The 225443-nt window shown below is 40.3% G+C and overlaps 11 protein-coding genes and 1 long non-coding RNA gene across 26 annotated transcripts; 4 read left to right on the top strand and 8 right to left on the bottom strand.

The window, feature by feature from the left end:
* Nucleotides 1-11066: 11066 nt before the first annotated feature.
* Nucleotides 11067-87668, bottom strand: foxj3 (forkhead box J3). Of its 4 annotated transcripts, none has more exons than XM_042405488.1 (14): nucleotides 87373-87668; nucleotides 54845-54936; nucleotides 52237-53170; nucleotides 51625-52133; nucleotides 28022-28096; nucleotides 24291-24374; nucleotides 22660-22761; nucleotides 18716-18844; nucleotides 16676-16850; nucleotides 14225-14740; nucleotides 13510-13611; nucleotides 12711-12902; nucleotides 11376-11468; nucleotides 11067-11269 (listed from the first exon to the last, which is right to left on the bottom strand). In XM_042405488.1, exons 4-14 carry the CDS (start codon nucleotides 51943-51945, stop codon nucleotides 11157-11159), a joined length of 1902 nt encoding a protein of 633 aa, XP_042261422.1. In that variant the 5' UTR covers nucleotides 51946-52133; nucleotides 52237-53170; nucleotides 54845-54936; nucleotides 87373-87668; the 3' UTR covers nucleotides 11067-11156. The 4 variants fall into 4 exon arrangements, with proteins under 4 accessions (XP_042261422.1, XP_042261421.1, XP_042261420.1 ...); XM_042405487.1 differs by having other exon boundaries at nucleotides 52829-53174; XM_042405486.1 differs by having other exon boundaries at nucleotides 52237-53174.
* LOC121892611 lies at nucleotides 60101-76254 on the top strand. The gene is made up of 3 exons (XR_006094590.1): nucleotides 60101-60144; nucleotides 60545-60621; nucleotides 76124-76254. It is a non-coding gene; the product is annotated as an uncharacterized LOC121892611 (long non-coding RNA).
* Nucleotides 87669-91818: 4150 nt separating the features above from the next.
* On the top strand, nucleotides 91819-95321 carry ppcs (phosphopantothenoylcysteine synthetase). The gene is made up of 4 exons (XM_042405491.1): nucleotides 91819-92061; nucleotides 93750-94287; nucleotides 94380-94483; nucleotides 94578-95321. Exons 2-4 carry the CDS (start codon nucleotides 93753-93755, stop codon nucleotides 94902-94904), a joined length of 966 nt encoding a protein of 321 aa, XP_042261425.1. The 5' UTR covers nucleotides 91819-92061; nucleotides 93750-93752; the 3' UTR covers nucleotides 94905-95321.
* A 50-nt stretch (nucleotides 95322-95371) lies between these two features.
* Nucleotides 95372-100890, bottom strand: utp3 (UTP3 small subunit processome component). Its single transcript, XM_042405490.1, has 16 exons — nucleotides 100706-100890; nucleotides 100432-100519; nucleotides 99064-99120; nucleotides 98913-98969; nucleotides 98711-98819; nucleotides 98554-98622; nucleotides 98357-98478; nucleotides 98095-98250; nucleotides 97905-97976; nucleotides 97318-97358; nucleotides 97131-97227; nucleotides 96797-96934; nucleotides 96551-96687; nucleotides 96422-96473; nucleotides 95607-95714; nucleotides 95372-95474 (listed from the first exon to the last, which is right to left on the bottom strand). The coding sequence occupies exons 1-16, from the start codon at nucleotides 100720-100722 to the stop codon at nucleotides 95385-95387; spliced, it is 1410 nt and encodes a 469-aa protein (XP_042261424.1). The 5' UTR covers nucleotides 100723-100890; the 3' UTR covers nucleotides 95372-95384.
* A 2232-nt stretch (nucleotides 100891-103122) lies between these two features.
* Nucleotides 103123-108544, bottom strand: fam83e (family with sequence similarity 83 member E). Its single transcript, XM_042404124.1, has 9 exons — nucleotides 107958-108544; nucleotides 107481-107627; nucleotides 106210-106334; nucleotides 105690-106121; nucleotides 105306-105365; nucleotides 105142-105186; nucleotides 104819-105053; nucleotides 104505-104723; nucleotides 103123-103464 (listed from the first exon to the last, which is right to left on the bottom strand). Exons 1-9 carry the CDS (start codon nucleotides 108423-108425, stop codon nucleotides 103279-103281), a joined length of 1917 nt encoding a protein of 638 aa, XP_042260058.1. The 5' UTR covers nucleotides 108426-108544; the 3' UTR covers nucleotides 103123-103278.
* Nucleotides 108545-109765: 1221 nt separating this feature from the next.
* Nucleotides 109766-128390, bottom strand: emp3a (epithelial membrane protein 3a). 4 transcript variants are annotated; one of them, XM_042406933.1, is made up of 10 exons: nucleotides 128309-128390; nucleotides 123178-123220; nucleotides 122573-122731; nucleotides 121868-121952; nucleotides 121284-121443; nucleotides 113119-113229; nucleotides 111624-111735; nucleotides 111424-111526; nucleotides 111110-111250; nucleotides 109766-110241 (listed from the first exon to the last, which is right to left on the bottom strand). In XM_042406933.1, exons 7-10 carry the CDS (start codon nucleotides 111699-111701, stop codon nucleotides 110066-110068), a joined length of 498 nt encoding a protein of 165 aa, XP_042262867.1. In that variant the 5' UTR covers nucleotides 111702-111735; nucleotides 113119-113229; nucleotides 121284-121443; nucleotides 121868-121952; nucleotides 122573-122731; nucleotides 123178-123220; nucleotides 128309-128390; the 3' UTR covers nucleotides 109766-110065. The 4 variants fall into 4 exon arrangements, with proteins under 4 accessions (XP_042262867.1, XP_042262869.1, XP_042262868.1 ...); XM_042406935.1 differs by lacking the exon at nucleotides 122573-122731 and having other exon boundaries at nucleotides 121894-121952; XM_042406934.1 differs by lacking the exon at nucleotides 122573-122731.
* si:dkey-264d12.5 (coiled-coil domain-containing protein 30) lies at nucleotides 115981-128475 on the top strand. Of its 4 annotated transcripts, XM_042406930.1 has the most exons (23): nucleotides 115982-116067; nucleotides 117120-117296; nucleotides 117415-117535; nucleotides 117711-117922; nucleotides 118276-118371; nucleotides 118828-118993; nucleotides 119245-119316; nucleotides 120287-120402; nucleotides 121309-121416; nucleotides 121918-122016; nucleotides 122895-123005; nucleotides 123206-123304; nucleotides 123427-123524; nucleotides 123642-123762; nucleotides 123942-124054; nucleotides 124186-124327; nucleotides 124750-124886; nucleotides 124994-125111; nucleotides 125808-125869; nucleotides 125973-126157; nucleotides 126267-126331; nucleotides 126721-127524; nucleotides 127648-128475. In XM_042406930.1, the coding sequence occupies exons 1-21, from the start codon at nucleotides 116053-116055 to the stop codon at nucleotides 126290-126292; spliced, it is 2394 nt and encodes a 797-aa protein (XP_042262864.1). In that variant the 5' UTR covers nucleotides 115982-116052; the 3' UTR covers nucleotides 126293-126331; nucleotides 126721-127524; nucleotides 127648-128475. The 4 variants fall into 4 exon arrangements, with proteins under 4 accessions (XP_042262865.1, XP_042262864.1, XP_042262863.1 ...); XM_042406931.1 differs by having other exon boundaries at nucleotides 115981-116067; nucleotides 117123-117296; nucleotides 126267-127524; XM_042406929.1 differs by having other exon boundaries at nucleotides 126267-127524.
* A 4039-nt stretch (nucleotides 128476-132514) lies between these two features.
* znf362a (zinc finger protein 362a) lies at nucleotides 132515-149565 on the bottom strand. 3 transcript variants are annotated; one of them, XM_042406272.1, is made up of 9 exons: nucleotides 146287-149565; nucleotides 142369-142432; nucleotides 141388-141595; nucleotides 139702-139827; nucleotides 138362-138689; nucleotides 136444-136668; nucleotides 134452-134530; nucleotides 134147-134305; nucleotides 132515-134033 (listed from the first exon to the last, which is right to left on the bottom strand). In XM_042406272.1, the coding sequence occupies exons 2-9, from the start codon at nucleotides 142429-142431 to the stop codon at nucleotides 133914-133916; spliced, it is 1308 nt and encodes a 435-aa protein (XP_042262206.1). In that variant the 5' UTR covers nucleotide 142432; nucleotides 146287-149565; the 3' UTR covers nucleotides 132515-133913. The 3 variants fall into 3 exon arrangements, with proteins under 3 accessions (XP_042262206.1, XP_042262204.1, XP_042262205.1); XM_042406270.1 differs by having other exon boundaries at nucleotides 141388-141628; XM_042406271.1 differs by lacking the exon at nucleotides 146287-149565 and having other exon boundaries at nucleotides 142369-144491.
* LOC121894001 lies at nucleotides 138492-153397 on the top strand. Its single transcript, XM_042406273.1, has 3 exons — nucleotides 138492-138579; nucleotides 150374-150523; nucleotides 151848-153397. The coding sequence occupies exons 2-3, from the start codon at nucleotides 150376-150378 to the stop codon at nucleotides 152957-152959; spliced, it is 1260 nt and encodes a 419-aa protein (XP_042262207.1). The 5' UTR covers nucleotides 138492-138579; nucleotides 150374-150375; the 3' UTR covers nucleotides 152960-153397.
* Nucleotides 153398-159313: 5916 nt separating this feature from the next.
* trim62.1 (tripartite motif containing 62, tandem duplicate 1) lies at nucleotides 159314-195174 on the bottom strand. Its single transcript, XM_042407098.1, has 6 exons — nucleotides 195070-195174; nucleotides 192776-193329; nucleotides 170398-170493; nucleotides 166763-167019; nucleotides 164802-164917; nucleotides 159314-161124 (listed from the first exon to the last, which is right to left on the bottom strand). Exons 2-6 carry the CDS (start codon nucleotides 193181-193183, stop codon nucleotides 160574-160576), a joined length of 1428 nt encoding a protein of 475 aa, XP_042263032.1. The 5' UTR covers nucleotides 193184-193329; nucleotides 195070-195174; the 3' UTR covers nucleotides 159314-160573.
* Nucleotides 195175-196254: 1080 nt separating this feature from the next.
* tnfrsf1b (tumor necrosis factor receptor superfamily, member 1B) lies at nucleotides 196255-204434 on the bottom strand. 2 transcript variants are annotated; one of them, XM_042406133.1, is made up of 9 exons: nucleotides 202917-204434; nucleotides 201305-201410; nucleotides 199068-199193; nucleotides 198794-198958; nucleotides 197784-197877; nucleotides 197513-197706; nucleotides 197305-197397; nucleotides 197057-197112; nucleotides 196255-196971 (listed from the first exon to the last, which is right to left on the bottom strand). In XM_042406133.1, the coding sequence occupies exons 1-9, from the start codon at nucleotides 202965-202967 to the stop codon at nucleotides 196450-196452; spliced, it is 1407 nt and encodes a 468-aa protein (XP_042262067.1). In that variant the 5' UTR covers nucleotides 202968-204434; the 3' UTR covers nucleotides 196255-196449. The 2 variants fall into 2 exon arrangements, with proteins under 2 accessions (XP_042262067.1, XP_042262066.1); XM_042406132.1 differs by having other exon boundaries at nucleotides 201906-204434.
* Nucleotides 204435-205969: 1535 nt separating this feature from the next.
* LOC121893937 (migration and invasion inhibitory protein) lies at nucleotides 205970-214209 on the bottom strand. Of its 3 annotated transcripts, none has more exons than XM_042406137.1 (10): nucleotides 214110-214207; nucleotides 213896-214010; nucleotides 211879-212084; nucleotides 211552-211657; nucleotides 211351-211462; nucleotides 211165-211244; nucleotides 210943-211069; nucleotides 206558-206654; nucleotides 206335-206436; nucleotides 205970-206188 (listed from the first exon to the last, which is right to left on the bottom strand). In XM_042406137.1, the coding sequence occupies exons 1-10, from the start codon at nucleotides 214170-214172 to the stop codon at nucleotides 206054-206056; spliced, it is 1143 nt and encodes a 380-aa protein (XP_042262071.1). In that variant the 5' UTR covers nucleotides 214173-214207; the 3' UTR covers nucleotides 205970-206053. The 3 variants fall into 3 exon arrangements, with proteins under 3 accessions (XP_042262071.1, XP_042262069.1, XP_042262070.1); XM_042406135.1 differs by having other exon boundaries at nucleotides 213851-214010; nucleotides 214110-214205; XM_042406136.1 differs by having other exon boundaries at nucleotides 213851-214209.
* Between the last annotated feature and the right edge of the window lie 11234 nt (nucleotides 214210-225443).

Consider the following 225443-nt stretch of genomic DNA (forward strand, 5'->3'; position numbering starts at 1 on the left):
TCAGTTCTTCTGTGTCCTAAAATAGGAGGAAGAATTATAAGTGCAGATTAAGCAATAGTGTTGTTTGGCCATAAAGCAGAGCCTTCAAGCCCTTGAAAACATCAGCTTCTTATGATCAGTGATGAGATCCTTTATGAACACACTACTTTCAGTCAAAGTTAGAACAGTTTTGGTTATTTCAAACAAGAGATATCGGCATTTATTTTGTTCCTTGTGCTCCTTGGTCACTGGTTTGAAGTGGGTGGGGCTGAAGGTATGTCATGTACTTCTATTCACCAATCCAATTACAGTTGTAATGTCCACAATGTCCTCATGAAGAAGAATAACTGGGGGGTTTTTCTTGCTAGCACTACTATGGTGATGTCAGTCTGTCGGTTGTTTGGTCCACTGCTTTGGTCCAGATTGGGTGGATTACTATACAATTTTGTACAGATATTAATGGCACCAAGAGGATGAATCTTGTTGACTGGAGATTCCCTGACTAGCACCACCATGAGGTTCACATCAGTGGTTCAGAGTGAAATATTTTGACAACTATTGGATTTGTTGCTATGAAATCTGGCAGAGACATTCATGTTCCCTTCAGGCTTTTAATTTGCCCAATACTTTGGTTCATGTCTTGTGTTAAACTCTTAATAAGTAATATCTAAGGATGTTTGAACATTGATGTTGCTTATGAAGTATTGAATATTTAATGCTACAGAGAAATACTTATGATTTGAAGCCAAGTTTTCAGGGGCTTTAACAAGAAAAATAAGTAATGTTACTAAACTATATAATGATTAATTATGGATTCAAGTTCATTCAATTTGGTGACATTGTTGTACTCACTTGTATTCACCGCAGTTTCTTGGATATAGTTGTCAAAAGATATCCAATAACGATAAAAGACATCAGTGTGAAGAATGCTGCACCGAGCACCGTTCCTCTGCTCACCTTGGCTGGGAGATCAAAACTCATTAGTTAGTCTTTAGTGAAATCAACATTCATAATTGCTACATGCAGTGATATTTAGCTTTTCTCACTGTGAGCTCTGAAGGAGGCATTAACATGTCACAGCACTGTATGTGCCCCAGGAATTAACCAAGGCCCTTTCCCGCTTATTTTTTTTTCTGAATGTCACTATGATTGGTAGTAATTACGTCCTGGAAAGTTTAAAGGTAGTACAAGGAAAAATTAAACATTTAGTTTTAAGAGACCCATGTTATACGGAAATGTTTAAAATGTGATGAGACAAATTTACAAATATTAAGAACACAGGTTGTAAAAATAACTAGATGTTGGATTCTTACCTACAGGTTGCTCTTTTATCAATTTAATAGCAGCTTTAAAATCCTCTCTCAGTTTTTTGATTCTGGTGCCATAACCATTGTCCACAGCAGAAAGGACAATTTCTACTTCTGCATCAGTGACAGCTGGAGCTTCAGTTAACATCTCTGTTGCAGCTGCTGTGACTCCCTCAGTTGGATCCAGTACCTCCTTTATGGTCTCACTCTCAGATGGGGAATCAGTGACAGGCATTGTAAGTATGACTGGATCACTGCCATCTGGTTCAGTCTCCTGAGGAGCTGTAACCTCTTCCAGGGCTGGATCATGTGGGAGAGGATCTGATTTGACAGCTGTTTCTACTCCTTCTTCTGTGTTATCCTCTAGACCATCCTCCTCTGAGTCTTCCAGGGGAAATGCGAGGATTGGGTTGTCTGGAGCTGGTTCCTCATTAGTCGGTTCCACAACGGCAACAGGCTCTTCTGGGGCTGACTCTTGTGGTTCTGTTTCCTCTTGACCTTCCTCTTCTGAGTCAAGTTCTGCGGTAACAGGAACAATCGATTCTTCTTCTTCTCCTGGTGTACTATGATGAGGTCTTTCATCAGTAGCAGGCTCCTCTTCAGCGTCTTCTTCTGGGAGTATTGGAACAGGCATCTCTGCACTTTCTACAGTAACAGCATCTTCTACTTTTGCGTGTTCTTCTGGAGCTTCTTCCTCTGGTGCTTCTGGGGAAACTACAGGGATGGATTCTTCTTCAATTTGTTCTTCCAGATCCGGCTCCCCTTCCAAAGGAGCAATGACAGCTGGATCTTCTGGGGTTGACTCTTGTGGTACTGTTTCCTCTGCAGCAGATTTGGCTTGACCTTCATCTTCAGTCTCAAGCTCTACAGGAAAGAGGACATCAGATTCCTCTTCTTCTGGTAGGAGGTCTTTGTTTGTAGCAGGGTCCTCTTCAGCATTTCCTTCCAGGACCACTGGGACAGGTGCCTCTACTTCTTTTGCTTGCTCCTCTGGAGCCTCCTCTTTTTCTGTTTCTGAGAAAATAATGGGCACTGTTTCTTCTTGTTCCTCCAGATCTGGCTCCCCTTCAGCAGGTTCCACAGGAGCAATGACAACCTGATCTTCTGGGGCTGACTCCTGTGGGACTGTTTCTTCTGCAGCAGGTTCTGCTAGACCTGCATCTTCAGTCTCAAGCTCTACAGGAAAGAGGACAACAGATTCTTCTTGCTCTGGTGGAAGGTCTTTGTTTGTAACAGGTTCCTCTTCAGCATTTCCTTCCAGGATCACTGGGACAACTGCCTCTACTTCTTCTGCATGTTCCTCTACATCTTCCTCTTGTTTTGCTTCTGAGGAAATGATAGGCACTGTGTCTTCTTGTTCCTCCAGATCTGGCTCCCCTTCGGCAGGTTCCACCTGAGCAATGACAACCTGATCTTCTGGGGCTGACTCCTGTGGTACTGTTTCCTCTGCAGCAGGTTCCACTTGATCACCCTTTTCTGTCTCAAGCGCTACAGGAGAGAGAACAACAGATTCCTCTTCTTCTGTATTACTGGGAAGGGGCTCTTCGGCTTTTTCTTCCACCACTGCTAGGACAGCTGCTTCTACTTCTTCTGTATGTTCCTCTACATCTTCCCCTCGTTTTGCTTCTGAAGAAAAGATAGGGACTGTTTTTTGTGGTTCCTCTGGATCTGGCTCATGTTGAGCAGGTTCCTCTGGACCAAGAATAACATCAGGTTCTTCTGGGCCCGACTGTTCTGGCACTATTTCCTCTGCAGCAGGTACTGCTTCACCTGCCTCTTCTGTCTTGACCTCTGCAGGGTCGAAGACAACAGATTTCTCTTCTGCACCAGGAAGAGGTTCTTGAGAAGCAGCAGGTTCAACTTCAGCATTTTCATCAGAGACTACAAGTAAAGGTCCCTCTGGAGAAGCTTCTTCTGCTGTACTTTCTACAGCAAGAGCTTCTTCGACTTGTGCATTTTCCTCTGAAGCTTTATCTTCCGATGCTTCTGAAGGAATGATGGGGATCGGTGCTGCTGGAGCTTGAGCCTCCAGATCATGCTGTTCTGTAGACTCACTCTCTACAGCAACAGCTAGGGAAACATCAACTGTAGTTTCACCTGGAGATGCCTCTGCAACGGCAGGTTGCACTGGGGCAATTTCCTCCTCTGAAGATGCTTGTGGAGCTACAGCCAAAGGTTCCTGAGGGGCAGATTCTTGAGATACAACTTCATCAATGTCAGCATTGACTTGATCTCCAATGACAACAGGTTCTGGATCTTTTTCAATAGCTGGAATGTCTTGTTTGGCTGTCTGTTCCTCAGATGTTAGCTTCTCTGCTGAGGATGCAGCTGATTCCCCTGCAACAACTGGAATGAGTTTCTTCTGAATGGATTCTTCTGGGTAATGTCCCTCCTCCACTGCAACTTTCTCTTGTTCTTCAGCAACAACTGAAGACTGAAGGAATTCACCAGCTGCAATAGAAGTAAGTGGCTCAGCAACAACTTGAACTGGTTTTCCCAGTGCAGGAACAGTACAGCCATGTGGTATGTTTTGTTAGTTAATGAACAGTGGAAGCCTTATTAACCTGATGTTTATTTTAATAAATATCAGGACAATAAAAACGGGAATTTTACACAGTGTATCCTATTGGAGGAAGTTATAAATATACAGTAGCAGTCAAATATTTGGACAGACTTTCTCATTCAAGGGAATGGGAAGGTGCTTCCAAACTTTTGACTGGTGCTGTATATCTAAAGATAATATTATAATAAATGTTTTAATTAGTCCTAGAATTTACCCATAAAGTTAGTCATTGAAACATACTTTTATATTGCTGAAAAGGCTCAAATATGTCTTCTGTTTCTCTCTTTGTGACATATAAATTAGTTGGGATTTGAAAGCTAACACGCATGACATACTAGTACATTGAAGTGGTGTGAGATTTAACATATGTGCCCACCCTAGTTCCATAAACTAAATCCTATATTGTAACTCTGAAAATGGCATCAAATTTAACGACGGGCAATTATGTAACAGTTAAAGAGGATCTCCCTGTGACATGATACAAACATGGAGGGTGTGTAGTGAGCAATGTTTAGGTCAAATGTCTCACTGGGTAATATACTACAGGAGCAGGTGTGTCATTGAACAGGCCATGAAAGTATTTTGAGATAAATTTGCATGTTCTTCACATTCAAGCAGACACATGGCTCTTTATCCTTGATTCACACGTGAACTGAGGGTGACATGGGTCATATTTGCATATTCCTATTATTTGTAATTGGAAAATACTGTATGTATGCAAAGTATTATTTATTTGCCTCACTGTCTTAGGCTGACTAAATAGTTGACCTATTCTGTAACACCAAACAGGTTTGCCTTATTAAACAGAAGACAAACCGTAACTTATTCTGACACTTCTTTTTCCAGCTATCTGCTGAGTTGCTTGTAATAATAATTTGTAAAATAATTTGAAAATGTACCCAAATATATACTTTATATACTGTATGTGTGTGTGAGAGAATGTATTGTATCTAAAAACTGTGATACTGGGATGTTATACAGTTTGCCATTTGCCCATTATTAACTGCCTATATTATGTTATGAAGCCCACATTATTCTTCAGGGGCAATTCCTTGTTAATACAAATACTAGTTCTGGATTAATTTTGCATGACATAAATTGACCATTTCGTGTCTAATTTCTATTGATAATGATTGATCTTTTTACAAGTTTAGACAAAATATATAGCTTACGTATCGGAGCTGATGAATACAGCTGAACATTAAGGACCAGGGTCACCAGGAGCAAAGAGGAAGCTTTGAACATGATGTCTGTCTTGTCAGAGTCCTTCCATAAGAGTCAAACCACCGCCAATAAATCCAATACTGTGGTCACACTGGTGCGCCTGCTTTGAGAGAGTGAATATCCTACAGGGGTGAAGCACATATGCACTGTAATATGTTAGTGTGGACACACGTTATGAAGTGTCACATCACATGGGAACACTGGGAGGGTATTTTGAGGGCTGGGTGGGTAAATGAGAAACTTGCTGTATGTGACATATGATCATGTATAGGTTTGTACCAGAAGACATATACATCAGCCTTCTCTTAGCCTGGTCCTGATACTTCCCTACAGTCAAGTTGAACTTTCCTTTAAAATGGCAAAGCAAAAGTGTTGTCCATGATACGCTGCATAAAAAACTGATTTTAGATCAAGTGTATTTTGATTAGACACTGAGCAGTGTGATGGCAATGTCAGTCTATCGGCCCATCAGCCACTTTAGTCCAGATTGAAATTTCTCAACAACTACTCAGTGGATTGGCATGACTTTTTTTTTTTTGTTCATTGTTTCCAGAGGAAGAAGCCTACCGACTTTTGTGATCTCTTGACTTCTCCTGTGGCGCCACCAGCAGGTCAGTGTTTTCACATGATCTAGTGAAATATCTATACATTTACATTATGGACTGACTGAAATTTTACGGACACATTTATAGTTCTGAGACGATGAAGCTTAAAGGCCGACATTACGTCTAGTGTCACATTTATGGTATCGAGACAAATGTGTCCAGAACTATTGGATGAGTTGCAAAGACATTTAGAGACAATCATGCCCCCCACACTCAGGACGAACTGTGAAAACATTTGTGATCTGTGAACTTTTCATTTAGGTCAAATCCCAATTTGTCCATTGTTTTGGTTTGGTATATAATCTAATGATCTTCCCATCAATCTCAGCTGCTACTATGTTTTCTGCCAATTAGCAAATGTTAGCATGCTAACATGCTACACTTAAGATGGTGATCATGGCAAATATTACACCTGCTTAGCATAAGCATGTTAGCATGCTGACATTGGCATTTAGCTCATATTCTATAGATACTGATAAGTCACCTCTACGCTCCAGCTTTTGACAAAGGCCCGATCATGTTAGTGAGACTAAAAGTCTTCAGGAAAAAAGCTCAAACAGCACATTATTCCACAGTGAAGTTACCATATTTTATTTCTTTAAGTGCCATTCATGCATATTGGGGAAGGGGGTGGGGTGGGCGGTGGTATCGACAATTCTAATAACACTTGAGTTATTTTACAGCACTAAACGAATACAAAGAGTAGCTGTGTCACCTCATTGGACAACAAAAAGTAATAAACCGTGCAATAAACAAAAAAAGGACAAATAGGAGAAAAAAATACAAGAAATGACAAAGACAAAATCAAAAAAACAAAACAAAAAAAAAAAACAGAAAAATTAAACACAAACCAAATATATATTATCAACACTGAAACACTGAATGTAGAACCATAGTACAGGTAAAAGGTAGTGTCACACAAAAAGCCAACGCATTTTCATCACATATATACAATATAGATATATACATACTGTCACCCTCTGATTGGACAATAACAAAATACTCTATTCTTTTCCCTCTTCTCTCTCATGAGCAAGACCCACCCCCTGCCTTGATACCCCACCCCCCAAGAGGAAAAAAGGGATGATTGAAAAGACATATATGTACAAGCACAACGACACACCAGCACTGAATAAAATAGGCCCCAATCAGCAGTACTTGTTGGCAGTTCTCTCCCATATTGTAACAAGGCTTTTTTTTAACTTTTCATCTTTTTTTTCCCCCATTAATAGTAATCTCTCTGGCAGGTACATGTCCAGCGGTATTTCAAAACTTAATTGTCTTTTGAAAAAGAACTTAAACTCACACAAGCAAACACACAAATACACACGCACACACACATACAGATGTAATGTAAAATTGTGATTGTGATCCAGTCATTGTCTTCACCTTTTTTTTTTTCTCTCCTCCTTTTTAGCCACATCCGTTCGCTCAAATTGTTTCCATGTTTTTCCCCCTTGGCCTGATGTGTTCGGGTGTTTTTCAAAGAGTAGCTTGTATGTTCGCAATCTTCACCTGGAAGAACCGAAACACACTTCACCTTCACACAAGCCGAGGACTCACAGGATGTTCTCTATTGTAGGTCCATAGAATGAATACACATTGATTATCTTTTTCACTGCCGTCTTCAGCTGCAGTCCTTTGGCCCACACTCACCTAAAAAAAGAGTCACACTCACTTATAGATGAGCATCTCAAATAATTTGCGTCACTCAACTGACTAAGTGCTCTGTCTGAGCACTAATTATGAAATTCTGGCAGCTGAACAAAACATATAAAAATTGAGATCCACAGGCAAGGCAATCTTCTACATACAGCGGACATTTGTGACACAAAGACAGAAAAAAATATAGTAGAAAGAAGCGGGAGTGGACAGGTATGATTGGCAGTGAAAACACAACAAACAAAACAAAACCATAGCTGAAAATATAAAAAAAAAATGAAAGGCAGTATCAACGGTTAAAAGGGAAAACTTGACTTCAGTGTCCAGAGGCGCACTGTGTCAGCTCTGGACAGTATAAAACTGGGCTGCTTCTAGTTTCAAATAACCTTCTATGTGTTAAAACGTATGGTTCTGTAATGTCCAATAAACAATCATGTGAGACTTCAAAGTGCCTTTTCTCACAATAACAAAGACATTATGCATTATCATAAAAAAGAATCCATGATTGTCATCAATATGAAATAAAAACTACAGTCGCCACTGGAGTTCCTAGTAGTTAAATTGTCTTAAAGGAATAGTTCAATATTTTGGGAAACACGCTTATTTGCTTTCTTGCAGAGAGTTACATGGGAAAATAGATACCACTCTCTTATCTGTTTGTTAAATATAAAGCTATAGCCAGCAGCTGGTTAGCTTAGCTTAGCATACAGACTGTTAACAAAGGGAAAGAGCTAGCCTGGCCCAGTTTCCAGTTCTTTATGCAAAGCTAAGCTAAGCAGCTGCTGGCTGTCGCTTCATATTAACCCCAAAGACATGAGAGTGGTGTCAATTTTCTCATCTAACTCTCTGCAAGAAAGAAATAACGCATTTCCCCCAAAATCCCAAAACTATTCCTCTAAACAAAGACACACAGTGTCATAGATGCAAAGCATCATACACAGTTAAGCAGTATTGCAGAGAGGAGAAATAATCCTGTTCATTGTCAACAGCAGACAATGCCTCATAATTGCCACTAGGGGTCAGATAGTCTAACTGTGAGTGAACTAATAAATGAATGACTGTGTGAGTATGTGAGGGATAAGCTTTCTAGATCCAGGAGGTGCTTTGCATTTTAAAAAGATCAACAAAAAGTATAAGTGTGCGGGGGGCTTATTTGTTTAACATAGTGTCTCTAAATTTCAGCAGCTGTCTGATTGAGGAGCCACTTGTTGCAGGACACAGAGGACAGGTTTCCAGAACAGCCAATCTCCCTGTTCTGTGCTTGAGAAACCCTTCCCACAAAAACACGTCTCAAATCTAGTCTTTAATCACTGTGTGCATCTGCTTTTGTGCTCATAGATAGCATAGAGATGATTGCAGCAATCAATCATAGCCCTAAAATTACAATAAAACCAAAACACACAGACACACTCACACACCATATGTTCAACCCACACACACACACACACACACACACACACACACACACAGTATGTACTGTATAATGAGTCACATTTCTCATTCTGTTATGATTGTGTAATAGCAAATCTTCTATCACAACAAAACATTGGGCAGTTAAAACAAGAATCATATCTCCATCATTTAAATGGCAGAAGTGACATTAAACACTGACTGTAGCATTGAAACGCACTTTGATGTACAGTAGGCAGAAAAAGGCAGAAATTTGGATTCTACAAACCAAAGAAACGTACTTGCATTTTTGCCCTTTTTGAAAGGGAAAGTTCAACATCTGATGCATATCCTATTGATCATCAATCAAAGTCTGAGGATAGTTGAGAAGCTTGTTGAGAGGTTAGTATGAACCTGCTTAGGTTAGCATTTTTAGAGATCTTTAAAGTTAGTGAAACTTGAAATCACTACTCTCAAATTTTACTTTGTTTTACTGTTACTATAAATGTTCATGATGTTTAGCACTCAATTGGAGGTGTAATAATTTAATACAATCAAACCCAATTAACCTTAATAGTACATATAAACAAGACTGGTTTGAAAACTATTTCATTGTTTTTGAGTGATGATGATGATGATGATGGCTTGTTTATGGGAATAGTTCAACACTTTGGGAAACATGCTTATACACTTTCTTTTTTAAAGAGTTAGATTAGAAGATTGATACCACTACATGTTTAAAAAGTACATTCTTCTTGTCAAAACTGGACACCTACATTACCCAAAATGCAACTCAACCGCGATTTGGGGTGTTATTCTAGAAGATGCTACTCCTCAAGACATGTAAACAGACTTCCGAGTTCCCCTTTGACTATGTAGCCGGGAGGTGACTAGCTTAGTATAAAGATCAGAAGCAGTAGGGAAACAGTTAGCCCGGCTCAGTCTGAAGTTCAAAAGTACATCTTTAAGCACTTCACTAATTAACAAGTATCTCATTTATTTCATCCCTCCACAAAAAGAAATGTAAAAGCAACAATTTTTGTTTTTTTCGCCAATAAATAGTTAGCTTTTTAATTTGTTTGTTTGTATTAAGTGTTAATTAGTGAGCTTTAGTAGTGCTGGTAGACGATTTTTGAACAGGTTAGCTATTTCCCCCTGCTTCCAGTCTTTATGCTAAGCTAGGCTAATCACCTTCATACTCATGCATGATGACAGTGGTATCAATCTTCTCATATCACTCTTGAAAAGAAGGCAAATTCAGTACATTTCCTAATATTGAACCATTCCTTCAATAATCAATAGGCTGCTAATCTGAGAATAATTAACTTTCCCGTTAAAACATGCTTGAAAATGTGAACTTTTCAAGTCTTCAAAAGCTTCTGATTGGTGGAGGAAATATTAGCCAACATGATGCACACAGAGAACATGACCCTCAGGTTACTTTGGGTTGATTTAGTTTAAAAAGACAAAAAAATATCTGACTTCCCTGCTATCACCTTCGACTCAACTCACACTCATCATATTCACTCATCTTGAAGTGCTTGAGAAAGAGAACTGCGGAAAAAAAAGTTGCTGTACTCCCATAACAAGTCTGTTGCCTGATCACATTGGTTGGCTGTGATGTTTTCTGTGACGTCTCTCTCTCTCTCTCTCTCTCGCGCTCTCTCTCTCTCACTCTCTCTCTCTCTCATGGTTTCTTTAATATCAATCCTGCTTAAACATTTAACACCCTGTTCAAAACCTCTATTATTGTAAACCTAACTTTACCACCAACTCAGCCACAGTGGGGCCCACTTTCTCCCAAAAGTGACCATCGAGCACCATCACATTACTCACAGAGACGGCCTGTGTTTCTTAAAAACAAAAATAAAAAACAAACAAACAAACAAAAAAAAAAATGTTAAAAGAGAGATTAACTCATCCACGAGGCAGCTGAGGCCAATGTCAACACGAGAAGAATTACAAGCTGAACACGTCGCTCAAATCACATAACAGTTACGGAGCGGGGGGGCGGAGGGGGAGAGGGGTTCGGACTTTGGAAGGCTGCTGGCTAGGGATGGGGAGAGGGCTGGCTGAGGAGCATGTGGTTTAGACGTGAATGTGTTCTACTTGTCTCTAGACAAGTACGTAAGCAATCACTTTAACATGTCCGACTAAATATGATTGTCTTCAAAGTAACATTTTCTAGTTATGTTTTGCTTTTGTAAAAACGTCAGGACTCTGAAGTCTGTCTTTCTCCAAAGCTTGTCAAATGTTCTTCTGCAATCCCACCCACAGTGGCCTCCTCCTCCTCCTTCTCCTCCTCCTCCTCCTCCTCCTCCTCCTCCTCCTCCTCCTCCTCCTGTGGCCTTTCAGCTCAGCCTGGCTTCCTCTGGCTTCCACCTCCTCTCCTCGCTCCCTTTTCTTTGCAAAAGGACGTCTAGGGGGCTAGACAATGGAGTCCCAATCAAAATCATCCTGGATGTCGTCGGCTGGCATACGATGCATCTGGAAGTTTCTGGTAGGTATCATGTGCTGCTGGTTCATCTGTGCATGGTGTCCTGGATAAAGTACAGAGGAGAGGAAGCAGAGTCAGATCCATGGGACATGTGTAAGGAGACAGAATGGCTGTAAGTAATCATTTTCCCTCCTATAACTTTATCTCACCTATAGTGGGTGCGTTGCTCATGGGGGGCATGTGGGGATATCCCGGGGGACCCATCATGGACATGCTCTGTCTGGAGTCCATGTAGAGATTTCCTGAAAAGAGAATCATGACAGAAAAACCCCCAAACATTTAAAACCTCAAGTAAACATCTGAACACAATTATTTTTAGGGGGAAGCCTTAAAAACTAATTGCTTTGTCAAATTAAAACTTATACGCACAGATAAAAATGTCATGATTGTTTCCATTTACACAGATACTCTAATCAGCTGAATGCCAAAAACATAAAACTTTTCTACACTTATTGTCAAATTATCCATGACTTTCCCCCACACAGTCATCAATTTTTATAACAAACATTTTAGAGTTTGTGGGTACTTAACCTTGTAAAAAGCGGATTAAATTTTGTTCATGGTGCATTTTAGCACGGACACGTTGAGGATGTGTGCAACAAGACTCCAGAGTGTTTGCTCTATAAGAAACAACTACTGTCAATGAGATAAAGACATTAGAAAATGGGCTTGTGTGTTGGTTTTTTTAAAGACCTATAAGATTCAGAGTTCAGTATGAATTAATAAATAGGGATACACCGATCAGACTTTTTCTCTCCTGATAATGCCAATCAGGAGAGAAAGTACCCATCCAATACCAGTGCTCTTTTTCCTACCTTTAAAATCTGAATACCTCACAATGTGGAACTCACTGGAATAATCTTTATATAAGGTAACATGACACCAGGGATGTGGCACTAAAAAAGGCAGCCCATGTCTGAATGAAGTCAAGTCAGTTTTATTTGTATAGCGCCAAATCACAACAGAAGTTATCTCAGGGCACAAAGAGCAGGTCTAGTATGTACTCTTGAATTTACAGAGACCCAACATTTCCCCCATGAACAAGTTCTTGGCGACGGTTGGAAGGAAAAACTCCCCTTTAACGGGAAGAAACCTTGAGTAACACCAGGCTCTATGTGGGCGGCCATCTGCCTTGACCGGTTGAGGAATGAAAAGTATGAATGAATGGAAGTAACTGTTAGTAAAAACAAGACATTGACAAAGAAACCATATTTGAAGTGGATCGGTAATGTCATGATCGACACCAAATCCATTAAATAAAGTCAGCAGACCAACAGATAATAAAGCAACAGGGCCAAAGTCTAAATGCTTAAATTTTTCAAGATACAATACCTCCCATAAGAGGTAAAGACACAGCTGCGTTCTTTATATGATGATATAAATGTCACAAAACCAAAACCAGCCTCAACAACTGCACAAACTCTACGGTGCTCAAAGTGTAATCTGAATCTGAAGGTCGTAGGGTTGAGGAGCGGGTGTCTAACCTGTGCCAAGGTGCTGGTTGGGTTTGTTGGGGTGCATGGAGCTATGACAAACAGGAGACTGCACTGCCCCTTGTGGCTGGATTACACCGGTGCGGGCAAAAAACTGGTTGATGGACGAGCAGAGGTCCGCTATCTGGGTGGGCTCCAGGGACCAGTTGTTCAACTCTGCTTGTCTCATACTTTCTCTCAATCCTGAGGAATATAAAAGACACATTTATATAGACAGAACAACCAGAGTTACTATCAGAGCTCATGACAGCGTTTGCCTACACTTAAGTGCCTTTGTGACAATGAAATGTATGAAACTGCACAAACCAACTGTCCAAAGAATATAAATTTAGTAAATGAGAAACCAATTAAAAAACATGACACAAAACTTTCCTTGCAATATATATTCATTATGTCTGTAACCTTCAGTGGGTGATATTTAAAAAAACATCCTACCTTGCAATCCTAGACTGTAATTGGATAAACTGACCTGCTGAGCTCGGTGTTTTGGTAATTAAACTTGAAGGCAGTGTTATTTAATTGAAGAGCTCAGTTTAATTAAACTCGTAATCAACTCCACAGTGTCAACACTTCAGCACTCAATCAAAAGCTGGGGCAGTACAGTTCTATCAGCTACTAGCTTTAAACGTTTATTTCTTCTGATCATGTTTGAGTACACAGGAGGTACATCTAACAGTCTAATCTTGAAAAGTCTTCATCTCTGACAAATAAATCAAATAAAAAATAATAGTTATTGTTTTTGTAGTATCTGTAAATGCAATCACATCTACTTATAGTGTCCAAACCGCACCTTGGAAAGGTGAAAGGTCGACATCAGCCCAGTTATAGCTGCTAGCAATACGACAGCTTTCTTTCAGTGCATCCAGATTTGGGTACCAGTCAGACAGTATACCTGCAAAAACACACAGCATACTATCTGTAACATTACAAGATAGGAGACGTGAAAAATACAGGTACTTTTGGTTTCAACAGAAAAATACAAATTTACTACTAATTACTTGATTTACAGACAACTGCAGAGTAATCGCTGCAGAAACTGTAATTTACTGAAGGTTAGGCAATAAGGCCAGATGATGTATTTTCACTGTATCACATTTTTATAGCTGTGCGGCGTTCTTGTAGTGCCAAATGAATGAAAGGTAACACCGAATGAAACAGTTTTTCAGGCTTTTAAGCATTTCAGTACTGTACGGTGGCCACTAGGAGGAGCCAGTTGACTGTAAAGGCTGCTGTTCTCGCAGCTTAAGTCACTGGATGCAGCATTGCTTTGTTCTCACAACATCACAGATAATAAATCAGATGATGATTTACTGTTTAGCACCTGAAACAATTTCTCAATGCTTTATGACTAAAAATGAGGGCTGATAAGGAACCGGATTCAGCTGTAAAAGTGTTAAGTGTTCGTCTTAGCTCTCGCTCACGTGTTTGTGTGATGAACAGGATGAAGAGAAAACAATATGACGACGCTGGTTCAAAGGGAGACAATGACGGACAGAGGGTCGTACCTGTGTTGCAGGCCATCTGTTGCTGGGTAGGATGGGGCTGGAGGGAGAGGCTCTGATGCTGCTGTCCGTGTTGAGAAGGGTGCTGCTGGCTGTGCTGCGTGTGTTGGGAGGGGTGTGGCGTGTGTTGCTGTGGGTGCTGGCCGTGGGATGGGTGCTGCGATGGGTGCTGCCCGTGCTGGGAGTGCGCAGCGTGCTGCGGGTGCTGGGAGTGCTGTGGGTGCTGTTGGTGCTGACTGTGTTGGCTGTGCTGGGCGTGTTGGCTGTGTTGGTTGTGTTGGTTGTGGGGGCCACCGTGCTGCGGGAGGTGCTGTGCGTGGGGTGAGCCGTGGCCAGGGTGGGCTTGGGCAGGATGGGACAGGGGCACCTGGCCACTGTTGGCGGAGTGGCTGTTGGGGTGGCTGTTGGGTTGGTTGTTTGACAGGCTGTTCTGAGTGCTAATGGTGCCACTGGGGGAGTGCTGATAGGAGCAGGAGGTGTGGGTCTGCTGGGAGGAATCTGATGGTATTCCCATCAGACCTGGAAAACAGAAGACAAAAACTAAAAGCTGTAATAGTACTGAAATGATAGCATATGCTAACTGATTAGTTGAACATAATTGACAAATTCATGGATAATGAAAATAATCATTAGTTGCAGCCCAACTAATTAACAGCTGATCATTTTTTCTCATTAATCAATGGATCTATAAAACATAGATATATCTATGCTATAAAATGCCAGAAAACAGTAAAAACAGTGCATCACAATTTCCCAGCGCCCAAGGTGATATCCTCAAATTGCTCGTTTTGTCTGACTAACTATCCATAATCCAAAGATGTTCATTTTAATATCATAGAGGGTTTAGAAAACCAGAAAATTGTGACATTTGGGAGGCTGGAAGTTGTACATTTTTCTTTATACCTGCTTACAAACGACTAATTGTTTCATCTCTAAATTAGCATAATACACTTCAGCACAAATACAAAGAGTGCAAGGTTCGTCACAAGTAAAAACGGCTACTTAAGGACATATATCTTAACATCTTACGATAATGGGATGTGGGCCTCCTGTGTTTAAGTAGTTCTGCACTTGAGACAGACCAGCTGCCATTTTGTTGTATCAGGGAATGACTCAGCATCAATTGTGTCTCTGAGGTTCACGAGCCCAAGCTGCTGTCTCCTCTCCAGCTACACGGCTCTGGATTGTCTTTGACAAATTCACTGTGCTGCTGCGCGGCTCTTTAACAGACATGACTGGAGCATGAACATCTGCACACCCAAACTGCAATCATCTGAGTGGCGGGGAGTGGTCTTAAGAGGCCCTGTCCTTCACAGCTTTGGCACAGTAAACCTATTTCACTGGAGTGCTTTTAGAGCTGACTCTAGCCCTGCACCTCCACAATCGGCACGTAACACTCACTGCAGGGGTGACAAAGGTGCATCTCTTATCGGCACAGAAAGCCCATTGTCCAACCAGGGAAATACAGAAAGCAATTAACGCGGCACCAGAATAATAATGCGAGCTCATTACCTATTATCAAAGCCAGTGAATTAGCTCACTGTCTACAGCGGCAGAGTGTGAAATCCTCTAGCTCGATTATTTACGCTTTTTAATTGCTAGAGCTTGTCTGACTACGAGATTTCACTTTTATGCGCATAAAAAAGGTAACAACTTTCAACTAATGAAACATAGATGATAGATTAAAGGAGAGGAACTCTTTGAAAACATTAGCATGAAATGCATTTGATTTGTGAAAGTAGGTTATACACAGAAAGCTCAGTCTACTTTGCTCATAACCCGCTTGTCAAGCGCTCTTTGTTTATCAGTCAATCAGATTACAAGCAAAACTGCATTTTGTTCTACTGGGACTCACAGGCTTTTGGAAAGCTGTGCTCTATCCACCACTATGCATTATATCAGACAAATTCCCCATCATTATGACAAATGAACCTCAATCCAACAGATTTACTGAGGACTTGGGCTGCCTGTAACCTCTTCCACTCTGATGAAACGCAGCCTGCACAAGAAAACATTTCAAAACATGACAAGACACAGATAGCTTTCATGTAATTTGAAAAATATAAAGCAAGAAGGATGCTGTATCAATTCTGAATTAACCATATAATAAATGCTGTAATGTCTCTTTATATTCTCTAATGAAATATTTATGACATGAATTCTCAGACTCAGCTATTGAATGTGAAATGAGGTCTTTTCCACATGGCTCTGGCAGAGGACCATGAAAATACATAGTATAGATTTGCTCTATAGACTAGTCTGCTTGTTGAATACCTGTTCACTTCTCAGTAAGCCTAATTAGTGGCTTAAGACTCTCTATAGCCAAGCTGTTAAGAGCAAAGCCACATTAGGAAAATCGTTTTGAGAATCATCCTGTTCCAATATGCTAGCTTGATAAGTGAAGCTTAGGCTCTCGATTAGGTTTCCACTTGATGCTCCGGTGAGGCCACTCACCTTGTTGGCTGAAGGACTGCTCAAAAACAGACTTGTAAAGGCTGCGGAAGGAGGCACTGAGATCTTCAAATTCAGAGAACAGGAGCTGCTTGTCCCTGTCTGGCATGTTGTACTGGGACTGGGGGGGCTGCTGGAGGCTCATAGACTGGGACACGGGTTCTGGGTGACTGGTCACCTAGGGACAGAGGAGATGAAGAGGATAAAGATTTACAAAATGGAGCAATATTGGAGTGCAAGATAAGATGTTTAATGTTTAATTTGTGAGATTTTCTGAAAATAAAAACACTGGCTAGAGTTCTGCTACATCTGCAACACTGTCTACAGGGACAACTGATGCCAAGAGAGGCGCACTATAATGTTCAGATATACACATCAATAATATACATACTTTTCAAAGATACTCGCCATGCTCATCTGGTCATGGAGCCGCAAAAACAGAAAACAGAAAACCTCTAGAATATTTAATGCAAAGTGTGAATACACGCAGCAGACACACACATATGAGGGTGGTTTGATTCTTCTGAGGAACCACTGTAAACAATGTTTGTTTCTGTCTGAAGGGGTGTCAGTCACACAACATTTAAAGCACAATTACACAAACTGCAACAATCCAGGTCAATGCTTACCGCCTTGGCTCACACAACATTAAGAGAGCAACTCGAATGGACACAAAGCCAATACTCAGGTGGCAAAGCAAAATGTATTTAAAACAAAATCAATAGCAATACCTTGTACAAATAAGCAGCCATTTTATCCATTTATTTGTGTGGGCAGTCAATGTTATCATATGCACTGCTCCTGGGTGTGAGACAGCAAGCTGTGTTCCCTCCGGCAACGAGTTTGCCTACGAGATTCATCACAACAAGGGCAGCGATGCAAAACTGCTGCTATTTCACAAAGCAGGACCTAACCTGTGTCCACTTTGGGCTAGCATTTACAAGAGAAGTCACGTCCAATTTTTGATCATAACATCTTCCTCTTCCAAGATGTGGGCAGGCTGCTGAAGTGCATGGCGCACAGTCTGGCTTGGATAAGAGTGAGAGGTGATAATAAAGCCAGAGTGTTTACTGTGAGCTGCTGCTTTGGCTGTGAGAGAGAGAGAGCACATCCATCAGGCTGAGCCGATCGATGCCCAGCGCCTGAAGCAGGGAGCACTCTAGGATGCGGGAGGACCACACCAAAGAGGGGGCATCTCTGGTGGGAGGACATCAGAGGAAGCGCTTCTCTTTGTCTGGCTTCCAGGAGCGTGCACATTTTTCTCTGTTTCCCTTAACCCCCTTCCTGATGTTGTACTCTAGAGCATGTCCGTGCTGAACCTCGGTCTATTGCTGTCTACAGCTGGTTTCTCTGAACAGAACCTCCAGGGGCTTTCTGATCAGATGAAATATGGGATACAGTACACTTTCTAAGTCTGGTGGTGTTTCATTTTCATTCATTTAGTGAGTGAGGCTCCCCCATCGCTTGAAAAATGTGTATAGAATGAGAATTTATCTTTTGGCCTTAGCGCTTAGTGCTCAAAAAACATAATTTACAAAACATTTATATAAATATCTTGTTAAAAATATCCAACTAAGAGACGTTCATGAGCTGCAACACTGACAGAAATTGAAATTACCACCATCCTACACTCTACTCAGCCACGCTATATTTGTAGAAAAGCAACCAAGATGCTACGGCAGAACCTTTGTTGTTTTATGTTTGAACCAGTGCACAGTGCAGCTTGATAGACTCAGATCCTTGTAACCAAGACCATGATCCAGGGTCCAATCTAAATGGGTCGGGTAGCCCTGTGTGTCTATATGTCTAATACCCGAGTAGATCCAAGCAGACTCACTATCAGCTGACACAGGATGGAGAGTATGAACTGTAAAGTGCAGGCAAAATGAAATGCATTGCAGGTCCCCTTTTAAATAAGAGCGTCTTTTCTTGAAAATTAACTGATGCATCAAGTTCTCTGATTACTGATTATTAGTACAGAATTTCAACTCTAGACCTCTAAAATGTACCCCATCATTGTGGAGTGAATGACGTTGCTCTTACCGGTGTATAGCTGTGCACGCTGCCCACGCTGTTGAGATTGACAGAGGCCAGACTCTGATCAGACAGGCTGTTGTTAAGGCTGCTTCTTGGACTATCGCTCCCTTCCTGGTCTGTGTTATACAACGCCACCTGAAACACATAAATGTACATTAGCTTTTTTCTCTCAGACACACATACACACACACACACACACACACAAATTACTGTTACCATTGTCATCTCAAGTCTTGCTAATGGTGGAGCATGTCAGCATTCCTCTGAGATAATGGGTACGGAAGGTAAAGTTGGTCTATAGTTAACAATGTAATTCACTGTGGAAATGTGCGTGTGCTGCATGCAATGACATGTCATAATGGCAGAGTATTTTCTTTTTCCCGTTATTGAGAGTGTGTGTGTGGGAGACACAGGGTGCTGCTCAACACCACCCACAGTCACTGAGGGGTTCTTGTTGAACGTGTAAAGGGGTCTGCAGACAGCTGAGACATTCCCATCACTAAAGGTCACACTACTGGCGATGTCAGCCACATCTGCTCACCAAGCGCAAATCCGTTTGGGACAGCTAACAAAGGATTTCAGTGCTGCCGAGACACTGACCTTTCAATATAGCAGCGAAACTAGCCAAAGCACTTCAGGACGACAATCTTAATTACGGTCTAACAAGGTTAAGCCCTCCCACCCTTCCCAAATAAAGTGCGCCGTTAGACAATTAAAACAATAATAAGAAGAACAATCCAGATATTGAATATAATGATACCCACAGAGAATAGGGAATGTGTTTAGTTTTGTACTGTGAGAAAGGAATGGTATTAATGCAGTGATGGTGTTGCAGTGGAAGAGGGCCTGGTATCCTAGGATGTGTGTGTGTGTGTGTGTGTGTGTGTGTTCGTCCATGACTGAGAGCAGCATGGTGGCTTCTGCTCATCACTGTGAGTGGAACAGAGCGGGCTCTGTGCTCAGCACAATGAGACAGCAGTGGCAGTAGCCTTCAGGCAGGCAGATTGGGCTGGCCCTGCCCAGCGCCCTGCCTCAGCAGCAGCAGTGGACTGAAGCCTCTTGTCTTTCTGTTGAGCCGCAGCTTGCGACCACAGAGGCCACGAGGAGGCAAGGAAACCCAGACAGCCCTGACTGCCTTCTCTGCTCTGACTGATTGGCTGGCTGGCTGGCTGACTGACTAACATCCTGGTTTGAATCCACATGCCAAGTGAGAGCGTCCAATCATATTAAGCTTTTAATATGGGGCTTGGCTGCCGCACTGGTAAAATGAGATAGAAATAACGTGATTTTACGAAACTGAGGGCGCAAATCCACGCAACACTGTTTGAGGAGGAGGAGTGAGGCTGAGGGAGGGGAGGATCGTAAGAGAAGCTCATTAGGCAACTCTAGCCTTCCTCCACTCAATGTGGGCTTGGCTCCAGTGTTCATTAGCGTGAAGGGGAATTCAATGAGCAGCAAAGACTGAAGGCTTAAGCATGTCTACAAAATCAGCCCTACAATGCTAATCAAAAATAGCGCGCCACAGAAATATAAATGTTATGTGTAATGAAGTCATAAAACAGGCTTTTAGCCTTAAGTCTCTCACCGCAATCTATTTTTACTCCACTCACCCATAAAGTGTGATGATTTCAAAACCTCACTGCTCTGTGGTTTACGCAGACCCCACAGTCCCCTGAGCGAAGACGCCCACTCAAGCACGCATCGTCACAGACGAACACCCAGTCTCATCTCACCCACATTCTTAGAATCATGCACAAACGTATGACGCACACAAATACACCCATTTCTGTGGCTACATATGTGCACAAAGGTAGGATAACACACAAAAACACACACAAAAACACAGACTAAGGCAAGCATGCTCATACAGGCAGGAGTGGCTCCACAGTAAATACTGTGTACGGTGTTAGTTAGCAGGCAAACCAGTCAGTTCTATTCTTAGCAGTGAATTAAGTAAAAAGCCAGAGGTGTCTTTTACATGGGGGCCTAATCTGGAGCATGAGACATGGATTATGAAATCAAAGCAAGATTGGCCCAGGTGTCTCCAACAATGCCAGCCAGTGTTCAGCACAATCCCTGCATGCAGGATTGAGCCGACAGAGACAGACAGAAGAAGAGAGAAGGAAGCGATATTAGAGAGAGAGAGAGAGAGAGAGAGAGAGAGAGAGAGAGGAGGGGGGAAAAAAGGCCAGACTATTCATCAGCAAACAGACTTCCAACAATCCTCTCTTTCCCTTCATCATCACACTTCAGTGCCAGAGTTTCATCACATTCACGCGAATGTTGAGGGCCGCCTCAGAACACAACCTTTGGGGGAGGGAGGGGGGGGGTCTGAGTCTATGTGAGAAAGGCGCAAAAAAAGAGAGAGGGAGAGCAGGACAATCTTGTGAGGAATGTCCGACGGTAGAAAGAAGAGAGAAAAGAGATTCTCGCTGGTTCAGTAGTCATCCCTCCAGCGTCTCTCATTGGTCTATCTGAGAAGGCGGGAAGGAGGGAGAGACTGGAATAGAAAGGGAGAGAGAGAAAAACAGAGAGAGGGAATTCCTGTGGCTTGGCACACTGCACCAAAGAGGCGTGGCCTGTCGTGTGTTTACAGTGTAAGACAGTGAGAAACAAGCTCTCTCCGAGGAGTTAGCTCAGATCTGTTGCAATTCCACTTTGTCTTCTATTCACTTTACCACTGTTAGTTTTTCCCTCACAATCAAGTGAACATAAAGAGGCAAATCAAAACTTTCTGACTCTTCAGTAGTCGCATTTGTGCTGTTTTAAAGTGTTGTGCTTGTTACTCTTCTGAGTTATGTGACTGGAGGTATTTGACAGCAGGAATCCAAACTCTTAGCTGTCAGCTCTTTATATTATGGCCTCATTATGCAGTCATTACCAGTGGAGACCGGTGCTGTGGCAAGTGCTTGTTTGTTGCAATCAGAGAGGAAAAAGGCTCATCCTTCTCCACACTTTGGCCGGTGAATCTGTCTGCTACAGAAACATGAAAAACTACATGCTCTCTATAGACGCTGCTCCTGGCTAGCTGTCAATGACATGCTCGTCAAAACAAGCAGAAACACTCTGTAACGTACTCTACATACATGTGCACACAAGTTATAACACAAGCCGACATATGCTTAGACTTTTGCCTCAAACTCAGAGCTTAAGAGGCCCCGTCACATACACGCTAACTCTTCTTTCCTATGAACATCCCTGTTCACATTAAACTGTTTTTTTTTTGTTGTTTTTTTTTGTAATGCTTGCAGCAAATGAATAAGCGACTCTTGTAGGCTTTTTAAAAGTACTCCTGAGAGCTGCCCCCATTGGGCCCAGAGGATGAGAGCTTAAGGTTAAAAAGCCTATTTAAATTTCAGAGTGAGCAGCACACTCACAGCTAACAGCTAGCAGTCCCTGTTGCTTTGCTGTGTGATGTACAAGTGTTTCCAAGCTTTTACACATATATAAAAAACTACTGAGAGCAGACGGAACCAGCAGCAGGGGTGATCACCCGTCGTGTGGCAGCGTAATGTGGCCGCAGAACGAGCAACACGACGCTGGGCGTCAACCTCCACTACAGGTGCGAATACAGAAACCCCATGCAGTATGAGGAGTATCCTATTGCAAGTCTGCACGGGAGTGTGTAAGGTCTATCAGGTTACAAAGCGCTAAGTATCAGTGTGAGCATCATATTTCCGTACTGGAGATAACAAGAGCCTGCTGCCTGTTGTTGTAGAGGAAAACGGTGCTGCAGTGCAGATAGTTGTGTATTTTGGTGTGGGTTGCATTGCAGAGAAGCTTTAGGCATATGAGCGTGTGCATGTGTGCGTGTATCTCCCCTCCACAAGAGTGCTCCTCTCTCTGTGGGGAATAGTGCTGTAGGTGGTTGGAGAAGTGGGTGGGGTCAGGGTGCAGCCGTGTAGCCAGGTGTGTGTTGGAGCTGGAGGCTGGATGGCTGGCTGTAGTACCTTGTTAGTCACAGTGTTGATTGCCAGCGTTGGAGAGGCACTTCCAGAGATCATACACTCCATCCCCAAAGACTCCGACTCCAGGCTGTACGGCGTAGAAGCCTGTGGGGGTTGGGGGCGGGGGTGTGGAGGCAGAAAAAAATAAAATAAATCAAACATTATCCAATTATCAAACACACGAGATCCCACTGCAGGTTTCATGGAAAGACCCATTTTATGTTTTTGACAATTCTTCTACACGGATCAGCGTCAGATACATATCCACCAGCAAGATGCGGGGAAAAAAAAAAAAACAAACAAACCCAAGACCATTCTCATATGACAGAGCAACACCTTTATTTAGGTCACATTTGAACTGTGCTTTCTGAAAAGACAGAGACAGCCCCCATCCCCACCCTCACCTCCCACCCAAACACACATGTGCACACACATACACACGGGCGCGCACGCACATGCATACCCTCGTCTTGCCGCACTGTTGTGAGAGATAACTCTGCCATGCCTGTCTCCCAAAACTGCTTACTATAAGAGGATTGGCTGCCAACAATACCATTTTTAATTCATGATAAACATAAATGAGATTTCACAAACTCTCAATTTCAATGTCTGACTCTTAATGGAATGCCTTGTAGGCAGACGGTGTCTAGAGGGGGGAAGGGTGAGCGCGACGCATGTGTCCTACAGAAAATACAAAACTCTTCACATGGTGCGTCCTATTGTGTCATGCCTAAATGAACAGAACTGTATACGGAGAGCTTTTGCTTACTCTGAGCAGCATATTAAAAACAATGTACTCTACCTGTTACTTTGTATTTCTTGTTTATAAAATCTCCCCAGCAAAGAAAAGTCGTTTGGTGAATGAATGTGATAGTATTTCAATGCTGTAGGGCAATTACATGACTGGCATGTTAAGTTTTATGTCGTCTCGGTGCTTGTGTATGTGTGTGGTAGACAATAGCGTGTGAGAGTGTGTGTGCGCGGACGAGTCTGCCTCCCCAGCTTAACAGAATCCTCCTTTCCTCGTAGCCTCTGGTCAACCACATTGTGGGGAAGGAGGAGTCAAGAGCCCGCTGTGTTGGGATGCCCTAGGGCCAGGTCAATCTGAGCGGCTCACTAAAACCTGTGCAGCTGTACGTAACGCTGGACGAAGCTCATCCATAATTAAAGACAAAAGCTCCCGCTCAGAATAGCTGGCGTGCACAGCTCTGCATTAATTGATGTTTGTTAAAAAAAGTGAGTGCAGAATGTAATGTATGTAATGGCTGCCTGGGGCATAGTTTATTAATAAGGAGCCCACTTCATGACAGGCTAGCGAAGCAGCATGGAGAGGCGGTTACATAAAGTCTGGATATGAACTCCTACTGAGTCTCTGTGTGTGTGTGTGTGTGTGTGTGTGTGTGTGTCTGTTTGCATGTGTGTGTCTGCATGTGGTAGAGAAAGAGTGGGAGAAAGCGGGAGAGAAAGGAGGGCAAAAGGAAACGAGTATTGAGGGAGAAGAAGAGGCACAGGAAAAAAAGACTGAACCAAATAAGAGATGGAAGCAGAAGCTTTAGCAGAAGAACAGCATATGTAGAGAAAATGTGTTTTCATGAGAATATGCAGTGTGACACAGTTTCTCTCATCACACTCACCCTCTCTCCAGACCGCGGCCTCTTCTTTGGCCGCGTGGGCAAGGCGTCCTCCTTTGGGTTGGTGTCGATGGCCCAGTAAGAGCCCTGCAGACAGAAGAAAGACCCGTGAGTTGATAAAACACAACAGATTGCTTTCTCACATGACATCCCTGCCATGTTTGCACTGGACTGAGACACTTGCTTACTGGCATCACACAAGCGTTCCTGACTTTCCAGCTTCGGTACAACATTATTTAAAAACACAGAGGCCTAATTTGCTCTGCTAAAGCCTTTATTTGAGTTGATATCAGTGTGTTCAGAGCTTGTGCGGCGTGTGGGTGGACTTTGTTAGTAAGAAAGACTTGGCTTTTCCTCCTCTGCGGCTGCTCCTCAATGAGAGGATGGTGAGGGCAGCTGGTGGTGGTGAAATGCTAAGCCTTTCCTGAAGCTGTACTTCCTCAGCCTCAGGTACTGAGTCAGTGCGCTGTTGCCAAGGATGAAGGCTCCTCAGTCTCAGCCCAGGAATCGAGGCAGCGCTAGCCCAGCCGTGTTTCTTTCTTCTAAGGTCTGAGCAAGGCTAATCAAGAAGAGAACAGTTGGGGCAGGCTCTGGGGCTGCAGCTAGCAATTCCACAACCAGGCTGCATTATTTATCTTTGCATTCAGCCCCATTTCATTTATTTTTCCAATGGTGTTCCTCCTCGAAGCCAACAGCAAGGCAGCTTACAGTTGTTAAAAATGAGATTTTTACCCTAAGGCCCTGCAAGTTGTGAATTTATTTTTAATATTTCATATGACCCCCGATAAAATCTCAATTGTCAAGAGAAAGTGAGATCAGGACCTTTAAAATTACTTCCTTAGCAGAGAGAATAATTGATATTTCCATAAGAAATTCTCTTAACAATAGGAGAGGCCATAGAACAAACTGTATCTCAAGTATCTATACAATAACTGCTGTATACACATTGGCCTGTTCTTGTTAAAGCCAACAAATCTGTTATTTTCACAACTCACATACCCCACTGCTGCAGTTGTTAAAATGAAAAGCAAGGGTTGGCCTATATTTGTCAGGGGGTTAAAATTATTATTATTAAGTTTTAATATGTGCGAGGCTTTGGGGTCAATTAACATTTTCCTCAGAGGGAAGAATAATTCACAGCACAATCTACCAAACAAGAGGAAATATCTCATATTGATGTAAGTTACAGTAAAATGCAGAAGCCTTATTATACATCCCATGTTTTCGACAAGAGGTTTCATTGAAGAAGAAAGGTGAGACATGTTTTTTCTACATCTGATCCATCTCTGTGTTAAAATGCAGGAGTTCAGATGCAGATGTTTCGCAATTAGGAGTCACAGAGACAAAGCCAGGCTGGGTCGTGTTTCTTTTAATTAGGGGGGGAAGAACACTTTAAGTTAACCCTCTTGGGAGGGGAGTTTCTGCATTTCCCTGCACCCACCCCCAGAGAGTTGGCAGGAAAAAAGAAAAACATATAAAGAGTCATTAAATTATTCACAAATATACTGCAATATACTGTAGCAATGCCAAGCGAAGTGTGTCCGTGGAGTCTGGGGCAACAACATAGCAAAACCGCAATATTCTCTGCAGTCATAAAACAAAGGCTGCTTTTTTAAAAACCAGATCCTGATAACAGATGTAGTCCACACGCTCTCTTCCCGAAAATGACGCAGCTCATTTTCATACATCAACATAAATTATGTCACGTACTTCCCCATTTGTGTGTAAATATCAAGAAAGGACAAACACAACAAGTACGCCTGCTATCCCAGCAACTCCAGGGCCGAGACATAAGACCAATTAAAGGGAAACTATTTTTCAACCTGGACGGTATTTTCCCATCTTTTTGTGTTTAAGTGACTAATGGAGACAACAATTTTTGAAATGGGTCCAGTATTGAGTGAGAGCACTGCAGACGACAGGCTAAGATTGTTATAAGTTATAAGCGTCTGACAACATTATGGACAGGATCCCTACAGAGAAATAAAACGCTAAATATTCAGCCGTGGCAGAGCTGGAGAGAGGAGTGCCGGGAGGAGTTTGTTGTGTTGGAGTACAGCCAGTGTAGCTTAGTGTTATCTAAAAGATTTTCAAAGTCATGGCTGAATATTTAGCTGATTTCCACAACAACGCAACCCTCACGAGGCTTAAGAACGAGACTACTCCTTGAGCGAGACTTGGTTAGACAAAACAATAAACAGACCGGATCACGTGAAAAGGTAAAGAAGAACGTTTCATCTGTCTGTATGGTTCTTTCTATAATGTTGCCAGACACTTATAATAATAATCTGAGCATGTCAGTGGCAAAAACAAGCACTTTTAGTGGACGTACATTAACGGTGTGCTATTGCCCCGTCGGATTACATTGCAGGCTGTTTTCGCCGGCTGCAGCACTCTCACTCAATACTGGACCAATTTCAAAAATTGTTGTCCCCATTAGTCACTTAGACACAAAAATATGGGAAAACAGGGTCCAGGTTGAAAAATACGGAAGTTTCCCTTTAAAATAAAGATTATTAACGGTAGCCTTCACAGGCAGCATTTCTACCTCCGAGGTAGACGAAGTGTGTATATGCACAATACGAACTGTCATCTCTTACACCATCTCAGAGAGACAGACAGAGAGCGACATGACTCTCCTATCTCATCCAACCAGCAGTTCTCATATTCCTGCCACATTACAATATTGATGCAACATATCAAGAGCGGCTAGCGTCTCTTTGAAGTTGTCTTCGGGGGGGAAGGGAGTGAGGAAAATTCCAAATTAAACATTAAGGATGCGAGCATGTTGGCCATGCATTTGGAATGGGATCCATACAGCAATAGATTATTTTGTATTTAGTGGAGCAGCTCCCAGGAGTGTCAATATCAGAGGATTACAGCAAAACATGAAATTAGCATTCAGTCCCCATCCTCTACACAGCTAGGCGTAGCTCTTCATGCATGTGTCGGTGTGTATGTGCACGCGTGCGTGTGTGTGTGTGTGTGTAATTATTTGTGCGGTTCCCTAAGCATATGTAGCGTATGCTCTGACAGTGCTGGGATGAAATCTAGGTTAGGCTACATATGGTTAGACCTATGTGCACCATCATACTAAATATAGGCCCATCGGCACATTCTTCATGAACTACCCAGTGGATCAGGGGAAACTACTTATCAGGTTGATGTCGCTAGAGATTGTGAAGTAAATCAGGCTGAAAAAGCAACTGTAGGTGGTCCTACTGAGATTTAAATGTCAAATTAACATGTTGGACTATAAATCCTTTTACAGAGCAGAAAAATGGGAGACGAGAAGCTGAGTAAAGAGCAAATGAGGTCTGATTTCTTTCCTGAGGTTTAACACCTTGAATAAATACTTCGACCTGACTTCTACCCTGTTATGGCCCCATCTCTACCAGTCTTTGGCTTTTTTTCACCTCACCCACATCTGCTGTCTGTGCTGGTCCAAAAAACTAGTCTCCCCTTGCATTGGAAATGCAATTCTGTGGGGGAGGGAGGTTCATAATAGATTACGAGCATGCCATGCATTTCCAGACTGTCAGAGTCCTGGCAGCTATTCAAAGGTAACATTTTTCTACCACAGATAGCATGATACAAACCAAAAAAATGTGGTAACTGTGAATAGTGCCAGCTGTGAGTACTAAGTAGGAACTAAACATATTCCTCTATTTGTCTTTTTTTCATAATTAAATGCATTGTCTTGTATTGATCAAATTCATGTTTAAAAGTCTCACCTTTCCTGGGTCATCTTTGGAGCGAGGCACTTTGAGAAAACATTTGTTCAATGACAGATTGTGCCGTATTGAGTTCTGTGGGGTAAAAAGAGAGAGAGAGAGAGAAAAGTGGTGAGGTGAGTGTACACATAAAAAAAAACACTTCAACGTGGAAAACATCATTGCCAGCAGCAATAAGAACATACAATTGTTGGCGTGTATCATTTAGGATTAGTCACAGCTCCTGTCATCAAGGTCAGCCTCTTTCAGTGGCACGAGATCTGGCCTACAACTGTCTCTAGATTTCACTCTACACACACATACAGAAGCACAATCTGTGTACAAAGCCACCAGGAAGCAATATCTTTCATCAATGTCCAACAAACTGCATTCTAGTTGCACAACATATCGAATTCCACGGGTGCCAAAAATAGGAGCCAGAAGGAATCCCACACTGGGATAGATGCTGATACCAGGGCCTGATATTAATTAATGCTCCAGCGGGCTCCTGTGGGGGCAGGAAATAAATTATGTAGATCATTCTGAAAGTTAACTCATTACAGTGTTACAAGCTACTCCACAGCGGTGAAGAGGGAGGTTCATCCAGCTGCCTGACTGGGGAGGCGAGGTGGGCTGAAGTAGCCACAAGGGCTGGAGAGCGATGCTCCAGGCCTGGGTTAACCAGCCACAGCAAGGCCCTCAGAACCAGCTGGAGGCAGGCCAGCCGAGGGCTTAGAAGAGCCAATGGATGCACACGTTTCTCCACTCCACTTTATGGAGTGGTATTGACAGATGGCCACACTAAAAAGCTTTAGGATTCTCTGATGAGTTTAACGGATGCAGGAGATAAGTAGAGTGGCAGGGAGACAGAGAGAGACCGCCAAGTGCACAAGATGGGAGCTGCTTGTTCAACACTATAGGCAATTATACCACAGGAGGGATGATAATGACAGTCTCGTTGTAATGCTGTCAATCTTGCTACTTAAATCACTCTGAAATGCCAATGTAATCCAAAGGAAGTCTAACAATGTTCTCCAACAGAAAATATAGAGGAGGACACCGGTGCCATAGTCAAAATAATTATGTTCTTGTGCCAGAAGGGAATATTTTCTGAAAGTGAAACTCAACCCAAAATCTATCTTTTTGATTATCAAACACTCGCCCCTATAGGCTTGAAAGATGGCTGCAAAAAGGTTTGCGGTTTGGTCCTTCACAAAGAATTTCACTTTCAGTACAGTGGATTACAAAAATGTATTCACGACACTGGATACCTTCAGCAGATTGCATCCAGTTCAAGTTCAAGACTCTGGTGCTAGCTTACAGAGGGAACTGCTCCTTCCTACCTCCATTACAAGATCAAACCCTTCACTCCGGCGTGGCCATTGCTCTCCTCTGCCTCCACAGTTCTCTGAGTCACATCGAGGACCCTGTGGTTGCATATCTCAGCCAAGGCTCTACTCATTTCTGGCCCTGCAGTGGTAGAATGAACTCTTGTCTGAGGTCAGGACAAAAGCCACCTTTTCAGACTACACCAAAAAAAAAAAAAAAAAAATCCTCCATGCCAGCACTTAAATCTCATGTCTTAAAAAGCACTGAAAACACTTATATTTGTTTGTTTGAGATGGAAGCACTTCCAGGTTTTGATGACATCTAGGTCTTGCTCCTATCAAGGTCGAATACACTCTTTGTAAGTCAAATTTGACAAAAGCGCCTGCTAAATTAATGTTAAGTTAAAAAAAACAAAAACAAAAAAACAAGTTTTCAGGGCTGGCAAAATCTTTAAAAATGTCCATTGAAACACCCTTGAATCATAATCCACTACTATCCTGTCCAACTCTATGGTCAACATGTTACAAACAAGTCATGGTTTCACAGAAATAATGCTCAAGATGTTCCTTCCATGTCATAATCCTACCTAAAATCTATACCAGAAGTAGAGTAAATAACCAAATTTTGACTAAATGTGGGTGTTTGCAACATGCTGAGCGTGAGAATGGGCAGCAGAGAACTGGATTACACTGCCCGATATTTTGATTTGATTTATCTTGCCACCATTGTCCAATATAACTGACACAAATTCAAGCTAACCGCAGCCGGGGCTAAAAATATGAAATTTTAACCGCTGCCTTTCAAGACCACAGGTGTAAGTGCTTGATACTCAAAAGATTTTGGGTTGAGTTACACCCAAATACCTGAACTGAGGAAATTAAATCCCTGTAGCAGACAACACACAAAAACAGCAGAAAATACAAAAGACAGAGTAACAAGACACAGAGTCTCACAAGTGATAATCCATCAGGATGTCCTACACCCATACACAAGACATTCAATAGAAATAGAAATTTAAAAAAATCCCTACTAACTAACCAACTTAAAAAAAATATGTAGTGTTTCTTATTTTAAATATTAGGCTCAAAATTTTTTCGATAACAAATGTTATGGCCTCTCTTACTGGTTAAAACCACACCAGAATGCATTCAGGGAACGGTCTCAAACCACAATATATTTTGGTCACACTGTTATCAGATCTCTCAAAACCAGATATGGGAACACTCAGGCATGCACTGCGATCAAATCCCTTATGTGGTCTGAATGTAATCAAGCTACATGATAGCAACTTTTCTTCCAAGTGAGAACGTGCAACTCTTTTAAGCAGAAAAAGTTAATCTGTAGCATCAGATCTGAATGGTCACATAGACTCGACACGTCTCTAAACACGTGTTACTGATCGACCATGACATTGAGTACACATAAATGTGACCAGAGATCCTAACTGCTCTCAGGCTCATAGGCTGCGGTGACGGCACCATTATACAGGCCCTGTCCTTTCAGCTGCACTCTGTCCCTTGCCGCGTCACAGTTCAACATCGGTTCAAATGAATAAAACAATGGGAACGCAGAGTGTGATCATGCATAGTGGATGGTGACAAACAGATATGCTGCTCTCCTTTTAGCCGGTCTAAAATCCTGAGACCTATTCAACAGGGGAGCATCTGAGCGGGAGGATGTGTGATGCATGCTGTACAATGGCCATACACACTCAAGTACTTAAAACCATTTTTCCCCTCACAGCCTCTGTGTGTGCCACTTGATGCCAGGCGGACAGAAGCAGCTGAACTTGCACAGAGAGGTGGCTCTATCCATTAAGGACCTTTTTGCTGGGCCTAAATCATTGATACAGTCAAGCAGCCGAGGCCTGCCGCTACATTAGAAGTTTACTTTTTAATGAATTCTGCCTGCCTGCTCTCTTCTCCTCCTGACAGGCCCTGTGCCCGCCGAACGTCCCGCATTGTGTCAAACAAACTCTTTCCACCGCTTTAGACACATTTGTGGTGTGAAACTAACAGGCGGTGGGTCATTTGTAGTGGAAGAGATGAACCAGAACAAAGGGACTTTAAAATACTACGACAGCAGCAGAGGAAGAAAAAGAAAACATGATGACAGCGACAGTCGCTGCGTTTGATAGATCACGGTGTATTTGCTGAGTAGGAGAGAAAAGGGAGAGCAAAACAACGATTGGCCGATGAAAAATTAAGGCCAATTACAGCAGCATATATTAACAATATGTCAGCATTTGAGCAGCAGCTCCTTAGATTTACTGTCCAAGTCTGTCTGAATACAAAGTCTTTGCTTTAAGACAGCAGGCTATAAGTTGGTATAAGTAGATCTACAGTAGTACAGAAGGAAGTGAAGGAGGCAGAAGAGGTCAGAGGGTGTGAACAGTGGTACACAAAGTGAGTCAGACAGAGCTCACTGCAGGGGTCCTGCCCAAGTGCTGCCCAGCATCTACCTGCAACCCCCACAGAGCACTTCATATCCTACCTCAGCACAAGCTTGTGTGTGCGTGTGTGTGTGTGTGTGTGTCTGTGTATGTGTGATGCCTCCTACACACCTAAATAAAATACACGCACACACACTGGAACGTGTCTCCTAACAAATGGCGGTGATTTAACACACCAGGACAGCAGTGGAGGCGTAAGCAGCTCCGCCCTCGCTGCCCCCCCTGCTGAGGAGCGCTGCAGCTCAGCAGAAGGGCCGCCAGGGGAAAGTAGGTCAGGCTGACCTCTGCGCTCGGCGTGTCAAACGTTCAGAGTGAGCTAAAGGGACAGGCCATGTCAGAAGCCTGCTCTTCACAGCTGGGGAGGAGGAGGCACCCTGTGCATACGGTCAGGGACCCAAGGGAGCGAACTCGGTATGCTGGGACAGACACACGTTTACACACATACCAGTTATGACATAGGGACTAACACCGGCGACCAGGGGAGAGGAAGAGTCACACTGCCGTCAAACGTGAATAAATCAATGCCCCCGTAGGTTCCTGGCCTTCCCACATTCACACCATCTTCCTGCAACTTTTTGCCTCTGGACAAAGGAAAAATAAAATGTGCGGGGGCTCTAACCAACCAACACACAGCCCACTCCTTTATTTCCCACAACTAACAAAAAGCAACACAGAGGTATTACTCCGGTAGTGAGTTTACTTGAAGCATTCCTGAAGCCAAGTGAGAGTCTGAGATGACCTAGAGGTGCTCTTAAAGTGTTTAGATTAAACTCCAAATGGAGGGGAACTTAAATGCTGCTGGATTTGCTGCCTTTGTGATCAAAGTGTTCGCCTTAGCACTGCAGTTGTGTGGGAAAATAGGCGGCGGTGAATGGTGTCAGGAACCAGTGGTTAAACATTGCAATGGCCTCCACTGCAGGAGCTGCTCATAAAGGCAAATATTTCAGAGTAAAAATGATTCCTGAGTTCAATTTACATTTCAAACCAGTGGGTCTGGTGAGAAAAGCAACAGGGTGTACAGTTACCAGCTCAGAGTAAGGTGATGTTAGTTTAGGTGACATTGTGTGTCCAATTACAGTACCGCTCCTGGTTTAAGTTTATCCCATTTTGTATGAAATCAATGTGTCTTTTCACATTTACAATGAAACAGACAGAATGTACCACAGGGCTTTTTAGCGTGAAAGAAATCAGCAGAGTAAAAATATTCCACAGGCCTGTGTTGCCACATCTAATATCTTGTATAAAGTGTGTACAGAGAAAGGGAGAATGAATAATCAGATAAACCAAAGAAAACACTCTTGCAAGTACCGTTGCTTGCGGGACAGGACCTCAACCTCTAATTGACCTGTCAGCAAATCTGAATGATGGAAGGATATAAAAGACTTGAGCCGCTGCTGAGATATCTGCTTTAAATCTGTTAAAAAATACAGAAATAAGATCTCTTGGATGAATGAATGGAGAGGGGAGAGGAAGAACAGGTCATTGAGTGAGTGAGTGAGAGTGAATGAATAAGACAACATCAGTGAGAAGAACAAAAAGACAGACCGATAGTGACCAAAAGGAAGTGATGATAGTCTAATCTGCTGAAAATAAAGGTGGCTTTTGCTTCGACATACTTATTTAGTTTTGTTTTCTTATTCAAAAACCATGTTTCAGTAGAAACTATTATCAATAAGCAGAATTAGAACAGAAATCAGACACATTAAAATCTAAACAATACCTTATCCTCAAAGAAAATATGACCAAGAGAATGGGGATGGCCACAAAATGATTATTGCCCTATCTATCAGATAATAAGAGCTAAAGCAATTTGATTAATCTTTAAGTCAAGTGACAGAAAATTAGCTGACAACTATTTTGATAATCGATTGATTCATTCCTTCATCTAGCAAATACGCTAAACATTTGTTGTAGAATGTGAGGATTTGTTGTTTCTCTTATATGATACTAAACTGAAAATCTTTGAGTTTGTTGGTCGGTTCTGGGAAATGATCATTTCTGACATCTAATAGAAAAAGGTTGTAGTGTTTATATGCGTTTTCTCTTTCCATTTTTTGATTGTTATCCACCACAACACCGAGGCAAAATCCTTGTATGTGCAACCCTACTTGGCGATAAACCTGTTTCCGATTCAGAAAAAAAAACATTAATTGAGAAAATAACTGGCAGATTTATCGATAATGTGAATAATCGTTAGCTGCAGCCCTACAGAACCCAACGGAGGGTTAAAATACCACCAATAAAGTATTTAAAATGAACATGGTCATGTTCAAATCATGTTTATCCTATGGAGTTAAATGTTAAAAACAAAATCCTACGATTCTCAAGTATTTAGGTAGTATTTGGGCAATAATAAATATATCATTAATTTAGACCTGAGAAAGAAAGAAAGAAAGACAGACAGACAGACAGAAAAAGAATTAGTGACAGTAAGAGGCAGTATGAAGAGTGCAGCAAGCAAGAACACACACAATATAGGAAAAAGGGTTTGAATCAGTAGACACACACACACACACACACACACACACACACACACACACACGTAGATAACTGTATTTTTAGGCCTTTGTTATTTCATATGGACCCTGTGACATGCCCACCAACACAGAACATACTCCTCAGCCTCGGGGATCTGCACCAAGGCCACGGAATGTAGCACCTTCGCTGTCTATTTGTAGTGGGTGTGGGAAGGCATGTGGGATGCCACAGCATTCGCTCTGCAAGGCACTGCTTTTAAAAAAAAAAAAAAAAAAAAACCCAACGTTTGGACACACATATGCACAGGTAGAGAAAGGTAAGTTCGTCCAGGTGCAATCAACATATGTTTTAATCCTGTTAGCTGCGAGAAGAGTTGCGACCCTGAGGCCATCAGGATGAGGCTCCTCTGACTGACTGGATGAAAAGCTGCTGTATGGTGACAAAGGAGTGCCAGGATGCTGCATGCTTCACTTATAGCTGTTTGCAAACTTAAAACCGCTGTCACCTCCTGTTTCAAAAAGTACAAATGTCTTTAAAAAAAGTTCCAAGTGTCAGAATTTAGAGTATCAGCTGTCAAGTAGGTTTTACATGACTTCCATGCCAAAAATAATTAGAAAAAACACCTATTAAAGCCATATTAAATTCTACTTTGCACTACTTAAGTCTTATTGACTACTACAACCCCTCCCCCACAGACACCATACTGTCAGACTCAAGAAGTCTGCCAACACACGCCGCCCAACACACCGAAAAGCTCTCTCGCATCTAGCAAAGCTACCGAGAGACCCAAAGCCCACACTCAAATACCAATGAAGTCAACTATAACGATTTTCAACTTGATTTTTTTTAACTATCTTCAAAGGCATTTGATCTGCCTCCCTTGGCATCTAGTAGTAATGTGTTGGCATGCTAGGTTTTAAACCCCTTAGTCTCTGATCTTTACTCACTTGTATTTAGTTTTAATAAAACATGAACGGTCTGCTTGCCTGCCGCAGAAAAATACATGCCAAGGTGAAATGTGTCATAAATATAATAACCCTTTTACACCGTGCTTAGAGAGCCCTATGTCTATGCCTACAATGTAAGACAAAAGAAAACCGGCAAACGAGAAAAAATCTAAATGATCGTTAACTTTTCCAATGTAGACGCAGGTCATCTAGCGTGGTACACTGAGGTATTATAGTAATTAAAACTCAACAGCTACTTCTGCAAAAGGAGATGACACTATAGGGAAATTGTATTTTTCTTCACCCCCCCCTAACAGTGAGCATTTGACTAAATTAAACCCATTTTTCACTGGCAGACTCATATAATGAGGGCAATACATGCACGAGAGAAATTAGCTTGATAAGCGATTACATGTGTGGACTCAAAAATAACATGTTATCAAGAGTAGTGAGAACAGTGGCGGCAACGAAAACCTTTCAGAGCATTAGCAAAAGTGAAATGCTTGGACTGTTTTTGGTTAAGTTTTTTTTTTTTTAAGAGCTAGAGGCTGCAATTAATGAAAATAAAAACAACAAAGGAAAAAACAAAGAATTAAAGCTGTTAAAGTTCGACTGTAACTACAGGGGAGCCAATTGAGATGACAACTGAGGTCACTGGTTTGCATCAGTCTCCACAGGTGTATTTTTTCCAGAGGCCAGCGCCATACATCCAAACTGCAGGAAAGGTAAAGAGGACAGACAGGGTAGGCTGCAGGTACAAAATGTGCTTCTTCAGTGGAAGAAAGCTACCTCGGACACACGTGTAATGGCAGACTTTTATTCTGGATGAGTAAAAGCAAGTTAACAGATGTCCACAGCAACACTAGACAATTCCTGAGAACCAAGTTGTCTACATATTAACCACTGTCAGATACACATTAACCAAAGAAATCTGCAGTCATAAAGTAAAAGTAGAGCTTACCTGACTACTCTGATACAGTGGAATCCTCCACAACACCAAGTAAGCAAAGCAATCCAGCTGCCAAGTAATTTTTCTGAGGGTAATCCAAGGATACTGCATCCTATAGAGCTCAGACAATAGGCTGAGCCAACACAAAACCCCCATAGTTCTCTAGTGGCATATTAGAAGTTTATGAATGCTGCACCAAGGATGTTCCCTTTTCAACAGTAGCAGTGGGGTTAGAGACCAAAAGCTCCAATATAAATGTTCTGAACTCAATCTCAGTCAGACACATGCATCCACATTCCCTTCTCTACCTGCTTTGTTGCTTTGAGGCCAACCTTGGAACGGACCTGCAGAAATTCAAGGGGAAAAAAAAAGGAAAAAAAAAAAAAAAAAAAAAAACAACTTCTGCATTATTTTCTAGGTGCACTCAATGTTACAGCCCTGGCTTGAATGCTACACTTAAAATTCGAGCACCCCCCCCCTTCAAAATTGGGAGGCCGTCACTGCAGATTTGAAAAGCTGTGGGGGAAAAATTCACTTAATGCAACACTGAATGGCAGGTCACACTATGACAAAAGCCCTGAGCCTCTCATATGAGGCCTATTTGATCAGTCCTTCAGAGAGCTATCTGTCTTTGTCTTTCTTTCTCTTTTGCAGATATTTGTGCCTCTCCTGCTCTGTCTCACTCTCTCTTGCTCAAAGCCAAACCGCACACAGTCAGAGCGCTTTGTACAACCTCTGATGTTGCTACACTTGCTAAACTATTGCACGGTGCAGCGTGCAGAAGTGAAGCATGATTCCTTTAAGTGGATTATCTCAGAGCATCTCTGACCTTCGACAGGGTTGTCATTGGCAATGAACCAAGAAGAATTGAGGAGAAACGGTGATGGGCACGGACCTCTTTGAAAATTGGCAGGATCGAGTGATAGATAACACCATTCAACAGTAAACCAGTCAATACAACACAGTAGATTAGACTGGAACCAAAGGTTGAGACATGGAAAGATTAAAATCAAGTCGAGAAAATAAAATGAAAGTGTGCAACATCCACCAGCAGAAATCAGGAAATCAGCACGGTGTTTGAGCCAGGAGTGTCTGGGAGCGGGTCAAATGGTCCCAGTAGCACTTTTCTAGCGGGTCACTGCATCCGAAGGGGGCAACAAACAATACTGAAAACAGCAAGCTCGATAAGTGCTACTGTACAAAATATTAAAATGATGAGAATCAGTTATTAGACATATTATACTGGATATATAACAAAATAAAACAGTTTTACTGTTGTTTACACTAAACAAATAAGAATTTTTAGGTAATTAAAAGTCATATGGATTAAATAAAAGGATGAACAAGAAAGTAAAACCCTTTAATTCACCAGGGCTGTGCACTGAAAATATATTTTAATCAGTATTTTGGTTTAAGTCAACTTCAAAGTAGTTAAAAATTGGCGTATAACTGGAAAACCAGACACATTTACTGATAATAGCGACATTACTATAACATTTAAAATGACCTTTTCATTATTCTAATTGTTAAATTCAAAAGTGGAGTTATATTTAAAGTGACTTAATCACACAAGTGGTGACAAAATGTTAGCAAACATCAGCTAACAACATATACACACCAGTTTGGAATACATGTTCAATAAGTGACAGCCAGCAGTTAATAATATATAAGTTTATAAAATCTAAAAACAAAGAGGCTGCTTTTAGCATTTAGCATTGATCCTGCCCTTGATTTTTATGATGGATTACCGGGCGCGGGGAGGTTATAGTGACTGAACATTTTATGTTTTAAGGGGATCTTTGTCACAATAGTGTTCTTTCGCTCAAACTCCGTCAGCTACATCTACTCCCATGCACTCAGCGCCTGAAGTCATCACAAGTTATATCAGCCTTAAAGAAACAAAAAATAACTGACAGATTCTCAAATGGGAAAAAAAGACGTAGCACATACAGTAGGCTTGGTCACTTGAGACAAACTGGGAAACTGGTACAGTACAGACTGACAATATCAGCAAAGAGAGCCGCCTTGCACAGTTCTGTAAATTGAGTCTGGCTCCGCAGGCTTTTGCACTTTTGTGCTACACAGGGCGCCTTTTTCTCTCCCTTCCTCCTCCACTGCAGAGGCAGCACAAGGCCATGAAAGATTGGAGGCAAAGTGACGTCCTCCGGTTTATCCTCCCTGAAAGCCTTCGCATGCTCTCAGTTCCACATGAGGGATCTGATGAAAGCAGTTTGTCAGTACGCCACTTAATTATCAGCCAGAAGAAGAGCCTCTGATGCTATCCTCTGACAATGGCTCACAGCAGCCTGCTGACTACTGTGCCCACTAACAATGAAGAACTGACTGCAGCTACTAATGGTGACGGGGTGGTGCCAACTGTCCACTTAAGAGTTAGACAAATTAAGCAACGGCACAGAAAGTCTTTCATGTGCTGCTTCAACGTACATTCTTTTCTTTTTAGGCTTAAGTAGCAAGGGGCAAATTTTTATGTCTAAATACTAAAGCTGTAAGATGCAATGTAGGGAGGATAAAATGCAAAACACAACAAGTCTACTGAAAACACATTGTATCGAGTAGAGGAAAAACAGACATTGTGACCTTTTATTTTTCCTGCATGTCTACACAAACATTATAGAGCTTATGCTGCTGCTCAATATGCACATTACCCTCAGACTGCAAATAAATAAAACTGTCACATGCACTCCTTAACCTCCTATCTTTGCATAGTCATATTATTTGACTGCTGATTGTTGAGAAACATATAGTGATTGTAGATGTATATACACAACTATTATTTCTGTGTAGGGAAAATAAGAGAAAAATCATTCCATTAGTTTTAATCTAGTTGAAGAGTAACAATAGATATTCTAGCATCAGATTAAAATACAACATTTCATTTTCATGCTGAAGGAAAAAAGTTCACCAGAGTCACCGCTCTGTTTGCTCACATCACAACCGTGCATTGTTTGCTTGGTGTTGTTAAGTCTACTTCGGAAAAAGCTATTGCGTATATCTTTCGAAAAAGTGTGGGTGTCTGGTGGCAAAAGGATCAACTACATAAAAGGGCTTCATTTTCTTAGTTGCGTTCTTGTCACGCAGCTCACTCACATTTACTACACTCATCCCCAGGCTCTTGAATACACTCAGCCTGAAGGCTACTACACAAGCAGAGTAAAGTAAGCCATTTACCAACATCCCTATTAATCTGATCTGATACTTAGTTTTTCATGAGTACATTATTGTACATGTCAACGATAGACACGAGGTGATGACTCAGTGTAACCTTGGACTCCCCACAGGAATCTGTCAACGGGGAGCAAATCCACAAAGGAAAGACAAGCCTCGTTTTAAACCGCTGCTCTCACTAACAAACTCTGAAAAAAGTCTGAAGAAAGCTTTTTTTTTTTTTTTTTTTGTATTATGCATTAGATTTGATTTCCTTCAGAGAGGGAATCACAGACCCACCCTACAGTCCATTAGCCAAGTTAATGCAGAGCTGCCAGACTTGCTGACCCATTAATAATACATTGCAGTGGTCAAAAGAGGCCAGACACCTCCATGCACCCCTTCATCCCTCTACACGGCCACATTAATGGACTAATTCAGATGCAATTAACTGGTGGGGAGAGGCAGTGGCCTTGCGGCTGCTGGAGCACAGGCTGAAGGGCTTAGAGCCAGGGTTTGGATTATAATCACTATGAGCACACACATGAAAACACAGACACACACACACACACACACACACACACCAATTTACATACTACTAGAAAGGAGCCAACACATTTGTAGTGACACAGAATGTAGCCTTCACCATAAGAAAATTAATGAATATCATTTACACTGGTCATCATGTTTATCCCTAGAAATGCTGTTTGTAAGTGGCCCTTAGCTAAATATCTGTTTTAATCTGTTTCACTGAAATACTGCCCACCAATTAAACACCAGTGATACTTTTATGCTGTGAGGTTCATTCTTATAGGCGTCGTACATATAACAGGCTTTAATGATCGATTCAGATTTTTTTTAGTCTTTGTGTGTTGATGGTTCACATTCATGTATGCAGCTCCGGTATGAACACCTCTGAGGTCCTTAACAGCAACACATGCGCAGATTTAACTGAAATGTGAGCTGCATGCCAACAAGAATAACAACAATAATTTGTGCGACAGTTAAATCTTAAACATGTATGACACGACTGTGCCAGCATGCGGTTATGATAAGTTCCTTCCAGTTTGCCTTGAATAGAGGCTTCTCCATGAATGTCCAACAAATTTGAAATTTCCTCGTCTCTCCATTGACCGATATGTGCAAGTGCAGAGGAGTGAGACGTTAAAAAATCTGATCTGACTGTTCTGACAGTGATCGCATAGCCTGAGATCGGATATGAATCAGATCTAGGACCACATACGCAAGGATGATTTGTTTTGTTCATATTTCCATTAAAAAAAAACAAAAAAAAAACAAAACAGATCTGAGTCACTTGGAGGCAGAAAAAGAATCGAGTTGGGCCACTTCAGCATGTGAATGTAGCAACAGTGAATCTGCGTGAAGGTACAAAGTGTGAAATCGTTACACTGCCCATTTAATTTATTCTTTTTTTTACATTTGTCCTTTACAACAAGTTTCATTCAACAATGTAGCCGCGTAAACCTGCTCTTTAGGAATGTGACGTTGACAAATGAGCAATTACAGGAGCAATATTCATGTGTCACATCTGTGGCCGGCATGACCCGCGATTAGCCCTGCTAATGCTGAATGTGAGATGCGAGAGCTGTGCTTGTCAATACAGGCGCCTGGGAAGGCAGCGTGGCCCATTCTGGCATGTCATCCATCACTGGTTCCACTCGGCTGCCACAGCTGTGTCACTGTCTCTCTGTCTCTCACAGGCCGCTGACCCCACTGAGGACGCACCAGCAGGATGATCAAATATCTCTCTGGGATAAGAGGCAGCCATCCTGCTTCACTGACAAGGCAGAGGACAAAAAAACCTTTTCCTACATATCCTCCGCCACGGTGACATCTTTATCAATAAGCAGCATTTAATGCCAGGCAGCAGCAGAGCCCTGTTAAGACACATGGCTGCTTGCCTTTCATCTAAAAAAAAAAAAAAAAAAAAAAAAGCAGGGATTGTGAACAGCAGAGTGGAGCCATTAGCTGTGGGAGACTGACACAGAAGGTGATGGGGGTTAAATAATTGCCGGAGAAGAGAAAGTGTGGATTAAAACAAAGATGAAATGGAACAACATCAGCCAGACGTATTCCCACGATAATTACTTGCCATACAGATTTTATCTACATGCTAATCATCAGGGCCGGTCTACTCCTTTTAAAATATCTATCAGATGTGAATGACCAGTGGCTGAGCTCCCGGTCCCTCTAAGTGGATATTCAGTGGAGGGCTTACCTCAATCAGCTACAGACCTTTGACCCTATCAGCAGTCTCAGGTTGCTGTCAATGTTTTAAAAAGATCCTTCTCCAGCCTCTGCTAATTAGTTCTGCAGCCTTTTTCCCTTTCATTTCGAAAAATGAAACGCAGCATGCACGATACAGTGCTGGCAGATAAATTAGCAGCAAGCTTCACAGGAGGCGACCGTTCTTCAGGAAGAGCAGACTACCTTAGTTATGAATATTATTAATTACATTTATGAAAAGACTAGGAGGGAAAAAAAATCATCAATCACTCATATTAAAAGATATTTGTTAATATTACATCACACCTTGTTTACTTGAAACACTTGTGAAAATGACATTTTATGTAGTTTGGCAAGGGCACAGGGCACGTAACAGGAAAGGAATATAAACTCCACGTGAATCAAAAACTCAGACAGGATGTATCAACCTCTCTGTCCAGCAGTAGCCGGTCTAACCCAGCTTAGATGAATTTAACAGGGTAGATTCAGTGTTAAAGGCGGATTCCAAGGACTGAGCTCTATTTATAGCATGCAGAATTCATCAGCGTACCCCTCTTCATTCTCCCACTGCTTGTCAGGGCAAAAATCAGTGCACATACAAGCGGCTATGTTGAAAGGCACCATCTGTAATCGCAATGTACACAAAAGGTAGCCTGCTATTCAGACTGAATAGCAATACTCCTCACTCTATCATGAAGTCTGACATTACCTTCTTATTATCAGCTTTCTGGAGTGAGGATTTGCTTTTACCCCAACCTGTCCCTAAACTAATGTATCCACACGCTTGGGCTGTCAGCCTGCATACAGATAGTGTAAGTCAAGCATGTTTACAGAGAACAGCTGCTGATATTGACAATAGATGTTTATGCAAAGACAATTAGCTTTTGATATAAGTGGTCACGCATGGCGGACTGTCCTAGTGCAGGAAGATAATACATGAGGCAGAGTCAAAGATTTTCATAGTGTTAAAATAAGACCCCCCTTCATTGAAGTCACTTCCACACATGCACTGCAACCCTGAAGTTATCCGGACATTACCCGCAGGAGCTACATGTGAGAAAAACGATTGTCCGAATCAGCTGGACCGGACATTAAACGGACACGACCCTGCCAGCTCCCTGGTGCAAAGTCCGTAATGTCCGATTGAGCCTATGTGTGAATACAGCAGGTCATTCACAGCGAGCGAGTGAGCGTGATGATGACATTTCTATCATGCGACTTGCATTAAACCGGAAGAAGAAGGGTCATTTACATGAAGATGCCAACAAAAATGTCAACTTCTGTCGGTAAGGGCCGACACCAAAATCAAGAGACTCGATTGTTTATGACCAAATTACAAACTGGCTACATGACTGCCTCCTGCTCACTCTACCCAAGCGTCACCCCTCGCCTAAACCAAGAACGTGTCCGACATGGACAATCTCCTGATGCGTGCCACATGTTTGAAACGGCCACTCTGGACCTGATTCTTGGGACATTTTCTGGAGTTCATATGAGAAAACGGTTTGAGTCCTTTGTTTTCTTGTATCAGGATACCTCAGAGGGCATTGTTGTTGTTATAACGTGGACACTTATCAAAGAAATAATGGATTTACTGAAGGCTGCACCTGCTCAATCTAGTTTGTCTGTTACCTTTTTATAAGCCTGAGGATAACTGAGGCTGGCTTGCTCACATTTAAAAACGTACTTAGCCAAGTTGATCAACTTAAGGCCATGAACACATTTAATTAGCGTTTTCTCTTTGGTTACATACAGTTTAATATACTGCAGGCAGTGGTTTAAAACAGTGATTAAACTGGTAACCTCACTTATGGTCAGAATGTCGCCATTGATCTGACTCAGCATGACAATGTCACCAGCTTTAGGTCCGCCCACAAAGGCTCAGTTGACATGGTATTTGAATACAGGGACCGACACTAGAATTAAATCTTATAAATGGAATAATAGTGTTATAATGTATAATATAGTTAAGGTTTGTTTTCATCCAGAGTTATTGTAAATAAATGAGTAAAAATGATATATTTTTTAATGATAAACAAAAATGCAAAACTAATATTTTGACTAGATCAAAAACTCTTAATTTAATGTGAATACATCTTTAATTTATTTGGTCCTTTGGTCTTTGCTTGGGCTTTTAGGACAAGACATTATTTGAAAACAGATGAAAACACTGGCTTTCCTGTGAAAATCCATGATGGCGAGTCAACATTCACAGACATTCTCAGCATTATTAAGCTCTGAACTAAAAACTCTGGACATACACAACATTACACAAGGGCAACAGCAAGTTGAAAGTAGAAAAATGATACAAGGGCAAAAGGCCACTCACTGGGAAAACTAAGTTAAAATACAGGGAGAGCAAAGTGCTATTTTTGTCTAAATCTTTCTAGCCACAGAACAATGACTAAAGAGTTTCTGAGCAGCTCCCTATGGCCCTTCATCTTCCCCTCTGAAGAATCTAAGAACTAGCTAATGACTTTTCCAGTTATGAGTTGTTCTGAAATGTGCTTCAAATTCCTTGCAGTTCATAACTTTAACTGTGACACCGGGATGATTTTCTTGCCCAAATGCGCTTCAGGCTACAGATCTGTGACAAAGCAAGGGCACAGCCTGCTAGAGGTGATGATCTCAGTCACCACATAAATGGACAGCTCTGGAAAAGACATAGAAATGCAGATCCTGACCCCTTCCCTCAGTTATTAAAGACTCTTATGGGTCTCATTAATGCCAGTCAGCTAAATACTTCACTCTATAGTTCTCATATCCAAACCCCTATCCAACTAAGACAAAGGCCAAGCCTTAACTAACCAGGAAAGGGCAGGAAAACTATCTACCAACAGCATAACGTCCTTGGCCTCTCATATTTCTCCATAATTGCCAACTGAAGAGCATGTCTCAACAATGCAAACTGATTAAGTGTTTATTCAAAGGCCTGAAGCTGTGACCAAGAATGTGTGCAGGAATCAACAGCCGTCATTGTCCGGTGTTATCTGCATTAGAAATTATTCTTAGAAAGAAGAAGGAAAAAAAAAAAGGACGCAGCAGCATAAGTGGTGTGTCCCGGCCTGTGAGTCAGGTATCGACTTTAACAGATCTCATTATCAAAGGAGAGGAAGTTCACTGAATCAATTGATGACCATAGTCAACAGCTTTTATAACAAGCTGCCGAATCACATCTCGCTGAGCAAAAACAGCAGATGGGAGGAAGCTGTTAAGGGTTAATGACTGTTTAAAATGAACAGAAGCCATATTTTATATATATTACACACACACATACATACACGTGTATATATGTATATATGTATATATATATATATATACACACACACACACACACATATGGGATGAACTGTGAGGTCATAGCCATGACTGTCAAAAAGACAGTTTCAAGTAAAATTGAAGCCAACATCTCTACACAGGCCTGCAGGCCACGAGAGGAAGCGATAGAAGCCTCAGGCCTATTATGTTCTGCACTGCAGTCAGCACTTCACTCAGCAGAGTGTGGGGACAGCAGCTCCTGCCAAAAAGTATCCGTGCCAAGGCCTGCCAGCCTGCTCTCCCCGCCCACTCTGAGGGCCAGAGCGTGAGCGGTGGGGCGCCGGTAGGCGGGTGCAAGGTGAGGCTGGTGGGCGGGTGGCCAGGCTGGAGCTTCCTGACATGGGAACCCGCCTCACAGCAGGATCAAACTGGCTGCCGAGTGAATCACTACCCCTCCCACCACCTGACAAAGTCAGCGCCCGGCCAGCACGCAGCCACTTTTGCTGTTTCTGCAATTAAAAACGAATCCAGGATGAGACAAAAGTGCTAAAAATACTGCCGTATCACCTCATTACTCATCAGACTGCACCCCATCCAAGGTTCATGACACTGCGCTGGAAAAGAGAAATTTATGAACTTAAAAAAAAAAAAAAAAAAAAGGATCATCTTGGAAGTTGGGGGGGTGCGCAGGTTACAAAAGGAACAGAGTAGCGCTCTAAATATGCATCAGTGCTGCTGAAAAATTCAGTATCAGCAAAGCGCTTAAAATTAAATGCTTGCTTTACGGCGTAATCATGATACAGGCTAAGAAAGTAGATGAAGGTATCAGAGAGTCTAGCACCGCAGCAATTTTACACTTTCAAATTCCAGGCCCTGCAAACCTGAGCTTGAGGTGGGAGATAGGGCAGGAAGTGCAAATGCTCATACCTGACCAATCTTTGAAATCAAAATTTAAATAAGTAACAGGAGCAGGGATTTTCTGCGCTGTGGCTAGTCACAAGTCAGAGGCAGGAACATTATCTCCAGAGTAAATAATGTCCTGGAGGACCAGTAGCTACCCAAATCGCTTCTTAAAAAATAGAAAACTGCTCCAGGCTGCTATTATTAAGCCTCAGATCCAATGGGAAGTTGAACCTTTGATCTGTTTAGGGTACTGTGTATTTGCATTTTATAATGAGATCAAAGCAAGGTCCAGGGCCGCTGCAGAAGGCAGCTCTGTGCCCCATCTCTGCACACTGGACGATTTACAGACCAAAGCTATATTTCCCTGTTAACAAGATCATGTAAGAGCTATGGACCTCAGTGAAAATGCGGTGGGAGATTCAATGTTCGTTAGGAAATCGACAGTAGCCTACTCTGTCTTCCAGTTAATTCTCTTTCCTGTACACAGGTGTGGAAAAGAAAGAAAATAAAATCATGCCAGTAGCAACAATCTCCTCAACAGTTAAAGTTCAAGAGCAAACATTTCAAGCATTTTTAAACTGGTTGAGAATTGCTCCAGATTTTCTTTGGCATTCTTCACCTGGAAGAAATGCAGAGGGGAATTTACACACTTTGCCTGAAGTGAGCCTACAAGAAGCCAGAAGTAGGTTTGAGATGAGCATGGAGGTCAACGTTGAGTGGATGTGTAGTCGTCTATTCAATACTGTTCCTGACCATTTTTTTTTTTTCTTCACAGGAAATGTACCAGACAAGAAATCACACAGTGTCACTCTGTCTCTGGCTGAGCTGAGCTGAGGTGAGTCTCACATTTTCAGACCGCCTGATCAGAGATGAAGCTTGGAGAAGGACTGCACACAATCAGTGGGGGTGAAGACTTCCATGCAGATGATTAAAGGTAGAGGTAGGTAGGTAAACACCCAAACAAATACACCCCTCCCTTCATGCTCTTTCAGAAACTCTGCCCCCCCTAAATTCATGGATGCGCATTGCCAAGGCAACAACCAAAAGAGAAACATGGTGGAATCCAGAACGATGCGTCAGCTGTAGCGAAATGTGATCCAGGAAGTCCAGTTTGAGTACTAGATCTGAGAAGTTGAAGGCTTATCAGATGAACAGCAGTTTATAATACTCAGAGACAGGATTTTACGACTCTGGAAAATGATCACGGCGGCAACCATTTCATCTTTCATATGGAGGAAAATGGTGGTTCATGTTAGAAAATAATCTGCCAGGAATGTGCATTTGCAAATATGCTGATGGTCAACGCAGCGCCTTGCCGACCGATGCCCCGTTGCGTGATGGCAAATGTGCGTCGCCAGACTGGCATCAATCAAATGAATGAGCAACACCTGAAATCTTGCATTTGATTCTTACTTTGAGATCATATAATTTGCGAATGTCAATATTATGTAGTAAATATTAAAATGTATGAAAGTAGTAGAATAAAATATTTGCTTAAATGTATTCCCTGGATATATCATTTGGCTGAGTGAGTGAATGTATCTGATTCACATGTTTTATGGCAATTTGAAACCACATTTCCCATCAAATAATACTTTTTTTTGTTATCTTAAGCCTTTGTCTTAAGACCCCCACACTGATTTGGTTACTTAAAAGATGACATGCTAAAAAAAAAATGACACATATCACTTATCATAGAGAGAACATCTCACAGGACTTCACCTAAAAAGTACTCAATTTGATGATGTCAGAAAATGATACAGACACAAATAAATATCCCCTCTCCTCCATCCGTCTGACTGATCAAGCACCACAGTAATTTCAATAAAATCTTAACCTTTACACTCCATTCAGACTGATCTACGGTCTTCTCTTTTGCCTATCATGGATGCATGCAGGTAGAAGATGACTAAGGGTATACCCCCTTCTCTGCAGCTGTCTCCTTGAAGTGTGTCGAAGCCACATGTCTGCAAATCATTTATGCAACAATCGCACCACAAACAGTTGTAGTGAAAGTGAGAGAGCGCTGATTCGCCATTCATGACACGCGAGACAGCAACCCGTGAAGAGAAAGAGCAGATAGGAGAAGTTGCAAGAGTTGTACTTAAAGTATATTTAGCTCAGATTCTGTTGATTTAATTACTAATACTAAAGTTTCCAAATTTTAAATCTTCTCTGTAAGATCAACTTTATAAATAAATAAATACAGGTAAAGTTAGGTCATAGAAAAGATCATAGCAAAGATAAGGCTTGTAATGCTTTCAAGACTTTGGGTCAATTTCAAACTGCTCCTGACAGAAAGACAGGTTCTTCTGACCTTGAAGAGGGAGAGGACTGTTCCCATTTACGTTTTTTAATCTCAGAGGAGTCACTGGGCCATCTTACATTTCCTGTAATGACTTTGATGAAAAGGACTGAGCAACAGATGTGAATAGACAAAGAGCAAAATGAAAAATCAGGAGCACATCAGTACAGTATACTGCACCATAAAAAAAAGTGCTGCAAGCAAAAGTCTATACTTTTCTTGGAAATATGTGTTTAGGAATCTTTCTACCTGAAATATCCTTAAGCAATCTGGCAGACTTTCAAAAAGCTTGCCATGCTTGCCACAAAAAGAACAGAGGGACACGGATGCTACAGTATATGAGCTGCTGAATCGTACACAAGACCGCTTAGACAAACCTGCAAAAAAAATGAATCAAAAGCGCCTCAGAGAGCTGAAGAGGGTGTTAAGAAAAGCACTGTCTAATTGCTTGCTCATAGATGCGAAGCACATATTCTGCACTCTTGAAGGCGGCTTTCACATTTTTTTGACCTTGATGAATTATCTGTTTTTATTGACAGCACTTATTGATATTTCTTAAAAGCGCAGGCTAATGGAGTTCTATTGAGATGATTAAATGAGTTGCTGGTGCCCGGATTAGCCCGGTCTCATCTTGCCGGCACAGCTTGCATTATCATACTGAACAGACGCATGCGTGTGCAGAGTCCCAAATTCCTGCGACTGACATCTCCAGGGGAACAGAGGAGCGATGACTACATCCGACCTACATTCACCCCACCCAGGCATGCTTGCTTCCAACTAATGACACACACAAACAAGGATACTCAGTCACACTATAGGTGGATTCATAGAATAGTAACAGGCACAGAGCAGGGAGAGCGTTACTCCTGCATGCATGATACACAATTTCAAGGTGTTTTAGGTGTTATACCATTGTTTCGAAGACACATCTCCGAGGGCTTTAAAGCTCTCACAACAGTACAAGCTCCTAGTAACCTCCTGATGATTGGGAGAGAAACTTTTCCCAGGCTTTTGCACGGGAATAGATGAAAATATCATTTGTGATGGGTTGTGAAAATTCTCAAACCACAAAAACATTAGGAACAAACCTAAGGCTACTGGAGCTTGTTCAAATGCCCCGGGCATGGAAACAGTACTATTGGATTTCATTCAAATGTCTTGCAATTAAATCATTTTATACATATTGTATGCACGTTATTTTAGTTGTTTAGATTCTCAGAAAAACTAAAAAAAACTATGACAGGGAAAACACCTTATTAACAAGAAATGAGAAAAAAAAAAATTATGACGCATGCTGAAGCCAATTGAGTACATCTTCAAACCACTTTTCTAAATGTTTCCTGTGCTATACAGCATCCTGGTTAGAGTGATGTGGTTTTTCACACTTTTGAATGTGAGGGGTATTTCTACACTTACAGCCCACATTTAGACCAGAATCTGTTGATCTATGCAATCCTTTACTAAACTAGAAAGTACTCGACGAGCGTCAATCTCCACCGACGCTGACTAATCCTGTAACTTGCACTTATACCCAAGACATCATTTCAATTACGTCAAACCTACACTACAGTTGAAACTGAAAACAAACCATTACGCTTTCAGCATTTTATATTTGTTAGTTTCATCTCTATGGATACAAAAAAAAAACAATCTGATGGTAAAAATCCAATAAAATCTTTAATCAATTGTTCCTTGATCCAAGACCTGTCTGTCCACCAAATGTTATTGAATCTAAAACTATATGGGCCTTGGCAGAAGTAATTAATGGGATAGACATATTGAATGCTATATATTATGTACTCAGGAGAGCAATATTGATACTCAGTGGGTTATCCTAGTGAAATAAAATGAATTAAATTTAATCCACATAACCCCTTACAGTACATCAGAATTATCACACTTAATTCCAAAACCTTTCAGCAACGACTTCATATTAAATTCGATATTTTGTTCACTGTGGACTAGAACTTGCGACCATGCATTTGACATGTGGTTTCTGTCTTGCCTACAGGTATATTTTCCACGAGCACAATCACTTTAGCTTTATGGGGTAATGTTTTGAATTAAGGGAAAAAAAAAAAAAAACACCTCCCATGATCTAACACTGCTTGAAAGTACGTGCTTGACTTCAAATATTGGAAACTTGCCTTGGTCAGTTAATCCTAAAGAGGATTGAACCCATTCGCTGGTTAGCTACCAAATAGGTTGTTGCTGACAGACTCTTGCATGAGAAAAATCCCAAAAATATAAAAGTGCTGTTGACCAGACCAGCTGTATTTTAGTCAAGATTTTAAAAAACTTGGCATCATTAGAATTTCATGACATCTCCAAATTTTTAATGTTATTCATTATCTTTAGCTAACAACCTTAAAACATAGCAACAAAGATAAAATATTGCTACAACCTTGTACCAGCGTCTAGAGAGAAGTGTCTTTGTTTGTATGCAATGAATGGTTAAATTCAATGCCAAAGAAGGTAGGCGGTATATAAAACAGAGGGCTGATGTCAGTGTCGGGTGAAAATACCTGTAACTCAGCGCAAGAATGGGACGGACAGCACTTGCTGCTGTGTTGCTGACAACTAAATAAGGGATGATGAAGGTAGAAGAGGGAACAAAGGTTGCAAAATAAAACAATTCATTTCCTTACAAAAGGCCTTGCCACAAAAGCTAAAATCAATCCATTTACAATAACACATGCTTTCTCATCTCCCCCTCACCTACACACACACACACACACACACACACCTCGGTACGGCCTATACACACGCCAGATCTTGTCGCCCCAGGAAATGGGCTTCATACATCTTGTCTGACTGCAATAAAGCAGTGCCTAAGATTCTATTTCCAATAAACGTCGACTGATTGGAAAACCCATTCTAATATCAATTTCCATCTGGGCCCTTTAAAAGGCAATCAGCATAGCTTCATCTCGGTATATCATGGGCTCCTTGAGATGATGACACAGCACTGGCTCTCTGCTTCTGCATAATGGCCTTCTCCTATCAAGGCATCTGCAATGAATAATACCACCCATGAATGGGCTATTTAGTCTGTGTTCGCACAGATAGGGGCCACTTCTGTGAATATTAATCCAGGGTTTTACACTTCATATGGTTCTCTCAGGGCTGCACCATTTTTCATTCGGAGGAGTAAGGCACTTAGTGTGATTTGGCACACTCATAGTTTGTCTCTAAGCTTTCTCAGAAGTGACAGTGGTGATTACCAATGGCATCTCACTTTGTTTAAGATGCCCAGTGCCCACAAAACAATGATTTAAGTCAAGGAATATCAATTTCAACTCTAAAAATACTGTCAACAGCTTACTACAAAGGTCAGAGAGGAATTTCCACAATTGAAATCACACGAGGTAGGCGTGCCACTGCAGAAGTCACAACATCCAATTTCAACTTTCAAAAGCACTAAAAATAATATGTAAAGTCATTTTTCACATTACATCAGAGTATGTGTTCATGGCAAAAGCCCCACTATAATCAGAATGCAACTCTACAGTCATCATGATGGTAATAATCTTTGGAACATCTGCCATATCTGTAAAAAAAAAATAAAGGCCAGATGTCTCATTGTCTCACCTTCCAGCCACTGCCCGCCTCCCTGTAGTAGGGAAAGTTATCACAGATCCACTGATAGATCTCACTCAGTGTCATCTTCTTCTTTGGCGAGCTGTTGATAGCAAACGTGATGAGGCTGGCGTAGCTGTAGGGCGGCTTGCCGTCTTTGTGCTGCTGCACCTCCTCCTGGTCCAGCGTGGTGTTAGGATCCAGTAGGGTACTTTTCTTGCCCATGCCTGGTCCGTGGGCATTCTGGGCGTCCGCTTTGCGGATGGCTGCCTGCATGGTCAGCTGAGGAAGCCAATCCATGGAGGTCAGGCTACTCTCCAGCTCCGACGTCATGGTGACGGCAGGCTGGACAGGAGGGGGTGGGGAAAAACTGGAGGTGACGGTAGTTGCTGTTGGAGCTCGGTGACTGATGGAGAGTGGACCAGGTATGGAATAACAAATGGAGACAGCTGACGGGTTGAGGATGAAGTCGGGGCTCCCTCAGCTCAGGACATCAGCATGGCGTCTTCTCTAGGTGAACTCTGGGGAAACAGGAGAGAGACGTGCCTTTATCAGTCAACTGCTTTTTGTTACAACAAACAACTAAACATTGGAAATTTAAAAAAATATGTATTTCAACAGTACTGCCTGGAACTGGACGGGCCAATCACAACCGTCTATGTAATATGAGGTAGGTTTGGGAGTTGTCCGTTGTTTGAGTTTGACTGTTGTCAATAAAGTTGAGGGAAAAAAAATTACAGAGTGCAACAAACCAGCCTCAAGAAACTCAGATCAAGCCGTCAAACTAGGCAGTGCTGATCAAATATGAATTAAGATTCAGTCACTGCATCGCCAATTTCCCACTTCAAATGTTTTAATGAACATATTTTAGTGTACCGTTAAGCTGTAATTTGCTCTGATCGGTTATAAGTTCGGTCTGGATTTGAAAAGTCACGTCACCAGTTCATTGCTCCGATTGGTTGTGGGACTATCCAATTGCGTCCAGAGGCATTTTGGTCTGCCCGTTCATAACGCCCCCTTGGAAATTGAAAATGAACTGAGAGTTTCCAGACTAATACGCATTTGCGAATCAGTCTGGCGATGCCAGGCTAGCAGATAACAGCATCACGAAGAAATGTAAGTGAGGAAGCAACTGTGAACAGCTCGTCCAACATCAAAACCCAAGTGTCTCTGTGCGGTATGCTTATATTCGCTGTGCAGGAGATCACAAGCCCACCACTTTCTGCACCACTTGCTGCTCTCAAAGCTGACTCATAGCTGGGACTCCATCTGCACAGAGAGAGAGTAAATGCCAGGCAATTGTTTTCACAACTGCCAGCCAAATGGGGGAATGGCTCAGGAGGAATTCCGACTCTCTTGAGGGTAGTAAACCCCCTCTCCTTTCTTCCCTGCCTTCCAGCTCGACTGCCTCCTCCCCCCCCAAACGGAGCCTCTGCCGTAAACAAGCCAGCCAGTGTCGTCTTGCAAACTGTCCTCAGCCCTGTTCGTGTCTGCCGTGCTGTGCGGTGTGCAGCCTGCAACAGCCTGTCTCTCTGTCCCTCTCGGCACACTGCCCTCCCTGTCTTAAAATAGAGGAGCAGAGTAGAAAGGCCTAAAGTTACAAACGTAGGTGAACGTGGGCATCTGTGGAAAATAAAAAACCTGAGCAGAAAGACACCGTAATCTGGTTGAGGGGGAATATTAAAACAGGAAGGAGAATGAGGAATCCTTCCTAAATAGTGGGATTTTTCTTTTGACTGAACATGCTCACACAATTAAGTGTGTATGTGTGTGTGTGTATGTGTGCGTGTGCAAGCTTGAGTGCGCACTCAGGCTGTCAGGCCTGGAATAAATACAGTCTTGACAGCACTCAATAGGTCAAATACCAAATCTTTCAAAAATAGTATTTGTGTGCAATGTGGAAATGTATCCAATTCATTTAACACACATTATCAACCTGTTCGAGATCAATCTTAAATATTTTTGCTAAATACTATTTATCAAAATGACACTGATAATTTTAGTCTTTATGAAAACATTACTTTTTCAAAAATGTCTGAAATATTTTGAGAGATTTTATCTATTGGCACGGTTCGCATGTAATATTTAAAATCTGAAATTTAGTTAATCAGCAAGTCAAAAAGCTGGTGCATACATTTTAAAAAAACAATTTCATGGGCTTCTGCTGTCAATATGAGGTACAGCAGGAATAGTTAGAAATTCCTAAATTGGACAAACTGCTTTGGCGGCAGTTGGTCAGAAGCAGTTTGTGGTTGTCCCTTTCAATTGATCTCTCACAGCGGGGGTTAGCTATCAGTGTAGACAGGCAGAGCCAGATGATGAAGGCATTTTTCATACATCCAAACAGAATTCTGAGAAGGGAAAGACCAAATCCAGTTGGGGGAGATCATTAATGGACTGGAACATTTGCCTGTTACATCCTAAAATCTTCTTTTATGATCAGTGTTGGGGTTAATAAGGCACAGTAAAGTTTCAAATTAAAGTTGTTGTTTTTTTTTTCTGGATGAAAATGCATTTAAATTTTTATTCCTTTGATTTCCTTCCTTTATTTCAAAGTGATACTTCACCTTAAATCTACCCTTTGAGTATCAAACGTTTACCCCCTTTGGCTCAAAAGATGGCTGTGAATATATTGCAGTTTCTTCACTAAAAGGAGAACAGCAGCTATAGTCACCTAAAAAAAATGAGGTCTTTAATGGAAGAAATATAACGCCAAAGGTACAATCTTCTCAAACTGCTCCTGCAGCATAATTCACTCCTGCTCTATCCATCTGTATAATCATCTGCATGTTTCAAACAATAATATTTTTGACAAACTATGGCCGAATATGCTACTTTTGTTGATTCAGAGCTTTAAGAGGGGTAATAATTTGACATGGAATAAGTGCATTTAGCCATATTTTGGCAAAATAATGAATGTTCTGAACACACCAAGCATGAAAGATGGATGGCAGGGACGCAAATTATTGTGCAAAAGATGTTTGAGATGTTGATGTTTTGATACTTTACTCCCAGTGTCAATAGCCATGTTTGAAAAACATGACAGACAAACATTTCTCTCCTTCAATGATAAAAATCCAACAAACTTTTTACAGCCACCTCTCAATTCTCTTGATACTCAAAAGACAGATTTGGGGTTTCACGTCTGTCTGTTCACTTGGAAAAGAACTGTGCATTAATCTTCATTAACACTTGGATCATGTTTATTCACAGGTTAGAAGCAATTCCTAACCTCTGCACTCATGAGCAGACAGATAGATGAGCAGACTTGCTAACTGACTGTCGACAGGTGAGTCAGCCGAATGGGAGAACAGTTCCTCATCCCTGAAAAGACAAACAAATGAAACACAAAATATCTCCACCCTGTAACTGAAATAAAAAGGTGACTCACTGGCAGCTAATGGCGGTAATTTTCCTCTTTAAATGGCAGCCTATTGAAATACAAAACAAATTAGATTTTGAATATGTATCTATATACCTGCCTAATTGAATATCTGCAACATCACTCAAAAGGGCCCAAATGTATTATTAACGTACACCTTTAAATCAAGCTCCATCCATCTCGCTGTTAATGTTAAAGACACTGATCACAGTTCAGTCTGCAGCACATATGATTAAACGTTTACCACACTGTTAATATAAACAACGCAGAGCTTTCTAGTTTGAAATATTCAACACTCACACCACAGATAGAGCTCCATAAAAAGCTGACATTTCAGCAACAATCACTAATCTTAACCTATTCTGCTACAGTGAAGACATCACTTGCTTGTTAACAACATTGAGAGATATGTAGGATATGCAGAACGTGTCACCTCCTTCTTGAGGCATATCTAATACTTTGTCAACAACTTTCAATTTAAAGCAAACAATTCAACAGCACTACAAACCACAGCCTTCAAAATGACCAGGGATTTTATTCATTCCTGTGATGCAGAGTTGAAAAAACTGAATATAATCTTCATAAAGATTATTGCAGAGCTGTCTGCAGTAGATTTAGCTACTGTAGGTGTACAGAATAACTGGCAGCTCAGTGTAAGTATCTGTAAAATTTTAACTCCTGGTGGCCTCGGTGTAAACACAGAACCCTGAGTGTGAATGGGGGTAGCAAGGAGGAGAAAGCAGGCAGACCCTTCTGGTGGCTGCCGGAGGTGAGCTGACAGAGGCAAGGGTTGATGAAAGGCACTCCGCCCGCTACACGGAGATGCATGCCATTTGACCCTCCACGCTAATGATCCAGCTGCTACATAATCTGCGGGGCAAAGTCAGTGTCTTAATTAGAGAACCTTGGGCTGTGGCAGGAATGATGAAGCGCAACACAGCCAGGCAGTAAGGCGGCCCCCCTGCTGCCTTCATTAACCTACCAGGCTGCGGGACAGTCAGAGCAGGGACAAGCCCCAGCCTGCTGCCGCGTCAGAGAGGACTGTCTGAGTTAGAGAAGAAAAGCCAGGGGAGATGGAGCAGTAGGGGAGGGTGTGAAGGGCACAGTGATGCTGGCATCAGGCCTGGTAAAGAGCAGAAGTAGCAACAGCGTCTGCATCGGGGCCGCGAGTTCAGACATTATGATTATGAGCCCAAAGGGAGCAGACTGTGATCCCACGCACACACGAAGCCGCTTTGATCTGGCTGTAGGAAAATGGGGTTCCGTCACTGTCACTGCCGCTAAAAAAAAAAAAAATAAAAAAAAAAAGAGAGAGAAAAGAAAAAAGAAAACTTCTTTCTCCCTCTCTCAACTTTAATTTGTTTTTTAGAGTGGAGCACTGAGAGCATTTTCGAGGGCTGAGAGGGAGAAATGGACGGTCAAATTCATTCTCTATTCAACACTCAAAGTTTCTTTATCCTCCGGGGATTAATGGCAGATTTAATTCTGAATGAGAAATTGAAAGCCTTTTTGAAACATCTTAATTTAAGTTCTTGACAGGACTTATCGTTTCTGCTGCCAACAGAGCATTGACAGCAAATCAGTGATTGTGTTTTGTGTCTCAGCTACTAAAGCCTAGTCCAAACGTACATGGGTATTTTTGATAACGGGGTTTTTCCCTTCTTCATTCTAAAAAAAAAAAAAAAACAATCCACACAAGCACAGTTTAAAAAAAAACAAAAAACACACCTCTGTCGAAATGAAAACGCAGAAACACTGTCAAGAACGTGCCAAACCAACAGACAGTGATATAACCAAAACCCTAAAGCCATGTTGGCCAATCAGAAGCCTGCAAAAAAAGCTATTTCCAGTAGACTTCCTGCAATGGTGCATTCTGACACCTCTGTTCCTCAATATAGTGGAAGAGGAAGTGTAAATTTATGTGTAAACATAAAAAGTCCTGTTAGCAACGTTAGAATGAGCACTATTTTGGCCACATCCACCATTGCACAAAATGTCACCTCGTCTACACAAAAGGAAATAACCGCACACTCTGACGTCACAAGCCAAAAGTTTTCCAAAAGGTCAGTTTTCAGTGATCTAAAATGCAATTTGCATGCGGATGAAGAGGCAAAACACATAGAAAAAGCAATGTTTTCAAAAATACCCGTGTATGTGTGGACTAGGCTTAAGTCAATCAAACTGACAGCATGATTATTAAACATGTGCCAGGCCTTCTTTTATTCAAGAATTCCCAATGAGGCAAAAAGCTGACTAACAACCAGGGATTACTCAACACAACATACTAGATTACGTCAACGTCATCGTGTTTGGCAAGTGCGTACTGAGATGCAAGTCAGCAACTGCGTCATAAAATCAATGCAGTTCCCCATGCCCACTATTGCAAAATTAGCAAGCACTTAAAATTTTTAGTACCCCTAACAATATGTAATTAATATTTCAAGAATGATACTGTTACAATGAATGACACTTACTGTCTTCAACATTTTATATCGTAAAATGATTAACAGCTACTTAATCTAATTCTAATTGGGAAGTACGGAGGTTTTAAGTGTCTACGTGTGTTTGTATGTATATATCTGTAATTGGGTCAGTATGCTTTAAACTAAGTGCTCAGTGTGATCCAACAGCATCCGAAAACCTCCTCCCCTTACACCATCTCGATGTTGACGGTGGGAGGGCTACATCCAACAATTTTTGTAAGATTCTGAAACCGACAACAATCACACAGACTTTAGGCCATGATTAGCCAAGTGTGTGAAGGGGAAGAAAGTAAGCAGGGTTCAAGATCTCTCTTTTTGTTAATTCTTCACAACTTGTATCACACCATGAATGCCTAGGAGGAAAGGCTGTGTGCTGTTATCCCCAAATGAACAATAATCCCATCTCTCTCTCTGTGTGTAAGGGCAGCCCTTTATTACATCGCAGCCATTTGGACCAGCTACAAATGCTTTTGCTTCGGATGTGGTCAGACAAATATCATACGAACCAGTTTAATTTTAGCATAAGCTTTACGTGCAGAGGTTCAAACTAATTCACACGGGAGGTTTTGGTCTGACTGAGCAAGGTTTCTCTGGTGTGCTGCTGCAACCTAAATTAGAAAAACAACTTTCAAAGAAGCTATTGGGTGATAGTTTGTGTAACAATTTATAAGCTTTTTATATAATCATATCATGACAAAATTCTCATATCGAAACTTTAGAGTTCACAGTTCCCGCATCCAAATATAGTTATATTTTGGTAAATGATAAATGGACTGTACTTGCATTGCGCCTTTCTAGTCTTCCAACCACTCAAAGCGCTTTTACACTACAAATCACATTCACCCATTCACACACATTCATACGCTGAATGGGTACGAGGGCTACCATGCAAGGTCCCAACCTGCCCATCAGAGGAAGTCTAATCATTCACACACATTTGTACACTGATGGCACAGCCATCAGGAGCAATTTGGGGTTAAGTATTTTGCCCAAGGACATATCGGCATGTGGACTGGAGGAGCCGGGAATCAAACCGCCGATCTTCTGATTAGTGGATGACCCGCTCTACCTCCTGAGCCACAGCTGCCCCAATTTTACCAAAATTATCACATTGGAACATCTTTACGACTTGGACACATAACATGTTTTTTAATTCTAGGATTTTGCAACTATTTAAGGGCTGCAAATAGTGATTATTTTCATTATCGATTTACTTTCTCGAGTAATTGTTTGTCTATAAAATTGAAAATGTCTTGTTTTATCTGATCAACAATCCAAAATCCAAAGATATTCAGTTTACTATCATGGATGACACATAAAAGCCTCAAATCCTCACATTTGAGAAGATGCAACCAGCACGTTTGGCATTTTTGTTTAAAAATGACTAATACCATTATTATTATCATCAAAATTGTTGCTGATTAATCTTCTGCCGATCGACTAATGAATTGATTGACTAATCGTTGCAGCTGTAAATGACTGTGTACCATGGTATTTTGATTGGTAAGTACTGTAAATATCATCCACCAGAATGCAGCACATCCGCAGGAAATGTTTAGTGATTTTGTCTTGTGTGTCTCTTTTTTTTTTGGCTAGCAACAACATCTAGTGTTACAGTTTCTTGCCGTGTCCATGTAAATGCTTCATTACCACCAAGGATAGCATATCATTTTCATTTTCTTTGCCTTCACTTACAACAGGGATGGGACGTTAACCGGTTTTACAACTTGCCACAGCAAAAAGAGCCTGATGGTAATTATAGTGTTCCATGTTTTAATTATTATTTTATTGCATCAATTCTTTTACTGTGATGATCTATTGTCCAGCAGTGACCAAACATAATCAACAGCCTCCCTAAATAGAGCGCGCAGGTGCAGCATGCAGTTTGTACTGACTACATTATTCTGCTTCAGTAAAACTACAGGAAAAGTCAGTTCAGATCGCAAGCTTTTTCACCCTCGTAAGACGAATCTGAATGATCTGGTTTCATAATATAATCATAGATAAGAACCCTAATGTGTGTAAAATACAGATGTTACAATAAGTTTTGTGTTCAGTGAGCAACATTTTAAACGTATTGTAATCTGCATGATTACAGACTGATGCTTTATGGTAAATGCAATGCAGTTAACATTTACTACAAAAGATGTAAGGCCTGTTCTTTCTACTATTTACCAATTTTCCACCATTTCTTAACAAATTTCCCCCCATTTCCTGCTGCAAGACGACAATGTTGATTGGGTAGATAGGGGAAGTAAACCCACATGAGCTGCTGATAACACTGCAGATCATCTAGAGTCCCTTAAATTATTAATGTAAAGAAAAATAATAAGTGGTGAAACTACAAAATGTATGTGCTGCTAATACATAGTTCACCTTAGCAAGCTTGTGCAATGTTTCAGCCTGTTGACTAAAAATTGGTATGTTTATTTTCATAGGAGCACGTACACAGCGTTGGCCAACGCCACATACCACAGCATTTATAGCCAAAGGTTGTTTGCAAGACCTGTCCCAACAGAATGATGTAACATTATACTTTATGAAACTGCTAAGCTTTTTCCAGAGAATACAGTGGGTGTTTCTAAATCACTGAAAGTGTTTTTTTTCTGCACTCTATGGTACAGTATGAAAAACACCTTGCAGAAGACTTGACACCTGCTGAGACAGGTAATCCATCTTAGCGAACATGCTCAATTTAGCCTTTATTAAAATTATTTTATAGTGGCTCATTAAAAAAAATGCTGATATCTTGTGTTCTGTTGTGAAGCTCTGAAACACAGGACATCAAAAATGGATGCTAAACTGTCACTAGAATCGCTAGAAATGTTAAAACTGTCACATCTTACAGTATCCTCCCTTAATATTGAATATTTGGTGTTAAAAATTCCCCTACATGTAAAACAACAATGATGAACTCATCTGTGATTACTAAAAGACAAGCCTATTTGCAAGATTTGAGATAACCTACCCACAAAATATCAAATATTATATAATAAACTCCCGCCTCTCTAGTCAAATTCAGCCTTATTCACCTTATGAATGAAACTAACACCCTCTCTCTTTCTAGCTTTGAGCAAAAGACATTCTGCAATACAAAGGGAACTACTGACTGAAGCAGAAGTAGAGGATGTACACTAAAGGGAAGTAAGTAAAACGAAAAAGGTAAATAAAGCTGGTTTTACTGTTTGAACTACACTCCAGGTCCTCTCAGTTAAAAGAAAATCACATAAACAAAAATCTGGTTGCAGCACACATTCCCAGTGGGGAACAGCATTTAAAGACATGACATGACACCCCACAGGAAATGTTAGTCAAGGATAAGTAGCCTAACCGAAACAGACAGCATGCACACTTAATGTTTTCATCTGCCATTTCTGTTTAATAAAGTGAGGTCAATAAACTCGACTGAATTAATTTGTGCTGTGATTGACTAACCAAATCAGTTTACCTGTAAGCTAAGTGAATACAGGACCATAAAATGCAAGGATGAAAGTAGCGGACTAACTGCTAGCAAAGGCAGAAAGGACAGATTCAGATGTAGTATTAGGGGAGGGGGGAAAAAAAAAATCCATGTTTGTTGCTGGTGTGAATGAGTCAACACAGCTTGTTTGACATGGGTCCCCTGTGTCATTGTGTCTGTGCTTACTACGGCAGCCTATGGCGACGACACAAATATTAGCTGTTAGCCATAATTTCCACTTTTCTTAAAAAAAGGGAAGCTGCTTAGTGTGACCCAACAACTTGACTTCAAAGTGAACAAGATACAGATTTCCGTCACATTACCAATCGCCTGAGTAAGCTCCCTCTCTTCCGTCTGCACTGTTCACCGTGTGTAATCCGTGTAGAAACAACACAGCTACACTGCAGCAACATTGCACTTTTTAGCAGCCGCATGTACTGTATAAATATGCAGTTGCTGACCTTGTGTATGAACAGTAAGTATGACACATTTACCCAAGTCTGTTTACAATGATCAGCCAGAATCCCTGAAGGCAATAATAATAAAAAAAAACAACGTATGGTTAAACTATAGAATGTTTGTGCTGCAAATAGCATTTTATAATCTGATTTTCACCTGTTCTGGTAGATTTGAGCCCATTTACTTCTACATTTACTATTTTTTGTATGTTTGTTTTAATAGGGACACGTACACACAGCACTGACCAATGCCGCATTACATCATTAACATATAGCCTAAGCTGGTTATAATAATAATAATATAATAATGTAACAATAACATAACACTTTAAATGGGGCTTGAACCCATGTTGAATAAGAAGTAGAAGACACCTGCACTATGTACATGATTCAATACAGGTTTTTACAAATATTCTAGTTTAAATATTAGCATGATTAGAGCTAAAAATCAACTCAAACAATGTGATCATTCCCAAATGATCAATTCCCTTGTTGGTCACAACATTGCTTTTGGTTGGAGACACACTCTGTAATCAATGTCTTAGTGTTTAATTAAATTATACTCATCAATTTTTAAGGGTTCTGAAAAAGAAGAGCTCTGTTTTGTTAAGTAGCCTATTGTAGTAATAAAACATAGTAGGAAACTATTTGTCTTACTCTGGGATCACTTCCAATGATCAGATATTAGAGTGAATTAAATAAAATATTTCCACCAGTGTTGGATTTATTTAAGTACAAATTCAAATTAATTAAGCTTTTCACCACACCTGAATCAGTTAGCTTTAGCAATATATCATCATACGTACTTATGTAATACATTTTTAATACACTGTTACAAATATTCTGATTTTTCTTTTGCTATTGATTCTTGATAGGCTGGTATTTCTCTTGGGATATATTTTGAGTACGCTTGCACCAAGTGCAGCTGCTTTTATCAAACGTAAGGATTATTCTACTTTCACTGTAATTTCCTTCATAGATTGTAATGTGCCATTTTGAGTTTCCAGTTTGTGGTTTCAACTCAGATGTCTATGAAATCACACCTACGTGCACACAAATACACACAAACGTATTAACATCCCACCACAGCTAGCCTATTTTATTTTCTACCTAGAACATCTATCTGCCTACCTAGAACAACTTCCCCTTGAATACCTGTGCATTACTGTCATCATTTCCTCTCTGAGAAAAGAGTAGGTTATTCAGCTCACATACGCACTCCCACTTGCAGACACAGGACTGTTGATAGGTACCAGACCAGTGCTCTCCTGCACTTATCTGCAATTTCCGCGATTAATCCCCTTTTACTGCAGTCATGGATCCGTCACGGGTAACACTCCAACAGCATGTGTCTGCTCAGCTACACAGACGCAACCATTAGGACCTGTGATGGTTGTACTGCCGTATATGCTGCCACAGAACTGAAGACGTGCTGAACGCTGCATTAAAAACAATGTCACTAGGATTCAAACAGACCACAATAAATATTTACACGACTGACTGTTAAATGCTGCCCAGACTTTGGTGTGTGGAGGGAGGGAGAGAGAGGGAGAGAGAGAGAGAGAGAGAGAGAGAGAGAGAGAGAGAGAGAGAGAGAGAGAGAGGGAGGGAGAGAGATATAGAGAGAGAGAGACAGAGACACCTTATTATGACAAGAATCTTCCTGTAGTGTGATGGTAACTTGGCAAAAGGGAGGGGAATCGCTAAGCGTGCTCCCTCTGTTATGCCTGAAGATTTGGCACATGCACTCACAACAACAACAGTGATGTAACCTGGTAACAAGCCTTTGGCATCTTTACTCTCGACCGAAACCCAGGTCATACCTTCCATATCAACGGCTTTATATCCAGCGTGGGAGAAGCCCTTGTTTTCCTAGCGATTGCAAGGGGGATAAAAAAAAAAAAAAGGGAGGGGTGGGAACTCTGCTCACCTGCCCCTCAGTCAAAAGGAGACTCCTCACTTTTTCCAGCCCTTGAGGCAAAGGACTTAGGGAGATATTTTTGAGATCTCACACACTAAAATAGCAGTGTGCCTGTGTATTGTGATTGCAATGTAATCATGCAGCAAACTACCCTAAGCCTCATCTTCATTAGAAAACAAAAAGTAGGTAACAGCAATGCCAAGGCAACAGCTTTTAATGTCAGTCTTCCTTCTCAATTAAAGGCTTAATGGTTCCGCTGAAACCACTCCCAGGAAGAAAGCATTAATAACCCACTCCTTACTTGCATTTTTAGGATGTGTCAATTATCGCTTCACCGCTCACGCGGCTGAGCACATTGTTCAGCTTATTGCAGCCTACAGCCGAGCCGGGCGCCAACCGGGGCCTCCTCGCTGCTAACAGTATGTGCAAGAGTGTCTGTGTTTTACAGTGCAATCTATGTTTCAGTGTTATTAGTGGGCTATGCTGTGTTAAAGTTGGATTTTAAGAGGCAGGCAAGCAGACCTCTCCTGCTGTACTCTTAAAAAAGAAAAAATGGTATACATGCTCTTTCTGCTCCCCTACTCCCTCAATCCCACTTTGCCTGTGGTTGAACAAATCAAGTCCATAATTATTCTGCCAATCAATCGGGAGCGCAATGCAACTGTGGCTGTGGGGCAGTTAAACGCTGAGGGGAGAGAGTTGTCAACAAAGCCAAGCTAGACCCTGAGTTCCTTTAAACCCACTGAACCTAAAAAGGCAAGAGAGGCACCTTTGTCTTATTAGTCAGTGCCAAACAAAGGGAGGTCTTTTAAGTACGTGGTAAAGAGAAAATGCATCCAGCTGCTGCAGACAGGCAGCAGGCAGGCAGACCAGGCAGAGGGACGGAGGATCAGAGTAGTGGAGGATCTGGGAGTTGGCTGTGGATCAACTGAGCCGCTTCAGGCTGTCTGGAGAGGCCACAAAGCAAGCAACAGGGTTTATGACCCCTGAATGCAGACACTGTCAAACCAAGAGAGAAATTGTGGATAGATGCAGCAGTGTTACATATTAGAGATATTAGCGAGATGCTCTCAGCAGTCAGCCACTTTACATGTTAATGTGGGTTTGGTGGGGTGGATGCATATATACATAAAAGAACAGAGAGAGACAGATGAAGGGAGCACACGCAAGCATAGGGCCCTCAGCTCATTGTGCAATCTGCAGGTCAACACACACACAAAAAAAATCCCCACATACAGCATTCCAGTAATTGAATAAGCCTTTCCAGTGAATCAGTGCAGTGATCAGGAGGGGTTTGTCTCTCTGTCCCTAACAGCTTGCCTAGGAGGTGGCCTTTGTTTTGGAGGTGGCAGGGGTGCCCTGACACCGACCATGCGAACCCAATTACCCTGGTCCCACGGCCTGGGGGCCCACATTAACACACTCCCCCTGGGAGGTTGACTCCTTGCCAGCCTGGCAGCCAGCAAGATCCTGCTGCTGAATCACAAATAGATCACTTAAGGCACTGGCAGGGCAAGCAATTTGGTGGCAGTCTTGAGGGTCTATCCTCATATGCATTCGCTAGATCTAGTTCAATATCAATGTTAAATATTAAGCCGATGTTTGAGGCAAGCAGTGAGGGAAGTTTAGCTTGGGTCTGTCTGCCTGGGAGCAGCAGGCTATTCACTCAATCGCCCAAAGCAAACTCATAGCCAGAGAGCTTTGGTCCACCTGGGAGTACAATTCAGCTATTTCATGGTTTAAACGGACAAAAGTAAACGTAGTTTTGATCTAGGGCTGAAACAACCGCTTCACTGGTAGACAACAAATAAATCTGCAAATATTTAGATAACTGATTAAATCTTTCTTTTGTTAAAGATGCCAAACATTTATTGGTTTGAACTCTCAGTTGTGAGGATTTGCTGCTTTTTTTGTCTTATATGATAGTATACTGAAGGTCTTTGGATTTTCAACTAATAGTCGGACAAAACAAGCTACTTGATTATGTTCATCTGGGCTTTAGGAAATTGTGACAGGCTTTTTTCACTAACTTATGACATTTTTAAGCGATTAACCGGTTGAGAAAAATCATCAATTGCGCCTCAAGTGAAAGGCATGTTCAAATATTTAATGTGATGAGAATTACAACATACTGTGTGTACTTAATGATAAAACAGTACCGTTTCAGCTAAGAAGGATTTTTTGTCCTCTTATTGAACTCAGATATAATGTGGCATGTCACTCTTCTCAGAAACAGCCGTGTATAAGCCTCATTTTCAAGTGCAACAGAGATGTGTTAAAAAGAAACCATGCTAGGTTTACCCGAGCGTGATTTAAAGGAATTACCTGGGTGGGCAATGCATGTTCTCAGAGTGCTACACAGAGCAGGAATCAGGTCATGAATTTCAAATTTAGACAGTGGATCAACATTGGCAGCTCTGAAGCTGGAGCTGAGAGGTGCAGCAACAACACCAGTTTAACTAAGACAGAGTACTCCACTTTCAAAGCCATAAAATACAAAGTAAAAACAAATTTCAAAAGAGTTGAAATAGCTTGAGGTTTTGGTAGGTTGTTAGATGTTCCTCTCACGTAAAGCCTTAAAATTGTCTTCATTTAGGATGGCACTAGAGCTGGGGTTATAATTAAAATCGTTTTGCTTTTTAATCAATATTCAATCTCTCAGAAATAATTAACAGCGTATTAAAGAGTTTACTGCCTGACGGAGCTGGATGCCTCTACATCATTAAGCTGTTGAAGCTCTGCTCTTTGACTCTTCATGTCCCATTTCACTGGTTTACTGCGCCTCCGTACAGGCTCTTTAAAATGCTCCTAGAGTCATACTGTACCTGCAGATAATAACACAGCCCACCGATAACATGCAGTGTGTACACTCTCACTGAGACATGCCTTTTTAAGATGAAACACGTAAACACTACATGAGTGAACATGAACGTGACAAATGTAAGGCTTTCGCACGTCTACTGAATGCACAACCTCTACAAGAAATAGCAGAAATAGGAAATAACAGAAATCTATGATCAAGGTTTTCAGGGCTGCTGAGGGGCGGCCACCCGGCATAAATCTATGACCTTTCCCCTGAGTGATAATGCAGTCTGCACTGGAAGTTGCACAACAACACGGCACAGAACAAATTAGAGGGATTAGAAGTCACAGGTCAGTAGTTTCATATTTTCTTGGTGCTCCATCTTCTGCTTTACTAAGATATTGTAGCTGAACAGACAGCTCTGCCAGTATCAGGTTTTAACCTCCAGACTCATTCACTATCACACAATGACACATCAACATGTACATGCAAACACAAAGCCAAGTGGAATATAGTAGGGTGGGATTCACAGATGAACTCACAATACCATGATAATATCAAGATATTCTTCCCACGATAACGATATATCACAACAAAGGCAATTCTGCGATACACGATATATCACAAAGAAATAATCTACAATATATCACAATATTTGTAACTGAAGAAAGAAAAAATATTTCAAAGAGCAGGAAATAGTCAATAATGTACAATTTTTAACAGTACATTTGTTTCACTGAGAAGAAATGCCGCCAAGTATAAATATCAGAACACTGATAACTGTAGCTTCAGTATAAATATCACAACAGTGACCACGTTTACATGCACAAAATACTCTTTTTACCCTTATTCCAAAAATGACAATATTCCTACTAAGCTGTTTACATGGCTAATGAAAATGAATATTCCACTAATATTCCTGTTTACATGCAGCCATGCCTACTCCGTCTATCACGTCAAAATACGGAAAAATGGAACGGTTGGAGCCATTTTTGCCATTTTGCTTCTTTGCATCAAAATCAATACTTGGCGCCGGTGTATCGATAACATATCGCAAGTGGAAATATCGCAATATGTTGCAATATGGATTTTTTTGTCCCACTCCTAGAATATAGCACGACTGATCAACCGTCTGCTCAATCAAATTAAATCACATACGTGCAGAGACGGTTACAACAGAAACCGTCTAAGCAGTGTTGCAGGACACAATATGAAGACACTCCAATCAGCTGTTGAATTTAACCAGTGCTGTCTTACGTCACTAGGAATCGTCTGTGTTTATACAAGCTAATAAATTCCTTGGGCATTCTCCAGATGACTTCCGTGGTAATTTTGGAGAAGCTTGTTTTCGTCTACTGCTGATAAAGAAGAGAAAAGTTGAGTAAAATATGAGACTGAGGCCTGCTACAGCACAGTATGACAGACCAGAAATTTGTTTACACGTGGAACGGACAGCTGTCGCTGTCTATACCTGTTCTCTTCACCCTGTTCGGTCCACATCATTTCAATTAATTTGGTTTCCTGGAGACAATGTTGCTATTTATCTATTTATCTGGGTGTGGATGGGGGAGAGGTAGCAGCAGTCATTGTTGGTTTAAGCTCTGCAGTGAAAATACCTCCTGGCAAAAAAAAAAGGATTCATCACTATGAGGTTACTGCCTTACAAGAGCCACAATAGGTCAACATAAATCCAGAGGATTACACATAATAACAGCAGAAACGTGAGTTAGGCCGTGAATCAAAAGTTGTTGGCTTTCAGTTCTTAACTGACAAGACAAGATTTGGTTGCAATTCAAAAACAGTGACACTAAACCACTAATGCCTCTGAAAAGGAGATATCAGGCAAATGATGGATTTGCTCCTGGCATTATCTGGGCACAAGTCACAAATGAGCAAGCCAGCAACACGTGCCATCCTGATACAGCAGAGAAACGAAGATACATACAAATCATGACAAATTTAAACTTGATATATATCTATCATCCAACACAATTTATGGCCTTGAATTACACATCTCTTATGTACATTGATTTTGGTCAGATTCTAGAAAAAAGTAAGAAAAAATGCTTCAGGTGTTGAAGAAAAACTACAATTTTTAGATTTATCAGAGAACACCACACTGCTATAGAATAGCAGCTATTTGAAAAATGAAAACATTACTGAAAAGTGTTACGGTTTATCATTTACACTCCTTATCTTACACTTACCAAAATCAAACCAGATAGATACTGGCTATTTCGCACCAGCACATGGATGCACCATGTTATCAGACTTTTCTTATCAGATGTATTGGGCAATATGCAAAACACTAAGACTACATGCAGGGGCCTAGATTATTAAAAAGTTGCAAGTGTGTAGAAAAAGGAAAAGATTGCTAGTTGGCTAAATCCTAACACTGAACTGTATTAGATCTATCATTTTAAACAACAAATATTACACATTCTCAACCTAAATTTCAATATTACTTACAATGAAACTAATGCTGTTTCTCAGTTTGTTGTAAACAACACGAGTAACCCTTGACTTCATTTACCACTCAGCACGCATGTTTACTGAGAATGAGCAATACTCAACCTGTTAGTCAGTTTGTGACAAGTAAAGGCCAAAGCATCCTCAGACAGCCTGAGGAACTCCGATGACGTCCCCACCCAGCACTCCCATTGATAGCCCAGCCCATCAGAAGTAACACAGGAATTCCCTTCAGTGTGAAGACGCAGCCAGGCAACAATCTGAGAGTTTTGTCTGACAGCAGCCTGGAGCAGAAGGAGATACTGTAGTAATATTGTGAAATTGGTTGTGGTGTTTCCAATGGGGAACCTCTAATTTCAGAGGAAGAAGGTGTCGACGCTGTGTGGGCAGCTGACATTTAATTTCTGCTCTAACATTATTTTTGCCACGATGGGTCAACGGCCTCCCTATCAGCTTGTGAAATTGGTTGATTCTGGCATCTGTTTAGTCAGTTAATATCAAATATGTCAGAACATTCATGAGAGACACTGATCACTTTATTGTCTCATTTAATATCAGATACTGACTTTTTGACGGGAAAGAGCTTTTTTGAGAGACTCGGGTATTCTACCTGTATATCAACCACAGGAACATTGGTCCAACTTAAGTTTCCAGACCTCCAAAAGTCCCTGCTGTCAGTGTGGGAAGTTTGTATTTCTGTTTGTGGTGTGAGAAATACGCCACAAACAAAAGCCTCAGACTACAAGTGTGTATAGCATTCATTCTGACAGCAACAAAGCACGGGTTGTCACTTTCATTAATATTAGGACTAGTGATACCAATTAAATTATTTTAATGTTGCTGATGAACAGTTATTTAGCTGACTAGTTTAAAAAAGAAGAGTAAATAAGCAAAGAGCAGCATGTGTGAGAAATGAAACTTAACTGTATTTGACAATTGCTTCAATCTGATTATGTACTAAACACTCAGCAGATCCTCTCTATGTTGAGGATGGATGTCTAGTCTTTCTAGGGTTTTCTCTTTCAGCCTCTGCACATCTCCTTTCCAATATGTCGCACAACATTACATTACAACTCTCTGTTGTGTCAGACAAAGCTTTTTAATCCATTATCGGTGTAATTTGCCTAATCCTCATGAGTTAGTTCTTCACTTTTAGATCCTGAGGCTTATAGTTTCTGGGTCAAAATGGACCACAAGTCTTACTACTGTGCCCCATGAATAGTTATAGAGGGTTAAAGACCCCTTGACATATTGTAGGTGTCAGCTTATGTGAAGTGGCTGTTAACCTCCAATCGATCTGCAGAGCTCATCAAAAGTCTTGAGTGCTTTACATTATTGGATGGAGACCGAGGCCAACGCATCCCAACATTGACTGGGGATTTAATTCTTTATGAGTGAATAAAATCACATTTACAAAGCTATTGGACAGCCCGGCACAGACTAATGGGGTTTATGACACACTTCACGGACTGCAGCGTTGATGACAGGTGAAATATTCCTGCTGCATCCTCACGTTAGTCAAGGAACCCATGTCCACAGCACCTTACCCAACCATCTTCATAACTCACGTCTAGTAGGGAAGGGTAAGAAAACTTCTGTAGAAACACTATGAGTCAACGTTCCACTGTGAATCAACTGAGTTTTCTTCAATTCTGTGATTTTATCTTGAAATTAGTAGTGTGATCCTTCTTATCAAGAGGTACGGTCACTCAAAACGTCTTTTGTAGTGATAGGTAGGGATGGGTATCAAGAACCGGTGCTAAATTGGTACCGGTTCCTGACTGGTCAGTACCAAAATATTGATAAGCTCCTGGACAAATGGCGCTGCTATCGGTATTTATGTTGTTATGTTAATTCATTCTAACATAGCTGACGTAGGTGTTGGAAATGCACCTTAATGCTGGTTGCCAATGCCCGGAGGAAGAGAGGCCTTGCCCGGGCTTGTCAGGCTCCGAGATGACGTTATCCTCTGCCTTCTGCTTAGGTGCTGAGTTTACAGCTCATAGCAACTTAATACAAAATAGTCTCTGACTTTTGTTTGTCAAGAAGTATCTAGTGTTGGCAAAAACTGTTGCCAATACCATGACATCACCATGTCATATCACCATGACATCACTACCGCTAAGGAGATAGCACTCATTAGCTCAGAGGGCTAACTTTGCTTGTTTACTATATAACATGAATGTCGCCGCCCCCCCACCCTTGACAAATCCACTGGTTGAAGAGTAGGTAGAGTTTCTGTCAGCCAAGATTTTCTTTGGATGAGTACAGCACTAATCGTTATAAAAATAAGTGTAGTTATTAACTTAGGACACAGTGCTGGTTTTAAGCACTTCTAATTAAATATGTCATAAATAAATAACTGTTGAATCTTTTCACATTTTTTCATGTCATGTCTTTATTTTTTGCATCAAATTATGGAGTGCAGTATCAATAAGAGTAGTATCAGTACCAATAAGCAGTATCGGTATCAATAAAATCCCAACAATACCCATCCCTAGTGATAGGTTAACATGTTACCTACTTGTAGAAAACTGTAAAATGTAAACACAGATCTTCGGATTACATTAACAAGTGTTTTAGGATGCTAAACTTTTAACAGAATCCATTCAAAAGCCTCATTACATTTGCAAACAGTGATGATGATCATGCACTGAGGTTTTTTTTTTGTTGTTTTTTTTTTTTTTTTTTTTTTCACACCACGTCTTGCTGGTGTAAAAGATAAGGCTAATTAACGTGGCACCATTTGCATCTTTACCTCAGTGTTTCAGCGGCGAAGGGAAGAGAGCAGCCACAGCAGGCTAATGAATGTTTGATTTGAAAGAGAAGACTTCCTGTCACTTCCAACAATCCTGACATAACCCTCTCCTAAACCCCTTAAATTCTCGTGCTCTGCTATCTGGCACGGCTGTCAGAGTCTCACCTTTTCCCCCACCTTCCCTCTCTCCACTTTAAATTCCTGAGTTCATCCCCCCCCTCCTCCCTCCTCGCTCCCCACTACCACCACCACCACCACCACCACCACACAGGCTGCGCTCATTACAGCGGATTTGCATGTCTGCTCCGGAGCCGTATGAGAGGAGATGAAACAGAACTCCCAGTGGCTGCCTCTGCAGAGCTTCACTCATCTGACAGAAAGAGCTCCACTTTGGGCCCCAGACACAGCCAGTAAACAAATGCAGGCTTCTTAAAGGGGCCATACGCATGCACACACATACAAACAAACAAACAAACACAAAGATACTGCCCCGGAAAGAATTTACGCTGCACAGTATTCAGTTTAAATTTATCAATATGCAGGAAACAAATTGAAACACAGAAGTCTACCTTCCAGTGCATTGCTTCCCTCCCTGCATGTTACCAATCAAGCCTGCTCAGCTGAGAAGGATGAGACCACAAGTCATGTTACTGTCTCATCAGTCAGCAATCCTTCTGAGATCCCACCCAGGACCAATGAACATCTATTTCATTTGCATATCTTGGTCTCTAAACCCGTCCTTATGATTTTATTTCAGCAAATTTGTGAGACAGCCGGGTGATAATTCAGTAATTTTTTTCCAACAATCTTTATAATAGTATCAAGACCAAATTCTCAAGTTGAGATCATTTCAGTTTTAACAAACTCTGTCTTACCATGCAATCTTAAATACTTGAGAGCTTTTTTTAGTCTAGGATATTGGGGTTTTTTGTACAATATTAGCGCTGTTGTGATCAGACGACAAGTCCGTTACTCAACTGATTTAACTGCCAACAATTCTTGGGCTTTCCTGCTGGTCCCAGCTTCTGAAATTTGAGGATCTGCTTTTCTCTATTTTATATCATTGTAACTTATAGGGGACATTTCACGCTGTATGTGATTTTCTGTCATTTATATACTGTTATGATGTTGTATGTCTATGTTAAAAGGTAGAGTCAGTGATTCTAGAGAGAGATTGCTCAATACACTTTTTGTCAAATTCAGCGAATATCTCCTCACGGTCCGCTAGCTGTCTGTTCTGTGTGCGTCAGGGATGGAAGTTTTGGTTAAAACTGGTGTTCATACACAGCTTGCCATGGCAAGGTGCATCCATGAATTTGGGGAGGCAGACCTTCTGAAGGAGCATGAAGGGAGGGGTGTATTTGTTTGGGTGTTTAGTTCAAATATCAACAGCCGTTTCCCAGAATGACCGACTCGACCTTCAAACACAGTCAAAGTTCCAAAACATGAAGTAAACGTATGTAAAAATGCTGCCTTCAAGTCAAAAGCTCGGGCTTCAGCCTGCTCTGAATGCTTAGTTTGCAAAGTTATCGCTACTTCCTCCTTGTGATGACATCATATTGTTTGTGCATACCCACTGTCATGAGACAGATGCGTAGGAGAGGGACGAATGAATCAAAACGTTGCAAACAAACCCTTGCACACTGTCTAACTCGCAATGACTATCACTGCACCGCAAGTTAGACAGTGTGCAAGAGTTCATTTGCAACTTTGATCTAAGAAAGGGGAAAAGAAGTGCGAGGGGCTGCATAAAAGCCAGTATCAGCGAGCTACTAATGATTTTCACTCGCACACTGTGCAACACCCTACGTTATTGTGGATTTTCTTTAGTCATCCTCCCTCTCTTCGTTCTTCAAAGGCAATAAGGCAGTGCGTGTGTGTGTAAATGTGTGCGTGTAGTTGCGCGAGCGCAGAGGGCGAGCGGCAGAAACATGACGTGAATGCGAGCGGAGCAGAGGAAAAGTTTAGCATTAAGTTGTCAATCTGACAGTAAATGTACAGTACAGACGGTTTGTCAGTTAATAAATGCTGCAGCTCCTCAAGACAAAGAAAATACACACCTATTAAATGGGGGTTAGCCCCGAAGTTAGCAACAAAGCGTTAGCTTAACTTGACCAGGCTCACTGAAGGTGGACTGACTTTTAAGGTGGACCAGCAATTCTCATTTTAGTGTCAATCTCAGCCGCTGTTTAACAGAGAACGGAGAAATGTCTGACTGATGAGTCTCTCTCTTGAGTTTTTCATATGTCCTCTGCATATGACAACAACGCAGTCAACCTAGGGGAAACACTGCCTGTGTTTCCTCTTTTTCTCTCTGCACTGACTGTCAAATAAAGGCAAAAAGCCAAAAGAAAATAATCTTTAAAAAGAAAGGGGGGGGGGGGGGGGGGGGCATATCACCATATCACAGGCCTCTAGTTTTAACAGCAGAGGGAAGACGGGGTTTCATCACAGTTCACAGGATTTGTAGCTGTTAATATGACTAACCTCTATGAACTACAGCAATCTACACCGTGCTCTACTCGCATGTGGTTTAACTGTAAAAACACTAAAACCACAAAATTCCTGAAAGAATGACTGACTGGCTGTTTGGAGTCACTGGTTGGAGTGAGACGGGCGTTTCAGACTCATCATCTTCATTTTTAGTAAAAGTTGGTAAAATAGCATTTTACAATGTACAAATGCATAAACTAACTCATTTTGATACTACCATTCATTCCTTAACCACTGCAAATTTTAACCACAAACACAAATAGCGTGTCAGCTTCTTGGTCAGCAGTGAGTAATTGTCACACACACAAAAAAAAAATAGCAAAACCACAATAAAAGGGAATAAAAGTCCAAGTTTTGTTCTTGGTCCACTTCAAATGAGGTGCTCTTGTTCAGGATGACTCACTTGGTGAAAGTGGTGCATCATGTGCCATGAGACATGAGTCACTGTGAAAGAGAAGGGCAGAGAGACCTATGCCGCTGACCTGACCTGTATTGTTCCCCAATGACCACAGACCTCACTTTTAGTAAAGCAGCACTAACCCTTACTGAACTGCAAACTATGGAAGATAAAGGTCACTCAGAAAACATGTTTTATGTGTCATATTTCATGTCCATATTTTATTCATTTACTTTAAATCAACAAACACATCCTGCTGCTATGAACAGTCTAATTGTGCTGTTGGAAATGCATTTATTGCCTCATCGACGAGGAAATTCCTACTCCGAACACTATGACTCATAAGGATATGACTGCTTACTAAGTGGATAAATAAAATAAAGAGAAATCAAAAATGAGAACTTGGACAGTATTTTTGATTCAAGACTTTCAGATCCATATTCTCAGAAAGTTGCATCATTAGGATGAGAATATATATATATATATATATTTACAGATGATAGAAAACAACTTCATCACTACTAATACACTCTATTTGGACACTGAATATTTGAAGATATAATAACATGATTATTACCCCAACACAAACCCAGAGGTTGTCCACTGTGCTGCCTAAAATTAAATTATCTTTTAACACAATATTCTACCAGAAAAGTGTCCAGACGAATAACAAGGTGTAGGGTGTAGGGGTCAACCGGTTATCGAGCTGGCCGATTATTTGATCTGATTATTCAACATTTTTACAATTATCTGAATCTTTATTTTTTTTTATCTAATTGTCGATAAAATAAATTAATTTAAAAATGTCCTATTTTGGCTCTGATGTAGCCGACTCTCTCTGTCTGTAGCTGTAGTCACCACTCTGTGGTCTCGAGCAATGTCTCGCCCACGGCACTGTCTGATTGGTTACATGTCACGAGTAACAGCCTATTGACACTGAAGGCTGCTGTGCCACAGACGGGCACAGAGGACGCATTTGTAGACTGGAGGAGCTCCAGTGAGCGAGAGCAGAGCTGGGTTTCGAAGGTGAGGCAGCATGTTTTGCTAAAGTTGCAGTAAACATCACAATCTTATGATTATATGATGCCCAGTTTCCCAGTTACACCACTGAAAATGCACTTTGTTGCAGTGACATACAGTCAACTATAACGAGATAATAGAGTTTACTTATGTAGCGATAGCTATATCTTTGAGTTACGTTGGTGCCAGTGCAACTGGAACTTATTTTAGCTACTATATTGTGAAAGTAACATTACTCGCCCGTATGAGTTGGTGTTTTTACATATTATAAGTAGTGGATGGTCATAATAACATAAGCTAATGTTGAGTCTCGTAGAGCTAACTTGAATGCGATAGGGAATGTCAACAAGTTCCTTTGTTGATCCATAATTTAGCCAGCTGACTAGCAAAAAAAATGATAGGATATAACGTATTTCTTACATGTCACTTACCAGGGGCCGGTCATACTCTCAGTCTCAACCCACGACTACTAGTAACGTTACTGCAGTGTGTCCTGAAGCCGTCTCTGACTCTGTTTCTTGTGGAGAGGTGCAGGATATTGTTGTAAGAGACTTTAGATGTAAGGGAACTGCATCTAGGGCCTGTTAATCCATACACGGAGTGCATGGATGGTGTACAGTTGTCACTTCTATTGCTATTGTACATATTCAGCTATAGTAATCATTAGTAATGAAATATCCTAGTTTTGAATGACAGGATCCCTGCTATCACATGTTAATATATAACATTTAAATAACAAACCAACTAAAGGTTTTCCAAAGCTATTTTGCTGTAATAAATGAAGCATAATCATGCGTTAAACATATGTCAGCCTGCGGCCCCACTTTTAACTCTCTCTCTCTCTCTTTCTCTAAACCCTCATTGCAGATGAACGCACTAAAGCAAAGGTCTAAAAGCGCAGTTTGGGAGTATTACACTCAGCCAACACCAGGGAAGGCAGTCTGCAACACATGCAAAGAAGGTCACTGGAGAGCACGCTGAGCAACTCTGCTTTCTGCACCACAATCTGGTGCTGCTGAGCTGGGACTACTAATTGAGACTCGGATTTCAGTACAAATTTAAGTTTTGCTAGTTTTATTTATTTTTACTTTATAAAACTTTGGGGGAGCTATTTATTTATTTATTTATTTAAAATTTCAGTTAACTTTATGAGAAATGCTGCTTGGAGATTGCTGCACTTTTTTTGTTTTAAAATAATGTTGAAAAGCTGTGTTTTAATTAAACATATGCTCAAAAGGCATTTCAACAAAGTTTTGTGCTGGAGTTTGTGTTATTCTAAGCTTTGACACCAAGATTTTAATTTTTACTACAAATGTATATCGCTTCCAAATATCAGTCACCATGATTACTAATAATCAGTATCGGCCCTGAAAAAAACATATCAGTCAACCTCTAGTAGGGTGTATCATAAATTAATATAAATACAAATGAACACACTTGATACCTCTTGACTGAATGTCGAGGTGTCTGTGAAACCACAAAAAATAAATGTGTTCGCTGCCATTCAGAAATGAGAGTTCAGCGTTTTACCTTGAAAGCTTTTTTTGTTTGGGTTGAACTTTCCCAGATTCAAAGGTGGCAGCGGTCGTGGTTGGGGTGGCACTGACGTCATAAGAATCCTACTGCCACCACAACATATAGCTTATAACCAAACATGCAACTCCCACAAACTCAAATGGGACTTTTTTTATTAGGGCACTTTTTCTGATTTATGTCATAAGTTAAACCTACTGTACGACAAAAGGATTATAGTTTGTCGGCTGTTCCTGTTTAACAACAAAAGCAAGTTCTTGTTCAAGCTGTCATTATTATTTTTATGCAGTACGTCTGACAGATTAGCAATTGCTGCAATGTATGGACAGAGCAGCCACAGTGTTTATTATGGCTCAAGATATGATAAAAAAGTAAATACAGACATTATTTTAATCTCTACTTTAGGCTGATGTCATAATAGGCTGAGTGCCACTAAAAGTAGAGTATGTTGCACGTTGTAGTCTAATCATAGTAAATCAAACTATCACAGCCAGAAGCTAACGCATACATAAAATGAAGCGTACAACATTTCACATCAGGCCTATGGCGCTCTCTCCAAATGTGTCTTCAAAACACGAAATAAATCTCAACATGTCAGATCAGATGTTGATTTGGCGATGACGGATGATTCCAGTCAAGAGGCGCGAGAGCTGTCACTGTCATTTGCAGCTACAATATATCTAGTTATATTAAGTTATTTTAAGTCATTAGCAGTTGCGTTTATTAAATATAATTAATGTCTGTGTATGTGTTCACTGTGCAGCTTTTGGTGACTTCTATGACCTCTCCTTGAAATGCATTCAAAATGTTAATTAAAATTCATTGTTGCAGCTTGTTCCGGCTTTATTTGCATGTCCTGTGACTCCTGTGAGATCAGTGGTTCCATGACAAATTATGTGTAGTGCCAAAGAAAATTTTTGGGTGTGACCAGATTTGCGCAGGAACCATGACCAGAAAAAGTGAACTGGCACCATCGCCACCAGTGTCTACCCTGCCTTTTGGTTCAGTAGCAATATTCTAGTAAAGCACACAGGCAGCAAACACAAGGACATGCCACTGCAGCAGACTGAGCATCTAGTATACAGGTGATAACGTAGGTGTGCCATTGGAAAATTTCACGCTTGGGCTTTATAGAGAGACCAGGAGGGTATTCACTGAAAGCAAAATGTTTGATAAAACAAAAAAGGGAAATCAAAATGCCAGAGTGGTGGTCAAAGTGGTTCACCACTGTGACTTCTTAAAAAGAAGCAAAAACATGACAAAATTCATTGGAGAAAAGACAAGATAAAAAAGAGGTTTCAAAAAGGCAGTCATTTCGGATGACTAAATAGGGATTATCAGGCATAAACCCAAGCAGCAATCAGCATTAACCAAAGTCTTGATAATGTGTTCCTCTCCAATTATAGTCACTTTTGTCAGAGCATCATTTTGATTTTCTTTGACTGGACTCGCACAAAAAGACAGAAATCGGAGCACTGTGAGCTGCCTGCAGAACTTAGCTGGAGTGTGGCCGGGCTGTACAGTGCACATTAAGTCATTAAAGTCCCCATGCTCGTAGTCCCTCCCTTACCCCCCACTGTACACACCAGTAACCCCCCCCAGCACTAAGCCTTTCAGACCAAACGCTGCTCTGCCTTCTACATCTTAATAAGAGGAGGGAAACTAGAAGGGAAGTGAAGGCATGGCAGTCTTTTAGAGGAAGCCGAATAAATGACTGAACACACACCCTGGGGCGGGCATGCCGGGGGGTTTCCAGGAGGTCGGAGCGAGCGGGGCCAATCGTGTCAAGACGAAGGCGGCAGACTAAAACAAAACTGACATATCAAAGCAGCCAAGCCTTGTAGAAGGGAAAAGAGCAGCCAAGACACCGCATTCAACTGCACAGCTTGTTTCTGCTTCAATGAGAGACAACACGACTAAAAAACAGCAATTAGCGATTAAAGTGGAAATTCCATCCGCTGCAAAGCGGCATCTTTTTCCAATCAAAAACCAGCTCAAACCATCAAACCATCTGAGGGATCCTATGGCCTTTGATCCCATCCTTGTTTTCTTTTCAGAGGTAGGCAAACTGTAAACCAGGCATTTGGGAGATTGCTTCTGTACCCAAACTTTTATCTTCTGTCCTAATCCATATAATATTAAGAGCAACTGTTCAAACTTTACCGTGACAGTAGAGCCAAGACTCTATCATTACTAAAACAAACTGACTAGGCCTCCAGGCTACTTTCACTGATTCATGTAGATAAACGCTTTGTCTACACGTACAAACCATAATCTCTGACAACCTGGATAAACTGGGAATGTGAAATATAAAAGCACACAAATATTGCAGGATTACAAGAGCCCTTAAATGAGTTATATTTTTAAATTGGCTTGATGAGAGCCAGTGCGGCCTTAAACTCAGTTTGCTTCTAATGAGATATCAAAGCTCAACTGTTTACTATGTATCTTCTTTCCTTGTGATAATGAAGGGAATCCTCTGAGGTGGCTGCCATGCTGACACAGCCTTTAGGTGCTTAAATCCAAAAATGGGTGCATTAAGTGCATTTTAATTGACTTATATTTACCCACAGTATTGTCTTGCAAATAAAAAAAAAGATCTTCTGGCACTCCTAGAAGACTTAAAAAGTAGGTCACTCAGTCTCCTGTGAGTCATAGATTTTGGCAGGGGACCAAGAAGAGCAGGTATGGGAGAGAAAGAGTGCAAGCTGAGAGGAGCCTAATGTTATACTGATACTGTTTCATCAGTATTATAAAAAGGTAATCAAGTTTACTTGTAACTCTGCGCATTTTATGACACAATGTGATATTAAGTTTAGGGAATTAAAACCAGAAAACTGGAATGTTACACACTTAACTGTATGCGATGTCATAAATTTAGACACGTAAAATTATGTTGTAGTCAGGCCTCTTGAGGAACATTTAAGCCTAGTAACTGCATGCAAACTCCTCTACAGTCTTTTCATCCCAACATATAAATTTCCTTCAGTAACGCAGAGTGATTTCTCAGATTGCAGGTGCAGCCTCACTCCTTTCCAGAGCCGAGGCCCCGGGCTTTCCTCCCAGGGCCACAGGCACCTTGGCAGAGTGGCTGACTTGTGGGGTCAGAGCTGAGCCTGAGATTTCCTAACAGTTTTTTTTTTTTTTTTTTTTTTTTTTTTGAAGGAGGTGACTTAGCCTGGTCGAACCCGTCAGGCACACAGCCACCTAGGGACAACCACGTTTTGATGTGCACATCTCAGGTCCTGTGACCAACACACAGATACTTTCTTAATAACATTGAGCAACTGGCACAGACCACGTCGCATTAGCCACTGAGCCCCTCCTCCAGCTAACCTCTCCGCCCTCTCATTCATCCACCCTGAGGGAGAGGCATGCAGGCCAGAGGAAGTATGACTCATCTAAGTAACAAGATGCATTCTTCAGAATTCTCTACAGACGTGTTGTTTGCTAAGTGAAGAGCACAGGAGAGTATGGCGCGGAGAGAGGTAAAGTAAAAGAAGCGCGGACACAAAATAAAACAATAATCAAGAGACAGACTATGTGTGAGAGCAAGAAAGAGAGATGGGGTGGTAATGATGGGGCAAGAGCGAGTCATCACTTGTGTGGGTTCTCTGGTCCACGCAGTTCAGCATTTCCTCCAACTCCAGCGAGTGAATCCTTGGCTTCTATTAGGGGTTTTCTGAATCACAGATGGAGACTCCAAGTACTACATCAAAAGCTAATCCATCAGGTTTCACACAGAAAAAAAAAGGGGGCAAATGACGACAACAGAGAGAGGTTTTGACGTGCGATTCTGCTGAGCATGCAGAGGACTGTGAGGCACAGGCAAGAGGTATGAAGAAAAGCGTTAAATCATCGGGTCTAACAGATCCACCACAGCTCCTTCCCAACTAATACCACATCTGCAAAACTTGGCACTCGCCCCTACAGATCATGAGCTTCACACACCACATCACACACAGTCTCCAACTTCTACATAAAGCTATTTCTGGACCGGCCCACATTAACATTGTCTGAAATCACAAAACAAATGGAGAAAATACACACAGACTTCAGGTCTGATCAACCGACACGAGGCTGTTGAAACGCGCCCTGTCTTGTGATTCCATGATAAATGATCAATCTCCTGCGAGTTTACTGTCAGCAGAAGATAAACTTGAGTGATGTGGCAGTAAAACACATCCTGAGACTCCACTATTTAACCTTACAAAGCAGTCTTAGGACTGTGGACTTAATTAAACCTGACCCCGTCTGACTCTCCTCTCCGAGTCTGCAGACTGACGTTCAGACATGTGAGAAATTCTTCACTGTTGCTGAACAATGAACACACACACACACACAGTACTCACTGTAAAAAGTGCACCAATAAACCTATGATATCCAACATCAACTTGCATCACACTTATTTAACGAATACTAATACTGTTGAAGTTAACAAGCAAGTACTAATTCACTTGGACTCTTGGGCGTATAGTGACACTCCTGGGCTGTAAATTTGTGGCTGACAAGACAACTCTCCTATCTCTTTGAGTCAAGAGTCATTATGTCTGTAACAGTCATGAACTCCAGACAACATGCATTGTTTATTCGGGCTCGTACGCACGCACCAACCACCACCCCACAGTGAGATTACGATATTCAATCACGTCTGGTTTGTGGCGGACGCTTCGTTTGTTGCTGCCATGACATGACCTTTAAATTGTCATGTCATGCATATAGTCCACAGTAGGGAGCTGAAGGTAACATCAGGGAATATTATTTTATTAAAATGTAATTTCTTGAAGAGGTTTTGGTGGAGCTCAGGAGCTGTTGCCCTCATTTCTATGATCTGTCATAAATAACAGCTCTGTGGTTGCTCATACACAAGACAAGGCTGAGTAGTTTCGCAAGTTGTTGGTGCTACCATTCTCCATTCAAACATCTCTTCTTAATTAATACTGTCTCTAGATTATTCTGCCGTTTTCCCTGGAAGTGAATTATGTATTTGCCACAGGAGCCACTGTAACGATTAAAACAGTTACCAAGTACTATGATGAAAGCTCTGTTCTTATTACTTAAGCTGTGTCAGCTTAGTAAGCTCTTCTTCCTGCACGCAGCTCGAAAGTCTCCTAAGAGTATGAATCATACAAGCATATCAATTACTTTTACTGAGTAACAAACAAAAAAAAAAAGCTTAAGAGAAATATGCCGATTCTGAGGGCCTATCAAAACTCAAGGACAAAGCATACAATATGATTAATTATTAAAGTCTTCAAGACATACAAAAGTCAAGTCAGTCTTATTCATTTAGGACTCTTAGCACCTGACTAAGTAAAATCTCAAATGACACATACGTATACTGAATTCACTCTTAAATCGTCTTTGTTTTACATCCCATTAAGCACCGCATTAACTGCCCTTAAATGGAGTTGATTTGTAGGCCCTGATTTCATTTGTGCATGTGCACTAGAACCGCCTAAGACGTTATCTTTTTTTTTTTTTTTTTTACATAAACACTTATGCTAATATACTTCCGCTGTGAATGTAATACAAAGATAAGATCAAATTGAATATTTGCAATAAACTTGCCACAAACTTTATCAATCTTTTTTGCTACCATGTGGCTGGAATGAGTCACAGAAACCGCCATGCACTACAGGAGCACGGCGGCGCCGCCCCCCCCCCCTCAACACCACCACCACCACCACCACCACCACCATTTTCTCCTACACTTTCTAAACTTACCCAGCAAGCTCTAGTGTGGGTAGGTACAGTAGTTCCCCTGTAGATCGAAGTGCCCTGATTAGTCAGAATGGGGAAATAAATGGCTAAACACTTTCAGATAAAACATGCATCTGAGCAAATGTGCCAATAACGTTAGGCAACGAACCAGTTAAATTAAACATCACATGATTCCCTAACTGATTCAAGTCCACATCCAATTCCAACCCAGAACATGGATTGGAGCATATAGGACTAGTTCGCTGACGGATTCAGCAGACTGGGAGGAGGTGGGATGAGGAGAACTAGGCAGTGTATTGCTGGATGAATAAAAAATGAAAGTGTAGTGCTTCAGTAAATTCGCTCTCTCCATCCCGTGAGGAGGGTGGGTGGGGGTGACGGTGGAGTAGGGGCTCGTTTGAAAACTGAACCAGTGCTGCATTCCCACATCCACCCGTATCCAGCGAGGGGCTCTTTAAAAATTCATTAATTTACAGCAAAAATAGATTAAAGCACCCAGCTGAGCAAAACTCAAAATTTGGCTCCTGAATAACATTAATGATAAAACATCTCCCTCAAGCCCAGGGGGTTTTGCCTGAAGAAAGAGTGCTGGCTTTTTTCACCTTACAGCACCTTGAGAATAATTTATTTTCAATCATTACTAAAATGATGCATTTCTAATAGTCATTTTTAATTATGCTTTTCTTCAGATGAAAAAAAAAAGAAAAAAAGAGCTGAGCAAAAACCTGCAAAAACTAATTAAAATCCATCCAAGGATCTGACATTCCCATGATGCCATGCCAATGTCATTCTATTCACTATTTGATATCTCAGCTACAGAGACTCAATGACAGCTGCTCCAGGCCCCAAAAAACGCCTATAACTGCAGTCACAGTAATTGCTCTGGCCAGCACTAAATGAGGTTCACTTAAGTGCAATTATCCCCCTCTGATCTCTCACATAAAGAGACTTCTTTAACATGGAGAAGTGGGCTCACACAATGTGACTGCAAACAAGATTCAAATTGGAATCAGGGAGGCATTTCCAGCAGATGAATGGCTTCATAGCTCATCTGCATTCTAGTGATGCACAGCGTTGCTAATGAAGACTGAACCAGTCCCTCCTCACCAACACGGCTTCCATGAGAGCAAAACTTCACACTGGATATGTGGGGGAGAGCATGTGCGCGTGTGTGAGGGGGGGGGTTTTATTTCAAAACTGTCCTGTCATATGGACTCAGCTGCATTAGAGGACGGCCTCGCCTCCGTGTAGTGTAAGCAGCTGTTGAAAAGAAAAAGGAAAATCCGTTTTTTGTTTTTTTTGGGGGGGGGGGGGAGAAAGAAACTCCAACCTAAAATAACTTCACATTTCTGAGTAGAGAAGAACTGAAACAAGCCCATTTTGGATGGAAGTAATTTACTATCTACATTGAGTGCTATATCTGCAATATGCAGTATCAGGTTTTGCTTCTGCTATCAATACTGTGGCCATAATTAATTTTATCATTCAATATTAATATAAATTGTCACTGACAACTACATTGTTTTTATTTTGCACTGCCACATACATGTCTATAGCTGTACTGTGTAAGTAGCAACCTAAATATTTTATTGTATTTTTTATTTTATCTTTTACTCTTTATTCATTTTATTTTTTATTTATTGTACATAGTATTTAGATTTGACTAAGAAATGTCTTTCTCTACCCTGTTTCTGTTTCATCTGCTTCAAGGATTTCCTTCAAGATCAATAAAGTTCTTTTTCTTATTTATTCAGATTCAAACCAAAAATAAGTCATCATAAAAATACTAAAACACAGGCCTTTGACCAACAGCATCACCACTACACCGTGCCAAAAAAATATACCAGCATCCTCATGAATAAATTGCCATCTGCCAATCGCCTAACACAATAGGTTTTCAGCCTGAGGGGTAAGATGTGGCGGTCTAATAGGGGTTGCTACAGAGGGTACCTGTTGGGTGCTGTCCAACTACACAGGGTGGTGAGGGAGGGAAGGGGGGTGGGGGGGGTAGGCTGTGATGGGCATTCATGTTGCCACAGGCTCAACTACCACCAGGAGTCTGATAACTGCATCTCACGGATGGCCATTTGAATAATCACTTCAACAAGGGGAGAAATTAAAAAGCCTCTCAGTGAGTCGGGGCTAGGCACAGGGCCACATACTGAATTCCAAATGAGGTGCTGGTATTCAAAAAAGTAGAAACCCGTTCTAAATTCACACTGCTCTACTGGCTTGCTGACCCTTGACATCTATCCAAATTAGTCACATATTAAGTCATTATTCTATTTAATCTACTAAATTAAACGCCATCACCCCCCCCGCTGAACATTATCCGTGGCACAATGATGAAATATCAACATAGTTATTCTATATAATCCTTGTCTTCGACAAATGATGATAAAGGCTTTTTTTTTTTTCAGATGGATGAATATGCCACCACGTCTGTACACAAAAAAACAAGAAGACCTTGGAGGTGTAGATGCCATGTTTTTAAGCCATTAGGCAATAGACTTTTCAAAGACCACTGCAGACTAAAAACCACCACTAAAGAGAAACTGCATCACATCCTCCCATTCACACTTATCACTTACTGTCAGAATAAACAGATGCGTAATCATCTCTATACTTTCTTCACAACTGAAGAATTTATCAGAACCTCAAGGTTGATTGAAAAAAAAAAAAACTATCAACAAGAAGTCACAAATTCTGCTCGGCGCAATCGCAGGTGAAACAGCAAAGACAAATCGTCAAATATCTGAAAATGTCTGTGCAGTAAATCGCCCAAGAAATATGCAAAAACAGGAACCTCGTGCCCCTTGCCACAACATCTTTTTTTTTTTCCTTTTGCCACATCTTAACCACACTGCTTATGAACTGATAAGCTCAGATAGATGGAACAGCAATGCTCTAAAGACCAAATATGCCGTGATTCTGCATGCAATATGTAAAAAGCTCACACTTTATCTACACACTTCGTCTATTCTTTATCAGCCAAGCCAGCAAACAACAGCAAAACGTCACTTCTGCTGCCTACAGTATACCAATTATTCCACTGCTTTATTATACATAGTTGCTCACAAAAGCAAAACTCTCTCTAAAAATCTGCTTTTTTTATGAATGGCATCAAAGTCCAAAATATTTGTAGTGCAGGGGTTAACATCTGTCAGTGTCAAGACTGAGCTGAGGACACTGCAATGAGATGGCAATTAACAGTAAACTGCACATGGAGTCTCGTAAGTATCAGTTCTTGAAAATCAATCAGAATATCAGAAAGTGGCGAGACAATTCACAGAATAAGATAAATGCTCATATGCATTGCTAGATAAAATATGTTAAATGAAACTACAGGTTCTGCTTACCTGGCTGGAGTAACATCAAAACTTAAACACCATGTGTCATCTATAGCTGCATGCACAGATAGCTTCAATCCAGACAGCCCGCTGTAGGCCTGCTATTTAAAGGATGGGTGATTAAGAAGCAAACCAGGTCTGACCTTTGATTGTGGGTGCTGACTAACACTATGGGCATTTTGTTGGTTGAAGCATAAGGTCTGGCAAGGGTTGGGATGTTCGTGGGGAATTTTATAATGTTTTGTTTTAGTCATAAATTCACCCTTTTGATGCTCACTTTATGGCAAAATAAACTAAAGTATGGGAGTATCATCTAATAAATTTCACCTCGTTGCACCTCGATCATTAAAATAACACCGTGACTTCATTGATAAAAACTTGCACAAGTTGACAGCGGGGGGAGTTCAGTCATCCATCCTCAAATAAAAAAAAGGCCGTAAAGGATAAAGCAAGGACACTGTTTTGTACACAGCTGCACGCAAATGCCACAGAGGTTTAAAGTCGTAGCATTAACTAATAAAGTGTCTGCCCTATTGCGATCACACACACCAACTGGTGAAACATCAAAGCAAAGAGAAGCAATGCCCTGAGAAATGTCTTGCACACAGGACCTCATATCTAGCTGCAACACCATTTGTGCCAAGGGTACATACACCACCAGAGGCAAAAAAGACAGCCCCCGAGATCAAATTCAGCGGCACAAAATTCACCTGAAAACATGCTTTGCACTTGTTGAGTGTCCAGCCAACATGACAAACCTCCGCCTTCTCGCACAGGTCGACTAGTTTTACATAGAAGGATCTTTTTTTTTTCTGGAGGAATGTATTAGCCGCCTGAGAAACAGACGATTGACAGACGAGAAAACACACTGCAACAGCTGTGAGTCAAATACCATCGGTGCACGCAGAAAAGCCAAATGACACTGGGCTCTCTCTCTCTCTCTCTCTCTCTCTCTCTCTCTCTCTCTCTCTCTCACACACACACACACACACACACACACACACACACTTCATGCTGGACACACAGCGTCTCACATACCGAACAGCTAGCTAACGATAGCTGTTGGAGGGCTGGGATATAGGTCATTATATCCACCTAAGGCGAGGAAAAACCCAACACACACACCTAGTCCTGGCCCAGGAGAAAGCACTGACAACGCTCAGCTAAAGTTAGCCGGCAACCAAAACTGGCTAGCTAGCTGTCAAAGTTGCCCCTGTCAGTTGTCACCGGTTGCACGTCGGTGCTAGCGAGGCTAACGCAAGAGCTGTCAACTTGGGAGAGTTATACAGCAACACCGACCGGGGGTGTACTAACACCGACCGTAGGGGAAACACTGACTGGCTCTTCCCCCCCCCCCAGCACGCCCCGCCACAGCGAGCGGAAAGCCGTGTGTGTCAGGGCCTGTTCACCGGGCTCAATCCCCAGAACTTCAGTGCAGCTCACTTCCCCGTTAAAGTCGTCCATTTCGTGGGCCTTAGTTCAACTTCCATGCCCGTGTAGCTCACTTACTCTGGGAGAAAGCTGCTGTGACGGCGGCTCTCTGTAAATCCTCACGGTAGTTTCAGAGTAACTGCCCCCTCCCCTTCCTTCCACCTCCTCTTCTACAGCTATCGGGGGGACCCCCGGGAGTGTCCTGTGCTCTTGACGTGTATTGTCCTGTGCAAAGACCCGCTGTAGCCGTAGCTTCGCCGGTGTGCCTGCGGTGCCGTGGCGTCCCTCCTCAGCTTCTCTCCGCCTTCTCCCGTTCGCCTTTCTCTCGGCAGCCGAGCCAACATCCGGGACTCTCCCCCCCCCCTCCTCTCGTTTGGGTTAAATGCCCGGAACTACTTTCACATACGACAACGCACATGAAGACTTTTTCTGTCCCTCTCACCTCACCAACCCTGCCGCCACAGAAACTAGCGCGCGGTATAACGCAAGCCCGCAGTGTAGATAGCAGCCGGGGTTGCGCCCACACGTGAACTATCAATCACTTAATCAATAAACCAACTGCATTGTGAGTGATTGTGACCCAAAGTGCCTTCTAGCGTAAGATATAGCTTATTAAGTGAAGGATTGGAAAAGACACAATAAAAGAAGTCAGCATCGCAGCATAAAAGCAGCAGAAAGTAGAAGATAATCCACACGGGAGCCAGTTTCTGATAAGTCACCGTTTATAAAGGGCTTTATAAGTTGAAACTAAAGGCTTTATTAATGAGTAATAAATCATTTATTAGTTTAAAGCCAAGAGCAACTTTTAGGTTGCCAGGTTGTGGAAAATTCCTCTTGGTCGGTGTTTATCTTTCCTGTTTAATGCAGTTTTATGTGTTAATGGTAAATGCTAATCCATTAATAAATACATGTGAGGTTCACACTTTCTAGGTTTTTTCCCCCAGAAAGATAGTATCCTGTTGGATGACACACACAAGCTGGCAACCTCAAAAAGTTGTTCTTATTAATGGCTCATTACCAATAAAACAGTTATTTATTAGGAAGCCATTAGTTGCAAATTACAAACCCCTTATAAAGGTTGCCTTATTGGAAAGTGGTACTTTAAAATATATATCTTATGGCCCCCATTTTGTCAATATTCTTTATATGCTGATGTTAGGCACTAGAAATGTTACTGCCTTTGACAATGGTAGAAACAGCATGTATAAAAGATTTATTGCACAATTTGTTCCATAGACCACTGTTATGTGGATATTTTTATGTCTCCGCAACACTACGTAACTAAAAAAAGAGACTACCTAAAAAATAATTGTCTCTAGTCTCTCAAGCAATTATTTATTTGTTCGCTTTCAATGCAGTAATATGTCCCAGAGTTTCCTACACTATGATCTAAATGCTGTTTCAAAATCCTGATGCTGACACACTGAATTATTTCATTCATTATTTTTTGTGTGGTCATATTTCAATGCAGTAAAGTATAAAAATTATTTGCATTCACCTTTTAAAAACCCACCATGTCTAAATGCTCATTGTAAAATCTAAACTGCACTTCAGATTACTTAATAAACCTCTAAATTCTCAGAGGGAAATTACTAAGGACGCACTGGTACTAAGTAGTCGAATGAGTGCATGATGACCTTGGTCTTAACTGTTCTTTCTTACCTCATTTAATGGTATATTTGAATTTAGTGTCTGCATCATATTTCATTATTACTGTGATATTTATTATAACCCCCCACCCCCACCCCCTCCCCCCCACCACCACCACTCCCCACATCCCCCTCCATATCTCTGTATGTACAAGATGTGGTTTATGTCAAGAGGACTGATAGACATGAGTCTATCTGTCAAAGAATGGAAAAATGTTATTGGTAAGATTTTAAAAGAATTCTGTATGGTTTTACTAAATTGGTTGTAATTTCACTCCACTTATATGACTCAACTTAAGTTTCAGTTAGTGTATTAGTGTATAAAGTTGTCAAAAACCAATGAACATTGGTATCTTGAAAAAGGCTCTCAGTGGAAAACAATAATCCAGAAAAATATTATCCTATATTTAAAAAAACAACACATCTCTTTGCAGTGTTTTTATTTTATGGGTAACTATAAACTATACTAAATATTCCCCAATCAGATGTCTATAGTTTGCACCAAACACTGACTTTTGACCAGTGTTTGATTTTATGCATCATTTCCAACCAAACAGAAAACAACCTAAAACTATTTCAAGTGCTTCAAGTGCAAGACACAAAGGATTCCAGGTAGATGGGTTTATTCAAACCTGAACCAGCTCTTACTTTACTTCCTTTAACTGGTCTTTAAGAAGTAGTTTAACAAAGGCTATTTCTATAAACATAACATCATCTATATCAACAAAATGTGCCGAAACTGATCACAGGTTAATCAATACAATCAACAAGCAGTATTATGAACTACAGTCTCCTGTTCAAATGTTGTGATTGTCTATTCAGCGGTGCAACAGCGCCCCTTGTTGGTTGATAACAGGGACTGCTGTTAATAAATCTTGAAAATGTGCTACAGTATGGTTAAATTAAACAAGTTTCTTTACAGGCATCGATCGTGCTGATTATGTGAGAAACTAACAAGGGTTTATAAAATTTGTCTGAAGGTTATTTAAACCATAAATTCCCAATCAGTCTCAGGACAACAATTTCCCCCCATTAACTTGTGAAAAAATTGCAAATTCATGAGAATGTTGCATTTTTAGATCAAATGTTAACACAACTTATCAAGTAATAAAATTTAAATTATTTAGATACATATTTAAAAAGCCAAAAGTAGAAAGAAAGAAAGTTAATAATAATTTCTTCTTTTAGCTGCCTGGTGCAGAATTTGGTTTTCCAAATGCACCTTTGTAAATTAAAATAGAAATTTGACAACCAACAGTAGTTCTTTTGGTTTATAATTATGAATTATGAAATTAAATGAGGTTTTTTGTAAACTCTGTAGTTTCTGGGAATGACAGAAGAAATTACATAAGACTTTACTTGATATTTCAAAGTTATTCAGTATAATGTTACTTTTCATTTTGTAAAAAGAAAATTGAAATTGGATTATCCCTGTCTTCCTTCAAGGTAGAAAACTCACCAAAAACTCACAGATGTTTGATGCAAATTATAAGGAAAACAATGTGCAATGGAGCATGCACCCAGATCCAACCAGCATCTCTGAGAAAGTTCCTAATATTTAAAACTATTCAATAAAAGAATCTAATGAGGTCCAGATACTCCAGAACAGCATCAAACCATCAAGTTTCTCTATTGTGACACTTTGCTGAGTCAGTGGGAGAGTCCAGACCTAAAGATCCCCTTTTACAGAAATCCCCCTTCTACCCTCTTGGTGATGCAAATGTTTCACAAAGTCTGACACATCATATGAAAGTGAGAAAGTAACTGAAAGTAACTGACGCACTATACTGCCTCAACACCATTTACCTCAAAGATGCCATGAGCGACAGAGGTATCACTGCTTAAAGCCACTGGTAGCACTGACAGTAAAAGACCAAAGAATCCAGCTGGTGTCAGGATCTGCAGTTGCAGTTCCAAGCCACAGAGTTGCAATATGCAAATGGACATCAAACTTCTCTAGTGTATATATGGTTGAGTTGTGCGCCATTTGGATGGTTTTAGAGTGGGTTGAACAAGCCAAACGTAACAGAGCTTTGATCTGTAGTGACTCAGCATCTGCTCTGTACAGCCTAAAGCTAGATAAATCCAGTAATCGTCAAGACTTACTATTTTGAAATAATGGAAGTACACTCATGAGTAATAAAACAAGACAGTGTGGTCACAGTCATTTGGGTTCCTGCGCACATAGGCATTATGGGTGATGAAAGACTGGACAGACTAGCCAAACAAGCTGTTAGAAAAGAAAACATAAAAACCATAATTAAACTTTCAAAATCAGAGGGAAATGGTATTGCATGGAAGAAAATCAGTAAAGAGTGGCAGCAGCACTGGGATCAAGAGACAAGAGGAAGACAACTACATGCAATACAAAATAGAGTGGATACAGAGAGAAGCAGGGGAGGAAATAGAAAAGAGGAGGTAATAATGACCAGACTAAGAAGAAGACACAGTAACCTGAACAGGATTCTCCACATTATAGGGAAGCATCCAAATGTACTTTGTGAACATTGTTAGGTAGCAGAAACAGTAAAGCATGAACTTTTTAACTGCAAGAAATATACCTCAGAAAGAAAAGACATTATGGAGGGAATGAGGAGATCAGGGCTGACAAGAGCAGGTTTGAACTGGGCATACTGGAGTTTAGTGGAAGTGAACAATATATGAAGTGTCTAGTCAGCTTTCTCAAGAGAACAGGATTGATTGGAAAAATCTGACAAAGCGGACTCTGTAGGAGTTAACTAACTCCAGAAGGTGGCAGTAATGTAACACCAAAGATGCAAGCTGCTGTTAAACCTCAAAGAAGAAGAAGAAGAATTTTGGGGGGGTGGGGGGGAGAAGAAGCTGGTGTAAGTTACAGGTTCAAAGGGCTATATTTAAATCTTAAACGAAACAGATTTAATCACAAGAATATAACTTATTTAGAATTTTTTCGTTTGTTTTTTAGTTTTTGCTGTTTAGTCATGATGTTACACACTCCGATACAGTAGGTGGCGGCATGAACCTTTAACGTTGGTTTGTAGTCCGCCAGTAAAACCATAGAAGAAGAAGAAGAAGCAGGAAGTGCAGAAGTTGTGAAGCTGTATCTCACTGAAATAGTCCCTCCACCTCGGAATATAAAGTAGGGCTTCTTGCAGTTTTGGTTTTAATTGTCATAATAAAGCAAGTATTGTTTTTTGTTACATTCGGGTCATTTTCACAGTGGCAAATTATTGATAAACAGCAGGTAACGTTACGTAGAGTTATTTTTGCATAAGAGTGCACAAGAGGACTCACCTACCCCTTTCTTTTCACCTGTCATATTACTGAACATGTTTCAGATAAATTCAGAAAGTGTCAACCTTAGTTTGACCTTGACAAACTTATCTCAAGTCTGGGTTTCCTGTAAGAAACCAGTCGCCAGCAAAGAGGCTTTTATGACGCAAAATATTCAGGTCAAGGTTAACCTGTGGAGTTCATACACTCCCTGAAAGGTTCATGCTAGATTTAAAGAAAAGTATATTAATATAATGTTACTGTAAGGGTTAGTTTTGTAAAGTCTCGTAAATACTGTGATTTTAAAGTGTGTGTACATTGTTGAAACTGTTTTAGAGAGGTGTCGATTCAACTTTATCAACATTTTGAAGTTTTTTGGGCTGTTAAATTGTGTTGTGTTGAGGTGTTTCTCAGTGAAAGGCAATACACCCCAACAGCGCCATAAATTACACCTCCCAAAATGACCATAAAGTTGAATCAACACTTCTCTAGAACAGTTACTGAACATGATAACCTTCAGGATTTGTTGCAGGGCTGTTTTATTAACACTGCTTAGTCCCAGTGTACCTAATAAACTGGCAATTGAGTTTATCGTATTGTATTGTAGGATAAAACAATATTTTGTAATGTTAAGTTAGGCTGATTATTTAAAGGAGTAAACAAGCAAATTGTAGCACTTCCATAAAGTTGAGAGACAGGAAAAAAGGCCAAAATATCCTAATTTTAGTCACTCATTGGGGTTAAGCCCCAAAAGTACTGGATCCTCAACTTCCCATAATTCAATCTCATTATGTCTTTCATTACAGTTCCTGCCAGGCAAACGCCCATGTCTTTCTAAACCCACACTTCCTCCAGTTTCTAACTAATTTCTGTAAAACAAATGTTTAGTCTCAGATGTTTATTCTGCACATAGGATTTCAAGACTATGTTTTACTTACTCTGATTTAGTAAATGCCTCATGACATCATCAGGCGTTAATTTCTTAGACTTTAAAAAGCTCCTTCCAAACCCTCAGAAGACATTATACAGCTTATGTTGATAGGTGTGACTGTCAATGCCCATCACTACTCCGAGACCTCTTTAAAGGACAGTGTTTCCCCTTTGAGCTGCGGTGGAAGTATAGTAACAAAAAGAGGAACCACAGTTACAGTCTTTGTAGTAAAAAAAATTCCCTCTTTGTGTCTCAACGGACAGCATATTCCTGTTCAGCTGCAGTGGAAGTATAGTAACAAAAGGAGGGAATTTGGCACCAGAAAGACTAACATTGAAAGATATTGCCATGATTTGGATGGCTGAAGCTTCGTATTAGCTTTAGATAAATTTTAAATACATTTTTGGGATCCCCCCCCAACCCAATTACTTACACTGAAAGTGCATTATGAAGGGATCTTCTAATGGCCAGTATAAACAGGAGGAATGATTATGGTAAGAAAAACCTATTTCAATGTTCATTTGGGCTCCTGACTGTTGTTTTAAGACAGACTTGAGAATTGTAAGCCCGTCCTTTAACTTGTCTAACTGTTGAATTAAAGATGCTTCTCTCTCTTTCACCAGGTGATGGCAGAACCCAGAATATCCTCCATTGATGGCAAATTAGCTGAAGAATTTGCCGTTCCCTCCCATGTTGAGGAGGTCAAGGAGAAGATGTCTGCTTTTGCCAGGCATCATGCAGCAGCGGGCCGCAGAGTGGTTCTCATCACATCAGGAGGCACCAAAGTTCCCCTGGAGTCCCGCACTGTTCGCTTCCTCGATAATTTCAGCAGCGGCAGGAGAGGAGCCTCCTCAGCAGAGTATTTCATAGACGCTGGCTATGCTGTCATCTTCCTACACAGACATCGCTCCCTCTACCCCTACACACGTATGTTCTCAACCATAAACATCCTGGATGCCCTACAGTTCAAAGGAGGAGACGGAGAGTCCGGTAAAACTGGTGAAGTGGTGGTTAACCAGCAGGTGCTTCCAAACATTGCCAAAGTGCTGAAGCGATACCAGGAAGTGACGGAGGGAAAATTTCTCTTACCCATAGAGTTCAGCACTCTGTCAGAATACCTGCACCTCCTTAAAGCAGCGGCACAGGCACTCAGCACAATAGGTAGATATTAACAACACCTTAGAGCTTGAAGTAGCGGCTCTTGTCTGGCATATTGCTCATAACCTGTCCTCAAATGTTTATTCTGCACTTAGGATCTAAGGCCATGTTTTACTTGGCTGCAGCTGTGTCTGATTTCTATATCCCAGCATCTGAGATGCCTGAACACAAAATCCAGTCTTCCAATGGACCTCTTCAAGTGAGTGAAATAAAAAGAATCCACCAAACACTACTGTACATCAAAGTGTTTTTAAATTTGATTAATTACAATATACTTTTTTTCTCCCCTTCAGCTCAGCCTGAATATGGTCCCCAAAATTCTCTCCCCGCTAGTGAAGGATTGGGCACCACAGGCTTTCGTCATATCCTTCAAGCTGGAGACAGACGCAAACATCCTGCTGGACAAGGCTCGGCGAGCTCTGGACACCTACAGGCACCAGGCAGTGGTGGCCAACGTGCTGGACTCTAGGCGGGGTTACGTGGTGGTGGTGACCCCTGAGACTCAGGCCGAGCTGATCCTCACAGAAGAGGACGTGAAGAATGAGGTGGAGATCGAGGAGAGGATTGTGAATAACCTGACATCAGCACACAACCAGTTCATAAGTCAACAACTGGGCTGACAATCACCGTCCACTGCATGTTTGAGTTAATGATGCAGCTGTAAGTTGTGTCTGTGCTGTCGAGTTTGGCTTATATTCGTACTTGCCTGTTCTGCTGACAAGTTACTGTATATTCAAGTTACTGTATATTCAGTATGTATGTTGTAGTAATTGCTGTACCTATAAACACGTAATGCCTTCCCTTCTCCTTTGAAATGTTCTACAAATGAGCCTCTAATGTTATAATGCTGTTTCTGTAGTCAGACAATACACAATTTATTGAAAGTTTATAAAATGTTTATTGACTTTCTGAAATAATTCAGAACAGAAAAATGAACATTTCAGTGTCTTTATACAACAATGATTGACAGCTAAATAAATCAGTGACATTCTTTACAACAACAGTCACCTCCTGTATAATAAACACTGACAAGTACAGTCCATTGGTTTTCTCTCACTCTCATGGTTACATGTCGCAGAGTATTTTGAATTTTCTTTTGGTTACTTAAGTTTGACGCTCTTCTTGACTCCAGCACGAATACCAGACAGCTCTCCACTGTATCTCGTCTCCTCCCGCCGAACTTCACGGACCTGATGAACATGAACAACAAGTCTTAATATCAATGTTGTCCATTAACACTCTAGATTCAAACTGATGAGCGTGTAGACGGCATCAAAAATATGTAATGAAAATGACGTCTTCAGTGTGTGTGGAGTACAAACCTGTCCCTTTCTGCGGATCTTGGCACGTCTGAACTTCTCTCTGTGCTTGACTCTGGGATTACGGTCAATTTTCTTCCTCTTTGGTGTGAGCCCCTTGTTCTTGGCCATCTGTGGAATTGGTAAAGGGACATAATTAGGACTACTGTTCAGAAATGGGGAAGTTTGAGATGGAATGCATGATAAATACAGTATGGAGGGGCACCTTGTATTGAAAAATACATTTTTGAAGATTTATCTTGAAATTTTCCTTAATGATAATGAATATCAAATGACACGCGAGCAATGTTTTAGCAGACTGTATGAGGGAAATACAATTTGTGAAGTTGCTCCGATGTTTTTGTAGTGCACCAATTATGTAGTAAATGCACTTGTTTCTTTGAAGTTGCAGTACTGAAACAACTATATGTATATGTATGTCACATATACTATTGACCCTCCAGCAGGTGGCACTCTCACAATAATAGATAGAATAATAATAATAGATAAAGTATTAAGTATAAATTTCCCGTTCTAGGATTTGTCCCCTTCGAGGACCTATGCTGCTGTAAGACTCCATGCTATATTTAATCCTGTTTATATGTACATTTAAACCCATTTAAGATAATCAATTCAGGTTAGTCCAGCATAAAAAGTTGACTTCCTGTAGTATATCTGCCTTCTAATCATTGGCAAATGTCTGTTTCCACCTGATCTGAACATGTTATATTCCTGTTGAATACTGAGCAGCATTTTAAGTCACTATGGGTAACAGTATCTGACACATTTTCCAACTGTAAGTGAACTATTTCAGTGTGTAAGTGGCTATATTGCAGTACCTGGTAAGTGATGCCTCTCTTAGCATCTGGATCCGGCTCATCCTCCTCCAACCTGCAACAGATTGACAATTGATCAGATCCCCGTTTCATTTGTAACAACTGCCCTTTGAACATTCAGTTCCTACTCACCATTCAGCTTCTGGGTCGTTGGTCTTCCTCTTCAATTTCAACCTCTCTTCCACTCCTTTGTAGAAACGCAAAGCTGCTTCCTCATCCAGCTCAGAGTCTGAATCCTCCTCAATCTCAGGCACCGGTTCACCAGAATCCTGCAACAAAACGTGCATTCATTAGCATTTAAGTTCCATATTAAACATCAGCAACAGATTCAAATTGAGGATGTCCTTCAGGACAGTGAATGTAAAATAAATATCTCACCATGTCCTTCTTACTGGAGACTCCGACCTTCTTGCTCTCTGCTGGTCTGCTGGTGGCCTTATCTGTCTCCTCACCAGCTAGTAGCTTACGAAACTGTGGTGCAAGGCGGGCATCAACTGCACCTAGTTCATTGATGAGCTGCAGGCAGGCATTCAGAAAGTCAGTAAGACAGAAGGTTGTAACTTAAGGGGTCTAAATGTGTGTGTGAAGGAGATAAAGTAAAGACTGCTGTTCAGATTAAGAGAATATGTGTAGTTGTTTTGACTGCTGGACAGTGAAAATATACTCTAATGTGTATCATGGCAGCAGCTGTCAATATAATGTATGGACTTACATTTCTGAAGGTGAGCAGTCTTTCAATCACAGGATGGTTGTGAACAGGGATTCGTTTTGCTTTCAGCACCAAGTAGAAGCTGATGTTTGTGCAGTAACTGTAGCAGGAAACAAAGATTAGTCTGTACTCAAAGAGGACCAATTATGCAAACTTTCAAAAATGATATTACAATTTAATAACAACTTACTTGAGATAAAGTTGCTGTTTTGTCTTGAGGTAGTCAGCACCCTTTGGAAAACAGGACCAGAGTGATTTAGATTCACAAATTGTATTTCCATAGAAAAACATTAATGTTTCTTGGTATTCTAGCATATAACACAGCACCAAACATAAAGATACACAGAGAAGACAACTGGTGATTAATTCATGTAGCATTAGCAATTTTAAAAAACAGAAGAGGTAAATCTAACCGTCATTTTCCCTGGTAGAGTTGAATGAGAATACTTAATGCCTAAAATCAAGACTAAAATATTTATATCTATGTGAAAATCAAAATTGATTAAGTAGCAGCCTGGTGAAAACAAATTAAAATCACCAACTTTCTTGAGTTGCCTTAAAACAAACATTTGCTGATGTACCAGAAAAATTATGGTCTCGGTTTTGCACCTTTAAAATCAGCAAATGATAGAAAATATCATAGAAGTAAAAGGGAGTCTCCTTGTTCAATGATATTTTCCATAATACTAAAAGGATAAATGTCTAACAAACATTTTTCTTGTCAACAAAGTCTTGTCAACAAAGTCAAAGCTAGAGATGAAGCTAAAAGTTCGTCACCTTTCCTGGTGGGATCTTTCCATCTTTGACCATCTGCACAAGGGGCTGCAGCTCATTCTTCATCTCTGCAAGCTGCACACATCGTGCAGGAACGTCAACATTTCTCATCAGTTACATGTTGGTTTGTGATCGCTAAACAAATATCTTTTGGCTTTGTTAAATCTGAGGTTGTTGTAAGTGTGTGTTTCACCTTTGCCTTGAAGTCCTGAATGAGTTCAAGAAACTCTGGTGATTCCTTCTTCAGAAGTTTCAGTTTTTCCTTCTGGGACATCTGCTTCAGGTCTTTCGTGATCCTCTCCTCTTTTTCTGCAGTCTTTTTTTCTTCCTTCTCCTCCACAGCGAATTCCTTTATTTAGGCAGCCACATAAAAATAAAAGTTTAAAAAAAAAAGGACTATTTTTCCAACAAAGGTGGAATTAATAGGCTGGTGTACCAGGGAGATTTATTGATACCTGGAAAAGGTTTAAATCATAATCCTCCTCGCTCAGATTTTCAGCTAAACGTTTTTGGATATTTTTTGCCTCTTCTTCCTCCTCTTCTTCCTCTGCTTCCAGCTCTTCTTTTGTTTTCCCTTCTGTAATAAAACAATTAAAATGAGCACAACCAAACAGACAACATAATGATTATAAATTAGATAAAAGATGCTTACTGGCAGCCACATAATCAGAGTCATAGAACATCTTCTTCTTGGTGCCCCAGGCCATTTCATTAGGAAGCTCTGTGGAAGACGACACAGTTACAGGTTAAACAGGCTGGTCTGACAGTCAATCAACCCCAAACAAAAACACTGATGATTTTATGTTAACCTTCTTCTTTTTGCCCCTCTAGATCACTCTCCATGTCTGCCTCCTCCTCCTCCTCTTCTTCCTCCTCCTCCTCTTCTGACTCAGAATCATCCAGCGCCATCACTTCCTCCTGCAAAGTTCAGATGACCTTGAATTTGCTCTTGAACTACAGTGATTTTTTTTTTGAGGGTGAAATCAAACAAACAAAAAGAGTGCATCAAACCTCATCATCCAGTTCCTCTGGGTCGCTCTCCATTTGAACTCCACGGGCAAGAAGTTTCTGTGCCGAAAAAACAAGAGACCAAAACAGAAACGTTAGAACATAAAAACAGTACCAAACACTTTCTGCAAAACCACTAGTGACACAAACTTACCGCAATCTTCTCATCGTGAAACTCATCGATTTTGTCTTTTGAGTACTGTGAAGATTTCTGAAAGGAAGAAAAGAGACGTTTTTGGCCACAAAAAAAGCAAAGCAGAGTTGAGAGTGGCTGGTTTTCATTCAGAAGTGGGAGATAAATCGTAGCATTATCACAAATATACGACCAAACAAACAAACAATATAAAAGTTATACAGTTCAGTGATTTTTCTGAGCTTATTTAACTGTTAAAATGTAAACTTTAGCTGGTCAACCTTAATTTCATATTCCACATTACAACAGTTTGTCTCTAACGCTTGATTGTCCTGCCTCGCTTGTAAGTTGCTTTGGATAAAAGCGTGTAATGTAAAATTGTAAAATGTAATACTGTCCTCAAGGACCAGTGTGTGATCTATACACATCAGTCTTGTTTTTAAATCATACAGCCATGATAATAAAACCTTTTTAACTTCTGAACTTTAACAAAGCAGTGGGCCTTGACTTTTGGGACATCAATTCCCTTTCTTGTGGACACTAAATCAAAAATATTGCCACAGTTGAACGTGCCAATTCTTCTCAGCTCCGGATTGAGTCACCTGTATTCACTAATATTAATATAATGAATATAAACATCATCTGCTGGATGCATACGGTATAATACTCTCTTGTTCTCTGTTTGTTGTTATTAGCTGTTGTTCCTGGGATTTCCTCTGGTAGATACAGTACTGTAGGCACTTTAGATGTTTAGATTCTTATCCATCAGGCAATACCATCAGAAAGGCGCAAATTTACTCTGCAGCATGACAGTGACCCCAAACATACAGCCAGAGTCTTAAAGAACTATTTTCACCTACAAGAAGAACAAGGAGTCCTGCAATAGATGGTACGGCCCCCACAGAGACCTGATCTCAACATCATGGAGTCAGTCTGGGATTAACATGAAGAGACAGAAACAGCTGAGATGCTTAAATCCACAGAAGAACTGTGGCAACTTCTCCCAGATGCAGGAACGACCGACCTGCCGAGTACCTTGGAAAAGGTGTACTGAGGAGAACTGCTGCTGTTTTAAAAGGCAAAGCGTGATCACACACTGACTTTTATTTAGGTTTCTTCTGTTTGCTGAACTTTGTTTGAAGTTAATTGATGAATAAACACAGCGCTGTGTGTCATATGTTATCATGATGAAATAAATCTTTTAACTCATGGACTTTATGTTATATTTATGTTCAATTGCTACTTAAATCTTTATCATAAGCACACAGTATGGATAAAGATATCAATAAAGAGCTCTATTATCAGTGTTATAAACCACAGACAACAACACTGTAGCCAGCAGTCACAGAGCTGCTGTTATTGTTGTTGTTGTTGTTATTGTTGTTTTACCTTATCAGGGACAGGCATGTTCTTGTAGGCTTCAGGATCATCATCATCATATCGCTCTGTCCTTTTTGGCCTCTGGACCTGTTTACCCCTAAACGGTTAAAGACAGGAGGCAGAGATGTGCTTAAATCTCTCATTTTCTGCATTCAGAGGATCCTTATTGCACTCCAGCCTGCTTGTTGCAGGATTTATTAGCTCCTCAACAAAGCACACTTCATACTGCGTATCACAACCTGGTCCTGGATCAGGGTTGAGACATCATTAGACTTAAACTTACCTTTTCGCTCGAACCATGATTGAAGTGAATTAATGACCAAATAGGTCGATGCACAGAAAACCAAACTACACGATTCAACGACGGTGTTTTAGACTAAAACCGTAAATATCCAGATGCTGTTATAGTCAAACACATTTCCAACTGGTTACCATGTGTTTCCGTAATTTCTTCTTCAGTTTTAATGGCGATTTACAAAGCAACGTGATGGGTGAATACTGCCACCTACTGTACGGGAGTATATAACCTCACAACTTTACTGTTAGACTTTTATTGGGTTTAATCAAACAATTGACGTACAAATTAAAATACATATTAAAGGATAGGTTCACATTTTTTAAGTCTCTCCTAAAACAGTAGTCACGTGCCCAAATGAACAGTTGAGAGTTGGAAAAAAAAGCGTCACACACTCTGACTTGATATGCATTTCTCTTTTATTGAGATGTTGTTTCAGCCCTCAGGCCTTCTTCAAGATCAACAATCAAAGTAGGACGCAGACACTGGTATGTTATACAGGACACACCCTAGTAACACACCTAATGGTGATTAGATAATCATTTTCCACTATAAAGGTGAGAAAAAAAAAACAATCAAGAGGCATTTGGTGAATCAAAACTCTTAACAATGAAAGCCAATCAATTATCTTCAAACAAAGTGACAAGAACCACTATGTTTCATACCTTACATAATCTTCTTGGTTAAGTATATTCAAATATGTTAAAAAATACATTGAGTTTGAATAGATTCCTAATAGATATAGAGAAAAAAGTTAAACATCAGCTCTAGATGAACATTATAAACAACTTAATCTAAATATCCAATAACTAGAGGTACATTACAGAAAACACTTCAAGTCATAATCTATATTTAATCCATGAGGTGACAGGGTTCTCAGATGGTGGATCCAATGTGTTCCTTCCTGGAAACTAAAACACTCAAGTTACTTCCTCTTGAAGGAAGTGATACTTTCTCAATACCAATATATCTTATAGAGGAAATAGGATGATTAAATTCAACAAATTCATGTTTTTGTATCTAATAGAGCTTCTATGTTCAGCAATACGAGACCCCCACACCACGGGGGGATCGAGCCTTCTGCTCTGTTGCACCATGGTTGTGTAACAGTCTTCCTACCATCTGAGGGCAGCACAGACCCTAAACCCCTTTAAAACAGACTTAAAACCTTTCTATTCAGGTGTGCTTTTTCTGATTTTTTTAACTGATTGCTGCAGCTGTCCTGGCAACAGTCAGCTTTCCCTGTTAGATTGCCTCATAACTCTGCTCTTATGAACAAAGTTGCAATATGTTTATCATGTGCCGTACCATCATTCAATGTGACTCCAGTGCTCTTTAATATTATTATTTAATATGATAATGAAGCTATGATGAATAGAGATATGCAAATTAAAATCAAGTCAACATCTGTCTTCAGATAATAGTTTATCCAAATAGTCCAGTGGTTAAAAATATTGCCACTTTATTGCCCCTTTTAGATCCCCAAGTTGTGAGTTTGATACCTGTTAAAGGCAACACTCACTAGAGTTGAAGGTGACAAAAATGCAGATGGATACAGGTACTCCCGATCTCCTGATTACTGATACTGGCATGTACTGACACCCCTGCTTGTCACCTTGTTTCCTTCTTTCTTCAGATTAAGTCCTTTTGAAACAGTCTTAGCTTATTTGGATATACTTCCCAGCATGTATTGCAGTGGTGTGAAAATTGTCCAGAAAACTTTTGTGTGTCTTTTTATACATGTGTGTCAGATGGTTTTCTCTCTGATCAACATTAAAACAATTCAAACCATGATGAAGATAGATATGCACCTTACTGACTTGCTACATTCTGTTTGAGTTTTGTACAATTTCACATGTAAGTGGCGGTACAGATTATGATTTTTATATATATTTGATTTTGATTTTGATATCGTATTTATATATCTTTTTCTAGATTTTGCTGTAAGAGCAGTACCTTGCAGCAGCAGCAGCAGCAGCAGCTGGCAGTCTAATCAGCCAGCAGCAATCACAAGCATTTTCCTCAGGAAATGTACACTCTAGTTACCATTATTATATGATAATACCCAGATTAATTGTCTTAATCACATACAGGATTTCCTGCCATAGTACATATACTCCCACCTGCTGAAAGTTGAATAAAATAATCAAATCAAAAGGTCTGTCTGTAATTTCTTCCTCTACCTCAGTAATTACTTGGATGTACACTACAACTGACTTTGTGAAGGTTGTCCAGTGAGTTAAGACAGTTAATAATATTCATTGTGAGCAGCATTTACAGAACAACTTTATTCATTTAAACATATTCTAAAGTAAAGCATTACATCAAATGCACTGTATATAGCATCTAATCATCTAAACATCAAATTCAGTGAGACATCAAATACAGATAAAACATTCGTACATCCTGCACATTAACAACAGTGTTCTTTTCAGAGTTTTTATTAGTTTGGGTAATTAACACTGCAGAGGTCATAAATATCCACTGCTGGCAGCTGCCTTTCCTCATCAACACAAGACGCTGTTACAGAACATATCGTTCGTGTATGTCTTCCTTGTTCCTCATTCCTGTTTTCCTTCTCTTTCTGCCAGTGACCTCCTCCAATCTGTACTGAGTGTATAAGTGGTGCTGCGAGGCCTCTGTTTGGGTAGAGAGGACATTGGAGTTTTGTACAACGTAGATTTCACGTCATCATTCCTCTTCTTCATCAGGGCAAGAGCAGGTGTCATGTAACCTGGGTTAAAGCACTGTAAAGGAAGCAGAGATTGACAAAGTACATAAATCAGGTACTGTGAAGTAGTGGCACTTTATATCAGCATTCAGACCACCTACACTATTTAATTACTTCTCACAGGTTATAAATCTGAGGGGCCTCAAGATGATTAAAGAGTTTATTTTGTCTGACTTTTACTTCTCGTGGCCTCTAAAATTCCCTCAAATGAAACAATCTGGCAAGAATAATTCACTCTTTGGTTGACCTGCTCACAACTCTACGCGAAGGACATAAGCTGCGATGTGGGGTCACAAGTAGACACTGCTTCATGTTAATGTATCACAAGCCAAAATGGCTGGGAAACACTGATGTAGAACTAGTACTTTTGGTGCTTCCATTTCGCTTTTCTGCTAATACTTCAACACATTTCCTCAGAGATAAATAATAATACAAAGGGTTTATTAAAGGGGTAATTTCACAGATATCTGAGATTTCTGCCTTTTGTTTGTGGTGTTCAAATCATTTCAATGCAGCGTATTTTTAAAGAAAACAATGTCCCCATTAATCACAGATTTCACCATGAACCGTTTTCCCTGGAACCACAGTACTTTGTAATGATGATTATAGTCATTAAAAGGCTAACAAGGACATTTATTTCTAAAAATAGACATTACATTTTGGTATATTTGAATGCAATTTGTCAATGTTGTGAGCAGCACCATAAACTAAACTTCCCATATATGGGGTGGAGGCAGAAATCTCAGAGGTGGATTTTCGCAAAACCAAGACAGATAAAATCAGAGCAGTCTGCATGATTTGATTCAGTGAAGTAAGTAATAATGTAGGGTTTTTTTGTTTTGTTTTTTTTGTAATTTGGGTGAAACAACCCTTTAATTGATTTTTTTTTTTAAAGTTATGATGCCTTACTGTTACTTGAGTAAATGATTTGTACTTCTTCTTCTCTGATGAATTGAAGTTCTGAGAAAAATCTCTGTAAGCTAATAAACTACTTTATGTAAGAAGTCTCTCCAGTTTCACTCTTTCTACACAAACAAGACAAATCTACACACTTACACTGGCCTTCAACCTGGGCACTGGGACTGCTCTGTCGTCTTGATCTGTATCTGTGTTGTGTATGCTCAGGTCCATCATGGACCGGCTCACTTCTGACTTGGTGCCCTGCGATCCTTTCCTGGGCAGACCTGAAGTGCTCTGCTGATGACAAAGCCTCTTCAAAATGTCACCCACAGCTCCATCTCTCTCAGACTGCGGCACCATCAAGATTAAAGGTTTCTGTGAGGAGAAAAATCGTCTCAGTTTCCTCAATGAACAGGAACAAGGCATCAATATTAACTCTTCTGTTTTGACAGCAGGGGACAGTGACTTACTCTAGAACATGGTGTGTTCTCCACCTTGGAGCTAGTTTCATCCATGCTTCTCTCCTCCACCAACATAGACTCCCTCCTTGAGTGTTCTTTTCTCTTAGTAGAGGAAAGCATTGCCGCATTTAGTGTTGGCTCACTTTCTTTATCATCAAGCCTTCTTGTTGTTCTTTCATCAGCATTTGTGTCCTTCTCTTTGGAGAGCTGCCTGGAAATGGCTCGCTCTATTTTGCGTTCCATCCTGCAAGAGGAAAAACGCATTTTCTTATGGATATGTTCATTTCAATAATCTTTTATTAAATGTAATTCCTTTATATTTTTGGTGTCACCTTTTCATTATATCTGTAGTTGCTGGGTCTGACTGCTGTGCGTTGCTGTGAAAATAATCAAAATTGCACAGAGATGTTATCATAAAGCATTAGCAGAAAATACAAATATATGGTCAATTCTCTTAACTCAGCATTGTGTAAAAACTGACTGTAACAAGACTCACTTGAAAGTTCTTGATTTATCTGGCACATTTTTCGTCACTGGAGAGGTGTTTTCAAATACCCTGTCACAAATAGAGATCAGTAAAGACCTGTGCAAACAACCTGTAGCGCAAAAAAAGAAACTATGCTGCCCGTACATACATAATATTATTCAAAGAATGACAAGAAATTGAAAATATTTTTAAATATTTTGGTATAAATTTCAAAAAGATTAATCATAGTAAACTAACAAACAAAACCAACAAAAAACCTTCTTGTACAATACAGCAGAGTTATATTTCAGGAAATGACTATATGATTTTTTAAAATATGTACTATATTCTTGGTCCAAAGACAACTTCAAGGACTCACTTAGGGTGTCTAAGATTGTTTTAGTCAAGATGTACCTTCTTTTATCCACAAACTGGCCTCCATTGTGAGTCAAACCATCCACAACAGGTGTCTTTTTATCAAACAGCATGTTGTTCCGCAGTGGCATTTCCTCTCTTATGATTTTCTCATGTTGATCAAGAGGACTGTCTGGACAGGACTCTCTCTGCATAACACCCATGGCTTCCCAGTCCAGCAGGGAATCAGCAGGTGGGGATGGAGGGTTGGTAATCTCATGCTCTAAGGGGAGAGGTTTTTGGGACCTGAGATCTGAGATGTCTTTTAGCTGATGAGCCATGTCTGGATGTGTACTGGCAACCCTCCATGTGTCTGGGATGGGGAGTGAAGCAGCAAAAAGGATCCTGAACTCCTTATCAAAAGAGTCTACAACTGGACCGCTTAGAACAGTGATGAGTTGCCGGTGCAGGTGCGCATCTGTCCATGTGAGGCTACAGAGTAGGAACACAACCTGTTACATCACCCTCATGTGTGTGTTACAAATATAAAAGGAATGGGTAGAAAAACATGACTGTTTACCTGTAGCTGCCATGAATCACTGTCTGTAAATCCACCAGAAGGAACTTGTCTTTCAGTTGCCCGACCACTATTTTTCCCTCCCTCGAACAGAAAGTTTTGCCTCCGAGAACACGGACCCGCATGTTCTGCCAGATCACAAGCTTAAGTTGAAACTGAACACTGAATTGTTGAGGTGTTTATCCGTGACGGTATGTGAATGGTAAATTATGTTTTCAACCAGTGTGAAATATCCTGTATCAGACACAAGGTTTAAACAAGAGTCTACAGCCATGCTAGCAGCTCTGTGAGGCTGATTCACAGTGGTGCTTTGAACAAAAGCTACCATATTTACTGGCAATCCATCCAACAGTCAAGACATTTCACCAAAAAACACATATGTCAACCTCATGATGGCACGAGAGGAACAGTCAGGAAATCACCACAGTCATTAGCGTATATCATATTTATATATTTGTACCAAATTTTGTGTCAAACCATCTTGTAAATGTTTAGATATTTCACTGCATAAATGATATCTTTGACCTGCTGGTGGCATTAGATAAAAAGTCAGGGGATCACCAAAGTCACTACAATTCATCCTCTGGGGACCCTGAATATCTGTACCAAATTTCATGGCAATCCATCCAATAGTTGTTGACCTATCAGCGTCAACTAAAGTGGTGGACTGAGTTGCTGATATTGCCATTCCTAGATCCACGCTGCTAGCATGGCAAAAAACTGTACATGAGATTGTTGTAGCCGTGGCACAGCAGTGTAATTACGAGAATATCTTAGATCCTATGACTATGAATAGTCTGTTCTCCTTTCAAAGACAGAAGAGAGGTTCTGTTCAGTCATGAGTCTATGTTCATCTATTTCATGTCCATCATTCATGAAAATAGGATTTTTTTTTCACTTTGTTCTCCATGTCAGACCAGTTCCTCACCACTTGGAAGAAACACAGACAACACTGAATGCTGTGCAACCAGTTCAGCTAAGTACTGCTAAAACCACAACACGTAGCTTTGGCATGCTTCTGTCAGGAAGCATGCCAAAGTAAATGCTTGTAGTTTAAGTGGTGCCTCTCTATAGTAAGTATGCAGTGTGTCAAGTTTTTATTGCTCATGCATGATTAGTTTCACTGGTTGCCTTTATTAGAATGACGTCAATTACATTATATGTTGATCTGTTTCATGTTGGCAAAATAAATTTGATGGTTTCTCCTTTGCTTTGTCAAATATACTCTAGAGGATGGCTGCTAGGTGTGTGCTGATTTGTAGGAGATGACTCACCGGATGCCTGAGCCTGTTGAGTGTGAAGTTCTCCTGGATGGACCTTTCATTCAGGATGATATAAACTGGGACACCCCGGGAGGCAGCAATGTGCAAATCATTAATTATTGCACCATCTGTCAATCTGTCTGTTACGATGGCAATTACCTGCACAATAAAGAAAATGTCACTTAGCCTGTAATTGGATGGATTATGCAGGAAGAGAATTATACAAAATGAGGCCCTCCATTTCCTTTTTAGACATCACATTTTATGAGTTTATCCTTGTTTTAGTGTAAAATCTTAATATGTTAAGTAGGTATCATTAACTAAAGCTGTCAAATTAATGTTGTAGCGCAATGAAATGTAAGTGTGTAGTACATTGAATTTGTACTTATGTCCAGTACTGGACTAAATGTAATACATACACCTCTACCCATATGAAAATATGTTTTGTGTTCATCCATAAAATATAAAAACCACATCATATTTGCATACTTGGTTGGCCTTTTGCAAGTGCCGTCTGATGATCTCCCTGAGAGGGGGTTCTCCCTCAGCAGGAGGACTGGTGTGGACTGTAATGTTTCCCATTGGCACCCAAGAGCTTTTTTCAGGCCAGCCCAACTCCAAGTCCGGGGGTGGTGTGTCTGAGTAATAAGGGAAGTAGGTGGAAGGCAAGTTCCCCATCACTGAGTTGCAGTTCTCTCCATTCTCCTCCTTTTGCACCTGTAGCTCACTACAGCGATAGTCCTGAGCCCAGCTTGTTATCTGGCTGACCTCTTCAGGGGACAGGAAGCAGCCGGAGCGCTTTGTGCCGATGGAGCTGTAGAAGGCCTCAGGACCAAAACTCAGGAGTCTCTCCATAGCTTGGCGCTCCCCCTCAGAGTAAAGGAACTCTGGGGAGGTCTCAATCACTGGCAGGAACACGACATTTTCATCTAGGCTCTGCTCTTGAGAGTTCGACATAACTGCAGTCTGGTGTGTCTCCTGGAATAAGTGCTACCTATCAAAGTTAAGCTGAGTTTCAACTACTGACTACAGCTGTGTGGGGACGCCACCATCCCAGGTCAGCTCATGTCACCCTTCAATCAAGGGAAAATGATTATCTCATTCATCCCTCTGGCAAAGAGTCTCACCGTTTCACATGTTGGCAAGAGCTGACAAGAAAAACATCTAATATCTTGATGTTGCTGACAATCCTGATGGCGACTTTCACTTTGCTTTTTACTGAGAAAAAGCCTGTTCAGAGTTGACAAGTTCAGTCCTGTTCGACAGCATCCGTGTCCCCCAACTAATGTTGACAAAAGAAATAAATCGATGAGTAGAAGCGACCACTGAGTTTTCTGTCATCTTTACAAAATCAGTTTGAACACTCAAAAAAACAACAACAAAAAACAATACGCACATTGTGAAACTCACCTCCTGGGTATCGTGTCTCATCTCTCCGACTAAAATATTACTCATAAACTCTCAGGAGCTGTAGCTCGTCTTCATGTGTTCCCTCCCCTGAATGTCATCTCACTCCTCTTAACCCTTCCACACCTTGTCACTGACATTGTTGTCAGATTCCTGAAATTCAGTGAGTTGACAAGTTGTCATCTGCTCAGACACACAGTCACTATCCTGTGACATTCAGAGCTGCAGTGTGTGAATTAAATCACTGCCTCTGATATTACACCATATCATACCATACCATAACATACCATACCATACTGTACCATACCACTTCTTCATGTGAGAGAGGTGTTTGAGGGAAAACTATTGGAAAAATGTGTCCTTTATTGCCTTAAGAGGCTGGCCTTTACCTCATAGTTTTCTATTTGGACTGGTCCAGCCTGACAGGTAGGTTTGTCAGCAAGAGTTTTACACATGAAATATTGCATTTGACTTGCTATCAACAGGTGTCAGGTGCAATCACAGCCTTTAGTTTTATATTTCTTTGGCAATACCCGTAAGTGAAGTCTGATACTACAGGGGTTTCTCCCCCTGTCAGTTTGTCAGATGTTGATCATTGTTTTCCTCATTCTATAGGAAATAGTGTGAGCATGCTTTAACAACAAAGAAAACAAGGAATGCCGCAAAACAATGAGCAATTAAATGACAAAGGTCGCACACCCTTTTGCAACCATGGTGTCATGTCAGAGGATTGCACTGGCACTGTGTTACACGTGAAGCTCTTAACAGAAAACAAAACAGGTCATACACAGAATTAGTCTTCAAAAGCAGGAATACTCCAGTAAATCCACGTGTTGGCCATTTAATGAGTCTAATAAATGATTCATAACATTGCTTGAGAAGTAACTACATTCAGTGTATTGCGCTTTTAATAAGTAAACACAATTATGTACAAAATACAACTATGCATTGATTAGCTACTGTTTCTATGTCAACATCCTTCATATAACGTGTGGCATTAAAAGGAGTTACAGTGTTTACAACAAAGTTTTTGACAAGCAGAAATGCCAACATGACAACATAATGATTGAATAGTATCATTTAGAGGTATTTAATTTTCAGCCATCTCATTTCCATAAGCGGGCTCGCTGTTAACTGAGAGTGATAAAGAGTGTAGAGCGTCACTCTGCGCAGTGGTTCGGTTTTTCATCTCACTGCTTCTTGCGCAGGTGGACGTACAGGACTCCACTTATGAGAAGGAGAGGAACACACAACCATGCCAGGATAAAGCAGTAGCCAAAGCGTCCTTTGCTCAGATCTCTGGAATCATGTAAGATCTCTTTTCTGTGGAAGGTGAAAATAAGGCAAGCAGCAAAGTCTGTGAAACCTGCAAGACAAATGAGAAACGTTTTAGTGAAACTTTCTAATTAATTGACAGTGATATATTTTCATGGTATATATAGAGTATATTTAACTATGTATTAGTGATTAATGATAATGCCTACTTGAATTTTTAGTCACAAAAAATCTATATTTTTTATTGTCAAGAAATGCCATTTAAAGACCAAAACCAACAGAGTTTTAGTTTGTCTTTTTTTTCAACTTTCCTCCCTGGCCCCATTCCTACTGAAGATGCAAATATTTAAAAATAGGGCACAAATATTAGAGTTTCACTTTTTATTTTTTCCAAAATCAGCTTGGCGCTGTGGTTTTTAGTAAACAGAACATAAACAGGAACAAACAGAGCATTTTCCGGGTTCTAACAAGAACTTATGTCAGCGCGACTTTGTATGTTGACTTGACTGAAAATAAGCAGTTCCCATCTTTATGGTAATGAAGGAACATATCCAAGAGTGTGACTCACTCATGTGTTTTTAATCGTTTGGGGGCAAAAATAGAAGCATAGCAACAAGCAAATAAGAAACAGTTTTTGCTACACAAACAATTCTTAGGGAGATCAGTTCATTGTTGGTTGTAATGTTTTCCTGGAATGTGTTGACGACAAGAAAAAGATGTATATTGGGTAACTTCCTTCATGTACTGTAGGCATGACTAACAAAAACACAAAAACTGTTTTTACTGAATCACACCCCGATATAGAGATACTCTCTTTTCACAACGAATACAAGCAAGCTAAGCTAAATTACAAAAAGTGTATTTACACTAAGTTGTCACACTGTCATAAGAAAATTAGAATAATAGCTTTTTTTGTTAATTTACACCATTTTAGGTGGATTATGGAAACCTTTACACACCTGCAAAGGCCTGACAGAGGCCTGTGAAGTAGAAGAGGCCTCCTCTGGACATTGTGAACAGCTGACCCAGAAAAACCAGGAAGGAGATGGAGGAGAAGACCACAGAGAGGACCATGAGGGCCTGGACAGACTGCAGCCAGTCTGGGAGAGATGGTCACACAATGAGTGTAAAACACTGACTGAGAGGTAAAATTAAAAGAAGAAGAAGAAAATTGTGTACTGTCCAATCATGTGGAAGTGGAAAATATGACCAGTAAGTAAACAAACAGGCATCCACATGTTTACAGGCAAGCATGCAGACTTCGATGATTTACCACTGTCATTGGTAGCAGCACACAACCAGGTTTGTGTGGCATTATCATGGAAACAGTTATACCAGAGGTCTGTGATTTCTGAATCAGCCCATATCCACCAGGACTACAGGAAGAAAGAAAGAAAGATGTGTTTTCTCATATAACACAGGGATTAACATTGACATCTATTGTAAGAGGAACAACAACATGAGTTTACACACCTTCTCCAGGGTGGCGATGAGGAGCATGGCCAAGGTGACCAGATGCAGCACGGTTAAGGATACGAGGAGGAATACCATGGCTGCTTGAATGTGTGAGGAAGAGCCTGGTATCCTGTGTACAAACAACACTGTAATGTTATTATAATTATAGTATGATGTCTTCACAAGAGTGGCAAGCCTGTAAAATCCCTGTGGGCTGAGATTAATGGTTTAATACAGCACCAAACAGCTTTGTAAAGTCAACAAAACACATTTGTCACTGCTAAGCAACTTCCCTTCCTTCTATGTCATTTAAAATGGACAGTAAATTCTGGGAACAGTGGACTGTCTGTCTGCCTCTCGAGAAAACGTGACCGCTTTCATCATGCCTTTTTAACATCTGCACTGACAATATCTGTCCATTTATCAAGCCAAAAGCATGCCAGACAGATCAGAGGGGGCTCACCCTATCTTCAGAGGCTGAGCAGTCTCTACGGATTACATCACCCTGTTCCCTTTGTAAATAAGCATAGAGTCTGAAACCCCATCTATCAGTGGTCTGTTGTATCCTTTTTTTACTAATCCAGGTATAAACTTTACACCTACAGTAGAGGATGATAATCTGTCATTGCACTTCAGGTTCAACTAGTATGAAAAACCTACAAACTTATTCACTTTTCTTTATCTTTTAAAACACATTCCCTAATGATCCACACCTTAGAAATCTATCTTGTAATGAGGCTGTTATGAGTGTTATGAGTTATGAGTGGTGAGAATGAATAGAACTGTTATAATCCAGCTAATCTATCAAATCAGTGTAATGTTTTTGCATCAGAAACGTTCGTGAGGACACCAGGACAAAGGGGAAGTCACATTATTAAGAAATGTGTTTTTAGTTTCAATGCACAAAAAAAAAAATGCATTCCATTTTTCTCATCAAAAGTTGGGTCTAAAATACCAAAACTGCCTGTTTGGTCCATTTGTGGCTGTGGCAAGAAAGAGAAACTGACACTTGGTTTCACATTTAATTCATTTTCACAAACACAAGGATAGATTTAGACGTACATTTCCTACATCACCTACCCTCTACGGTGCAGTACACATCAGTTTTTAGGGCTGGTTATTCTACACCCTGCACATGTTTTTCCTTTTCACTAAACTCTGCCCAAAGAGGGAAAACACTTGCCGTTAAGGACAATTCAGAGAGGCATGTGATTACATTCTACTACATCTGGTTTACATAACAGTTTGAGGTACCTGGCACAGACAGCACTAAAGTAATGAGCACAGATACTACAAACATATCACCGTGAAAGTACAGAAGAGCCTCTTCATAAATGTTCAAACAAAATCGTTAAGGATTTAGGGTTTGGTTACATTTGCCTGTGACCAGCATCTCATTAGGCTTGCTAGTTAGTCTTATTACACTAAGCTCTATAAATAGGAAACAGAAAATCCAGGCTTCATCATTTCTGTTTAATCAAACATCACTGAGCTGTTTTGATGAAGTTCTTACCCGTTAGCTTCAGTGCCCTGGAGTCTGCACACTTCACTGATCCTCTTTTCCCCAGTTGCTGCCGCTATCCTCCCTCTGTGCTCTTTCTCTCAAAAAGTTTTGGCTCCAAAACTTGGAGAGAAGGGTACAGAAGAGGAATGTGCAGTGAGATATAGGAGGAGCCCTCAACACCCATTTCCTCTAAATTTTCCCTGCCCTCCCCCTCAAATCTGCGGTCTGGACCAACTCAACACCCAAAATAACATTCCTCTAGACCTGCATAAACACAGAACATTTTCTTAGAAGCTATACTACATACATGCAAACTGCACTGAAATGTGGGACAAAATACAATTAGATAGTGCATGCATAAATGATTTGGGCTGTACTGAAAAACAAAAGAGAATCACAGACATATATTCATTCTGTTCATTCAGCTGGGCAGCTTGACATGAAGACCACCACACTACTTCCGTAATGAGGTGAATGAAAGGCAGGAAATAGGGGCTGATTACTGCCCGCTTTTGATTGTAAATGTGCAGGAAGTCTCAGACCACCCAAGACACAACAAGTAAAATCCTCAGAAAGAATACTAATCTGCAAAGAAAAATCATTTCATCAAATGAAGACATTGTTATACATTAGACTTGATGAATATAATAACATTTAATGTCCCACCAGGGCAGAAAATCTGTCTTTGTTTCACCAAAAATAGAATAAATGCAGTAAAAGCAATAAATGTACCATTATAAAAACATAAAAACACAACAGATATCATAAATCATCAGCAATCTATGCGCAAATGTTGATACAACATATGACATCATATAGCATGTGAATATTTTAATGTTTGTTCATTGTATTGATTGCACTTACAGTAATAAAAATGTTTGCAACCCACCACAACTTATGTTGTCATTTGTGTTATGAACACACTTTGCAAGCAAAGTACTTGAAGCTGCAGCAACAATAGATGCCCATAACAAATTATTAGTAATATTAATTAACTAATAATCAGGGGTGTAGGAAGTATTTATATCCTTTACTTAAGTTAAAGTAGCAGTATCACAAAAAAAAAAAATCACGTAAAAACACTCCATTACATGCCAAAGTCCTGCATTTAAAATGTTCCTAAATAGATAGTATAAATTTACCAAAATGTGGGCTACTTAAAGTATCAATGCAAGTGTAATGGCCACCGTGAATTTTACACTATTATATAATAATGGATTATTGATACTGATGCATAAAAGGACAGGTTCACAATTTTTCAAGTCTGTCTTAAAACAACAGTCAGGAGCCCAAATGAACATTGAAATACTTTTTTGTTGCCATAATCATCCCTCCTGTTCATACTGACCATTAGAAGATCCCTACTAGTCAAATCAAGTAGATATCTTTCAACATCAAATGTGTAAATGTCCGTCTTTTTGTTACTATACTTCCACCACAGCTCAACAGGGAAACACTGTCTGAGGAAATACAAAGAAGGAATTTGGTGCTGAAAAGACTGTAAATGTGGCAGATATCCACTTGATATGACTAACTCAGACTGCTGAAGCCTCATATAAGCTTCAGATAAACTTTTAACTTATGGACACACTGTGGATTTTGGCTCCAATCACTTATATTGAAAGCACATTTGAAGGGGATCTTTTAACAGCCAGTATGAACAAGAGGAATGATTACAGCGAGGAAAATCTCTTTCAGTGTCACCTGACTGTTGTTTTAAGACAGACTTGAAAATTGTGAACGTATCTTTTATCACATTACAACTGTAGTTGTTCAATGTAGAGCTAATTTCATCATTTCTATATAGGCCTACTGTTGGGTAGTTGAATCTAAAATAACAATACCGCATATTTTAAGTAAAATCTTAATTTCAAAAAATGTATATATTTCTGTCAAATAAATGTGTAAATGCACATTTTTTCCTTCTGAACTGTAGTGGAGTAGTAGTACTGTATAAATTAGCATAAAGTCGAAATACTCAAGTAAAGTACAAGTACCTCACAAGTGTTACATTCCACCACAGCCAATAATAATATATAATAGTTTACTCTATAAAAATTAGATTAATAGATTAAACAAAAAGCCAAGCATATTAAATAGATTCTTACACCTGTCGTTTTTATGAATATTTATAGTATTATTGACCTATTCAGTCTGTCACAGGCTCCCTAAGACTCCCTCAGGGACCCATGAACATAACACTAACAAAATCACTCCACAAGAGCAAAATAAGGGCAAGGTTACTACAGAAACAAACAAACAAAACAAACAAACAAACAAACAAACAAAAAACACCCTGAACCACCACCAATTAAAGCCAGAAGGGAACAGATGTTAAGTAAATTTAAATGCATTGTGCTAATAGTACCTGTCTTTCATTCTTCACTTTTAAGTAAAATTTTGAATGCAGCACAGTACTCGTACTTGTACTGTGCAATATTTATAGTTTTACCTCAGAAGAAGGTTTTGAGCGTTTCTTCTACCACTGACCGATACCAAATTTCCCAGTTAGAGAGAGGGTGAAAATAAAGCAAAACAGAGTTTGCCTGGAGACCCCAAATCACTCAGCCCGCCCCTGGTTTAATCCGCAGACCGGCTATTACATTTTACTGTACATTCCTTCAACCTCAACCCACGTTATAGCCTATTTTTATACTCTGTGGCTTCTTCTGACGTGAACGTTTCGAGTATTTGTTTATGTTATCCCACAGTTTATGGAGTTACTGCGCTCCTAACGTTACCGTTATAACCGTTGAAGTACGAGAGAACGTGCGTTTTACGTCGCAGTGTTCTGGAACGCGAGGCTACGTTTTGCTCTCATGCGCGTGCGAGTAACGGTTAGATTCACTGGGTTCGGAGTCGACGTCGGACTGTTTCGGAAACATTTCGGGCTAATATGTGAGTGATCATCTCGGTCGAAAGTTGTTTCTCGCTGCCCGACAAATGGATCAACCACAGGTAACGTTAGCGATCGCACTCTGCTTATTTTTCTTCTTTTCGTTTACTGCACAGTTAGCTAAAACATAAAAACTTTTGCTAAAAATCTGAGACCTTCAACATTGTCATTACGATGTATTACGATGCACCAGATGTGACATTTGATGAACTGAAAACTGAAAGCAAAACTGATGATGAAATTACCTTCACTTAACAAAGTTTTATTTTTATTTTCCCTCAGCTTCAAGGCTGGAAATATCTTCTTATTCCACAGCTGTAACAGCATCATTAACAGCTGAAGCTTTATGTTTTTACACTTAAACGGCCGCAGCATTTTATTACATGTACATTTTCTTTTGCATTATCTTATACATATTTCTCATCCTGACATATATTATGTGGCACCGTCGGAAAGTTTGGGCTCTTCAGCATAACTTTAAATAAAACTCTGTTGGTTTGAGTGAAGTTTGACTGCACAGCATGAATTTGTAACTTAGTGACTGAGGTTAACACACAAAAGTGTGGTCCGTTATTATCTCCAGTTTTAGACCACCACATACACACAATGAGGAAGCAGTTCAACCATATTGGCAATGCTAGCTGTCCGCACAGACAGAGAAACAGCTGTTCCTCAAAATATGCAAACAACTTTAGCCACAGCCCATAAAAGTCTCAGTTATCTCTCTCTAGTTCAGAGTTGGGGGTTAATTCATTGACAAAGATAATTATTTAAAAGAAAGCTTAAGATGAAACATGAAAGGATTGTCACACTCAGAAGATGACAATCACTCATATCTACCAAAACACTTCCAGAATATTTTTCATCCTGTAGTCTGTATTATCAGTTTCTCTTACAGTCTGTGAACTGATGTTGCATGGGGAGATGTAAAAGTTTGCAACTTCTCATAATGATGCCCACACATGTAATATTATATAAGTTTACACCAGAGACTGATTGGAAATTCAATTTCTCCTCCAATAATGCAAGTAGTGGAGACATTAAGGCCTCTATAAGCAGGAAATAAGGTGGTTCATCAGTGACCGTGTCCACATGTCACCCATACTGTCTCCAGCAGGAGCTGGAGCAGATCGCCACATGGTTTAGTGAGGAGGGACTTGAACCTGACGCCCCTAAAGAGGCTCAGCTGTGTTTGTTATGGCGAACCCACCAGCACACGAGAAGCCAACTAAGCAGTGTGATAAGGGACATGGACACCCAGCGGTCACAACACTTAGCAGAGATGGCAGAGGTATGTTATTACTGCTGAATTACCTATGACATCACAAATGAACATCAAGAGTGAGAATAAGTAAAAGTCTGTGTCTGTAAAGGAGGTATTTGATGTTGGCGTTCTGTTTATCTGTAAGGTACGTAGGTCTTTGGAGCAGATCCGTATCTTTACAGAGCACAAAAATGTTTTGGCTCAGGAGATACAAGACGAGAATGATCAGCTCAAGGATCAGCTACGCCGCCTCATATCCCTTCAAGGTTGGAAATTGTTATCAGTATACCACCTACAATTAAGAATAATCCAAGAGCAAGAATCTTTATCTGCACTTTGTCAAAGTCTTTGAATCTCTCTAAGAGATTTTTTAGTTTGTATTTTGAGAATACAGTGTAGATATCTTTACTCTAATCTTTCTCCCAATCTCTTTTGTGATAGACGCCCAGATAAGCGAGGTGGCTAAAATGCTGTACCAGCAGGGTCTCACAGAGCTGATTCACAGCAGCCCCAGTGAGCAGGTGGCTTACCTCCTGGTGGAGAGGGCCTCCCTTCTTGAGTCAAGGGAAGAGCCCGACAATCTGACACGTGATGGACAAACAGCCAGCCCACAGGGGAAAGACGCCCAAGGACCAGACATCAATGTACACCAGGTTAGAGGAAAAATGTTGGTGAATGTCAACGTTGGTGTAAAAGTCAGAAACATGGGTTATAGTTCATAATGATACTTTAAGAACTAAAATATGCTGAGCTCTAAGCACTGTCATTTCAATTATATGAGAAAATAAAACCAGCACTAGAAAGAAAGACACTCTGCCTTCCTCTCCCTGTTTTCATTTTGTATAATTATACCATAATTCAGTCAGTGATTCATATGAACAAATTGCATGTTTTGATATTATTTGAAATATTTTTTTTAGTTGTTAGAAGAGCATGCCTTATATATACATTTTTCTGTGGTCAAATGTCTTATTCTGTGCTTCTGTAATTTGACTTTACTCCACAGTCTCCCCATAAGGGGGCACCGCGTCATGGCCAGAGCCCATGGAAGAGACTCTTTGGACTCCACAAAGCTTCACAGAGCAAACATACTTTTATTCCTGTATGTCCTTTTTGTCTACAGTAATGTTACTGCAGTCTATTAAATACTAACAAATACTAAAAGCTGCACTCAGGTTAGTTGGAAAGTCCGAGATTCAGCCACACTGACTTTATTGTGTGTATCCCGAGGTGCACGTGTGAATGTGTGAATCTTTTTGCATGTCTTGCTTTCAGATCACCTGTTCAGCAGCATCTCCATTAACTTCAACCTCTTTTTTGTTCCAGTATTATTAAGCTCTGTTACCAGCACAAGCTAGGGAATTTTGCATGGCAGAAGAGATCCAAGATACTACACGGCTGATGCATCTTGATCCAGTGCACTTCTTAAGGTTTCCCTTCTGATCTTGCATGTATTTGTGAACATGAATTCTTGCTTGTGTCGATAGGCTCCCTTCCAAGCATGGCAGTAATAGTAATCTCGGTTACTTGGTGAGTTGTTGTTTCCCTCTCTCTTCAGGCTGAGGCCAGACATTTGGCAGTCCAGGCAAGCAGTGTAGAGAAGGAGTGTTCCCGTCTGGAGCGGGACCTGGAGGAGGGCTCCCGCCGGTTGGCCATGGCCCACAACGAGATCCGGCGTTTGACTGATGAGCTAGAGTCTGCTCATTTAACCCAAAAAGCTTATGGTAAGAGATAAAAATCAGCTACTGATAAGCAGACTGTGTCATTCTCAAAGAGATTTCTCATGGTGATAATACAGTAGCCTGCTGTGCTCTGTGTTTTCTCTATTTTAATTTGTCATTAAATCAAGGTTGCCACCGCTGCTAACTTTCAGCAAAATCTACAATAAATATTGTACAATTTTCATTGTCAAAGTTGTTTTAGCATCAAAGAATACCCAAAAATCAGGATTTATTCTACCATCTGTGTTTTTCAGAGCCTGAGCTGCAGGGAGCACAGCAGGAAGTAGAGCAGCTCAGACAAGAAGTCGAAAAACTGAAGAAATATGGTGAGAATTTTTTGTCATGTGTATTCTGCATCATATTTAGAGTACATTGAGTGTAAAAGTAGAAAAGATATGCCCCACAATCCCCACACAGCTAAAAGAGACATAACCAAATATTATTTAGAAAGAAAAAAAAAGTTAAGAAATGTAAGGATTTAAAACATGTTTCAGATTTTTAATATTATGCTTACTAACTGCATCAACAAGGACAGAGTTTTAACATTAAGTGATGACCATCTTTGGAGGTTCTGCCAACAGTTTAGTGTTTGGACATTAATATTAATAATATTCACACTGAATCCAACATAAACTTCTTCAATTTCATAATATTATTTTCAGTTTCAAGTTTATTGGAACTCAGTTCCAAACTAATACATTCAATTTCAAATTATCCTATTTAGAATCAGTTTTTATGCAATTATTCAAACTGTGCAATGCAAATTCAAATATAAATGATTCAAATTCAGTTTCTATTGACACATTTTTCTGCCCATACATTTGACTCTGAATTGCAGCTTTGAAGCAATATTAGGAGTGTGCCGTGTGTTGGCATATTTCAGACCTGGGACACACTTGCCTACTACGTCGTGACACCTGAATGTACACTTAAAGCTCTCAAGACTTCAAGTGTCTGTATTGGGATGGATCTTACGACAATTTCGAATTTCCATTTGACCTGCATACCTTTAGACTGTGAGAGGAAATCCGCACAAACACGGAGTGAATATGCAAACTCCACCTCCTTCTGGTACTCTAAACCCCATAACGATATTACATCTTTTTTTTGTTAAATCATACAAATAAGTACAGAAGCCTCAAAAAACTTCCCTTAGATTCACAATGTTTGTATTTTCACTTCACTGCATCATGTTGTAATCGTCAAAATCAATCAGCATTTCACAGACAAGAATGCATGATAATACAGAGATTGTGTTATTGATAATGTGATGATTATCTGACTCTATTTCAAAAGAAATGGTGGAACTGCGAAAGGCCAAAGAGCTGAATGATCGTCTGGACCTCGAGATCAGAGCTCTGAGGAACAGGGTACGCTCCCTGGATGCTGAGAAAAACTCTCTGCAACAGACGGTAAGATACCTGCTGGAAGAAGTTATTCTATCAATAAACACTCCTTTCAGTTAAGCTTATTCAATAACAGAATAAGCTTAAATTCATATTAGTGGTAGGAACCACATATATCACTCTCATTGGTACTTTGAGTTAGTAAGTCATTATAAATTATATGACGGGGGAACAAACAAAGTTCTAGCTGAGACTCATGTTTATTTAACACTGTGTTTGTAAAATGTGTGGTTAGTAGCAGCCGTATCAATGAGCACCAACCAACATGCTCAACTGCTACTGATCATTGAGCCACATTGCACAAATAACACCCCTGAGCCCAGCGTAGCTAACCATGGTTGTGACAGAGACAGCACTGTGAAAACATCAATATTTAAAAATGAAATGTCACTTATTGCATTTCTGTTTTGTACTTGCGTTTTACATGTTATTGTATTTGTCTCAAGTGTCTTAATAATGTGAGACACTGGTGTAGATACAGAAAAATGACACATCAGCAAATTACCGTACAGTAGAGCTGAAACGATGAGCTGATTTATCATTTAGTTGAGCCAAAAATTCATTGGCCACAATTTTGATAATCAATGAATCTTTTAAATAATTTTAGCAATACAAATTTACTAAAATTAACGGGTTCCAACTTCTAAAACATGAAGATGAAATGCTTGTCTTTGCCCTGTGTAACAGTAAATTTAATATCTTTGGGTTTTGAACTGTTGATCAGACAAAACAAGTAATTTTAATAAATCAATTTGTATCTATGGGAAATTGTATAAGGCATTTTCGCTACTGTCCGATATGTTATAGACCAAACAATTAATTGATAAACCAGTAAAATTTTTAATAGATTAATCAGTGATGAAAATAATCATTAGTTGCAGCCTTACCTCAGAGTATGTGTGTTTGTCTCAGGTGGCGTCTCTGCAGGAGGAGGTGGACAGCCTGGAATCAGCCCTGCAGGAGCAGCAGCAGCTCCTGACTGTGCAGGGTCAGAGTGACCAGACCTCAGAGCTGAATAAAGTAAGTCCCATTGCTTCAATTCATTAACTGTGAAAACATAAAACAACGTTTTTGTCTAACTTGTGATCAAACTGTTCTTAAGAACCAAACCAGTGTTCAAGAGCTGTAGTCTGTTAAAAGTCAAGTTCTGATTGAAATTACATTTAAAAAGTCTTAGAGAGTCTTGTTTCTATTTTCAAGCTGCCAAAGTACAAAACATATTGATATTAACCAGCAAAGGTTTTGAACTCAAAGTATGTTTGGATTATCATATAAACACAGAAGCTATTAACAGAATGACCTTGTTACACAGACTGAATGAACTCAAAGGCTCAAAAGCTGTTAGACCATTATTGCATGTATGTTATAGCAAAGGTGATAGTTCATTGGAGAGAATACTGTACTACAGATTGATTGAAGAGACTCGTCATTAGTAGAAATTTCCTGTTCTTGTGACCCTTCAGTGACACACCTGGTGGATGCACGTTCAAAATGTACCTTCTTGTTGCTCATTATTTCTAGTCTCAAGCGGCAGAGCTGGCACAGAGCAACCAGACCTGCAGAAAGTTAAAGGAGAAACTCACTGCTCAGACAAGATGCCTTTTGGAAAAGGAGGAAACTGTGAGTACTTAAAAATAGGAACAGATCACAGATTAGCAAACTAATGATATTATGATGAGTTTGTACGGCTGTCAAACACATGGCAATGACTGTGTCATCACTACTTCACTGAGTGTAAATACTTTGAATGGCTACTGCAAAAAAAAATGCACACCATAAATGGTATAAAAATGGCAGTGTTCAATTTGCTTGTGCACCATGCTGTAAATGTGTCATACCATTAATAACTTGTCTGAAATGTCAGGCCGATGCGGCTGTGTTGTGAATGAAAGCAGTGACAAGGAGCAGGGACAAGCACGTAAAGGGTTATGTCCGTCTGATGAAAGATGCTTTCATGTGGAGTGAGCGAACCATGAGCGCTGATGACTTATTTGAATCTGCAACTTGTTTTTGGTTGCCTTGCCAATGCTTTTGCAGGTTATTTGTCTTGCAAACTTGTTGAATATTAAATACATTACAAGAACATTGGCATCAGACAAAAATGGCTCCTCGCCTGCCATGTTCCTAACAATAATAAGAGACATCTTCTGCCATGTACACGTACATGCGGCCTTACCGTGGGCCTTACCCCAATCATCTTCTTCTTCTTCTGTTGAGTTTTATGGCAGTTGGCATCCATAAGTGTTGCATGATCACCATCTGCTGGACTGTCCCTTGCCCTGTCTATTGCGGCATTGCTGTGGCATGTGTGAAAAGGTGCAAGATGGAAATGTTCCTAAATGTAGATGCATGTGTGAATGGTGAAAATCATTAGCAGTCCCTGAAAGGTTATCCCAGTAATTTACCAGGAACAATGTGTGAAAGAGGCTTTATACTGAGAGTGTGGGGGCTGTGCTGGGACAGATGTGACACATTAATCTGTATAATGTTCGTCTTAGGTTGTATTTCTACAGAAGGAGGTGGATCGGCTTGAGTCAGCCCTGCAGGAACAGCAACAGCAGCTTCTCGCTGTGCAGGTTCAGGCCGAGCAAGCTAATGAGTTAGCTAAAGTAAGTCCCACTGAGCATTATGTGAGAAGCTTATATCAGCCTTAAGTGCTATTGCCAAAGCAAACAGAGCAGAATGAGCACAATGTGCATTTTTATGCTTGATTAACACAGTGTAGTACACATTGGTATCAGCAAGTATAACTCATGAGATGAAGTTGTGGTCAGTACATACCTGAGTGCTGTTCTTGTTGTGTTTCTAGTCCCAGGAAACTGAACTGAATCAAAGCAATGAGATGTGCAGAAATTTACAAAATAAGCTCAGCGCTCAGACAAGAAGCCTTTTAGAAAGTGAGTCAGAGGTGAGTGAATCAATATATTAATGGATTATAGAGAAGTTTCAGGCAATTACATTAAAAGACATTCAAACAAATCCACTATAATGGCCTTTGTCTCCTATTCCATGGTTTTCTTAACCTTTCAGATACATTCCCTTAAGCAGCAGCTGGACAATTCCCATAAAGACTTTGATGACCTTATAGCTACCATCTGCACGAAAGAAAACAATTTCCAAGATCAAAAGTAAGTATGTTCTACCTCCATATCTTGCAGCTCCAGCAAATACTGTATGCACATGCCACCTCTCATGTTGTAGTAATATATAATTGGAGGTTTAACCATGCTTGTTTGTGCTTGAAGGCTGTGGAAGCAAAAAGACTCACAGCATTGTGAAAACAGTCACAGGCAGCTGGAGGCCTCTTTGGCAACAGAGAACAAAGAGATACAGACACAGCTGTACAATGAGAACACACTGCCTAAGGTAATTTTTCTTATATATTTGAATATATTATGTATTACTTCCACTTTTTGTGTGACTGTTTGCCATCACAAATGGGCGGGAACTGTTGAGCCCATGGAAAACAGAACTTTAGATGAATTAATGTTACCACTTAAGCCATCAATTCCTGTCACTGCTGATGTTTGCACTCTGGCCCGCAGGAGTGTCCTGATTATCAAGAAACTGTGAAGGCTCTGTTGGCCACCCAAGATGAGTGTGAGACACTAAAGAAGGAGATCTGTGAAACCCTAATATGCCTTGACAAAGAGCGGAGGTAAATGGCCTATAACACTTCTTTCTGCTGAACCTATTCGTAAACAATATCTAGAGTGAAGTCATAATTTTGTACTATACCGTTTATTGGTTTTAGTCTGAACTGTTCTATTTTTGTCCATTTGCTTACAGTAAATACCATGAGATGAAGGAAAAACACAAAGTAAAACTATGTCGAGCCAAGCAGAAATTTGATGATGAAGCCACACGGTGTGATGAGAAGATAAAAAATCTGGAGCGGGAACTGTCATTGTGTTCCCATTCATTAGCACAGGTAAGTCTGGAGCTTTGCCCTTCTTTACACACAAAAAGCCAAAATGTTTGAGGTGGGGCAGTGTCATTCTAGTAATATGTTCTGAATGTGTTTGTGATTATTGCAATATCACTGGTATTCAATTTATCAATATTAGTTTTCATTTCATTGGAAAGGTTATCATGGTTAAGAATAACAGGATTAGATAAGAGGGAGATTTTTCCTTCCTTTCAGTATCAATATTTATTCCCTCCTCTGTTAATAGAAGAATATATTTGCTCAGTGAAAAAAGGGGTGACCACTTTTTTTCCTTTATGTCAATATATTGACTTAGTGACCAAAGTAAACCGGCTGTCAAGGGTGATGTTAAATCATGGCACCAGATAAACTGTTCTCAAATATATTAGCGGATATAAAACTGGATGATGGTTTTTCCTTTCCAGGAGAAAGAGCTCATCAGAAGTATAACTGCGGAAAATGAGAAACTTCTTGTTGAGAGGAGGAGGTTACTGCAACAGCTAAATGAGGAGGAGCACAACAAGAAAGACAGTAATCTAACAGCTTCTTTGTCCAAATGCAGGTACTGAACTAAAATAATGAGTCAACACTTCACTGCATGATGAAACAGTCCACTACTTATGTTTAAAAGAAATAGCAAAGGTAAAATATGCTTGTTTTAATCTAAAGGGTGGATTTCCTGGAGATGGAAAACAAGAAACTGGGAAACAAAATACTCCACATGTCCAATCAGCTAGCTGCCCTGGAACGAACCCTGCAGAACACGCAGTCATTACACTTCACTGAGGTACTGGGCACATCTGCTTCATCTTTATCAACAGTACAGGCTGTGACCAGGAGTTGTGCTGTAGTTGTTATAATGTTTCAGTTTGGCTTCTGTAACTGACTATGATATGACAGTAGGTACAAGACCAAGCTAGCGGCCCCATGAGACTGTAATGCCTCATAAATGCCAGAAAATTATAGCCAACTTTGCTTTCCCATATATGGAAAATTTGGCTCTGAGGAATGTAAGATCTGGCAACAGTGGTCATTTTAGAACATATAAGACTTGGTATGTCAGTCTCATTTATTCGCTATTCCTGATTTGATAGACACTCAATAGTTTGGTCTACAGTGAGCAGTAGATTGAGATTTTGGACATTTATGAAGCATTGTAATTTTGCTTCATCACTGACAGCTGTAGAGCCATGATGAGGGCACTAAATAGTGCATACATTTCACACTTGGAAATCAGACACTTGGTTAAAATAGCAGACAACACATAAAGTGCACTATACAGTGTGGTAAAGAAGGACTGATTTTGGGTGCAGCACTAATGTATTTGCATGCTAATGTGTTAAATTAGCATTAATCTCAAATGGAAGGCTGTTGGGAATTCACTCATTAGTATCTTGTCATGGGGTCGTGAAAGTTGCTGTCCTTAACAGAAAGACCAATGTCATTTCTGAATTGTGTAATAATTGTTTGTTTGTTTAAATAGGAGCTGAAAAAAAAATCTAATCCTCAGCAGATTTTTACATCTCTCCCTGTGCAAACTTCAAGGTAGGTCTGATCCTGAGGCAGAACTTCAGCAAAACCCTTTTTTTTAAAAAAAAACAACAAAAAAACACCATTAAATTTCTGTCAACTTTGATTGTGTCTACAGTGTGATGATGCCTGAGCCGTCCGAAATTCTGGGCTTATTGGACAATTGTCAGAGCACTTCTTCCCCTCATCATTTCATCTCTGCAGCCCTGTCCCGATCAGCAGAGATGGGCTATCTGAACCTGACCTCAGGCCAGAGCCGCTCAGACTACTCGACTGCCCTGGGCGCCCTCAGCACCTCAGAAAGTACATTCTCCTGAGATATATTTGAAACATGAATATTTGAAACGATTCTATTTGTAAGTAAATTAAATGAATAATCTCTAATCAACTCTATTTTCATTTCTTTTTATAGAATTAGGTGGAACTGGTGGTAGTTAATCATGCCACAGTCAAAGAAACGCAAGAGAGACAATGGTGGTGGGTCAGAAGAACTGCGGAAGCGTTCTCCTGTAACTTGTATTTTACATGTAACTGGCATTGAGCACCGAGATTTCACACCACTATGTCAAGTTAAGGGGTCTGCCACTGACAAGCTGGCTCAGCTACACAGCAATCATGACATCTCGTTCCTGATTCACCTTATCGCATGTCTGTAATCACATTCCAGAGAGTATTGCTGGTGCAGATTTAGAAACAGCTGGCTATCATAGAAGCTGCTACCAAAACTTTAATAAAAAACAGAAATGCTTGAAGTGTAGTGTGACATCTAACGCTCCCCTCGTAAACCGCCATCATCCTATGCCACGCAGTTGTTCCCTCCAGACTGTATCTTTTGTGGAAGGCTCATCAAGTTCTCTGTATTTAAGGACAAGGATGGAGCACTGAAGGAGCCTAAATGGAAACAGATTGAGCCTTGAACCCTAGAACTTGGGCTACACCGTCTACATCTCATGGTGCAAGGCGAGGAACTGTTTGGGAGAGAGGCTAATTTCCATCAGTCCTGTCGCAAATCATTCAACCTGAAGTATGCCAATCGTCTCCGAGATACAGCCCGAGCTACCAACCATGTCACTGATACAGAGGAGAATCATGAGGCTGCTGCACATCTGAGGGAATTCAATGCTGTGCTTGATTTCATTCGAGATCTAGGGATTCAGCATAACAAGGTTGTGTAGCTTGCATCGTTGCGTCTTCTCTACACCTGAGAGTTGGAGAGCTTCCCCAATCCTGAGTACAGAAGTGAGAAGCCAAAGGCCAAACTTGAGAGCCATGATATTCGTGAGTGGATCACCTTTGCCAGGGTCAATCCAGGTGATAAAAGTTGTATCACCTATAACCTGGTATACAGTGCCAGCATGTCTGTCACAGACACGGTTACCTATGCATATAAACTGGGGTCCAAAGACAAGTATGAGGATGCAGCCCTGCTCCTTTGTGGTATAATCCAGCAGACATTAAATGAGTCAAAGTCACTTCCTTGGCTTCCTACAGCTGATGATCTTGAGGTCAAGTCATCAGATGAACTCCTACCGCTTGATCTCATGAAGTTCCTGAACCTCATCATCTCTGGTAATGCAGACATGGAGAAGTGTGAGTGCCTTCAAGGGCAAAGGCAAAGTCGGACCCCTGAAGAAGCTACAGAGCCATCCCAAGTACCACGCAGCCTTCAGGTGAGAGTGTTTTCTTTACAGTATATGATATTTTCAGTAACATTTCATGGCCATCAAATAATTGCTGAATGTAGGTACTAGTGCAGCTTGATTTTGTAATATACAAATGTCTTTTTTTTTCAGAAAACTTGGTGATGACTGGTCAGTAGAGCCAGAGGTGAGGGATGATATTGAGGCATTCATGTGTCTGATGTATGGCCAAGCCCGGGTTAAGTCTGTTGATGCTGTATGTAGCATCGTGCTGAAGAAGGCGGTGGGGGAGGATGAGCAACTGACAACCAAATCTAAGGTGGACCTCTCCCGGCACCTGAGACAGAGACAACCCACCTGAACCACCACCTTCCTATCTACAAGCAAGCTGACAAATCAGTCTTCTGGTGCCCCAAGCCCTATGATCCTGGACAAGGCTTGAAGAAGACAGACTGAAGAGGGTATCTTGGAACCAGTGTGGTCTTGTGGTCTTGCTCTGGCTTTTTCATTGTCACTTTACATTTTCAGATTATCATTTTACATTTTAAATTTGCTTTTTCAATTTCCTTTTCTTTTTAAGAATAGTTATGGCTTGATCATTATTAGCAGTGCAATAAATTAATAATATTTTTAATTTTATCTCTTTAAATTTTCTATTTGGACTTTTCATTTTAAATATGACCTAAAACATCCGCCATAAAATGGTTTCCTAATGCGCAAAAACAATAGATCTGCAATCCAAAATCACATTTCCCTACTCTGTATCCTACATAATCCATCAGAATATGGATAATTTCATAACAGCATTACTTACTTGTCTTCTCGGCCTCAGAGTAGCAGGACTCGGGCGCAGAGTTGTCTTCATTTTCCTCAACATCTTCATTTTGAGGGATAATCTCCAAAGCCTCAGCTGTAGTAGATTTCTTCTTGGTCATATCTTTGTATCTTTTTCTGTCACTATAATAAACTCAGTCCAACTTCTCCTCTCTGCTTTGAGCTCAGAACAATCTTGTCTGGCTCCCGTTTGGGTCCATGAAACAACTCGCAGCCAAACCTCTGAGTCAGATACTCTGATTGGCTGTGACCGCACCGACTGCAGCCAATAGGATGGTCCGATTCAGAAACGTGACTCTTACACGCTATACGTCACCAGCAAATATGGTGGATGAGAATTGATCGATATACATACAGATAGAACAAGCAATAGACCAGGCAAAGGGGGAGACAATCCACATCTTTTACAACTTTACGTATTAGTTTTATTGACGGAAGTAAATCGCTCACATGGACAAACACACTCGCCGGTTTGCGCCGTTTCTCTAGTTAAACAGGGAAAAAAACTACATGTCTGTAGCTTAAATTATTGAGGAGTAATGATGCTCTAAAGAAAACATGATGTTTGGGATCAGAGGGTTAATATGCTCTAATTGTCACCATAGTTCAATTCAATTGAAATGTAGTTATTTCTATATTTTTTTTCAGGATGTGATGTCAGTCTACACACTGGGTGCATCCCAAGTCTCTTAAATTGCATCCACGTTTCCCTCACCTGCGTCTTTTCCTTGCGTCTTAGTCCCTCCCACCGTGGATGCAAGGAAACCAAGCGAGGAGCGAGGAAACGAGGAAATGTGTTTTAAGAGACATGAGACGTCCTCTCCTCTGAAGCGTCATGTGAAGCGACGTCCGTTTCTGATGACGGTGACAGCTGATCACAGCTGGATCAGCTGTCAGTCGACTTTAACAGCTGTAGAAACTTCTGAAGGAGTTTGTGTCTGTACACATGTGCACTGTGTTAATACTAATAAAGGTTCACAGTTATCATCGCTAGAGCAGCTGTTTCCTCTCTGCAGCCTGTTACCTGCATTCTGTGTTATACTGTGTCCTGCTCAGAGGCACAGGAACCATTTCTACTCGCAGAACGCGTTTATACTATTTATTGATTATTTGCATCTGTATCTTTTGATAACCCTGATAGTAAATTCATCATTCAATAACCCAGAATATGATCAGGATGTCTTCTGAACACTGGAAAATATGTATTTGGCTAAATGTTTCAGGGCAAATGGATATGATTTAACTCATATCAAACCCGACACTCAGGAATTTTCAGCCTCACATGTGACTGAATGGAAATGACGATAAATGATATAGATGTGTTTAACTGTTATTATGGATAAAATTAAAGTCAGGAAGAGTCTGTCTGTCAGCAAGAAACAGTTTAATAGAGGAAATAACATCACGAAAAAAATCTTTCTTATAAATGAAGAAAGTTGTTCATGGTTCTTTTGTTGATCAGAACGACAATTAACAGATTTGTAACTATGATGAATCAGAAAACAAATAAAACATAAAACTTGGGAATGATACACTTAAATTTAATCTGTAATCTCCACTTCCGTACGAAACTGCAGTGATGTATCAGATCAGTCAAATCAGCTGCAGCGTCCAATCAATAACTGATATCCAATAAGGGGGCGTGTTGGCCCGTAAAAGACTTCCGTGAAGGCTGCTCTCGTGTTTCCTCGCTCCTCGGAGCAGAAAATGGCACATCAGGAACAACTTCCGGTTCAGGCGAGGAGCGAGGACATATAAATTAGGAGACTTTAGATGTACCCATTGTTTTCTCACTGCGTTCAATCAACAATCTCAGTCTTTCTGTGAGAAAACGGCTTGTGTAAATCTAAATTGATTATTAATTTCTTGAATTACTTTTTGTAAGTAATTCAAGTAAGTACTTTTTGACTATTTGATACATACAGTCCATGGTCTGATAAGATCAGAACTGTGGCTTTTAAGATGTCAAACCAATTCTGCGTTCATTGTAAAAAATAACCTCACCACAAGATGGAATATAAATAGAGTTGAAGGCAAAAGAAATCACAGTTCGAGTGGTTAACAAACAGCTGGACCTGCTCCCAGCCAGGTCTGCAATACCTTGTAACTGTGCTGTTGATCTAATCAGATCTAATGAAACCTGTTTCAAGTTTTACCCAGAAAATGTATCAAGACAACCTTTAATGATGCACAGGGAGCATGAAGAGATGATGAAATAATCTAGTGGCTGCAAGTTTAAAACTCAGACATTTTTCTCAGGAATTTGACCAAAGCAGAGTTAAAACCTGAGTGAATTTACATTCCTCAGGTGGTCAGAAACAAACCTCCAGTGGGATGCTCATGTAGCTCTGTGTCTATCAGTGCATGCTGTTTACATGTGTTTCCATGCTTTTCAGACAGCTATTAGATTAAATTAATCCTGTATAATATAAAAATCTATATGCAGACAATGAACATCAAGTTTGCATTGCTACTATTATCATTATAATTAACTAATGATTTATTTCCATTATTGTTTCATAGTAACGCAGTTTAAGTGCAGTCTGAGTTGAAAAGTATGCGCTATGTTGCCTCACAACAATAATGTTATATTTCAACTGTGTTGAACTACACAAATTAAGCAAGTTTCAAGAGTCTGCTAATTGATTTTCATACTGTATGACAGTTAGTGGAAACCAATGTCTGCTTTGAGGGTAGAAGAAAAAAAAACATTAGGATAAATGAAACACCACAGCCGGGTTTGCAGAATCATGAGTGATGATTTGAAGTACTCATTATTTGTAGGAAATGAGCAAAAACATGCAAATTGTTGATGGCATGACAGTCAGTGTTTGTTTTATCCTTTTAACCTCTTAGCAGTGAACATTTCCTGTAAATCTCTGTTTGCTCTATGCTTATTTACACGTGTAAACAGGTTTTTATAAGCGTATGTTTCCAGATTCACCAACCTGATCAGATTAGACATTAGATATACAGAAGATAAAATGACATAAGAATGAACAAATATGCATTAATGTATTATCACAAAGGAGTTAAATCCTTGATTTCAGTGGTTTACCCACCTACCTGTTTGTGGCTTACTGGTACATATAAGCTGTGTCAAGTTTTACATGGTTTATTATGCACATTAGAGTCCTTTTAAAACACATTGTGGGGGATTAAATACACTGAAACAATCCACTGAGCTTTAGTGGACAGAACTACTTGAAATTATTTGTAACAATTAATTAATTAATTTTTATTTATATTTTTATTCTCTCTTTGACTTCATGTAAACTGCCATTTGTTTGCCTCTGGTGATCACAGTCTAGCTTTGAACGGATGCTTCCTTTTTCACAGACACTTAACTGTCCAGCTTTTTACTGCAGCCGAGATGAGACATTATCCTCGTCTGTCTCCATAGTCAACAGTAAAAGTGTGAAACAGGAGTCATGTCCAGTCCACAGCTTTGAATCACATTTCCCTACAAACACATCATCCTGCATAACCGTAAACTTTTGTGTGGGATCAAAAGAGTAACCCAACAACGATGACTCCATAAAAAGTCTTTTGAGAAGGAGCTGTGATATTTTATTCATCAGAATTAAAAATTAGCTTCCTCTGTCAAACAAAGTCTGTGTCAACAGAAAGTGTAAATTTTTTGGAAGTGCCTTAACATTTTTTATGAAATATAGTTTCCAACATTCAAATAAGAAGCATCATGTGACAGTCGTCCTGTGTTAAAGGACCAGTGTGTTGGATTTAGTGGCATCTAGGTGAGGTTGCAAATTGCAACCAAAAGCATACACCTCTACTCCGCCTCCCCTTCCAAGTGTGTAGGAGAATAGACAGTGGTCACGAAACTCATGAAAAACGTGAAAGGCCCCCTCCAGAGCGCTCCAGTGTTTGGTTTGTCTGTTCTGGGCTACTGTAGAAACATGGTGGTGCAAGGCAAGCCTCGTGAAAGAGGTCCCGCTATGTAGACATACAGGGCTCATTCTAGGGTAACAAAACACAACGATTCTTATTTTCAGGTGAGTATACACTAATTAAAACATACTTATGAATATTATATTCCATTTCTTCCAAATCCTTTAAATTCTTCACACTGCACTTTTAACATGTTTTCCAAGATTATTCATGTAAAAGCCCTGACATGTTGACATGTCGCCAGCAAAAACAAAATGTAGACTTTCACCAACCCCTGTAATTATAGAATTATTTATTATAAAACAGGTTGACAGTTAATATAGTTTATGTACAGTATATATCATGCTATGACATAAAAGGCAAATGTAAAGTGATAAAACAACAGAGTGGAGTTGTAACAAAGTTAAGGCTTAAATGCATATAAAATGGCAAAGTGTTCATTAATAAAACAATGAATAATTAAAGAAGGTTGATGCTTCAACTACACATTATGACTGAAAACCCAAAAGATTATTCATGTTTCCAGAATTGTTACACATCTGTCTGTTTGGTGTAAAATATAAGTCTTATCATATTAACATTTATTTATTTGCACATCCAATTAAATATAAAGTGGATTAAAGTAACAGAAGTGCATCACTCAATATAATTCTAACACAGTAATCCTAAATATTTTAGTGAATCTGGAAATAAAAAGGCATATGTCACTATTTTCAGGGAGGTCTGACCAGCTCTTAAAAACATATTTTTGATTCACTTCTTGTGCTAAGGTAACATGTACTTATAAGCAGAAGCTCATACACTCATTGCGTCAATTAAAGTTTCAATTCAGTTTTTGAAAGGGTTTTTTTTTAGTGTATTTTTAAAATTGTATTGACAGCTCTATAACAGTGTTTAGAATTTAGGAGACCCAAACACTTTTTAATCTTGACCAGATTGAACTGTGTTTTTGAGCATTGTTTCTGAGCATTGTCTCTGTTTTATAACATAAATATATAAAAGAAAAACATCCATCCTTTCAGTTATGAGTCATTCTGGTCGGGGTGAACATGGCAAAACAGGTGAAAATAAAAACTACCAAAGAAAAATACTGACAGATTATTTGTGTATGCGTTACAATGACGTGTATGATGAAACATTGCAAACACGGACATAAGAAGTGGCACAATATACATGAATACACATTTATATAAGCATTCAGCTTTATGTTCACTTGGCCACCGAGCTAATGGAAGACTATTTCTGATGCAAATATATTTTTTTTGCAAAGACTTAAGATCGTAAAGGACCATATAAAAAAGACAAAGTAATCTGTTACAACACAAAAATGTTTAAAAAGATTTTCCATGTAGCTGCCTGGAGCGATACCTTTTTTTTTTTTCTTCTGTGAAGTCACACACACAAAAAAATGTTTTTTAGGCCTGTCATTTCCAGGCCTGAAAGTGCTGAAAAAATCATCTTTGGATGTTCCAGATAATACTATCTGGTCAGCAAGAAAGGAAAGGAGGATATACTCATTAAAAGAGCACCTCTTCACAAGATACTAGTACAATCTGGCACATTTTTTGGAACCCGTTCATGGGTTCAAAGTCCATCAGGGGGAGACGTTGATGTCACAGGAAATCAGGAAAATGGAAGGGCAGGAGACGGGTGAGGATTAAACCACGCGGTGGAGCTCAGATGAGAGAGATCCGTATAGGGATGCTGGGAGACTCTGTCCTGTGTTGAGGGGAGTGATGGGACACCATGTGTTCCACCAGTGTGTGTTTAGACATGTGCTTCATAAGGTAGGTCTCCTGGGGGGAGAAAAAAAGAGAGCTTCATCAACAAAAAAGAAGACCTTTAGACATGATTGCTACAGTTAATCCAGATTTTTTCAAATGTAAAATGATTCGGATCTCCAACTCACTGAGGTGTACGCCCTGCCGCACATGCTGCAGCAGTAGGCCTTGGCGTTTTTGATGGCGTGTGCAGACAGGTGGATCTGCAGCGAGGCAGAGTCCGAATAGGCACGGTAACAGTTGGAACACTTGAAGGGCTTGTCTTTGTTGTGCTGCCTCTGGTGAGACTTCAGCAGGGAACACAAAACATAAAATGAGACACTTTCATGCAGCGTTGTGGAAGTTGTTGTCTCACGGTCTTATCACAGATCTATTCAGGCAGCGGAGGAAAGGGGGTGGTGAAACAGGTGAAGGAGAAAAGTTTAATGTTTACCTGCAGATTGGATAGTTGAGTAAAAGCTTTTTCACATCCTGGATGGGCGCATTTATACGGCCGATCACCTGTGTGGATTCTAAAATTGGGAAAGTGAGGCAAAATTAGCCAACTGAAAATCTTTTCAGGCAGGTCAGAAAGGAAGCTACAAAACTTGTAACACACTGAAATACAAAGTTATATAACATACTAAAATGACAAAAATGGAATTACAACATGCTTTAAGTTTGTTGCCAGTGTAACATGTTTAAATCTTTTTTTGCAGGGGGATTTGTCTTGTCTTAGTTTGCACAGTACCATAAGAAACCAGCAGCTAAATCTGGCAAGAAAAGAGTAAAGAAGAGCTGAAAAGGACAAAGGCAGTTACTGTCATCATGTAGGGCACATCTACACTAAATCCACCAGCCTGCTACTAACACTGCTGGTGCTCCTTCCTAACTGACCAGACTGGACACAACAAGCTGAAATGTCAGTTCCTGCTGCTTTAATAACTTAACACTAATAAAGGGTTGGCTCATGAAGTAATGTTAATGGCTTTGAGCAAAATGTCCTTTCATGATTTCTAGTGAAGTAATATAATTTGTCACTAATTCACTTTCAAAGACTGAAAAAAAATAAGATTTTCCCCAATAATACTAAGTTGTTTAAAACAACAAGTCCTCCAAATAAACGACCATTTGACTATTAGTTTGTACCTGCACTCCAGAACGACCCACTAGATCGTAATATGCCAGTTTCCAAAACTGTTACAAATCACTGTTAAAAAATAATGATGTTTCATGGTGTGACAACGCTGTGGTTAAGGTCTGGTTTGGTTTAGGCACAAAAAACACTTAGTAGGATTAGTGGAAGATCATGTTTTGGGTTAAAAATAATCTCTTGAAACATGGTCACTACTTCCTTCAAGTTAACCAACCGTTGTCGTCATGGCAACGGTAAACAACATGTAACGGTTTAAAAAAAATGTCCCGACTCGTGGTTGGAAACGGGAAGAGAACAGCGGTTTCCTGCAGGTAAGTCCACTTTTTTTTGCCACTTTTAGCCATCTAACTATCTAACCATCCACCCAACCCGCGTCTTCCTAATAAAGAAGTCACCTTGTAAAGACGTCATCTGAACTGCGTCATAATTACTACCATACTACGGCTGCTTGATGGCGTCTGTCACTGAAACGTAACTATCAGATGATTTTGGCTACAGTTGATTTTGGAGCTTGTTTTTCTTGGGAGGACAGGCTCGTACAGACACTAAAGACAACATTGTTCCTGTTAAACGGACCTGTAATCATCATGTCTTCCCAAAAGGAACTTCAATACATAACAAAGTAAATATGGTCAACGGTTTTCAATACTATCTTATAAAAGTGCTGTTTTTATGTTCAATGTTTAATTTTAAACCAACTGTACAGGCAGAAACCACTGGAGGGAAGTGAAAAAATATGCTTCTTTGTGATTTGAATTATTCCTTTAATATGAGAGAATAAATTGAGCATTTATTTACAAATTATTTATTGAAGGGGACTAATTACTAACTTTTGCATAGGAAGGAAGGAAGGTTTTACCCTAGTCATATTCCATCACAGCTTTCTATTGTTATGCTTGTTAAGAAACAGTACGTTATACAGGACTGCTAAGAAAAAACTTAATGTGTTATTGAACCACAACAATATACTTATGCTCAATAAAGCTTTGGTGTATAACAAAAAAAATGTAAAACCAGTAATCATGAGCATAGGGCTAGCAGTTTGAGCCTAAGCTCTTCCTGTCTACCTGTCAAAGTGTCCTTGAGGACAATGAACCCCAAATTGCTCCCTATGGTTAGACAAGAGCCTAGCATGGTAGCTTTCTGCCATCGATGGCAGTATGTGAGCATGTGTGAATGGGAAAGGAAAGAGAGGCAAAACTGCAACAGTCTTTGGATAAAAGTGCTGCTGTACATAAATGCTGTTCATTTACCAATACAGAGAGGAGGGAGTGTATGTAAATATCAGACCTGGTGTGCTGCTGCAGATGTGAGAGCTGGCGAAAACTTTTCTCACAGTAGGAACAGCGGTACGGTTTGACACCCAGGTGTATGCGGAGGTGCTGGGCCAGGTAAGATGCGTTCGCAAAGGACTTAGTGCACTGAGGACACTTGTGAGCCTTTGCCTCTGTGTGCGTCTTGGAGTGGATCTGCATGTCTGACTTGGAGAGGAAGGTCAGCGGACAAACTTTACACCTGTATTAAAGAGCACAGTGACACAGAAAGAAGACACAGATAAATAAGACACACATGGAGCCTATATTATAGATATCGCACATTCCTGAATTACAAATTTGTCGTTGGATCTTGCTCAATGGGAGGATTAATTTGCAATACAGGAATATTATTGAGCAAGGAACAGTATCATCTCTTTGACCTACAGTAGGAATGATTTATAAGATTATAAGGTTCATATAAGGTTCTTAAAATCAGCTCCAGCTCGAGCAACTATAACATTAAAATGCTATGTACACCTTAATTCATGAGTAATCAAACAATAGCAATTACTTAACAGTACAAATATGTGCATTTGTGTCTTTCATACTTTAATTCAGCTCAACTGGTAATACTGATAATATGTTTTTTAAAAACATTTATTTTATTTCTACTTTTACTTTATTTCTTCCAGCACCCAAAAACTCCAAGGACTTGTCAGTCAGGTTCAATCTTAATTCACTCTTCACATGTGCTCCAAATACTGAGGCAGTGGAGACTGTAAGGAACCGGCTGCTACAAGACAAAATGCAATGCAACAGATCCAACCTGACAGACTGACTGCATTATATTGAAAAGTGTTTCTAATATTTTTATATCCTAGTGTTGGACAAAATATAACAAACACTTTTCAATAAAGCAGTCTGGTTTAATACCACCACCCACTACAACCTCAAAAATAAAAATAAAGTAGAATTATGACTTTCCAACAGTGTCAACATCAACGACAAAAAAATTATAAGCTTCATAAAAGTAGAATTCATAGCAGAGCTGTTTGGATTGTATTAGACTGTAAAAGTGTATGTAATAAAGTGAACATGTATTTTGGAAATGAGCCAAACTTCTGCCTTATCAGCAAGAAATTCACAAATGGTTGGAGACCATTTCAAAACAACCATTCCTTTTGATTTTTTAATATCACAGACAAATATTTGATGAGAATCTTACTGATAGCAAGCAAAACCCAAAACTGGGAAATGGCTCCATCTGCAGGTACCAGGAACTGAATAATGGTTAAATATGATATGTGAAATACAGGAGGGAAGGGTGAAAAGGAGGAAAAAATTATAAAAGAGGGAGAAAAGTAGGTGAGAGAGTACAGAAAAGACAGGAGGCAAGAAGAAAGTAATTTTAAACACTGAATGGTTAAAGCGAAAAAATGACAACATGTACAATGTGGAATCTGCTTGTCTTATTGTAAATTGTTTTTACAATAAGTGATAAAGCATTTGGAGGGTTAATAGGGGGAAGACAACTCCTTGGAGTCCTTGGAACAGGAAAAGTGCATTAGAAAAGTTAATTTATCATTATTATGTTAAGCATTTGTGTAACTACTGGTGCAAAATTAATTTCATGTTGTGATTGAGTTCAGTTTTCCTTTTTATGTTTTATTTCTTGAACCTATGGTTTTTTTGTATAATTACTTTTTAAAATCTATTTTTGCTTGTTTACTTACAATTTGCTGTAAATCTCACTACTTCTTTTTTGTAATAGAGATGAAGATTTGACTACTGCAGTATCTACAGTACCACTGAACCCCTTATTATCTGGAAACAGTTGTGAGTCATGGGTCAAAGGAAGTGTACCTTCTGTAACTATGCATTTACAGGACTGGTTAGCACTGGTATTATACAAGAAGAAATGGGAAACTTTCCAGTGAGAGCAGTTGCATTACCTGTAGGTTTTTCCTTGTTTGGCAGTGATGGTGACACAGGACTGGTCATTGCCTGAGGCTAAGATGGGATAGGGCACCACCAACAGCGACGACCCATTCTCTGCTTTGATCTTCTTACGCCCTCGTTCATCCTTTGGAGGGGGCCCGAGGAGACCCACGAGGCCCCCGTTGTTTTTCCCAGGCTCCATCCCGTGGCAGCTGGCTAACCCTGAGATGAGGTGAGGTGTGGGAGCTCCGCCCAGCCGGCTGTGGCTGCTTGAGGTGGGCGTGGTGGGGGTGATGATCTCTGAGGTGTTGAGGTTGCCCGTTCTGGATGCCAGCGCCACACCTGATGAGTGCAAAGGAGGACAAGACTGAAATAACTCATTGTAATGCAGAAAGGTGACATTTCTAAAAGCGTAAGACTGATGGGCAGGTTGCATTGCTATTTACTGTATTCATCTGTTTTTATACTGTGTGCAATGTTATACATATATAGATTTATTTGGGCAGCCAAACCAAACAGTTTAGTTCACACCCAAAAGATTTTTTTGTATTTTTATAACTTCTTCCATCCAAAGCTGTGTGTGGAAATGCATTTCAAACTGTATAATGAACGTCTACCAGAATGGTGCATTTAAATGCAACCGATTAAATTAGTAAAATTAATTTACCAATTGGAGGTCAGCTTGTAAATGCAGTTTTATAGCTAACTCATAAGTGTCAGATGTTGCAGCTTTTGAGTTGACTGATTCAAAGACTGTACACTCTGAACACTGATCCATGCAAACACACATCTGAGTTTTTCATGTGTTACACATATAACGTATATATTAGCCTGATAATCAGACTGAATTCACTTTTCACTTCACTTCATTGATTCATTTTATCTGAATATATCTGATTTTTTCCTATTTTAATATATCTGAAAAAATCAGATATGTTGGTAGCAATTCAGAAATATGGAACCAGGCTAAGTGTTTATATAGAAAGAGGAACAGAAACAGGAAACTGCAAACACTACAAAATCAATTAATGATAGCATTGTATTCAAAACACAAACTTTATCAACATGGACAAATGATTGTCACAAGCTGATGGACAAGAGTGCAGGATAATGGACACAAAGCAAACACTGACACTTGGCATGCAGGCCATTGTAATACGACTCCCTTTTGTTGCGGTGTTTGCAAAATGACTTGATAACTTTGAAGTTCAAGTCATTTTCCATTAAGTGTTTACATTGTTCTATCTACTTCCTGCCCCTTCACACAGTACAGAGCAGTCAGATTTTATCAACATTATTTTCCGGTCCTAATGATGAGTGAAACCCACACTGCAGCTGACGGCTGTGTGGTTACCTGAGACGTGGTTTGTTCTGGAGGGATGGTCTATGAGTTGACGCAGATGCCAGTCTTCCCATAATCCTCTGGCTTTTATAGCTGCCTTATCGTCCAGATTCAAGTTTACATCCCCCAGAATACGACCTGGGAAAGATGTGCAGAAAATTCACCTTTTTAACAACGTACATTCATCTTTCATCATCATGATCAACCCCCCCCCCCCCCCCCCCCCCCCCCCCCAGAGAATTAACTAGGGGTGGGAATCTTTGGGAATCTCACGATTTGATTCGATTCACATTCTTGGTGTCTGATTTGATTCATAATCGATTCTCAATTCAAATCGGATTCTCAATTGAATGAATGGAAAAGGCGGCACAATTTTTAGTCTCTTACTCCAGTACACTGTGTGCCAAACTGTTCACTGAAGTCCTTAGTCCACTGAAATGCAATATGAAACATAATTAGTGGTTAAGATAAATAGATGATGAAGGTCATTGTTATCAGAGAAAAGTGTGTGAGGATATGCTTATATTTATATACAGTCTATGGTGAAAACCTAATGGAGACTGATAGGTCTAACTGTACTCTACGTTTACTGGGCATTTACATACTGAACGTTTAGTGAATCAGTGTTTCTCCAATAATTATAACAATGAGAACCCCAACCAGGCCAAAAAAAATTTAATGCCAAAAATAACGCCAAATATCCATTCATTTGGAAATCAATAGCATTTGGGAGTTTCTGTGCAGCGCTGTTCTGAAACGCGAGTCAATCTCTGTGTCGTTGCCTGGGAAACTCTTGGTAGCGTAACTCCGTTAATGAATACTCCGTTTGTGAATGCGTAATATGTCTGCGTAGCGAGTGGGAAAGAGCTAGCAGCAGAAAAGTGATGGTGGATGCGTGTGGAGCAGAGGAAAAGGTTAGCAGTAAGTTGTCAGTCTGGCAGTAAATGTACAGTACAGACTCCAGTGTGTCTGTTGATAAATATTGCAGCATCTCAAGACCAAGAAAAGTCATGTCTGTTATTTCCCCAAGTGCTGGAAAAGTAAAGGTCGTTAGCTCCAAAGTTAGCAAACATGGGTTAGCCTAACCTGAAAATGCTAACGTTACACACACCTCCGCAACTAATCGATTAGTTAAAGATTATGTACGATTTTCTTTGGTTGACTACAGCCCTAGAAAATCCATTGTCATTTTTATTTAAAATGTATTTATTGGGACATTAATGTGTTTATTATATATCTGATAGCAGGTATATGACAGGAAATAAGGGGAGAGAGAGAAATGGGGAATGACATGGGTCCGGATCTGGACACGAACCAGAGATTTGCAGTTCATGGTCAGTGTCTTGACCCCTAGGTCAACAGGGCACCCCAAAACCTGAAACTCACTGTATTTAGCCATGATTTACAAAAAGAAGTAATGTTTGATTTTCTGTAGCGGACTTCTGAAACACGTCATCAGTCCCAAATCATGTTTATAAGCTGTAAGCTCTCTTCAAATCTGAGAAATTCATGACGTTTCAAGGTGATAAAAGAATCCTAAGTATGTTTTTAAGCTGTTAAAGAGGCCTCCAGTACTGCCAACAAAACAAAAAGAAAGTACTAAAATAGTTCAGGGAGATACTGCAGGATGGACACATTTCATGCACATCAGTAAAAAGTGAGGACTGGAGAAGCAGTGAGGCATCAGAGGAAGCGTACCTGTGACTGAGCTGGAGGCGGGGCGGGCGTGCAGAGCGATGTCTGGCTGAGACGGGCTGTGGCTGTGGAGAACTGGCATCTGATGGGCTTTGGACATCACGTGCTGGCTGCCCTCCACCTGGCTCGGGGGAGCCAGTAAAGGCTGTTGGGAAGGGACTGTGGCGGAGGGCAGATGAGGCGTTCTGATCTTCTCCGCCATCAGCTGCTCCTTGATTTTATTGATCAAGACTAGGTTATCCAGCTGACAGCCGGGAAACAACATTTGTGACAAGAGAACAGCCATCAGTTCAGTCAGTGTCAGTTTATGACACGATGGTTCCCTCTAATGGCTCATACGTGACATTGTACCCAAAACGTTATCTGAGGATCAACAACTGATCACTAAATTAAACCAGTGGTTTCCAAACTTTTGGCCTTGTAACCCTTTATTATAGGTTATGACCTGTGCATGGTCATGGGTTGTAAGCAGAGATTTTTCTTTTTCATGCAGGATTTTTAGAAACCTGAGAGATGAAAGAATCAGGTATATTACTTATTTAAAGGATTTTTAGAGGCCAGAAGAGGTGAAAGTGTATTTAATTTATTTTGTAGAGGCCTTAAGAGGTAGTATCCAATTTTTTATTGATAAAAAAGCAAAAATTATAGACCTGTAAGAATGTTTTACAATATTCGTTTAATCCCTGGGCCCTGACTCTCAGGTTGGGAACCACTGCATTTAAGGAATACTTTGGGAAATATGGTTATTCACTTTCTTGCTGAGAGGTAGATGAGAAGATTGACACCACTCTCAGTGAAAGTAGTGTCAATCTAACTTTTGGCAAGAAAGCAGATAAGCATATTTCCAAAAGTATTCCTTTAAACTGTCAATTATTTAGTATCATAAAAAACAACAAACCATTCCACAGAAAACTTACAATACAATGACTTCACTGCCGAGTGTTAATATGTGCATTAATGCGTGAAAATACCAGAGTCACTCACCTGGCCAGGCATCGTAGGAGGTGGAGGCCAAAAATAGGGATTGTTAAAGCGCGGTTCAGCCATCCTGAAATGAATACACAAGAGGTCATAAACCAGATGAGGGCATGACTCAGCTGCTCCATTTGTCCATCAGTTAATTACTGACCAGTACATGTATTGAGTTCAAACTTGTAACACAGTGGTGCCAACCTTTTTGGCTTGCGAACCCTTAAAACAAAGCAATGTTTACTTTTGGATTGGTTGATTGCTTTATTTTTTCCTAATATCAGAGTCATAATTTACAAGAAAATAAGCAAAGATTAGAGAAAATCAGAACAAAAAATCAGCAGAACTTTGTGTTGTTGTACAAATTTTAAAGACCCCTGAGGCAAATTTATGATTTGTAATATTGGGCTATACAAATAAAATTGACTTGCGACCACTAAGGTTTATCTTGTAAGTCCTTGCACTCAGTTGTCCCTTCTTGTAAGATATTCCTTAAAACTGTAAATTTATGTGAAGATCTATTGTTTGTGCAGAAAACAGCGGTTAAAAACTTGTGGCAATAGATCTCCTCCCAAGCAGCTGATGACTGTTTGATGTGATAATTTGGGATAACTTGTCCCAGTCTTGTGATATTGTATTTTCAAAGACATTCTGTTTTAAGTTCTCCTCTTGTCCCAAAGTGCAAGAGGAGACCTCGTAGTCTCGCACTTTCTCTGAGCTGCCGCCTCGTCAGAGATAGCACAGAGAGAGGAAGGAAGACGTTTAAGTGAGTGATGCGAGACGGGGTTCACCCTCCCTTGCGTTCAGGTTTTTCTGGGGATTTTCAACCACAAGACTGCATGATGGGCATGCTGCCTAAGAGATAGTCTCTCACATGATTACAACAGTTTGTTCGGGAACTCTCCTGAACGGTTATCAGAGAAAACAGAAACGTTAAAAGTGATGAGGCTCAGATCCTAATCTGTCGCTGACTGTCTCCTCCTCGTACATGGGGCCCTGACTGGTTGAGAGTCTGATGGGAAACGGGAGAAACGTTGCAGAGTCTCACCTCAGCATACAGCAAGACCTGAGTGATGTTGGTTAATGATCCAAGTAAAGATAATGAACGTGGAATGACTTTAATGAGGATGCTGATCAGAAACCACAAGCCACACTGATTTGTAAGTGACAGCATTTTTTTTTCCTCTTTTTTTACACCCGTGACTGTGAACATTGTCTTTTTAAATTAGAATGTTTCATTTTCTTAGCATGCAATTAAACATAATGCTTGATGAAGCTGCTCCTCCACAGGCCGTGTCTCATTTTTTAGGGGAAGAGAAAGCTACTTGCTGTTAAAGTTGTGATCTGTAGGCCTTTTCTTTCCACAGTTTTCTCTTTTCAACCCAGTATGAAGTTCTTTTCGAGACATTTTGCATTGCGTGCTTTGGCACACTCCACCATTCCTAAGTCTGTTTGGCTTAGCAGAGGCATAACACAGTCCACATCGGTGAGCCAAGAGAAACAAAAACGATACGTCCAGGGGTACGAGCGTACACTAAACCCCACAAAATATTTCTCTAATGATGCCAGTGGGGATCAGTTTCACTTCCTGGAGGCTTTCTGCCTCAGAGGAGTTTGACTGCTGCTGGACATCTCTGTGTCGCTTTTTGAAATTACACGCTTCACCAAGGCAGCGAGGTACTGTGTATGACTCACAGTTCCTACGTATTGCTTTACATTTATACTGTATGCTGTTGTGTGCTGTCTTAACTGTATGTGGCATCAAGACCTTGTAAAGTCAATCAGCATTGTAACCTGTAGACTCAGGTCTAGACTACGTTGCTTTTGCCAGAATTGTTTTAAGATTTTGCACAAATGCAACTAAGTTTTGATAAGGCCTAAATAATTCATACCTGCACATAAACTTTAGGGTTTTATCTTTTCCAGTAAAGAATATTGGAAATTATTTCTGGTATAGGTGTATCAAAAAGAAACTCAATATAATTCAAACTGCACACTGATCTAGGTCTATAAAATGTCAGAAAATAGTAATGCCACTTATAATATCTCATAGTCCAAGGTGATGTATTCAACTGTCTAACACCCAAAGATATTCAATTTAATATGACAAAGAAAAGCATCAAATCCTCACATTTGAGAAGCTGGAAGCAGAGAATGTACTTCTGCTTGAAAAAAATGCCCAAAACTATTAATCTATTATAAAAAAAATGTTGCCATTGATTCAGTTTATCGATCATTTCAGCTCTACTGCACCATCATTCAAGACATTTAAGGAATCAGAACATCAAAGTTTTGGTCCCTTTTGACAAAAGTTTATCTGAAGTCATTAAACTGGCAGGCTGTAGTTAATAATAGTACTTTCAAATAAGTCACCTTTTATGATAAAGGGTTTTCTAAGTTGTGACTAATGGCAGTTAATAAATACTTTAGTAAAGTTTTATAAAATGTCTAAAAATGAATTTTAAAAAACTTGGGATGTGTTGCATTGTAAAGTAAGAAGTTATGCTCATGTCTAACAAAAGTTTCACCACTGTAAGAGTATTTTCTGGTGTCTTTTAAATCTATGTAGGCTGGGTTTGCACATAATCAATAACATAACTAACTGATCGGTTATAAACCTTATATAGTAGCAACGTTTAGGTTGTCAGGTTGTGAAAAATCTCTTTGACTCTTCAGACTGACCACTAACTTGGACCAAAATCTGTTCACTTGTCAGTACTTATGATTGCAAACTTGATGGATTAAAATTCTTTATTGATGACTTATTAACATCAATACATGGAGACTTGATAGTTTATTAGAAATTGAGAAAACCCTTAAGCATTTATTACGGATTACCAACATGATAAACATCAGTCACAACCTGAAAACCCTAAAGTTGTTCTTATTAATGGCTTATAACTGATGTATAAAGCGTTAGTACATCTATTATTAACAAATATATAAATCCCAACTCCTTCATAAAGGAGCCTTTATAGAAAGTGGTACCAAAGTGATATAAAACAACTCACATGCTCATGTTATCATTATATAAGCAGAGGTGGTCTGTCAGGTGCTATAATAATCCTACAGATGGTAATGCTGACATAAAACTTGTAGTTCAGCTTCAAAAAGTTGCATCAGGTTAATCAAACAGAAACATGATAACAGTGAGATCACCTCTGGAAAGAAATACAACATCTGTGAGGATAAAAACAGCACCGAAGCAAAAGTTAGGGTTAACTTTTCCCCATTTTTTGTACCCGCGCTGCTGAATGATTATTCTTCCGTTAAAAAACTAAAATCATCTGATTCAAATCTTAATATCATCATCATCATCATCATCTTTAAATGAGAGCATCTCCTCCTCCAGAGAAACGATCCTCCGCAGCGCCTCGGTCTGTCCGTCGCCTCTCCCTCATTCTCAGACAGTTTATTAAAAAAAAAATCAGACAAAAGGAAAACAAAAATGGCAGCCCTGTCTTATTTTTATAAGCACTGGACGCCATATTCTGCAGATCCGAATATTATAAGGAGGTAAATTCTCCACATGCAATGACCCGCTCGGGATGCGTCGGGATGTGGCATATTTTGCATTAAGCGTACGAATGATTGTTTACTTTGATTTGCAGGTTTGAATAGCCCGGCTTGAGGAGGGAAAAAAACCCTGACACTTCCTACAACAATCATCATGCCTTTGCTGAAAGCTCTGCAGCCGCTGAGCCATAAATCCAAATGTCGAGCTTTGCGCCGACGCGCAGTGGAAGCGTTTATTCGCGCGACAGAAGAAAAGAAACCAGTCTTGATCATTTATGCGCTGCGAATGCTCCTTTTTTTATTGCAACTTTTGCATGACTTGAATAAAAAACGGCGACGAGGCGACACATGGCAGCTGCGTGTGAGAGGAAAAAGAGCAAAAACAGGCAGAGATTTTGCATCGAGCGGCCAACATACCTGAACCAGCCAGAGAAGAGATATTTTATAAAGGATTAGACTCTTCTTTCTTTCTGCCTTGCTCTCAGTCGGACTTCAAACCTTCCGGGTCGCCTGCTGTTCACTTCTGGGTGCTGCAGGCGAGGAATTGTTCAGCGTGAAAACACTGAGCTGAAACGGGATTTTTTAACCCATTTTCTGGTTTCTAATTTTCCCGCAGATCTATGTCACGGTCGCATCTGCGCGGCAGTGTTTACATTAAACTGTGCATATGCACGTAGAGTTCATATAATTTCCTGCACAGTGACAGTTGTGGTGTTTATATGTTATTATTGCATGTGTGAGGCTGACTCTCTCACGTGTTTAAAACAATCTGAAATAAACACAGTTATATTTGTAATCAGACGAACCTCAGAGGTCCAGTTCTGCCGTGTGAGTGTATAATTGTGAGAATAATTTGGTGCACTACAGGTGGCCTTTTCAAGGTCTCTATAAAAACTGTCTGTGTGTCCCAGGTCCAGACAGTCATGTAGCTACAGTAGATATGAGCTGTAATCCGCTCAGCAGCAGCATGACAGGCTGCTAATGTGCTCTGTGCTTAGCTCAGCAGGAGATGGCACTGCTGCCACAGCTGAGACACACAGAGAGAGAAAGAGGGTGAGATAATCATGAACATGTTGCCTTATGGCTGAAAACTAGAGGACATGCTCTACATGTGGGAATGAGAGATTGCGATCATGTACGGTGCTCAATGAATTAGTTTGAATTTACACTTTAGTTTTAGGGTCACCCAGATAAAACTAATACATTTTACATTAACATTTATGAAGGTTATAATGTTCAGAAACTGTTTTAGACAGGTAGTGGTTAAACTTTAAAATATGGTCATTTTGAGGCTGTAGTGTTGAATTTTATTGAATATAATACCCCATTCATCTTAGTGAGGATGGACGATATGTTAGAAACATCTCATTGTGAAGTTTATATTCTCAAACCTGATGTCCATGGACGCTATTCCAAAGTGCTCCTGCTTCTTTTTCATGTTATTATATTAGTTTGCTCTCTATCTTTTATTAGAAAAACAATAATATTTATCGGCATCACAAACTACAGCCTCCAAAGTAACCATAAAGTCAAATTAACGTCTCACAAAGAATCTAAGTGTAAAGTTAAACAGATTTAATGGTTAAACATGTTTATATCATCTCATTTTAAGTGTGATTGTCTGCAAAAAAAATGGTCCTGTTATTGCTTTGCACTAAAATCACAACTTTATCCCTTAGTCAAACATATTTCTGAGCAGCCCACAGTGTAAACATATATGTAACCATATATTTTTTAAACCGTGAAGTGAAATTATTGTATATTTTTGGTGACAATAAAAAAATTCAGTCATACACGTGTGTTATTATCACTGCTCAAACCCTGCACACACGGTTGCTTTCTTACCTACATAATCTTTACTGTATGTGGAGTTTGCGCACACACACACACATACAAAGTGACAGACAGACACATTCAAATCTATGTTTACATCTCTATTTCAAATGCAAAACTCTGCAGGGACACCAGCTTACATGTTTGACATGAGTCACACTGAGGGTAAAACAGGCACACAAATGTGATGATAATGATTAGAGAGAGAGAGCAAAGATGGAGCACAGTGAGGTAATTAAATGTTGTTTATCATTTAATAAACAACATTCATTTTTCAGCCTTTCTGCAGCTTCTCATGAGTTTAAACATGGTGAGATGAAGAAATTGTTTAGGACACATCATCCAGAGCTCACAATATAATCAGACTTTTTTTTTTTTTGACAGGAAATAATTGCTTTCTATTGACTTTATTTGACTACATTTGGCACAGCTTCCTGATTGCTGCCACAGATAACTAAGAGGAAAAAGGTCGATAAACCTGATAAGAAAATGTGGTTCACAAAACTTTCCTTTGTATCACCAGAACATAAAGACATGAGACTCCTGTGAAAGCAAATTTGTCCTGTTCTCTAAATAATTCATCACTGGACTGTTTCAACTCAGTGAGAAGTTGCAGCACAGTTAGTTAGTTAATTGTTTATTTAAACAAATGTCCTCATTGAGCTCAAGATCTCTTATTCAAGAGAAACCTGGGTACAAAAAAAACATATGTAGACAAACACAATTACAGCACATAGACAGTATAACAGCTAAATTACTTCTGCATTCAAACAACAATTACCGGTAGGATTCAAAACACCTGAGTATAATTTGACACAACGATGTCACCACAAGGTCCATTTAGTAGCTGTTCAAGAGCTCTCAATCATATCACACAATCTTCCTCAGCAAATGGAGTATATTCAGTTGTCAGAGCATTGTAGAAGTTCACATTTTCATTTTTTTCTGAGCTCTTTAAGGACTTTTCATCCATGTTGACTCAAAACTTGAAACAATCAGAAAGCAGAGATAATGAGGCAGTTTTCTGGGGGCGCTGACTCCCAGGTTTGAGTCTGGCCGGATATCTTTGTTGCATGTCATTTCCCATCTCTCTCTCTCTCTCCCTTCATTTCCTGTCATCTCTCCATTGTCCGCTATACAATAAAGGCAGAAAAGGCCCCATAAGATAATTGTGAAAAAAAAGTTTTCCCAGTAGAGCCTTATACATAAGTAATGTACAGTACAACACAGCTCCCTTTTGTTGGTGTAAGAGGACTGTGCCATCTGTCCAAACAGTCCACAGTAGCTGTTGCTGGAAACTAACGTGATCATTATCATTTATGATGATATGCAAATCATCATCTAAATAATGGGGAAAACCATTTTAATAGGGTCAACGGTTTAAAGGAAATTGGCTTTCATTGAAAAGCATGAATGTATCATATTTCTGAACCTATTGTTAAACTTTTGTTGATTCAAATGAGTATCGGCAGGATGTATAGCGTCATCGTCTTCTTCACAGTTATCTGATCTGCTGTCAAATCCTGCTTTATGAAACTCCCTGCGTGTGTGTTTGCTGAAGCCTGTGAAATAACACAGAATAGTTTGAACAAGGTGTGTGTTTAACGCAGGAATGTTTGTACATCCTCACTCAATATGAAAAATCTTCTGTCATGTATATCCTTAACTAATAGCAACATGTTTTTCTTCACACACACACACACACACACACACACACACACACACACATACACACATACAGATATGCACTTTGCATCCCTCACTGTTATTAGTTAGTTAGCTGCCAGACTGGTTTTCAAGTCTGTACAAACAGCGCCACACCCTCCGAGACGCACATGTTCTCTCACCTCCACACAGGCCAGGTGCAGGGTGCACAGAGGCGGGGGAGGTTTTGGTGGTGGTGGGGGGGCAGAGGGGGGAGGTCATTATCCCCTGAGAGGGTGGAGCAAAGGGGAGGTGAAGAAAGCGGATGAAACATTTGAAGCTCATATTGACATGCTGCTCTGTAGGCTCCTGTGAGCAACAGGTAAGAACTAATGAACCTCACAGCAGTTTTTGATCTAGACTCATATTTTTCTGTAATATATCTTCTAAATTTGCTTCTTGTTATCATGTGATAGAGATAATGGAAATATTTTTTTCACAGGTTGAACCAGTCTGATTGTGCAGTATCAGTCAGTCAGGTGGAGGAGATATTTACAGACAAGTCATAGCAACGGCGTCTGTGTATTCAAGTCTGCTCTAAATTTGCATCTGTGCTCACATTACTGAGGAGTTTCAAAACACCTGCTTGTTCTTTGCTGGTATTAAATGTCATTTGTAAAAAGGCAATGCAAATATCACGACAGAGGAAGACAACTTTTAATGAACAATCAACTGTAAACAGCCGTCTAGTCCAGGGTTCATTACTAATGTACACAATGAAATATTGATCTGCAACCATGAAGCAAAAACATTGACTGAGAGTGAAATGATCATGTAAAACAATTGTGTGTTTATGAAATGTTACAGATACTATAGAAATGTTTGACATTGTGGTGGTGGTGGTGGTGGTGGTGGGGGGTTACTGTCAGCAGAGTGCCTGGCATTCCTGACCTCCTTCACCCCGAGGCAAAAAAGAAACCAGTTTTTTGAAATGCTGACCCGTGTGTGAATGTTGTTTTGTTTTTAGCCATGGATGGTGTGTTGGAAGGAGCGACAGTGTTGTGTTTATGTAAATTGGCCTGCAGTCTCCTCTTCTTGCCCTCATTGGCTGTATCCTACAGTCCCGTCAGCTTCTGCTGCTGCTGCCTCCTGATCTTCACGGACTTCCTGGCCACAGGTGAGGATGCGACCAGGTGCTCCGGTCACCACAGTCCTTTAGTCCAATTCCAGTCCAGTTCCAACCATTTTAGTCTGATGTACCCCCACAGCTCTTTCATTTTAAACTGGATGTAATTTAACACTAGTAATTATCATCATTTATTGATTGATAGCAACTATTTTGATAATTGATTTAGTCACAGCCAAACATTTCCTACCTCTAGCTTCTCACTTGTGAGGATTTTCTGCTTTTCTTGTCTTATGTGATAGTATATTAAATAACTTTGTGGTTTTTTAGTGTTGACTTGACAAAACAAGCAATATGATGGGCATTTTTCAACATTTTGTGATATTTAATATACATTTAAGATATCTAATAATTGGCAGATTAATTGATGATGAACATAATTGTCCCTCCAGACATATTGATCCTGTAATTGTTTATGTTAAAGCTTGGTTTCAGTAGGTTTGGTTTGCATTCGTACATTTGTTTATTCATTTGGGTTCATCCTGAACTAAATTACAAAAAAACCCCAACAACTTTTTGCAATCTAATCTTAACCTCAGTTTTTCCAAATTAGCTGAGCTACACCACAATCCTCCCATGTACTCCCTGGCAACTTAACCTGGGATACACATACTTTTAGTTGGAATTAAAGGATAGTTTTTTCCATGTCCATCTTAAAACAACAGTCAGGTGCCCATATGGATATTTAAACAGGTTTCGCTTGCTGTAATCATTCCTCCTGTTCATACTGAAGATCCTTTCCAAATGCATTTACAATGGGGGCCAAAATCTACATTCCTTGTTTTGAGCAAAAATGTATTTAAACGTTTATCTGAAGATAATATGAGGCTTCAGCTGCCCGAGTTAGTCAAATAAAGTGGATTTCCTCCACAGTTACAGTCTTTTTAGTAAAAAATTCTCTGTTTCCTCAGAGAGTGTTTCCCTGTAGAGCTACGATGGAAGTATAGTAACAAAGAGGAAGTTTGACACTAAAAAGACATTTTAACATTGACAGATTTCTACTTGATTTGATTAATTCGGACAGCTGAAGCTTCATATTAGCTTCAGATAAACTTTAAAATACATTTTTGCACAGACGGAGGCTTGTGGATTTTGGCTCCCATCACTTACATTGTAAATGCATTATGAAAGGATCTTCTACTGGTCAGTATGAAGAGGAGGAATGATTACACCAAGAAGGACATAAGTCAATAATCATTTGGGAACCCGACTATTGTTTTAGAACAGACTTGAAAAACTGTGAAACTGTCCTTTAACTGCTCTAATCCAATCCAACCAGAGTCACCTCACTGACACTTTGTGTTTTTCTCACCAGTTTTTCTGAGTTTCCTGTGCATCTTTGAGTCCTGGCTGACTGAGCTGACCCCGCTCAGTGATGCCATCGCCCTGCGCTTCCTGCTCTTTCTCAGCCACACATATGGTGCGGTGTTGCTCTTGATCACACCTCTGATCGCTGTGGAGACTCTGATCAGACTGCTGGGGCCTCACTATGCTGCGTCTCACAGGGCGGTGGGTCAAACAGTGGGCTCTGATGGACAGAGTTATTATAAAGAGGAAGTAACTGTGGAAGAGGAAGAGGACAGCGACAACCCAGACAAAGAAAGTTGGCTGCCTCATGCTGTCGGCTACCTCTGCTGCCTGTCAGCGTGGGTCGTTGTCGCCCTCAGTGTCAGGTGGCAATGGAAGCTGGAGGAAGTGTGGGCCGCTGCCTGTTTGCACACAAACAACTCCCTGATCAGATGTTTGCCCAACCTGTTCAGCCCCATGCCCAGCGCCGTGAACCCCTGCTGGGGCATGGCCTTCCTCTCCCTCCTCCTGTTCGTCCTGACCATGGGCACAGGCTTGCACAGACGGCCCCAGGCTCCCACACAGATGGAGAGAACACACACAGAAAAACATCGAGTTAACAATAACGGCAACCTTGCTCCAGCTCTGTCTGCACCCTCCAAACCTGTGCACCCTGGGATATCGGTGTCAGAGCCAGCGCAGTCTGTTGACCCAGAGAAAACAGAGAGCAGCTGCACTGTTCACAGAGCGTATTCCTGGAACAGCGTGCAGATGTCTGCGTGTCGCCATGGAGACTTTGTCCTCCTCTCCCCCGAGTGTTTGTCTGCGGAGAGGGGAGGACAGGAGCACGAAAGGACAAAGAGAGGTATACCTCTGACATTTATCACGGAGGAACACGTGAACTCACATTGCACGAGCCTGTGTGGGTGGCGACAGTGGGGTTTTCCCTGCCTGGGGGTGAATGTAATAATAGGGTTCGTGGGTGTGTTCTCCATCTTTGTGCTGCCTCTGAATCTATGTGTGAACATTCTTCTGATCCGGACTATAGAAACTCTGCTGGAGCTGTGTATCAAATCTTTAGTCTCATCTGCAGCAAACTCAACCGACACGACTGCTTCTCACAATGTAACACTTGTATAAAACCGGATGGGTGAGAAGCATAAATGGAAGCTGATTGGAGCTTATTTGCGACAGGACCGTCAGATTAATATTACATGTGCGCAGACATTAGGTCTACTTACCTGTCGACACTGGTTTGCATAGAGTGTAAATAAACATTCTGAGCAGCTATTTACATGTGAGGAATAATATGTGGAAACTGCTGAAAGGTGCTGAGGAGGCAGGTTGAGGCGTGCTTGCTACAGAGACTAAAGAGGGCCTGCTTTTACTGCTCAGGGCCATGAGATCTGCAGCGATTTGTCTTTACACAATGGGTGACAGAATGAGCCTCTCCAGTTTAAAGAAGACTCAACGACCGACAGTGTTTTGAAAAGAGTAATATGAAGTGTGCTGATGCTGCATCACATAAACCCTGCGTAAAGCAATGTGTAAATAAATACTGAGTGACTTGAGGGTGAACCACAGATTTTGTTTTGTGTCTTTGTAGTTTTACTCTACAACATTTCAGATGGAAATACTGATTTTTACATTTATCTGACAGCTTGGCTGGATTAACCTCCTATGGGGCCTCTGGGCAAATGTTTGTTGTTGGGCCCCTACTGTCCCCCACTATACATGGTGGTACTCTACAGCTGAAATGATTAGAGGATTAATCGATTGACAGGAAATTAATTGACAACCATTTTGATAATTGATTAATCATTTTTTGAGCAAAAATTCACTGATGTCATCTTCTCAAACAGGAATATCTCAAATATGTTTTTCCAGTTTTCCATGATACTAAAATCAACATCTGTGTTTTTGACTATTTTCAGACCTTTTACACACCGAACAATCAATTGATTATTAAAGACAATAATGTCAGGCCTATTAATAATGAAAATAACAATTTACCCCTATGATGGAATAATACTAACTTGCCCTCAGTTTTCTGTGTGCAGTTTGATGAAACAACTTTACAACAAATGAATTCAATATAAACTAAAAGAATTAATACCTTAAAACTAGATTTTGATTACCTAGCAAGGCAGCTGGATTAGCAAGATCACGAGATCAGGCGAGAATTCATCTTGTCAGGCCTCAAGTTATGAGCTTGTGACCACCAGTGGTTCGGACCAATCAGTGTCCTATGAGGAACTACTGACAGCCACAGGTCTGGTTTAGGTGTGACAACAGTGAGAAGTTAGTCCGTGATGACGGTGATAGACAGATGGTTCATCCAATCACCTGTCATGTATTTTTTGAAAGTGCCTGACAGTTTCCATGGATGACTTCTCTGGTGTGTCAGGTTAAGATCTTGACACAAAGTCCCTTATCAAAATCAGGAAAACAAGATAGAGAATGGAGGACCTGTCATAGTTGAAACTGCACTTCAGTGGTGCGAATTCCTGGCAAGTATTTGAATAATCAAATTACGTAGACCCAAATGAGATGAAGTAAACCTGGTGGTCTGGGGTCCCTTTGCAGTTTCCCACTTGGCCTGGTTGGTGATCCGGCCTTTACTGAGCTACTTCACTACTACTAACGGTTCAAATAAGGTCCTCCTCAACAAACTACAACAGTAAATTGCTGCTTACACATTATTGCATCAGTAATAATAATCCAACAATATAATCATACACCATTTTTCTGCATCATGTTGTACTTTTACTTTTGATACTTAAAGTACATTTTGGTAATACTTTTGTGCTTTAAGTGACATATTCAATGCAGGACTTGTACTTGCAATGGTATACTTATGATAACTTTATAAAACCCAGTGCATGGTTAAAGATTAAGTTCCCAACTGTTTTGACTTGTGACCACTTTCAAAAAATCAGTGCCTGGTTGTTACATTTCAGATAGTTTGTAGTTTCACCAAAGAGACATTTCCTCTCTAGTCCTTCAAGGCCTGAATAGGGAAACACATCCAATATTGTACAAAGAATGCAAAGATTAGAGAAAAATGTTCGAAAATGAAATACAGATTTGTGTAGCAGAACTTAGTTGTTTCTTCTCTCCTATGACCCTTCAGATTTTTCTTGAGATGCTTTAACCCGACCCTGAGGTTAGGAACTACTGAACTTATACAGTATATTTACATGTGCTGAATGAGTACTTTTACTTTTCATACTTTGCATATACCTTTTTTCTACTTAAGAAAGCTTTTGAATGCAGGACTTTGACTTGTGATAGAGTATTTTTACATTGGTGTATTGCTGCTTTTACTTAAGTAAATCATCTGAGTACATCTTGCACCACTGCTGCTCCTGTAAGGTGACACAAAGAGACACATTATGTAACTGGATAAACTGAACAAAGCAAAACAAGCAAACCACTGCCGTGTAGACCTACTCACACTCAAGTGACAAAATGTTGTAGTCTGAAGACAAGCAGGGTGTCAACACTAGAGGGCACTCTAGTGCAACAACAAGACCTTGAAGCTCCTAGAATGTTTCACAGATGAAGTTTAGGATGTAACAGAAGAGGGATGAAGGGGATTCAGGAAACAAAAGGAAGCATTTTTAGGTTGTCTTGTTACCTCTGTTGGAGCCAGAGAGCTGAGTGAACGGAGGCCTGCACACCACCACCACACAGAGACCTGTGCAGACAAATACTTAAATACACACACTGACTGTGGCAAGATGAAACACTCCTCTGCATGTTCATGCTATTTTAAGACAGGTGGAGGTACTGTTAATGCCCTGATGTATCTACAGTTAAATAATTGCTTCAGAACTGTGAGATCACATGTTGTGTGCCCTAATAGGATAGCGAGTGTGTGAACAAAGGTTTAATGAGTGCAGTGGTTTTGTGTGTCTTAGGATTTAAAATGAGGGCATGACGACATTAAGAGGAAATGTCTTGGTTGCTGTAAATTTCCTCAGTCATGATGTTACCATTGGGCGCGGGCATGAGAAAGATCAAGAAGCTGTATAGCAGTGCAAGAATGGTGATAAATCTTATTGCTTTAACAGCACTCTCACAAGTGATTGAACTGCTACCAGCCAGATGAGTAATCCACTCATTCACATACATGTGACCTCTTTGCACACAGTGCTCTGCTTTCAGTTTCTAAAGCGGGACGATTCCCACATTCAAAAAATGTTTTGTAGTTTCACATTTCATATAATTTTCAGAGGTTACATTCATTTCAAGAAGGTCTCCAGTGTGAGAACAGGTTACAACAGACTACTAAAGTGACTCATAGATGGGTATGTAATTATTCATAAGGTTGAACATCGTTTTGAATGTAAATCCACTATCATGATTATAGATCAGTCAGTGAAGGGCTGACTCTAACAATTTCTTTCATTACTGATTGATCTGTTCGCTATTTTCTGATTGTTTAGTCCATACAATATTATAAAATCATTTAAAAAGAGCCCAAAGTGATGTATTCAACGTGCTTGTTTTGATCAGCCAACAACAAAAAACCCAAAGATATAACTTTAATATTGATGTAACAGAAAAGCTACAAATTACCACATTTGAGAAGCTAGAAACCGCAAACCTTTTCGCATTTTTGCTTGATAAATGGGAAATATTATCAAAATTGCTATTAATTTTTTAATTTTCTGTGGATTAATTAATAGATTAATCTAGTAAGGTGTAAAAATCTGTTTGTCTTCATTGTTTTATTGTATAATAATTAACCCAACTCATATTTAACTGGACACGTAATCCTGAACACATCTACAATAATAGGGATGATGGATCTGTTCATGCCACCAGCAAAAAAAAAAAAAGTGATGACAAAAATGAGCCTCCAGTTCTGCTTTTTCCACCACTTGCAAGATTGAAAACCTTCCACTGTCCCCTCAGGATTGCCACATCCGTCTGGAATCAGATACGGGTCTCTCAGAGGAGAGCTCAGTGACTTTTTAATGGACACTTTCCCCTCGGGTAAAAATGTCTATTACAGGATGGACACCTCCTCGGATAAAAATGCCTCTATCACAAAGTGAGTGGAGAAAAGTACTGTGAATCAAAGCTGAGAATATGAATTCACATGTCCTGAGGATGTGCTGTGAATAAGCAGCACTCTGCTGCAAACTACGCAGCTTGTTGTGGAACAGCTGTAATCATGATGCAACAAGACTCAATTGCATTGGAGTGTGAAATAATAAACCAGCGGGGTACAAAGTTAAACAAAAAAATAACTTTCTGGGTTTCTGATGCAGTGCAGTGATTCAGATGTAAACTTTCCGCTGTGATTTCAAAATGTGTGACAATTTCTTCTCTCTGGTTTAACAACCGCTCATTCAAATGCGTCATCAAAGATGGCAAATGAAGAGGACCTCTTGCAAGCTACGGCTCACCGGCTGAGAGGGAACAGTGAACCCAGGCAGACATCTTTTTTATTCATCATGTCACTCGCTTGGGCTTCTGCTTATGCAAAAATGGGGCACAGCAATAAAGAGAGTACTGAACCCCCCCAGCTCTCTGCTGGAAGGCTTGGCAGGGCTGAGAATTCGGCACATCTTGACTAAAATGTCTGGCATTAAATTCTTGCTGAACTGGAGCAGGTATCGACGAGTAGAGGCAAAGACTTCCTGCATTTCAAAGAGGATGTGTTTGCCTTCCAGATATGTTTCCTGTTAAGAGTTTCCGTTTTAAGTATGTTGAAATTCTGGGTCAGCCCAGTGATGACACATAACATGATCACTCACTAAAGATTAAACAATAAAACATTGTCAGTGTGAAAGCAAATTGACAAAGAAACAAAGAAATGTCACCTCATGACCCCTTAAAGGTGCAGTGTGTGTAGAATTAAGTGGCATCTAGCGGAACAGACGGAAATGGAATAATATTCATAAGTATGTTTTAATTAGTGTATAATCACCTGAAAATAACAATCATTGTTATTTGTTACCTTAAAATGAACCCTTTATTTCTACATAGGGAGTGGGTCCTCTTCCACAGAGCCCGCCATGTTGCATCATCATGTTTCTACAGTAGCCCAGAATGGACTAACCAAACATTGGCTCTAGAGAGAGAGTGTCGTGTTTTTTGCGAGTTTAGTGGTCACCGTAGGTTCTCCTACACCCTTGGAAGGAGAGGGGTATTCAGTTGGTTGCACTGAATCACTGCTAAATGCTAAATCCCACACACTGGTCCTTTAAAGTTCAACTTTTCATGAGCTATGAGCACACGAAGCAACGAGTGATTTTTAGTAATGCTACCAGCAAGGTTATATGGATGGCAATAGTCCGAACTGAAATATCCCAACAACTATCAGATGGATTAAAATGACACTGTATACAGACATTCATGATCACCAGAGGATGAAACTCAAGGACTTTGATGATCGATCTTGACTTTTTCTCTACAGCCACCACGAGGTTCATATTTGTGTTTTTTAGAGAAACATCTCAACAGATTGACATGAAATTTATTACATATTCCCCACAAGATGAATTGTAATAAAGTCTAATAATTTAATAATCAGGTCAACATTGTAATATGTCCGGTACTTTGGTTTATGACCAAATACCTGCAAAACCAACGACATTCCCATCAACCTCAGCTATACTTTGGTAATTAAACAATGTTTGCGTGTTAACACTGAGATGGTGAACACGATAAACATTATACCTGCCTATTTTGCTTTTTTAGTCTATTGTACACACATCTATTGCACGTCTGTCCGTCCTGGGAGAGGGATCTGCTCTGTTGCTCTTCCTGAGTTTTCTTCCATTTTTCCGCCATTAAAGGTTTTTTTTAAAAGGAGTTTTTTCTCAGTCTAATCAAGGATCTAAAGATAGAGGATGTTGTATTGCTGTACAGATTGTAAAGCCCCCTGAGGCAAATTTGTGACTTATGATATTGGGCTATATAGATAAAAATAGACTTGACTTAAACATCACAATGTTGCCATGTAGACCGTCAGTCTTGTTACCTTCTCAGATTGTATTTTGAGTAGATTTTACAAGCTTGAAGGGGTAAAACTATCCAACATTTCACAAAAACATAACAATAATGAGAGAAAGTTTATGTACCAAACACAATTAGAGCTGAAACAATTAACTGATGAGCCAATTAGTCGACTGACAGAAGATTTATCAACAATTTTCATGAGTCATAAATAATTTAAGTAATTTATTATGCTGAAATGCCAAACATTCTCTAGTTCTTATCTCTGTTTTGTATGATTGTAAATGAACATTTTGGGGGTTTGGACTGTTAGTCAAACAAAACAACCAATTTGAAGGTGTGACACTGGTTTCTGGATGCATGCGACGGGCAATTTTCATTCAATTTGTAGTCTAAACAATTAATCAAAGAAAATGATGGCTAGATTAATCACCTATCAAAATAATCTCCAATTGCAGTCCTAGCTACAACATCGGTGTTGATCCACATCCAAACCAGGACAAAGTCAAAGAGACTGGCTGATTTAGCAGTAATTTATTGTACATTACAACATTTCCCACAAACCTCCAGCACACTAGAGTGTGTTCACACAATGATGGATGCACAGCGGCCATCATCAAAAGACACAATCATCATTATAATCATTAAAAGTGTCATAGTTATCATCGTCATAAGTCATTTTAACTATTACCACCACCAGTAACCCAACACCACCTCACATGAATCTCCTTCTGAATATCCAAACAGAAACGTCTCTGCTGAAGCAAGATCCCACTGAGGTCTGCAACGCCGCAAACTAGGGTCAAATCGCTGAATTTGTGTTAACCTGCATGGGACTTACTTCTGATGGACAATTCAGATCATCCAATCAGAGATATGTAAAATACTGTCCTGACTGTCTAAACCTTCTGGTAGTTTTTATCTTCACACTTAAATCTGTTTCACAAAGCAGATTTTACAGATGATTTCATAGAACTGCTTCGTGAAACAGGACCCTGCAAATCTGTGCAAGTTACGACAAAACACCAGGAATCATTTCGTAGATGCTCCCAATTTGACCCCAGTTTGCATCATTTCATACTGCACATACCGGAAATCACACTGTACAACAGCAAGGGCACTGCCCCGAGTTTCTTTTAAAATGGACAACACGGACAACAAACATACAAATGCAAAGATGTACAGTGGCAAAGGAAGGGTGAGGTGATTATATTTTGTTTGTTTTGTTCTCTTTTTTTTGCCATTGTAATAAAAAAAAAAGAAGTTTTATTTGATCCCAAAAGCATTTTGTGATAAACACTTTTGGCCACTGCATGGGTATACTTGGAGGGCCAGATGGGCTTTATTGAGCACAAAGAGAGCGGTGCCCCCCTGGGAGTGTGCAAGGTGGGCCTGGGACAGTCACTTCTGGAGAAGGGAACCACTTATTTATTTATTTATTTTTTTTACATCACTGCCACAGACCCCAGAGGAGCCCAGGGGTCCATCTGACTCCATTTAGTGTCATCTTTTCAGTGAAAGATGAGGAATGAGGCTCAAGTGCAGGCCGTTATCGTGTGGCCGTTTCAAGTCACGAAAAAATAACAGCGCAGGTTTTAAGAGCAACATCAAGCACAATTCTTAACACCGAACTGAAAGAAATAAACATTTCAAACACCCTATTGAACATTTTAAATTGATTTTCTTGAACATCTTTTGAAACCTACAGAAGTCCTGTGAATTCACCTTTGATGGATTCATCTGTCAGGACAAACGCGACCACAGATGTGTGTGTAGCTCTTAAAGGCGTACAGTGTTGATTCGCAGCGGCTGCACGTTCTTGCCGTTGGCGTGACTCTGGCCCGGACTGAAGTAGGGGAAGACCTTGGTGGGGAATTTCTCCCTGTAGGTGTAGAGCCAGGACATGTCGTCTGCGTTGTAGAAGATGAGCAGGCCTTTGGGGTAGTCCAGGTACACCCCCACCTTCTCCAGCTTGCTCTTGACGTTGAGACGGGTCCAGGGCTCGGTGCAGGCGCTGTACTGGTTCCCGTCGTGCATAACAATGCAGTAGAAGCCGCGGCTTGGCTGGATCTGGATGCTGCCCTTGCGACTGACTGTCTCGCTGGCCACACCGATCATCCACTGGGTCTTCTCTGACACCATCACCTCCCAGTAATGGACGCCCGACACAAAGCCCTCTGCGCCCAGAACGGACACCTCCACGTCAAAGCGGCGCGGGGAGTCCTGCAGCGGCTGCGGGTGGAGATTCCCGTAAGCCACGATGGTACAGTCATCTGAGAGGATCAGTCTTTGGTGGGCTGTGATGGGGTCGAGAGTCAACGCCGCTGGCACTGAGGAAGAATACAGATGAGCTGAGTTTAGCATAGAGACAAATTAATTTCAATTTTAGATTTAATATAGCGGAGAGACAACCACCAGCCTAGATAAACAGGCCGATCATATATATGAATATAAGAGAAAACAAAACAATATGTTATGACTGAGTCAGGACAAACAGAGCAGCAAGGACTGCAGTGTCATTCTCAGCGCCTCATTTTTCTTTAGTGCTGCAGATGCTGCTTGAACAGTTTTATGCTGAGGCAGACGCAGTAAGTAAATACATCCAGACTGTTCAGACACTTTACAGGAGAAGCAGGTCAAAGTAATGACCAGAGGGTTGTACTACGAAGCGAGATCAGTGGGTTAGCGAGGTGTGTTGAGCCTAAAGCCAGGGTTTTCAATGTCACGAAAGGTGGCTCTCTTTTAACCTGGCTACATCACCATGGTAATTTATACTGCAAACTTAACCTGGTCCGGAGCACGTTATTTTCCGAGTTTCGGCTTAAATCGGCAATAAAAAGTGCTGCGCTTTCACTAACTACCTGGTACGCAGCTATTAGAACACCGATTAGAAAATTGATTAGTCTTTTATCATATTTACCATTGATTTGATATGTCATATTGTAAATTTGTAATTTGAGGTTAGGGTTACTTGTGGGATGGGATTTTGTTACAATATATCAAACTGTTTCAATTTAATAAAAAACTAATGAAAAAATACTTTGAACAAAAAAATGAATAAATAAATAAAATTGATTCGTCTATTGGTATTTATCACAGATAATATTCAATCTATACTATTAATTTCACTTTGATTTGGCCAGAATCTAAAGTGATCTCCACTTATCCTTCATTATGGGACAGAGTCAGACCTGAATGCACTTCTTGAATAAAATGTTTAAATCTGCTACATCAAGTTTAAGAGCTCTGGATGTGGGAGGCATGAAGAGAGCATTGAGTGGTAAAATAAGTATATTAACTAATTATGAATTAGTTTTTTAATTAACAAATTTACACAATCAGTTATTTTCTGCCAGCATTCCTCTCCTCTCGCCTTATTTGCAGAAACAGTGTTGCTTTTTGCTGTGATAACGTATTATTATTCATCATAGCTGTCCATCATAATGATCTGTTCCTCCTGACTGAAGTAGCCGGCACGCGATCGGTCCATTTTGTGCGGAAAAAGAGTCAAATGACGCACCAAACGCCTCGTTTTATGGGGACATGCGCAGAGCCTGAAGCAGAAAGCCTGAGTTAACAAAGAAAGTTCATAACTACCGCTGTGATACCAGTTATCTCTGATCACGAGTTTAGGGTTTGTTGAGCCAGCTCACACAAAGAGAGCCTGGGTATGTTGAACTTGCTTCGTAGTACACCCCTCTGATCTCTGAAATGCTCCCACGGGAAAATAAACAAACAAACAAAAAAATCACAGGCAGTCTGACAGAAAATTTGTACTGATGAAGATTTTACATTTTGACCAGGAGTTCATGTGAAAAGCTTAAAAGGATGGTTTTGATTTTATCTGCTCAGGTTGTGATATATAGATCAAGATTAGATGAGATTTTTGCCTCCACCATGACACAGCAGAGGTGGATGGAATTTCATTTGTAGAGCTCAAAGCCTTGAAAAATTATATTTTTAAAAGATTTTTTTTTGTGGCATTTTCAAAACTGACAATTTTGACATTAGAGACAAAGAAAGGGAAAAGTGGGGAGAGAGCAAGTAGTGATTACATGAATGTGCAGGGACGTCATGAAAAAAACTTAAATCATCTTCAAATCTCTCCATAAACCATGTTCTGTTATCTCACTGTGGACAGTTTTAATTGTAACTACTTTCTACCAATGAAATATACCTACTGTGTGTTATCAAGAGTAAAGAGGACACTGTTATATATAAAATAAGATGAGAAGGCCTTATATCTTATAAGATACGATAAAATAAGAGATGTTTCTGTTTTATTGAAAAATTAAAATGTAATTTTTAAATGCTGTGAGTACCACAAACAAATTTCCATTCACCTCCATGTGTAGGGTTAAAGATATATATCAGATATCCTGAAACCTGGACAAATAAAACCAAAACTATGAGTATGTCAAGAAAGCACTTGAGGTAAGTATTATATGAAATGTGTTTTGTATTTTGGGTGAAGTGAGTCTTTTAGACCAACAGACTAGTGGAAACATTTCAGTGTATATATATGTATCACTACTGCCAGAGTTAGAGTAAAGTGATCAAAGCCGTGCCCTGTGGTAAAAGATGACTGATGGCTTGTTATTAAACGGCGCACCCAACTGCTGCTCCACTCTTATTTCAGGAAACGAGAAGTTGTGCGACTGCAAGTACAGCACGATACATTTTTTATAATCTGTTTTTACCTTCATGCATAAAGCAGTGTCTTCAAAGTCAAGTGCTCTCCGGAGTCTGATAAGGTGGCTCAGTTTGAGCAATACCACGCGAACGGTGCAAACAGTACAGTGAGGCGGTAATTATAGCGACGGCGGGAGGAGCTGCTCCAGCTCGCTCCACAGGCTCCAGGCTGGTGGGAGGCTGATTCTCAGTTTGCAGTTATGCGGTTTTAGGGAGGGAGGCTCTGCACCCAAGTCTGCTGAAAGCATTCAGTTTTTAGGGAACCATGACAGGCTGAACAATAACTGCTTGTTCCCTTTGCTCTTTTTTACATAAAGCAGATGCAGGAAAGAGTAGGAAAGGCTTTTTTTCCCCCCAGTTCCTCTGTATTTATATCTGCTGGGATAAATGGAGGTGAAACGTCTGGTGGGCGGCTAGCAGACAGGACAACGCCTGCTTCACTCAATGACATCTCCAGTGTTTGTTACAATCAACTCATTAAAATTTCATAACCCGAGCGCCTCTTTGTGTCATGCAGAGAAACATGCAAGAACACAAACATCAGCGGAGGAACCATTTTTCCTGCTGAACGAGGGAGAGAGAGTGAGAGGAGGAGGCGGGGGGGGGGAGAAAGCACATCGTCTGGTAGTTATTCCCACTAACCCATCAGTGACAGCGAGGGATGAGGGATGATGGGAGGAATGTCTTTGTCCCCGTCTCTGGCAACCACTGGTGATGGATTGTAACCAATTGTTCCATTTGGCAGCCAGTCAAGGGAGGCCAAAAAACTGCCTGGCCTCCCCTCAGCAGCCAGCTGGAATGGGAGAATTGATTGAGTAAAAAAAAAAAAAAAATCCTCGGCACATTATTTTAAATAATCTCCTGTGAGTGAGTGATGGCTGTAGGCAGAGGGAGTAGAGCGCCTCTCAGCACTGTCAAATGCAGAAGGACATCACCGCCCTCCAGGTCTGACCACCATTTCTCATTAACAGAGGGGGGGAAAAAAAAAAAAAGCTCAAAGCATACAGACAGACAATTTTAATGCTGGTCAGGATTAGTTCCTGCACTGTGTATTTCTGAATCAAACAGTCTGCTACTGAAGGAAAATTAGATAATCGGTCTATTTTGACTCAATTGTGACAAACACCGGACATGTCGCTGTCCTTTCACCTAAATTTATCCCAGGAAATATAAAAAACTCTTTCCTGAATCTGCTCTATCTAAAGGAACAAGTAGTCATTGTTCACCTTAGAATAGATTCCACGCTGTATGTTCGTTAACCCTCATGTTTGAGCGTTACACGGCTCACGTTTCGGTAATAATCGTTGACACATACCTGGAGAAATATCCTGGAAGAGCGACTTCCATATCGTGTACTGTAAGGGCCCCATGTACTTGGATGTCGGGAAGTCTTCATACGTCAGATTGGTCTCATGTATCTTCCCTTTAATCCTGGGACAGAAAAACAGATCAATAACAGGCTAAATCCAATTTGCTGCTTTCCACCCAAATAATGCTGAGCCTTGTTCAACCCACCATGTCGATGCTTTGAGTCATTTATCTGATTTGTGTCTTGGAAATGTGCTGTTATCGGCATTGGACAACTGACAAACTGCTTCATAAATCTCCAGTACAGAGATGACTATCAGTGAGAGGAGGTCAAAGCTCTAATGCCATTATGATATGATAACAATATGCACCTCCACATGAATCACTCAGTGCACTTCTTCATGTAGTCCAAAGTTCAAGATATTTAGTGGGTTGGTTACAGCACTGAAATCCACAAAAGCACAGAACAATATGTTGAAAAAAGGGACTTTGCTCTGTAGCATCAAGCTACTTGTAGTGTACTGCCTCACAAGGGAAACTTTTAGGGCCCATTTTGCTTGTGGTTGTTATGTTTTATTATGATTTGCAGGAGCTTTCTCATGCCAAAGCACGACATAAGATCACCACTTGAAACCATCACAGTCCACCTTATTGTATCCCCTCAAACTGGAAGATATACAAATGTGTGATGCCCAATATAAAGTGTTTTATTAAGGTGTTGAGCCACCATGAGCCTCCACAACAATTTCAGTGCTCCTTGGCAAAGAATGTACATGTCTGTGGATAGAAGAACACCATTCGTCTAAAAGATATTCCCTCTTTTTTGCTTTGATGTTGTTTTATCTGCTTTTTATACAGTCAGACTTGTTTGTTTCTTCTAATCTATGACATCCACCTACCAAGGTACTGCTGATGACAATTAGCCTCTTGGCAAGATGTGACACATTTACATCATATCAATGTTAATTAATGTGTGTTATCTCTAATAAATAAATGAAAAAAATAAAGTGCTGTTTAACATTTTGGTCCAAAATCTCCTGTTCAGTCGGGTTGAAAGACTGTAGATTGTGACTCAAACCATCCAGAGACACCTTGTTACCTGTATGGAAGCATCAGAGTTCTTTATGTTTCTCCGCTCATTTATTCCGATTTTTTCCATAATTTGTCACCCACCTGCGTGTTGTTATGGATGCTACTGCTGTGACACAAGACTTAGATTACGGTCCTGCATTGTGGTCAGTGCAATGTAGTGACTCACATTAACCGTCTTTTCCTGTACAGATACAATTTAAGGACCCTATCTATAGAGCTGGATCTTGTTTGAAATAATATAATAACACTGCCTTTATTTGTGTAAACATTTGTCTGCAAAACTATATTTTTCATTTGTCAAAAAAATCCTCTCAATGCATCAGTAATTAATACTGTGTTAAGATAAGCTTTTTCTAACTAACTTCTGTTAGGAAGCTATACCATCCACCCTTAGATTCGATCAAATAATACTAATAAAACTATTTTAACACTATTGATATTGTGATATGAAGTCAAGGATATTGTGATGTTTGAATCCATCACTCTCGCTAGCTTTTTATTCAACCTCATTAAGCTGCTCTAAGATATTAAACTGTTCAATTAAATCGTCCTCAAGTACCCTCCCAGATTAAACACTGCAGCTGGTTTATTTCAGGACTAATACACCATCTGTTCAGGGATTAGCTAATGCTGTTGCTCAAATCTGTACTTCCTCCAAATTTTCAGCAGCCTTACTGAGCAAAAGCAAGAATACACATTTTGAGTGTATCACCGTGGCAACAATATTAATGCAATTGATAATACAGTTAAAAGTGTTGACATGAGACTTTGAGAGCTGATTAAATCTGATCCTTCTTGAATTACTTTCAACCACATTCTCTTTCTTGCAGAAATGATACTAAGACGGTTTTTGCAAACTCAGGGCAGGTGAAGCACCTCTCCGATGTGACAGCTACTCCTTCCAGGAAGTCGTGGCGCCCTGTCTCGTTGAGGCGCTCCTGCAGGATCTGGATGCCCTCCTTGACGTCGCGCAGCTGCTGGCTGTAGCGTTGGATCTTGTGCTCGATGTCGGCCAGCTTGCGGGCCGTATCCATCTCCAGCTCTTCCAGCATGCTCTTCTGACGCTCGCGCAGGAAGCGGTGGAGGCGCTCAAATGCGTCACCGATGGTTGCACGCAGGCTCTTTGCTGAGGACTGGAAAATAGAGGCAAAAGACGGTCTGCTTAGATAAAACCAAACCATCCTCTTTTGGGTTTTTTATTAGTGCCATTACAGGACTGCAAGTATTTTACTCATCTGGGTTCGTTGAGTGTTTCAGTCACAGTAGCCTGACTCTTAATTAGGTAAGGGTCAGTAATTCAAGGGCTTACAAAGTGCTCTAAATTGTGTTAATATTACATTAACAATCATTCATTGATTCAGCTTGTATTGATTTTATGTGGCTCTCTGAGAACAGTGTGTGTACAACCTTCTGCAGAAAAAATAAAGTAGTTTTAACACTTCTATAGTGAGTGAAAACAAACAAGAAACTGCCTAAAAAGATGACCAGGAGGGGGTCGCGAGGGACGTCCTCTGTGGGAAGTCTGTTGATTACGAGACCAACGTACAGCCAGAAAAGCTGAAGCCAATACAGACAGAGCCGAGCAGCTTGCGGGGGACAGCAGACTGGCAGCTGAAGAGACGGGGGGGGGGAGGGAGGGAGTTGAAGAAACAGATTTGTAGCCGAGAAAAGAAAAATGGGAAGCTGGATATCAAAGAGAATGAATCATCTGAGTGTTAGCAGTCTGAGTGTCAGAGAGACAGAACAAAGAGGTTTTATGTGAAAACCCTGCAAGAGGAGCCGGAGCCTCTTAATTTGAAGCCTCTGAAGGATGCAAAGGCTGGACTTCATTCAGCATTTTGTTCAAATGTTCTGTCGTCCATCCTTAACAGTCATCGTTTTACTCAAAAGTTTAACTTGTGTTTGTACACAGTTTCAAAAGAAATCCCAACAGCTGCCCATCAAAGACCAACTCAGAACAAGAGAAAATTAATGACTACTGAATCAAAGTGAACTAGATCTAAATAAGACTTTCAAATGAAACTTATTTGTATGAACCTTTGATGAAATAAGCCTAGTTTCCTCTTGTGAATATCAACCACTCCTCTGATCTTAGGAGAAGGAGTTGGATTTGGGAACTGTGATCTGAGCTTTAATTACACTTGCCTAAAAACTCAATCAATCCCCTTCAAACAGCAGGCCTGTGTCTGCTGCTCTTTCTCAGACCAGGGGCAGGTATTCTCTCTGTGCCTGTGGGAACCTATTAAGATGACTATTTCTCTGCAAGCATGAGAGCTATGACATTAAGGTGGGCTGTATCTCAGCCCTCCTACCTAGTTAAGAGTTGAGAACTGATGGTATGAAGGAGGAGGAGGAGGAGGAGGACTGCAGCAGCCCAGCGATCGGTCTCACAGACATGCCCGCTGCTTTGGCCCAGCAGGCTGTGGTGGCACTGAAAGGGTGTCTGCAGCCCTTGGAGACAGGAGACTGGCTACCTTTCAGGGAAGCATGTGATTATCAAGCGTATCCCTGGTGGATATATGAATAGTACACAATGTCTATCCTACCGATGAAGATCCTCCCGAGCACACATGAGCCAAAGACTTAAATTGGAGTGCAAGGCAGGGACATTCGACTAAAACGAGCGCTGGGTTGCTGCAGGGTTTCCTCCTCAATCTTTCTACACGCAGCTCAGACTGATGTTAACTACAACGGAGGAGAAAAAGCAAAGAACAAACAACCTCGAATTTAGCAGGACGAAGAAGAGACGCAGGGAGACTTTTCATTGTCAACCACCTAAATGCATCAGAGATCAATGTGGTCACAGTGTGGCCCTCTTCCAGGCAGAGCACTCTGTGCAAATGGATGTAAATCTAATGAGATCAGCTCATTTCCAGTGAGGAGTGGGGGCGGCTGAGAGGCCTGCCTCATGCAGTTAAGAGTGAGTCGATGGATGGACTGAAATGGATGGGGCCTGGCTCTCTCTGGCAGCGCAGGGTCCTGCAGTGCAGAACTTGGACGGGAAGATGAGTGATGCCCTGACGTCGGACAGCAGGTACAAAAACAGGAGAGAAGAATGTGCTCCCGAAATGACAAGTAATGCTGACGGCTGCGACACTGTCTCTGCCAGAGACCCTCCCCTGCTCAATAGCTTCAATGTCACTACAGGAGAGAGAAGAGAGAGGCGTGTGTGTGTGTGTGTGTGTGTGTGTGCCTGTGTGTGTGTGTGTATGGGGACTGACATATTGACTGGATGCTCATGGTTCGCTAATTAAAACAAGGTGTTGAGATTAAAGAGATGCTCAATAAACCAATTTAAGTGTCGGAATTTAACTGTCAATCCAAATCAGTTAGGGAGGAAGATGGATAATTAGTGAGTGAAAGACAGCACACATTAAAGGACCAGTATGTAGAATTTATTAGCATCTAGCGGTGAGGTTGCAGATTGCAACCAACTGAAAACCACTTTCCTCACCCTCCAAGCATGTAGGAAATCTTATAGGTGGGTGCAAATCTCATGAGAAACGTGAAGGGCCAGTGTTTGGTTTGTCTGTTCAAAGCTACTGTAGAAATATGGCGGTGCAACATGGCGGGCTCTGTGAAAGAGGACCTGCTCCCTATGTAGACATACATAAGATAAGATTCTTATTTTCATGGGATTGTACACAAATTAAAACATACTTATGAATATTATATATTTATGCCAAGTCCGTTCCACTAGATGTCTCTAAATTCTACACGCTGCACCTTTAAAACAGACAGGTCCTTTATTTCCTGCTCACAGAGACATTTTGGTCATTTTACTAAGTGAGTAGTATGCTCTCATTTTGGATGCAAACAAGGATGTCTTGTTTCTGTAAATATCAACACAATCTGTTCTGCGTGACTTCAGATGCCAATTGCTGCTCTATGATTACTTGTTGATTTAAAACAAGAATTATCATTGAGAAGTGTAAGTAGCACCGCATATGAGTAGGGCTGCAACAAACAATTATTTTCCATTATCTAGTAAATGTTCGAACATAGTTGAGAATGGCTTTTACTTAAGGCCAAGGTAACATCTTAAAATGAATCTAAAACTCAAAAGATATTCAGTTTAATATCATACAGGACAAAAAAGTAGCACATGATCTCAAGTGAGAAGCTAGAACAGGGTAACATTTAGCATTTTTGCTTGAAAACTCACTTGAGCAAAAATAGTGTTCTATGTAGTGTTCAGTGTAACAATTAGTACAGGATAATTAGTCGATTAACTGTTCAATCTTAAGTTGTTTATCCAGCAAAAATGCCAAACATTTCCTGGTCCCAGCTTAATGTTAAAATCTTCTGTTTTACATCAGCATAAACAGAATATTTTAGACTATTGGTCTGATAAAGCAAGACGTCACATTTTGGATCTGCAAATCTGTGATGGCCAATTTTTCTGACATATAAACAAAATCGATAATGAAAATGATCTTTAGATGCAGCTGTAGAGACAATGCTGGCTGTTGATCCAGCTCTGTATATGAGAACTGTTGTCGTTACAGTACCTTGGTCTCTGTGAGTTGTCTCTGCAGGAGCTGCAGGGCTTCAGTGTGTCCCTTCTCACTGTCCTGCAGGGTGGCAAGCTGCTCCTTCATCTCCCTCTGCAACACAACAAACACCAAACAGGTCAGAAACTAGTGACATTAAAACTACATTCAATCAGACAAACTAAGAGATTTTATTTAATCCGGTATGACACTCCACTGCTGCTTTGCTTAAAAAAATGTCTCAAAAGCACTGACAGTTACATAACAATAATGCTAATATATTTGGCAGACGGATATTTTTGCAAGTCAAAATCCTATCGTGTTGATTTAACTTGTATTATTTGCATAACTGCTCACTGTGCTCGGGAACAAGGCGGCAAAGTCTCAGCTACAAAACAAGTGAGCCAGACGGAGAGTGAGATATGAAAGAGATGAAATGAAATCTCTGGAGATGTTGGGCTGTTTCAGAGAAAAACTGGGTCTCATCTCTAGTCAGGCACATGCTGGCAGAACCTGCACCGTTCAGCCACCTCCAAGTCTCCCCGAGGCAGGAGCGAGACTCTGTGGGAGCTGGCTGGGACGGCTGTCCTGAGTTTTATGCAGGTCCCATGTGCCAACAACACCGGTGCATGCAGATTCAGGTTTAAGGACAGAAGTGGTTCAGCAGATGAACTCCCTTCAGTGCAGACTTGTATGTATAAATGTCCAAAGGCTCAAGGTGCAGCTCTGTGCTTCGAAATCAGCACTCGGCCCAACTAAAGATGAATGAGCGGGTAGAGACTGAGTTTGAAATTCAGTGTCTCATTGAAAAAGCTGAACCTGTTGCTAGGACACCATATTGGTGTTAAAGGACGGCTTCACGTTTTCATTCTTTATTTTAGTCTTATTCACATGCCCATGTAAGTTGAAAAAGATTTAGGTTACTGTAATTATTCCTCCTGATACTGCCGGCCTTGAAGAGATCTTATTTTGACTTCAGTAGAAGAGATGTGGGTAAAAATCCTCATTCTGTGCAAAAATACAGTTTAAGGTTCAGCTGAAGTTAATGAAGCTGCGGCGGTCTGAGCTAGTCGTATGAAGTTGGCGTCTTCCAAAGCGAAAGTCTTTTTAGTGTGAGATTTTTGTAATGTTGCCTTCTATATTTTGTATTTATTGTCATTTCTATTTTTTTTTTTTTTTTTTTTAGAAAGACGACTTATTTGATGGATTGTATATAAAGACATTGGAAGCAACCTTATGTACCACCCTGATGTAGGCAAGGTAGCTGAAAACATTTGGTTGTAGTGTATTGGAGAAGTGTTATGTGTCTGGATTCATTTTGAGAGTTTTCCTCAATACCAAACACCCCCCCCCCCCCCCCCCCCTCCCATCTGACCAGATTTATGAATCAAGATAGCAGCAATCAAAACACAAGCCTTTATCAGAGAGACATACAGGTTAAGCAATCATACCCATGTATATATGAGGAAGTACTAACGTTGTGTTACTACAGTGATGTGGATCCTGTTTTGATCTGATGAGTCTGAACACTGCAGCATTTCATGAGCTGGCAGACTATTAAAACCTGAATAAGCATGACTTGCATTTAGCGGAAAAAAAACCAAACAAAACAAAAAAAACCCCCAAACCTAAATATCACAAAATAACAAAGCCTTTTTATGGCAAAACAGCATTCTGGTAACAGTCTAAGGAGTCTGGATCTCTGCTTATTAATAAAAAAAAATAAAAAAACAAATGTGAACAACAGCATTACACATTATGAATGAGACAAAAGCCTCATACTAAATACATACTGGCGGGAAAAATCTTCTCTGATTCCAGGTGAAATGAAAACTGGAATCTAAAAGGAAATACAACCTGATACAAGCCTCATTTATTTTAAACCCCCTTGTTAAGCCACCCTGCTGCCTGGTCTCATTGCTCATGTAACCTGTGCGTCACCTTCTCTGTGATCCACAAAGTGTTGCCTCCCTTGAACACCAACTGCAGCAAAAATCCACCAAATGGAAGTGTCAGCTTAGCGAGGCTAATGAAACAACCATCACTCAGCTACCGGGCTGAAATAAATGCCAGAGGAAATCTCCACTGACAGGAAAAATACATCATAATTTAAACCATCTACTCTAAAAGGAAAAAGGTAACAGAAGAGAGGGGGTAAAAAAAAATAAGCATCAATTTGTGATGTATTAGAAGATCCTTGACCTCAGTTGTTGCAAAATTAAACAGGGCAAATGTAGTCTGTTGAAGATGAAGCGTGTCTCTTCTGAAAGACAGAAAAGGAGGAAAACAATGGTTGCTGCAGAGGGGGAGCGTGACTCTCCATGTTAATGACAGGAGTGCGGCAGGCTCAGCAGGCTCTCCGCCTCATCGCTACGCCCTTGTCTGCAGCAGGTCAAAGGCCGCTCCCACACAGTGGGGCAGACTGATACTGACAGACTGGCAGAGAAAACATGTTCCTCCGACTCTTCTGTTGCACATCGTCTGACTGACTGGTCGGAGAAGGGTGGTGTTAATCGTGGATGCTGCCAATAGATTGATATATCTTACACAAACCCACACATCTCTGAAAACTCCACATCGATCGCAGAGGGTCTCTTTTAATACACGACATTTTAAGATTTGTTATGCAAAAAGTCATTTTCTGGGAGTTTTGCGTCATCCTCTGCATCACAGTGTGTAACAACCTTGATATACCCACCCTGGTTTCCTGTTACTGAATAGGACTTGTCGCTAAAATTAAATACACTGGAGAACATGTGTACTTAAGCTGAATTTAAGCAGGCAAAGCAGGCACTGTTGCAGTTTAGAAACAGCAAAAATCAACCTCTGTGAAATCATCTTCATACGTTTCAAGGCCCCAAACCTCCTCCATAACGTGCAATTATATAATCCTCTTTAATCTTCCTGGAAGCAAAACCCGTCCTTTGAGTATCCTACAGATGGAGATTTTCTGTGATGACATTTCTAGCAGAAACGAGAGAGAAAAAAGCCGCAGCTGTAGTGTCCATTACTACACACGGGCATAAGAATTAGATCTGAATTGGATGTGATTCACGGACATCCGGAGAAGGGCTGCAACTAACGTTTACTTTCATTATAGATTCATCTGTCCATTATTTTCTTGATTAAATCGATAAGTTCTTTGGTCCGTAAGATTGTGAAAAATGTTGATCACCCTTTCCCAAAGCCTCAAATGTCTTGTTTTGAAAAGATATTCAGTATACTGTCATAGAAGGATAAAGAAACCAGAAAATATTCACATTTGAGAAGCTGCAATCATCACTTTTTTTCTTAAAAAATGGCTCAAAACGATTGATTATCAAAATAGTTGTAGTAGTTGGCAATTAATCGATTAAATGACTAATCGTTGCAGCTCTTATCTAGAGACAGTGTGTGTGCATGACGGCGAGCAAACCCTTATTATGAGACACAACAAAAGCAAAAAGATGCAGGTGGATGAATGCTGGTATAATCAGAGACTCTGACAGGAGTGTGTGTGTGTGTTTTTGTCTAGTGTGTGTGGAGGTGTCTCTCTCCTGTCCATCGCATCTGGCCAACACAAGTCTGACGTGACATTTCCCCAGGACGTCAAGTTGCAGGAAATGGGGGTCACGGCTGGGGGATTATAAATCTAAAACTCATTTCATCCTGCTGTCATTCCCTTCTTCCTCTTCCACTATCGTCACGCTAGCGGCTCTTGGGTTTATATTTACAAGTAAATGAATAAAATAATAGACTATTGGTGAATGTTTCTCCCGAAAAATTGTGCATGGAGCTTAAAATTTCCTCAAACTTTCTTCACAGCTGCGAGCTTTATTATGTTCAGCAGCTTGCTCAGGATTTAAAGAGCATTATTGGCTTCAAACTGCCAGCCCTGATGAAGAGGCGAACAAAAACAACATGCAGTGTCACAGCATGAATAATAAAAAGCCTACAGGATGGAGAACTTCCTCTCACACACAGACAAAAGTATCTTCCAGTGATTTCACTCGCATACACAGGATGACAGGAAAAAAAAAAAATAATAAAGAAAATTTGCAACTTATCTCCTCGCTGGAAGCAGAGGATACAGGATGCAGAGCCAAAAATGCTATTTAGACTTATAATTTCAGTGGGATGCCTTCAAATGCTTATCATTCAGCGGTACGAGTGCAAAACCCCAGCAGAGCCCACAATAACTCAACATACTGCCAGTGATTTTCACAAGGACATTTTAGCATAACCTTCGTCAGGCTGAGGGGTGTAATTCTGTCAGGTAGCGGACAGGGTGGGTAAATAGACCCACGCCAATAAACGCAGCAGTGAACACACAGCAGCCGTTACAGTCAGGCAGTAAGTTTATGGGCTTGTTGTGATTTAGCATGGGCTGAGTCTAAAAAAATGTTGCACACACCCAGATACAGAGTCACAGGGGCTATACAACATATGGCAAGTTCAAGGCTGTGTGCTTGGATGTAATGCACTCACACACACACACACACACACACACACACACACACACACACACACACACACACACACACACACACACACACACACACACACACACACACACACACACACACACACACACACACACACACAACAACTCTCCCATTTTTCCTTTCCATTAACTATTTGTAGACAGAGCACACGTTATGGGCGCTTTCACACCTCACCTGTTTGGTTTGATGCAATCAAAATCTGATACATTTGCCTGCTGGTTTGGTTTGATAACGCTGGTGTGAAAGCATCAATCATCAAGTTTAAAGCAGATTCTGGTGAGAATTTTGTTTATGTTGTAAAAGCAAATCAGATCAACCACAGGATTATGTGGACGTGTGATGATTTTAGCATTAGTGAATCAAAAGCTACACTATTGTTAAATCCATCTGTTGATGGTGAACTGTAAAGAAAGAGATTTCCTGATTGGTGGGCTATAAGTGATGTATAGCTTTATATGATATACTGTACAGTATAACAAAATGAAAAGGAGTAAAAAGAGAGGTGTCCTATTCTGTCTATTTTAAAGGTGCTTCTTTCTTGTCCTGTTTGCATCTGTGCGTCACTATTTATACATGATATTTTATAAAAGGTCCAGTTGAAGTTTGGACTAACAATACTCATGATCATATGTTTTTGTGAGCTCTTTGTGACACCAGAGAACATAAATAAACTGATGATGATGATGATTCACACATGACTTCATGTTTTCTCCTCTTGGTTTGTTTGTGATAAGTCATTATGAACACAAACCAAACTGGAACTAAAAAGAAAAAAAGTGTATAATTTTCTAATATTCAGTCCTGCTCAATCACATGTTTTTCTGTGATTCCTGGCGACAGGAAGGGAATAAAAAATGAGTTAAATGGCAGGATGACAGATGAAATGTCAACACTCACGTCATTAGTAGATTCAGCTGAAGGTAAATATGGTACAAATAAGGAGAAATGCAAAGAAACAAGACAGCAAACAGAGAAAGGAGCCAAGACAAATAATCTGCTGGTAGACCAAAAGTAAGTGGAACTCTAAAAAGTGCTGCGCTTTCTAATTGGGATCCAGAAACAAGGACTGAGTAAAAAAATATATCATCTCCACACACACACACACACAGTGCAGCCCATCTCATCAGCAGGTTGTCCTGATGAAACACAGCGACAAGTGATGCGGCAGCGACAAGACTGTGCATGCGTGGTCCTGTCTTTGCAGCGCGAGGACCCTTTAACAGCACTCAGTGCCAAACCGAGTGCAGCCTGGAGACACTGACACAAACTGCAGCGAAAGAGCTACTAACAGCAGACAGCAACGACTGATGTCACAACTACAGAAATGCTTGCTGTCATATGAACTTTATGTTTTGAGATGCAGGATTTTAAAAATATTTTTGTGATGTGTAGTCCTTACAAGGAGTGCCATTCAGTGCAAAATCTAAATGCAGACCGATGACTTCTGGGAATACAACACATTGTGTAAGCACACAATTTTCCTTGAAATATAATAGAGGTCATCGTTTTCATCTGTGAGGCAATAGCAGCTGATTTACTTCAGTGAGCAAAGTTATAATAAACTGTTCAGGCCCTTCATGAAAATGTTTCACCTGTCTGTCTGGTGTGACGGCTGCTCTGCTTTCGGCCCTGGTGGCAACTGAAACAAAAACTTGTGAAAAGAAACAAAAAGCAGAATAACAAAAATGCTGTCTCAGGCTGCAAGGTCGGGTGTGTTTGTTCCAAGACATCAAATTGAGCTCAAGCTGTGCCTTACATCCCGGAGCCTTGTTTCCTTTAGCATCAGCAGAGCCTGCAGCCTCTCCGGGGGGACGAGCGCGTCCCTGCAGCCTGAGCTCAGCCAGCAGAGCAGGCAGAGGCCAGCTGAGCTGACTGAGCAGGACTGGCTCAGAAGGCTGGAGGACAAAGAGACACTTTTCACCTCCAACATCTGTCCTATTGAGAGAGGGGCCGGCTGAGACAAGAACAGTCTGTACGGTATGTTGGTAGGTGTGCATCTGTCCCAAAGGTCTGGCTGTGGTGCTGTCAAACTTTCTGTTCTGGCCTGACAGAAGTTATGAAAGATGTTTCTCTTGTGTGCATCTGTAAACTCCACCAACTCCTCAGTTATAATGCAGGCCCTGTTCTATGACAGCTTGTAGATACTTGTATTACTTGTAGATAGCCATACGTTATCATTTTTATTAGGGCTGCAATTATTTTTATTTTTGATTATACTTTCTACTAATCATGTTGAAAAGAGTAGATTAATCAATCAGTTGATTGACAGAAAATGAATCTTCAACCTTCAATCTTGTCAAGCAAAAATGTCAAACACTCTGGTTCCTGCTTCTTAAATGTGAGAATTTGCCGCTCTCCGTTTTTTATGACTGTAAATTAAATATATTTGGGGTTTGAACTGCTGTTTAGACAACACATGTAATTTCAATGTCACCTTAGGCTTAGGAAACTTGTGATTTTTCACTATTTTATTTACATAAATCAAAAAAACAAACAAACAAACAACAAAAATAACAGTGAGTTGTACCCCTAAATCATCATTGTTTAGTCAATAAAATCTCTGAAAAACACTGAAAAATGCAAAACAAATTGTGATTTCTCAGACTATGAGGTGATATGTTTGAGTTGTTTGTTTTGTTTGACCAACAGTCCAAAATCCAAAAATGTTCAATTTACAACAACACAGTACCAGTCGAAGGTTTGGACACACCGTCCCATTGAATGAGAAAGTGTGTCCAAACTTTTGTATATAACAGAAAAGCATCCAATCCTCACATTCAAGAAGCTGAAACCAGCAAATGTTCTGCATTTTTCATGTATTTTCTGTTGATCTACTTTATGTTTCAGGAAGAATCCCCCCCCCCCACTATTGGACTGTTCAATTCCCAAGCACCATATAACAACAAATGGTAAATCCATCATCTGGACCATAAAAAATATCACTATTATAGTATATGCCAGATATGTGATAAAAAATATATTATATTTGACAGATGGAACAGCTCTGCTCTGAATGATCTTGGAGCATCAGATCACAAATGACCCCCACATCTTCAACTTCTATTTTACAGGGAACATTTGGTAAAAGCAGTGAGGATGAGTGGAAGCACTGTTGCTGGCGGCCTCCTCCAGTCCTCTGAATATAGGGCACGTCATGTAAATGATGAATGCTCAGAGGCTGCTGCTCCACTTCCTGGAGCGAGGAAGGGCACAGAGTATGCAAATGTATTACCCCAAACATGAATAGCTCAGGAAGAAAAAAAAACAACAACACTACATGTCAGTTTTAATATTTTTACCTTTAAAATGAAAAGAAATTTATGATGTTTGAACTGCTGACAAAGGTCTTCAGATTTTCTAAGCTGAGGGAGTTAGAGTTAAGTGTGGGCGGCAAATTAGGTGGATGTCTGAGACAAACAGGTCTCAGAGCCATCAATGTTAACTTTGATCATCTAAATGGTGCAGGACAGGCCATTTAAGAGGAACAGGGGGTTTGTTGTTGGCACTGGAGTGGAAATCTGAGAAGTGTTGAGTGATAAGAGCAGGCCTGCTGTTTGTACAGAGTCACCTTCAGTCTGGAGGCTCTTACAGCTCGTCTTGTCCCGACGGCTGAGCGGATCTAGCTTCTACCAAGCTATTTAAATAAGCAGTCCGAGGTACTGACAATTTTCACAGTTTAAAAGTTAGAAATATTTCACAGGCAGCCGGTTCCAGTGCTCACGGGTCTAATGTGAATTTTCTTGTTATCAGAATATTCTCACTGAAGCAGCCAGTTTCAACTCCTCTCTGAAGAGCTATCCATCAACTCTGTTGGAAGAGACATGCTAATCTTACAGAGGGTTATACATCATCTCAACAGGCAACTGATAAAGGAAAAAATACATTAACATAAAAAAAAAATGTACTTCCTTTAGGCTTGTAACATTACACACTATCTTTTTAGACCTTTCAGGCCTCCTCAGATTTTACCATCGTTGTGTATTGTTCTGAATGTTCAGACCTAATGGGTGACATCACACTCACTTTGAGCTTTAGCAGTCTCAATAACTTACACTTTGAGTAAAATTTACGTTCAATGCTTAAGGTAATCTCCAGCAACAACAATGTTCTGTGTTTTGAATCGGCAGCAGCTGGATGCAACGCCTCCGTCACGGCTCCTGGCTACTTCCTGACCTATCAGCCCCAATGAGACTTTAAAGCTGATGCTCTGCCGATACTGATTCTCTTAATTGACTTTTCTCTGCTTATGAAAATCAGGAAACTCAGATATGAGTAAAATCATCTCCTCCTCGCTGTGGTTTCTGTGGTTGCCACGGTCACACAATGAGCTGTGGTGCCAAGTTGAAAAAGCTGAACCATCATAAATTTCAACTGCGAGAGGCGCAGCAGCAAGTAGAGGGAGGGCGGCTGCTGCTCGCCATTGTGTTTATATTGAAAACAATGGAGGCGGCAGTGGCAAGTCAAGTCAAGTCAGTTTTATTTTTATAGCCCAATATCACAAATCATTTGCCTCAAGGGCCTTTACTATCTGTACAGCAATACATCTTCTATCTTTAGACTCTCTGTTACACTTTCACTTACACTTCAATTGCTTTTAACTATCACATGTAAACTGACACTTTACAGCGCAGACACTTGAACTGTCTTCAGCACTTCCACTGAAATTTCAACTAGTTGTTCCACTGACATGTAATTTGACGCTTCAACTACATTTTTTTGTTACTCTTTAACTGAAAAATGAACTGCTTTCAGTGACTACGTGTCAACTGACGAGTTCATCTGCTTTCAGAGATTACACTCCAACTCACACTTCAACTCCTTTTAATTCTACACTTAAACTGATAGTTTAAACTCTTTCAAGTCTCACATCTTCACCTTGGGAAAAAAACATCTTCAGGTCTTTTGAGTCGCGCAGCTTCCATAGTTCATACACAATTTACTCACTTACACTTCAATTAACACCTTTCAGTTCATATACTTGAGCTTCCACCATAACAGATACTTCCAGCTCAATTTATCACATATGTTTCGACTGACATTTCAACTCCTTTCAGTGCTTGAACTTCCTCTGGATCTTCAACTACTTTCCAGACTTTCACTTCAACTGATCAAATGATTCAAATTTTCTCAGTGCTTAAATTGACAATTCAGCTTAATTCAGTGCTGAAACCTCAACTTATTCGAAAACTTCTATTCAAGTAATTATATTTCGACTTTCACCTCAACTACAACTTTCACTGTTTCGGAGTTAATTTAATCTACTTAAAATGTTTCAACTCCAAAATTTCAGCAGTGAGTTCTCCAATGTTGCCTTTTGTTGTTTCCAAAGAAAGAGGTCATTAGTTAGACTTGTTTTAACAGCTATATTTGGAAGCTCCACCTTGCTGTGCAGAAACAAAAACACAGAAAAACAAAACTCAAATGTTAGGCATAACAAGCTCTGGAGAACTGCATTTCCTGCTAACACTATTATCTCTTTCCTACTGCAGAGTGGACACAGTGAGTAAACACATCCTGAAAACGACCCTTGGATATGTTTGACTGCCAGAGGATTTTCACCATAACCTAATACACGCTGGTGTCATCTTTTAAAAAAAAGCTTCTTAGGATTATTCAGACCTCTACTAGTCAGCATGTTGTTAATATAAAACCATGTAGTATGTGTCAGGCATACAAATCACCTTGTGCAAAAGCATGATGTTGTTGCATGCCAGCCAGCGCCACACGGCAGGGATAACAAACAGAGTTGTTTGCCTCTACTTCGTCTTAGCGGCATGGGTGCAGCTGGAAGCTATTCTGTTATAGCTGGTGTGTATGCAGGAGTGATTGCTACAGCTTGCCAGCAGCTCTATCTGACCAAATAAAGTCTGCGTCTGCTTCTCTTTCACTCAGTCCCCCTGACGTCAAATAAATATTTGGGATGTATGCCTCTTTTGTCAAGTCACACTGTAAAATAACAAGACTGTTTTTCCAGACAGTGTTTTGGCAATACAGGTCTATAAATTTTAAGTACAGCCTCCAGTCAGGTCTGCATGTTACTGAATCTCCTGATGATTTCCAATGATCTGCATATTGTAGACTGGATCCTCATATTAAAAAAATTCAGGCAATGCTGTTTAAAGCTAATGCATGTCTTGTTTGCATAATATTGAGCAGCTGCAACCAACGCATGTCTTCATCGAGGTTCCCCAAACTAAATATATTAATATCAGTTTTTCAAGAACACACTATCTTTGTTTTATGACTTAATTATATACATATATACTTGTGACCAGAGTACTGTGCAAACAAGATACAGCAAATACCAAATAAATGATTAATAAATAAATCTAAGTAACTACCACAGTAGAGAGAGCCAAATATGTCCTCCCTTTAGTCTGGCTGAAGCAAGTGAAACAGACTTGCTTCAGCCAGACATTGTTTGCATAGAGGGGTTCTTTCATTGGGCCCTGTAATAATTAAAGGGTTTTTTGTCTATATAGTCAGATAAATGTGTAACTGCTGCTGTAACTGGACAATAAAATCTGAGCAGCTAATCACTTTTCAAATCGTTCAACAACTTTCAGCTCCGATTAGACCCACAGATGCTAGAGTTGATGAATTTTATATGAATTTATTCAAATTTTACGGTCCAGCACAGAAGTAGATACAGTTCAGCTAAAAATATGAGCAAAACTCCCCCTCCCTCCCCCCCAGGATTGTGATATTGCTTTTCAGAAAGACGGATCTGAAGACTCAAAATATGTTGAGAAACAAAAGCTAGTGGAACAGAAGCTAACCTGAAAGTTGGACCCCATGTGGATCTCTTTAAAAAAAAAAAAAGAAGAGGTATCTGCGTTCATGCTAAACAGTGAAAACACTGTTTATGTATGAAAAAACACGCACAAGATCTCAGTCCACGCTTAACAGCAGAAAAATGGCTACATCTCTTATTTGTCCTTTTATAGTCAGGAAATAAAATTAAAGCCGCAAGCAGAGATGAACGGACCCTCGTACCTCGCGCCCGTCAGAAGGAGCGGCAGCCGTCCTTTCACTACTGGAGGTCGGTTGAAACAGCTCAGAATTTTCAGGATTATCAGACACTGTGTGAATGGGTAAAATATTATTTCCTGTGCGCAGTACGTGGCGCTGGAGATGACATGTTGGAAATTGTGTATCCATTTGATGAACTATGTGTCATTTAGGCTGCACTTCCTGTTGCCTGTTAACAATACTACATAAGTGAAATATTAATGCAGCGATACATTTATCAGAAGGCAATGGACATTTCAACATTTTCATGAATATTGCACATTGCATGTAGGAGATAACTATCACACAGCCAAAACCAATTAAAACCAGCTGGTTACTCAGCTGGTTAAACCTCTGTTCTATGTCCTCATCACTTTGTGTTTCAATAAAGTTCAACTCACAATTTAGTTGTTGTTTTTTCTTGACATCTTTTTCTGTTTCTGTTGTTAGACAACTGAACTATCATATAATAGTGAGGTGGTGCACTGGTGTGTTACTGCGCTGAGATGTTGATTAAACCGGTATTTTATGATAGAAAAGTCACCTGGCACAATCAACATAACCACACCTCAGTTGTCCTCTTAACTAACTAACTCACAACCCTTTTTTTGCTTTTGCGACGTGTTTCCCTGTCTACACTAAAACACGGTGTCAGTGCTTTCAGATTCATCCACTCTGGAGACTATTTTCAAATTGCTTTTTATTTTTGGGAACTCAGAAATGTCAGCTTAGTGTGGACAAAAGGCCAAAGCAGGAAAAAAAAAAAGATTTTCAAATTTGGCTGTTTTAGCGTTAGTGAACGTACTCTGAGACCCTGTTTACACTTTGCTTTAAAATGCGTCTTGAGTGATTGGATCACAAGTGGACAACGTTTAATACAAGTTTAAACAACCACCAAGACACATTGTGATCCGATCGCTCAAACCACTCGCTGAGTTGGTCTGAGAAGCATTTGACCACATGTCTTTTGTAATGTAAATGCTAATGTGTCCTGATGCGTTCCTGACTAGGAAGAGGTGGAACAGGAGAATACATCATCAGGATGTGGTGGTTGTTTTGGTGACAGCGCGCCAACGCCAACAGTTCCAGTAGACCATCCATGTGTATTATTTCTTGAAACATTTTTGTTTTCGTACCTAGCTCATGCGAAACAAATATGGTGCTTGTCTGGCTAAAGACTGACTGTAATAACTGTGCGCGGGGCCCTTGGACCTTCTAGCGTAGTGACGTAGGCACCAACGAAATCTAAAAACAAATGGTCAGCTGGACACCTTAGAGATGCATGATAGACACAGGCGTGAACGGCGATGTGTCTCGGCTGTCAACTTGTGTTCAGATCACCGAAACACATTTTAAAACCAAGTGTAATCAGCCTCTTAAAGACCAATCAACACTCGCAAGCATCTCTGCCTCTCTCTAATCCGTAACATCTTTTTAATGAAACTCTTTTTATATACGCCACTGAGAAATATGTTAGGCTAGATGAAGTGAAATGAGTTTTTGAAAGCATAACGTGTTGCAGAAAAAAAATGTAATGACTTTCAATAGAGGAGTTGGGAGTTTTCTGTCACTACAATATATTAGACTCCTGATAAAAGGGATGTTCTTACTTGACTCTTCATGATTAAAGCTGCAACACTTTTCACAGTGCTCTGAACCATCTGACAGCTTACACTTTTAATGCTTGAGGAATTCTCACTTGTTTTACAGCTGCAGTTATTGTAAGTCAAAGCAGATAAGAGCTTCTGCTAAATGCCTGAACTGTAAACAGCTGCTAAAGCAGGAAACCTCGCTAATGTGCAAACTACAGCTGTGTCTCAAATCAGGGGCTGCATCCTCTAAAGACTACATTTGAAGATCGAATGCGTCACAGCGGTGCAACCAAGCCAGTCCCGTTTCGAAAGCTCCTTCAAATGTTGCTGAAAAATGCGGCTATCTTTTCCCGAATTCTGAGGATTTTGCACCAACAGGCAGCGATATGGCGAAATTTTGAGCCAGGCTAAGCTGTCACTTTATTTAGTTTTAATATTTTTTCCAGGCAAAAAAAAAAAAAAATAGATTCCTAATATGTGGTCAGTTTATCCAAATAACGCCTATTTGGAAATTTGCTCCGATGTTCTTGGAGATGTGAGAAGACGCCGCTGGCCGGGTGAGACCAGGCAGTCACCTCAGCTGTTAGTAATCCGACTCCTGAGATGATTGGCCGGTCAATGTCCGTCGTCATCCCGGGGAGATCATGATTCCATGAACTGATCTGTGCAGCTCTTTGGTGATTTACTGCCAGCTCTGATGTCTCTGTAGCATTTTGATATATGATATAATTCCTTTTGGAAGATAAATGTTGGTCTCACAGATGAAATCTAACAATTGTAGCTTCCACATCAGTTTGTCTGAATGTAAAGCTGACTGTTAGCTGACTTTTGGGCTCTATATGTACAGATACACCACATTTCAATAAATATAAATGTATTAAAATGGGAGGATGTTCTTCTTCAGCTCATGAAGGAAGACGTGAGGTTGCAGAGAGATGCAGAGGATAGGAGAGCAGAGAGAGAACGGACAAGCCCTTCTCTCTACTCCAGAGATTAGTTGAAAAATAAAAAATACTGAATGAATGAATTAAAATAAAGTAATTGTTAAATACATTGTTTATTTCATTTATAACTGTCTTTACAACTATTTACAACATAAATAAAGTACATAAGAAGTGGAATAACAGGGTGTCTACAGGTCCTTAAAAAGTCTTACAGTAAATTCAATTTTTATAAATATTAGACCTTAGAAAATGTGTTTTTGTGTATTTTTGTTCAGCTGAGCAGAGAGTCTCTGGTGGTGCTGCTGGACCTGGATGGGCTACCACGATAATAAAATTAAAATTTCTGGCTTCATTTCTACTGGCTGTGTCTCGATTGTCAACTGCAGCTGTCAAGGTTGCTAGGCGACAGGAGCGGCGCTTTGTGACGCAAGGGTAAGGGCGGGCAAAAATGACGCAAATAGGAAATCCACCGCAGACCAGACCAACTCATTTAACAACATTCAAGTCCGACCTTACAGTTTATGGAGGACACGCCTTTGTAGACCATGTCATTTGAAAGACGCAGCCCCTGAATTGAGAAGCAGCTTATAGGAAGCAGGGTGAGGACACACAATACAGCTGGCTGCTCCTCACTGATTAACCTGACCCTTGACCTAAATGCATTATGGGAAATAAACAAGCTCTAAGAATACCTGACCTGAGAAATCAGAACTGGCTGTACATCACATCAACAAGCATTTAGGTGTTATGGAGGTTAAATTGCTAATAAGGATACAAGTTATTATACAGGTCATACCAGGGTAGTCATGCAGAATTTAGTGACTTATTCACTTTTATCTTATTTTCTTTCCCTATTCAACAGATAATCACTAAAACCGATTATTTAACAAGCTTTTTTCCCCTAACAACTCTGATAATTACACAAGAACTATTGTTTAATTTGACCCTTAACCCTGCACATAAAACTGAAACTGAGAATGTGAAAGTGTTCCCAGCACCTGCCCTGCTGGCCTATCAGTCACCGCCTATCCCTCTGCACCTGGATTGTGACGAGAACCACGGGTTTGATAAGTAAACAGAGATACAGCTCGATATTCTCTCTCTCTCTCTCTCTCTCTCTAACTAAGGGGAGGGCGGTCAGATCTGAGTCTGGCTGATTTGGAAGCTGAAATGAGCAGGACTCCTATCAGCAGCAGGTCTAATTAAATCATCTGCAGCAAATCACAGACACAGGGAATTACAAGAGATTACAGCCTGGTTCGGCCCTGCCCAGACCCCCGAGAACAATGGCCTGTAATCTGTCTTAATTCCCCAGCTAATCAAGCAACGCAGGGCTCAGAGTCTCATGGCTGCGGCGGCGGGGTGCAGCGGTTCACAGCTGTCCAGATATCAAAGTGGCACAGACAAAACTAAAAGGCAGAAAAGTCTGAATTATAACTGCTCTGTGGTCATTCAACATTCACGGATTTTTTTAATATTTACCGAAATCTGCAACGGTCTCTGCCTAAAACCCGTCTTCTCATTTCATATTCATTGCTTTTTACGGGCTGCTCTATGTATTAAGGAGTTAGAGAAAAAAGTTTTGTACAACACCTTTTATTTAATTAAGTCTTCATAGCGGTGTCACTAGCGTGCAGGCTGCTTTCCCTGCCTCACATTAGGGGGCCAAGAGCTCAACATTAAGCCTCACTTTAAGCCGCAAAACTTAAAGGACAGCACTTCCCCTTTCATTCACTAAGATGACCAGGAAATCCCTCCTCTCCCCTCTCTCTGGCCTGTAAGACCAGTTGCAGCACGCGGAGCACTCCTGTGACCTGCGGGTTTAACTGGCTGACAGGTACATGTCCAACTACTGATGTCGCTACAATAGATTCAACTGAAATGAATCATCAAAATACAGTACGTGTAGGAGCTTGTGTACTTCTGTGGAAAAGGATCACAGACCACACCTCCCCAGAAGACACTATTTCTTGAGGCTGTATAATGTTGCAATGCAAATATATACTCAGTCTCCAGTTTATTCAACATGTAATCCAAACTAATACAGTCTAACAGCGCTGCAATAAATCTTAATGAACGTGACAAAATTCAGTTGAAACCATTTGACCGAGGTGGTAATGCATCATTGAGGATAGACTAAATATTATAAACACTCACTGTCTGTATTATGCAATACAATTCAACCGCACCCCAAACTGCAGCCTCCCAGATGACAATTAAGTTTAATCAACACTTCTTTCTCAGTTTCAACAATAACTGAACATTTTAACCTCTGTGAAGGTTGAATTTGTACGACCAATTCTAAAAGTGTCTTAAGTTGCGCTGCTTTTGGGAAACAGTTGTTAATCACGAGGAGATTTGTAAAATGGATTTTACGACCGTCTTTACGATATTCAAGATACCTGAAGATACTTTTGGGAAACAGGACCGTAGTCTCTTTGTATCTATAGTGTGCATCTCTTAAACATTTTTTCGCCTGCATGTTTCTTAGAAAATTGAAAAACAGACTCCTCGACGCAGGAGGCTGACATAAACATTTCTAATGCACAACAGATGACTCATTTAAGTTAAGCGCGAGCCAAAATAATCATCTTAACAAGACTAAATATTTTGTGTGATGGACGCTGCTCCGGCTTTACTTTCTCCAGTCGATGCAGCCGTTTATCTGCTAATCTAACGACAGCATGGGCTGAAGTAAACATGCAGCATGCCTCGAGCATCATCAGTGGTATGAGTAATGAGTGCAGTATGAGCTACCGCCTCTCTCTGGATGAGGACGTTATGCCAGCACTCCTCTAATGGAACATGACTGTTGTTTCTTTCCCGTGGCTCCACTTCCGCATGAATGCTGCCTCTCTGCCACACCACCCTGAGTGACCGCCAAGCTGTACAAACTCATTTGTTTGGGATGGGTGGGTGGTGTTGGGAAATAAGATGGATGGGAGGCTGGGAACGATGTTCCTCATAAAACCTGGTTGCCAAAAATGATCTGTGGCGTTTAATAAAGCACATACCTCAGACGCAAGGAGAAGATTTCTGAGAGAGAAGATGGCACAGGAGAGAGAGAGAGAAAAAAAAAAAGGAGAGACAGAGAAAGAGAGAAAGAGATGGAGCTGCTGGAGAAAAGGAGAGCAGACTGAGGTAAGCCACAGGGGAGATGGCAGCCGTGGGTGCCCTTGAAATTGCCTGACTCATTACTGCAGCAGCACGGTCATGCGTGGTGATGGTAGACTCACACAGCGCTCTCGGCCGGGCTCTGACAGTCGGGAGAGTGAACGACAGCCCTGTTTTTAAAACCGTCAGAGGAAAGCTTCAGAGGCTGGCATGCTCATCCTCCCCTTTTCAAAACACCATACTTCATTACAGAGAGGCAGATTGGAAAAACACTAATGCATTTTCATAATTAACCCCTGTGTTTGTGGTCTGATAAGGAAAGAATAATTAGGTATAACAATGGTGTTAATAGAGGACAGCGTGCAGTTGCATCTGGACACTTTGAACGATAGGCGTGTGTGGGTGACTCAACACCACAGTAATCATTTAGTTCTTCAGCAGTGTGGGCTTCAGACTGCAGGCCAGCGTCACTGCACAGCTGCTATTCATCTTTCACATACCATCTGCAGTATCTATAGTCTCTGGAACAAAGTTAAGTCCCTAAATATGCATGAATAAACAGGGTCTGCAGTATTATAGCCCTCCTTCCCTTCTTATCTGGTCTTACACCGCTGTCAAGTAGAGCGTAAAGATGTCTCTAGGGCATATAGACAGCAGGAAGAGCCCTGCAATACTGTGGTCACACACAGCCCCCTGACAGTCTCGATCATCGCAATTAACGCGCCGTGGCTGCTGCGGCTCCCGCTTTGTCCACCGCAGGAGTTGACTGCCAACTTTAGGCCAAAGTGGTGTGATAATAAGTGCACAGCTTCGTCCAGCTCCAATCAGGATTACAGCGATCCAGCCAATCTCCATTTAAGATGCTGCCAGCGCTCAGAGTGTAGCATGACTGAGGGAGGCGACTGTTATCTCATCACCATTAACTATGTTGCCTAAAATAAAGGCATTATTTCCCAGAACATAAAGCACATACTTTAAAAGGGTGAAGGATGTGGCTCAGTAGATAACAATGTCTGGCTTTGACCTCATTTAATGAGTTCAAAGTAATACTGAAAAAGTAAAAAAAAAATTTCCCGACAAAAAACAGCGGATGAAGTGATTCATTTGCTTGATGCGTATTAAGAATTTGATTGCGCTTCAGTTGAAAGTTTCGTTTCTCAAGAAGTTTGAAATTATTTTGCATTGAGAGGGTTTTTTTTTTGTACGTTAGGTTTAAATTGTGTTTAATGCCATCCAGTATGATCGGTGGAATAAACCCCCTTCTAATCATAATGCGTTTGTTCTGTAGATTCTCCGCTCCCTGAAGCAAACGGCCGAGCCACAGACAAATCCTCCTCGATCCTACCTTAATATCCTTTATGTTGTGAAATATGCGCGAGCAAGTAATTATGTGTTGGCTGAATTTTTGCCAGATGTGTGTGCGTCACCATGCAACGGTCGGGTGCTGGATGTGTTTGAGCGTTACAGATTTGGCCGCAGGAGCGTTTACGGGGATGCAAATCAGCAGGAGGTAAAGCTCTCGATGCAGCAACAAGATTCAGGGCCTGAGGTCAGCGGAGTGACATGCCAGGCTAAGGAGATTACAGCCTGCTACAGACCAACCAAAGGCTGCCCTTGTCAATGGCCACCAGCCAGCCAAACACACTGTCAACACATAGTTAAGGCGGTGGTGGCATGACATAACAGAAGTCTGTCATATTTCTGAACCCTGTGGGAATCTAGTCCGTTTGAGAATAGAAAATCAAAGGCTTTGGATACTGAAATGCGTGGTAACAGTGAGTCAAAGCTTATGTAAAATATAAGCCACGAATGCTTTCACATTGTAAAATTGTGAATTCAACTCTTCCTGATGAAATGTTTCACCAAAGTTAGTCTTTATTTCTTCAGCAAGTCTTGTTGAGATCAAGATCTCTTTTGGAAGAGAGACCCCGAGAAAAATAGAGAAACCTAAGAAGAAATTCTGACAATTTGGCCAAAACACAGCGCTTCTGAGTCATGACAGACCATGTTTTAATGTTTCTGTATTTCATCATGGTGGCCCATTAGAGGCGTTGGTTCAGGCGGCTCAGTTTTAAATAAGCGTCTACTGCAGATGTTGAAACTTCACTGTCATCCTTGTAGCGTTGATTATGAAACAAACTAACCCGTGTTCTGCTGTCTGAGGATAAAAAGGATAACAACAGGGAGGTGGAGGAGGCTCCTCTATTGGGCGATGAGGTGAGAAGATGACATGACCTAAAAGCAAACACTGCTGGGAAAACTGGATCATAATAGTGAACCGTTATTACTCAGACATTATTTTTTTTGGTCACAGACTATTAGGCAATTTAAACCAAACCGCAGAAGTTATCCTTCTACTTTTTGTGAACTGAAAAAGAGTCATAATTTTCAAGAATCTCACGGATGATTAGCAATATCACGTTAACAGAGGCAAACAAGAGAACAAGATTTAAAGCAGACCCAGTTAAAGCCAATCCTGAGTGCCATGTGCCAAACTGTCAAACAATTCGATACAAAGAGGCCAAGCTTTGGCTCTCGACCTACCAAATCCTTTCCTCCTCATCTACAAACTTTCCCACCCTAGAAAAACACTCAGGTTCATTTTAAAGATGCCATCAAGCTGGCAGTGCATGTGCCTCTCTGGCCTAGATGGTCACAACACTGGAGCTGATTGCAGTTACACTTTAACACATCGTCACCATGTTATTGTTGGCACTTCAGTTAAGCATTGTCGAGCCTCGTGTTAAAAGGGAAGTTTGCGTCTGCGGGCACAGCTCTCACACATTTGTTCCTATCTGACACACAGCTCCTGTCTGCTCACTGGAAAGAAAAAAGGAACAATAATGAACCTTGTTCGAACAAGTGAGAGAATAAAGTTACAACAGACGCGTTCGTAAACATGAACTTTGTGATCTGAAATGACATAATAGAAAAGAACTGTAACACCATCTGCAACCTTGTTCTGATGTTTTTCTTGTAAGGATAAGAAATTACGTAACAAACCCACAAACCCCACTTGTAGATCTTAAAAGGCGAGTACGCCAAGCTCATCATGGGACATGGTTGCTTCCAATGGGTCCCTCTGTGTACGCATACTGTACTCCCTTTCAGTATTGTAGATCTGGGAAGCCTCCAAAGCTCCTGCCAGAGTACAAAATGCCAGACTTCCGCCTTGAAAAGAGCTCCAAGCAAAGGGACAAGCTGCTGTCCAAGAAAAAAGAAACGTCTTGTGCTGGGCCTAATTACTTCTGCTCCAAGATTATACAGTTTTGACCTTTCTCAGGCTTCCAGCACAGAGCCTGATTGGAAATTAAGGAGGACACCATTGATGTTCACAGTGGTGTTAATTATATTTAATGCAGAACACAGAAGGGCACAGCTGCTCTATACCACCCACCAACCGCCTGACTATGTTTACATGCAATCTATTAATTTAATCTGTTGAACTTGTCTTTCATTCCAAGTTTTAATCCTTTATTCTCTCCTCACAAACACGTCAGTGGATTTAATTGGTGACTATTCAATTAAAACATTAAAGAAAATTTCTTGTAAAAGCCAATAACAATTTACAGCAGTTGACTGATTTTCCATTTAATCTCATTTGTTCATGTTAGTCTTGTTAGTCACTTATTGGTTAGTCCGAACCAATAAGTGAGTAACATATCTGTTCTGTGAATTAATGTCTAGTCGACATAAAAGCTGCAGTAGCGGCTGCTTTGTTTTTCATGATGATCTAAGAAATATCTCGATTTAAGAGTTCTTATCATTGTAAATTGACTTCCATGTATATAATCTCATCCAAACTTGTTGCTATTTTTGAGGCTGTTTTTCCTGTTGCCATATTTCTGGCTCTGGCATATGAAGACAATGTCCCTTAGCCTAAATCCATCTTACAAAGCTCTGACTGATTCAGCCATCAGGGAGCACGACACTAACCAATTTGAATCACTGAAAAATCTGAGATGCCAGCAGCCTCCAAGGTCTGCAACCAGGCTAGTGGATGTTAAGGCTTGGCGAGAACATTAAATGTAATGATGTTTTTTGGCTATTTATAGTGTCGTTCAAAAAAAATAAATGACAAAAATGAATGTCAATCATCGGTTTTGTCTCACTTCTTCTCCGTCAGATGTTCGAATCAGTTGCGGTCTCTATATAAACCTGCTCACTGACTGTGATGCAGAATGAACTTGCCAGTATCAAAGATACACTTTGAGATGGATATAAGAGGTCTCTGCAACAAGGACATAAGATAATAAAGTTGCATGTGTTTTTAAAGAGTCATTTAAAAAAAATGTACATGATACAGTAAAGATGATAGCAAAATCAAAGTTACGAATCATCAAAACTGTGAAACCAGAATCTCAGATAACATTACTGTGACATCCGATGTGGCCTTTGTTGTGGTCTGAGCTGCACTGACAATGATGAGTGTAAACCCCCCCAAAGATTCAGTGGCACAGTTGAGTGTTAACCATCAACACTTTTCTTATCAGAAAGCTCCCTCATCTGCCAAGAAAACTGGAAACCAAATGTTGGTTTTTTTTTTTCTATGTTACATACAACAGATGTGAACATCTCCATTGGTAACAGCAGACACAAGAAACAAGACAGACGATATAAAATTAGACAGGAATGTGTTTCTGTGCGTACTGGAACGAAGGAGGAACAGGATTAGGAGCTTTGTTTCACAGTTATTGGATTTTAGCTCTGTGGGAATGGAATTATCCAAACACTGAGAGGAAAGTAAACACTGAACCATTCCTGCTAATGTGGAAAATATGACTCATTGTGAATACATAGGACACATTAAAATAAGCTTCATAAGAAGTTTGTATCTTCAAAGTCTCTGTCAAGAAATATTCTTATAATCGATCATTGAGGGATTTCTTTTACATCTGCTCATGCGCTTGAGTTCCTTGCTGAGTCAAGATCTCTTTACTCAAACAAACCACGTTTCTCATTTGTATAAAACATAATTTAAACACTTGGATGTTTTGTCTATGTGATAAATGATGTGAAGGAACTTTACAGAAGCAACTACTGGACATAAGATGCTCATGAGCAAAGAATTAAACCCCATCAGTGGAGCCGCTCCGTGGCAGTAGAGGACTGAGGCTGAGCTGTCTGGGCAGCTCGCACGGGGTGAACGAGTGCAACTGGCTGAGTGTGATGCCTGGTGCTGATGGGCTTTAAGAAAATGTCAGCCTCACCCTTGCTAATGAGCTGTCAAAGTGTGTGTGCTAGAACTGACCTGTATCTCCTCGTAAGCCTCGTCAATGGTGGTCACTTGGTGCTGCTCGTGTAGTGCTGGTTCGTCACAGAAAAAGCACACAAGGCTTTTGTCGGTGAGGCAGAAGAGCTTGACCTTCTCGTGGTCCTTGCAGGGATAGGAGCTCCTCTGGGCGTTAAGGATGGCGTCCAGCGGGAAGGCCGAGTAGCGCTCCACAATGTTGGATAACTTGAGGCTCGGCGAGAGGAGAGGATCGGTGAAGGTCCTGCGGCACTCAGGGCAGTCCCGCGCTCCGTGAGGCTCCTGTCTGCTCCAATGCTCGGTGATACACTTTCGGCAGAAGTAGTGCTCGCAGCCAAAGCTGACCGGGTCCTGGTAAATGCTGAGGCAGATGGAACAGAGGAGCTCGTCCTTCAGACAGCAAGCCATTTGCAAAGACGGAGACTGAGCGGCATCTACGAGGGCAGTGCTTTGGAGCTGAGTGTACTTGGTTTAATCTTCAGCTGAGTGGTTCACTGCCATGTGGGAGTTGACTGACAAAACTCAGGAATCTTGGAACTTCACCTTTATTGTCTCTGTTAGAATATATTAAACAACAACAATGAGATGTCAGTAATCTGTGATTAGAAAGTACCATCACCCCTGCATGATCTAATACATTTATAACAAAGAAATCATTGACAGCGGCAAATTCTTTGGTTATACATTAACACAATGATCTCCAATGTGTGCCCATTTTCCTTATAATGTTCCTCACAGAGATTTCCGTGAGCTGCCATACAGCTAACAATTTATTATCGATCCATTTGTCAATTATTTTCTTGATTTATCAATTAGTTGTTTGATATATAAAATGGCAGAAAATGACAAAAAATGTTGATCACTGTTTCCCAGAACCTAAGCTGACGTCCTCAAATGTCTATTTTTTTCCCTGACCAACAGTCTACAATGCAAAGATATTCAATTTACTGTCATAGAGGACTAAAGAAACCAGAACATATTCACATTTAAGAAGCTGGAATCAGAAATTTGGAAATTTTCTTAAAAATGACTCAAAACCATGAATCGATTGAAAAAATAGTTAACAATTAATTTAATATGTAATTAATGGTCTAATGGTTGCAGCTCTAGTTTAATTGATAAATCAGTCAACAGAAATGTAATCAGCAACAATTTTGATGACTATATTTTTTAAGAAAAACATTCACAAGCTCCACAAATCTTAATGTCTGCTGGTTCTCTTTACCTTTTATGATAATATATTGAATATCTTTTGGTGTTGGACTGTTGGTCAAAAGAATCAAGTGATTTGAGGATGTCATCATGGGCAGTTTTCACTATTATTATTAGTCTTTATTAAACAAGGACCATGCATAAAAAACATTCATCTCAAAATGAGAAAAGATGATTTAAGCCAGATTTAGCTATTACCTAATTTCCATCAATTTCCATCATTACCTTCTAACATTTTATACACCCAACCACTAATCAATTCAGAAAATAATCATCAGATTAACGATTAATGAAAATGATTGTTAGTTGCAGCCCTATTTGAAAGCACTATTGCTCGGGGAACACTTGTGCTATTGATCAAATCACCTTAAAAACAAGCACAAACTTAAAGATGACAGAGTAAAGAACCTGCAAAACGTCCCATGTTGCTCTTCTAACCTTTAAAAATTAAACTCCATTTTAATGCCATTTCATTTAGCTGTCACCAGAGAACAGATGCAATCCAGTTCCGCTTTGCTTCCTCTACACCTGCAAAAACACCTGCACACGTTCGAGATGCTTTTTTTTTTAATCAAAACACATCTCAACCTTGCTGCATCCCTTTTTACACCCTCATTGTGGAGGATCTTTTCATTTCCAGAGCTGACAGTCTGCACCAACCAACAGGCAAACACCTGCAGCAGTATTATCTCCGGTGCTCTCTTCCAACATGCTTTCCTTTTAAATTCCCCTTTCAGGAGAGTTTCAGCAGCCCGGACTGAGCTGTCTAAATCTTCCTATCAACCACAAACTATCGAGTCAACATCTACAGATTAGCGTGCATGCTATTTAATTGGCTTGCTCCACCTTGCTTGCTAGCTGGATTTGTAAACATAACCGACCAGAACCACGACACCAGCAGCCACAGTGGGAGGATGAGAGGGGACAGACACACACAAAAAAGGGGGCAAAACACTAATTTCATATGCTAAACATTAAAACAGGTGAATTCGGGGAAGGCATATGAATCGTAAAGGTATCTTCATATGACAATTAATAATCTAAGGAAAGGATAAAACGGAGAAAAAAATCCTTCAACTCACCAGTGACTCTGCGGCGACATCAGCGGCTCCAGAGCAAGTCTCTTCCAGGAAGGAGAGCAACACACAGCGGCAACAGACGAAACCAATTGTTTTGAACGATGGGGGTGGGGGTTATCGAAAGCAAAAATGTTTACAGGATAACAGCAGTCCGTCTATGGATACGACGTGAGAAGAATTTGAGTCAATCAATATTTGATGTATGGCTTTCAGTGATTTTTTTAGTAAATACGAGACGTAAAAAATAAAATAAATTTGGAAGTTGTGTCCCCCTCTAATAATGGAATGACTCAGATCCCCCCCCAGCTCTCCCCCGCTCTCCCGGTTTTCCTTGCATCGCTGTTTTGCTACATTGATTGCAACAAACAAACACACCAAAATACACCGATTGCAACTTAATCCGTATGTGAAACTGTTTAACTTGAAAACAAGTGTAGGAGTTGCCATCAACATGGACTGTCACTGTTCAAAGAGACGTCTTTACGAGCCGAGCGACAGCGGTGGTCAGAGGCTGCAGTGTCTGCTTTCAAACAGCAGGTGTCAGGTCAGGAGCGTCCGCAGAAAACTCCCCAGTATTTCCAGTTTACATGCGGTGAGCAAATATTCATGACATACACCCATTAAACTAATCACTCACTCATCCATCTGACGAAGCTTCCTTACAAGAATTATGGGAAAATCACAGGTTTTTTTTTTTTGTTTTTTTTTACCAATTTAACACTTGTAGTTCAGTTTAATCATCATGAGGAGAACTGAAACCAGTTGTATGTTCTATCAAGAAGGGGGAAAAGGCCTGAATTATAAAGTGGGGGTGTGGAGTTTAATCAAAGATGTTTTTGAGTTGCATTATGGGAATTGTAGGATCTAGCATACCTGGAGCTTGAGCCATACTGGAGACTAAAAGTCAGGATATCTGGGGCTCTGCTGCACCAGTTCTGACCATTCTTTTGTTTAACATGTCTCTTTTGAGTCCACTAACTTCATAAAAGTGCAATACTAAATTGCTGGAGTTTTCCTTTCATAAAAGGTCTATAGTTTTTGTGTATTTTGTCTTTAAAATGATGTGTACATGTATGACACCAATTTAGAGTCACATAGGCTACATGTTTTGTATGTAACTTACGCAGTACTTTTTTTGCCCCCCATCTCCCACAGGTCCTTTTAAAATTTATAACAACTCGATATCAGTGAAAATACAATATTCACATGTTTATTTACACAGTACTATTTATACATATAAACACACAAAGTGGAGGTTGATCTGTCATTTCATTAGTATGTTTCTTGTCATGAAACATACTACACTTACAAGTGCTTTTGTCAGTCAGAAATATTATTTTAAATGTTGTATCATTATAGAAAGAAGGTGTTGATGCAGGCGACTCATGTACTGTAACTAGTGCTCTCCTGCACTGACATCAGCGACTGCTTGCCGGCTTCTTGCTGTGGGATACATGAGCACTCTTCTTCCTCTCCAAAGGGGAGTTTAGGGTCTGTCTGCATGACGCATGAGTCTGTGGGTATGACGGATGGTGTCTTGCTAGACCCGTTTCCAATGTGGAAAGTGATGTTGACGTTGACTTGGGGACTGGGGGTCACGGGGCTGATGATCTGCGGGCTTGTGGACTGAAAGGAGGACTCTGTTGGGATACTGGGCTGCGGTGTGATAGGCTCAGTGTTGGACATTAAGGTCATGGGCTCCGACAGAGCAGAGTAAGGATTGTCAAGGGCTAGGGTGGATTGCAAAGGGCTGATAGACTCGTGGCTGCTGCAGCCATCTGTTCTGGTTAAAGTGTCAGTATTGCTGCTACACTGACTGAGGTCATTGCCGGCTTCCACTTTCTCCAGCAGACACTGTTGTTCTGCCGTGGTAACTGTGAATGAAGTCAGCTGAGTTTGATTGATCTGCAGTTAAAAGAAGTGAAAAGTTAAATTCTCAGTATTTTATATGGCAACAACTACTGTACACTCAGAAAACAGGACAACTCACTTCATCACCACTTTGACAGTTTCCGTTTGCATCTACTTTGGGAAATCTTGCAGTGTCTAGGAAAAAAAGCAGATTGAACATGCATAAACGGTGAGTAATGCAGTCATGACAACAATATCAGTTGCTGATATAGACACTTTTTATCATCATTATGACTTCTTATAATCAAATTGAGATGTTGATGTAATCATAGCTTTTCCAAAAAAACAAGAACATGATTAATGCACTTTTTTGTAGGCTACATTTACCTTTATTCCAGATTGCTTTACGAATGCGCGGCCCAATAATGATGATAATCAAAAGGAAAATGATCACAGTGATCACAGTGGTGATGACTGCAACTAACAGATAAACAGACACAACACAGTGGCAGAAAGAAATACATGTCAAAACACTGATTAGAGCTCACATATTTCTTATTATGACTGCTTAGAAACACCAAATCGGTTGCTGTACCCAGTTTATTGTCAGTTTCTGTACTTAGGGATGGGCTTTTTGTTGGGTAGGACATATCAGTTCTCCTCATCCCTGGACTTGAAGTTGTGTACGCAGGCTCACTTGTTGAGGTCTGAGGCTGTGTGCTGGCCCCTGATTCACACACTGTGTCTGAGGTAGTGTTGCCTGTTTGGACAACAGCCCTCCCATGACAGCTGGAGAGAAACACAGAGAGAGGTGAAATATCTGCACTCCAAACAGCTGAATACAGGTATGTCCGCACTTCACTCACTTTGTATGAGGCCGACAGGGGTCCATGTAGGAGACTGTGTCAGAGAACGTCCCGGCAGGGCACGGTTCACACTCCACATCTTTGTTTGCTTTCCCTGAAAACCACACCGAAACAAGTTTTATTTTTACTTACATTTCACTACTGCATCATATTTAATTTTAACTTAATGATACACACTGTAACATGGCATATTTTGGATTAGCCTAATACATAAGTTTGATAGTGTACATGGTTTTTATTTAATATGCCAGATTTGGCACTGTAAGTTTGATTGTATGTTTATTACAGAAATATAGAAATATTGATTGACCTTTGCAACATGAATACACTCACCGAACACTTTATTAGGAACATCTGTGTAATCTAATGTAATCCAATAGAGCAACTCTGCCGTAAATTCTACTTTTATGAAGCTTATACATTTTCAGGGTTTTTTGACATTGTCGGAAAGGTGATAATTCTACTTTATGTTTATAATTGAGGTCGTAGTGCGTGGCGGTGGTGTACTGGGGTGCATTACATTGAAAACTGTTCCTAATATTTTGTCCACCCTGTTAATATACATGAGGGGGGTCAAACTGTAATTACTTTGTTGACACGTGTAATTTTCAATAAATATAGGGCCCCCCTCGAAAACAAGATGGCGGATATTAACAATTTTAAATACAATAGGTCTGCAATTAACAATTATTTTCATTATTGATTAATCTGCAGATTATTTTCTTTATGAATTGTTTTGTCTATAAAATGTCAAAAAAAAAATTGTGAAATATGGCAGTTATCATTTCTTTGAGTCCAAAATTCAAAGATATTCAGTATTCTATCATATATGTCACATTAAAGTTTAAAATCCCCACATCCAAGAAGTTGCAACCAGCAAAAGTAACGATTATTATTATTGTTATTATAGTGAAGAAGATACGTTTCCGGGCATCTACTAGTCATTGACTGTATGTATCAATGAACATGGTGAAATGTGGTGAAATGGTGAAAAATAGTAGATGCTGCACCTGACACAGAGACTCCAAAACCGGCATTGCATTCAGTGTACTTCTGACATTCGCTGCATTGTACATTTCTTTCAATAAAATCCATGATGCAAAACATCCCAGGCTGGCACACACAGTTGGAATTTGCAGTAGAGGAGCAATTCTGGGCTGGCTGCAGACCTTTTCCTGGTTATACACAGAAAAGTATAGTTCGATTGCAGGGGCAGTGATGTGTAAAAACAATAAATAAAAGCTGCATTTTTATAACATAGAGATTTAAAGTGCAGCTACTGACTTGTTTTGCATTTGGAACAGGAGAAGCATTTTTCACTATAGTTCCAGTCCGTGATGTACTGGCCCTTTGGACATGATTCACACTCAGTCTCTTCAGTTTCAGAGCACGGCTTTTTCAGTCGCTGTCCTGTTATAAAAAGATACATGAATAAATCCATGTTAGTCACTTTTAATGCATTTCATAATAGCATATAGTCAACTATAATAATCCACTAGAAACACAAACAATTCAATACATTTCAGTATTACTAAAATATACTACTTGGTGCTTACCTCACTCTATAGTACAGGAGTATAGTACATACACAATAATACACAATTATACAAAACAATTAACTCAAAACTGAGTGGGAGAGAAACAGTAAGCAGGCACATGAGATCAAGTTATTGCTTGAGCACACCAGGAATTTTTACAGCCCAAATCGTTATAAGAAGATTGGGAAGGGGTGGGGATGACATCTGATTAAAAAGCTTTAAAAAGGAAACTCACATGGGACCATGTCTACACTAATGCGGGCAACGTGTCTGCATTTCTGCTCTTCATGAGCTCCAACTTTGCATGTTGCACTGCTGGCCACCCCAAGATCACTGATGTCGCAGCAGGTGCTTTTTAAAACCAAAACACTTTCGTCTGTACTTTTCATCTCTGTTCAGAGTCTGGAGAGTGGTGCATTTTTAAACATTTTAAAACCAAAAACACAAGAGCAAAAGTGGTTTATCTGCTCTAATGCAAGCTGCGATTGTTACCATGTCTGATATACCTACAGTAGCAACTGAGCATTAGCCTCAACACCAAGGAGCACAACATAAACCATGTACCATGTTCTATTAGGCTACAGTTTGTGTTAAAAAAAAGGCCACTTCACGACTAGCACATCCACTCAGTAGTATTTGCCCACTGTATGAAGGCTGACCCTGGAAGCTACCAGAGTTTAGGGTGACATCCAGGTCACTCCCAGTCAGGGTTAGCTGAGATAGCGTTATGTTTGCCAAACAAATCCTCATATTAAAAGCCTTTCTTGTGTAACATTTAAAGTGAAACATACAGTTTCAAAATTCGAACAAGTTTATAAGCAGCCAAACAAGATTATGTTGTAACAAAATGTCAGTCAGATCTTAGTTGTCAACGTCACACTACATAGTAGCATTGTCAATGAACTCATGGAGTTAACATTTAATTAGAGAGTTAAAGGACCAATGTGTAGGATTTAGTGGCATCTAGTGGTGAGGTTGCAGATTGCAACCAACTGATAACCTCTCCCCTCCCCTTCTCCTTCCAAGTATGTAGGCGAACCTACAGTGGCCTCGAAACTCATGAAAAATGCAAAAGGCCCTCTCTAGAACCAGTGTTTGGTTTGTCCATTCTAGGCTACTGTAGAAACATGGCGGTGCAACATGGAGGGCTCCATAGAAGAGGACCTGCTCCCTATGTAGGTATAAAGGGCTCATTCTAAGGCAACGAAAACACGATTCTTATTTTCAGGTGATTATATACTAATCAAAACATACTTATGAATATTCCCCGAATCCTACACACTGGTACTTTAACTACAGCTGATCAGCTGAAATGTCAAACCTGCTTTTCTCTACCTCTGTCCGAAAAATATTACAAAAATTACTAAGGATTTTGAGCCACCATTGCCATTGTTAATTACATATGTGCCATGTGAGAATGAAACATTTGACAAACGTAGCAACAGTAATTGAACAGTGTATAGTGAACTGTACTGAGTGAGACATTTTACAGTTCAAAAATAAACTTGTCAGCGCTATGATAGAAAAACATGTAATGATAACACTGTTTCTAACTACCTCTAATCTATTTTGGTAATTCTGTGGTGCATTTTCTCTTATACTGTCAAATATACCGATACTGATACAGTATATATCTGCTCAGACGATATAATAGCCCGGCCAATTTATCAGTCTAGCTCTACTTTAAAGTAGTAATTTTTCTAAAGTGAATAGTGTGCATAGTAAGCTCAGGGTGGCATCACATTTCTTGTCTCATGAGCCAAGGAAATAGCAGCTGAAAAATGTCTTTAGCTACAGTAAGTGTTATAATCTTCTTTCACACCTCCACGCCCAAGCTTTTACCAACTTGTGTCAAGACTTGTGCCACCAAATTTTTTTTTTTTACTGTGTACGGAATCAGCTTTGTCTTTCAGTACATTATGCACCTGAGTGTTGGTATGAGTGGGTGTCATCTAAGAAACTTTAAAAATTGTTAGATCTTACCAGGGGGGCACTTCTTGCAACACAGGTGAGAATATTCTGGCACATACTCTCTTACCGAGTCGTTACACTTTCCACCTGACGCTACTGGATAGGGCACAGACCAAACCTAATGGGAAAGAAAGAATATACTGAAGGGCAACTCATCTTCTGCTGTCCAGATGAGGGATTGAAAACATTACAGTCTTTTCTCGTAACCCACTGGTATACATGAACCTCATTAAAACGGCTGCAGTTTCAAGGTAAATTGAGTCATTTTGATATGAGTTACATGGAAAATATTTGCATCCCACTTTTGTTACAGTCAGACACGCTCCTTTGAAATGCACTTTCTCTGAGGTAAACCAAAAATCTACAACTCCATCAATCAGTCAGTAAATGTAGTAATTTTAAAGTCAACAGTTTAGTCATTAACTTACAAAGGAAAACAGATAAGTTGACCAGTGACTGATAAAGTGTTTTTGCTTGGTTAAACAGAAGCTTGAAATAGTACCGGGCTACCCACACCTGAGCCCACTTTTTCGCTTCTGGTAATGCTGCTGGCCTGAGCTGCAGACACAGTCAAACAGGTACCTATTGTTCTGAATTTGAGGAGGCATATCACCTTTATCTCTCCTCTCTGTGGGGCCCTCCAAAATCCTTGGACTCGGGGCACTGCACACATGCATCAATGCAGTAATTCACGCACAACCTCTCTCTTTCTCTCTCAATACAGCTCGCACACAGTATTGGTGTGCTGGAGGAAGTCATGACAAAGTGTGATTCACACACCTGTCCTGCGCTAAAGACGTGAAACCAGTTCACCGCAGTGCCCTCCAATGACAAGCAAAAGTTAAAATATGCTGACAGCAGCAGGTTATTTCTCGAATTACAGGAAACAGAGGCGGCAACCCAGAAGCCCTCGGCTCAGGAGCGCACAGTGTGACCACTGGTAGCACGGGGTGTGACGATGAAGACAAGCTTCTGTGAAAACTTCATGTTCTTAATTACCGGCAGTATGTCACAGAGAACATTCTGTTGTTTCCTTTTTCTCTTGGCTGTATGCCCAAACAAACTCACCATTTTCAAGAGAAATTCACAGTAATACTGGAAGTAAAAATCATTTCCTGACTGGCTTTAACAGTGAGATATTCACCTTGAAACTGCATTAGATGCCAAACAACTGAAACCAAATATTCATACAGGTCCATCACACCACAACTATGTGTTAAATCTTTTTCTACTGTAATGTATCATTTTTACACTAAGGACTAAACTGATATTGATGTAGAAAAGAACATTTTTAAGAAGCGTTTTACAAGAAATGAGAAATTCCTGTTTTGGCTCCATGCCAGGGTACAAAGATAGCCGGACTATGAAAAACATGTATAAAAGCGAGGAAAAAACTTTCAGCTATATGACACAAAAATCATTTAACACATTTTTAAATGCTGATTTTGAATGTACTTTATAGTTGTAATGTTTAACTTCACACTCACTCGTGACATTGTTTAACCTCACACAAGTGTATATTATCTCTGAGCAGTGCGTTGGTCACACCCGCTGATATCCAACCTGTCCGATGTCCCGAGCAACACCATGCATAACAGACTCACAGTCAACACACAGGGCTTACCTTGGTAACGTGGACATTCAGCAGAACCAGTAGTACCAGTATGTCCTTCATTGCTTCTTTATAGCAAATTGTAGAATGTAGAGAATAAAGTTACCAGCGTGTGAACTGTACTGTTCATTTTACAAAGGCGGGCCGGCAGTCTGTGCAAGACAGGAGCAATTTCCTTGAACTGAGCCGAGTGCTTGGAGGAGGAGGAAGGAAACAAGCGAGCAGTCTCTAACCCACATTTACTCATCTGCTGCGAATAACCAGTATGAGGTTTAGATGAGGTTCAAATCCGATGCTGTATTTCCACATGTTAGACAGCTGATACTGTATAAACAACAGAAAAATACTATAAATGTGTTTTTGGTTGACTTGTAGCTAATTAGAGGAAAGAACAGTGCCTGTGAAGTGTGAAACCCCCTTGGAAATTTTCATGCTTTCCAACATTGAATCAAAGGGGATTTAATGTGGCTTTTGACAGTGGTCAACAAAATGACACATAAATAACAAAGTGAAAACAGATCTCTACAAAGTGATCTACCAATTACAAACTAATTACAAATGTAAAATACAAAATACTTGCACAGGTACTCAACACCGTCAATAGAACAAGCCAGTCATCTCTGGTGTTGCCAACTGGTTTTTAGAAGTCATGTTATTAATTAAATAGAGATCACCTGTGTGTTATCAAAGGGTTTCAGTCTGGAAACCTGGTCTCAGCATTTCAGTCTTTAGTAGAAATGTAAAGACCCTACATGACTAGAAGTTATCCCCTATGTTTTGCTCATAAATTAACTTAAAAAAGTATGGAGGCTGTGTAGAAAATTGAAACCATGTGAAAATGAGCTATTTCTACCTGCTGCCCTCCGTATGTTTATTTGATTTGGGTGATTTGGTGGGAAATATACAGCGCCGGCTTTATGTCACAAAATGAAGCCATTTCCAAAGCAGGATGTAGATTTTCTCTTGTTTATATGCTGACAGGCCCACGCATAATGTAGTCCCAGAGTGTCCTCTGTAACAATACTTGTTTTAGTTAGAACAGGATTTGAATCATAAAGATAACGAAATCATTTACTCAGTGCGTAGTTAAAATGAATTGATCTGTGCCTGTTTCTGTGCAGTGGCAGGATATTGTGTCAGTCAGTTACACAACTACAGTCTTTTTGTTTTGTTTCACATTTACCTCAGTGATTACAGTAACAAGTACCTCCTCTAGGTGCAAAAGTACATCTCTCTCTGACAGCTAGATTTTGTCACTGAAGCTTACAACTTCATCCCCGACCTTAATCTCCCGGTGGAGACGCGGGAATGAAATCATACAAATGTGAAAGAAAATTTTTTACCGTTCTGTAGTCTAAACATGGCTTCTCATTATTCAGTGTCGGTACTGTACTGATATTGTGCCCACTTTAGTGCCCCTATGCCTCACTTTTCTTCCTGTCTGAGAGATTGACATTTCAGAATAAAGTTTCCCCTCCCACATCCTTAACATGTCTGTACATAATGTACAGCAGTCACAGCTCTGACTGTAGTCCATTGTGGTCCTGTCATGGTTTGTCTTTACAGTGTCATTCTGAGGTCATTCTAATCACAGTATTAACTGTGAACTATTTTAACCACACAAGTCCATGTTTGAGCCAATTTACTGCAGATATCTTTTACCGTCCTTTGCTGCTGAGTAATTTACAAAGTGCAGCATAATGTCAGATTTTTAAATGAGACTGATTTACATATGGACACAAATGACCTGCTTTTGATGTGGACTTTTAAAATCAAATTTTCAATCAGTCTATTATCTGAAAACAGCAAGAGCACATATGATGACACAGTGATGGCTTATCCGTGTCAAGCAAGTTTCAAATCCTGTGTAGATTTCCACATTGTGTGAAGAAGAAACCAATGACAACACTTCTATCAGCCTCTGATATCTGCTGAGTCCACAGTGAATTACATGTTACTTACAAAGATCTGTAGGAGCTTTAAGCTGACTTGAATCACTGCAACAAAGCGTCATAATGGCCGTCTAATGAAAGTGATCAGAGCATAAAAACCAAGCAAAAAAAAAGAAGAGAAGATTTGAAGATATAAAAGACCACAACAGTCTGTGATAAAAGCCTAATTGAACACCAGACTTTTCTCACCAAGCCCACATCAGCTCTAAGATAACTATCATCAGACTGTCTGCTGGATGAAAAGTAAACCAGAAAAAAAAAAGCTGCTTGTAGTACGTAAAAGTATTACTGCTCAAACACAATACAGGACAACCGAAACTAAAACAAAACCGTAGATATTGTTGTTGTTTTCATTCTACTGATTGTTCTAAACACACCCTAATACACTGTTTTGATACTACTTCAATGTCAGTGTGCAAACGATACAAACTGGAAAAACCATAGTGTCATAGGTGGGATCACTACAGTATTTGACATTAAGCAAAAGTGGTTGTGGTTTCCTGTGAATTGCAACCTCTGTACAGTACATACGTTGTAGCCTTTGCTGCTGCAGTTGTTCACAGTCCTGCAGTAAGGAAGTATCAGAGGAAGTTAAAAACAGAAGTATGCATGGGCCTGGGAGCCAAAGTAAACAACTGGAAAGAGAAACATAAACTGGTGTCTGAGCAACAGAGATGGTTTGAAACAACTTCCCAAATGTGGGCGAAATTTACAAAGCAAACACAAATTTAACCTTTGTTATGAAATCTGCATGTCTTAATGTCTTCAATTTCCACTGTGGTGTCATCCACAAAGCTGCTGACAGTCACATGTGGGGTGTCATTAATTCAAATGAGAACAAATGAAGAACTCAAACATAGCTCCTGTCAAACTGAAATATGCTGCTCCATCTTGTAAACTGTTTCCATGTTACTGGACTCACGTTACGTTCAATCTCTGACTCAATTCATTCCACTTAAAACAGATGATCTCATATTTCAAATGAATCTATTTAAGATCAGGCACTTCAGAAGAAACCATTGTTTCACATTGAAAAATCTAATTTGAGAAAACATATTTAAACATTATAGAAAAGCATTATTGAGATAAAGCTTGTACAAAAAAGAAATAGAATTAAAACATGAACAAAAAAATTATTTTTTGGGTGGTGCTACACAGTGTTTCTGTTGCAATAATCTAGAAATAGAAGATGCTTTGTCAGCACACAGGGTGAGATGTGCTTCTCAGTTTTCTTCTGAGTGAGGAGTGTTGAAAGTTGTGACGAGCCAAACGAGACACATCTGGGATCTGGTCAGGGTGCTGGTTTCTGGACACTTTGGGTGCAGAGAGATCCTGAAAAACAATTTGAGAATTGTTCCACTTATTTCCTCAAAAGACTCAACCCATAATATTCTTTGTTGTTTTTACAGGACCTTATCAGTCACATTTCCGTCATTATACTACTTTGTTTTCGTTTGAGATACAATAGCAAGTCTCACCTCCAGGTCCTTGTTTTTCATATTCAGACTGCTCCGCAGATCAAGGCTGGTGGGTGGCGACAGGGTGCTCTGAACTGTGTTCGACCACCCTGACAGACAGTGCTGGACAAGAGCAGAGAGAGCCACAAAGATTGAAGCAGCTTGTAGTACATGAATAAAAGTTAATTTATACATAGAGGTGTTAACAAATCGTGTGGGTTTTCTCATTTGAACACTCACTCACCGATGGTAACCCCAAACTATCAGAAGGATCAAAGCTGCATCGCCGGTGAGCTTTGTACCTGTAAGGTGGCAAGAGGGTGGAGCGAGGGATGCTAACCCTTAGAAGAGGAAAGAGGAAAATTAATAAGACACTATATGACACTATGCTCCGAGACCACGGTGATTGTGAAGTGCCACTACAGACAAAGCACAAATCTTCTGAGCAAACATACCCACTCAAATCTGAACTGAAGGGATGGAAAATAGGAACAATCTAAGAGCCCAATATGGTTGATCCACTTTATTTTAAGTTGCACATTATATTATTTTTAAATGCAGCCCTTATTTTAGGCTACTCAAAATGAGAAAATAACACTTATTTACTATTAGAGTACTTATTATTCCTAACATCTGTGTATAATAGAATGTTAGTTTCTTTCATGTTGTTGGTGTATATACTCATTCACACCTCACATCAACTGTATTCATTTTCTATGTGTGGGAGTAGCTGAACACTAAAAACAACCTGTAGAGATAGTGAGCTTGTCAATATGAGTGAATCCTTTCACTTTACATGTAGTGACTTTATAAATCAATATAAAAAAGAGATTAGATAAACTTTATCAAAATGAAAATTACTATTAATTTTTGTTACTTTAAATAGATTCCTACAATTCCTTAGAGGATGACCGCACCCTTGTTGACAACAGAGATGAGCCTAAGATTAATCATTTTCATTGGAAATGAGAGGATGACCAACACACAGAGCCTAGAGCCCTTAGATTTGTGATGCAATATCATCCAGCCAAAGCACTTCTTCAACCCCTGTTCTTAGTAGGACACAGTTGTGGACAGCTGCCAAAGGGAGAATTAGCAACAAACCGCCCCAAGAACCAAGTGTGCAGCTGGAGAACATATTTGCTCCATTGTTGCAGGAACCTGATGATCTGGATTTCCTCTCACCTTCACACAGCAGGGTAAGGCCTGAGAGTAAATCTGAAAGTAAAAGGCTACAGGGAAAGCTGACGACTAGGCCCCAATCTCTGATTGTGGGAAACTTTACTGTAAAAGATGTAAGAAGCATGTGCAGTAAGAACATCAAAATACTCTGCTTTCCCAAGGGGCTGCACATCCAACGGTGAAAAGCATTGGTGCACATAGGGTCTGAAGTACTGAAACAAAACTTTACTGATCTGACACACTCAGCTCTTTGAATGCTGAGGTGTTTATGAAAGGGCCTCTACCACCAGTCAGAAGAGGAGTTGAGAGTTTCAGCAGATTGTTGGCACCGAACACGTGGCTCTCAACTGCATCTACCATCCATTCAGTGCATTTTATTCACAATTTCAACTTTTTCTGGGACCACAGACATCTTTTTAAGGCAGACGGACTTTGCCTTAACAAGTCAGGAGTAAAACTGTTCACCCGTAACCTATTGCGTCACCCATCTTTTCCCTCTGCCAAGGACAACACAAGATGAATCAAAACAGGAGGAAGACATAACACAGCACAGCAGAAACCTTGAACAAGAGCCACCTAAGCCCTCGTCTGAAGAGACCTTTAAACAATAGTTATCAGAGCCAAGAGGAGGAGTCTCCACCCCGTCACCAACAACCGCTTGTGAGGATTCAGCTTTTTCACCCCCCTCCCAACCCCATCCAGGTCATCGTCCTCTCCAGTCACCCTTTCTCCCTCCTCCCCCTTCTTGGAGTTCACTGGAAGAGCTGGTCACTGCCAGGGCCAAACATATCCCCTGCCTTACTCTCATTTTCTCTCTAAACTCCACCAGTTTTGACACAATCCTCACAGCCACGATGCCCCCTCCCCCATCCAAACAAGATGGGATCTTGTCTTGCTCAATTCCTGTCTTGATAGGTGATAGAAAAAGAATGATGAATCTGCTAAGAAACAGGAAGCACTCATCCGGTTCTGCAGTCTTATCAAAGTTGGCATCCATGACTTGTCAGCCACAGTCTGATGCAAAAAAACTGGTAAGATAATGCTTTTAACACACTAAATCTAGCTTTATTAAACATCAGGTCTTTCTCAGGAAAAACATTTTTAAATCAATGATTGTATTATCAAGCACAACTAAAACTTAGTTAGACCAAGATAACGTTTACTTCTTATGGAATCAGCCCCTCCCAACTTCAGTTTTATGAGTTAAGCTAGAGTGCAAAAGAAATAAGGTGAAGTTGCCAATTTGTTTAATGATTCCCTCCAATGCAAGAAGATATCTTATGGAAATTTTGCTATGTGGCTCTTCAGCTGGATTCCTCCTCTCGAGCTATGTTCCTAAATATCTACAGGCCACCTAAATACTGTGCAACCTTTTTTGATGACTTTGCTGAACTGCTGTCTATGTTGACTTCGACTGTGTGGTTATTTTTGGTGATTTTAACTTCCATGTTGACAGCCGCCAGCACAGAGGAACTACAGAGTTGTGCTGTGTTCTATGGACTGGCTCAGCATATGATGCGACCCACACTCAACGAAGGGCACTGTCTGGACTTGTGGACTTGAGTCTGAAGATTTCTAAGATTGTGGTGACTGATGTTGCTCTTTTTGATCATTCCTGTGTTTTCTTTGAGAGCACTGTCTCTGTGCACGCAAATGTTTAAACATAGGTCGTCACTGAAAACACTAGAGAAATATTTTCTCTTCCACACCCACCCTCTCTTACGTCTCAGTCAATGAGCTTGTAGATAATTTCAACTCTAAAATGACAAATGTTACTGATGCCATTGCACCCACTAAGGTGAAGGTGGTCTCTGGTAAGAAAAGATATCCATGGAAAAATGCCACACTGGTCAGAATAGAAAAAAGAGAGTGTCAAAAAACTGAATGCAGGTGGGGAAAAAAAAGTCTCAAGGTTCATTATGACATCTATAAAGAGAGACAGCGCATTTATAATTTGGAACTGAGAAATGCAAGGTGATCCTTCTTCTGTGACATCATCGCCAAAAACAATAATGCATGTACCTTGGTTGCTCCTGTCAACAGGCTAACAAACCCTCCTGTCAGTAGTCGCCGAACTTCTATCCACCAGGGCCTGCGATCAATTTGCATCCCTCTTCCCTGACAAAATTCACAAAACTCAACTGGTTTGAGTCCTACTTAAAGAATAGGGACTACTTTGTGTCTATAGGTAATTACACATCTGAGCAGATAAAAACGACCCGTGGAGTTCCTCAAGGTTCCATTTTGGGGCCTCTTCTGTTCAACATCTACATGCTCCCACTAGCTCAGATTATGGAAAACAACAAAATATGTCACCATAATTATGCAGACAACACACAAATATAACTATATAACCAGGGGACTATGGTCCAATACAAGCACTAAGTAAGTGCATGGAACAAATCAATGATTGGATGTGCCAGAATTTTCTTCAATTAAACAAAGACAAAACTGAAGTAATTGTTTTTGGAGCCAATGATGAATGATTCAAATTCAGTGCCCAGCTTCAATCGACAATGTTTAAAACCACAAACCAAGCCAGAAATCTTGGTATTGTCATGGTCTCAGACCTGAATTTCAACAGCCACATTAAGACAATTACAAAGTCAGCCTACTATCACGTGAAGAATATACCAAGGATTAAAGGACTTATGTCTCAGCAGGATTTGGAAAAACTTGTCCATGCATTTATCTTCTGTAAATTCGACTACTGTAACAGTGTCTTTACAGGTTTCCCTAAAAAAAATCAATCAAACAACTGCAGCTGAATCAGAATACTGCTCCTCAAGTCCTCACTAAGACCAAGGAAGTGGATCATATCACTCCAGTTCTTAGATCTTTACACTGGCTTCCTGTCTGTCAAAGAATTGATTTTGCAACACTGCGGTTGGCTAATAAAGAGCTGAATGGTTTGGGGCCAAAATACATTTCTGATGTTCTACTACGTCATGAACCATCCAGACCTCTCAGATTGTCTGCTTTCTGTTCCCAAAGTCAAAACTATACATGGAGAGGCAGCGTTCAGAAGACTTTTCTGTTTGCCGCTGCCTTTTATTAAATCAAATAACTATTCATTTCTCACACTGCACTGTAATATTTATTCTTGTAATTTATCTCTTATTCTATTTTAGCTTGTTTTTATTTTCTGTTCTCTTAGCTCTTTAATGACTGTCTTTAATTGTATTCAAATGTCCTTTTATGGTGTTTCTTTTGCACTTTATCTCCATGCTTTTAATGTTTTATGTAAAACACCTTGAATTGAGTTGTTGCTGAAATGTGCTATATAAATAAAACTGAGCATTGCTTTAGTTCAGGCAAACCACCAAGTCAAGCTCAGCTCACAAACCCAGCTACATCAGCTGATGGCTCAGCTGATTCCCCATACATGTATATAGTCTTAGATCATAGATGGCCAAAGATTGCAGTTTAAGTTCACATCATCATTACCTGATGAGAGCTGGGTCAGCTGTAGTGTGAAGGTGGGAGGATTTATGTTTTTTGCACACAGGACAGCACTCCTCAGAGTGAAGCGGGACTGGGAACAGTCTGCTGTTAATCCTGTAAGAGAACGTACCTGCACAAAAAGTGAATGAGCAGAGATTATAATTATTTGAGCTGTCACAAAAAGACAAGAGAGTGTAGCTTATTCAAATGAATGACTCCTCTTACACTGATGAGTGTCCGTGTTAGCCTCTGGGCTATCCTTGTCTTTTAACAACGGCAAGACTGAATGATTCTCCTCAGAAAATCTATAACAAGAGCCAATTGATAGTCTTTTAATGAAGCAGTCATCAGTCACAGGTAAACCTGACACACACAATCAGCCGCAGGTGCAATCAAATGAGAGGCACTCACTCTGCTTGTGGGCTGTGGACACATTCGTCTTTATTGAGTGATCGAAACGTGCACAGATCATTGAAGAACTCGTCAGAGCGCTCTATCAAGGAGTCTTCCACATCCAGGACTCCTTATAGAGAATAGACATCATCTGTTAGTGCTCCATTAGATGATTGTGTGTATAAGAAAGAAACTGGCAGAGAGACCAATAAGGTGCACCTGCTATCCAGTCATATCCAAGTAAAGGCTGCAAATGATGTCTGTCTGAGGCAGGTATCTCTTCACATTCATCAGACTGAAATGTTACTCGACTCGACGCCTCTCTCTACATAAACAAACAAGTGGTGCACAGTATTAGTGATCAGCAGTTTGGGATGAATCATTCCTTTAAGCCAACCAGTTTGGACAATGCTGCTGACTATGAGATAACAAAGATTTGGGGAACAAGGTCAGAGTAGGGCTGATGTTTTACTCAACATCATACAATTAAATACAAACAAATTGGAGACAAACTTGAGTCAATAATCCTGTGTTTCTTTGGCTTACCTGTTCTTTGCTGTGATTTACTAGGCAGGACTTTGTGCTGAATGGCCTTGTGTCTTGTAGCCTGACACAGTGGACTCGGGTTTGTCCGCTGCAGTCTCTGTGTGACGAATACTCTGCTGTATGTTCAGCAGTTCCTCCTCTGTGTTTGAATGTCAAAGATGGTGTTGAAATAGTTGCCTGGAAGCCTGTTTGTCTCCCACGTGGATCTGATGGAGACAGAGAGACAGTGATTTCTGCATCAGCAATTCAAGGATTATTTTATTTGTCACATTCACACCACAGAATGTATAGTGAAATGTAAAGTGAAGACTCTGCACAGTACAATAAGTACAAAAACAAAATGTGCAGTATAAAAAACACAGTTAAAGGACTGAGTACGATATCAGATATCTTGTCTTGTTTGACAAAAAATCTTAACTCAAGGTCCTCATCATCTTATCATGTGACTGAATTTCCATACATAAGTTGGGTGATAACAACTAAGCTATCTCCATTTGCTGAGGAAGACCATGAGAAGCGTTTAAAAGCCCTGAACCGATTTTTTAGTGAAACCACTATCTCATCGTAGTTTTATTTTCCCCAAGTCATTGGCAATGCAATAACAGTTGAAACAAAGAGTTGTTTAAAGGATTAGTTGACCAACAGATAATGAATCTGCTAAAACATGAATTAATCTTTTTAAGAATATTTTTAAGCAAAAATGGCAAAATTCTCTTGCTCCAACTTCTCAAATGTGGCACAAATTCACAATTTGATGACATTTTATAGACCAAACAATTCATCAATTGATCTGGAATAAAATTCATTAATTCATTTCCAATTAAAACAATAATTTGTTGCAGTGCTAAATGCAATTACTTTGTAATTGTTATATAACTACATTTGGCTTGTTGTTTTGTACAATAATGTAATTTAAGCTGTTAAACCTGGTTATGAAACCTTGAAAAAGTTTTTTTTTTAATGTGATGTGTCTGGGTTAGGCCAAACCTGTCAAAATTGTTTTTACCAACTAACTAGGTTAGAAAAAGTAAGTTAAAGACCCCTTAAACTTCTCTTTAAATGTGTTTGTATCTAACTCAGTGTTTCAAAAAAAGGGGAAAAAAGAGTGGCTGTGGGAAAGGAGGGGGCTGTGAGGAGGCAAGTATGGCAGTGGAGAGAGAGCCAGGGGAAGCTCTGACAATAATGGTATAATATGATCCTTAGCAGTTACAAAAAATAAAAGAGCATAACTGGATGGAAGTGGTCATGCCAGATATGACCAACTTGGGCCAAAACCTATTTCAGAGATTTTGCGCCAACAACAGATGACGTAAAAAAAAAAAAAAAAATATTGGTGTGGTTGGCCAAGTACGAAGAGGATGGACACAAGGCGTGACCTATGCCGACCCTAGGGTATATAACACAACGCCCTGAGTTGCGAAACTCAGCAACGGGTTGGTCTGTTATGATCACTGTATTGTTCTCCTTTCTTGCCTGGCATTAAAGTACATTTTTGCTGCTCAGAAACTCTGACTCCTGAGTTTTGAACAACGAAGAGAAGTTTGGCCTTGAGTTTTTTCAACAGAGACCCAGCGGAACTGATACGACAGAGGCTTCAAGTTTCCACATCATACTTCTGTAAGCTGAATACTGGACCAGGATTGGCTCCAAACTAGTTGTATCACAAATCCTGCTCATGGATCCACCCCTTAAAATCAGATTTTCAATGAGCACAGAGTAACTTTCCACTTCCAGCAGATGAATGTGAAAACAGCCTTCTAGTGTCAAACTCTGCACACACATCATTCACGGTGAAGCTCAAACATGCTACTGTACGAACAAGAAGAAAGACGTATTTTTGAGTGGAGGGTGACTTTAAGAAAGCCTGGACTATTGACACAGAATGAAACACCAGCCTTATCTAGTATATAACTAAACTAACATCTGCAGACGTGTCTTGTGCCTTTGACCTCGATATGAACAGTTTCATTACCCGCAAACCTCACGGTGGATTTGGCTAGGGCGGCCCTGACAGTACCGGGGTCTCCGTTAGTCAGGGTCAACACCTCCTTAGCCTCGTCCTCTCTCTCCCTCTTGCGGCTCTGACTGCAGCAGCCGCCCGGACGCTCCAGCTTCTTTGTCTGCTGCGCCAACTGGATCAATAAATCTCTGTTACGCTCTCGCAAAACGTCCAATCGGTCTGTCGATAACATTTTTTAAAAAAGTTAATGCTTCGTTAAAAGCACGTTTACCAAACAGAGGGTGAAACAGACAAAACTTTGGGGTCTTTTGTGATTTAAACACGTCTCCAGCATAGCAGCTCCATAACAACGCGTTGACAACAATGATTTCATTGGCTACGAACTTCCTACCCATCATGCCTTGCAACCGTTGGAGGATTTTCTTAAAGAGACAGACACACATTTGATTTTTAGCTACAGTGCAGGATGTTGAACAACAGAGGGCGCCAGATACTTACTGTAATTAGAGATGCTGGACAGAGTTCATACTGAGTACAGTTAACAGTGGTGGAAGACGAAGTCAAATCCTTAACTTAAGTAAAAGCAGAAATACCACAAATTATACTTCATTAACTATAATGTGTGGTCTTCCATAGTTTTCTAAAAAAAAAACAAACAAACCCCAAAACAAAAAAACAACAACACTGAATTGATCTACAAGGCACAACTGTGTAACCAACAGCGGTGGAAGAAGTGTTCACATCCTTAAGTAAAAGTAGCAAAAGTCCTGCATTCAAAATCTAACTTAAGTAAAGAACACAAGTAGGTAAGTAGTAGCAGCAAGAAGTACTTTACCATCAATACATTATTAAAATATTAATACTGATCTATGTACATGTAAGCAGCATTTTAAAGTTGTCAATTTAGAGCTAATCTTAACAATCTATACTGTTGTGTAGTCTGACCTATAACAGTGCTATTTTATTAAGATGATCACATGTTTTACATATAAAATATTGACCTGAAAGGTAGCTGAAGCTGTCAAATAAATGTAGTGGAGTAGAAAGTACAATATTTTCCTCTGAAATGTAGTGGAGTGGAAGTATAAAGTAGCATCAAATGGAAATACTAAAGTAAAATACAATACCTCAGAATTTTACTTAAATACAGTACTTGAGTTAAAATACTTAGTTAATTTCCACCACTGGTAACTAAAGCCTAAAATAGACCTCTGCCATAGACTGCTGTAAATACCCAACTAATGCACCAGATCTGTGGTTGAAAGTAGTCCTCAATAAACACATATTTCCTTCCATTTGAGTAATGTTTGCTAAAAAGAACAGCTGTTTTAAGAAATTATTTTGTCTTTTTCATAAGTGAATATATGTGTAACCCATTTTTAAACATTTATGTCTTCAGTAGGTAAAACTTGGCTTGGGAGAAGGACTAATCCATCATTGGTTTTGGTCTTTTCATGAGATTTCTTGACAATATCAAAAATATAAATTAGCACCAGAATATTTTCCTCTGAAATGTAGGGAAGTAGAGGCATCAAATGGAAATACTCAAATAAAGTACCTCAAAACTGTCCTTAAGTCTAGTACTTGAGTATCATTTCCACCACTGGTTTATAGAGGAAAACCACAATTTATAATGTAAAAAATAACAAATGTCTATGTACAAGATTTTGTTTATTTATCCGTCTTGTTATGTCAAATTCATAAAGCCCTTCAAAAAGAAAAGTTGAGGGAATTGTCTTAAAGAATTGGACAGAAAAGAAACTAAATCTAACCAAAAAGGAAACCAAATGACTAAAAATACAGTATACAAGGAAACTGGAAGTCATAAATACAAGATGGTCAGCTGAAGACATAACAAGCCTTCAAAGGTTAGTTGAGTCTAAACAGTACCACTACAGTTCCATACAGAAGAGGGACAAAGTACTCCCATGAAAACCATATAAGGTAGAAAGGAACTTTCGTTTTGCATGAGCACTTACCACAGCAGCTAAGAAATTACATTTATGCCTTCCATGACACACAGGAGCCTGGAGATTACAAACAGGAATACTGTTACGCCACTGACAGAAATTTTGTCTTGTGGTGGACATCGTGGTGCACTTGGGGCGGGAAACCATTTTGACATCCCCAGCTGCTGTGTGTGCAGAATATGAGATAAATACCCTGACCCAAATATCCAGTACACTGGTTTCATAGCAGCCGTGTGTTATAATTAGTGTGGTTGCTGCAGCCACCACACTCCCGATCTCTCCTAATTCATTTTGTGACCAATTTAGCTTAAAACGGTGAGAGGTATATGGGAACAAGCCTGTAAAATTATACTTGCTTAGAGGTTTGCAGCATGGAGAGACGCACTCTCTCCTATCCAGCTGTGCACCCTACAAGGAGATAAATGCAGCTTTACCTTCACATGGTAGAAAACTACTAAAATCCACTTCAGAGTCTGACACTCTCCTTGTCAGGACGGAGCACACAGGTCGTTTGAGAGGGAACTCAAACTGAGCAAACTTGAAATGTCAGACGAGAAGTTCACTAATCCCCCATATGCAGGATCTTTAAGTGACAGCAGATTCTAGACAGTGACATTAAATTTAGATTTTGACTTTTGTCACTGCAGCCCTTTGGATTTTATCTTTCTATGTATCATCTGATAGTATCATGTACCATAGGAGCAATTCAGTGTTTTTTGGTCACATCTCCTTTTAAACCTGAATAATTTTGTTTTGGGCCACTTGGGAGCAGCACAACAATCTGCAATACACAGCACTGACTTAATATCACCTTGTAAAGTTGATATGGCAACCGTGCTAACAAACATTTGCTTATTTACACATCCAGCAGACACAGAGTAACACTCTAACTCACTTTGAGTCATGTTTCAGGTAACCTGATGTATGTACATCCAATGTTTACTTTTAGCTCTGTTTTGTTCTACACCAACCTATGAGCAAAATATGTCTCCCAAGCTGCTAAATGCTTCACTATGTTCACCAGCTAGTCACTAAATTTATCTGTCTGCTATTTGGTGCAGAGTAGGTAGTATACATCAGGTTTAGCAGAACTTTACTGAAAACGGCTGCCTGTTGTGTCTGTAAGCAACACCGATGAGACTGAACCAAAACAGTAAACTTGCAAAACAAAGAGCTAAAACAGGATAAAATGCTCAGTAGAGCTGAGGCTTTAGTCGCGTTATAATTCTCTGTGGGTTCATTACTGAGAGCAACACCTTTTATACTATACATAAGTCACTGTTTGAAAATATTAGTTAGTGCATCTGTTAAGGGAGATGGACCCAATTGCAGGACAAAACAGCCAGAATGAACTGAAGAATGTCTCTTTAATAAAGATTAAGTGCAAGCACAGCAAAATGGAACAGACCAAAACAAAACCAGACTGGGCAGAGCAGAACAGAACAAAGGATCCAACAAGACTGACTGAAAACCACAAATTAAATACAGACTGAACTAATGAAACAACAAGGAACAGGTGGCAAGACACAAGGGCAGGCTGGGACCTGATTGGCTGGGGAAGACACAGGGAGCAGGGCAGGGCTAATGAGACTGATGCAGGGCAGGTGTGGAGGGAAAGTGTAGGGAAAAGCAGGCTGGGACACAGGAGGGAAGACCCAGAGTGAACCAAAAACCCAGAAACAAAATCCTCTCTTCAATATGTCACACTAACATTTTAACTTTCAAACATACAAGTAAAACAACAAAAATCTGAAAAACTGATACTGTCGAATCATTTAAGCATGTTAGATATTTACGAACATCCACCTTCTGTCCAACTACAGATTCCCCCTCAATCTATCCATGAATATTGATAGAGAACAGATCAAGAAACACAAAGGGCATCTATGGCAATGTAAGTTCACAATGCAGGGTTAAACAGCTCATCTTAATATTCAAAGTATCTGTCCTTCTCCCACTCAGTCCAGACTTAACATCAAAGGGAGAAAAAGCTGAGGGTCTCTAGACTGGAACAGAACCATAACAGCATCAATAAAAAGTAAAAAGAAACTATAAATCAATCACTGAGCACATCCCGAAATAAAAATTTGGCATTTGGCACCATACTCACATCAGTTGATACCTGTTTAAAATCTGTGTAGAACAGATTTCTTTTAGTTTACACACCTGAACGCACTACACTAAATTATATTCCAACAGCACCCGAGCCGCCTCTTTTGGTGTTGTTTGTTTTCATTTTTGTAGATTTTTTAATCATACTGTCTGAACACCATATAGGGTCATAACTCAGTTTAAGGCCCCGGCTAACCATTTGCTGCTGTATCTCTATGACTACACCACCCATTACTTTGTACATTGTTTGTTACCTGAATGGCCAAACTGCATCTCACTGATACATTAATCTGTGACAAAGTTTCATGGTCTGGAGCAGTCCATACAGAATTTACTTGCACTCTTTCTAATCTGCATGTATTTCCATATATTTATATGAATCTGTATGTATTTCATGCACATAAAATATGTTACCCAGCTAAGATAAGCTGATAGTAAGAAAAGACTATACAGGCACTTGCACATTGCAATTTGTTTACTGGATTTGTTGTCATCAGAACTTTTTGATAGGTTGGAGTGCATGTAATGCATATCACAAATCTGCACATTCTGTACATGTTATCTGTTGCTGTAAGTTGACTGTATTTGATTAAATGCATGCACTAATTGCAGAGATACTCCAGGTAAAAGTCATCATTTCAGGCTACTTTCTTTTGTAAATATATGGTGACTGATATTTGATGGATTGACATGTTGATTTTCTTCTCACTGTTTCACTCTTGAAGGACAAGCTGTGTGTATGAAAGTGGAGACTGTAGTGTGTATTCATCCTCTGCCGTGTGGCTTGATGACATTAGTTTATTTACATCAAACCTGTCCATCCGTGGTGGCGCTAATGACAGTGTTGCAGGTGGTGCAGGGTCACAGCCATAATGATATGCCTGATCCCCCGTGGAGCGAATGGTGTGGAACTGCGTGGGTGAGCTGCTGCTCAGTATTCCAGTCACAGCTCGTTTGCATTGAGAGCTGTCCAGGCCAGTCCAGTATGATTAGTTGACCACAGTAGTCTGGAGTTGCACCCCATTATCATTAAACGGTGCCAGTCATGAAGTCATATACTCCTCCCTGTCTCTCTAATTACACCCCCACTGTTGGGCTTCAAGCAATTACTGCCTGCTGCCAGAACGCTTCATCGTTCATTAGGCACAGATAACGGACACATCGACAACAAAAACAAAAGAAAAAGTGGAATTACTCATATTTCTGCAAAATAATAAAAATATGACTCGGGAAAAATTGTTTTGATGTCATTATTTTCAGATGTGTTTTGGAGAAAGGTGTTAGGATTATTGGAAAATGTGCCCCACAACTCAGAAAAACACAGAATACATTTGGGTCCTGCTCTCTGCAGTTTCTTGTTCTGTTTAATTCATTGTCCTGTCTTGTGTAAAGAAGGTCTTATATTGTTCATTTAGGTGGCTAATTTGGAAAAAAAAAAAAAAGTCAGTTTGTTATTTAAAAAAAAAGCTTGTTCTGTGGCCTTACAGCTGACTTCTCAGAACAATGTACCTCTGTAACAATGTACATCTACCAGAAGCTATTCATGGAATAATCAGTCAAATGTCAGGCACTGAGATGACAAATAGGTTTTACGCAATTCAAGCAAAACATAATCTTCAGCATACTCCCACAAAGAGGGGGAGGGCAGTGATTTAGACATTATGTTGCCTCTTTCTGTCTTCTGTAGACATTTTTTGACAGGTGAAGTTTATGTAGAGCGTCATCTATATAATACTTAAAACCCCAGAAAACTTGATCTCGAAGCTCAAGTATTTTTCTACAACATCAATTATTCGTACTTTAAAAAAGTAACAATCATAGTTAAAGTTTGGAATACAAACATTGACCTGGCTTCCTTTTTTTTTTCATTTTTTTTTTTTTTAGCGATTTTGACTCACAAAACACAACACACACAAAACTTGGCTAATCTGCTTCAACAGGGCTGTGTTGGAGTGGTTGGATCTGATTTGATTGATAGTGGCCTGGCCTCAACATGAGTAAACAACTCCACTGTCATCAGATTTTGATTAAAATATTGGTCAACTCTGATGTTCATGACATCGCCTTTTTCCAACGGAGGTCCACTGACTTTAAACCAGACCTGAGTGCAGATGATCATCCATCAGTTCTTGCTACATTATGTTAAAAAAGACAAAAGCGGACGGTGAGATTCTCAGGTCTCTCAGGTTTTTGGTGATTGTTGTCAGTATATATCCCAGATGTTTTCAAAATGTTTCATTCTTTTTTTTAACAAGGTGTTAAATGTAATGATATGGTTATAAAAAATGTTAATCAGACTGTAAGTTGGTACATCGTTAAATCAGCTGTAGACTTTTGAGGTAACACAAGAGGCCTCATTTACACCCTTGCAAACTGTTTTAAAAAGTTAATTCACTTATGTGTAAATTAAGGTGCAGTTGTAGTAAAAGTTGTTTGACCTAAATACACATAAAGATGTAATAAATAGACAATTTACTGTAGCTTCCTTCATATGTTGTACTGGACACTAAGTTTAACAGAAAAAACATACACAAAACTGCTGCTTATAGCTTATTAGAATAGCAAAGTGTGTAAGTATATATCATTTCATTAGACAGTGAAATCAATGCTCATTTATCTCAGCTGCCGTCAGTTTCCAGTGGAGGTGAGAGGAGAGAAACACATTGGGAATTATATGACAAAGCAGTAGAATTGTATTTAGGCTGAGCTATTGGTTTTATTTACTTCAAGTCAACTCACTACTAGAAACGATCAGTCAAGGCCCCTCTGAGTACATATTGTTTTAAAGTAAAGCATGCTGAGTTCCATTATGTGTATGATATGAAAAAAAAGTTATAAAAAGCTTGACAGGAGTTTGAAAAGTATGCCTGTTAAAACACAATCTATACACTTGAGTTGAGCAATTGTCCAGGGAAACCAGAGTTTGTGGTTATACAAACCGCGCTATGTGAGGGATTTGAAAAGAAAACTTGGTATTACCACATAGTCCACTGCTTGCAGCTATCTCTGCTTTCCTTTTTTTTATCTGATCTGAAAAGTCTCTCTTGACTCCCTTGTTGCTGAGTGGCAATCGTCACAGTGGGAATATGAGAAGGCAAAGGAAAATAACCCGGAGCCAAGGTACACATCCACCCTGTGTGGTCTGTGTGTGAGCATATTGTTCTGTCTGAAAAGCAGCACCCGTCTCTCAACAAGCTTTTTTTAAATATTTTTGCTGGAACAAGACATCTCCAAATAAATTCTAGTTAGGTAAGATTGTGACAAAGCACAGTGAGATGAGGTAATATCAGAAAGTGAAAGACCAGCTAAGGAATCTGATGGAGAGAAGGAGGGAGGGGGGGGGGTCTGATAGAAGGGAGTGACCAACAGGATTGGTGAGGGAAGTGTTTTTTGCTGATAAAGAAAGGGAAAGGATCGATTGTCCCCACCGCTCCTGTGATAGTGGTGGATGCCATTAAGATAAGGAGGATTAGACCTGCCACAGTGCTGTCCTGGCTGCTACAACCTGAGGGACAGGTGGAGTGACCACAGATGTGTGAGGCGCCCCGAAGAGACCGGTTCAATCAGGTCAAGTTGATGATTTAATATGATGTTAAGATTAAAGGCAATCCGAGCACTGTTTGTCACCACAGGCAACTCTTTTCTCCAGAAACAGACAAACAAAACACTGAACTAAAATATTTGTTATTGATGGCTTAACGATGTTCAGCGTTAAGATGTCCCACCCAGGATGAGATTGATACTGCAGGTTCCTACATGTTTGACTTCAATTTCATGTCTTTTATAGCAGTGCTGTGTGCTCTAACCTGGAAAAACAGCTTTGCAACAATCACCTTTCCCTCTTTTGCTATTATTTTCATTATTTTCTGTGCAGTTTTACATCTGTTTAATAATTTAAGGGAAAAAAACTATTTGTTCTTGTTAGTTTCTCTGGGACACAATAGATAATATTCACAAATGGAGACCAGACCAGGAAAAGGTTTTTAAAAAGCTAATATGAGTGTGATAATAGAGTATGTTCCACAAACAATATGCTTTTCATATTGCTGCAAGTGAATTCAGCATGGTAGGGCTACATACACAGACACACACACACGATGCCAATAAACATGTTTGGAAGGAGAGATGGACACTAATACACACTCAACATCTTCTGTATAGCGGGTCCTGCATAAGTAGATTACTCTTTCTTCTTTTAATGGCCTATTTTAACTTTTTCAGAGTTTATCCCCCAAGCAATTATGCTCTGCCACGCTCAGGTTTTGCCTGAGTAAGAGTGAGGAACGAAGACGCCAGTGAAAATGTGCCCAGCAATCATGCTGTGGTCACCCTTGTTTCAACACATTACACCCGGCGATCTAATGGCTGCTGATTTATGAGAGGAGGACAGAGACCATGAGGCTTGCTTCAGGTTTGGTTGCTCTGAGTTAGTCAGCAACGGGACCTCATTTTGGGGCTTTTATGTCACTGCTGTGCTTAATGGCCTCTGTGCTTCTCGGAGGCCTATTAAACACATTCGGTAAATCAGCAGAGAAGAAACATACCTGTTAATCACAGCCTTTTATTTCAAGCTGAGGCCAGGTAATGAATCTACTGAAAGCCACCAAGCTGACAGAGAGTGTGTAAGGACAACTAAATGCTGTCATGGCAAGACAGACGGACTGCCTCAGCAGCCACCAGTGTCACACTGCAATCAATGCCACTAATTAATCCAGAATCTACTGCTTTCAGCAAATCTCCCTCATATAAACAACACTATATTGTTTGTATTTGTACAAGGGACCAATTAAACTGAATCCTTCGACGTTAGATTATATCACCTCATCATAAAGTCACAACAAATAAGCTTTTCGCCCCAAACGACATGGTTTTTAAGCCTCGCAATTAAAAACTCACATATTCTGGGCTAGTTAAGCTCATACTGACTGCTGGCCTAATCCGACAATATTTAACATGGGACATAATTAACAAGGAGAGGAGAATGTAAAGCAGTGATTACTACTATTGTTAAACTGCCAGCTCTAAAATAGTGATTTCAACACAGGACAGAACACAGGAGAAATGTAAAAACCACAAGATAAATGCTGATGAATTCATCTGGATACAAATAAAGACATGTTGGTTTCTTATCTCAGTCTTTTGTTGTAGCCAAAGAAAAGAACATTACTATGTGGTCCATATTACACAACCTGTAATTTATCATTTTAAGATATGAGACAATTTTTGCCAAAATATATAAATTGTCATCCAACAATAACAACAAACAACAACCATATCCCCTCTTTTTACTCTGAGAGTTTCTAAGCGGTGTATTGCATTTTCTGCCACAGGCTTTTAGCAAAGTTGAGCAGCCTTCTCCATCAAACACATAGCATTCATCAACAATAGCCTAATTAAAAAGCTTTCAAGCTTGTTTTTCAGATCCACTAATCACAGAGACATTCCAGTTTTTGTGTATGGCCAGCATGACAACAAACATACACTGCCTTGCAGCAAATAAATCTCTAATAATTGAATTTGTGGTTCCCTACTTAAACATAATTAGACTTACTCTTGCCAAGCAGAGGATATAGTCTGCACTCAGCTCAAGTGTATAACATACAATATCCAGACTAGAAACTGCAGCAAAGTCAAGATTTGATGTCAGCAAACGGTATATTTAATGGAAGGTAACGATCATGACAAAATGGAACAAGAAACATAATAGTTGATAATGCTGCAACACAGAGCCAGACAGCAAACACAGCTGCTAAAAAGCAGGGTTGTGACACCTGGAAATGTGAGAAAAGTCTAACCAGCGCAGCATAATTCAGAAACTGAAACTTAAAAAGCACTGATGTTCATCTACTTTGAATGAAAGCTTAAATTAGTAGAAAAACATTAGTCAGAACAGACACATTTCTGCAAAAGGGCAGAAATAAAGCAGCTGTCTCATTCAGAAGCATTTTTTTTTTACATAAAAAGTAATTTCGTGGCTGCAGTCACATGGGAAAATGTATGATTTCACTGTACCTACCACAGCGCTTGTGGGATGACTTCATAGTTCAGAGAGACAGAAAGATGACCTAACACTTTTATGCCTGATTACATGTTGTCTTGTGGCCTTTCCTGATCTCTGTGGGTAAGACGTACATCTGGGTACTTCCCTGCAGAAATAACATGTAGACCTTAAAGGACGAGTTCACAATTTTTCAAGTCTGTCTTGAAACAACAGTGAGGTGCCCAAATGAACATTTAAACTGGTTTTGCTTCCTGTTCATACTGACCATTAGAAGATCCCCTCCAGATGTGCTTACAATATAAATGATGGGGGGCAAAATTCACATCACTCGTTTGGTGCAAAAATGTATTCAAAAGTTGATCTGAAGCTAATATGAGGTGTCAGCCATTGGAGTCATTTAAATATAGTAGATATCTTCCACAATTACAGTCTTTTAGTGAAAAAAAGAACAATCTGATTCACAAATATATTTTGGTTATTTTGACTACAGTCTACCTGAATATTAACTCCCATTAAAAACCGTGAAGTGTAATCAATCTCTGAATGTCTGTGACATTGAAAATAACATTCAGGATTCAAGATCAACGCCGAAATACTAATAAGTTAATTGCACTCATTCGAAAATACTTAACACTATGAATATATGAGAGGAAACATCCTCTCTGCTAAATAAAATCTATGAATAAATTATAAACTCAGTTGCAAACCTCGACTCCCTGCTGCATTGCGCTCCATCAGTCTTGCTGTTGTTAAATGACTGCAAGCTTCTTCACTTATAAACGTTTCTGTGAGATTCCCCTCGAATGGATTTAAATAATGCTGCATGTATGTGAGCCATAAAAGGGATCTTTAACACATTTAGTGCATCTTAAATGCATGTTCTGTTTTAGTTTTGATCATGATCACTCTCTGCTAAATGTGTTTACTCTTTCAGGGGTAATCTCTCATCTTGTCTTGAGGCAGCAATAGCACCTGAGCAACTGTGTGGCCACAAGCATCAACCCCCACTTTCTGGTTATTATCAGCTAATTAGTGTGGTTAATCAGGCTGATAATGAGCCTGGGCGCCATGCCATTTCAATCTGACACCAGGCCAGGGTTCAGATCCCCACCAGGCGCTCTGTGGGCATCCAAGATCTGCCTGAAGACGAGTCTTTCTGGACACAAGAGGACAGAGAGATGACCAGAGCAGTGTGGTGAGTGGTGTTTGTTTTGATGATAACAGGAAGGTGGTAAATCCTCACCTGTATGACCACTGGTATAATAAAAACAGCTGAAAGAGGTTTAGAAACTCTGTGGTACTGGATAATCTGTCTGCCGAGCGCTTTAAGAATACATGTCCTGTTTGTCTTGTCTCTCTGCAAGCTTTCCAGATTTTTCGAAGCTGCATTTTCTGCTCCGCAGCTGGGGACACTTCACATTGAGAAAAAGATATTGATGCTTACTGGAACACATCCAATACTATGTTGACCCCTCAGATACACACACACACATATATCATAACCCACCTCAAGTCCTCAACA

This window comes from Thunnus maccoyii, chromosome 3 (genome assembly GCF_910596095.1).
Source record: "Thunnus maccoyii chromosome 3, fThuMac1.1, whole genome shotgun sequence".
NCBI lineage: Eukaryota > Metazoa > Chordata > Actinopteri > Scombriformes > Scombridae > Thunnus > Thunnus maccoyii.

Bases quoted from the DNA above. Each gene is read 5' to 3' on its own strand.
- trim62.1 (XM_042407098.1), bottom strand. From the start codon at position 193,183: ATGGCTTGCTGTCTGAAGGACGAGCTCCTCTGTTCCATCTGCCTCAGC. The intron at 167,020-170,397 runs GTACTGTAACGA...TCTATTTTCCAG, and splicing joins GACAACTCACAGAGACCAAG to TCCTCAGCAAAGAGCCTGCG. The intron at 161,125-164,801 runs GTATGTGTCAAC...ATTCTTCCTCAG, and splicing joins CTTCCAGGATATTTCTCCAG to TGCCAGCGGCGTTGACTCTC.
- emp3a (XM_042406935.1), bottom strand. From the start codon at position 111,701: ATGGTATTCCTCCTCGTATCCTTAACCGTGCTGCATCTGGTCACCTTG. The intron at 111,527-111,623 runs GTGTGTAAACTC...TTCTTCCTGTAG, and splicing joins TCATCGCCACCCTGGAGAAG to TCCTGGTGGATATGGGCTGA. The intron at 111,251-111,423 runs GTAAATCATCGA...CATCTCTCCCAG, and splicing joins TGCTGCTACCAATGACAGTG to ACTGGCTGCAGTCTGTCCAG.
- tnfrsf1b (XM_042406132.1), bottom strand. From the start codon at position 201,965: ATGTGTGCAGTGCCCCGAGTCCAAGGATTTTGGAGGGCCCCACAGAGA. The intron at 197,707-197,783 runs GTGAGTGAAGTG...GTTTCTCTCCAG, and splicing joins CCCTGTCGGCCTCATACAAA to CTGTCATGGGAGGGCTGTTG. The intron at 196,972-197,056 runs GTGAGTTGTCCT...TTTTAACTGCAG, and splicing joins ACTGTCAAAGTGGTGATGAA to ATCAATCAAACTCAGCTGAC.
- si:dkey-264d12.5 (XM_042406929.1), top strand. The intron at 119,317-120,286 runs GTGAGAATTTTT...CTATTTCAAAAG, and splicing joins CGAAAAACTGAAGAAATATG to AAATGGTGGAACTGCGAAAG. The intron at 123,763-123,941 runs GTAATTTTTCTT...TCTGGCCCGCAG, and splicing joins ATGAGAACACACTGCCTAAG to GAGTGTCCTGATTATCAAGA.
- fam83e (XM_042404124.1), bottom strand. From the start codon at position 108,425: ATGTCGAACTCTCAAGAGCAGAGCCTAGATGAAAATGTCGTGTTCCTG. The intron at 106,122-106,209 runs GTAAACAGTCAT...CCTACTCTGTAG, and splicing joins GTGATTCATGGCAGCTACAG to CCTCACATGGACAGATGCGC. The intron at 104,724-104,818 runs GTAAGTCACTGT...TTCTCCTCACAG, and splicing joins AGAACACACCATGTTCTAGA to AAACCTTTAATCTTGATGGT.
- foxj3 (XM_042405489.1), bottom strand. From the start codon at position 51,945: ATGACGTCGGAGCTGGAGAGTAGCCTGACCTCCATGGATTGGCTTCCT. The intron at 22,762-24,290 runs GTGAGTGTGATG...CAACCCCCACAG, and splicing joins GGCCGCGGTCTGGAGAGAGG to GCTTCTACGCCGTACAGCCT. The intron at 13,612-14,224 runs GTACGACCCTCT...GTGTTTTTGCAG, and splicing joins ACAGATGGCCTGCAACACAG to GTATACTGTCTGACTGGTAC.
- utp3 (XM_042405490.1), bottom strand. The intron at 98,970-99,063 runs GTAAGTTTGTGT...TTTTCGGCACAG, and splicing joins TTCACGATGAGAAGATTGCG to AAACTTCTTGCCCGTGGAGT. The intron at 98,820-98,912 runs GTTTGATGCACT...TGAACTTTGCAG, and splicing joins CAGAGGAACTGGATGATGAG to GAGGAAGTGATGGCGCTGGA.
- ppcs (XM_042405491.1), top strand. From the start codon at position 93,753: ATGGCAGAACCCAGAATATCCTCCATTGATGGCAAATTAGCTGAAGAA. The intron at 94,288-94,379 runs GTAGATATTAAC...TTCTGCACTTAG, and splicing joins ACAGGCACTCAGCACAATAG to GATCTAAGGCCATGTTTTAC. The intron at 94,484-94,577 runs GTGAGTGAAATA...TCTCCCCTTCAG, and splicing joins CTTCCAATGGACCTCTTCAA to CTCAGCCTGAATATGGTCCC.
- znf362a (XM_042406270.1), bottom strand. From the start codon at position 142,431: ATGGCTGAACCGCGCTTTAACAATCCCTATTTTTGGCCTCCACCTCCT. The intron at 141,629-142,368 runs GTGAGTGACTCT...CCCGGCTGTCAG, and splicing joins CTCCTACGATGCCTGGCCAG to CTGGATAACCTAGTCTTGAT. The intron at 134,306-134,451 runs GTAAACATTAAA...TCCCTGCTGAAG, and splicing joins CTCAACTATCCAATCTGCAG to TCTCACCAGAGGCAGCACAA.
- LOC121894001 (XM_042406273.1), top strand. From the start codon at position 150,376: ATGGATGGTGTGTTGGAAGGAGCGACAGTGTTGTGTTTATGTAAATTG. The intron at 150,524-151,847 runs GTGAGGATGCGA...TTTTCTCACCAG, and splicing joins CACGGACTTCCTGGCCACAG to TTTTTCTGAGTTTCCTGTGC.
- LOC121893937 (XM_042406135.1), bottom strand. From the start codon at position 214,172: ATGCTGGAGACGTGTTTAAATCACAAAAGACCCCAAAGTTTTGTCTGT. The intron at 211,463-211,551 runs GTGCACCTTATT...ATTCTCTATAAG, and splicing joins TGGATATGACTGGATAGCAG to GAGTCCTGGATGTGGAAGAC. The intron at 206,655-210,942 runs GTAATGATGATG...TCCTCTTCTAAG, and splicing joins GCTGACCCAGCTCTCATCAG to GGTTAGCATCCCTCGCTCCA.